This window comes from Rhinolophus ferrumequinum, chromosome 14 (assembly GCF_004115265.2).
Source record: "Rhinolophus ferrumequinum isolate MPI-CBG mRhiFer1 chromosome 14, mRhiFer1_v1.p, whole genome shotgun sequence".
Classification (NCBI taxonomy): Eukaryota; Metazoa; Chordata; class Mammalia; order Chiroptera; family Rhinolophidae; genus Rhinolophus; species Rhinolophus ferrumequinum.
In genome coordinates, this window is record NC_046297.1 from 61047478 (window position 1) to 61329110 (window position 281633).

Here is a 281633-nt window from a genome sequence, read left to right on the forward strand (position 1 = left end):
ATTCAAAGAGGTTAAGTGACTTGGCTAAGGTCGTACAGAAATTTAGCAGGGCTGGAATTTGAATCCTGGATGATCTGACTTCAAAGCTTAATTTCTTTCCTCAGTGTTGTGTTGCTTTGGAAATTTTAGGGCTGGAAAAAACAAACTTTTATTTTGCATTTATTCAGTCAACAAATATTGTGTAACTTGTCTATAGGAATTGTGTCAAGCATTGGATAGGGACACAGCCTCTTCCTTCCATGGGCATACAGGCTAGTGGAGGAAACCTCGTAATCAATGATTACACAAATAAAAGTAAAATTAAAATTGTGTAGAGCTATGAACAGGAAGTATACGAATAATGTGAGCTCATGATGGGAGCCACCTGACTTACAGATGAGGCAACTGAGGCCTAGAAAGTGGAAGTGATTAGCTAAGGCCATGCACTAACTTCATATCAATTAGCCAAATACTAACTGAGTTTATGTTTACTACCAAAATCTTCTAAATAAAACAAAACAAACAAACAAATCCAAGCCTCAACAAATAGCTAGAAAAATGAAATCAAATGCGATAGTTTACCTGGGAATAAATCTAAAGGAAGATGTAGTGAAAAAAGCTACAAAATAATTACAATATTATTATTGGGTAAGATTAAAGAAGATTCTATATAAATAGAGGGATATACCAAGTTTATGGATTGGAAGGTTTAATGTTGTAGGTTAAGTCTCCTTAAATTGTTCTGTATATGTAATTCTAATCAGAATCCCAGAAGGTTTTTTGGTTTTGTTTTGTTTTAAGGGGTTGGTAGTGGAAACTTCCAAACTGACTCTAAAAATTTATATGGAATAGGAAAAGGCCAAAAATAAGAAAGATGATCTTTAAGAAAAACAAAGTTGGAGGACTTAAATTACCACAGAATGACTTCTAAAGCTAAAGTAATTACAACAGATTGGATAGGGTTGCAAGGATAGACAGCCCAGTGGAACAGAATGGAAAAGAACTATTGGCCTCCCAGGGCACGAAGAAATCACAACAGTGATAATTTAACTATCACAGGTAAGTCTAAACCTTTTTATGTCTCTGAACCTCAGTTTATTGATTTCTAAATAAATAAGTGAATTAAATATTTAAATGGACTTTCCTAGGTACTAGAGAAGTGGTAAACAAATCAGACCTAATTCCTGACCTTAGTGAGAAGGAAATGATTAGAGTGGTATCTCCACATATGCTGGGATATGAAATTATTTTAGGTGCTGTATTGATAAGCTGTTTTTTTAATAGTTTAAAGCATTTAATGGTTATATCTTTATTTTTAGAAAAAATATAACTAGCACATTAAACAAGTGTTATTTAATGGATGTTAAATGGAAATATTTGGTCAAATTAAAAAGTAGGCCAAATAGAAGAAAAAGATGAAATAAATTAAAGGCAAGTGGGACATGGAAATCATAAGTAGTCATACATGAATGATTTTCAAAACATGGAATCAAAGGGGGCAACAAGAAGAAAGAGGGATACACAATGTAATTTATAGATAATGTAATACAGAATTATACACCTGAAATCTATGTAACTTTACTAACAATTGTCACCCCAATAAACTTTAATTAAAAAAAAAACAAAGAAAGAGGGATAAATAGATCAGAGTAATATATGTGGAGATTTACTGCATGTTTGGAGATATGCATGTGTTCTCATTGAATTCCCCGTGACAACCTGCAAAATAGGCATCATGTGTCTATTATACAAATGCAAATGTTAAGTGAGTTTCCTAATTTTCAAACCAAACCTGTTTAGTTCCAAAGTCCATGCTCTAGTTTTAAAAAGTCCTTTTTTGAAAACAAATCTGATGATGAACTATCTTAGTTTTCATTGATCTGAAAATGTTATTTTTTTCCTTCATCCTTGCAGGGTATTTTTGCTAAATATAGAATTCTGGATTGACAGGTTTTTCTTTCTTAAAAGTATTGCCCTATGGGCTTCTGATGAAAAGCTTGTGGTCAAATTGTTTTTCCCTTGTATGTATGTAAATTTTATCTCTGGCTGCTTTTAAAGTTTTCTCCTTATCTTCAGCTTTCAGCTGTTTGACTACAATGTAACTGGTGGAATTTTCTTTGTATTTATCCTGTATGTTATTTGCTGAGCTTCTTGAATCTCTAAATATATGTCTTTTACCAAATTTGGAAAAATTTCAGCCATTATTTCTTCAAATATTTTTTTCTACCTCATTCTTTTCTCTCTCCTCATCAGATTCCAACAACATGTGTGCTGTGTGCCTTTTGATATTATCTACAAGTCCCTGAGACTGTTCTTTTTTAAAACTTTATTCTCTTTTTCAGATTAGATCATTTCTGTTGCTCTTTCTTCAAGTTCCTGACTTTTCCTGTCATTGCCAATTTGTGGTTAAGCCCAGTTAGTGAATTTTTATTTCAGATATTATACATTTCAGTTCTACAATGTTGTTATTTTTCTGTAGTTTCCATTTCCTATATTGTTCATTCATGTTCATACCAGGCATATTTTCCTTATGTCTTGTTTTAGATCTTTATCTGGGTATTCTCAGGGTTGGTCTTTTCTGTTAATTGTCTTTTCTGCTAATATGGTGATCTTTTCCTGTTTCTTCATATGTTGAGTAACTTTAAATTATACCCCGGGCACTATTAATGATAAGTGGTAGAGACTCTGGATTCTGTTATCTTTGTCTGGAGAGTATTGGTTTAGTTTGTTTTAACAGTCAACTTGCCAAACTCGAACTGCAGATTCCCTGTAGTGGGGCAGCTGAAATTTCAGTTTGGATTGTTTAGCTTTGGCTGGACTGGTTGGAGTCTGTCCCCACATATATTGTTCAGGTGGTTGGCAAGGATTTGGGCAGCATTTATGCACAGATTTTAGGGCAATTCCTCTCTTGCTTTCTTCTTTTTGGGAATTCCTCCCCCACTTTCTAGCAGCTGTTGTTGTTCTGAAGACTGTCCTCTGGCTCTTCAAGCCAATAAAACTGTGGATTTTCTGTCTGACTTGTAGCTCTCTTTTGCAGAGCATGATGGGGACATGTCCTCAGGTAAAAATCCATGAAAATTCACCCAGTGCTTTTCCTTCTCCTGAGTTTCAACTCCTCTCCACTTTCTGCTTGTTATTTGGTCACTTATCAGTGATCCAACTTATTTTTTAAAACACATTTTGTCTGGGATTGACATATGGGATAGGTGTTAGGAACTACTGGACAATTAACAAAAGTGGAACCTGATTCTGTCTTATTGCTTCTAAAATTTCGTGGTTGAGTTATGGTGGCACGTATGCATCTTAGAGATAGGTTAGTTTGGTAGATAAAAGGGAGGCTTAATAAGCGTTTCAGAAGAAGGGAGCAAAGTGATGAGAAGAACTCAGTGAAACTTGGGAGACTGTGGGAGAAGTCACTTAGCTCGGAGCAAAAGAAGAAAGGGTGAGGCAGCTGCAGAAAAGCCCATGATCCTGGAAGGATGGAATAAGTAGGGACGATGAAAACAAACTGTTAGCTTCTAATAGGCAAATATGAGCAGATTAGATTGGAATCAGGGGACATCTGACACGGAGGATTGTGAACAAGTGGGAACAAGGCTAATTATGGTCTTCTCAGGTGTCGGGAATAGCAATTACTATTCCTATTGTGCATGAGTGGTTTCCAATTTTTGTGTGTGTGTGTGTGTGTCCTCTTAGACGCTGTGAAAGCACTCAAAGAATTTTTGTTAAATGAATTATCCTCTTATTAGCCCGTTAAACCAGGACTTTTCTGAAGACAGATAAAAATACAGGTATAATATTTCCAGAAATTGGGCAATGATCCTCCAATTTGGTGTCCCATATTGTACAAGACCCAGTTCTTAAATGTCAAGAGATATATAGAGTTACATAAATTCAACACCACCAACAAAATCTAGTGTTTGTGTGTGGCATGAGCTGAGGACACTAAGATGAATGGGATTCTTTGATCTCAAAGGTATTCAGCCAAGCTGGGAAAGCAGACGCAGAAATGGCCATCATGCAGCGAGAAGGGTAGCATAACAGAGATACTTAAAAAGAGCTCTGGAATACAGGCGAGGGAGTTGTGCTGGAAGAAAAAGAGAGGAGAGTCAGGAAAGGGTTTATGATAGTTGGGCTGGTGTTAAAAATAAATAGGAATCTGCCAGATGGGGAGCACAAGAGTGTGTATGCTGCAGAGAGAGATTAGCATGAACACACACGGCAGCGGCCGTGTGCAGCATTTTAAGGAAATGACAAGTTACCTGGACTTGGAGAGTATAATCATGGCGGATGGTATAACAAAAAGAAAAAGAGAACATTGCTTTCTGCAGTTAGGATGCTGAATGCCTCTGGTCTAATATCTGAAAAATAAGAATCACTTACATATTCTGAATGTCTCTAGAATTTTTTTGCTGTTGTGTTCACGTCATTTATACAAGTAGGTGGAAACTTTAAGGGTAGAACTCATGCCTTATACATCTTGGCATCCCATAGGATAGCCAGAAATAGTGTGGGCACATACAGTAGTAGTTCAAACATCTCTGTTGATGAACATTTCGGTTTATGAACGCCGTCAACCTGGAAGTAAATGCTTTGGTTTTCGAACACTCCTAGGAAGTCAAACATGTTATGCGGCTTCCGCTGAGTGCAAGATCCTGAGGCCTAGCTGTCAGCTGTTTTCCAACGTTGCAGAACTCAAACAGTCTTCCAGAATGGATTATGTTCAAAAACCGAGCTACTGCTGTCCTTCTCTGAGCCCTTCTCTGAGGAGGGTAAGTATGAGTCTTACTCATTGTAAGGTTGCACAGCCTTGCTGAGGGTCTGGCTCACGTTGGTGGTCCAAATAATATACGTGTTGAGTTGATTTGAGCACTACAGCATGTTATGAAAGCAAAAGAGACTATAAGCCCCACCTTTGAAAAGGGAAAATATGAAATGAGAGGTCTGAGTTTTTTGGAGAAGGGAATTGCCTTTAATTACAGGGAAAACAAAACAAATCACTTCGATCTAAAAGTACTTTTTTTCTTGATGTTCTATGTGGTATATCCTTTCTCTGCCTTTCAAAACCACTGAAGGGACCCAGGGAGCTACACAAAGAACTTACTTGATAAATAAATCAAGTTGAGACAAAATTCTTGGAATTAAACTCAACCAGGGTCTGTTTTTCATTTTCTCTTTTATGTTTTCTGACATTTTATGTAAAGAGATAAGGATTCTCTTGGGAAATTGTTTCCGTCAAAGACCATCTCTTATTCCTCTGAAGTATAAACGTCTATGCGTGCTGGATGTCTAGGCTTGTGGAGGATAATTCAGATGTTAACAGTAGTAAAGCATGTCTAGTGTGAGATGACAGCAAATATTTTCTACTTATTGTTAATCACTTCAGCTGTATCTAAATGATAAATTTTTCTGTTTTGCATGTTTTTTTCCTGTTTAGAGTCAAGTGATTTTATTTTGGTTTGTTTGCTTAATACAACCTGTGGTGTTTAACAGAGGAATTTATAATTGCTGTCTCATGCTGTGGAGGTTTTCAACAAATTTAAATTATATAAAAATATTTTGCACAGTTTCAAAGTTTAAACATATTGCCAAGTGTCATTCATTTACAGTACTCAAAAAATTCTTCTGACTTTTTATTGGTCTGGATTCTCTCAAAAGAGCCATGAGAAAGAACATGAAAAGCCCCATGCATGTGGTTCAACCATAGCTGACCAGAATGATACAAAGTAGCCCACGAAAAAGAAAGTCAGGCATTCTTTTCCTAAGACTGGGTTTTTCTCATAAAGAAAACAAAGCGGCAATACCAGTAAAGCCTCTGGTTGTCATGGTGATGATCTGGACAATCTTTTCAAATCTAAAACAGAGGCGTATAAGACATACTTCATTAGACACATGATCCAAGGACTCCACACTCTCTGCCGCAGTAAATTCGTGTTTAGAAATTTTGGTTCAAGTGGGACAAGTCCTGTTTCTGTGCATCACTCTTCCCAAATTTCCAGGTGTTCACCAACCAGAAAGAGCCCATCCTTTTTGGGTTTTATGGAGGCTTCATTACACAGGCGTTACTGATTAAATCATTGGCCGTTGGTGATTGATTCAATCTCCAGCCTCTCTCTTCTCCCTGGAGGTGGGGGTGGGACTGAAAGTTCCAACCCTCCAGTCACATGGTCGCTTCTCGTGGCCACCAGCCCATATCCTTAGGTGACCTGGGGGCTTTCCCAGTCACCTCAGTAACGTGACAGAAGACATTTGTATTGTTCTCATGGGAAATTCCAAGGATTTTAGGAGCTCTGTGCCAGGAACAGGATGAAAACCAAATATATATTTCTTATTCTAAACCACAATATCACAAGCCTAAACTGATATTTAAGCATATCGGGATATGTTTGATGAGCTGGGAGAGCAGGTACAGGTGAGTTGAAATGCATACAGGGGAAAGGGATTTTTTGTGGGGGGGCATAAAGAGGATGGAGTGGGTTTTTAGGCTGGCACCAGTGGGTGAAGATGTGGAGTGGAGACTGGCAGCTTGGGTGCTCTGGTAGAACAAAACCCTTCGTATGGACATTCTCAGAATCAATGCAGGAGAATTAATGATGCGATGTTCTTGGGCTGAGTTCATTGATGAGGGGTATGGAGAGGGAGACTTTGAAAGGTGGAATGTGTATGTCTTAGTTTGGGTTGTTAATGACAAAGTACCATAGACTGGGTGGCTTATCAACAACAGAAATTTATGTTTCACAGTTCTGGAGGCTGGAAGTTCTGAGATCAGGGTGCCAGCATGGCAGGGTTCTAGGGAGAACCCTCTTCAGAATCGCAGATGGTCGTCTTGTATCTTCGCATGGCACTCTAGGTTACAAGGGTACTAATCCCATTCATGAGGGCACCACCCTCATGACCTGATCCCCCAAAGGCCCCACCTCCTAATACCATCACATTGGGGGTTAGGATTTCAACATAAGAATTCAAACATTCACACCACCGCAATGTATTTGACAGATGGATTCAAGAGCACATGCAAGATGCCTCTAGGATATAATTTTGCTTGAGAAAAATTACTGTACATTTGACCACCTTGTAAAAATTATAACACGTGTAACATTTTTATTTCTTTTCCTCTGCTTGCCTCAGGCTTAAATTGCTCTTATTTCTTTCATTTCCTAAAGTATAATCTTAGGTTATCGATTTTAAATCTTTCTTCTTTTATAATATAGCACTCTGTGCTATAAATCAACCTCTTACTGTATCCAAATTTGGCAAGTTGTATTTTTCATTTCATTTAGTTCAAAATATTTTAGAAATTTATCTTGAGACTTATTCTTTGATCCATGGTTATTTAGAAGTATTAATATTTGGGATTTTCCAGCTATCTTTCTGTTACTGATTTCAAGCTCAACTCCATTGCAATCTGAGAACATACTCTGTATAATTTTTGTTAACATGTTTTCTTAAAGATGTGGTCAATCTTAGTGAATGTTCCACGTGAGCTTGAGAAGAATATGTAGTTTGCTGTTGTTTGATGAGATAATTTATAAATGTCAGTTAGACCAAATTGATTGCTAGAGCTGTTCAGGTCATCTGTATCCTTACTGATTTTCTGACTGCTTGATCTATCAATTACTGAAAGATATATGTTGAAGTCTCCATCTGTAATAGTGGATTTCTTTATTTCTCCTTCAGTTCTATCAGTTTTGCCTCATGTATTTTGATGCTCCTTTGTTAGGCACATACATATTTCCAAGTACTATTGTTATATCTTGGAGGATTAACTTTTATCATTATGTAATGGCACTCGTTTTGGCCCTGATAATTTCCCTTGTTCCGAAGTTTCCTTTATCTGAAATAATATAGTTACTCCAGTTTCCTTTTGATTAGTGTTGTTAGTATGGTATATCTTTCTCCATCTCTTTACTTCTAACCTATCTGAGTCTTTACATTTAAAATGGATTTCCTATAGACAACATATAGTTAGGTCTTTTTTTTCCCCCCACTCTAACAATCTCTGTCTTTTAATTAGTGTGTTTAGACTATTCACATTTAAAGTGATCATTGTTGTAGTTGGGTTGATATATTTCATGTTTGAAACTACTTTCTATTCATTACATTTTTTTGTTTCTTTTTTTCCGCCATTTTATTTAGTTTTCTCTGAAGCATTTTATACGATTCTGTTTAATCTCCTCTCTTAACACATCAATTATACTTATTTTAAAAATTTTGGTGGTTGCACTAGAGTTGGCAATTTTTAACTAATAGAAATATATTTTCAAATAAAACTAGATCACTTCCTGTGTAGTTCAGGTACCTTATAACAGAGTATTCCCAATTCCTCCCTCTCACCTTTGATGTCATTGCTGGCATTTATTTCACATATCCATGTTGTATAATCACCCAATACATTGTTTCTCTGATTTCTTTTAGACAGTTATCTTTTTGATCAATTAACAAGAGAACTAAACGATTTGACTTTACACATATTATTTTCAAAACCTCAATATTGTTCTTGAAAATTATTTATTTCAAGAGAAATAGCTAAACTAATTTCAAAGAAAACCTATTATTGTTGGTGAAATAAAGATTATCTTGGGATTGAGATCAGAATAAAGAAAGAACAGAGATAATCAACAAAAGACTCTAGTTGTACATCAGTCCTCTTCCAGACCCCCACATTTTTGCTTTGTGTTTTTATAAAAGTCCTGCCTTCCTTTTCACCATCTTACAGAAGATGGAATTTTACTCCCCATACATTTTTCTCCTCTTTAATCTTGAAAACTCTAGAAGTAGGTTTATCAGATTTAGCAAATAAAATACAAAGTGTCCAGTTAAATTTGAATTTTAGATAAAATAATTTTTTATATAAATATATGTTCCATTTACCTGAAACTCAAATATATCTGAAGCTTATAAATTTAAGAGTGTGTCCTGGCACCTATTTTACCTGGCACCTTTATGTAGAAGACACTCCTGTTACCCTACCCAAGAGGCTTCTTTTTTGATTGACCTGACTTTGTTTGGGAATCTACCACTCCCTATGTGGATTCACTTCAGGAGTAAACACTGATTGGTTTAAGTGAACCATAATAGTCTTCTTCTCTTCGACAGTGATTGGTTTACACACGGGTATGTGACTCAATTCTTTACAATGGGATATGAGAACAATCCCTATTGGCATAAGGATTCTGGGAAAGGCTTCTTTGCTAATTGAAAGAAACACATAAGATGAATTGGCCACTCCTATTCCTCAGAGTACTTTCCTATCTGAATGTGACACCTGGAATTGTGGCAGCCATCTTGGGACCATGAGGGCAGCTAGACTGTGGGCCAAAACTGACATTCTGAGGTTGGCAGAGCAGAGAATTGGAAAGAACCTGGATCTCTAATGATGTCATTGATCCACTGAATTAATTAAGCCTAAACATACCTGACCTTGGAACTTCTTACTTGGTGAGATAGTAGCATTTCCTTATTATTTAAACCATTTTGAGTTGAGTTTTCTATTACATGTAACCCAATGCATCTTAAATGATAAATTATTTATTAGACCAGAAAACTAAAGCTCAAATCAGTAAGATCCAATGTCACTGAACAAGGAATTACTGAGGTTGATTTGCTCTCAAGGCTGTCTGACTTCAATGCTCTGTTATACAAATTCAATCATTTCCTTACAGTATAGTATCATTCTACCACTTCTCTGAACTTTGACTTCCTTCTCCGTAAAGTAGGGATGTACCTCTTCCCTCACCATCATATACTAAAAAGATTTTAGGAAACAGTGAATAGAAAAGTCAGCATGAAGATGCCTCATAAGTTTCCTCCTTTCTTGGCTTCTTTGTGCTTCTGTTGTTAGGAATTTTCATTTACTCTTTGCTGGGAAAGGAAATGAGTAGTCCTCTCATTTTAAAAGGGCTGGCATATTATGAGGAAATAAAAAGAGTTTCTTGTTCCATAGAATTACTTAGACCCTTGAATGTTTCAGTGTTTATCTGACTGAATGAAGCTCGTCAATTTAATGAGTTCTTCAGACTGTGGGGCTTACTCACAATTATATCTCCATGCTGGAACATTTCCTTGTTACCGTTCTTCAGTCCAGCCATCACCCATCTCTAGTTTTCACTCCGTGGATAACAATCACATTGGGGAATTGCCCCCACTAGTAGCCAAGGTGTAATGGTTCTCAGAGCCATGCTTTCTAAAAACCGAGGCAGGGACATCCGTTGTGAGAATACTGGCTAAATAACCTTGGACAAGTAGTTTAATCATTCTGACCTTCATTTTTCTTATCAGGAAAATGGACATAATAAAATGTACCTCACAGATTGATGCAGATTAAATAAGGTCAAGTGAGAACATCGGATGCATAGAAGGTGAACAGAACAGCGTCACCTTTAGTTAAGTCCTGCCAAATACACACAGCTCAACATCCTGTTACTATCATCTCTGCAGTTGCTGAGTCACCTACCAAAATGTTCACTTTTATAAAAAAAGAAACGAACAGAGGCTGCCAGAAAAATGTATACACATTTTAAGAAAGGAAAAAACTGTATTAAAATTATAATACTCAATATATACCAATAACGAAAGATGAATACAAGTCACGTTTGACTTTGGCAATTACAAGAGGTGCTCAAAGTGGTTACCATCAGCGTCCAGACACTTCTGATGACGGCGAACTACTGCTTGAGCAACGCTGACCAAAATGTCCGCTTGTATCACTGCACATGTCCTTTCAATTTCTTCCTGAAGTACCACCAGTGTAGCCAGTTTTCTGCGGTACACCACATCCTTTAAGGTCCCCTAAGGGAGAATTCAAGAGGTGTGAAGTTGGAGGTTCTGTTGCATATTCACACCTCCATTGTCGTACTTCCACAATGTTCTTGAATTTCAAATACCACTTCAAAATGGTCTTGTGCTTCTGGAGCAACAACCGTGCTTCCACCATTTTCTTTGACGCCTATCACAATGGTGATGCTAGCCTATCATTTTCTTTGAGGCCCTGCCTATCACATGGTGATGCTAGCATTCATTTGGTTAACGCCATCTTTTGAGCAAACGTTGTACTACACATTGCTACCATAATTTAATTCAACTTCGAAAGTAATACATAGATAACATCTCCTAAAATGTGCATACATTTTTTTGGCACCCCTGGTAAAAAAGTTCGTCAGCCTTTCAGTCATGCATTATTTCTCTTTAGAGAGTGAGCAACAATCAAATTTCCAGAGCTAGTGGGTCCTGCAGGGGGCGTGAATTGGTCACAGCTCAGTCAGAAATCCTCCTCCCCACAGTCTCTGAATATAAACAGGAAAACCTGTGAGACTCTCAGAAGGCTCATGTTTGGCGCTCGTGTAACTTGAAACCTGGGCAGATAATTACATTCCCTCCAATATAGCTCTCTAAATTAACTTGTGCCAAATGAGATCACACAATCCACTTCAAAGATTAAGAAAAATGATGAAATAAATTAAGTTTTTCTTAGAATCAAAATAAAATGGGTTTCTAATGAGAAGTCACAGAGAAGATAGACTAAAAGGACCTTGGCTCTTCATTCAGGCTGTACTCTTTCACCCTTAAATCATTGATCCAGCTGGGCTGTATTTATGGAACAGCCACTCTCAACCCTTTCCTCTCTCTGACCTCTTCGTGAAATTGGAAGACTCAAATGCTCTGTGTGTGTGTGTATGTGTGTGTGTGTGCGTGCGCACATGCACGCGTGTGTACTTACAGATATCTGAAATGAACATTTCCAACACTCCAGGAAACTCTCGTGCTCCTTCCTGACTAATGCTCCCCTCCAGAGGTAGCTACTGTTCTGACCTTTATCACCTTACTCTCATGTATCTTTGAATTTCACATACGTGGAGTCATAGTTTGCGCTCTGTTGTATCTGGCTTCTTTCGCTCATCAATATGTATGTTAGACTGCTCCATATTGCTGCTTGTAGTCATGGTTTCTTTTTAATAGAATTCATTTTTTTAGAGCAGTTTCAGGCTCACAGAAAAACTGAGTAGATGGTACGGAGATTTCCCAGTGTATAGCCACTGGATAACCACTGTATACAGTATAACCACTGCCTCCAACACATGCACCGCCTCCCCCATTATCAACTTCCCCACCAGAGTGGGACATTTGTTATACTTGATAAACCCACATGGGCACATCATTAACCACGGAAAGTCCAGAGTTTAGATTAGGGTTCACTCTTTGTGTTGAACATTCTATGGCTTTGGACAAATGTATAATAATATGTATCCATCATTGTGGTATTATCCAGAATATTTTCATTGCCCTAAAGATCCTCTGTGTTCCTCCTATTTATCCTTTTCTCCCCCCAATCCCTGGGAATCACTGCTCTTTTGGCTGTCGCCATAGTCTTGCCTTTCCAGAATGTCATCTTGTTAGAATCATACAGTGTGTAGCCTTTTTAGATTGGCTCCTTTCCATTAGTAATATGTATTTAAGTTTCCTCCATGTCTCTTTTTAGTGCTGAATAAAATTCCATTGTCTGGATATACCACATTTTATGTATCCATTCACCTACAGATGGACATCCTGGTGGCTTCCGAGTTTTAGCCGTTAATAAAGCTTCTATCAACATCTATATGCAGGTTCTTATGTGATATCAATGTTCAACTTCTTTGAGTCAATACCAAACAGCACAATTGCATAATTTGCTTTTTATTTCTGTTTGGTCTTCTATTGTGTGACTATACCACAATTCTGTTATCCTTTCTATTGCTGATGGATATTTAGGTTGTCTCCAATTTTTACATATGATGAATATAGCTGCTATGAACACTCTTGTATTAACAGCTGGCCCTAGAATTTCTCTCTACTTCTTTGCTAAGGTACTGTTCCTTTGCTGCTGCTGATGTGCTGTGCACTGCATGGTGGAGTGCCAGCCAAATCTGTGAATTTCCTGAGTCATGAAAAGCTCCATGTGAGGTTTTCAGTTTTTTCACCTGTAAAACAGAGACCTGCCAAGTGCTCAGAGCAGGGCCTACTACATGGGGAGCACTCCTTAAATATTGTGTGTTATTGTTTCTCTCTATATTTGCATCTGCTTGTTTTCATGAAGAGGGATGGTATTTTTTTCTTATTTTTTAAAGTTTTGTTTTTTAAATTTTTTTTTAAATTTTTATTGGGGAATATTGGGGAACAGTGTGTTTTTCTAGGACCCATCAGCTCCAAGTCAAGTCATTGTTTTTTTTTGTTTTTTTTTTTTTCCAATCTAGTTGTAGAGGGTGCAGCTCACTGGCCCACATGGGAATCGAACCGGCGACCTTGGTGTTATGAGCACTACACTCTAACCAACTGAGCCAACCAGCCACCAGTTTTTTAAAGTTTTAGTGAAGTGTAACTTGTAGGAAAGTCCACATATAAGTGTGCAGATCAGAGAATTTCTGCCAACTGGATGGACCCTCCTAACCAGTATCCAGATCAACATATGAAGCATCACTGATACCCATGAAGCCCCCTCGTGCTCCTTACCAGTCACTGTCCCCCCTGAAGAGTAAACCATTATTCTAAATTCTAATAGTGTAGACTCTTTTATATCAATTTTTGTACTTTATATACACGGAACCATATAACATGCACTTTGTTGTGTGTCTGGCTACTTTCACTCAACATTACATTCGTGAGTTCTCTCTCTCTCTCATCTCATCCTCCCCCCCCCCCCCCCCCCCCCCCCCCCACCCCACCCCCCGGTTTACTGTAAGGGAATAAAGTGCCAGTACAGAGGGAAAATATATGAGTGGATGACTTAATGGGAACTTTTAAAAAGGAAAATATATCATTTAAATTAATTAAAAGGATTTGTTGAACTTTTGCTGTCTTATTCAAATCCTGACACTTAAGAATCCCGAGTATGGGAAGGAGTTTTGAATTACTCATTTGGGCTTTGAGAAAGGGACCAAAGAAAGAGAGTAATAATAAAACAAAACAAAACAAACCAACAAAAAAAAACCATACTTGAATCTTTTCTAGGCCAACAACTCAAAGCAAGCCTGTGTCTGGATGAGATAAACAGAGCTCTTTCATCTGTCTCTACAGTTTTTCTCCTGATAATTTTATCTATCATAACTGAGGTTCATTTCTTTATATAATGAAAACACACTCTAAGTACAAAATGTTCTCCGTTCCAGAAAAATTACCTCTGCTGCCTACACACATTTTGTGAGGTGGCCCCAAGCAACCCCGCTGCGTTTTTCCCCAAGCACACCTTCCTGTGGACCTGTTGGTATGTTTGTGCAAAAAACAAAAAAAGGTCTGTTGATTGATATTCATCTTTATTTTTATACTTCAGTAGGAGTCACTGCTTAATTTCAGGACATAGAGGTAATACTTTTTCTTTGTTTTTCACCCTAGCTGCAAAACAAATTCTGAGCTAATGGTTCAGCAAGGCAGAAAGTGACCAAAGAGTTGCCAGACATTTCAAGAGAGGTATGATATAAAGAAAACACAGAGCACAGCTCTACAGAAAGATTCATAAATGATTTAATCAACAGTTCAGACATGGAGGGAGAGTTATGGGCTGTGTACTTGTCAAGTTAGTCCAAGTTCTCCAGCTATAACTGGATCCAATTTGTGGCTGAATGTGGGATTGCTGTTAGGCGAGACTGAATGGTTATTCAAGGGGACTAAGATAAAATAATAGGCAGAAGTATTTTTCCTAAAAAAACAATGAAGGAAATTGCTGTAGGATCAAGTCTGAAAGTAGAAAAAAAGCGAAGGATTGGAGTAGTTTCTTTTTCACCTTTACAAGAATTAACTTTTTTACTGTCATATCTCACTGTAGAGTTAGACATCTTTAGAATTCTTAATAATTGCTTATATAGTGTCTCCCTTGTTTCCTTGTCCACATACATGGCTTCAACCATCACCTTTCATAGGTGACTCTCAAATCTGTATCTCCAGCACGTCCCGTCCCCTGTGCTCTGTATCTGTATTTCCAAATGCTGGTTGGCAATCTCCATCTGGATGTCCTGTCATATTCTCATAGGTAATATGTCCAAAGTGAAATTTCTACCCCTTTCCTATCAAATCCATTTATTTCTGTATTATCTGATTTGATAAATTGTAGTACATACTTGCTTAAGTGCAAGATACAAATCTAGACCTCAACTTGCTCTCCTCTTTCTCTTCCCACATATTCCATTATTGCCAAATCTCGCCAATTCTATTTTCTAAATACTTCTTAAGTCCAACCTTTAATCCTTTCAATTCTCATCATCGCAAGAGAAATTTGATTCCTTCCTATTTCTTAGCCAGATTACTGCAGTCGTCTTCCTACTAGTCATCTGGTCTCTGTTTCCCCATATTGTCTACCGCCCCTGAACACTGATGCCATAACGATAAATATCAAAAGCATATCAGAATCTAACAAACTGTAAAGAGGATTATACGCAATGACCAGGTGGTATTTATTCCAGGTATGTAAAACTAATTCATAAATCAAACATCCATCAATATAATCCATCATATTAATAGGCTAAAGAAGAAAAATCATATCATCCTATCAAATTGAAAAATCGTATCATATCAAATTGAGAAAAAGAATTTGACAAAATCCAACACCCATTCATGATGAACACTCAGAAAACTAGGCCTAGATGGCAGCATCCTCAACTCGATATGGAACATCTACAAAACCTACAGCTAATATCATACTTAATGGTGAGAGATTGGATACTTCCCCCTAAGATTAGCAGCAAGGCAAGAATATTCTTTCACTACTCCTATTCAACATCATACTGGAACTCCTAGCTAGTGAAATACAGAGAGAGGGAGAGAGAAAGAGAGAGAGAGAGAAGAAAGAAAACTATAGAGGTGGTAAACTGACCAGGGTTGCCAGGGGTTTGGACGGGAATAGGGTTAAATAGATGAAAGACAGGAGAATTTTTTAGGGTGGTGAAACTTTTCTGTATATTGCTGTAATGGTGAATACATGACTCTACACATTTGTCAAACCCATGGAATTTTACAGCAGAAAAAGTAGAACTTAATATATGCAAATTTTAAAAAGTCATTTAAGAGACTGGAGGATCCCAGATAGAATGTAGAACCTGATAAAATAAATCGTTGTTTTCAAAATATCAAACAACTTCACTGAAGGCTGGGGAGGAAAGGTGCTGGGGTAAGTTACTTTGGAAATGATTGGGGTCTCTAAGACTAAAGGCAAAAGAAACTGTACACAGACAGTGTACTTTAGTTGATAATGTTTCACCCGGGATACGTTAGCAATTTTGAAACCACTATACATGTATATGGGAATTAAACAGTTTAAGTAAAGGGATGACTGATGGTAGGAACCATTTTCTCACGTTTCGAGTAAGTCTTGGTCATTGGGATCTCTTTCAGTGGATCTTTTGTCCTATTGACAAACCCTTAAACATTATAGGTTTTTTTGATGTATGTGTGTGTAATTTTCTGGCATTACAAAGTGTTCCAGGCTCATCCTGTATATTTTCTGCACCCAGCCTGAAACGAGTCATTTTCCAAAGAGCTCTGGACCCTTTTTTTGGAGAATGGTTTTAGAAACTAAGATCTGAATGCTAGATGTGCTTGTTACTGCTGAGGTGTTACTGTTTCTAGGTTCTTTCGGCAGACAGAGCAAGGAAATCTATTTATGTATAGTAACCCACGTATATACACATATTTATAGATATTTTTGTATGTAATGTTTTGTATCTACATTAAGTTTACATGTGAGTTCATTCTGACATCTCCAACTTTAATTCATAGCACATGACAAGCTCTTACAGCTAAAAGGAGCCTAAGGAGACATGACAACTAAATGTACTATGATATCCTCCTGGGTAGGATTCTGGAGCAAAAACAAACAAAAGGACATTAGAAAAGATCTAAGGAAATCTTAGTAAAGTATGGATTTTAATTAAGAATAATATATCAATATTGGTTCATTAATTGTGATAAATGTAACATACTAATGTAAGATATTAATAGAGGGTTCTGGGTATGGGGACTATGGAAACACGCTATACTAACTTTGCAATTTTTCTGTGTCTAAAACTATCCCAAAATTAAAAAATATATTTCCAAAAGGCATATCTGATAGGGTCATCCTCTTGCTTAGTATACTTCAATGGTTCCCCTTGTCTACTGGAAATCTTCCAGTTTTGAAACTTATGTCATCAGATTAAAGTACCTGCAGGCATTCTTTGTTGAAATCACTTACAGACCACCTCCCCCAACCCAGGTCACTCTGCTTCATTCGTTGAAGATTTAGGTGCTGGCTCACCATTTCTCTCTCCAACCCTACTTCTCATAATGCCTGGTCATTTCAATGTCCACATGGATGATTCTGCAACATCCTGACCTCTCAGTCCCTTGCTCTCTTCTCCTCCAGTGATCTTGTCCTCTGCTCTGCTTCAGCTTCCCATCCGCAAGGTCATATCCTGATCTTGTCAGTATCCATAATTGCATCCCCTCTGAATCTCGTTCCATTCAGACCACACTCTCTGATCCGTCTATTTTTGTCTTTGAATGCCCAGAATCCAACAATTATTGGGACGTATAATATCTTGGTCTGGTCATCTTTTCACTGCTCATATTGTCGGCTTCTTTTTAAAAACATTTTTTATTCTGTAGATTATCTTATAATTGCTACCTTGCACATACCCTTGGTTCTTTTGCTCTTACCTCCCTTTATTGTATTCATCTGGCCAAATTCCAACCATGGTTCATCGCAACTTTCCATCTCCCCTTTGCTTGCTCCCAGACAGCTAAATGAGGCTAGAGAAGAGCATCCAAACATATCGATTGGTTTTCCTTTATCTCTAGGACTACTAATCTCAAGTGAGCCCTTACTGGTATATTTTCCTAATCCACTCCTTCTCCCACTCTCCTAAAAGTTTATTTTATACTTCCTTTTCTCACATCTTAGAATCTAGAATCAGACTGCCTAAGAGGACATCCAGGCTTTGCCACATACTAGCTGTGGCATGTCCCTTACCCTCTTCATGGCTCAGATTACTCATCTGCAAGATGGGAACACGAATAAGTACTTCACACAGTTCTGATTAAGTGAGCCATGCATTGCACTGCTAAGAACAGTCCTGGCTTATAGTAAGTGCTAAAGACATGGTAGCTTCCTACTTCATGGCGAGAAAAGCACTTTCACCTGCTTCTGCCACCTCAAATACCAACACATCCGTAATGACGCCACACACACTCCCTTTTCTCCTCTGTGTTTGAACAAATTAAATGACTGGTACATGTTCTCTTCTAAATGGATCCCTCCCACTTGTGTATTGGTTGCTATGCTCTCTCACCTACCTTAGGTCATCCTGCTTACGATTTTATCTCCTCTCACCTGCATCATCAAACAGTCCCTCGCCAGTGGCTCGTCCCCAAGGATATACAAACATGTGGTAGTATTTTCCATCTTAAAAGACCTTTTTAAAAAATACTTTATGCCCCCCCAGCTACTGTCCCATTGCTCTGCTTTCCTTTAAACAAATCTCAAATATTTTCTATAGTCACTCTCATCACTTTCTATTTTCTGATTCTCCCTTGAATCCACTCTGCTGAAACAGGTTCCCAGTGACCTGCACATTACCACATCCTCACAGCAATTCTCATTTCACTCTTCACTTGGCTTCGGGGACACCACTGGATGCCTTGCCCTAGCGCAGTGTTATTTTTTCTCATCCTCCTTTTGTGTATTCCTCCTTTTGTTTTCCACCTCGAAAGGTTGGACCACAACCTTTCAGTCACATTCCTTCCTTTTCTTTCTCTCTCCTACTTCTTCTAAATTAACATTTATCCTTTAAGGACCTGGCCTGGGTTCATGACTTTAAGTACCATCTTCCAATTGGTTACACCTGCAGCCTAGATCTCGCTCCTGAATCCCATATGTGTATACACAACTGCCTACACAAAATCTCCTTGTAGTTGCCTAAAAGTCATCTCAAGCTTTAACATCTTCACAACAGCCTCCAGCTTCCCACCTATTTCACTCAAATCTGCTCTTCTAACTGTTTTCCCCATATTCATAAATGGCAACTCCATTTCTTAAATTTCTCCGGCCAGAAAGCTTGGGGTCATCCTCGACTCCCCTCTTTCTTGCATACCTTATCCAATCTGCAAATCCTGCAGGCTGTACCTTCAGAATATATCCAGAAGCTACTCATGTTCACCACCTCTGTTTCTACCGTTCTGGCCCAAGCCACTTGTCTTTTTTTTTTAATTTTAATTTTTATTTTTATTGGGGAAGGGGAACACGACTTCACTGGGGAACAGTGTGTACTTCCAGGACTTTTTTTTCCAAGTCAACTTGTTGTCCTTTCAATCTTAGTTGTGGAGGGTGCAGCTCATCTCCAGGTCCAGTTGCTGTTGCTAGTTGCAGGGGCAGAGCCCACCATCCCTTGTGGGAATCGAACCTTGTGGTTGAGAGCCCACTGGCCTATGTGGGAATCAAACCGGCAGCCTTCGTAGTTAGGAGCATAGAGCTCCAATCACCCGAGCCACCAGGCCGGCCCTCCACTTGTCTTTTTAACAGGTCTCACTGCTGTCCCTACACTTTCTCTTCTATAGTCTATTCTCCATTCAGAATCCAGATGATCTTTAACAAATGTTGATCATAACATGTCATTCTGCTTCTCAGAGAGCACCCCCCACCCCCCAAATAGACTGGCTCTCTGTTTTACTCAGTGTAAAAACCAAACTCTGCTCAGTGTTCTACAAGGCTGTCCATAGTCTGGCCCCTGTCAGCCCTTGGACTCCATGTCCTGCCACCCGTCCCTGTCTCTACATTCTAGCCACACTTCCCTCCTTCCTCTTTATCAAACGTACCGAGCTAGCCCCCACCTCAGGGCCTTTGCACTCGCTGGTTCCTCTTCCTGGCATAGCTTCCTCCCTATTTCCTGGATGTCTGTATTTGGCTTGCTTCCTCCCTTCCTCAGGTTTATTCCAACATCATTTTTTCAGACAGTCTTTCCTTAACCAGCTTATAGAAAATAGTAATCCCTTGTATACTTTCTCTCCGTCACTCTCTTCCCTTTATCCTGATTTTTTCCCCATAGTGCTTAGCGGCACTTGACATATGATATACACATGCTATGTGTATGTGTTTACAATAACTCTCCCCTCTAACTACATATAAGCTGCATGAGAGCAGGGACTTTGTTTTGTTCACTGATATAGCCTTAGAATCTAGAATAGTCCTTGTCTGTATTTGTATGGACAAAAGTTCTGTGTATCTTTCAAGACTCGGATTCCATGTCACTTCTTGAGGGAAGCCTATGTCCCTTAGGTCCCTAGGATGGGTGGGCCATTCCCTTCTCTCTGTCCCCCTGTGCTCATAACTTTGTAACTGCGTGTGGATCTGTCTGTCTGTCCCAGTGCCTCTCGACCACCCCCGCCCACAGGTCTGTAAGACTTTCTAAGCATGGACCAGGCCTCCCTCTCCTCACCCTCGTACCCACCCACCCCAACACTTGGCACATGGAAATGCTTACTGATGAGACAAAATGATGTAATTTATGTGAAAGCACTTGGCGTCTATCCACCCAAGAGTTATTCTTTCATTTATTTTCTAATTATAGTTGATTGATTGGACTTGTCTGGAATTGCTAGCCTCCTTTTTGTTCACTGCCATGGTTTTATCCAACCCTTGCCTTTTTGGCATAGTTTTTTTCCATATCCCATTTCCTCTGTGCTCCCAAAATAGCAATTTAATTTTCTCTGATTGATGCTGTTTCTCTGTATAAGATGGCAGAGGTCTTGCTCTCGCACACCTGAGTTCTCCGGGCTCAGGTGGGGTTTGGAAGGCTACGTGGGGGGTCAGCCACCAGCAGCTGGGTGGGCTTGGCATCAAGTGAGTTGAACTGGGAGAAATGGCAAAGCACTTTACAACTGTCGGCAGAATAAGGGCTTCGTCTCTATGGGCATCTCCTCTTCTCCTGCTGGCTCCCAGTTCCTAACTTGGTCCTGCTCTCCTCAGCTTGTCTCCTTCATCAAACCAACTGAACAACCCACCCACCCAGCCACCCACCCTCCCTTTTTCTGACTCCACTGTATGAGATTCCTCCCTCTTTTCATGACGTTTAACTGGCTGTCTCTGGAGGGGTTGGTTTTAGCCCAGGCCCTGTTGATGTCCTCTGCCCACAACAGCCATGTTTTTTCAAGTCTGTTATTTCGTTGAGGTTAACATCTTTGGGGGCTCCCACAGGACACGCGGTGACGGAAGTTGATCTCCAGGTTCTGTAGATCAGGAGACTTGGCTGCCCTAATTCCCACAGCGTGGTCCCATCCCCCAATGCCCACTGAATGTTGGGCCAAGGAAAGATAAATCAGAGAAGCTGGCCCCGGGGGTTTATGGCCGGCCAACCGGAAAGTGGCTTCCATCACTTTAACCCACTGGCCAGCAATCGGTCACAAAGCTCCAACTCAGAAACAGAGGAGGCTGGAGAAGCCACCTCCTTGGTGCCCAGAAAGAGGAAATGGCATGGCAGACACATAGTACTGTCTGTTTCTTTGCACTGGTTTGTTTAAAAGCAGGATGATGCTTCTGCTCCAGCAGAATGAGGACCCTAGATTACTTGCCTGATAAATCCAAAGATTAACTAGGAGAGAGTTCTGGGAACTTTGCCTACCACACGTAATAGGACCACCGCAAGAGGCTAGACTCCCCCGTGAGCTCTCACTCCACGCACAGAAGCTGACTTCATTGCATGTCATCTGCAGTCTGATTCCCAAACCGGTCCCGTTGGGAAAGCTCTTTTTTAAGTACTCATGTCTAAGTTACAGGGACAAGTCAACTGAAATGGGGAGCACTCACTTCGGGAGTCATTCCAGAGAGCTATCTTTTGCTTATTTACTTTGTGGATCATTTTATTAGAGTTCAGTTTTAAGAAATACAAATAACATCTTTTCCCCCCGTTAGGACATTTTATTTTATCAATTCTCTTATTAAAATAAAAAATATGAATAAGAGAAAGAAGACAATAAGATACCACCATCCTTAGGGCCTTTTCTCTCTGCCACAGTCTTCCTCCTGAATCTCCAGGAAGGTGGGGGTGGGGAGGGGTGGGGTTGGCGGGGCTAGTGAGCTGAGGATGGGAGGCGGGAATGCAGAATGAACTGGACTCACTTTCCATGAAGAACAGGAGCATGCTGTCTGTATTTTAATGTTACAAACCAAGCCGTTTGACTCTGTAGGTTTGCATGATGTTGTCTGAGTAAAGAAAAAGTTCCTGTTTCTGAGGGTGAAACCGAGAGAAGATTCTTTTCCCTCTAAATGGTGGGCCTTTTAGCCAGAGAACACAGGCTTGCCAGGGATGAGGAAAAGGAAAGCAGGCATCCGTGCCACCTCGCAGCCACCCTTAGAACCACGCAGGGCAGAGTAAAGGCTTACAGCTCCCAACCTTCCCAGACCCAGTGTGGTCCAACCCTGACATTGGGCCTTGACCGGGCAGCATGAGGGTCCCTGAGGAGCTGGCTCAGCCTCATCCCAGGGAGAAGATGCAGCTCCTTCCACAGGTCCCAGCCGTGGAATTACCAGCAGTGACACGGACAATGGGTCCTGTGACCTCAATCGCATCAGAGAGAGAGTCACGGGCCCCATTCTTTGTGGGGCCTTTTAAGCATATCCACGGATTTCATCTACAGCTGTGAGGTGTCTAGAGCTGTGCTGCTGGAGTATAGGGCATCCACCACTCCTTTCACGTCATGTGGCTAAAGGCTAATCACTGTTTTATACCTTTTCTTTTCTTAAAAATGATTTTTATTAAAATACAGCTAACATAGAATACTATGTTAGTTTCAGTTGTACCTCATGGTTAGTTATTCGATAGTACCCACCTGGTGCTACACATAGTTATTGCCATATTATTGGTTATACTTCTATGCTAAAGAAGTATCACCATGATGGTCCAGCAACCATCTGACACCATATTATGCTATCACAATATTATTGACTGTGTTTCCTATGCTGTACAGCACAACCCCAAGACTTATTTGTTTTATACCTGGAACTCTGAACCTCTTATTCCCCTTTATCTTTCCCCCCGTTTTAAAAATTTTTAATTACAGTTGACATTCAATATTATTTTATATTAATTTCAGGTGTACAGCAGTGGTTAGACATTTATACAACTTACGAAGTGATCTCCCTGACTAGTCTAGTACCCATCTGGCACTATACATAATTATTACCATATTATTGACTATATTCCCTGTGCTTTACTTTACATCCCCGTGACTATTTTGTAACTTCCAATTTGTATTTCTTAATCCCTTCACCTTTTTAATCTTCCCCCCTACCCCCTCCCATCTATTACCCTAATAGATCTATTATCCATGTGACACCATACATAGTTATTACAATATTATTGACTATATTCCTTATGCTATACCCTACGTCCCCATAACTACTTTGTAACAACCAATTTGTACTTCTTAATCCCTTCCCCTTTTCACTCATCTCCCGAAACCCCCTCCCATCTGGCAACCATCAAAATGTTCTCTGTGTCTATGAGTTTTTTCTGTTTCATTTGTTTGTTTATTTTGTTCTTTAGATTCCACTTAAAAGTGAAATCATATGACATTTGTCTTTCACTGTCTGACTTACTACACTCAGCACAATACCCTGTAGGTCCATCCATGTTGTCACAGATGTCAAGATTTCATTCTTTTTTATGGCTGAGTAATATTCCATTGCAGATATGTACCACCTCTTCTTTATCCATTTATCCATTGATGGACATGCAGCCTGCCTCCACATCTTGGCCATTGGAAACAATGCTGCAATGAACATATGGATGCACACATTTCCTTGAAATAGCGTTTTGGGTTTCTTTGGATAAATACCCAGAAGTGGGATTACTAACTCCTTTTTTGTCTCTTGTTATAGTCTTTGTTTTAAAGTCTATTTTGTCTGGTATAAGTATGGTTACCCCAGCTTTTTGTTTGTTTGTTTCCATTTTCATGAAATATCTTTTTCCATCCTTTTACTTTCAGTCTGTGTGTGTCTTTTGATCTTAAGTGAGTCTCTTGTAGGCAGCATATGTAAGGGTCTTGTTTTCTTATCCATTCAGCCCCCCTATCTTTTAAGTGGAGCACTTAATCCATTTGCACTGAAATTAATAGTTGATAGGTATGTAGTTATTGCCGTTTTATTATTGGTATTTTTAAATTTTTGTCTTAAAGAACTCCCTCTAAGATTCCTCGTAATGCTGGTTTGGTGGCAGTGATAAACTCTTTTAGCTTTTTCTTGTCTGGGAAGCTCTTTATCTGTCCTTCCATTCTCAATGCTAGCTTTGTTGGGTAGAGTAATTTTGGTTATAGGTCCTTACTTTTCATCATTGAATATTTCCTGCCTGCAAAGTTTCTGTTAAGAAATCAGCTGATAGTCTTATGAGAGATCGTTTATAGGTAACTAACTTCTTTTCTCTTGCTGCTTTTAAGGTTCTTTCTTTGTTTTTTAACCTTTGGCATTTTAATTACGATGTGTCTTGGTGTTGGCCTCCCTGGGTTCACCTTGTTTGGGACTCTGCCCTTTCTGAGCTTGTATATCTATTTCCTTTGCCAGGTTAGGGAAGTTTTCTGTCATTATTTCTTCAAATAAGTTTTCAGTTGCTCTTTCTCTTCTCTCTGTGGTACCCCTATAATGAAAATATTGGTATGCTTGATATTTGTTTGTTTGTTTGTTTCCATTTTCACGAAATATCCTTTTACTTTCAGTCTGTGTGTGGCCCCTTAAATTCTCCTCAATTCTTTGAATTCTTTTTTCTTTTCTGATTGGGTGTTTTATGTTACCATATCTTCTAAATTGCTGATTCAATCCTCTGCTTCATCTAATTCACTGTTGATTTCCTGTCATGTATGCTTCATTTCTGTTATTGTAGTCTTTATTTCTGACTGGTTCTTTTTTATGTTTTCTATTTCCATTTTTATGTTTCCTATCTCTTTGATAAAGTTCTCCCTGTGATCACTGAGCATCCTTATAACTAGTGTTTGGAACTCTGTGTCTGGTAGATTGCTTCTCTCCATTTTATTTAGTTCTGTTCTTTTATTTGGGATATGTTTCTTTGTTTCCCCGTTTTGGCTGCCCCCCTGTTTTTGTTTCTATGTATTAAGTAGGGCTGCTATGTCTTCTGGTCTTAGTAGAGTGGCCTGATGTAGTAGGTGTGCTGTGGGGCTCGGTAGTGCAGTCTCCCTGGTCACCTGAGCTGTGTACGCCAGGTGTGTCCCTTGTGTGGGTTGTGTGTGTCCTCCTCTTGTAGTTGAGCCTTGCTTGCTGTTTGCAGGTCAATGGGAGGAATTGACCCTCAGGCTCATTGCTTGTGAGGACTGTCCATGACAATATTGGAGGAGCTTTTGTTTAGGGCCTGACCCTATAGAGCAGCATCTGCCCCAGCAGGGCTCTGGTGCCTGCCCAATCTGCCCTTTGGGTGTGTTGTTCTTGGAGGTGGCTGGGTGATGCTGCAGCTCATTTAGAAGCTGGCCACTGCGTGTGCCAGCCCCAGAGCCACCTGGGAGGGGACCTTCTGAAGGTCAAGTTCAGCCACTGCCTGTGCTCCACCCAGGGCCACCTGGAAGGATCCATGAAGAAATCTGCAGATGGCTGTCACCCGTGCTGTGCTTGTAAGTGCCTTGAGAGGCCAAGCTGTGAACCAAGGCCAGCTACCACTAGTGCCAGGCTTAGGGCCAGAGGTATGGGACACACTCAAACCAGATGCTGCTTGTCTGGGTTCCATGAACCTTTGAGAGACCCTAGGAAAGTCTGCAGCATTATCCAAGGCAGGTGGTTTGTAGGAAAAAGCCACTGGAAGCAGCTTGGGTGTGCCTGAAAGTTGGAAGGGGCAGGGTTCCAGAATCACCAGGGTATGGTGAATGAATGTTGTCAGCCTGCTTGATGGAGACTCAGCTATAACGACCACCTGTGTCTGCATGCAGGGAGGGGGTGGGCTAAACAAAGAAACAATGGCTTCCACCAGCTCCTCAGTCCAGAAGAAAGCTGCCCCTCCAGCCCTCATCCTGAAGCTAAACAATTCAGTTTCCCCCCTGTATGTCCCTGTTGTCTCTCCAAGTGCTGCCCCATCGCTGGAGCTCAGAGCCAGTGATTCCATCAGTGAGTAAGTCCATGCATGGGCCCTTAAGAGGAGCCATCCTCCATCTCACTCAGACACAATCTCCACTGGTTTTCATAGCCAGAAGTTATGGGGACTTCTCTCCCTGGCACTGGAACCCTGGGCTGGGAGCCTGGTGTGGTGCTGGGACCCCTTGCTACTTTGGGGGGAACCTCTACAGCTGAGATATACCTCCTGATTTTTAATAGTTACACCCTGGGTATGGGACCAGCCTGTTCCATGTCTCTGCCCCTCCTACCAGTCTTTTTTTTTTTTTTTTTAAGATTTTATTGGGGAAGGGGAACAGGACTTTATTGGGGAACAGTATGTACTTCCAGGCCTGTTTTCCAAGTCAAGTTGTTGTCCTTTCAATCTTAGTTGTGGAGGGTGCCGTTCAGCTTCAAGTTGTTGTCCTTTCAGTCTTAGTTGTGTCGGGCGCAGCTCAGCTCCAGGTCCAGTTGCCGTTGCTAGTTGCAGGGGGCACAGCCCACCATCCCTTGCAGGAGTTGAACTAGCAACCTTGTGGTTGAGAGGACACGCTCCAACCAACTGAGCCATCCGGGAGCTCAGCAGCAGCTCAGCTCAAGGTGACGTGTTCAATCTTAGTTGCAGGGGGCGGAGACCACCATCCCTTGAGGGAATCGAGGAATCGAACTGGCAACCTTGTGGTTGAGAGCCCACTGGCCCATGTGGGAATCGAACCGGCAGCCTTCGGAGTTAGGAGCATGGAGCTCCAACCGCCTGAGCCACCGGGCTGGCCCTTGAGGTGGCTTCTTCTGTATATTCTTAGTTGTAGGGTTTTGCTTCAGCTGAACTTTAGGCAATTCTCAATGATGGTTGTTTTGTTGTTTAGTTGTAATTTTGATGTGGTCTTGAGAAGAAGTATGCACAGCATTTACCTACTCAGCCATCTTGACTGGAACTCCTGTTTTACACCTTTTCAATCATTGCTTCTGTACCTGAATTCAAATTGCTGCATTATAATTAAATTGCATCATTCTTTTTTAAATTTCAGGCATACAGATTTCAACTACTTTAGGAGATCGTTTGGGGACCAAAGAAAGAAAACCTTATGAGAATGTCACATGTGCTTAAAGGACATTGGATTTCTAAGGGGATTGTCTTGGGACCCTGACCAATATAACTGCACACTGCATTTTCCTTTTTTTTCAAAGCCTTTAAAAAATAAGACTTTTTTTTAAGACTTATTTTTTTAAGAACAGTTTTAGATTAACAGCAAAACAGAGTGGAAGGTACAAAAAATTCCCATCCACCTCCTGTCCCCACACATGCACCGCCTCCCCCATAATCAATATCCCCACCACAGTGGTATATTTGTTACAACTGATGAACCTATATGGACATATTGCAATCACGTAAAGTCCGTAATTTACAATAGGGTTCGTTTTTGGTGTTATACATTCTATAGGTTTGGACAAATGTATAATGACATGAATTAGCAGCCCTTGAGAGGACAAATGGGTATGGTTAGTGAAGAATGCGGTTGGGACCAGGTGAAGATATTCTTACGTGGCTGGGTGCAGAGGTTCTGATCCCTCTTTGAGAACAAGCTCCATGTCTGGCTTATTGATTCATTAATTTACTGAACAAATATTTGTGGAGCACCGATGATATGCTAGGTGAATACAGCTATTGAACAAGGTAGGCAAAGTGTCTTCATGATGTGGGGCAACCAAACAATAAGTAAAATAAATAGGAAAATGTCTGATATAGACAAAGAAAATAAAAATAGGTCTGATAAGAATGGCAGGGAAGGGAGAGGAGGGCTATCTTAGAGAGGGTGATCAAAGATGTTTGTGCTGAGATACGAATAAAGGGAGGGAGTGAACCACATTAAGATGTCAGGAGAAGGACTCCCAGGCAGAGGTGTCAGCAAATGTAGGGACACTGGGGAGCCGTGGGAGTGGGGCTGACGTTGTCATTCCCGGTGTCTCTCAGTGCCTGCTCTTAGGAGGTGTTCCTCGAGTGCTGGACTAAATCCAATCTCAGAGGCTCCCTCTGAGGAAGGAAACAGGGCAAACAAGCATTGTCATGCAGACATGCCAGCCTTGGGGAATCTAGGGAATCAGCTGGAACAAGTCATGACTTTTAAGTAGTCTCTGGCACCCAGACATATAAATACTCAGTGGTATTTGTTGACTAAAGGCAGATGAGATAAAGGCAGACAGATGACTAAAGGCAGACAGATAGGGACACTTGATGGCACAAAATGATGGGTGATTCAGATGCAGGTCCTTTCACACACTTGGTAGTGTTTTCACTGAACACACATTTATGGAGCTCCTCTAAGCTACATGCACTGGGCAAGATCGGAGTTGCCCACGGGACATGAGAGGTGTGTGTAGGTTGAGTTAAAGATCACTCACGTGCTTTTGGAATGCTATGGCGCAGCCTCTGCCTGGGTACGCCATGATGTCACTCACCCAGAATACAATGTATGTGCTGTCCTAGAGGTGAGCAATGGTGTGTCCTGGGTGAGTGTGTCAGGGAAGAAAAAACATACTATCCCTCTAAATGGTCCTTCAGTCTTGAGGTGGAGGCATGATTGTCTGCACTGTATGGATTAGGAAACTGAGGCAGCCAGAGACTTGCTCCCGACAACAAATCTAATCACAAGGAAAGAAAAGTCAGACCAACCAAAATTAGGTGACTACAGCATAAGTGACTTATACCCTTCAAAAGTGTACTGAGATCATGAAAATCAAGGCAAGACTGGGGAACTGTTCCTGACTGAAGGAGAACTGAGAGTCTTGACGACAAAAAAGCAGTACATGATCCTTTGGTTATCAAGGACAATACAGTTGGTGAAACTTGAATGGCGTCTAAGGAGTAGGTTGTGGTGATTCCCTTTCTATGTGTCCTTTATATATGTTTTACACATGTTAACTCATTCAGTCTTCACAACAACTCCATGAAGTAGGAACTATTGATATACTGAGGAGGCAGCTGTGGCTCAGAGAGGTTAAGTAACTTGTCCAAGATCACACAGCTAGTAGGTAGCACAGCAGGGATTGTCTAGGTTCTAGAATTTGGGATTTTACCACTGCAGTATACTGCCTCTCAATAAACAAACAAATGAGCTAAATACATTGTGAGTCAGAGGGTGACTCATAATAATGGGAAAGACTAAAGCAGGGAGTGCAGGGGGCTGGGTTTCAATTGATGATCTTACTGAGCAAGTGAGGATTTGAGCAGAGGCCTAAAGGGGCTGAGGGCGGAGCTTTGAAAAATCATTCATCCCGCCCATGAAATCAACCTTAGAAAAATTAGAGGATATGTTAGTTCTGTTCTTGCCCATTGCTCAGCTCCATGTAATAAGATACGCAGTCAAATTTACAAAGAACATTATTGATATAAGACTGAGAGGCTCAGGACGAACAGATGGAGAATTAAGGATGGATTCTTAGCCTCCTTGATGTCTGGTTCAAAGTGAGGGCAGGATTAGACCACACACAGCCCTGCGAGGGCAGTTCAGAGAGTTAGGTTTCCTGGGGCCAAAGAAAAAGAAAACTTATTTGCTCTGGAGGCAGCAACTCTAGAAAGAGCAAGCAAGTGCTGTCCTGGGAGGGAGAAAGCAAGGTGGGTCCCAAGGCACTGTCCCAGGAAGTGGGGAAATGAGTGAAGCCAGCAAGGGTACAGCAGAGAGCTGTGTGGGCTTGTGGGTAATGAGCATGCTCAGTCCAAAGCCTTCCAGATTCCAGCTCTAACAACACATTCACCTCTATGTGTTAGTTATTCCAAGTAGAATTTTAAGTCCTTTTTGGCGGAAAGGTGTTGTGTTTGCTGCCTATTTGTACAACTGAGAAAGCCTGGCTTCTTCCTTGTTTCTGCTCTGTAGCACGACAGAATCAGGCAGAGCATGTGGAATTTTTTTTTTTTTCCTCATTACGGTGTTTGCATGGTGTGCTATTCAGGAGAACTCGGAAACTGTTCTCATTGGACTCTTTTGCAAGGAATCCTCTTTTCTGCTTCGAATCTGGAAAGATTTTTTTTTGGAAGGATGTGTCTTGGCAGTTACTTGTAACTTTTCTTTTTGCCTGAAAGGTCATGAGTCTCCCATTTTGAAATTTCTATTTTTTCCCTTTGATCTTGATTTTTTTCCCTTTCATCTTGTTTGTTTTCTTTCTTAAAGACATACAAGCCACGTTCATGGTTCCCACTGTGTAAAAATAGTATCTGTACTAGGTAGAAAATAATGATGTTAAACACCAGCTGATGCACACACCTCCTCTTCTAAACTCCCAACATCTCTTCTCTGTTCAGACGGTTTGAGTTTTCCTCTGTGAAAAATGGGGTCAGTCTTTTCTACCTCATGGTTCTGTTAGTGAAGTGAGGCAACATGTGGAAAGTACTATACCTGCCAGTAATATCTGTGGGGTCTGGGGTCAGTTGACAAATGAAGACTGGCATCCCACATGGCTAAAGATTTAAAGGTTATAAATCAAGCTCCACACTGCTCAGTAAAATATGTTCTCTCTTCATACCTTGACACACTTGCCTTCATCACGACAGCCGTGAAGTATCTGGGTAAAGCCATTGTTGTTACAGGACTGAAAGATGGTGCAGTATCAATGGCAACGGAGTTTAATGCTGACTTTACATGTCTAGGTATTTTGTTGACAGACCAGCCATGCTTGCATGAATAATTAATGTAAGAATATGTAACGCACAGCAAGCTAGTTATTTCCTCAATCACATTGAGCTTTCTTGGCTTCCTGTCAGCAAACTCACTAGCTATTGTTATAATCAAGAGTTTTACATAATTTGTGTTCTAGTGACAGTAAAAGAGGACTTGGCAAACTTTCTGTGAAGGGTCAGATAATAAATATTTTAGGCTGTATAAGCCATTTGTCTTAACTCCTCTGCTGTTGGAGCAGGAAAGGAACCGTAGACACAACATAAACCAAGGGCTGACTCTGTTCCAGTGAAACTTTCTTTATAAAAGCAGGTAGAGGGCTGGATTCAGCCTGCAGGTCATTATTTGTAGATGCCTGAGCTAAAAGATAAAAAAAAAATAACATGCATTTGTGTTCAAAATATACAGATTTGAATATATTTTAATGAAAATACCGTTCAAAGTAGGCATAAAAATAAAAAACAATGTTTTCATAGTAATTTTTCTTCTAGAATATCCAAAACTATTTTAAAAAGCAGGATACAAGAACAATGAATGATTATCCAAATTCGAAGTCAAAATTATTTAAGTAAAGCTGAAAATGTTAGTATTTTGAAAATGTAATTATATCTTATTATTAAGTATTTCTATAGAAAAGGAAACTGTTGGCAATGTTAGCTTTTAATGTCCATCTCGTTGCCAATGAAAGGGATCACCATAACACGTCAAGTATATTGAGTCTACGCTCAGATTTATACAAATGTAAGGGCATTGTGGATCATTTCTTATTGAGGAATGTTCCCTAGGAGCTCTGTCCCCAACGTGCTGCTGTTGGTAATATTGCACTCATCAGCGAGGATCCCTGAAAATTGTAGCCCAAAGAACAAGACAAGGGATACTGGGCACTGCTGGGAAATGATACGTCGTTATGCGAGAATCTCTGTTCTTTGAGAGGAAGGATTGGATTTGACAGCTGAATTAACTTATCTTTTCTCCTACCTAAGCACGTCTGCCACTTGAATTCTCCCCACCCTCTCAAGCCGTGATCTTCCCTGATGCAGGCAGTGATGACCCTTTGAGGCGTGGAACGCAGTCGCCTTTAGTTTCAAGAATGTGGGGTGGTGGATGTGTGGAAGTGTTGCCCTGAGGGCTGAAATGATGTGATCCCTATGAGAGGATGTTCACGTGTATGAGTCTTGCTATGTCAGCACTGGGTGCTGGGTTCTAAATGACAGAGGCACTTGGGTATTCTATAATAAACTCACTGTGTGTGAGTGTGTGTGTGTGTGTGTGTGTGTGTGTGTGTGTGTGTGTGTGTGGCTAAGTTCAGGTCCCAGTAATGTAGGGAAGGGTTATGAGGACTATGTTTTACAGAAGAAGAAATTAGGAGTTTGGATTCCAAGCGTGCTGCCTACGTGCTGCAAGGCACAGAACTCAGGCAGACGTTACTCAATCGCTCAGAACAAACCATCAAAGGCTATTAAACAGAGATTCCACTATGGCCATTCCTCTAGGTGAGCCCACTGTGAACAAGATACAGGCTGTGCCTTACAAAAGTTAAAGACAGGGGTGGCCGGTTAGCTCAGTTGGTTACAGCATGGTGCTAATAACACCAAGGTTGCCAGTTCAATCCCCATATGGGCCACTGCGAGCTGCGTCCTCCTTAAAAAATAAAAGGTAGAGACAAACCTGCCCTTAATTCTTGCATCTTACAGAAGTTAAAGATAAACTTACCATTGTTTTTCTTTCCTCCTTTCCCCCATACCAATAAAATGTCTATGGAAACAACAAAAACATATAAACCCTAGCCCAGGGGATGGAGAAAGTCCCTCTTCCACTAGTGATTAGGGACCACTACTCGGTGGGGTGACCTTCTTATTTCCTCTCTGTTAAATAAAACTGCTTTCACTTTAAACTATATCCATCCATGTTTAAATTCTTTCCTATATGAAACCAAGCACCTCCTTAGGTCGGGGTTTGAGTCCCCACTCCCGGGATTCTCCTCACCCAGCATCACCAGGAAAAGTTGCTTCTTCTTTGAGTCTACAGGCAAGGTTGGAGACCACTTAGCACCAGCTTAGACCACAGTAATTCCACAGCCAATTCCAGTTCTACACTGTACACCCATAAGCTCTCATCCCTTCTAGTATGGTGCGGGAGGGTGGAACTCGGGGCAAGGAACTACTTATAGGAGCCAAATTTAGCAGAGAGATGCGGATAAAAGCACTCCTAGGTCAAGAGGGAAAGTCTATCTCTAAAACAGAGTGGAGCAACTGCTTCCTAAAACTAGGGTAGGCATTTGGAACAAGAATGGCTATTTCAACATAAACAAGGTACCCGGGAAGGTGGTGAGTTCCCAGACACTGGAAGTTGAACAGAGGATGATACTGAATTAGAGATGACCTGGAGGGGTCGTTGGCCTGAGGTGAGTCTAACCAGCTTTTGAGATCTCACGCCACTCTGAGATTCCAAGAGTATAAGATAAAGTGTTTGAAGTAGCAAACGATAAATGAAGAAACAAGGAACAAAGACTTGGGTGCAGTGGTATGCTGGAGTCAGCTCATACTGGCTTGCAAGAGTCAATTGTTAAGCATTCAGGAAATTTGTGAGCAGATGGTTAAACCATCGGAAGCTTGAAATCACCGTGGTGGGAGTATTTACACCATCAACATTGGTAGACACTACAACTCAGGGCTTTTCCCTCCTCTCTGGAGAGCTGGATTACCGGCACTCCCCTGAATACATAGTTGGTTCAAACAGTGAATTTTGTGTTAGCTAGGGTCTATACAACTAACTCAGTGTCACTTTCGCCAGCAGAAGCATATAGGAACTTGGAAGAAGACTACTACATATATTGTGATTTATAATAAGCAAGATATATTCCTGTGTCCCTGTTCCTGGCACAGAGTCTCTAAAACTCTGGTAGTTTCTTAAGTGATGAGAGTTATACAGCTGTCTTTTGTTATATTAAAGAGGTGAGTTTAGGGAAGCCTCTGGGTCACCTAAAGATGGGACATGGTTGCCAGGGGGAACAAACCTTGTAATTAGAGGGTTGGAACTTTCAGGGCCATCCCTCCCTTCCTCTAACTTCCAGGGAGGGGAGAAGGGCTGGAAGTTGATCTCATCACCAGTGTCCAGTGATTTCAGCAATCATGCCTGTGTAACGAATCCTCCATAAAAACCAAAAGGAAAGCTTCCAGATTGGTGAACACAAGGAGATTCGGGGAGAGTGGCACCCTTGGAGACAGCATGGAAGTTTGTGCCCTTTCCCCAGACCTTGCCCTGTGCAGCTCTTCTGTCTGGATGTTCCCCTGTATCCTTTAGCATATCCTTTTATAATAAACTGGTCAACAGGAAGCAAACGATTTCGAGTCCTGTAAGCAGTTCTAGAAGATTAATTGAACCCACGGAGGGGTCATGGGAACGTCCAATTCATAGTTAGTCAGAAAAGCACATGTGACAACCTAGACATGTGATTGGCATTTGAAGTAGAGTGGGCAAGGGAGCCTGAGAACTTAGCCCTTAATCCGTGGGATCTGACACTATCTCCAGATAGTGTCAGAATTAAATTGAAATTGTAGGACACCCAGCTGGTGTTGGAGCATTTCTAGGTGGGATAGGAAAAGCACTCATATTAGAATTGGTATCAGAATTATAGCAATCTACAAGGTATTAGGCAGTCTTCTCCTCCATGGTAGCGTGAAAGTAGCCATTGATGATATAATAAATGAATGGGGGTGACTTTATTTACAAAAACCTGCAGTGTGCTAGTCTATAGTTTGCCAGCCCTTGGACTAGATTATAAAGTTTGCTATGTTAGTTGAAAAATAAAAGCCAAAGTGAGAGGCAACCGTTGTTTATTTGAGATCCAAAAGAATTCCAGTTTGGGAAGCACTGATTGAGGCAGAAACCCAAATAGTGTTCCGACTAGGGGGTGAAGGCAAGGAGACTTTATGAGAAAGGGAAGGGAACTATTACATGAATAGAAGGAAGGAATTTCTATTGGCGCTAATAAGCTAAATTATCTTTAGCTATACATGGCTGGTTACGAATTCTAAAGAATGACCTTAATTATCAGTCCTTGTGGAGTGAGGAGGTCTGCTTTCCGGTTAGCTCTACAAACAGTTGTTTATGAGACAAGGATTCAAGGAACAAGATGTACAAGCCAGTTTCTCTGGAATGGCTGCCCTGCCTCCATTTTAAAATGGCTCCCCTTATGCCAACTTTTCACAGCTGCCACCAGCACACCCTGTGCATGAAAATCAGGCAACGTAAAGGGGAAGGGGAGGGTGCTATTGTGTATACATCTCACACATACATGGTACGGAGTGCAGAAAAGGAGGGACGAGAGGCACAGGAAGGGGCTAGGGGCCTCATTTTGTCAACATCCCATAAAGGCGTAATTGCTGATATCACTGCCTTCTTTCAGGGCCCATGCTGCGTTCCCCTCTTGTCAGTCAGTACTCAACGAGTTGTATCTCATTCCCTTATGGGGTGGCCCCTTCATTATGTCTGCACTGTGGGTAATTCTGCCTGTATGGGGTTGGAGTGGTTGCCCAGTAACTTTCTCACAGGTTGTGATTATATGAGAGGCACCCAGAGAGTCCCATTCTCCCTACTCTGTCTGGAGAGTAGCAACCCCTATTTCACCTTGAAACTCAGAGCATAGGAAAGAAGTTCAGAAGATGGGTAGAGAAGTGGTCACAAATGCCCACTACATACGCTGGGCGTCAGAGCAGCAGCACACATTGGAAGACAGCACGCATGAGACATATACAGCTAATGTGGGGAGGATCGGCTCTGTGTACGTGTAGCATTTGACAAAACATATCTAAAGGATGTGTTATTTCCCCAGGAGGCTGTGAGCCTCCCAGGGACTGAGAACAAAGCATATTTGTTTTTGCCAGAACCAAATGTATTCGCTTGCCCAGAACCAAGCGCAGTGTCAGATGTTGTCAGATGCTTGAAAAATGCATGTTAAGGGGCAATGTTATAATTCAACATCCAAAAATATGGAGCAGTAACTCATAAAAATGTAATTCACACGGAATAAGAGGAAATTAGTTCCCATGAGCAAATAACGTGTTTAGAAACATGTACTATTCAAGGAAACTGAAGTTTGTGAATAGACCATGATGCAGTGGGATTGCAGTCCTCACCTGGGCGTGTGGGGATTGGGTGTTTCTCTTTCTCCTCTCTTGCAAGGCTCTTGCAAAATACTCTGCAGTCTGGAGTGGTATTGGCTCAGGGCTAAAGCAAATGGACTGTTCTGGCTTCTCCTTGGATGATCATTTAAGAGCTTGTGGGGACAGAGCCCCAGAAAGCAGTTTCCAGGCTCTCAGCCTCACCTAGAAAGGTGCTGGCTCAGGTAGTAAATGGCCATCGACTGTGATCAAATGGCCATCAGCTGTGGCTGGTTGGCCGTCAGCTGTAACCAGTGAGCCATTGGGCACTAATATAACTGCCATGGCGAGGCTAGCAGAAAATGGGGGCCAGCAAGAAAATGGTGGCTGAGCCTGCAAGCAGCAGAGTGGGGGTTGCGGATCGTGTGGCTCCTTTTTCCTGTGTCTCCAACCCAGCTGCCAGTGAGAGTATAGTGGTGTGACTCCCCTACCTATGGCTCCGTGGGTGTTCCTTTTGGCCTCACCATGTTCCCTGCGTTCTTATGTGGGGAGCAGGACCAGAGACCCCGCAGGCCACCCAGCATGACAGAGCTCAAGCTTTTAAATCAACAGAACTTTGGAAAATAGTTTGTTTCTTCACTAGATAAGGCCTTTGGTGAGAGGCAGGTGTTATGAGCACTAATAAAAGTTCAAGTCTAGATCTGGAAGGGGAAAATATTACCACACAGGAGTTGGCTTCTACTGGCAAGTTCAGCTGCTAATTAAGTTAAACTGAATTCAAGTCAATAGGTTTTTTTGGACTATTTCCAAAGTGTAAGATCTGATGTTAGGCAGTGTGGGGCATAAAGATGAGTAAGAATTGGTCCTTGCCCTCAAGTCGCTTATAATCTAGTGAAGTCCTTTAGGTGCTATAGGTAGAAGCATCAAATAATAGTTTAAAGGAGGACAGAGGAGGAAGAGATGAATTCCAACTCAGAGAATCAATATCAACTTATGGAGAAGGGATTATTTGAGAGATGACTACGATTTTGATAGAAGTGTGGGGGACGCACATTTCTGGTGGTGAGACTATAAAACAAAGGTTAGACATCACAATCATGAGTGAAGCCAGCTGGATGAAAGACAACAGGGGACAGTGGGGATTGTGGTCAACCGGGGAGGGTGTGCCCCGTGTACAGGGATCAGCCATTCTAGGTTCAGTTGACCGTTACCTTTATCGAGAGAAGCTAGCAATCTTCTTAAATGTTGCCAATGGATCAGATGAAACAACAACTGCCATAACTTCATGTGATCCACGTGCATCTAAATCCAGTCTACAGACCGTGATTTCCATAAAGATGTCAAGGGAGAGAGATGTAAGCCATGCTCGAGGAACCAGCGCTACTGGAGCACACGTGGAAGTGAGTGGTCATGAGTAGAAGCACAAAGACAAAAAGATGGATGGAGCCGGATCTCCCCAGACCTGAACATGACACACTCTGGAGGAGTTCAGACCTTACTCTGTGGGCAGTGAGGAACCTGTGATGGTGGAGATGATTTGCTGAAAACTCTGATTCAGAAAGAAGTCTCTGGCAGCGTACGGAGGAAGGAATGGAAACGGTTTGTTGAGTGAGGGGAGGGAGATGAGTTAGGAGGATGCTGCAGCAAGCCAGGGTGAGAGCTGATGAGGGACTGAACCACGGCTGAACGAGTTTTGCTGAGATATAACAACAGTCAGAAAATATCCATGGTTGACTAAAAGTAAGGTTGCTTTTTTATTTCTTGGTTTAGGAGATGTTGATTTAGGAGACTGAAGTCTAAGGCTCAGACTGACCACTAACTAGTTTTGCAGCCTAGGGCAATGATTTCTCTTAAACTCTAGCTTTTCTTCTGTCAAATGATGACAATGATAAATGTCCTGTCAACTGGGGATGCAGTAGCAATCAAGAAAAGTAGAGGGCATGGAAGAGCAGCCACCACTATAAAGGAATATGTCTATGCAAGTGATTTTTATTGGTATTACTATAGCCAGCTTGGGGATTTCACATCAGTTAGGACTTTAGAAACATATGGAGAGATGAAAATTATTTATAAAAAAATGACATTTTTTTTTTAGATTTATATGCATCAATAACAGCATCTGGAAAGGAAACATTTATGCTGGTGATGTTAACAGTGACACTCGTGGCACATGCTGTGCCTCAGAGCTCCTCCTAATAAAATGGATCCACCTACTACCCTAGCTGAGGGCTCGGCCCAAGGCAGCCATGTTGGACGCCTCAAGCCATGTCTGACCCAGTACCTGAGGAGTCAGCTGCTGGCCAGTGGTCTAGAATGTGCCCTGGTATCAAAACGACTCTTCCAAATGGGAATAACGGTAATTAGCTGAGTCAGAATGTAACTTCTGCAGAGAATTTGAGTGAGGAACTAAGAGGAAGGCATCCGGTCAATGGCATGTGGGACAAATGAGTAGCATGGCAGACCACAAGGTAGAGGGTAAAAGGAGATGGTAAGATGGTAGACCACTAGATCCAGGACGTTTTGCATCCAGCTTTACTGGGGTTACTTTAGGTCAAGGACCGCCTTTCAGACCTGTTCTCTATGAGGCCATGACAAACTTCTGTTATTTGTTCATTATCATTCCATTAAGTGGGAATCCTTAAAATAATCGTCACCACTCACTTGAGTTGGCTCTTTCTGATAACCAAAAGACTACTAAAACACTGCCTCTATTCACCTGAAATAAGAATAAGTTTTTGTGGGGTGTTTGAATTTAAAATGGAGGGCATCTAAAATTCCCTCAAATGTCTTCCAGTGGGGTAAAAAGGGGGTTGAGTTAGCTGGCACACCATTGGGTAGACTCAGGAGTTTAGATTAAATATTTTTAAAATACTGTATTTTTCAATTTCCACGTACATAGAAGGGCCATGGCTTTAAAAAAGGAAGATGTTTTATGACTAGTCGAGGTCGATGACAGTGAGAAAAAAAGTTGAATTAATTCATGAAGTTGAGGGTGAAGTGGAATAATCGTGGGCTTCAGAGTCAGAAGCTCTAACCTGAAGGGGAGACCCTGTGACTTCCCAGTTGGAGGGGCACTGAGGTCTCGGGTAAGTCACTCAGCCCTGCAGAACCCCAGGTGTTTGAAAGGTGGAGATGTGACGGTGACGATGACGACGATGATGGAAGTGCAGGAGTTCCATGAGGGGATATATGTGAAGTTCCTCAGCCTAAACGACTCTATACTGTTTGTCCGTTAAATAATTAAAATGTTAGAAATGAAAAAGTTTAAGGTGAACGCGTTGCAAAGCAATAGCAATCATACGTAGGAGAAGGAAAATTGACTAGTTCTAGACAAATAACTAGCGAAAAGTTGGTATTCCTATTGGACTGCCTACGATAGTTATGCAATAAAGTGGTTGGGGCCTTAACTTCTTAAAGAAAAATAACACTATTAATAATGATAATGATGACAGTGATAACGACGCTAATAATAGTCACAGCTGCCACCGCTGACTGAACTCTCCCGGGGTCCAGGTACAGTGTTGTCATTGGTATTCACAATCTCATATCCTCCAACAGCCATGTTATTATCCCCATTTTACCCATGAGAAAACCAAGGTTCAGAGAGGTTAAGAAGCGTGATCAAAGTCAAACAGCTAGGGATTCAAACCCAGGTCTTTCTGGCTCTAGGTCTTTCTGTGCCCATCTTCCCTTGGCCTAATTAGCTCATCCTAGGATGCTGAAACAGGCAGGGCAGTGATCCGTGGAGAGTGTTTAGTCTAGGCCCTTTTTTTTTTGAGATGAAAGGAAAATAAGGCCCAGAGCGGTAGCGTGGCCTGCCCACGGGCACACAGCTGGTCAGGTGAGATCAAATTCTCAAACTCAGTGCTCCGACTCTCAGAGCCGTGGCTGGTGTCTCCACTAGGCTGCGTCTCTGGCGTGTAGCGGTTTTCATTTCCATGCACTCCTGTAAACAGGCAGGAGTTCGTTCTAGAGAATTATAGGACAAATTTACCCTTCTTGAGGAACAGTTGGCATGTGTGTGTGACATCTGCTTTGCAGCACACCCTGAGTTTATGGTGGTTTGCCTCTGGCTTCTATTGACAGTAGGGAAGCTGTTTGGCATGAGATGGACAAATAAGGGAGTTCACTGAAAATCAATCCCTAGAGTCGAGTTTATCAGCCACTTCTAGCATGAATGTTACACGGTACGTCACCTGGGTGGGAGCTGGGATGACACATTAATATGCTCACAACATCCAGCCTTTATGGAGTGCTTATCACATAGGTCCAGTTCCTTAATTTGCACAAACTACAAGTTAATGGAATAAACCCATTTAACAGATGAGAAATTGAGACCCAAGGGCATCAAGAAATGTGTTAATTAAAAAAAAAAAGAAGCTTAATAAACACCGGAGCCAGGTGAATAGCCTTCCTCTCTGGTATGTTTGATGTCAAGCTGACATTTGTAACCACCACACACACCTGTGCAGCACCTATAGAGCTTTGCACCTATGGGGTATGAGGTGGTTGCGCAACAAAGGCAAATTCTTTGTCCTCACAAAGTTATAATCTACCATAAGACACACACATGTACAAGGATGATTATTACAATACTTTCTATGTCAGAGATATCATTGACTTTTTTCACCAGCCCTCTTCGAAGAGATTTATGAGAATCATTTTAATTTCTCAATGTGGCTATGCAGTGAATTTTTATCCCCATTTTATAGTGAAGGAAACTGGGACTGAGAGAAGTGAAGCAAATTGCCAAGCTTTCTGTACTTATTAATTATTAGCATCTTGATTTAGTCCAGGTTGCAGTTTCTGTGGTCAAGGTTTTTTTTAAAAAAAAAAAATGCTATGGAGATCCAAAGGGAGAAAGAAGCCTATAAAGTTGAAAGCTTGATTATTACACTAAATCCTTAGAACTGACTACAGTAAATTTTCCTGCAGACCCCAGTGATCTAGAAGAACCAGGCATGCACGATATTGGAGGCAGTGTTGTATAATCAAAATAGGAAGAAAATGGGAGTCAGAGCCCCAGGTTGGAGACCCCTCTCTTCCTCCAGGTGAACCTGGTGGCCATTGTAACTGAAGAGAACACCTTGGTTCTTCTGTATCCTGCTTGCTGTCACTGAAAGTCGCTCATACAGTTGGTTTATTTTTTTATTTTTTATTTTTATTTTTTTCTATTAATCAGATATTATATATTTGTAAAAATTTAAAAACACTGTAATTCACGTCACTAATTATTATTTTTGTTTGTTTCAGGCATACTAAACAATGTAATAGTTAGGCATTTACACCCCTCACAAAGTGATAACACCTTTCCCCCAATCTCCTACCCCTCTGACATCGTGTATACCTGTTACAATTCCATTGACTCTATTCCCTATGCTGTACTCCACATCCTGTGACTATATATATCATTGTTGACATTCATTGTTATTCAGCTTCAGCTTCAGGTGTACACTGCAGTGGTCAGGCATCTACACAGTCCATGAAGTGGTCTCCCTAATAAGACAAGTGTCCATCTGACACCCTACAAAATCTTTACAACATTATTGATTATATTCCCCGAACTGTCTTTCGTATCCCATGGCAATATTGTGGGTACCAATGTGTGCTGTCTAATCCCCTCACCTTCTCCCTCATCCCTACCCCGTCCCATCTAGCGCCCATCAGTTTTTTCTCTATATCCCTGGTTTATTTTTAAGAGATGCTTTTTGTTCGTTTGCTTGTCTCTAGAAGGATATCACAGATACTAACAAATCCCACAAAGATTAGGGAAGTTATGAAAGCTTCAGAGAAATCTCAAAATTATTGACTTTCAGTGAAATACGAATAGATCTAGTTCTATTTTTCTCATACCCCCATCATAGGCATAGTTATGTAATTATTTATTCATCAGTAAATTTATTTATTTTAAACAGAAAAAAATTTTCAGTTACAGTTGACATACAATATTATATTAGTTTCAGGTATATAACATAGTGGTTAGACATTTATATAACTTACAAAGTGAATTAATTTTGATATTACAAAAGTCTGCTCCTTTTATTCCTCAAAGTCCCCAAGAGAGGGAAAAGCAGAGAGATACTTTAAATCTAGCCAGCTGTGTCTCCCTTGTGAGTTTCCAGTTCTGTGTCTTTTCTTCCAGGCTTTGTGGCAGAGTGAAATGAACACTGGTCTGGCTGCCAGGCCGACTCCATTGTTTATTACCTATGTGATTTGGGTAGGTCTCCTTTTCTGGACTCCATTTTTTCTCTCTCTCAAACCAGAAGTTGGACTAAGGTGTTGGTTTCCACACTGAGCTGTGCACAGTGAAATGAAATGGCGATAGGAGATATGAAGTGATTGGGAAGGACGTGGGATTCCATATGTCAGACAAGTCTGCAGAGTGAAAGAAATCTTACCTAACACACGTCTAGTATATGTGTACGAGGATGCTGTTGTAAGTCGTAAAACACAATTTAAAGTGTTATTGGACTTTTACTCATTTTAATTTTCCATGATTTTCTTAATTAAAAATGTTATTGATTTTTTGCTAATTTTCATCATCATGATATTCTTAACCAACAGATACTGAACATTCCTGTTAATATGAGAAAGGTCTGAATACATCTTTGATATTAAGAATGGATTTCACAATTGCAAAGGTTGAAAATCACAAGTTCGGATGATTTATTGGGTCCTCTCTAGGTCTAACATTTTGGGTTTCTAACTGCAGTGTTCAAAATATCAGCATTAGCCACATGTGGCCATTTGATTTAATTAGTCTTTAATAATTCATTCAGTTGCGTTTGTTACATTTCAAATATTCAATAGTCATATGAGTTAGTTGCTACCGTATTGATTATGTGTAGATCATAGAACATTTTCATCATCTATTTGACAGGCCTGTTCTAGGAGAACCGAATGATCTTATTAGTGTTTTCCTTTTGATGAAATGGCCCGTATCACTTAATTCTCAGAAGACTATGAGTTTGAGGCTTGAAGGCATTTAGCCTTTAATTCTGTCGTTGAAGGGAGTAAAAGTACATACTCCTGGGTGGGACAGGTTAAGAAGCCTGAGAGATTGATCCACTCTTCGCGGGACAGTTTGCTTTTGCGTGTTTGATTGCTCTGGGAACTATGATGCTTGTGAATAACCATGCACACCAGTGAGTGTTTGTTTCAGCCACACCCCCGAATAGCCTCACCCACCAGATTACACTGGCACCCAGAAGCCGGTGCCCAGGATCTGGATAAAGCCAGACACCAGGATTTGCTCGTTCCTAATCCAGAGGAGCCACTAAGAAGAGGAAGAATGGAGAACCCATCCAAAGCCAAGTAACATATTTCCTTCTCCTAACAGGAGGCTGGGAGCTGGGGGTGAGGGTCTCCCTGCAAAATCCTTAAGGGTTTAACTGAGACCTAAAGCTTAGGAGATTAAGGACATGTGCCAGGAAGAATAATTGGGCCTGATCAGGCACTTCAAAGACCCTTCTGATAAAAAAAAAATGTCAGTAACACGCATTGTAGAAAATTTGGAAACTAAAGAAGCTACGAGGATTTTAAAAATCACTCATGATATCGCTAGATGTAACCATTGTTGATATTTTGAACACCTTAAAAGGTTTTTTTCTTTCAATTCCTTGAACTGGCCTATAAAGAGTTAATATTAAATGCTTTTATTCTATGAAACCAGGGCCTTTCCTTATTTAAATGCACTAACCTGTACAGCGACGTAAGCCTGTGGTTTCTTTTTTCCTTCTGGTCATCTCCTACCTCAATGTTTCTTTCCTCAGTTTGTAAAGATAGGTGAGGTCTTTCCCGTCCTTTGGCAAGAGGGATGTCCACTGGCCTCGCTCACAGGCTTGCTAAGGGAGCTCTACTGGGGCTCAGTCGGGACCTTTGTGGATAGATTAGTCCTATGGTTCAGAGCAGGCCTTGGCTTTTCATTTTGTTAGGGCCTGATAAAAGGGGTCTGGGCATATTTCTATCTTTTCGTCTGCAAGGTGACTTGGTAGAATTACGTGGGTACATCATCAGCCCAGACTGGGGACAGGATTGGGGTTCTGGTGCAGAATTGGGGCGCTGAATAATTTTTAAAATTATAATTATTTATTAAATATATTTGTTATGAGTACAGCATATTACCAGGCACAGGGTCCACAAAAAATAAATCAGACCAGATGTTTCTCTCAGAGTGTTTATGGATAAGTGGTATTGATCAGTAACAAAATAGATGATTATGATTTGGGTGTTGTAAGCACACTCGGGGGACTGTGGGAGCCTGGCTCAGGAGAGATACAAGTATTTCATCCATTCTGGGGGATCAAGGAAGACTTAGAAAAAAATGCATCTCAGCTGAGAAGCGAAGAAGGCATAGGAAATAACATTCTTCAATGTGGAAGTGGTGGGAAGGAGAACATTGCAGGCAGAAGACACAGTGTGAGCAAAGGCTGAAGGTGAGAAAACATGCTGTATTTGGGAATGTCAAGTTCAGAAGTACATACGATGTCCATTTTGCATATTTTGCTGGTAAACACCTTGAACGGTAATGTTTGCTTCGACACTGGCCTGTGTTGATCTCTGATGGCACGTTTTCTTTCCTCCCCAAGTGTAAATGCCACTGGTTCTAGAAGACCCTCTGGTTAAGACCACCTTTGTCAGGCAGCCTTCCTAGATTTCCTCTGCTGGAAATAAACTCTCCATCCTGTGAATCTGCGTAGCGCTCCTGTCCTCTCTGAACTTTATGCTTTAGACAGCATCATTTATGAATGTCTCTCCTTTTGCTTTCCTGGACTGTGGGCATGCTGAGGTCAGGGACAGTCTTACTGCCAGAACCTTACCTGGTGCCCAGGAGAAAGATGCACTTCGCACGTGTGTGTTCAGAGAATAGCAGGTTCATGACAAGCACCGGTCTTTTGTGCTGCTGTCTCATATATTTTTTGCTATTTTAGTGCATTCTTTCTCTCTCATGGAGGGTATGTTTTCTCTCCAGGTGCCTGCCCTGATTCCCTGCCACAATCAGGCTCAGGATAATTAGCAGGAGAGGATAATGCATTTGATTTTATTCATTCATGCAGATTAAATTCATTAGGATGAAAATTTAAGTGGCATGATAGATAGCTCCTGGCGTAAGGGCTCCGCTATGAGTGGAGAGAGCAGAATTTCCCATGTGGGTAGCAATGTTTTCAGTGTTGTGAAGGGGTTTTAGCTGGGCTTATAGCCAGTCGTTATGTACTTGTACGGCTCTATTTGTTGAGAAAATAATGAAACAGCTCCATACCAGGGGCTGAGTAGGCCCTGTCTTGAGCCTACTGTGTGCCCTTCTGACAACCAGAACCCACTTACATCTAGCAATTAATGGGTTAATGCCTGCATAGCAGGAGGTCTCCAGGATGCACTCCTGCCATTGCGGTGGCATTTGGATAGGTTAATACCCATGCCATTGATATTGTGACTGTCACCTCTGATTAGCAAGTATATGTCTGTCAGTGATATTGAACTATGTCTTCTTGAAGAAAAGAGATTTGGGGTGCATTTTGGATAAACTAGAGCTGACTAAGGAACCATACAGCCATGATTCCCACCATTGATTTTATCGTTTACTGACTCACCTCAGGCATGCTTCACCTTTGCTTCTCAGTTTTATTGTCTATAAAAGAAGGAAAAGAATTCATGCATGCATCCATCCGTCCATCCATGCATCCATCCATCCATCCATCCATTTATCCACTCCTCCATCTACCTACCCATCCATTTATCCATCCAACAAACAACTATGCCAACATCAATCTGGAAATGTTGCCTACTGGTGACCAGAAAAACATTTAGGGAATTCAGTTTGGAGAATTGGTCATGAATCTGGTTTTGAAGGTCAAATGAGACGTTGAAAGCCATAGCCTTTCCAAACCGTAAAGGACTTCACCAGTGTTGGGGTCGTCACCACATAAAAAGCAGCATCAGCTTCTTGGTGATTACTCAGGGAACAGGGTGGACATTTTTGTGCAATATGACATTCAGCTCTTCTTTTATTCATGATTTGCGCAAATCCTGCATAGTTCCAAAAGGACTATGAGTCAATTTTCATTTACTACTATTTGATGAGAGCCTCCTTGTTCCAGATATTTTTTTTTCCCCAAACAAGAAGAGCTTTACTGCTTTTGCTGAATGTAAAAATAATGCACAGCCTTAATAAAAATGTAAATACGGAAAACCGCATAAAGACAAAAGTAAAATTAATCCCAAATCCCACTTTTCAGAGATTATTGCTCATCTTTTTGATGAAAAATCTCTTCAGGAATCTTTTAACGCATTTAACATTTTTTACAAAACTGCATCATATTATACATGCTGTTCTGTAACCTACTTTTCCTCTGAACATTATCAACATACACTGAAATTTCTATTACGAGCTGGGTGATGGAAAAGAAGTGTTTAATATTAAAAAGGGGCTGTGATCACTACAGTTTCTTTCATCGCAGTATTCTATGATTCTGTGAGTTGAATCCTTTTCTAGCATTTCCCCCTTAAACTAATCAAGTTTGTTTTTAAGTCTGGTATGGTGGCACCTTTTTAAATGTAATAAATACATACCTGTACTGTTATTGTTAATGAGTACGTGGTATTCCATTGTATATAAACATTTTATTTATTTAATTAGTCTCCAGTTGATGGACATTTGGGGTATTTCCCATTTTTGGCTAATGTAATTCCATAATAAACATCCTTATATGTTCAACTTTGCCCGTTTGCAAAGTTGTGCAATTACATCCTCAGGAGAAATTCCTAGAAATGAGAAGGCTGAGATCAAAGGTTTTTAAAATCTGATTCATGTTTCTATCAGAAGCTAGTAAGGCACAAAAGAAGTTTGGAAGCTGGCGGTATAGCTGGGGTTCCAGGACTTAAAACTCATGGCACACTCGTAGGACAGTGCAGAACGTGTTTAGTGGAGAGCTGAAACGTGAATATTGTTAGGGGACAGGGTCACTGAGGGAGAAGTTTCAGAGAACATGGGTGAAGTGACCTTGCTTTGGAGTCCTGACAAGTAGCCTGGACCCTCATCCATGAGGGTGTCTCTTAGAGAGCCCTGCCTCAATGAAGACTAGATTCTTTTCAGCTCAACAGTTATTTTTGTGAGTCCTCCTTCAGTACAAGGCCTGGCCATCAATGGGCTCTCAGTCCAGGTGGAACACACAGGGGTCAACAGGAGTGGCAGTTCAGAGGGGACGTGCTCCAGGGGAACCCCGCTCAAACAGCCGACAGCTGATGACTCTGGGTGGATGGACGTGGTGAGCAGGTGGAGAGAACACTTCTCACTTGAGGTGGGGGTTAGAGGATGAGCAGGAACTCCTCAGGCAGCTGGGGAGGGGTCCTGAAAGTCTCAGTAGTGCAGCTGAGGCTGAGAGTGGAGGCTGGGAGAGAGTGTGGTGCGCTGTGGTCCAGCATGGCTGGAGCACAAAGCAGAGAAAGGGAGGTTGGTCCTTAGAGACCATCCGCCTGGGCTCACGCTCTGGACTTCCTCTTTCCTTTACTAGCCCAGGCTGGGCTTTTCTGGAGGAGAGAACTTGGTCTGCCTCCACTCTTCACGTAAAGTAGAAATGTCCAGGAGGCATCTGATGAAGGTCCATTGTAGAACCTGGACTCTGCTTCAAGGGCAGTTGAGCAGAATTCACCTGAGGTGTCCACTTGTCTTGCCTTGTAAAATGTATAAACATTTCCTACAAGGAGATGCATCTCTGGGAAACTGCGCTATCATTATGCAGTTTAGGCTTCATGTACATGAAATATGCCATTAATTGTATCGGGGGAGAAATTCCATCCACAATTATGGCCTACAGCTCTAAGGTAAGTGTCTGGACATGTGCATTTATTTTCTAAAATCACAGCAAGGGCGTGTATATGAACTTAAAATATATAGATAACAATTTTGTATGAGCAGTTTTGTAGTTGATGGCAAAATCTGGCTCTGTGTGACTAATAAGTGCACTCCTTTTGAAGGAATGTTTGTGGCTCATGTCGGTGTGTGAATGCATAGACAATTTGAAGTTTTTCGTGTATTTGTGATATTTATCTCGAGCACTGAGCTCTCACCCCACAAGGGAACGCAATGGGAATGTTTATCGTGACTGTGTCCTCTGTTGCATTTTAAAGATTTTATTTCCTATAATTTGTTTTTAGTACATAATTAAAAATCATATATATGTGATTAAAATCATAATTAAAAATCACAAATATGATTAAAAACCATAAAAAAATCATATCTCTTTCTCTCCATATATATATATATATATCTATCTATCTATCTATCTATCTATCTATCTATCTATCTATCTATCTATCTATCTATCTGTCTATCTTCCTGCGGGTATAGCCAATATCCCACAGCTGCCATGCAGATACTTACTTTCAAGGGGGCCTGCCATGGCAAGGTGATGGCTGGGGGAGCCATCTGAGCTCGGGGTTCAGAGACTGGGGAACGCTATACCCCATGTCCTTAGGCAGGACCAGCTACATAATTTGCAGGGCCCAGGGCAAGAAGAAAATGTGGGTCTTCTTGTTGAAAAAGAAGGAAGCAAGTTCTTCCTGTCTTCTGTGGTCTCTCTCTGGACCTGTCATGGTGGTTTTTTATTTGTTATTCAATATCATGTTCTCTCTACATAGGGATCATCGTAGACCCTCACAGGCTGCTGGGGCTTTGTCTGTCCCCTGGAGGGGAGCAGGTGACCAAAAGTCTGTTGTGGGGAGGCAGGGATGCATTGGGAGGGACACATGTGAGTGGAGGCACGTGTCATGTTGTCCCATTGGACACTTACAAAGCACAAATTTAAAGACAAAATTAGGACGACTATCAAGACAGCGACCATGGAGTATTAAACCCCACATGCAGGTCCATTTCTGAGCTTGGGTCCCTGTGTGACTGCACTGGTTGCAGGTCCCGTTCTTGGGGTCCACAGATATCATTTTCACTCACTACCAGCCCCGAGGCCCCCCCCCCAATTCCACTTGAGTAAAGACCCTTTGGGACTCTTGCAAGATGGCATAGTGGAGGACAGAGCAGGCAACGGGGGGTTGGTGCTGGTACCAACTGGTGTCAGCCTGCTGGCCAGTCCTTGGATCCTCCTGTGACTCTTCTACTTCCTGTAAATTGATGGCCGCACCGTCTAGCACCCTGGGGTTGTAGTCCAGATGAGAAATCGAGTATCCTGAGAGTTGTTCGGGTTGTCCTGAAGAACCGAGATTACACTGGTTCCGGGCCCCAAGAGTCAGAACTGGGCTGGGAGCATCCTGATGAGTCTGGGTGGCCCCTTAGCAGGGCTCCCGCTGTGTCAGTGAATAGAATATTCCGCTTTGTATAGGTAGATACACTGATTGACCTTTGGGGGTCTTTCCTTACTGTGGGACTGTGATTTCATGATGAAGTTTTGGGCAAGGTAATCTTCATTCATTTATTCATTCAACAAACTCAAAAGCCAGCTACTCTTCCAGGTACTGGGCACAAAAGACAGATTGGGTGAGGTGTCTGCTGTCAAGAGCTTGTACTCTTTCTTCAAATTAATTGTGGCAGAAAATGCGTAACATAAAGTTTATGATCTTAACGATCTTTAAGTGTCCAGTTCAGTCGTATAGAAGCACATGGCTGTGCAACAGAGCTCCAGAACCTTTTCATCTTGTGAGATGAAACTCTGTACCCATTAAACAAGTCCCCATGTCCTACTCCCTCCAGCACCTGGCAACTACCCTTCTACTTTCTGTTTCTATGAGTTTGATTACTATAGATACCTTGCATGAGTGCAATTATTTAGTATTTGCTTTCTGTGTGACTGGATAATTTCCTTTCGCGTAAGTTCTCAATGTTCATCTATGTTGTAGTGTGTGACAGGATTGCCTTCTTCTGTAAGGCTGCATAATATTCCATTGTGTGTAGAGAGCACATTTTAGTTGTCCATGTTTCTATTGATGGACATCTGGGTGGCTTCCATCTCTTGGCTATTGTGAGTCAGGCTGCTATGAACATGCGTGAGCAAATATCTCTTAGAGATTCTGCTTTACTTCTTTTGGATATAGACCCCGAAGTGGTATATGCTGGATCATATGCTAATTCTATTTTTGAATGTTTAAGGAAGTTCCATACTGTTTTCTGTAGCAGCTGCACCATTTTACAATCCGACCAAGAGCGCACAAGGTTCCAATTTCTTCATATGCTCGCCAACACTTGTTATTTTCTGTGTTGCTTTGTTTTTGGTAGTGGCCATCCTAATGGATTATACTCTCGTAGGGGGCAGGCATGTCATCCCATGCGAGCAGTGGGGAGGATTTGGGGCGGGTAGAGATGGCCCTGTGGGGCGCACAGGGGCAGGGGTCAGATCTCACTGCTGCTGCTGCTGCCATGAAAGGCTTCGTTCAGCATGGAGCTGAGACCTGAAAGGTGAATGCACTCAGGTCTCTTGCAGCACGCTGCTGATCTGCTGAGAGGGCCTGGACAGTCAATTCATCTGTCAGGGCTTTGTTTCTCCATTTCTAGCCAGATGGGCTGGGCCAGGCAGCAGAATGAGGAAGGCATGGAATCGTGAAATGGTCTAGCCAGTTTATGTACCTCCCTGTGCCTCCGGTATCATGACTTCTCGGTAAAGTTGGGGTGTTTCCAAAGTAAATCCCTCAGAACTGGTGCCTCCAGGTTGCTTGCATGGAGGCTTTTTCACGGCTGACATGAAATAGCCACCCGCTTCCTGCCACCTCCTTGGCCTTTGCTCCCAGAAGTTGTCACCTGCATGCAATGGCTGGTGACTCATATGACATCCCAGAGGTGTGGGAAGCTACGGGATCTATTGCTCTCAGGGCTGGCTGTCCAATGGGGGCAGGGCCCTTGTGCCACATGACAGAAGGTGACATCTGTGACTGGAGGGAATAGCAGGGATTCTGTCCAAGTCACTGGAGAGCAGATGGGCTTGAAGGAAACAAAAAGAGGAAAACCTCTGACTGAGAAAAGCATCTCTGGTTTTAGTGAGTGCTGCTGGTGTGCTGTGTTTCCGGCGTGAACCTGTTGGAAACAGCTTAGGGTCTCTGAATATTGATGGCACACCTTACTGTTTCCTACTTGGTCACGCTCACTCTCACAGCTCCCCGGTGAAGTAGGTATAAATGGATGTTGGTGAAGATTCTGTAGCTAGTAAGTGATGGAGCCAGAATTTGAACTCAGACAGACTCATCCAAAGCTCCCCTTTCTCCCTTCCTACTAGGTCCCATTGCCTGGGTGTGGTTTCCAAAACACAATAGCTGAGATTTCTATGGAGTCCAACATTCTGTCTTGCCCTCGCTGTTCTCCACCTGGCCACATCTTATCCTGTCCCCTGGAGGGGTTGTTGCTTACTGTGTTTCTGCCCTCTAAGTGAAGAATGATGATGGAGGAAAAGTTATCTGAGCCATAGGCCCAAGCAAATGTTTTTTGCCGGGGTTCCATAGCTGGACCCCTGTCTTTAAGGATGAAGCTGGAAGGTACAACAACACATTCACCAACATTCTATTGGCTAAAAATTAGTACATAGCCACACCCAACTGCAAGTCATCAGACTGCAAGAAATGCTGGGAAATGTAATTTGTAATGTTTGTGCCTATGTGCCCAGCTGAAAACTGGCGATTCTGTTACTATGAGCTAGAAGAAAAAATGAAAAGCAAAGGGCAACAATCAAAAATAGAGATGAACAATGATGAAATAAAAATATATAATAGAAGCTTTAGTATTTCCTTTCAGTACTGCAATGGATGGTCTTGCCCAGGCTGCAAAGTGTATCTACCTTTCTTTAGAGATAGTTGCTGGATAGGGTTGTTTGGTCTTTCCCAGACACATTTGAATGGCCCCTCTGAAAATAGTAGAGTGCTTTGCTTAGAAACATTAGCTCCAGGAACAGCTACATTGTTTGTGGAGCCCAATGTAAAAGGAAATGTGAGACCCCTTGTTCAACAATTGCTAGGACTTTCAAGATGGCAACAGCAGAGCAGTAAGGCAAGCGTGGGGCTTGTCTGAGCATGGAGCCCAGTGCAACTACCTAGGTCACGTGTCCATGCTGACGCTGACCCTGCTGAGGTCTCACTGCGGGATGACAGGAAAGGCATTAAAGTTCCCAGCGACTTCTTATGGTCGCCACATAAGTGATAGCAGTCAGCACTTATAAAACAATACAGTTTAAATCTACACCCACAGTAGAACTTCAATAGCTAAGCATGACCGTTTGATGGAGAGGTGGGGGTGATCCACAGGTAGATGCTTCAGGAATGTTTCTCAGACTTGGGATGCTCATCATACATTCCTGGAAGTTAGAGAGAATCTGTGTTGTGACTTCATTACGCATTCTTTGCATGACTACCCTGGGAGGGTAGGTTAGGACTATGTTTAGTAATCCAGATGGCTTGCTTTCCTCTGGATTCTGGGACAAAGGTTATGTCCATATGCCCTGAAAATAGTTGGCCCATTCAGTTTTTCAAGCCAAAGTGTCTGGTTCTGTGCATGGTGACCAGAGTGTACACTGAGGAATGTTGGTGGGCTCAGCTCTGGAAGGTCATCACAGGGAGGGTTAGATTGGGCAGGATGTAAGGTCAGGTTATAGTAGGGGAGGGAACTCTTATCAAAGTTAAGGCCAAGGCTGTAAAAAGGCAACACGGTCCTGAATCAGCAACCCAGGAGATATGAAAGACTGCAAGGAGCAGAAGAGATATGCAATGAGGAAATGGTACAGAATACAATCTGTGAATAGCCGCACTTGGACCACAAGCCCCTACTCATAATTCCTAAATCCATAAACCCTGAAAACTGGGTGTTTTCTCTAATTTTGGCTCACATGCTTTTGTTGTTGAACCTGACATGAGGCTACTTATTGTCTTTTTTCCAGTTAATGTGAATATTCACATATTTTATAGAAATAGTCATATATTTGATTATGGAATGCTGGCCCAGACTCTAATGGGGGATTATTTAATACTCTCTCTCTTTCTAAAATCAGAAAGATTTTGAATTTTCATAACACATTGGGTTCCAAAGATTTGGGGCTTGTCATATACAACATTTGTTGCCATTTATTATGTGCCAGGTGCTATTCTAAGCACTTTACACATATGAAATGATTTAATACTCATGATACTCTAGGGGATATGTTCCAATATTGGCCCCATTTGACTGGTAAGAAAACAGGAACTCAGAGAAGTTTTATAATTTGCTTAGGGTCACAGAAAATCAGTAAGTGGCAGGAGCCTAGTTTTCCTCGTATACATGGAAGGGAATCGGCTCAAAAGGTATCTACAACCAAACTCAGTTGAGGGCAAAACAATTATTCAAACCCATGACTTGTCTGAAACGATCGGACACGTCAGTCATAGTGAATCGAGTTGTTGAATGAGGTAGGAGGCTTCATGAAAAAACATTTTTCTTCTACATTCTACATCTCTCGTGAAACTGTTTAGCAATGGTAGAATCTGTACTAATCTTTTGGGAAAACCAAGTGACCTTTGAGTTGTAAGGATTCATTGATAGAAGTCATATTTCTTTACTTGTGTATCCAAGGGCAGCCCAATTTTGATTTATTAATTTGACTTTTGGGGCTTTGATTGTAATACATATACTATATTTTGAGAATCTTCACAGTGGCTTTTGGGGAAGCACATTTATCTTAGTAGAAATCTTACTTAGATGCTTTTCTCAAAAGTTATTCTTCTGGTTAATAGCGGTGGGCTGGCTAATGTTATCTTACTTTATTGATGCCTGCATTATTCAAGGTAGAATTCCAAACTCTGATGAAAGAAAAATAGATCACATTTATTGCTTCTTCTCTGTGTTCTTTGCTTGCCTTGTTAGAGAGCTGAATTAGATTCGTTTGACAGGCTCTGTTCTTTATGGGGCTTTCCTGACTGCCACCTTGCACCTCTCTTTATCACTCTATATTTCAAAGTTGTTGTCTGATGACTTCTTTTCACGGTTCTTTTTTCTTTCTTGAAATGGATGCAATGTGTGAATCATGAATAATGGATGATTTTATTTATATACTTGTTACAAATGATGATAAAGTTTATACAGGAATATTAATTTCTCTGTTAATACTTGACTTTGAATCAAGGATTTTGTTGATTTATAAATTACCCATTAATGAAATTTGGAAAACAGTTTCCTCATCATATCTTCTCTACAAATTCTTAGTAAACGCTTACCTTTGCATACAAAATTGCCATAGATGAATATTCTATGCGTCCAACTTTTTGGAGCAAAAATGATACTTAGATTAACTAATATCACAGCAGGCCAGTGGTGAGTTAGTTGTTGAAGTTGTTTATTGCTGGTAGAATGGACCTTTGTTTCTTTTTTGACTGCTCTCTACCTTTAAACTTCCATTACCGTTTGTAAGTTCTTCCCAAGGTAAAAGCCATGAACTTGCATTCCCAGCTTCCCTTGCAGCTAGGTTTGTAGGTATGTGACCCAAGCTGCGCCAATCAGATGCTTGCATTTGAGATTTTAAATTGACAGCTAGTGAAACAAAAAGCAGGTGCAGCATAGAACCATTCTAGTGAGGAGAAGGGCAAATAGGTCTTTTTTCTGAGAGAGGGAAATATGAGTGGCTCTGGCAGTATCCTCTGATTTTCAGTGTGGTGGATGAGCTGAACTATCTGTATCCAGAGGTGGGGTTTACTCAGGGGCCATCTGTGGTGTGAGATGGGCATTGTGCCTGGCTTTGTAATCCTCAAGCCTGCTTTCCTGGGCCTCCGGAATACAATCTCATATTCTTTGATATATTCCTTTTCCATTTAATCTATCCAGAAAGGGTTTCTGTAGTTTGCAACTAAGAAATCCAATTGATACAACTGGAATATGAGGAGAATGACAAAGAAAGAGGATCATTTTATATGTTTATCCTTTCAGCTGTTAAAAGATATCAGTAGAACAAGACTATTTGCCAGGTTACTCTTAAAGCAGTCATCATTTACTTAAGCTGATTCACTATTGAGAACAGCAATCTAGAAAGAGTAATACACACCCAGGGAAGGTGTTCCTAAGGAAAATGAAGGGTGACTTAATACAGACACAATGATTAATTATGAGTTTGGAATTTACCAGTGGCCTTAGGAAAAGGGGTTCAAAGATGAGCCCTGAAGAAGTCCTGGATAGAGATCTTCTGGAAGATTCCACATTCTTGGCTTGAGAGGTATTAAGAGCTGATTGGAACAAAGAATACAGTTCACTAGAGGCTCACGATTTAATTCTTCCACCCACTCTTCAACACATGTATGAAGTGCCTACTCTGCGCCATGCACTTGCAGTGGTGAACTGTGCAGGGCTATAGAGAACTTCATTTGGGGTTCTGGGGTTTCAAAGAGTTCCCACGTACATGAGAGGGAAGCATAATTAGTTTTATAGCTGTTTGTACATTGGAGAGATTGGAGAGATGAAGTGATTTATCCACTGAATGTTGGAGAAATTAAGTGATTTATCCAGTCACATATCCAGTAAGTAGCAGATTTGAGAATCAAACTCAATTCTTCTGGTTCCAGTATCTTATATTCTTTCCAGGACACCAGCTCTTTTTACCTGCCAGAGCTCATATCAACCCTGAAGTAGGTGTCAAAAGATTACTAGTTATTCTCTTTTCTGGGAAGGAAGCCAGAATCAAGGAAAAATTAAATTGGTAAATACAGAGGCAGGTCTCCACTTTCTAGGGTTTGTGGTCTTTCTACTACCCTGCAATTCTAGTACCCCAGGCGGCCTCTGTCATTTATATTGTGACTGAAAACATGATGTTGGCAGCTGCCCTTGAAGGATAATATGTAGGGAAGAGAAAACATGCTAGTGATGCATTAGACATCTTTGGATGGTCAGTACCATGGAATATAGTCAAGTGGGGGAACTGGAAAGAGGGAGAACAAGAAAGGGAACTCTACCTGCTTAGTCATTTTTTCCCTAGGGTAGTGGCATTATAAGAGACATGGCCCCCGCCCTTACTGATACCACAGTCAGGTAGGCCAGATACGCAGGTACACACCTGAGTCAGTCCTCCCCCCAGGCCTGTGCCTCCCATGTTACATTTATTTTACTAGATGGCATCGGTTTCTTTCTTTTCTTTTCATTGAAATTTTTATGGAGATAATTGCAGATTATTGAGATATATACATCACACACGTTGTAAGAAATACTACAGAGAGGTCTCATGTATCCTTTACCAAGTTTCTTGCAAAACTCTACTATAAGATCACACCGGGATATAAGCATGGGTTGAATCCACTGATCTTCAGATTTCCCAAATTTGACTTGTAGTCATTTGTGTCTGTGTGTATATGTGTGTATATTCAGTTCTACACAGTTTTATCACCCGTGTTCATTTGTGAATCCAACACCACAGTTAAGATACACAGCAGTTCTATCAACACAAAGATCCCTTGTGTTGACCTTTTATATTTTTATAACTACATCTCCCTCCCTCCCTGATTTCATCTTTTTTGTCTCCTATGTCATTGGTCTCTATAACGATACTTAATAAATTGTGGTATATGAATACATCCACTAACAATGCCATAAGAGCTTATTTGTATTTATAGTCATATTTACATCTCTATTCATACCTATACATGCACCTATACCTACATCAATAGTTATACTTATATAAATGCCCTCTGGAGGGCAGAGGAAGGAGCCATTCATTTGAGCTGGGCCTTAAAGATAGAGAAGGAGAAGAAGCAGAGCCTAACCGTGAGCAGACACTCGTGACTTGGGCTGGAGAACACAGCAACTAATGCCGTGTGGTCCGAGAGGAACTGTCTGGGTTTGAATTCCCTTCCCACCACTTACTGTCTGAGTGGTCCTCAGTTTTCTCATCTTTAAATAGGGCTGACACTAGCACCCACTTCAGGGCCTGCCTTGAGATGAGATGCGATGGTTCGTGTACAACACTTGGCAGAGAGCCTGGCACATGGTGGCACTTAGCTCAATAAATAGATGCTGCTCTGAATAGTCTTGGTTTTAGTTATTTGAGAAGGGCCTTGTCAGAAGTCATTTACAAGAGTCACTTCCTTTTCCTCATCTTCCTGTCCACGGGATTGGGGGAGGGGTGTCTACTGAGAGTATGATCTAGGATTTGTGTATGTGGACCTCTCTTGATTTCACTGAAATTCCCTCACTGTGTACATACCTGTTGTGAGAAAATAAATCTCCTTGGGTCACAAAGACAAAGGTAGTTAGTAGAGCAGGATCTGGGTTAAGAGCCCCTTACAAATCCCCCTACTGACCGTCAAACCTCCTGGTAGGGAGTTGCAGAGACAATTTGTTTCTTTTTCAAGATTGAGGTTGAACAGGGGGGAAACCTGTCCTCTCTACCCCACATCGCTGCTGTGACACATAGCTGCCCATGGAAGTTCTTCGTAATCCATGAAGCCTTCTAGAAATAGAGATTATTATTATGAGTTGGCTGAAGCCTTTCCGAGTGTCTTAGCGGGCAGAATGCCATTGTGTTCTTTGACTACAGGGCACTGTCATTTCTGTCCCCGCCCTGGATATCCGACAGGCCCTCCCACGGTACGGGGCACCCAGCAGGTGCTCAGGAGATGTTTGTTGCACTATGATAGCAACTGTTGTGACTTCTCCAAGGAAACACCCCAGGGCTAAGGCTGTACATGGGGTAAAGATTGTAGACACGTAAAATGAAGTTACAAATTATCTGGCAGGAGACAAAGCAAGGGGAGGTGGAGAGGATTTCTGGGGCTATGATCTGTCCTTGTATCTGGAACCACTGCCGCGGCTTCATGGTGAAAGGTATTATTCTTCCCAGACTGGGGAGGGCTGGGGAAAGTTTCACAACCTTTTTTTTGCAATAGTCTCTCTTTTGCATTCCTAAAATAATTGTAAAGCTAATCAAATTGTAAAGACAATTCCCAAACTTCATTCTAGATAACTGTACAGCATCACACCCTGAGGTATATTTTCCAGAGTTGTTTACCGGTTACATCGTTGATGACCTTGAGTTTGACCGAGTCATCCTCTGCCCACTTTGGGGAAGTCCTAGTCAGGGGACAAGCACAGCAAAGAGGGGCAGTGAAGTCGTAAAGGTGATGTGTAGCTGGGTCACTTCTTGAAGGGTCGACTGTAGCTCCTTTATTTGGTGGTTCTGTCTATTCCTTCTTCCTACATTTCTTTGCACCAGCTCATCATTTTGCTCACAAATGTTTGTGGAATGTAATCAATGAATGAATTACACGTGTCTACCATGTGCTAGGTGCTGGGAGACGATGGTGAATCAGCTAGACAGACTTTCCACCCCACTGGAACTTTTTGTCTAAGGAATGGAAGTGAACACTAATGAAAGTGAACACTAATGAAAAATGTCACATAAAACGAAGTTACAAATTATGATAAATGATGAAAAGGAAAAGTACTGGGAACCTGGGGTGCTGCTGAGCCTGAGGGTGAGGGTCAAGGAAGGTCTTTCTGAAAATGAGATGTTCAGTGACCCCTAAAGGACGGGGCAGTGTTACCTGGGCAAGGAGGCACGTGAGGGCATGTGGATTCCAGGTCCCGAGAAGAGCAGAGACCCAGAGGGAGGGGCGTATTCAGTCAAGTGGTGTATGGTCAGAGCAGAGAGAGTGAGCAGCGTGAGATGAAGCAGAGAAATAAGGCTCTGAGGTTGTCTGTTCAGTATTTCCATGTAATGAATAACCAACAGACATTTATTATTGAACGTCTACTGCGTAGCCAGGTGAGTTCTGTTAGATGTGTGCTGTATCTGAATCGGACAGGGCGACCTCATGGTAAGGGCACCATTCTGCAAATGGAGAAATTAGCTTAGATTGAATTAATTTAGATTAAACTTAAATTCTAAGAGGATGGATTTATACTCTAGCTAGAGAACACTTTGGGTCCCCTGGGTCCCCTGGGGCTGACATCTTCGAAATAGCACAGAACGCAAGTCTCACAGGATCTTCTTTTTTAAAGAACAGATTAAACAATGGGAGGAGCTTTGGTTCTCTTGAAAGGGCACTAGGTTAGGGGACAGGAGATAAGGGTCCAGCTCTGACAGTGCCACGACTCGCGGTGCGACCTCAGATTGCTTCACTATTTTAGTAATCACTTTGCCCATCTGTCACGTTGGGACTCAGTGATCTCTGGCGATCTTTGTTCTGATTGGGATCAAATCTACCATGACCAAAAATGGGAGGAGCGGCGCTCTCCGAGACCTGTTCTCCGTCTGTGAACCCCTGAGCCAAGGCCCATTCTTTGGGGATAATGAGGGCTCCTCTGGGGGTCTTGAAGGAGGCTACCTCACGAACTACTGTCTAACCTGCTCAGTCCTCACCTGTCAAACCTTCTCCCCAGCGCCCTGCCCCACACTGGGGATCAGCCTTCCTCCCTCGGTGTTTTGCACACCTCTGTCTGGCCTGCAGGTGTTAACGTCCCAGCCTTCCCCAGGAAGCAGTCTCGTCTCAGGCCTCCTTTCGCGCCCAGTATCTTGTCTGAAATACAAAGGTGCTTAGTAGAGTAAACCGAACCTTCTTTCCTTTCCTGTGGTGCCATCAAGAAGTGCAAGAGGAAGGGACCAAGGGCAGTATGTCAGTTTCCTAGGGCTGCCATAACAAATTACTGCAAACTTGGCAGCATAAAAGAATAGAAACGTACTCTCTCATCCGTTTTGGAGGCCAGAAGTCTGAAATCAAGGTGCTGACAGGACCACGCTCTCTCCGGAGGCTCTAAGGGAAAAGCCTTCCTGCCTCATCCAGCTTCTGGTGGCCCCGGGCGTTCCTGGACTGTGGCCACATCACTCCAGTCTCTGCCTCTGTCTTCACATGGCCCCTCTGTGTGTCTTATCCTTTTATTTGTCTTATTAGGGCACTTGTCATTGGATTTATGGCCCACTTGGGTAATCCAGAATGATTTCATCTTGAGATCTTTAACTTAATTACATCTGCAAAGACTTTTGTTTTGTTTTGTTTTGTTTTGCAAATAAGGGCACATTCAGTTTCCAGAACATGGATATCTCTTTTTTTGGGGGCCACCATTCAATCCGCTATGGGCAGCGATTTCAGGGGCAAAATGCCTTCTTGTAATTTTATTCATCTTTCTTCTTTATCAACTTGATATCTTTGAAGCAGCATCAGAACACAAGTTCCAGTGAAATGTCACAGAGTGGAGGCGGCAGGCTGGATGGCCTGAGAGTACAGGCTCTGAGGTCACATGGCCTCGATTCAAATCCCAGCACGTACCAGCCGCTCTGTGGCTCAGTTTTGCCATCCGTACATTGGGCATAATAACAGTGCCTACCTCTGAGAGCTGTTGTTGGACTTAAATAGGATTCTTGTGAGAGCATCTAGAACTGTCCCCAAGTAAAATACTCAATACATGTTTTTTATTATTATTATTATTATTATTATTATTATTATTGGTATTGGTATTAGTATCAGTGAACAATGAAAACTCAGTACAAATGGGCTGGGGATGGTGAAAATGAGTGGATGGCTGGATAGTGGCTAGAAAGCTCCCCCGGCTTTGGCACTGTCTGGAGCTAGGGCTCTTTTGCATCTTGACCTACCTGTGGCCACCTGACATGGAATAAAACACATTGGTGGCCCCTCCTCTCAGGACCTATTCTGAACTGCTGTGTTTGCTGATTAGAGTCTTGGGCTCTGGCGGCCACGCCAAGCAGAGGACGCAGAATTTCAGAGATAGGGAGCTGCTGGGTAGACACACGCAGAAAGGGCATTTCCTAAGAGGCACCGCCCCTCGGGATGGGGCAGCCTGCCACCCACTTCACGGGGCCACTGCACTCTAGACAGGAGCCTTTCTCCTCCCAAGACTTGTGCCGGATGCTGCGCCTCCTGCCCTGCTGACCTGCCTCGGGTCCGAGAAGTTAGTGAGGACCTGTGCTTCTGGGCACAAGCCGGAGCCCTTGCTGGTTAAGGTGAGGCCCATGCTCTGTTTCTTGGTGCTGAGCTCCACCCACGCCTTCTGTTGCAGTCTGAGCCCTTGGAAGCCCTTGTTGATGCTCTCCTCTGCTTGTTCTTAGAGACCTGGGCCATCATGGGGGAGGTCCCAAACAGAGCACAACGACACTGGATTTCAGCAACAGATTGCTGTGTGGCTGTAGGCAAGTTTCTTAGCCTCTCTGAGCTGTGGTGTTCAACATCTGGGAAGTGAGGCTTGCACAGTACTTGACTCTTATTAGGTGCTTGAAAAAGTGTGACTCTGATTGACATTTGCGAAGTAGCATAGAGTGGAAGTCTGACAGGCCCGAGTTTGATTGCACCTTACGGCTATGGAACCTTAGTCAGGTGACTTAACCTTTTAGACTTCAATTTCCACATCTGTAAAAGAGGTTGAACACTTCAGTGGTTGTCAGGATGATTAAATGAAAAAAAATGTATGTAAAATCTTTAGTCCAATGCCTGGCTCATCCTACATGCGTAATGAACAATAGCTATTATGACTTTGAATAATGATGCTAAATCATACAATGAATAAGTTGTACATTGTACCATGGCTAACTATACTGGCTCAGTCCCATGTGGTTTAGGAGGAAAAGCATTCAGCTAGTGGTAAGGAGACCTGGCTCTGTCCTCAGCTTGGCCAATTTGTAGCTGAGTGACTTTGAGCAAATTGCTTAATCTCTCTGAGCCTCAATTTTCTTGTCTTAAATAAGAATAATAGGAGCTATTTTCTTTCACTTGCCAGGAGCTCTTCTAAGTGCTTTACATATATAAACTCACTTAATCCTCATCACTCTATGAGTTAGCTATTATTTGGTGCCCAATCTACAGATGAAGAAATGGAGGCATAGAGAGGTTATGTAGTTTGCTGCAGTGCACACAGATTACAAGCTGTAGAGGCCAAAGTTAGGCCTGAACCTTTTTTTTTAGCCAGTGTTATGGAAATACCACCAGTCTGCGTTCCTTCAAAGAGCTTCTGTACTCATGTATGGCTAAGTGCTTGGGGGAGGGTAAAATATGTTACAGATAGAACATGCAGTCACTATTTATCTCCTTGGGCTTTGTCTCCATCCCTCTCTGTTTAATGTATGTGTCATTTGTCACCGTATAAATTGGGTTTTTAAGCAAGTTTATATAATGTTTATACGTCAGTTCAATATATAGATTTCTCCAGTTCTGATTTTGCTCCTCTAGTAGACTGGGGATCAGTGAGAACTTCCTCACTGTTTGTGTGGAACCATCTTTACTGAGAGTCTCCTGAGTTTGGGGCCCAGGATTAGGCATGACTTTAGACCCCATCTCTTTGGCATTTCCAAGTTGAGACTGAGAGGGACAGACCTGGGACAGCTCTGCATGTTTGGGATTCCACACATTTGAACCCTGAAGCTCAAAGGACAGTTGCTCCTGGACCAAGAGTGCTTCCCATCTGAGAGCCTCACACTCCAGCTTTTGCAAAAGTAATTTCACAGGAAACTGAGTAGAGCCCTCAAGAACATCCTGGTTGAGTGAGGGAGAGACAGTTCGATGGGATTCTATTGTTTCTGCCATCCTGGAAGTCTCACACAGATGGTTCCCTTGAGACAAGCTGTTCTATGAAGCCTCTCCAAAATGCCTTCAGAATGGTTTGATTGCAAGTGTTGGAAGATGAACCTTCAGATTTCGTTTCCTTCTATGCAGGTCATCAGTGAAAACTGAAGCAATGATTTTCTTCTTTTTTTTTTTTTTTTTTTTTTTTTTTTTTTTTTTTTTTGGATATCATGTCTGCGGTGTGGGTGACTGGAAGCTATTTGTGATTGAATTGAGTTGCCTCATTTTATTTCAAGTTTTGACTGATTCGAGGGCTTCGTTCGACTGCACTAATTAAAGTTTGTGCTCTTAGAACTCATCAGCTTGCGTGAAGTACAGTAGCCCTCCTCTTGTTGCAGAAGCCATTAAGGAACTCAACCAGATAAAATCCTTTGCAGGTTGTATTTGAAATATCGTAGTCTTTCATTTTAAGCATCGAACACTTTTGCTTCTAACAGATGTGAATTTCATTTTTCCTTTCTAAGTATGCAGAGATAAGTAGTTAGGCGATCATATTTAACCCCTTGGAGCAGTTTACGTAATGTGCAGGAGTTCTGAAGGAAGGAGAAAGTTCTTTCGGGATGATGGATGCAGGGTATATCTGTTATCAGAGTGAGCCTGGCCAGGGTTTGGACAGGTGGGTGTCGGAGTCCATGTTTGCTGAGGTCTTAGCATTCCTGGAGGGTAAACAATGGACAAATGGACACCCAGAGTCGCAGCAATTTCAATAAACAGATATATGACATTGATCTGGTTCCTACCTTTTTCTGGGTCTCAGTTTTCCTATCTGTTGAATGAGTAGGTTGATCTTAATTAGTGGTTTTCAAACGTAAAAAATTCATTCATTAATTACATGAATTCCTCAATATATAAAACAGATAAAAATGGATGCCCTCAGGTTGAAGGGGTCGGGCAGGGGTGGCGCAGGCAGATGGGGCCATCTTGTCACCTACCTCCTCCCATCCCTGAACCCACGGGCAGACACCTGGACTTGAAATCATTGATAATCCCTCCTGTCAAGTTTCTAGAATTTTTCTTCCAACCCCTACTGTCGCTCAAAATCTTTTCCCTAGTTGTTCTGCCCAAGTATAGATATGGAAATGGTTTCATATTTATTATTTCACCTCTTCCTAACCAAAATTACATAGTTCTATTATGATTCACTTGGAACTGTTTTGTCTTGGAGGAACTAATATAAATTCTCATTTCCCCTTGTTGCATGTTTTGGGAATGGTTGTGGTCATCAGTCTACTGAGGGGTAAGGTAGTGAGCTAGCTTGTCAGTTGACAGAGTTTTATGTATTTTATTAAACAAACACCTCTTGAGTACCTACTATGTGCAAAACACTAAAGATATGCCACACCTCGCCTAATGAGAGGAGAGACGGACACATAAGCAATATATGAGACAACCGGCTTCACTGGCTTAGGTTACAAATAAGTCATATTGTTTTTTACCATTCAAAGTAATTACTGGAGCAAGTTAGAAGAACGTTCAGCTTGTCTTTCGTGACGGTGTGCCTTCCTATTCTTAAATTCCTCTGGAAGCACACAAAGCAGTTTTGCTTTCAAATACCAGACAAAGAGACAAGATCGGGCCATTTGTAATCACAGGTTTTGCTCCTGTCACTCAAAACTATATTTTTATTGAAAAGGAATCCTTCTTTGATAAAGAATGGTCCTAGGGCTTCGTCAGGCGATAACACCCTGGTTTGTACTTGGACGCTCAGCCATTTCGGTACCAAGACCATCGAGCTGGGAGGGGCTTCAGCCTGATCCACACCCTGGACCGGCACTAGCTTTCCCCAAGACCATCTAGTCTTGGTATGGGCACTGGTCACCAATCCAGACTCATTTATCCTCATGGTGAATCTCCCTCCCATCCTGGGGTTCTTTGTTTTTCTTCCTGCCAGTGAACCTTAGTCAGTGAGAAACATAGTCCATCAGAATATTTCTAATAACATTGGACTTCAAAAGAGTCTCCGTCCCTTTCCTCCAGGTAACGCCCAGGCGCGAGGTTTCACCTGACTAAATACCCGGCCCCAACTACAAGGGAGTGGTCCAAGGTGTGGGGAGAGGAGAAGATCAGATCCCTAGGCAGGGAGAGCATGAAGTACCCCTGTTGAACCCTTCGATGGCTTCCTATTGCTTTTAGGACAAAATCTAAGTCACTGCTCCAGGGCTCGAGTTCCTGCTTGGTCTGCCTCCTGCCCACCTTTCTGGCCTCGTTGCTCTCCTCTCTTTCCATCTATTCTTTGCTCCAGGCTTGCAGAGAGGGGTATTTTTTAATACTGCATTCACTTTTGCCTTCAGGCTTTCAAGCTTGCTGTTCCTTCTTTCTAGAACCCTGACAGAATGGAGAGGGATATTTTTAAATGCCATCTCTGGGGTTGGGCAGTAGAAGAGTGTTTTCCACCGCCTGTGGAGAGAACAGAATGGTGAAGTCCCATGTGGACCTCCTGTCTCAGCATGGTGCCACAAGGCAGACACCTTGCAGAAAAGAGCCAGGTGCCATTTGGAATGCTGCCAACCCCGAGTTTCACCACGCCCCTGCCAAGCCTGTCACCCACTGTTGCTCCAAGGCTTCGTGTCCCTCTACTTCCCACTGTCAGCATTTTGCTGAAAGCACATCCTCTATCCTCTTGCAACTTCAGGTAGCTATTGAAGCATTCAAGTTTTCTTTTGGTTGTGTGTCAAACACCCAACCAAAGTTACACCTGAACCTCTATATACTTTGAAAAAAATAGTGACTGAAATAGTTGGGTAGTTAGGAAACTGGTGAATTCCTCATCCCCAGAGATATTCAAGTGATATAGTAGGTTGAAGTTAATGGAGATAGGTGTAAAGGAATTCATACATCAGACGGAGTGATGGTTGATTTTTAAGAAACTTTATAGCTCTGAGATGTTATGAATTTCCAGAAGATTAGGCAGAGTATATAGATTTTTCATCATTCTGCCCTGTTTTGGAACCTCAGAGAAACCTGACAGATATGGGGAAAAAACAAAACAAAAACCACTCCTTAGAATAAGGCAGTAGGGTAACTACTGTAGCCCGAGGGGTTATTTTCTCAGATCTGATTTTGTATCTCTTGATAGGAGGTTTGTTGGGATTTTTCATTCTTGGAAAGACCCTTAATACCTCTAGGTATTCAGAGGGAGGTTCCATGAGTATCTGTGTACATACTATTCCCCTTGTCTGCTTATCCAGTCTGAACTCTGTCTATACCCCCAAGTGATCTGTCTTAGTCAACTTGGGCTGCTGTGATAAAAATACCATAGGCTAGGTGGCTTAGACAATAAACATTTATTTCTCACAGTTCTGGAAGCTGGAAATTCCAGGGTACTGCCAGATCCCGTGTCTGATGAGAACACTGTCTGATGAGTGTCTGAGAGCACATGGCAGAGAGAGAGCGAGCGAACCAGTCCTTTATTTCCCTTATCAAGGCACCAATCTCATCCTGAGGGCTCCACCTCCATGACCTCATCCAAACCCAGTTACCTCCCAGAGTCAAATACCATCACACCTGTAATTAGGACTTCAACATGTAGATGTCGGGGGGACCCAGACATGTAGTCCATACCACTGCCTAATCTCTCCAAGTCAGTTTCTCCTCTTTAAACTGAGACTAATATCATCTCTTCTCAAGTTTGTGGTGGTCATTCAATGAACTGTCACATGTAAAGAAATCTGACTCATAGTAGTTACTGAATACACATTCATCCTTTCCACTTATCTCTTCTCCACCGCCCAGGATCTTATTCCTCTTTTAAGACCAAATTAGAGTGTCACCTCCTCTGGAGGCCTTCCTTGATTCTTCTTGGCCCGTGTCAGTTATTCTTTCCTCCATTCTCTTCGAAGAGCCCTTGGTACTAACCCTTGGAAGCATTGCTCATTTGTGCGTATCACAGTACACCCACATTGTAAGTGTCTCTAAGACTAAGGACACGGTTGGATTTATTTCTGTTTACCAGGCCTAGCACAGTGCTGGGGACAAAAGTAGGCTCCATATCCTTTTGTTGAATTGCCACCTAAGGGACAGGTGGTAGAGGAAAAAAACCAAACAATAAAAGCTATTTAGACATGATGAGGAAAAAAAAAAAGGATGCATTAGAAAAGGGAGTGATTTTAAGAAATGGATGGAGACCAAGGCTGGGTGACAGCCAGAGATGAAGCACCATTCGATAGAATCCAAATGGTTTATCAGGCCTCAGAGAATAATTTCCTCTCTCTCCGCCTCTCTAAGGCAAGTATTAGGGCAAGGCTTGGCAACTGACATTTTATTCTCTCTCTAATTATGCTCTCAGTCTTGAAATTGCCTAAACTGTTGTTTCTCTGCTATGATGCATTTTTGAAGAGAGCCCAAGAACTTCCAGTGAATTCTTGTGGAGCTTAATATATGCATGCTCTACCTGTCCATCTATCTGCTCACGTGTCCAATAGTCACTGAGTGCTGCTACGTACCAGGCGTTATGCTAGATGCTGAAGGTGTAGATGTAAATAGGCATCATTGCTGCCATCAAAGGCTCAGTATCTAATAAAGGAGAATGATCTTTTAAATGTAACTGTTCTGATTCATGTGATAAATGCTATAATAGAGGTAAGAACAGAGTGCTGATGGAATCCAGAAGAATGTTCCTCCTTGCAAAACTGGAGAAACCATCACATAAAAGGACGTAGTTGAACGGGACCTAGAAGATAGATTTGGGTGTTGACAGATGGAGATGGGAGAAGTCACCTTTAGTGGAGAGCCTGGAGTGAGAAAGGGTTCATGGGAGACGAATTCAGGAGGAGCTGTCCATTGGGCTGGAGTACAGAGTTTGGGGGTGTCAAGTGCTTGACTGGTGAGCTGAGGCTGTATTGTGGAGAGCCCTAAGGGGCGTTCGTGGAATGTCGATCCTGATTTTTCATTTAATTGACACGTGCAAGAAGATATAGCACTTTAGTGTTTTCAAACAGAATGTTGCATCTTTTTTCTCATTTGATCTTCACAACAGCCCTCTAATAGAGGCATAACTTATCCTTCCTTTTACAGATGAAGAAACTGAGGCACAGAAAAGTTAAGGATTTGCTCAAGGTTATGTAATTAGCAGGTAGCTGAGCTGATACTCAAAGCCAGGACTTTGGATCCCAAAATCTATACTTTTAAAAAATTAAACATTTTGTTGAATCATGACATATACACAGAAAACTACAAGCAAATCATAAATGTATGACTTGAAAATTTTTCACAAAGTGGATATAACAAATAATAATCTCTAAATCAAGTTGGGGAAGTTCGACTTCTTCCCAATATTACATTTTCCCATTCACAATTGTGGAATATCACTCCATTTATTTTATTTTGTAATTTCCAATGTAGAGGTCTCGCTCATACTTCTTAGATTGATTCCTTAGTTTTTGAATTTTTGATGCTATTATAATTATAATAGCTTTTATTTATAATTTCAGTTTATAATTCTTTGTGTTTGGTACAGAAAGGTACAATTGATTTTTGTATATTGACCTTGTTTCTAGATGTCCTGCTACATTCACTTATTAATTCAGGTTGTCAAACTTTATTGAACTCGTACAGTGTTGAATAGAAGAGGTGATAGTGAACATTTTTGTCTCTTTTTTTTTTTTTAATCTTAAAGGGCAGTCTTTCAATATTTACTATTGCTATGATAGTAACTCTAGGATTTTCATAGATATTCTTTATCATATTAAGGAAGTTCCCTGCTCTTCTAGTTTGCAAAGATGGAAGGAGAGAGGATGGAAGCAGAAAGACCAGTTAGGTATGACGTAGGACAGGAGCAGTGTGGATACAGAGCTGGAAAGCATGGGAGTCATGTCCTAGGTCCTCTGTATCCTGAGTGGTTCTTACTTGATCACAGCTCACCTCATAAAAGTTTTAAAAAAGAAAAGGACATGAAAAGTTGCCGGGGTTCTCTTTCTCTCGGTGTCCCCAAAAGTGTTCTTTTAGATGTTACTTGATGTTTTGTGATAAGGTGTGGTCCAATTCATTTGGGAAAATCTGAACACTGCATTACCCTCTTAGAGAATCACAATGAACATCAACGTATTAAAGGCTCTGAGAATCCTATAGCAAAGATAGTTACTTAATTGAATACAGGAGCTGTTCAATGTCCATGACACCAAAACATGAGGTTTAGAAGGAATTTCATAGACCTTCTCTTTTCCCGTGATAGAATTTAATGATTCTCGCTTGTAACAAAATCTGTTGTATGTCATTGTATCGGTATCCTTGAGGCTATAATCATACCCTTCTCTTTCTCCCTTATGTTCAAAACTCATTGAGAAATAGACCTAGGCATCAAATAGAGATCAAAACATCCCCTTTATTGCTGGCAAAGCTAGATTGGAGTCCAGGTTTGTTTTTAAATACTTCACTGTGGAGCAGATGGACTCACCCACCCAGTTGCATGGCGGAGAAGCCCTGCCTCAGTAACTTACTTCCATTTGGCAGTAGGAGCAGAAAGTAGAATATAAATGTTCTATGGAAAAGTCGGCCCAAACAAGGGAAGATGGCGTTAATCCTGCTCAAGAGGAATGTCAACCAATGAATGCCACACTCTTATCATTGTGCCGAAAGATAATCAATGACTATGTGGGAAGAGAAAGGTTTGAGGGGTAAAGAAAAGCAGAATACCTAAAAGGGTGGGAGTTTGAAGGCTTGCTTATGCTGGGATACAGGGAGAGAGAGCTGCTTGTTTCAATGCTGGGAATCTGCCTATAGTCTATTTTTGGCTGAGAGGTTGATTTTTTTGTCGTTAGGAGAACAGAGATCAGGGTTCTAATCAGCTTGGATATAAAGAGGGTGGAATAGGAAAAATGAACATTTTCTTTGGGTTTGGGGAGGATCCAGCATTCCTAATGGTCCTGAGTCATTGGCACCACCTGCCAATATTTGTTTCTCTATTTTCCTTGTACTCTAACCAACCTAGTCATGTGCTGATCTTAGCTACAGAGGAGGAGGAACAAGAGAGGATGGAGGCCAGTGGCCAGAGGTTGAAAAAGGCTTTCTCAACCCTTGGAAGATGGCATCAGTGGTGGGCACTGTCGGGGTGCTGCAGGGTGGGCGAGATCCATGGGAGTAGAATGTCTCCATTTCCCCGGGGCAGTCCTAGAGCAGCACCCTCCTACTCTCTTGCCCTTGAACATTTGGCAAGGATCTCGGAAGGGCTGTGAGAGGCTGGCTTAACCTGGGCTGGCTCCACACGATGTGGCTCTGAATTGTCCCTGAGACACGCTTGATTCAGAGAAACTACAGGAGCACGGATTCTTTAGCAGCCTGGGAGGTCCATTTCCTAGACTCAGCTGACTCTCTCAGGTGAAATATCCAGGTTCTCAATGACAGTCTGTTGAGTTGGTGACATCTGAATCTCATTATGATGGCCAGTGGGGCTGGAATGTAGAAAATGAGGAACCTAATAGAGAAACATCCACTGACCTCAATGAGGTAAGAGATTCCAAATCACAGGGGGCAAGTGCGAACTGGATCCCCATGAGATTGGGAGTCAGTGCCCCTTCTACTCAGGCCATTGCTTGGGACGCTTTGGACTGCGTTCAGCCAAGATTTGGCTGATCCTATGCATAAGTCAACTAATTCTGTGGGCTCTTTGCCAGGATAGGGATTGAATGGAAGAGGAGCTGGGGTGGAAAGGAGTTGGGATTGGACGATAAAATTCATTCAGCTTACTGAAATATGTCCACCAAGTATTCTGAATTTCCTGTTTCATTGTTCCTTTTGGTTAAAAACTTATCTTTAGAACTTTCTTTAAAAAAATAAAACCTTCTCTTTGAGAAGACAGCTCGTTGGCAGTAATTACTTAACCACCAGTGTCTGCAATCCTGCTGTACATTAGAATTACTTCGGTAACTTTGAAAACTACTGGTCCTTGGCCCCACTGCTGACCAATGAAATCAGATTCTTGAGATGGGATCTGATCGTAGCCTGGGGGATGGTTTTAGAAAGCTCCCCATATGAGTCTACTGTGCAGCCAAAGTTGAGCATCATTGCCCTAAAGAAATAGGATATTGAACAGGTAAGTTGTGATCGTGGGGAGAGAGGAAAAAGGGTTTCAGAGTCTTGACAAGGTAGGATGTCACATAGATTTATATTGAACAATCTTCCAGCAAAACCCAAGTTATAGCCGTTTCTATGTTTGGGTGGTTTGCTTTTATGAATTTATCCCAGTCTTATAAAGAAGATGAGTACACAGATGGGATATTCCCAAAAAGGTATTTCCCAGAAGGCAACTGGGAATTTATCCAAGGCTCTTTAGATAACCCCAGAATGGTGATAAAACTTGGTTTTGCTAGTTTTTAAAATAGACCTGATTATATGCAAATTTATTTTTGGATAAGAGATTTTATTAATATATATACAATTTATCTTTTTAGTTCATAGGAGTTTTCACATAAAGAAATTCACATATCAGCCAAATTTGAAAAGGTACTGGGTGTTAAGACTCTGGGTTTGGAGGGAGAGGTGCACAGGTAACCTATATCCTGTGCCTTCTTAGGTGGGGAGGAGAGCAGTGGGGGCCCGGACTGGTCAGGCCCTTGAACACAATTAACTTAGTGTTTGGCTGCCTGGCCTGAGCGACTTCTAATCTACACTGAAGGTAGAAAAGGTGTTTTCAGCAGGGGAATCTGGTGGCACATGGACACCCCGACTGAGAGCCATTTCCTAATCCTGGCTCACTGAGCCGTGGACATGACATTATATGAGCTTTTTTGCAGGGCTCCTACCAGTTCAGCATGAGGGCTCAATGAGGTCGTGTATACGAGGTCTGACAATTAAGACTGTGAACTTGTTGCAATGGCGTTGCTAAGCTTTTTGATATCAGAGGGATTATTCATTATGAATTTGTACCAACTGGACAAACACTTAACCAAGTTTACTATTTGGAAGTGCTGAAAAAGCTTTGTGAAAAAGTTAGATTACCTGAACTTTTCACCAACATTCATGGCTCTGCATCACGACAATGTGCCAGCTCACACGGCGCTGTCTGTGAGGGAGTTTTTAGCCAGTAAACAAATAACTGTATTGGAACACCCTTCCTGCTCACCTGATCTGGCCCCCAATGACTTCTTTCTTTACCCGAAGATAAAGAAAATATTGAAAGAAAGATATTTTGATGATATTCAGGACATCAAGGGTAATACAATAGCAGCTCTCATGGTCGTTCCAGAAAGAGTTCCAAAATTGCTTGAAGGGTGGACTAGGCACTGGCATCAGTGCATAGCTTCCCAAGGGGAGTCCTTCAAAGGTGACCATAGTGATATTCAGCAATGAGGTATGTAGCACTTTTTCTAGGATGAGTTTGCGAACTTAATTGTCTGACCTCCTATAGCACGCTGGGGTGAAAAGCAGAGTTAACTTTATTGCCAATTTCCACAGAAGAGGAACCAGAAGCTCAGAGAGTCCATGCCAGCCCCAGTGACACAATTAGAAAGTATATAGATGAAACCCAAACTCCAGTGCCAGGCAGCTGCGTCCGCGGTGGTGCGGACCCTGGGGTTCCACGGGGACTGAGGCCACCACAGACAGATATGCTGCAGCAAGTCTGACACATGCACTGTTTAATACTCTTGTTGTTTGGATACAGATATCGGAGTCATGGTAGCTTCACCCTGAGGAGACCAGGTTGGTATGGGGGTTTCTGTGTTTCTCACCTTATCTTGGGGTGGCCCTGGGAGGAGATTCAGTAGTAGATTCTAAATCTGACAACCCCATCCATTTCATGGAGTGGGAGGATTCCTATGCTGGAATCCTGGGCAAATGGAGAGAGGGGTGTGATGACAATTGCCCTGGAGACTTACCAGGTAAGTCTTCCTGATTTACTGGCTGATCCCAATTTATCGGCCTGACAACCTCTCGTTTGTAAAAATGGATCATGAAAGCATGTACCTGGTGGTATTTTATGGAATCCTACGAGACAATGTGTGTAAAATGGTGTTGCTGGCACATAGCGAATGTCAATACATGTGTAAAAATTTTAAGCTAACTCAGGGAAATATTGCAGGATGTTCCCTTGTCACCAACGTTGCAATTATTTGTAGCATGTTTCGCAATTTACAAGCATTGTTTCCTATTTGAACGTCACCTGTGAATTAGGTTGAAGAAGTGTCCTTGTGTCCCATGTGACTGAAACATCCTCATCTGGGTTAAGCATCCAGCCCCAAATGCTAGCGCTAACGAGTTGATTTAAACTGGCCCCTGAGCTGAGTCTCGTGTCACCCATTTACTCTCTACTGCCCACCCTCTCAGTGGCATGATGGTTCTGGCTGGTGAGTTGTGTATCCTCTCTACTGCAGACGTCATGGGGCTGAGGAGGAGAAATCAATTTTCATCAGGAAGGCTTTTCATGCTCAGAGTCAGGCTGGGAGTGCCCTTGATGACTGACTCAGGGTTTCGGGCAAACAACCTTGTGTGTTTGTGAAACAAACATCAACCCACCCCAGAGAGCTGAACTGGTTGTAAATCCTTCGGGCAGTTCCTCTGCGGGGGATCTGAGCTGTGTCTGCAGCAGGCTTTCTCAGCACTTGGTTCTTCTCCAAAGCAATGAAAACCCTCTGAAAGTGACTCCAGGCATCAGACTCGTTTACATTTTTTTAGTTGCCTCTAGGGGACGGCAGGGCCACGAGCTCTTGGTTTCGGAGGGCCAGGGGTGCCCATCTGTAAGAGGTGGGACATCTCTCCCTCCTCTCCTGTCACGGCAGCCACGTCGGGCATGCCCCTGTGCCCTCAGTGCCTCAGTCCCCAGCTGCCTAGTGGGAGATTCGGAATGCTTAGGCCACTGGTGAGGAGTCTGTTCCTAAAGGAACCTCATGTCTCCATCTGGTAGATACTGTCATTTAATAGCAGCGACTTCCTATCTGCAGAAGGAAGACACTCAGTCTTTTCAAGTAGCCTGCAGAGCCCACTGGTCAGGTTCCCGGGAACGTCAGATTCTGCCTCTGAAATGAGCACAGCAGTGAGGCGTTGGCGTCCCCGTGGCAATTCAGAGTTTGGACAGTACTGGTCTTGGGCCCTCTGCTCGGTAACTCCCCGTTGAATGCAGGATAGCAAGAACTTATACTGGAAGTTTCCTTTAAGACATTTCAGACAAAGGCAATCTCCCTTGTGCATGTTTTCCTGAGATTCCTGGGAGACTTGGAATGATGTTCTTATCACAGGATGATGCCAAATCAAAGAGGAAACTATGCTACCTCTGAAGAGGGTATTTTTTTTTCCTTTTGTAGCACTTTTTATATACTAGGCACTGTCCTGGGCACTTTGCTTACTTCGCCTCATTTTATTCTGACAACAGTCCTATAAAGCAATCACTTTATTATTACTTCCCTTGTACTCATAGGGAAACTGAGGCTCAGAGAGGTATGGTGACTTGGCCAATCCATCCATATCTGGGTGGTTCAAGAACCCATTTTTTTCCCTTCTACTGTATCTCAGGGTCTCAAAGGGCCCCTCAGGTTGCTCCCCCGCCCTTTCTGATGTTTGTCCTCTCTATAGCAGCCTAGATCAGTGGTCCTCAGACCTTTTCCTTGTATTTCTCTAGGGACAGGGAACTCACCCCTGCTTAGTGCAGTCCATTCCACGGTTCAGTCAGCATTAATATAGAGGGGTTCTTAATTGTTCATCTGGCTCAAAGCAGGACATAAACAGAATAAACAGATGAATGAATGAGTGGAAATGTGTCTCCTAGTCATTTCTGCTCATTGGTCTGATCCAATCCCCTAGAATAATAAGAAAAACGAACGTTTATTGAGCAACCAGTATGTTCCAGGGACCATGCTAAATGCTTTATATTTGTTATCTCATTTTACCCATGAAGACCCTGAAGTGTAGAAAGGTTAAGTGACCTCTGCCAGGTTGGCAGTTTAGAATCCAGGCAAGTGTGGAGTCCCTGATTTTAGCCAGTGCACTCCACCCCACATAAGTCATAACTATGTGAGCAAAATGGAACTCCTTCATGGCCCTACCACTTTTGTTGCATTGCTGTGGAACTGCAAACACTCATCGAGAGGGTTTGAGTCTTTGTTACTCTCTTCCCTCCTCTTCCAGTCTTTTCTTGTTCCTCCTCCCGTTTCCTCCACCGGCTGCCCCACCAGACTTCCAGCCTGAAGGCCAGGACTCTCCTCCACCCTGTGGGCTTCCATTTTTCCACACAGAGCCAGCTGCTCTTCAGTCCTTTAACGCCAGAAGGGGATTCTCTCGGGACGGTGGTAAAGTGTCGGGATACTCCTGTTGTCTGTTAGAGACAGCAGACTAGGGCCTTTTCCTGGGAAGAGAAGGAGGCCCCCAGATGGCTTCCCGCTCACGGCCAATAATAACAATTATAACAGTAGCTGACATTCGGGTCACATACCACGTATCAGCTTAGCTGTGCCCTTGTGGTGTGACCTCAGTAAATCCCAGGGCTTCTGGACCTTAGAAATGGTCCGACAGCCTGTTTCTGGGTAGGTGTTCACGCTGCCCAGGGGAACCAGCCGGCTCAAGGCCAAGACGTGGTTAGAGCCTGGGCTCTGCCATCACACAGACCTGGGTTCCTGGTAGCTGGGACACTTAGGAGATGTGTGACCTTAGAAACATTACCTACCCTCTCTGGGCCTTGGCCACTCATCTGTAAGATGGATAGGAGAGGGTTGCTACATTGACATCATGATTGAATGATGTCATTTGTTTTGCATGCCTGGCACAGGTAAGTAAGGAGAATTAGAGACATGCCAGCTAGTGCTGTTGGTATTAGGATTATGCCTCATGTAAGTGCAATTGCAGGTGGACCTCATGATTTCTTTTTTTCCCCACACGATTTTTGTTCAGGTGGGGTTTTCATGCTTTCTGCCTAAGGAGCACTGTCTGGATCACTCGTTGGGTCATCCTGACTGACACTTGTCTTTTGATTCCCATCCTAAGTGGATGAGGAGGCTGGTTGGTTTCCAGAACTCTGTGTGTGTGTGTGTGTGTGTGTGTGTGTGTGTGTGTTTTCCTAACATGTCTGAAGGACTCAAAATTACTATTACTGTGTTGTTTAATGTTTTCTTTTTTTCAGAAAGGGGATGTTTGGGCTGAAGCTGAAGAAGAAGAAGAAGAAAGCAGAGAAGGGGTTAATCCTAGCCAACAAAGCTGCCGAAGGTGAGGCTTTTGGGTGGGGGAGGAGCTGACTGCTACCATGGGGCTCTGGGCTCAGTTCGCCTCACAGAGTGGACCCCTCCTTGGCTGAGAACGGGGTTCACTCTCCACAGGGGTGAGTGGGAAACGTGTTGCCTGCTGGGTCTTCCAGACCCTGCTGATTACAGGTGTGGCCCAAGGCCACCTGCCCAGAGTGACGGTCCATCTAGTCATTGGAGCAAACAGAGGCACGTGGACACCAGCTGGGCTGTGGATGGGGAAGAAGCAGAGACTGGACTCGGGTTCCCATGTCTGTTCTAATTTGTCTGTGGCCCAAAATAAGTCACTCAGCGACTCCGAATCCCAATTTCTCCCTTTGTTCAAATGGACATGACATGGGTTGCAGGGCTGACCTGTCATGGCCATTGGCAGGATCAAGTGAGACTTTGAAAATAGTGAGCATAGCAGCTGCTATGGGGGAGGCTTTGCATATATTGTCCCATTTAACCCCTCCATCGTCTTCCCAGAAGGTGTTGTCCTACTTTTATAAATGAGGTTACAGAGATGCAGAGGGAAAGACCAGATGCCCGAATTTGCAGGGCCCAGTAAAAAATGAAAATGCAAAGCCATTGTTAAGAAATTGTAAAGACTTTCTATATGGTGATAACAGAACATTAAGCCACATGCGCCAAGGTCCTTTTCATCACAGGAGCCCGTGTGGCTGCTCAGACCCTTGAAGCCTGACCTCCGTGGCAGGCACAGAGCCCGGAAGCAAACACGTTGGGAGGTAAATCCAGGCTGTCTGACTTTCTGCCCTCTGAATGGGCGACTTCCTTTACCAAAAGAACAAAGCCCGAGTGTCAGTGTGAACTGTGCCCTCAGAGGCCAGGCTGGCATCCAGTAGACATTTACGTGTGTTGAATCAAATGGAGTCAGCTGCTTCCCATGGACGGGTCTGGCATGGTCCCCCAGAGACTTCTGCTGGGTGGCCCTGACAACAGCCAGTTCTAGGCTAGCTTTCTGGACATTTCTAACTCCAAATGGTGGAGTGTAGCTGATTTATTTTTACCCCTCCTCTCTCCTGGTGTGGGGCTCCTTCGCCTTTCACTGCTGTCCCCTGCAGGCGTCCTGTATGCCCCACTTAACTCCACTCCTTGCCCTCAGGTAAAACCTAATCTTACAGTAGAAAACTGTGGAAACCCAGTCATATTAAAGTGTTGACAATAAAAGTGTTGATTCAGAGTGATCTGGGATGCAATGGGAGAGACATTACATTTTAAATGGGGACAAGGCTTAAAGCTAAATAGAAGTACTTGTCTATTTAGTCAAATTGAAGGTATCGGAGTGTGTGGAAAAGGCTTGGGGTCTTTCCTGATGTCCTCGAAATTATGACACTGGGGACACATGCTTGAATAAGGCACAGTCCTTTCCTTCAAGGACCTTATGAAAAATAATAATATCTATGACACATTTTCTAAGCCCCGGCTGCTTTCTACTTGACAGACATCATTTGTTACTCTAAAATGCAGATTCCTTTGTCCCTGTCTTATAACAGAGGTTCAGAGAGGGTGAGTGGCTTGCCCACTGTCACACAGCTTGTAAGTGGAGAAGCTGGCTCCTGATCCTCAGTCCGTCTCACACCAGAGCCTGGGCTTTGCTACTGCATGGGTCGGCCTCCATTTAGGAGCTTGTACTCACAGCACAGGGGAGGAAAGAACAAGCTGGCAGAGGTGCAGGGCAGCCAACCACAGGCATTTCAGAGGGGCTGGCTCCTGAGGCTCCTTCTAATTAGTCTTCAACCCACAAAGCAAACAGGGCGGAGGGAATCAGGCCCCTCCTAGAAAGTAAATAGCGCCCATCCTGCTGGCCAGGGGCTGACAAAACAAAGTCCATAGGACTGAGTAGATGGTTGGTCTTTCTTGAAAGTTAGGACTTTTCTGGGTGAAATGTGTCAAGATTCTCAAAGTCAGTGTATATTTTGAGGCATACTGGTTATGCCTTAATTTTCTAAAACTCCAGTTATCTTAACTCTTCCATTAATTTACCCAACAAACAGTTATTGGATACCTCCCGTGATTATCCATTCATTTACCTACTCAACAAATAGTAATAAAAATGTCTGCTGAGTGTTGGGTGCTGTGCTAGGTTCTGGATGTGTAATTGTGAACACTGGATAGTCTAAAACGGGGCAGCTCTGTGCAGAACTCTTCTGTTTGCCCCTCCAGACCTATTCTGTACCCTTCTCCATCTGTTCTCTGTGCCAGGAGGCTGACTATGGATGCATGACCCAGGTCCCTTCCCCAATGGGGTGCCCCAGCAGGAGGTCTGAGAGAAGGAGGAGAGTGAGGTCTGGATCTGTGGTTTGATGTGTCCTTCTACTGAAGGATGGCTGCTACTCCTTGTAGGGACCTGATTTCTTCTAGGCTCTGGTAACGGCTCTTTCTCCTCATTTTGGGGGCCTCCAAATACTAACAGATTGGCTGCTGTGAGCCCCAGACAGCTGCACAATCCTTTGTGGTTTTCCTAAACCCACGGCTTTGTAAAAAAAAGAAAATGGTCCTGTTCTGGATGGTCCATCTGTTATCTGTTGGCGCCCTGATGAGGTAACTGCATTACAAGTTGAGAAAAGTGGCATAACGAAAATAGCATGCGGAAAGGGAGACTACTGGGGAATCTGTTTCAGCGGTCAGAGAGGGGTTCTCTGGGGAGGTACCACTTAAGCTAGAACTTCAAGGAAATGAAGGAGCCCACCAGGAGGTGGGCAGGGAGAGCAGCTGAGGCAGAAGGATGTGAAGACAGATTCCAAGCAGGAGAGAGGCTGTTAGGGTAGAAGAAACTGAAATAGGCCTGTATGACAAAAAAACAGCGGCAGCAGGGACAAAGGGACAGGTGAGCCAGGAGGAGGAGACAGAAGCCAGGTAAAGCAGGACATCAAAGTCATAAGTGGACTAAGGATGGTGGAAAGCCAAGAAGGGGTTTTAAAAAGAGAAGCAAGAGGATGTGAGTTTTTTAGGAGGTCACTCTGGATGCTCTATGGTGAATGGAATGGACAGAACTCAATGAATGAATGAATGAATGAATGTATGAATGAATGAATGAATGAATGATGAATGAATGAAAGAAAACTATAAAAGAAGCTTTAGTTGACTGCCTTTTTACCTCCGGGCCTGACTCACCCTGGAGAATGTAATGATGAATGATGAATGATGAATGAATGAATAAATGAAAGAAAACTATAGAAGAAGCTTTAGTTGACTGCCTTTTTACTTCCGGGCCTGACTCACCCTGGAGAGGGAGAGGCCCACGTTTGTTACTTACTCCTTCCATCCTCGGCGTCTAACCTAGCAGTTTCTGGCATATGGAAGGTACCTAAGAATGTTCACTGGCAACTTGAATCTATACCATTTGGTCCTCATCCTTGAGGTTTTTTAGTCAAGTAGGGGAAAGGCTTAATTTTATCCGGGTGCTTCAAGGAGCGCAATCGGGTACTGGTATTCCTCCTGCTGTCTCGGCAGGCTGTCTTTGTTTTTGTTTCCAGAGTGAGAGAAGAGTCAAAGGTGACTGCATGCATTCAGTCATCCTTTCTCTAACTACCGAACACCTACCAAGGCCTGTGTCCACCAGCTCCTGTGACACTATGGGATGCATTATGCCATCTGTCTTCTGACTCGGCCATGTTTTGCTTGGTTGCTGATTAAAATCAGAGAACAAAAATACATTAAAGCTAGAAGGTGGTTAGAGATTATTAAGTTGACAAGTTTACCAGTTGGGTCCCCTGGAGCCTGGAGTTCTGAGAAATGGCTTCAGGGTTGCCTGAAGAGGGTGGTGCCCATGCCCTATGGGAGGTGCCCTGCCTGGAATTCTACCCCGTGGCATGTAGAATAGCGTGGTATAAATGGACTTGTGTTATATAAACTTAGCGTAACATTACATTTATGAAAGGGTTATGTTGCTTTTGAAAGCTTTAAAACCTTTTTTTTTTTTTGTCCAGTTCTTTCATTTGATAAGCAAGGGGAAAAAAATGCCAAGTTATTCTGAGTAACTTGCCGAAGTCACCCAACTTGGAATCCACACAACTGAGCACCCACCGTGTACCAGGCAGGCACTGTGCTAGGGGCTATCCATGTTTTGTTTGCTTTTCCTATGAGCCCTATGGGGTAGATAACACTAGCTTTGCCTTGCTTTCTAGATGACGTAACCAGGGCTGAAAGAAGCTAAGTAACTTGCCCCCAATCTTAGAGTAAGAAAGTGGCAGAGCTGGGATTCGAACCCAAACTTTTTGGATTCAGGTCTTTGAACGACACCATGTAGTCTATTTGTATAGGAGAGTGTTCCATTCATTCTTTAGGTTTTACCAAAAAGCTGGTTGAGAAGTGGTTCTCAGGATTTGCTACATAACAGAATCACCTGGGGAATTTAAAAAATCTTTACATCAGGCAACATTCCAGATAGATTAAATCAAAATTCTTCCAGTGGGGAAAGAGGAGGTGAAAGGAATATGTTTGGTAGCTATTCATGGAAATTTTCTAAATAATTGTGTATCAGTTTCCTATGGCTGCTGTAACAATCGTGTTTTCCCGAAAATAAGACCTAGCTGGACAATCAGCTCTAATGCGTCTTTTGGAACAAAAATTAATGTAAGACCTGGTATTTATGATATTATATTATATTATATTAATGTTATACCTGGTATTATATTACATTATATTATATTATATTATACCCAGTCTTATATAAAAGTAAAAAAAGAGTGGGTCTTATATTAATTTTTGCTCCGAAAGACGCATTAGAGTTGATTGTCCGGCTAGGTCTTATTTTCGGGGAAACACGGAAGTACCACAGACTGGGTGCTTAAAACAACCTGCATTTATTCTCTCACAATAATAGAGCCCAGACGTCCACCATCAGTATCCCTGAGCCGATATCAAGATATCGGCAGGGCCCCAGTCTTTCAGGGGAATCTGTTTCTTGCTTCTCCTAGCCTCTGGTGGCTGCAGCATTCCTTGGTTTGTGACAGCATCTGTCCAATCTCTGCCTCACGGTCATGTTGTATTCTTCTTTCCTCCCTCTTTCTCACCCTTCTGAGGGAAAAGGTGACTGCAGTTAGGACCCCACTTTACAATCCAGGATAATCTCCTCACCTCAAAAGCTTAATTTTATCACATCTGCAAAGACCTTTTTCCAAATAAGGTCACATTTACAGGTTCCAGTGACTAAGACCCTATATCTTCGGGGAACATTATTTAACCTGCCTCACCAGGCTACTTGAAATTGGCCCTCAGACACAGGAATGGCCTTACCTGTGAACTTGCTCTTAGAAACCCAGAACTATTAAATCGGAATCCATTTTAACAGCTTCCCAGCTGATTCTTATGGACTTTCAATGTTGCTAATGAGGTTCAGGAGGAATAAATTACTTGTCTAAAGTCCCATTGTGGCAAGGTTATGACTTGAAATCATGCCGTTAAATTCACAAACAAGTTTTCTTTCCACAATATATGCACATCAATATACTCTTCTTTGGAAACAGAATATGCCTATTTTTAAAAAGTAAGATATGTGTCTGGTTTTTCTGCCAATCACATGTTAAATTTGACACTGGCAAAGACTGTCTTATGGTCTCCTGGTACCCCTGGCATAGTGCTGGATACAGACTCGGGGCTCAGATTGCTACTGTGTGTCCTATTGAACAGGGTTTTCTTTTTTTATATCTTCTCTAGATGGTCAAGGTGACGCAGAAGCACCACAGGAGGGGACTTCTCACCAGGAAGGACCAGGAGGAGAGTTGATTTATGATGATGCTTCTACCACTCCTGTCCCCTCAGCTCCTCCAAAGAGAAGGTACAATGCAGATGCAGACAGTGAGCACACATTTGCTGAGCACCTCTCGTGCCAGGTACCCCCACAGGCTCTGGGAGAACAGAGAATAGCACCCAGTCACATCTACGAAGAAGCACAGGTCTAAGGCAGGAAGACTGAGTGCTGTGTCCTCATGTCCAGCTTTCTCTACGGCAGTGCTGGACTCTTGAAACTGGTCAGCCTTCAGCAGGCCAGGGTCCTGGCTCTACCAGCTTTTAGCCTTAAGTACCCTGAGTTAAGGTGCTCATGTCCCTCATAGTTCAGGAATGACAGCAGCAACAGGAGAGAGATTCAAGAGCTGTCCCTTACCTACTCTTTAATTCATCAAAGTGCTAGATGTCTTAGCTTTGTATTTGTCCCAAATGAAAAGGTGATTCTTATACTACTCAACAAAAAGTCAGAACAAACTGGTCTTCTGCATGCGATTTGTGGTATCAGTTAGCTATTGACGTGTAACAAATAACCCCCCAAAATTTCGTGGCTTAATATAATATTCATTATTGCTCATGAGTCTATAGGTTAGCTGGGTACTTTTATTGATTCCAAATAGTCCCAGATACAACACTCATGTGTCTGTGGTCATTTGGCAGTTCTGCTGATTTTAGTCTGAGGGTTAGCTGGGGGTGCAATAGTCTAGGATTGCTTCAGCTGGTACCACTGGGCTCTCCTCCATATGGTATCAGGTCCTCCACTTTCAGGTGAGGAAATTAAGGCTAGCATCACAAAATTGGGGAGAACAAATTTTCTAATTCCCATCAGTCCAACTCCAAAGCCTTGATATTTCTGCTAGTTTCCTCTGTTCTCTACTGGATTCAATTATTGTCAGCAGAAATGGAATGAAGCCAGAGGAAAGATGGTATTATAAGAAGGCAAGAGAATAAAACTCAGTAGGAACTCAAGCGCAGCTCATTTCCTACCCGTTGCTGCTTCTATGGTTATAAGGATTTTTCGACTCTTTCTACTATTATCCAGTCTCTAAATTCCAGATGTTGCACATCTGTTTTCAATTATTTATGACTGTCCAGATGAATGAAATCTTCTGGAATGTGAAAGCTCGCTGAAATGGCATCTTGGTTGTTCCTAATGTTCTCTTTTACCAATTCTCTCAGAAGCAATCACAACACTCAGAATAGTTATAGCTCCCAAAAATGGCAAAGTGGTCCTGTGGGAAGGGTCAGACTGGAGGCAAGGGAAGTCCTATTCATGCTCAGTTCTGCCACTGACTTGCTGAAGAATCTCAGTTTCTCATTCTATAAAACCTAAATAACACTGGTCATCACACTCACAAGAAGAGTACAAATTTATCCTCGTCAGGCCCTGGGTCAAACCTTTACATGCATTATATTATTGAATTGTAGCAATCACCTCATGTGGGAAGTGCTGTTATTAGCTCCGTTTTTAGGATGGGGAAACTGAGTCGTAGAGAGCTTAAGTCCCTGGTCCATTTATACTTACCTCCCCCAGAGATATAAAGAGACTATACAATAGGATAGAAATAAAAGCACTTAGAAATACCTGGGAAAATATTACCATGGCTTCTGGATCTAATGTACGTTCTTACTTGAGGAAATAAATGCATTAAACTTTCTTTTCATAGATCGAAACTGTTGACGAAGATCCATGACGGGGAGGTCAGATCCCAAAATTATCAAGTAAGTGATGGACTCTTCCTACCCAGCCTCCCCCACTGCTTGTGTGGAGGAACGGCCAGGACCAGAATGTGTCTGCCCCGCTTTGTGTTTTAGATTGCCATAACCATCACCGAGGCCCGCCAGCTGGTGGGGGAGAACATCGATCCGATGGTGATCATTGAAGTCGGGGATGAGAAGAGGCAAAGCACAGTGAAGGAGGGAACCAACAGCCCATTTTACAATGAAGTAAGTCATGGAAGTCACCGCCATTCTCTCCACCAACTGTCTCTTCACTGCCGCTCTGTTGTATTCTTCAGCCGAATAGAACACTGGTGCCCTTCACTCATCTTAAAAGAGTGCTTCCCATCACTCATCTCTCTGAGCCTCCTTACAAACAGCCCTATACATGTTAACAAAAAGATAGTGGAAAGGAGAGGTAAGGAAGTCCTCCTAATTTTAAATACATTCCTGTGTTTTTAGTAAGACCCGTTTTCTTGTTTCTTATAAGCTCATCTTCAGCCATGATAAGCTCTGGGTTGATAGTCAAAAAATGTGTTGCATCTTGGTTAGTGAGAAGATATACATTCTTCCTCATGGTAGAAATATTGCGAATGGAATTAATTAATACTTTTGGAACAGGCATGCTGCGTTGGGAAGTGAAAAAAATCGCGCTTTTTAAAGCAGCGTAAAAATTGTAAAGGAAAACATTCAAGAGAGACACGAAGCTTCTAAATATTAAACACACCAAATTCTCTTTTTAAAATAAAAAGATTACACAGTAAAACAATGGTAAAAGATGCAAAGAGTATAAAATGATACGTGGTGAAAAATATGTGCCCCACTGATCTTTGATCCCTAATCTCTTAGTTCCCCTCCCTAGGGGCAGCCATTCTCACCAACTGTTTTTAAATCCTTCCAGAGATATTCCAGGCACGTACAAGACTACAAATAAACATTGCAACCAAATGGTAGCATCTATACACACTGTCCTGGACCTTGCTCTTTTCACAAACCAATGTGTCTAGGAGATTAGTCTATATCAGGACACACAGTTCAATCTCATTTTCGCTCGTTGCTGTAGCATTTCCCATTGCAGCGACACACTGTAATTTACTAAACCAATCAATTTCTCATTGATGGATATTAAAATTATTTCCAGTCTTTGGCTGCTTCTTAAATAATATTTATGTGACATAACTAGAGCAAAGAGTATATGCATTTAAAAATTTGATATCACCCAACTGCCCTCCAAAGACGTAACAATTTATACTCTAACGGTATACAAGAGTGCTTGTTCTCTCTTACATACTTCCACCAGGAGTTATCAAAAAAATGCAGTAAACTCTTAATTATTTTCCTAATGAGAGTGGTAATTGAAAAGGAAGGCAGGGAGAGCATGGATAATGAAACCAGTAGAAAATACCCAAATCCCATTTCAGCCGTTAACTCCTTTCTTCTTTATCACTCTTGCCTTTGAGCCTTTTACCATGAGTTAAAGTGGCAGTTGTTTCCTTCCTGTTCCGCTCCCCACCTCCATAACACCTTTTGGCATGGATGTGATATGAAATAATGTGCATGAAAATGCTTTAATGCAAAGCTCTACAAATTTAGTATAATTAGTATTTGCTTTATGCATAACAATCCTGGAACTAAATGACATTAAATTCTACCCAGCTGTAATCAGTAACACAAATTGAAGTAAAAACCTTTGTTACAATTGAATTAAAAACCTTTGTTACAGCTTTTGACTTTAATTTTCAAGTCCAAAGTTCATCAAATATTGCAGGAGCTAGTTAGTAGGGACTTGGGAATATTTCCCAGCTAGAAAAATGTGTGTGCGCTCAGAGGTCTAGGGAACCTGTGTCAGGCAATTGAGTCTGAAATATGAAACGCAGCAGAAGGCAATAAACATTAAAACTAATTTATTGGTCCAGAGGAACCCATGGCATCTCATATATCAGAGAGTGAACATTTTCATGTAAGTGAATTTCACACATAAAAGAAATTCTGTGCACCAAACTCTTAAAAAGTTTGAACATATATGTGAAAAACTTCCTGAAATGTTACACGTTTTCCTGTTTTCTTAAACAGAATACGCTGGATATCCTCTAATGTTTCATTGCTACCTAAGGACTGCCATTCTGAAGGTCTTAATATATGCTGACGTCTTTCAGTTGCCACATTTTGGTTTTTCTGTTTTGCCCATTAAAAAACAGGCTCACAGCAGTCACTTCACCTTTTGCTACTGCTGCCATGTGCAGCTCCATCCTGCAGCCCAAAAACAAAATAAATGATGCACAAAACAACTTCCTAGTTCCATCTCCCCCAATCCCGAAAAGTCCCCAAAACACACAACCCACAGCAAAACACCACTCCAGTTTTCTGCATCATAGGATCATATGTACAAGCTCACATGTGGGAGGTACTTGATGAAGTTCACATGTTGAAACATCTAGTACCTGAGCCCCTTGAGCAATATCTTCAGGAGAACCCAGCTTTGGTCCCAGGCCCCGCAATAACTAGCTATGACTCTAGCCATGTCTCTTAAATTCTTTGGTCTTCAGTCTTCTTAGCTGTAGAATAGGAAGACCAGTCTAGATAAACTTCTTCAACTCTAAAATGCAATCACTTTCTTAAAGTCAGAAATCTCCCTTGTCCGTCATTCCTTTTCATTCTCTTACTGGTGCATGTCAGCAATTTCACAGGGGTGTTTGAAACTGAAAACTCCTGAGAAAATCCAGTTTACATCAGCTCACTACAAATTAAAACCACACGGAGATACTATTTTCACCCATCATTGTATATAGGCAAAATAAAATAAAATAAATAAAATAAAATAAAATAAAATAAAATAAAATAAAATAAAATAAAATAAAATAAAATAAAATAAAATAAAAAAGATTTGACGGTATCAAGGATGGGCAAGGGTGTGGAGAAATGACTATTTTTCATACGCTGTCATTCCTCCATCCTGTGCATATGGAAAATGCTTAGCTCGCTTGGAAAGAAATCTCATGTTATCTACTAAAAATTTACATGCACAGAAACCATGACCCAACAATTCCACTTCTCATGTCTATTTTGGAGGAAAACTCACATGGGTCCTGTGCAGAGATGCTGTTGGTAACGTTCTTTTTTATTTTTTGTATTTGAAAAACACAAAAAACTTAAAACGACTTTAATGACCTTCAATAAGGGATGGCCAGTCGATTGATGACATAAATATTCTTGCCCTTGAGGACCATGCCACAATCAGTTCACAGTCAGAATGAACTTTATGTTTTACAGCACTTTGTCTTCGACTTCACTGGGCCCCAAGTTCATCTATTTGACAAGATCATCAAATTATCAGTAAGTATATCATCGCTGGTGGGAGTGGGGGCAGGTAGGAGAGATTCTAGGCATGGGGAATTTTCTAGGACAGCTCAGCCGGCTTAGGGCAGGATAGGATTCAGGAGTGTGAGTGTGAGCTGGTGAGTCTGAAACCAACAAGCTAGGGCTTGAAATAACCAAGGTAGAGGAGTTTGGGAATGAAAACTTTCTCAAGAAAATCTTTGCTTGTTGGAAGCAAGTTGTAATCTTCTATCAAGCCATCATGAATTGAATTGTGTAGCTTGCTAATGTGGGAATGTGAAAAATATGCTTCAAATGACGTCTTAATGGATTGGCATTTTTGAGCTGGTTTCTTTCTATGAAACAAAATGTGAGTATTTCCCTCTTGGAGTGATAGCCACACTAACGATAATTAATCACACCTTTTCCCCTCCTTATTAGTAATAAACAGAGAAATTAACAACAACAAAAAAGAATCAGGAAGGTACCAAATATATCAGGAATGCTGAATCGGAGAATGTGATTTGGAGCACAAGTCGTTGCCATTTGGCTTCTTCATAGTGAGTTGCCTTTGAGTGGAGACATCCAGAACTGCCAGTGGTAGTGGTGGGGTGTTGGTTCTGCTTTATAGACCCTTCCTTAGCCCTGTTGTGGGGTGAATTCCTACCGCCACAGATCAAGTCTGAAGAGTCGAGACAGAGAGCTTCCTGGTCTAGCCAGGTGACTTATCCAGGTGGGCCCGCCACATGGTACACAGGAATGGGAAGGGGAAGGACCACATGGAAGCGGTAAGAGTCCACATGAGAAGACAAATGGGGTTGTTACCACCTTCACAAGGAAAGGACAGAGGCCAGTGGATGACAGACTGCATCGATCTCAGCAGTTTGAGAGACCACTGCTTCTCCCATGGAGAGGGTCACAAGGGGGTGCATGCCTGGAAGCGGCGGGGTGGGGTGGGGGGTGGAAGGATAAGTGCTGTCTCCCAATAGTTCCCAAAGGACTTTATGTGCCAACATAAGAGGTGGGGAGAATGAGGAAATGTTTTCTTAACAGTGACACAAATTCCAATGAGAGCTGTGAAGATGATGAAACTTGATTTGGAGACTTCCTTGCCGGTCTTTGCCGTCCACTCATCTCTAGTTTAATATTTTGTTCATATACATAGTAATACATATAACATTATATAGACGTCCTGCATGAGGCTTAGGCAATAATGAAAGTAGGATATTGACTTTCCAAGGGGCACTTGAAGAATGTGACTCTTGAAGAATGAAAAGTCATCACAAGCCAAACATCCTTCATGTTTGAATTTCAGGCATGGTGACAAGTGGCGCAGAAGATATTTCAGTACCTGGAGGATTGCCCAGGACTTTGTTATATTGCATAGCTCAGGAAACGACCTGTTTGTGAGATCGGTGTTATAGCAGGTTCCTACAGGATTGTCTAGATTGCAGATAACAGTTAATGGCTAGACTTTTATACTGTATCGCAGACAGGGTTCATGATTCTCTGTGGGCAAGTGGATTTTTAGACAGAGGATCAAAGCTGGTATTACCTATTTCCGTTCCTCTAACTTGGAAGAAGAGAATACTTTGTTCTCCCCAAATGACCCTTAGGAACAGAGGCCAAAGAGTTTTAAAGGGGAAATTCCCCTTGAGAGGGAAGTGTTGAATGCGAGTTTCCTGCCAGTCCCTGAACTACAAGTCAGCACGCCCAGAATAAGTTCAACATGGTAGAAGAAGGGGGAGAGTGCTGTAAGCAGCTGCTATAGGGACAGCCCGGCTGTGGCAGACTCTGGTGGTGCCAAAGACCATCTCCCCTTGACAATGGCCCCAGGCACGCAGGGTCCCCAACCCTCTGTGTGTGAGATGCCCCAGAGTTCTGGTGTTCTAATGGTTGATCATGCCCGGGTTTCCTGGCATGCACACTGGCTGGATGATTTGAGAGGCCTCTTGTGTTATTTAAAGATCCGTTCGGGGCTCTGGCCTCCCGCTGTGCCCACAGGGACCCAGTGCCTTTGACCTAAGAAGAGTGGAGTCAAGCTTGTGTTCTTGCTTGGACCTTGGGGAAGCCACATTAGCAGCTGTGAGCTTTGTGTGCATGGACTTAAGTAACTCTTCTCTTCAAGCCAAGCTGTCCTTGCTTCCCCCCAGTTCTCTAACACCCTTGCAAGGGTTGGGCAAGGGAGAAAGAGTGGAAAGGGAGATGGGAAGGGCTGTCGTGTCTTCTTTCTTGAAGTCAATTGAATTTATTATTTCTTATTGCCTCTACCAAAAGGAGCTGTTAAGAAGCTACAAAATTCTCCCATTCATCCACCATCCAATCAGATCTTCATTCGTTAAGTCACTCAATGTTCATTGAATACTTATTATGAACAAGGAATGTGGTGGGTAGAAGAGAGTAGGAAGCTATCCTTGATTCAAGGGACTCATAAGATATTATAATTAGAAGAAAATTTAGAGGTGATCTAGTTTAACTTTCAGTTGGTGCAAGAATCTTTCTCCTCCACCTCCCTGACATAGGGTTCTTGGGCATTACTTGATTATACCCAGTGATGGGGAAGTCACCACTTCTAGGAAAGCCTATTCCATTGCTGGGAAGCTCTGTTATAAAAATTGTCCTATGGTGAACTGAAATCGCTCTTCCTGTGTAACTTGGGAACCACACGGAGAACCTACCCCCTCTTTTAGGTGGCAATGTCTCCAAAATTTGAAGAGTCTTAAGTTACCATTACCCTTCCCCCACACCTCCAGTTTTTTCTTTTCTGGGTTAAAGGTTAAAGTTTAAGCTCCTTCTGATTCTTCAGCAGTTTCTCACACAATGTTGTTTCTGGACCCAGGCCCAGTTCTGCCACCTTCCTTTAAAACTTCCTTATTGTGAAAGCATCAGCATTAAAATGTGCTGCTGTAACCAACCAGGCATTCTGCGGGCTTCTGACTAGACAAAATATTGAGGATGACTATCTCCCCTGTTCTGACTATTGTATGTGTTCAAAACTTCTCAAGGCAGTATGTGACGAGTTCTCTGAGAACATGTTGTGGGGGTTTAAGGGAGACAGGGAACACTTTAAGCTGTGGGGCATCAGGGAGGGCTGCTTGGAGGAAGTGATATTTGCTCTAAGCACTGAAGGATGGGTGTTAGAGGGTGGGCTGCACAGAAGTTCATTTTGATTTAAAAAAAAACAAAAAAACCAAAACAAAAAAAACCCTTTCAGACAGGCTGTTAGGCGTCCTTCAATAGACAATGAGCTGAAAACCTGCTGTGAAGAAGAGGTTCTTCTGGATGTCCTTTACAGCTTGCTTTGGGGTTTGGTGAACAAATGTCACTGTGCTCCAGATGAGAAGGCCAGACATGGGTCAAGGCCTAGAATCCTCTTTGAGGTGTCAGGATCTTACTTCACAGATATAAGATCAAATAGAAATTTCGTGCTGCTGGACTCACTCTTCCATCTCTCCTCAGGTCTTTCACCACAAGCTCATAGGAAGCATACTGATTGGCTCCTTCAGAGTGGACCTGGGCACAGTGTACAACCAACCTGGTAAGAAAGCATCTCCTCCCAATATCTCTCTTACTCTTCTCCAGTTTACCCCACCTGAAGATCAACTCATTTATTCATTCATCCATTTAACCATTCATTCAATAGCACTGAGCACCAATTATAGAAAGTTGAGCAAGACATGGCTCTTTTCCTCAAAGTGTACAATCTAATGGTAATATTATCTTATATGTCCATACTTCTGAGCAAGTTTTTTATTATTATTATTCGCACAAATTCTGTCTAATTTAATGCTGAGACACAAGCAGGAAAGTCAGGAGAGTATAGAAGTTAAGAATATGGAAACTGGGGGCCGGCCTGGTGGCTCAGGTGGTTGGAGCGCTGTGCTCCTAATGCTGAAGTCTCGGGTTCAATTCCCACGTGGGCCAGTGAGTTGCGCCCTCTACAGCTAAGACTGTGAACAATGGCTCTCCCTGGAGCTGGGCTGCTGTGGGCTACTGTGTGCTGCCGTGAGCAGCCCTGTGTCACCAGCAGCCTCAGCTGCGGGGCGGGGGGGAGCACAAGGCTCATAACACCAGCATGTGCCAGGGAGCTGTGTCCTACACAATTAGACTGAGAAACAACGGCTTGAACCGGAGTGGGGAGCGGGGGAGGCAGAAGAAGAGGGGAGGGAAAGAATATGGACTCTGAATCCAGATTACCTGGGTTCAAATTCCACTCTGCTCTTTCCTCATTGCATAACCTTTGGCAAATCAGCTGACTTCTCCATGCCTCAGTTTCCATGTTTAAAAATGGGGATAAATTACTACCCCCTTCATAGGGTCGTGGGAGGATTAAGTTAATAAATATACATAAGGTGCTTAGCATGGAACCCAGCACAGAATAATGGCTGCAGCATGCCATATACGGGTTTGCTATAATAAGAATTATTATCTCTGATTTATAAGAAAATGAAACTTAGAGTAGCTAGGTAATTTTCCGAGGTCAAGCGCTAATAAGTAACAGAGCCAACAACAAAGATCTTCTCATGAAAGACCCCTCCTCTTAAGCTGTGATTGCAGCTCACGTGACTGGTGGGGGACAGTCAGTGAGCGCGAGTGAGTGCAGTGGGCGGGGTTTAGTGCATGAGGGGTAATGGAAGTTCTCGGTGCTGGGAGGGCTCACGACCCATCCGGAAGAAGGAGCATCTGCTTCGCTCCTTGACCACTTGCTGTCAGGTAGAAATGTGTGCTCTGTATTGCCAGATTTAACGATTTTTTTTTTAGAAAAGATAAGGCAATAGTCTAGATGTTGTAAGAGATTTTGAAGTTTGGACTTACAGTGGAGGCCAAACAAAAAGATCCATGGAGCGGTATTCACAGCCTGTGAAACAATGTGTGACTCTAAACTCCATTGATGTCCTACTATGCCGCCAAAGCTAGAATCCCGTTGAGGCAATTCCACGAGGGTGAGGGCTTCCCACACCTGTGGCTGGCTGGAGACAAAGATGGAGAAGAGGGTGGGAAGCAAAGAATAGGAGAGGAGGGAGGAAAGGGAGGTAGCTACCCCCTTAGTAGAGTGTCGGAGGCGTTGGGTGTGCGAGAGAATTGGGTGGAACTGCTGGGTCCATCTGTGCAGGATGTGTGAGCTCTCATATCAGGATGTTTTTTACAGGTCATCAATTCTGTGACAAGTGGGCCCTGCTCACAGACCCTGGAGACATCAGGATTGGCACGAAGGGGTACCTGAAGTGTGACATCAGCGTGACTGGGAAAGGCGATGTCTTAAAGACCAACCCCAAAATCTCTGATGCTGAGGAACAAATAGAAAAGTGAGACAGGTCCATGCAGGGCCATGCAATGGAAAATGACATGTCCCAATTTCCATGTCTCTTTCCCTCCTTCCCTTTCCTTATGGGTCCATGAGAACAAACGGCCAAGTTCATTGCTTGTCCACCTGGGATTCTGCATCAAGATGTGTCTTATTAAAGGTGTGACTATCCTTTGAGAGGTCAGTTTCTAGAGTAAGAAAAAGCTGTCTTCCTATAATAACCCATAATAGACAAGCTATTGCTGAGGTCATCTGATTTATTTGAATTTAGTTGATTTTTCTTTGGATTATAATTTCAACGACTGATTTGTTAAATGGGAAGACTTAATGCACCTCTTTGAAGGTGCAGAGTGGGAGACAGTGTTTGTTCTCTAATTCCAGGACCTGAACGAGTTTGCAGTCACTCTTATTGTACCCTTAGCTGATATTTACACCAGGAAGAAAACTCATTTTAAGAAGGAATCCTAATCTTTTCAGATTTTTCTTATATATCAGGATCCTTCTTTCTGCTTCCAAATTGCTTCTAGCTTTTCTCTCTTCTTTCAAGTCAGGGCATTGTTTTTTATTTTTTGTTTTTGTCCCCCTCTAAGGAACCTTTTGATCCCTCAGGGGTTTCCATCAGAGAGACCCTGGGCCAGATTCTATGTGAGACTCTACAAAGCGGAAGGGTTGCCCAAAATGAACTCCAGTATCATGGCAAATGTCACCAAAGCATTTGTGGGTGACAGTAAGGACCTTGTGGATCCCTTCGTGGAGGTCTCCTTCGCTGGACAGATGGTGAGGAACCATTGTCACCAACAATGGCAGACCTGAGCCAGAACCCTGCTCTTTCCCCAACATATTTCTAGTTAAATGAAATTAAGTTAAAATCAAAATTAGGAAGTGCCTTGAGATAGAAAGCTTGACACAAAGAGGCACTGCGGCACCTGGCAGGGAAAAAGGGGAGGGTTAGCCACTCACTCACTACCCCCACCCTCCGGCCCCCGGCAATCACAGAGAGAAGTCACCGGGAATCACAGGCAGACAGGCCTCCTTCCTCATCTCTGGCTACTTTTCAGAGCTGTTTCCCTGTAAAATTACCATCCCCCTCCCAGGTAGTCCCTGTCCTGTGAAAGCCTACACATGGGTCTGTGAGACACATGTGTTCCTGCTCACGAGCCATTGGACGTACCAGGGCTTGGGCACATGATCGGAGCTTAACCCTGGGTGGCCGGACTTTGAAGTTTCAGCTGACACGTTCAGCTGACGTGTTGTCTCGACCCTTAAAATATAGGTATACCCTGTCCCATCCACCTGGCAGGGTGAACCCTGGAGTATTTTTGAGCTGGACCACGTTGGCGGTCAGATTAGGGCATCACCTCCATTTTACGACAAGGAAACTGAGGTCCAGAGTGGGGAAGTGATTTGCACGAGGTCTTACTTTTACAACACATGAACTCGGGCCCGAACTCTATCTGCTGCGTTCCTGGAGATGCAGGGAACAACGGTTCGTCGCACAGCTGTTAGTTTCACCCCAACCCCAGTATGGCGATGAGAACTTCCTGAGGCAGGACGATGACTTATTCACCTTTGTCCCCGATGCCTGGCGTGGTGTCTGGCGCAGAGTAGGCCATCAGTGATGCTCGCTGGGTGTCATTGATTCTCCCAAGTGGGAGGTGGAAGCAGGTTCATGATTTTTAGCAACGAACTTTGTATTTCCAGCTCGTTTGAAGAGTTTTCTTGGGTCCAGTCAAGGGCCCCTTTCATTTCTTTCCGTGACTCCCATCCTCCTGGCTTTGTTTTCAGGGGCGAACCACAGTGCAGAAGAACTGTGCCGATCCTGTGTGGCATGAGCAGGTGGTCTTCAAGGAAATGTTCCCTCCACTGTGTCGGAGGGTGAAAATCCAGGTGTGGGATGAAGGCAGCATGAATGATGTAGCACTTGCCACCCACTTCATCGACCTGAAGAAAATCTCCAATGAGCAGGATGGAGATAAAGGTGAAGCCTATGTCTGACTTGGAATAGGGTCTCCAAATGACTGATTTAGAGCCCTCATCTTTGAAAGGAGAGGCTTGGTGTGGGTGCTATGTCAGGTCCCTTCCATGCTCTGTGCATTCTGGGATTTGGATGGGTTCAGGGCAGTGGACGGAGCTAGGCTCTGGGAGCCAGGAGGCTTGGTCCTGGTCCCATGTCTATCATGAATGTCACTGTGTCTTTGAGACAGGCATTCCTTCTCGTTGAGGCTTAGGTTTCTTAATTGAAAAACGAAGCATTTAGATTCAACCAGAATTGGCAAACTATGGTCCACGGGCCACATCTGACCTGCCACATATTTGTGCGTGGCTCACAAGCAACAAATGGTGCTTATATGTTTAAATGATCCTCCAAAATTGTGCCCCCAACTCACGGATGGGAGCACGAGAGCATGAGTAACGCAGGGAGGTGCAGCTGACTGTGCTCGGAGAACCCAGGGGCGGGGGAGTGGAGAGTCTCAGCTGACCCACTGAGTCAGTCAAAGAGCTCCCCACCCAGGAGAAAGCCCCTGATTTGCAAAATCTAAATTAGTAGGTGACAGCTCTCTAAATATCCCAACAAATCCTCCCTCCTTTAAATCCCAAGGCAATTTTTCTCTGCACTACAAATTTGTACTAATTGATGTATATATTTGGGCATATATATGTGTGGATGTGTACACATACACATGCATATGTACTGAAAGTTTGGCATAAACAGAGATTGAAATGTGGGCTTTTTTGTGTCCTTAACCGAGTGACGCTATTGAAAGATCTTGGTAACTATCTGTCATTTAACCCTTCATACTATGGAAGTCTTTGCCACAGGATTGCTTTGTGCAGAAAGAGCACTCTGCCCACCCACAGGATTTCTCAACTAGATGGACTCGAGTTATACCCACCACTTTTCAGGAACCTCTTGATGGAGTTCAGGCAGATGTGTAACAGCATTTAGAAAGGAGACATCAGGGGCCATAATATCTTTCTATTCCTTGTGACACAATACTTCTGCTTCTTAAAATTTACTCAAAGGAAGGATAGAATCTAGTTCACAGGGCTGGTGGGGGCAGGGAGAGGAAACATTTAGGCATAAAATGTTGGTAACAGTAAAACATAGGGAAACAGCTACTTGTCAACAACGGGGGAACTGTTAAGCAAATTATGATAAATATATTTATTAAGAGTAATGGCTAATAGTCTTGAACGAAGAGCCTGTGTGAAGAACTTAATAGATATTATCTATTTTAATCCTGTTAAGTGAGAGAGATACTATTAGCTTCTCCACTTCATGGATGAGGAAACTGAGGCACAGGGAAGTTATAAAACCTGCCCAAGGTCACACAGCTTGAAAATGGCAGAGGTGAGATTGAGAATTGAACCCAGGCAATTAAGCTTCAGGATGGTGATGTCTTACTTCCTGGCAAAACAGAACATTCTGTTGCTAGAGATGTTTACATAGATGCCGTGTATTTTCTCAGACGCTACGTATTAAAAAAGGAAAGTACTTATGCTAACAGTAAGTTAAAATCATCAGGTCTTCTAGTTCTACGTTTCGAACATATCTCAGAACATTGACTTCTCTCAGTCTCCATTGCCATCACCTTAGAAGCCACTGATGTCTTCAGTTTTGGTGGTGATGTCGTCTCCGTACTTGTTTGCCCACGTCCATTCTTATAACCATTCACACAGCAGCCAGAGCCGTCTTAAAACACACATCTGGCTATGTCATATCTTTACTAAAATCCCTCTAAAATCTTCCCATCATTTCTAGGATAAAGACCAAAATCCTTGTCAAGGCTCCCAAGGCCCGCCCACCTTTGCAAACTCTTCTCACACAGTTTGCTCTCTGGATTCCTGCCACACTGGCTTTCTCTTTCAGCTCCTCTATCTCCAAGCTCCTTCCGACTGCCATGGGCTGTTTGCTCTGCCCAGAACTCTCTCTCCCCTCCTCTCTCTGGCTAACTCCTCTCTACATCACATCAGCCTGTTACTTGTTCTTGCAGCACAGGTATATCTCCTTTATAGCATCTATCATGGAAATATTTATTTGTTTAATGTTTATATCTGTTTTATTCTTCACTGGGCTCAATGTATAGTGTCTAGTATGGTGCCTGATACACATTAGGAGTCAATAAACTTTTGATGAATGGATGAACAGACAAAGATGCACAGCGGCATTCATAGTATTATTGCTATGAACAGATGTAAACTATGAACAGATGTAAACATCTGCATGGAAGAAAGGCTAGAAATAAAATACAACGAGATGGTAATTATGGCTATCTTTTGGTGATGGGATATCCTGCAAATATTTTCTCTTGGCTTTTCTGTATATTCGACATTTCTAAAGGAATGTGCACAACTTGCATAAAGCAAAAAAATAATCAATTTGTAAGCATAACCAGGCAACTAAAGCTTGGGATCTTTCTAGGCTTTCTACCTACCTTCGGACCCGCCTGGATTAACTTGTACGGCTCACCCAGGAACCACAGTCTGATGGACGACTACCAGGAAATGAATGAAGGCTTTGGAGAAGGCGTGTCATTCAGGGGCAGAATCTTGGTAGAAATTGCGGTGGAAATCCTCTCGGGAGGGGCACAGGAGTCTAAATTTTCCAAGGCTCTCAAGGACCTCAAGTTATCTTCAAAGGACAAAGACTCCAAATCTTCCAAAGGCTCAAGTAAAGACAAGGGTGATAAAACTGATGATGGAAAACCCCAGCAGGCTTCAGACAAAACCAACTCAACAGAGGTCGAGGTGGAACCTTTCGATGTACCCCCAGAGGTAGGTCTGAGCACTGCTCCACCGCACCTGTGAGGTGAGCCTAGAGCAGAGAGAGCACCTGCCACAGGCTCCCAAAGAGTCACAAAGGCCTGCACAGGTCTCACTCTCCCTGCAAAAGGCGTGTTGGCTCAGCCCCATTTTCTGGGGCGGATCCTCTACCCTGTCCTGAGCACCTCACAGCCATCTGCCCATGATCAATTCCTTCAGCACCCCCACCCCCCCCCCCCGCCCCAACTCGATTCCCATGGAAACCAAGGTAAAAGACAGATACAAGTGCCCTAGGGAAGCTGGTGGGAGTGTGTGCTGGGGTGATCAACAGAACGATATCTGTGCCCCCATTTTGTTTAGTTTTGTTATGAGCTTAGCATATGAGGTGCTGTGGGATGAAGGACGAACAGGAGGAAGAGTGGGTGACAAGCGGGGGTATAAGACACTGAGAAACCTGTTCCCCTGCCCCAAGCCTGTGGGGAATCACAACAAGGGAATGCTTATCTTTGCTTAGTATTTGATGTAAAGCATATTAGCATTTTCCAGCCTAGTTTTATTATGGGAAAGAGATCAAGGCTCCAAGATAAATACAAACTGTGAATATCCTCTCAACTGTTTAGCAATAGTACTTTGCATTTAAGAAAATGGAAAAAAAATTCCTGTTGTTAGTAGCAGAGGTGGGTGGATTCCAGCTCTCACCTTGGATGATTCTGCCTCTGGGAGTGTGTTTCTATGGTCAGCCAGACAATCATCTCAGGTGGGGAAGGCAGGTGATGGCTGGTCTCCCAGAGCTGTCCATTCCTAGGGGAGACTAGACAGACTGAAGGATTGTAGCATGTGGGTCACCTTAGCCTTGGAATGGCCATTTGTTTTCACTGCAGAGATCTAATAAATCTTAAGAAACAGAGTTGGGGAGAGGTTGGAGCACAGGGTTGGAAATGTTGGGGGTTGGTCCTATTCATGGCTCTGATACTAACACCGTGTTTCAGTTTGCTCATCAACAAAATCGGGTAGTAATATTATTTCTGTCATAGGCTTTTCTGGGGGATAAATGAGGCCTGTAAAATGGTCAGCAGAGCTGTCAGCACATACATGGTAGGCAGGCAACACGTTACTGTTGTTATTACTGAAATTATGGGGTTTACTCCTCACCAGTGGGCAGCTCTTCCGAGCTCTTCCCCCAGTTGTTTGTGACTTACTTTGGGGATTTCAGCAACCATCCCAGCTCTCCTCTCTGAACTTATATGTTGGGAAATATTCTCTGGAAATGTGTATGTTAGTTTGTTGTTAGAATTGCCATGGCCTTGGTGTGATTGTGTTTATGTGTGTTTCTTTAGTATATGTGCCAACTTGGGAAACTTGACTTTTTTTGGACTTTGCCAGCTTAATAGCCACGTAGGCTGGTGGCCCTTTTATCTATCCTGTGGCCATCTTTCCTGCTGTCAGTATTGGCCATTCTTTTCTCAACAGGAATTGCCAAGTAGAAAGGGGCTAGTAGAAGATTTTCTTAACTCGAGTCAATATCTTTAGGATATTTTGCTGAGGCCATCTGAAAATTGAATTTTAGCTGAAAGCAAGGATGACTGAGAACTTATGTGGAGTCAGTGTATATTTTTCTACAAGGCCAGAGGTCCATCTTAACTATTATATAGAAAGTGGTAGGAAAGGGGGGAAATTCAGGTATCCTTCAAACCCTTATGTCTCCTCCCTCCTCTATTCTTCCTGGCTTTTTTTTTTTTTTTGTAGTCAGTTTCTTGTTGAGTTTATTAGTTATCTATTGCTGTAAAACAAATTATCCCCAAATTTAGCAGCTTAAAACAACAAACATTTATTTTCTCGGTGGGTGAGGGATTTGGGAATATCTCGGCTTGGTGCTTCTGGCTCAGAATTTCTCGTAAGTTTCAATCTAGATGTTGGTAGTGGCTGCCGTCATCGGAAGGCTGGACTGGAGCTGCAGGACCCGCTTCCAACATGTCACATTCACTATTGGCAGAAAGGCTTGGTTCTTTGTTGGCTGTTGGCAAGAGGCCTCAGTGCCTCACTGCGTGGACCCCTCCATAAGCTGCTTGAGTGTCCTCATGGCAGCTGGCTTCCCCCAGAGGGGGTGATCCAAGAAAGAGGAAGGCAGAAACTGTAATGTCTTTTATGACGAAACCTATGGAAGCCACATATTGACATTTATTCCACATTCTAATTGTTAGAAACCAGTCATGAAATCCAGCCCACACTCGAAGGGAGGGAAATTAGGCTTCACCTTTTGAGGGGGAGATTTTGCAATAATTTATAGACATTTTTAAACCACCACCATGGGCTTCTACCTTCCTCAAAGCCTCAACAGCTCAGAGCTCATCCTCACCAACATGGTGATGTGTTTTCTGGCAGCGTTTTGTTTTTTTCAGCTGTCCAGGGTCTTTGAGCTCCAGTCTCCCTTGCTGCAGCCATGCTCTCGTTGCATATCTGGACAAAGGAAATCCCACGATGCTGGTTTTTCCCACTTACCCTCATTGCCACCATCAAAGCTTATCCCCCATGCCAAACTTTCACAGAACACAACTAATCTAATAGATGTGTATTTTTCAATTCTGTGAACATTTATTAAGTAGCTTCTTAGTTACCCATCATCCTCAACATTGGTAGAAATAAAAATAGAGTGACTCCATGGAAATTATGTCATAGAAGGGTAGGTACGACATGCAAAATAAATGTACAGAAAGTAGAAAGTGACAAGTGTAATAAGGAGGTATAGATAACGTGCTATTATTTCCTGGAATGAGTGAAGTATAATGATTAAAATGTTGGGCTCCCAAGTAAGACAGCTAGATTTAAGACATGACAGTATGGTACAGTGCTTACTGCCCAGCCTCTGGAAAAAACACTGCCTCTGTTTGAATCTTAGGGCAAGTGACTTAAGTTTCTTATGCTCATTTCTAATAATAACCTCTACTTCATAGGCTCATAGGTAAAATTGGATGAATTAATACATGCAAAGTGCTTAAAACAGAGCCTGGTACATAGTAGGTGCTCAATAAATATTAGACCTGTTTAGTAGCTTTGGACAGATACCTTAATCTTTCCTGGGACAGCAGTTGTCCTCATCTTTAAATGGGTATATATAATAAATATATTTCTCCTAAGGTAGTTAAGAGAATTACGCTAGATGTAGTTAAAATTCTTAATACTTCATCTGACTTATAATAGGAGCTCAATAAACATTACTATTGTCACTTTTCCAGCTCAAGGAGTCAAGGTGTCTTCCAGAAGGAAGAGACCATTTGAGTTGGACATTGAAGGATGGGCAGGATTAAGACATGAGTTCTAACCTGTTGAGAAATACTTATCGTGATTACCACCTGTGGCGTTTACATGGATAGGCTTTAGAATAGGTACTCCACATGGATGAACTAATTTCTCTCCACCCTAGGCCCTGTTGTGATGTTTATTTCATGGACAAGGAAAATGACCCCCAGAGAGTGGACATGACGTGCCCAAAGTCCACCAGCTAGGAAGTAGCAGCATTGGGATTTGAAGAAGTGTTTCTCTGGCTATGGAGCCTTCTGTCTCTCTTTGGGTTACATGGCCTACGTTCCCTCCAGGTCCCTGCGTAATTTTTAACCTCCTCCCAGAAAGTAAACTTGGCTTCAGGAAGGCAAGATAAGTACCTGGTTTACAGCCAATGGATACAGTGGCAATAGGTGGGAGGGGTGTGTGCTCTGTGACTAAGACCCAGCACCTGACCCCCCACCCTGTCCAGTGTTTTCTGGTGAACAGAGACATTTCCTGCTGATTCTGAGAGCACAGGAGTCTCCTGTGTGAATGAAGGGGTGACTTTTCACCTAATGATGTGATAACTCTTTTGTTTAGGGTTCTTGATTGAATGGGGCTCTTAACCTCTGAGGCCACAACTGCTTTAATCCTTTAATGAACCATATTGCTTTTTCCATTGAGTTTAATAAATCCAACCACAAAACCAGGAAGCACAGACTGTATGATTCCAATTCATTCAGCCTCTTTGCTCAGAAATGTGATGCTGTGTCACCGTGTTCCAGCTACATCTGTTCCCTGAAGCATCAATGCCTGTTCCATGTCAATAAGCGTTATTGCAAATAGTTGTGTATTATCTTGATATGGCTCCTGTCTTGTGACCTGTGTGAAAAGTTGGTATAAGTGGAGCCGTTTTTAAAATGTAGTCAGGGCAACCATTCCAGAGGAACTGACTGGTGCATCTTACTCCTTGAAACTTTGGAATATCTGAACTGGGAAAAATAACCTTTGGACTAGGCCACAGAAGCATTGTCTGCCAAATATCTGTTTGTAGAGTTAACGGGAAAAAAGGTATTCAGACGACAGGGACTGAAAATTTTAAATGTTCTTTAGATCAGTAAATAGCCATGTATAGTTAAAGGATAACTTAGGTTGTTAATAAAAATTCCTTCCTTCTATTCATGTAATTATTTTCCTTTCCTTTCTCTTAAAAAACCCTTGCCTTCACCCCATAATTGAAGCACTATTTTGGTTTCTGCCTGAATCAGTTCTTCCCAGGATTGCAATTCTTTTGGATCTCAAATAAATGCATGTTGCCTCTTGCTTTGGTTTTTTATTTTAAGGTTAACACCTGTCACTGTCCCATCTTCCAGGAGGCAGACTCCTGGAGAAGGCAGTCTCAGTGGAGACCAGGCCTCAAATCTTGGCAGTTTCAACTTACTTTGTGACCTTACTCTCTCTGAGCTTTAGTTCATTCAGGTAAAAGGTGGAAGTTGGAGCAGATGAACTCTAAGGCCTTTTTCAATGTTGGGTTTCTGGTCAAGATGACAAAGTAGGTAAATGCTGTGCTTGCCTTCTCTCATGACCACATAAAAATTACAACTAAACTAGAGAACAACCATCATTGAGAATCACCTGAAGACTAGCTGAACCAATGTCCCATAACTAAGGATACAAAAAAGAAGCCATATTGAGACTGGTAGGAGGGGCAGAAGTGAAACAGGCTGTTCCCACACTCATGTGTGGCAGTTAAAAATCAGGAGAGATGTCTTAGCTGTGGAGGTCCCCCCTGAGGAGTGAGGGGGCTCAGCCCCACACAGGCTCCCCAGCCCAGGGTTCTAGGGCTGGGAAGAGAAATCCTCGTAACTTCTGACTACGAAAACCAAAGGAAATTGTGGCTAAGTGAGACGAGGGTGGCTGCAGTTCCTGGTGTTCCTCTTGAAGAGCCTACACATGGATTTACTCGCTGATGGACTCACTCGCTCTGAGCTCCAGAGCTGGGGCAGCAGCTTGAAAGGCACCAGGGACATACAAGCAGGAACTGAATTATCTGGCTTCAGGGTGAGGGCTGGAGGGGCAGATTTCTCCCAGACAGAAGTGCTGACAGAAGTCATTGTTCCTTTGTTGAGCTCTCCCCATCCCCCAGCATGCAGCATGCAGGCCACCATATCTGAGTCTACATCAAACTAACACAATTCACCTGTCCCTGGTGATTTCCTGACACCCTGCCCCACCCAACTTGTGGGTCCATCCAAGCCACTTTTAGTGGCTTTTCTATAGAAATGTCTTGTCTTGGCTCATGCTGTGGATTTCCTAAAATCTCTCAAAGGTTCACAAACTCCAAACAAGCAGCATCTGGCTTCAGCTTGCCCCATCCCTCTTGCTAAGCAGCCCCAAGCCTGGCACTAGTGGCAGCCAGCTCGGTTCTCAGCTTAGCCTCTCCCAGGAACCTCCAAGTCTAGCACGAGTGGCAACCATCTGCAGATCATTTTGTAGCTCATAGCAAGTGGCTCGGGGCAGGATACAGACAGTGGCTGAACTTGGCCTGCAACAGAGCCCCTCCAAGAGGCCCTAGAACCAACACACAGTCATTGCCCATCTTCAGACCACACCAGAGCACCACCCAACCACTTCCACAAATGACACACCCAAAAGTCTGATTAGGCAGGCACCAGAACCCTGCTAAAGTGAATCCTGCTTTGTAGGGTCAGTCCCTGCACAACAGCTCCTCCACCGTAGGCATGAGAGAACAATTTGATGGTTGTGAGATGGGAGGGATTTGGGGGGATGGATGAAAAAGGGGATGGGATTAAGAAGTACAAATTTGTAGTTACAAAGTAGTCATGGGGATATAAATTACACCATAAAGAATATAGTCAATAATATAATAACTATGTGTGGTGTCAGATGGGTACTCACTTTATCAGAGTGATCACTCCATAACTTATGTAAATATCTAATCACCATGTTGTACACCTGAAACTAATATAATATTATATGTCAACTGTAATTGAAAAATAAAAAAAAATAATTTTAAAACAAAGCATTTACATTGTTACACTTCTGGGACCTGTGCACTCCTCGCAGCAGTAACCACAGTACATGTAACCCACCCTGGATGTACTTGACTGGCTAATGCTCATGCGAGTGCCTAACCCTCCACCCCTTTTATTTGGCCTTGTGTTATTTGGGGGAACAAATTCTGACTTTGAAGTATTACCTAAGGCACTGGGTTAACACATATTAGAGTTCAAAGAGCACTGGATCCGTGGTCAGAATACTTGGGAAAGTTATTAATTCTATCTCAAGTTTTAGTGTCCTCAGTTTCCTTATCTGTACAATGAGAATGATCCAAATTTTGACCTCACAATATTGTCAAGAGGAACAAATATAATGCAAGTGACCATGCTGTATGATCCGTAAAACTATGCTCAAATGTAAGGGTTTCATCCTATGACTCTGAGTGTCTCATCTTTGGTTTTATGCCTTCTAAATGCCTGTTCACCAGAAGGTAATACCATGCCTGTTTCACAACAGTGGCTCAGAAAGATATACATGCCACGTTTCTCCTTTAACACAAAAGGAGATTTTATTATAAGGTTGAGAAGGTTGAGACTACATTGTTCTAGGTAAATGGCTGAATTTGGATGTGCAATTTGCAGGTCCCCGTTCCTGCCTGTCTGATTAGTGGGGAAATAATGTGCCATTTCAGGCCAACACCAAGACTCAAATGCCTATAAATTAACCTGGACCTGGTTAACGCCAGTTTCCTGGTGATCCCCCACCCCCACCCCCAAAAAGCCAGGCCTGTCTAATATACGTATGTTTTCTTTTTTCTTTCTGTAGATCGTACCAGAAAAATATGAGGAATTTTTACTCTTTGGAGCATTTTTCGAAGCTACCATGATTGACCGGAAGATTGGCGATAAACCCATTAGCTTTGAAGTTTCTATTGGTAAGTGCAGACAAGCACCGCGCCTGGCACGTGGTGAGGACTTTGTACCCATTTCTTGAATAAGTAAGTTAGAGCTTGCATGCACATGGTAGCACTCTGGTGGAGGTTTGCACCTCAGAAAACAACGAATAATTCTTTGTCCTCTTGTGTCACTACGCAAGGGATAGATTTATTTTCATACCTCAAAAAATGGAGTAAGAATATAGTTTGGATTCAACCAGACGTGGGTTACTAATTCTGATTCCATTATCCTAGGGTCACTTAATTTCTCTGGGTCTCAATTTCTTCATTTATAAAATAAGAATAATGATAACGTCTCATAGAGCTGTTGCAGGGATTTATTTATTGAGTTAGTGCAGGCAAGGTGCCGTGCGTATAGTAGGTGCGGTTATTGTAACTCCCAGTGATTTTCCTGGGTTGATGTACTTCTGGAAAAATCATTCCAAGAAAGGACATTCCTTCAGAGAAGGTCTTGATTCACATTCTAGAAGCTCTCCTTCAAAGAAAGAAATAGAGATGGGATCCAGTTAATTTGTAACTTACGTAGTTTTTACAAAAGAGAACATAACGTGGATGTTGACGATGGCTCATTGTTATCGCCAGTCTTATTTCTTTGGTCTGCCCATTGCTCTTTCCACCTTCATACTGAGATCTTATTTCCCTGCCCGGAGAGGACATGAATTTGGATCACTCGTGCCAGGCAGCCTGATTCTGCTTGTGGACACCTGGCCTCTATCCTCTTGCTACTGTTTCTGCAGGTAATTTTGGAAACTTGATTGATGGAGGGTCCCATTACGGGAGTAAGAAAAAGTCAGCTGAATCAGCTGAAGAAGATACCCTCCCGCTGCTGCACGAAGGAGAAAGGGACGAGGTTGCCATCCCTATGGTGTCCACCACTCACCCAGAGAAGCCACTCGTGACAGAAGGGAACAGGTAGGAGACACAGCAGAAGCAACAGTTTCTGACAGTAGGAGTCTGACCAATATCTGGGATTGTTTGATTCAGTTCTTCCCTAAAAACAGAAACATCATTTATGAAAATCTCAGTTATGGGAGCCAGTGCAAACGGGCAACATGGTAAGTGCCACGCTATTAAATACTTTGGTGACATATCGACAACTCTCCAAATGACACATGCAGGTAATTCATTTAAAGGCAGAGCAATGATGGTGGCTATTAGCTCCCTTTATTCTATAACTTTGAGGCATAATAAGGTAAGAAGGTCAGAATTTGAAATTTCAATCCAAACCCTACTAATAGTTGTTATATTCACCTGAGTTCTGTGCTATTATGTAAACTCAATTTAGTGGAATTAATGAAGACATCATTTTTTATTATATTTTGCTACAGCCAAAATAAAGAACTCAAAAAACTATTGTCAGCCCCAGAAAAGACTTTCAGAAAATAGCTGGGGGACTCTTATGTGTACCCTCACTGATCTTTAATCCGTGTAAAATTTCAACGTGCGAAGAGAAGTAAAATGATAGATATCTGTTTTAAGAAAGTGGTCTCAAGCGCCAACCACGTGATTCAGGAGAAGGGCGAGCCGTACCTAGTGAGACTCCTCTGTGTTCTGAGCCTTGTGCTGAGAGTAGAATCTTTATGATCTCTATGGATTCTCATAGCACAACATTGTTCTCCCTATTTATATGCAAGGAGATTGGAACCACGTAACCAGTGCTCTTCAATCTCTCTGCTCTCCATCAAGACTCTCTCTCTCTCTGGGCATGGACCCATGGCTTACTGGCCACTGTTAGGAAAACAAGGACTCACAATCGATTTCCCCAGACAGCCCTGTTTCCTGCGCAGCAGATGCAAACCCCTCCACTTGGGAGTCTCATAAATGATTCACCAGGCTCATTGTCTGCACAGACAACTTGGCTCTCCTTCCTATCTCTCCTACCTTACAGACCGGCCCTACCGTCTTCTGAGTCCTCCAAGCCATAAATCAGAAAGTTGCCAATTGTTCTCTTTCTTCCTGCCCATCCACATCCATCCATGATAAAGTCTGGTCATTTTTAGTTCTTAAGTATTTCTCATGTCTATTGTCATTCCTTTCATTCTGGCTGTCGGCATCTTCACCTGGATTATTTCTAAAACCTTCTACCTGGCTTGGATGTTCTTCAAGACACTTACCAAACTATCTGAGCCAGTTTCTCCCCTAATTAACCTCATCCGTTGGCTGCCTCAGGATTCAGTTCAGAGGCCATGGTTATTATTCACTCCCTACGTACTTCTCTACCACCATCTCCAGCAACAGAATGGCCCCGGCCGTTCCCCACGTGCATCCTGCTCTCAGCTCCTTCTGGGCCTTTTCAACATGCTCGTCCCTTTGCCAGGCAACACATGTCCTCAGACCCACTGGCTCCCATTACACCTTCAGGACGAAGCCCGAGGTCCGTTCCCTGAATCCCAAGTCTGATTTGGTTTCTATACTCACCTCCTTCAAGCACTAATCACACTGCATTAAGTGTGGTTTGTACTTGTCTGTCTCCCTGTTAGACCGTGAGTGCTCTAAAGGCAGGGCCTGTGTGTTAGTCACCTGTGTGTCTGTTTATCACGTAGAGCAACTGGGTTGGGCACAGGGTACAATGGGAGACAGGAGGTGAGTGACTGACTCTGCCTAGGGAGGCGGTAGAGTCGGGAAAAGTCACAGAAACAGTGACATCCTAAAGGACGAGAAGGGGCTTAAGGGCTGGAGAAAGAGTGTTTGGGACAAAGTAGGAAGGAGTCAGTAAAAATAATCTTTCAGTTTTCAATATGCCGTACATTTGCTAAATCCTGTCCCTCCCTTGGCAGGGACCACCTTCTTTGGGGTCTTTTTTGACTCCCTGACAGACGTGTTTGGTTGTCTGTCCTTTTACACACATGGAAAAGAACCCCAAATGTCCCAGTCTCTTAATGGCTTCTCCATCCGTTTTGAAAATTGAGGACATCAATGAGTGGGTGCTGTAACTGGATCTGCAGGTCTGGGAGGCTTCTGAGACCACTCGGAAGTACTCTGCAGCCTTTCCCTGGGACCAGGCAGCGAGAACAATCCCCACCTTGTTGGACTAGCCTATTGTTAACTGCTGGTGAGACTATCGGGGGATACAGTGTGGGAAAGGCCTGGGGAAAGAGGAGAGGTCTCAAGCACCCTCGGATGGATTTCATAGCAGTGCAGGCCGGCTGGCTCAAGGAGACCAAAATAAGTCATGCTGGTGTGTTTTGGACTTTCTGTATATTTCTCAGTCACTATATTGAGGTTCTGTCCACATAGCGGCACGCGTGCACACACACACACATACACATACACACACACATATGCAGGCAATGCACACACAGTGACCATCCACATACACACATACATACACACACACACTCTATTTGTTGCTTCCATTGAAACACCACCTTGTCAGGAGTGGTTTAGCATGCCACTTAAAATACCATCTTATGTTTGTTCTGAGTTTTCAGTCTTACAAAGTGCATGCATTCACAATGTATGTATTGGGCTGGAGCTCCGGGATGAAATTAGAGCACAAGACATCTAGTGATGGGTCACTATTTGATTCTCAGGATTCCAGGCCTATGCTTGCCCCAAGTCACAAGGCCAGTTGTGTGTCACTGAAGCCATTCACACTGGCAGTCTTGTCTTTTCACTGGCAACACCGTGCCCTCCCATCTGCTGTCATCCATCTGCACTGCAATCTGCCTGAAAAACCACAGCATCTTGGCCCGTGCAGACTCAGTAAGACCAGCAGGATCCTGGGAAGCAAAGAGACAAAGGCCTTGAACATCATTAGCTTAAAATAATTCAAACCCAAGAAACCTTGGGAGGGACTTTATTTAGTTGCAGGATTCTGAGTGTAATAATTTTAAAAGGAGATGAAAGAAAGAGCAGTTTAGTTTCTAACCTTTTTTATTTTCTTCTTTTGTTCTCCTGCTGTAATAACAACCTCAGTTTCTGCCAAGAATTTATTTGGCTTCTCTTCTGAATGGACACCTGCTGGTTTATTTTCTGCAGAACAGACCATGGGGCAGCTTTGCTAATTTTACAGTCTCCAAAAGAAGTCCGGGTTAGAGAGCTAAAAAGAACAACCACACATCTTTCAGGCTAAAGTTCTCTTTAGCTTTTTGGAATGCAAACAAAACTTTCTCTTTCTCTTTCTGTCTCTCTTACTCATGTTCATTTTCTCTCTCTCTCTCCCTCTCTCTCTCTCTCTCTCTCTCTCTCTCTCTCTCTCTCTCTCTCTCTCTCCATTTCTATTCCTATACACTTGTGACTCGAAATACTGTCCGCATTTATCAGGGCTACCTGTCTTACCATGCCCATTCCAAGAAATTTGCTTTGGCCTTCCGGGTGTTTGTGGGAAAATGATGGGGGATGGGCTGGGTGGGGGGGGATGGGTGGGGGAAAATCTAGTTCAAAATATAGGTGTCGTGGGGCAGGGACTTCAGCATTTTGCAGCCCTCTCCCACCTTACCTGCCTTTGCACCCATCCCTTTCCTCCTTGGGAACTGAAATTTACAAATTAATGCCTTCTTTCCTGTCTTCAATCTCATCCTAATAACCGTCTTTTTCTCATCAGCATTTAATCACATCCAACAATCACTCACAAAATTCTCTTTGGCTCCACATCTCCCCTTCTAGCTACGTTGTCATCCTTTTTGTCTCTCTTTAGCCAAGGGAGTCACTATGTTATCATCACTAATGCCTGACAACAGTAAATATTGGATGGACGGATGGATGGACGGATGGATGGATGGATGGATGGACGGGTGGATGGGTGGACAGGTGGATGGGTGGGTGGATGGATGGACAGACAGGTGGATGGGTGGATAGATAGATGGGTGGATGGTGAGCCATGGATTCCTGAAGTTTAGTTTGAGACACATGCCTTCATTCTTATTAATAATTTACTCTCTTAAATTACCTAGCAATTTCAGCTACAAATGCATTCACATCTGTTATTTCACATCTGTTATAGCTTATAGTCATTAAAGAAAAAAAATGTTAGTTTTTCTCCCTTCTTTCCTGTCTCAATTTAAAATCTTTCTCCTTGAAGAAGGCTTGCCTGATAAATCCTGCCCTCTGGTGATCGTTTCGAAGCTTTGGGCCTGAGATTGGTGGCTGTTAGTACCTCTCCACTGCAGCCTCATAACTGGTCATTGTTTATTGCTCATGAGTCCCCAGTTATCGACTAAGGATGAAATTACTAGTTTGATAGTTTTATCATCATTCCTCCCCCACCCCACATAGAACGTACAAAACATAAATATATGGTTGGAATTGCCTGACAAACACTGATTGTCAACTAACTTCCAGACCTAACGTGTTTTCACAGGAATTACAACTACTTGCCCTTTGAAGCCAAGAAGCCCTGTGTCTATTTCATCAGTTCCTGGGGAGACCAGACGTTTAGGCTGCATTGGTCCAACATGCTGGAGAAAATGGCGGACCTGCTGGTAGGTGGTTCTCACAGGGGATGGATTTGAACATTGCGAGGCAAAAGGATTTTTTTATCCTCCCAGTACAGGGTCTTGACCTCAGTTTAAATACAAAGAAGTTGAGGCTGATGTGTTCGGAGGACACATGTCTCCTACCATGTGGACCTAGGGGGATGAGAATACATTTTGCAAGATCCCTGGACTTTAAATCAAACCATCCACGTTGAAATGCCTGCTCTGCTTCTTACTGGTAGAGGACCTAGGGGAGGTTGTTTTCCTAATCTCCGAAGGGCAGGGAATTGACAACTTTCTCACAAAATCGATAAATCCTGGCTTTAACTAATTTAAAATCCTAAGTCCCCAACATGGCGGGAAGTTTCCTACAAGATCAGGCCCTGCCACCTCTCCCATCCAATCTCTCACACGTTCTTCCTCCTGTCTTTATTCCAAGCACAGCGGTGTCCTTTCAGTTTCTCGAAGAAACCAAGTGCCTTTACATCTCATAGCGACCTCCATGGCATCCCCTCTCCCTGGGCTGCTTTCCCCTTGTCACTTCTCCTGTGTAATACAGGCAACCTCCGTGGCTCAGGTTCAAGCATTTCCTCAGAGAAGGCTTCTGACCCCCTCCATCTCAGGCTCTCCCATAATGCCCTGTTCTTATCCTTCACAGTTCTTAACACGATTTACAATTTATTGGTGTGTTTATTTTTCATTTTCCATTGTTCTATGGCATCTAGTATAACACTTGGCACCTGAGAGAGGCTAAAGCATTCTTTGAGGAATTGAATGTGTGAAACTATTTGAAACAGTGTCAAATATGCAATAAATGGTAGGTGGCTCCACCCACCCCAGGGAAGAAAGACAGCCTGGGAACTCTGCTTCTTTGGTATCTCACACCTTCCCTTTGTGATTCCTTTTCCCTGCTCTCACATTCCTCTTTCCACCTCATACATCTCATGGGTGTTGTCCTCTACTCTCTGTCCCAGAATGCCTCACCAGATCACCAGATGATTCTTGTTTGATCCCTTTCATTCCACGAAAACCTACCCTAAGAAAGAACAGATTTCTCTCCCCCATTTGTATTATAATCCTGTTTCAAATTGTGTAAAACAAATTATTGCCTCTGGCCATGGGGCATCATGAAGGTAGAGTCTGAAAGCGGTTATGGGGCCCTGGTTTGGTGTCACCCCAGGCGGAGGCCACAGATTCACTTTGTAAGGCTGGTCTTGCTTCTCCTTCAGGCAAAATAGATAGTGTACTTCTAAAAGGCTTGACAGAACAAAACCAGAATTTAGTCCTAGTGGCTACAGTAGCCGTTAGCACTTGTTTCTCATAACTTTCTCAGTGCCAGGATCCCTGCCATGCTTGGCATCTCATGGCTAACCTGGTTGAATGTTTACTAAGCACCAAGCACTGTGTGAAGAAATTCACACCTTCCTATGGTGCTATAGGTGGGTACTATTATTGTCCGATTTTATAGATGAGGAAACTGGGCATTTTATAGATGAGGTTAGGTCACCCAATAGAGCCCAAATTTGAACAGAGGTAGTCTGACCCAAGCCTAAATCTTTAATCACTCCACCATGTTACCTGTTCCTATAGTGGAGGGGGAAAGAAGGAAACATGTCCCTAGGCGTGTGATAGAGGATGTCACTTTTATAAATTCTAGCAAAACGCACAATGTGTATAATGTCCCTTGGGTGCAATTTCCCTCCAAGCCACTGAATGTAATCCTAGAATTTAGGCCCCAGAGGAAAAGTACAAATATTAAGTATACAATCACAGCCATTGCCATATACAACCCATTCTCCGTTTCCCGAACACCTCACCCCCAACAAAAACCCCTATAATCAGAAGAATCAATAGCCTTTTAAGTTCAGGGATCATTCAATATGATTATATTCCTATACGACAAACTGACTTGAACATTGCTTTGGACACTTTTGATCATTATATTCAACTTACTCTACCTTGTCAGATATTTCCCATGACATTAGGTTTCCCCACAGGGTACATTCTGAGTAAATGGTACCCAGTTAGGGAACGGATCTGGGACAGAAACAATGAGTTTGAGCAACACAGGAGAAGACTTGCATCTGAATCAATTCTAGTTAAGAAAAGGCAGGCTCTAAGTTAGCACGCAGTAACATTTCCCAGTTCAGGCACAAGACAATGAAGGAACTCACTCTTCCTTCATTTCTAAAACAAAACAATAGCTGAGTATTATTTCTCGGATGTTACAATCAGTATCTCCATCACAATGTCTCATTCCCACCTCTCATCCCTCCACCTCGGTGGTTTGTCTTCAGGAAGAAAGTATAGAAGAAGTGAAAGAATTGATCAAGATTTCCGAGGAAGCACCGGAAGAGAAAATGAAGGTGGCGCTTAATGACTTCATCAGTCAAAGCAGGTACCAGCTGGCATATGGGGCCTGAGCTTATACAGAATCAGCTTTTAATTATCTTAGAAAATTGTTTATTTAACATGCATTCAGATGGGCATTTTGAAGTGTTATGCCCATCCTTTTTTTTTTTTTTTTTTTTTTAGTAATTTAGCTGGCACCTGTGGGCTGACTCTTGCTTCCTGACACATAAACAACTAAAACACAAAGCAAAGGGAGAAAAGAAAAGAAACAAGGAAAAAAGAAAGACTGCTGAGACTCTTTATGAAACAAGAAAAATGCTAGTAGTGTTAGTGGTTCTTTGCATTTGGTAGATACTCAACAACCATTTGACAATGAGATGGATAAGTTATATCCAACACTATTTAATAGAATTTGTCATGTAACATATTAATAAGAACTAATTAATGACTCTTTTTCCAGGAGGTGGACAATGTAATAAAAGATCCAAAAATAGGGTATTAGCTACCTATTCCTAAGTAACAACCCTCAAATTTTGTAGCTTAACACAATATTTATTATCTCACAGTTTCCGTGGGTCGTGAGTCCAGGGGTGGCTCTGCTGGGTCCTTTGTTCAGAGCCTCTCACAGATGGCACTCAAGGCTTTGACTGAGGCTGCAGTTATCCCAAAACTCAACTGGGAAGGATTTGCTTCCAGGATCACTCACATAGCTACTTGCAGAATTCAGTTCTTCATGGACTGTTGGATTGAGGACTTCAGTTCCTTTGTAGTGGTTGGTTGGAAGTCAGCCTTCATTCCTTGCCACATGGGCCTCTCCAAGCTACCTTTCACAGTATGACAGCTAACTTCCTCAGAGTGAGCAAGTGAGGAGAGTCAGAGAGAACATCTAGCAAGATGGAAGTCACAGATGTTAGAAGTGACATCCCATCACTGTTGATGTTGTCTATCATGAATAAGTCACTTGCTCAGTGCACATTCGAAGGGAGGAATTACACAATAGCAAGAATAGCAGGAAGTGGGCGTCACCGTGGAGCCTGTCTACCACATAGTGGAACCCCTGGACCAACTCTTGAAATTAAGTAGGTCAAGACTGGAGCAAAACTGAAAATTTGTCATCACGGAATTAATGGAAAAAGGGTGGCGATTCATTCGATGGAAGGCAATAACGAGTAGATCAGGGATAGTGAAATTCTGGTGTTTTGTTTTATAAGTTCTGGCTTTCCTAATCTCTCAACTACCCAAGCATTTTCACTTTAAAAAAAGTAGGAAAGCAAAGACATAAATATGTAGTTTTGCGTTTCCATCTTGATTTCTTTCCTGTTTTTCATTGTAGAAGCAATATGTATCAGGGCTACTCCTGCTGTGAGCAAAGTACCACCTGCAATTGCTTTTAAGCATCTTTGAAAAGCTTCGTGATCTCATATTTTTAGAGACTGTTTGTGTATAAAATTAATATTTCAGTACTTTTCTATATTAGAGGGTTACTTGTGGTGACAATCATTCCCCTTTCAAGTTTACAATCAACTAAAAAAATATTCATGAGGTTCAGACAGAGATGAAAATGTTAGTTTTATATTTGGTAAATCTGGATTTGAGAAAGGTCATGGCGGGCTTCCTGGTCTCCCCAGCCCATGGCTGAACAGCTGGATTTTGGGGATCCCCCCTCAGAAGGAACAGACCATTTGTCACATGGAGGTGAGGAGGCTACCCACAGCCAGCAGCAAGTTTTCGAACCACTTATATTTCTTCTTCCATTATATTCATAACCTTTACTATAAACAATGCCACAGTAAACATTACTGTGTAAACACAGTCATACAAAATTTCCAGTTATTTTTGAAGGATAGGATTCTAGGTGAATTTTGTATCAAATTATGTAGACATTTATGTTTTGGCAGATGCTGTCAAATTCCCTAAAATGAAAGAGGGGAGAGACCATTTCCCCACATCTCCACCAACCTTGACTATTACCACATTTTTTATCAGATGAAAATGGTATTGATTTTCATTTGCATTTCAGTTAACCCTAATTAGGACACTATCTTATTTCTCCAAGTCTTCAAGTCATTTATATTTCTTCTTCCATTGCATTCATAACTTTCACCATTTTCCCATTGAACATATTTTAAACTTCATTCCTCAAAATGTGACTATTCATGACCTTTGTACAGTGTTAAAAATGTGAAGGCATATTCTAGTACTGAGTCTCAAATATTTGCTTCACAAATTTTGAGGAACCTTTTAGCATACGTTAAATTTGTAAGATGGAGGAAAACTGCGTTAATTGGTGTTTGTGGTTGTGAACTTGGACAGTACTCATGATAGACATGTACTGAAAGAAAGGGGAAAAATACACATCTATACCCCATGTAGAATCTGGACATCATTTTGCCCAGATGAAAAAAAATTTCTCATTTTGTCTCTTAGAAAAATTAGGGCATCATTGCTTAATCCTAAATGAAAAATCTCGGTCCTGTGACTTCATCAACTTTTCCATTGTATTGCAGAAAGTATATTAGCAAATCTCTGGAATTATATAAATGGATTTGTTGCTAAGTAGGCTTCAAAATTGTTATTCTTCTCTCCTAGTGCCTTTATCTCTGAAGCAGGAAAAAAGCCCAAGATGTTGAACCAAACCACTTTAGATAAGAAACGACTTACCCTCTGTTGGCAAGAGTTGGTATGTGAAAATCTATTTATACTTTGAACAGAATTGAAACATGTGCTTTAAAAATAAACCTCATGGATGGTAAAGGTCATACACTACGTGAGGATCAGGTTCTCAAGGTTATACATTTGAGAGATTAGAAGCAGGAATGAGAAGGAAACAAATGGGTGAGTTGGGAAGGAACTAGCCTTTAACAAATGCGTACAAGAGTGAGTGAGAAGCCCACCCGTCCTACACCCTGTTACGATGGGTTTTGCCTTGTTCTTTTTCTTGATATTTGTATTTTGTCAAACGCTGTAGACTCTTTCACTTGACCTTTTGCCTCACAAGCTGAAAGATCAAAAAAAAAAAAAAAAACAAAACCCAAACAATTCTTCCTGTTCTTGGTTTCTTCCCCATGAAGAACTGTGTGTGAAAAGTTGTGAGCACTTCTTGAGAGCAGGGCAGTAGGTGATACCTCTCTGTGTCCTGGAGACCCTGCACAGCTTTGGGTGCTTTATAGGTGCTCCGTCCCTGTTGAGTGAGTGATGACTGAAAAATGCCAGACCAAGTCAGACCCTGGATTATCTCATCTCAAAACCTCAATTCCAGCAATGGTACCAAGGGCATTTTATATGAGACCATGATAATTCTGCAAAGAACAAATCACTGTGTGTGACTAGCCAGGGACATCTTAAAGATATGAGTGGGGTCCAGAGAAATTAAATAATTTTTACAAAGTCACAGCTAGTTAATTACAGTCTCGAGACTAAAACCCAAGTCTCCAAACTCCTGGTTCATCCTTCTTTCCAGAATAATAAATGAAGGTTTGCGTACTCATTTTCTATACTCCAAGGGAGGCCAATTTCCGCCATATATAAGATCTTCTTGCTACCCCAGTTCTTCAGCGCCTCTGACTGCCCTTCCTTGTCTCTGCAACGTCCATTCACTGCCTCTTGCCGCAGAGCTCTGTTGTCTTCTCAACAGCGTTCAACAGGTCTCAGCCTGAACAAGACCATGATTTCAGCATCTCCGTAGTGGCCCAGCTCTCCCTCCTCATCTCCAGACCTGTATTTCCAACCTCCCAGTAGACATGTCACCTGCCTGTCTCACAGCACCTGAGACTTAATACATATATCCTGCCCCACCTGTCACCTTCCCACCGAAACGTGCTCTGCATCCTGTATTGGCACCACCAGCTGCACTTGTTACTCCAACCAGAAGCCTAAGAATCAACTTGCGATCTTTATCCCTCACCCAAAACAGTCAGTTCCACCCCAGGCCCTGTTGAGTCTGCCCCTTTAAAGACTCGAGAACTTCACTTCTTCATCCCCAAAATCGCTGCCCACATCGAATGCCTTAGTGTCTGTGGCCTAGACGACTGCAGTTATCTTTCCCCAATCCATCTTCCCTTCCACAACCAGAGTGGGCTTTCTGGAACACCAACCTGACTAGATCACTACTGTTTAAAAAAATCACTCACGTCCCTCCGTCACTCACAGGACAAGTTCCAATTTCTTTCGTATGATGTGCAGGGCTGTTCCCCGTCAGGCTCCTGCCTGGCACCCCAGCCTTATCTCCCTTCCCACGTGTCCACGCTCCCGCAGTTTTGAGGCACATCAATGTGGGCTGAGTGAATGAATCAAAAGAAACACTTTTGGATGTTTCAATCACTCCTACCAGGCGCCTTGGCAGCATTTCTCAAACGATGCCAACTCGGGAGCATCTACCAGGCCTCACCAGGCCTCGGAGAAGAGGTGGTGAGAGAGGCAGTTAAGGACATGGACTCCAGGCTCCGCTGGAGGTCGGCTCAGGCCTGCCTCTCAATGTCTGCACTACTCTATTTCCCCAGCTGTGCAATGGGAATGATAAGTACCTACCCCAGTTGCTCTGAGGAGTAATGAGCATTAACACAGTCGTTAGAACATTGCCTGGAACGGAGAAGGAACTCAACGCATTTTAGGTGCGATTATTAGAGTCATTAAGTATCAGAAAGCCTAGATTCAGGTCTTATCCACCAGAGCTATGGGACTTTGACCAACTTCTGACTCTTCTGGGCCTCAGCTGCTCCTCTATCAAACAAACGTGAGATGATCGCCTCTGCCTCCACAGTCCTGTGAAATTTCTATTAGATGGGCAACGTGCATAGTGGCGGGTCTGGAGACGGCCCTTATGAGTGGCTCAGTGTGGAGCTTACAAATACCTTCGGAATTCTCCAGCAACAAGACAGTTCTTGTTGTCTAGGTTTCTAGAAAGATCTGACCCTGACTCTTGTCTTGTTTTAGGAAGCGATGGCCAAGAAGGCCCAGGGGATCATTCAGCCGCAGAATAAAAAGTTATCTCTCAATGAAATGATCACCGAAGCCCAAAATTTTGTGGAAAAAATCCGCTTTCTTGTGGATGAGGTAATCAACTCTAATGGCAAACCTCATTTGGAAGAGAGGACCGGATGGGATGTCTTCCCAATGAGGTCTGAATGTTTGATAAGGATGAAAGATGGCGCGATGTTTTCTCCCAAGCCCTGCTGAGCTAAGCCGGCAGGCACTATTAGTCTAGGGGTGAGAAAACAGCTTTTAAAATTAAGCCAAACATCTAATACTTTATTGATTTTTTTAAATGAAACCTGAGTAGTCAGCAGAAATAAAAAGCATATTCCTTAATGGACTCAAGAAAAGTCAAAATCAGCATGGAACCTTTGATAAGTTTTCAACTGTAAGAAGATTTAAATTCATGTCCAAGAAAGGTCAAATCAGCTTCTTGTTTTTAAGTTTGTTGTAACCAGTATCTTCTGATGATCTCTAGAATGGTCTAAAAAGGCCCTTATGTTTGCTTCTGCCAGATCCTGAGTTTTATGTTGGGAAGGTTGTAGAAAGACGTACAGATTTATTGCTTCTGTTCTCAAAAGTTGTATTTCTTGCTGTGAATCCATTATTCCCTGCAGGCATAATAACCTGTGAGACAGGCAGTCATTTTAGTAGATGTGGGGATTTTAATAAACACCCAGAAGTTACAAACCAGGCCTCAGGGCTTCAGGTGTATGACCTATGACCCCTGCGGTACGGAAAACCTCCAGAAGGATGTCTCTGTTTCCAAATCAAGGGAGAAGGGATGCTTTCGAGGGTACCAATTACACTAGAGTGTTCTGGATTTGAAATGCAGACTATCTGCTTCCAGCCCCGGATGGTGAAGCCTAGTTTATGACAATATACTTACCCTTCGTTTTGGTAGTTTTGTGGGCTCTGCCATGTGCACTTCAGACCCTCGCAACAGAAGGGGCCTGTAGGCAGGGAATTCTGCAGTTCTTGTCTTGACTAGCTCAACTCTGAAGTCTCATTTTCTGTGCAATTTAGTCAAGTTTCTCCTGAATCAACACCTAAGACAGAGCTAAAATACTTGCAATCATATTTTAGGTAGAACATCCCTCGTAGAATTGTTTTTACTTCCTTAAGAGCAACTGGAAAGACATTCATGGATATTTGTTTTTGCTTTTTTATTTGACTGTTCTGGAAATGTTACCTGGTTCTTAGGCAGTCCAATGCTTGAAGTGAAATCATTATGACAAGATTCTAACAACAACAACAACAATAAGATACCCACGGGAAGGTGTAGGAAGATGTTTGTTCTACAGATAGAGAAAAGTAGGCCAAATAGGCCACCAGAAATGCCCCATCCTAGGTCCAGTTTGCATATCCTCGAAGCACAATGAGCAGCTTGGCAAGTGAGGTGTACGTGCACTGCAAATTCATGACCTAAAACTTTTTCTCTTTTAAAAGAAGCTACCCTTAACTTGCTTCACTGCATAGGTATTTTAAGTACCTGGATGGTTTAAGCCACAGACTTTGTTTTGCAGAAATGGGACTGTTTAAGGAAAGGAGAACTCTGGATGTGCACTTGTTAAACACCAGCCTATCCCACCCGCTCCCCTCTGTCCCTGCAGCCACAGCACACCATCCCCGATGTCTTTCTCTGGATGCTCAGCAACAACAAGAGAGTGGCATATGCCCGCATCGCCTCCAAAGACCTGCTCTACTCCCCCGTCAGGGAGCAGATGGGGAAACAATGCGGAACCATCAAAACACATTTCCTCAAAGTAAGTCTGCACTATTTTGATTTAAAGATGGGAAATCTCTGTTTTTCCGGGGTTGCCTAGCATTCTTAGTGGCTGTCCATATCTATGACTCTTCCCAAAGCCTTTCAAAGTTCTAAGGATACCTGGCACACCTCGTCCTCCCCTGACTCAAACTGGGATTCCATAGAATGACTGGAGGCTGACTGGTTTCCAGTTTTCCAATTACTATGTCACCAGACACATAGAAGTTTTTCTGTAATCTAGTGGGTGCACCTCAAGGTTAGTTTCATTTTTACTTCTTTGATTGCTAGGGAGAAGGAACATTTTTCTATTAGTTTTCTCTCAACCTTTTCTCTTGTGTAATTTGTGGCATCTTTTCACATAAGCTCATCTCTATTTTAAAAATAGATTTCAGAGAAAATTACACGAGGAGTAGTTTACATACCACAGAACTGCTATTTCAGGATTGCTAGTGGCTTTGAATTGTAAAAGCATGATAGTCTTTTCAACTTGGTTCCCTGCACCTTTCATAAAGTCAGGGTCCCCCGATGTCTCATAAGTAGACACTCATAGGCACAATCTCTCGATGGATTCTACTGTCTCTAACTCAAGATTTGGGCCTGTCTTGGAGACTCTGGGTATTTTCCCTCTGCTACAAAGAAGTTTCTACCCCAGAAGTAGACTTGAGCAAATATGGAGAAAGAGTGGTCCAAAGGCTGCACACTCACCAGTGACTGACAATATGAGTATATGGTTCGACTGATAAACTTTTCCCAGCTCATCGTAAGTAGACTGTTCTCCTGATTTCAGTTCAGATTTCTTGCTATAAAATAATTCTTCTTCTACTGCCTCAGAAGGAGGGTGAGAAGGCTCAACAGCCACGCTATATGAAGGATGGATGAAGAGATAGCAATGCTTACCTGAGAAGCATTGACAGCCTGATTGAGACGTAAAGTGTTTGTAGGGCTACTACATGGATGATGGTGTGCATGTGTGTGTGTGTGTGTGTGTGTGTGTCCAGAGGACAGAATGGGGATACAACCCCAGGATAGCCATTATAGGGTAATTTTTCCCTAAATGGAGGTCCATAATATGTTCTTCAGCCATCAAGGTGTCAACAGAGGCTGGACAACTACTTGATGTAATATGGCAGTCAGCAGCTAGATTATATATCCTCTAAGTGCCGTCCAGTTGCTAGAGTCTACTGTAGATGTGATGGTTAAATGTCGTAGACAGAAGAGGCAGTATGGGGTAATGGTTTCATGCGTGGGCTTTGAAATCAGGTGAACCTGAGTTGGGATTTGTATTAGTTTGCTAGGGGTGTTGTAACAAAATACCACTGAGTGGCTTAAACAACAAAAATGTATTATCTCACAGTTCTGAAGGCTGGAAGTCTGAGGTTAAGATGTCGGCAGGGCCATGTTCCCTCTGAAAGTGATAGGGAAGGATCTGTTCCAGGCTTCTCTTCCAGCTTCAACTAGTTCCTTGGCTTGTGGCAGCATAACCCCAATCTTCACAAAATGTTCTCCCTGTGTATCTCTACTCACATTATGTTCTTTTTATAAGAACCCTACTCCAGTTCAACTTTATTAAACTATATCTGCAAAAACCCTGTTTTCAAAAGGTCTCAGGTTTGGGGGTTCAAATAATGTTCTCAGGTATTGAGGTTAGGACTTCAGTATATGAATTTTGAAGAAATACAATTTAACCCATAACAGAATTGCAGGGCTAATATTTATTAGCTGTGTGACCTTGGGTAAGTTACTAACTATCTCTGTGTCTCCTATTCTTCATGAGCCAAATGGAGATGGTGTTGAGGATTAAGTCAATGAATGCATATAAAGAACACAGAGTATCTTCAGTCAACTTTTCACTTCTTTCCCTGCAGAAAAAAAAAAAAAGAACCAGAGTGTGCCTCACCCAGAGTAATCCCCCAATAGATACTGGCATTCGAACAAATGGGCATCCAACATCTAGAGGATGTTTCTGGAATTGTGTAACCCCTTTATATCCAGTGAAATGTTTGTGGCTCTGTATGTTATTTTCTGTCATGTGTGTAAATGATTTTTAAACCCACCCCTGTAAAACTGTAACTGAAAAAGGAAATTTTCACCCAAGTTATTCACCACCAATATCAGGATTTTTCTTCAGCTTTCTCCATCCAAGGAATTCTGGGGTCACAATAGATATTTGTCTTAAAAATAGCAAATCATTTCAGAAGGCCTTGCGCCAAAAATACTATAATAAAAAAAAATCAGTGGAGTGTTGCTCACTCCTAAATATTTTGATGTATCCTGGCTTTATTTAAAATTAGAACAGAGGACAACTGTCAAATAAAGCCAGAGGGTAGACATAACTGAGAATCGGGGACCTTGGATTACTTCTCCATCTGTGTTTTCCTTTTGCCATTGGGATTGCTTTGGGTGATAGCTTTTGAAATTTCATTGCATTCAATTGTACAGACTTGAAACATCTGGATAAGATGATTCAGCAAAAACTATTTTTACTCCTGTTTTGATTGTCACCCTTGATTTTTAACTCCCTCCCTCCACCTCCCCTTATGCCCTTCTCCTCACTGAGTTGGTAAATCTGAAAAAAGCAATAGCTGCACCAGGTCTTCACACACCTGCCACTCAGTCTGGTGTCTAAATTGGGAATTAGGAAGTGCAGTAAGACAAAGAAGAGAATGTGAATCTCTAAAATCTCCAGGCCAGAGTTTCCTCAGAGTCCCTTCTATGGAACAGCTGTCCTTGGAGTGGCTCCACACATGTCCAAACACATGTGGAGGTTGCAGTTGAATCCATCTCTTAGAGTGTCAGAGGGCTCATTAACCAACAGAAGGCTCTGAGAAGTCCTGCCGTCAGGAAACATCTTTAACTTTTACAACCCACGCTTGCCAATCTTACTCATCTGGAATAGCTATTGATAAATTTTAGGAAACGACGATTCTTAGGGACCCAGCTTGGGGAATATTAATCTAGAGGAAACTAAGGTGCTTCATCTGAAGTCACATGTCTAAGTAACGGGAAATCTGTAACAAACAGCAACCAGGGTTTCATGGTCCCTGGCTCCATGATCTTCCTTTTTCTCTACTTTAAATATATTCGCAATGCTACTGAAAATGCTGGAACAGAATTTGTAGAGCTCAGCCCAGCCCACCATCCAAAAAAGCAGTGTTCTCCCCCTTCAGTCTCATCCCCATTATGCCTCTTGTGTCGGAAGAGTGGAAAAGGACATTCATTTATTACCGAAAGGAAACTCTTCCTATGGGAGCAGCTGGATGTACTTAGAGCCCGGCCAGCAGGTGGCGCTCAATCTTCCTTTTCTTTTCTCCTTGAGCCACCTTTTCCTTGCTAGGCCACCCTGTGTTAACTCTACAAAGCTCTTATTCTGGTCCCCATCTCTATCGTATCTTCTGCCCCAAACCGCTGGGAGCAGTCTCTTCTTTTCAGGACTTAGGCTTTCCATCCAGCTTTCCATAGGATGCAGCTGAAAGTGGTGACTGACAGACATCCTTCTGCGTCCTGCCACAGAGTGAAACCTCTACAAGGCAAACAAACCTTTCTCTTACAAATACTGAGGGGCTAACTTCCACACAGTTCATGTGAATTGCCATCTTTCTCTCCTTTTTCTCACTTGCCAAGATTTCCCTCCCTTTTAAGCCAGCTAGCCTTCTCCAGGACCCTAGAGGGAGGTGGGTGGGTGGGGCATGGGAGAGGTGAAGACTTTTAGCTATTTTTATGCTTTGGTGATCACAGCTTTTTAATGCACTTTTGTATTCTTTGTTTTTCTCTGTGTTTTTTTCCCCCTGCCTTTCCATGCGAATCTCAAAAGGAAAGAAATTGCTGTGGTTGGTCAGGCTACAGGGGCACAGGAGAGAGAAAGGAGAGTGGGGAGGAGGGGAGGCAGGGGAAGACACACCCAGGCTGGACGTGCCTGTTAAAAATGGGACACTGTTTCTGACCGCACCTGGGAGGATGCTCAATCATGCTGCATGTGTTCCACCTTGGATGCTTCAGTGAGAGACAAATTGTCTTGCAAGCAATTTCAATTTGTATATATTTTTTTCATTCAGAATTTATTTATTTATTTTATGTAACAATTTTTTTTTAATTAGTTTCAGGTACACAAGACAAAGTAATACTTAGACGTTTATCATTTATATCCCTCACACTGTGTGAACCTCCCTCCCCCATCCACTATCCCTTTGACATCGCACAGAGCCATGACATTTCCACTGTCTCTATTCCTAATGCTGTACTCCACTTCTCGTAAGTATATACATATATATATATAAAATTATAGTTGGCATTCATTATTGTTCAGCTTCAGCTTCAGGTATACAGTGCAGTGATCAGGCATCTACATCATCCCTGAGGTGGTCTCCCAAATGAGACATGTGTCCATCGGATACCCTACAAAATCTTTACAACATTATTGATTACATTCCCCAAATTAATTTTCAAAACCCCGTGGCCATCTTGTGGTTACCGACTGTTTTCTAATCCCCTCACCTTCCCCCTTATCCCCACCCCCCCACCCATCTAGCAACCCTCAGTTTTTCCTCTATGTCTCCAAAACTTTTTCTGATTAATTCATTCACTTATTCTTTTCTTTAGATTCCACATATAAATGAGATCATATGGTATTTGTCTTTCTCTGTCTGACTTATTTCACTTAACATAATGTTCTCTAGGTCCATCCATGTTGTTGCAAATGGTAAGATTTCTTTCTTCTTTATGGCTGCGTAGTACTCCATTGTATAAATGTACCACAGTTTCTTAATCCAGTCATCTACCGATGGGCATTTCGGTTGTTTCCATGTCTTGGCTATTGTGTATAGTGCTGCAATAAACATAGGAGTGCATAAAGATTTTTGAATTAGAGTTTTGGATTTCTCCAGATAGATACCTAGGAGTGGAATTGCTGGATCATAAGGTAGTTCTATTTCAGATTTTTGAGATACCTCCATACTGTTTTCCATAGTGGCTGCACCAATCTGCAATCCCCCAACAGTGCACAAGTGTTCCCCTTTCTCCACATCCGCTCCAGCACTTGTTGTTTGTTGATTTATTGATGATAGCCATTTTGACTGGGGTGAGGTAGTGTCTCATTGTGGTTTTTATTTGCATTTCTCTGATGGTTAGTGAGGTTGAGCATTTCTTCATATGTCTGTTTGCCATCTGTATGTCCTTTTTAGAAAAATGTCTCTTCATGTCTTCTGCCCATTTTTTAATTGGGTTGTTTTTTTTAGAGTTGAGTTGAGTGAGTTTGTTATAAATTTGTGATATTAACCCCTTATCAGATATGTCATTGGCAAATATCTTTTCCCATTCAGTAGGATCCCTTTTTGTTTTATTGATGGTTTCCCTTGCTGTGAAAAAACTTTTTAGTTTGATGTAATCCCACATGTTTATTTTTTCTCTTACTTCCCTCGCGCGAGGGGATATATCGGTAAAAATCTTACTCCGGGTTATGTCTGTGAAGTTTCTTCCTATATTTTCTTCTAGGAATTTTATGGTTTCAGATCTTACATTTAAGTCTTTAAGCCATTTTGAATTTATTTTTGTATGTGGTGTAAGGAGGTGGTCCAGCTTCATTTTTTTGCATTTGTCTGTCCAGGTTTTCCAGCACCATTTATTGAATAGACTGTCTTTACCCCACCGTACATTCTTGCTTCCATTGTCATAGATTAAATGGCCATATAGGCATGGATTTATTTCTGGACTCTCTATTCTGTTCCATTGATCTATGTGTCTGTTTTTATGCCAGTACCATTGCTGTTTTGATTACTGTAGCGTTGTAGTATAATTTGATGTCAGGTATTGTTATACCTCCCACTTTGTTCTTATTTCTCAAGATTGCTGAGGCTATCCGGGGTCTTTTATGGTCCCATATAAATTTTAGGATTATATGTTCTATTTCTGTGAAAAGCGTCGTTGGTAGTTTGATAGGAATTGCGTTGAATATGTATATTGCCTTAGGCAGTATGGACATTTTAACTATATTAATTCTTCCTATCCATGAACATGGTATGTGTTTCCATCTGTTTGTATCTTCTTTCATTTCTTTCTTCAGTGTCTTATAATTTTCTGAGTACAGATCTTTTACTTCTTTGGTTAAATTTATTCCCAGGTATTTTATAGTCTTTGGAGCAACTATAAATGGGATTGTTTTTTTAATTTCTCCTTCTGATGTTTTATTATTGGTATATACAAATGCAACTGATTTCTGAATTCAATTTGTGTATTTTTAAAAACTGCCAACTTAGGAGGGCAACAGTAGTCCTGGTGTAACATTTTCATATGACATTAGCCAAGTGTTTGGTTCTAACCATGAATTCACACACACATTGTTTTCATAGCAGTCGAAATGAATGATCTTTTTTTGTTGTTTTTGTTTTACTTTAAGAAGCACAGTATATCAGACCTGCTGGAGGCAATGCAACATAGTAAGTTACGAGTCTTACCACTTAAACACTTAAAACTATGGTCTGTAGACCAGCAGGATCAGCATCAACAGGGAGAATTGCAGAATCTCAAATTCTACCCCAGACCCACTGAATCAGAATTCACATTTCAAACAGATGCCCAGGTAATTCTCATGCCCTGATACACATCAATGTGTGAGGAGCACTGGCTCTGGAGCCAGGTGGAGCAGGGTTGAGTTTTGGCTCTACCCTTGCCTTGCTCTGTGACATTGGACAATTGTCTTAACCTCTCTGAACCTCTATTTCTTCATCTTTAAAACATACACAATAAAATTATCTACGGTGTAGTCAACATGCAGATGAATGATTATCTATGACTTTTTAAAAATATGCAGGAAATAGGACATTGAGTTTATATGGAGCAATGTTAGACCAGGGCCTGGGACGATGTAAGTGCTCAATGCATGTAAATTATTATTATTATTATTATTATTATTATTATTATTATTATTATTATTAGAAAAATAAATAACTCAACAAATATTTATCAAGTGCTTCCTGGGTGCCAAGCCCTCTTTTCAGCATTAGGGGGATCGCTGTGAACAGCTAGGTAAAAACCCCTGTGATATCTACAAATGGCAGAGGGATTACTTTTATTACAACAAAATAACCTTAGGTTCTCAATAAGTATTTGTTTTATTGAACAAGTGCTCAATACATTTTAGCTATTACTTTTATTATAGAAGTGATGAACAGAAGCTTATTTGTCTTGTTGCAGATTTTAGAATTATGAGTTGCAGAGTGGTTGTCTTTACCAGCAACAAAATGACCTATTTTGCTTTTTGTAAGCTGAATAAATAACACATCCCACTGGCTAAGGCATCCATTCCAAACTCCTCCGCATAACCAGCAGGATTCTTCAGCCTTATCTGTGTCATTCTCTGCCCCAGCTTTTTCCTTTCTGAAAGCTCTCAGCAAACCATTCCCGGCACAGAGTAAACACTCACTAAACGTTAGCTCCTATTACCACTGTTGGTTGCTGTCCCCTTATCTTGGTTCATGGACTTCCCTTCTTCCTGGGGTTCCATCTCTACTGGTCCAACTTCAAAGTACTGATTAAAGCCCAATGAAAAATTTGCATCTTCAAGAAAGGAAGGAAACACCTACTGCTACTTCTCTGTCCCCTTAGCTTTTCCTTTCCTATATTTAACTTTGCATTTGAGTAAGTGAATGCAAGTTGGCTTCCTTATCTAGACTGAGCTCTTGGAGGGGGCAGGGCTGTGTCTTGGTCACTGTGATGCCCCCTGACCCCACTCCCTCAGCAATTCCTAGTGGCACCTGTAGTAATTGCTGAATTGAGTTGCTCAGAATCCATGTAGGGAGCTCACAGAGCATGACAAGGTGAACGCAGGCTCAATTTTGGATTCAGGGGCTCTCCATGGGTGCCTTGGAAATAGTCAGTCAGTTGTAGCCTCTCATAGTAAAATTTTATGATTCTCTCTGGAAAAGAAGTGGTGTAGAAGAAAGAGGGAGATACTAAGAAGGAGCATTTAGAAGCGTCAACAAAATCTGGAGAGGTAGCAGCTCTCAGAATGAAGGCCTTACCAGCAATCCTAAACGCAGCCAAGTCTGTGGCCTGGGACTCCTTAGATGGGGATAAGGGGTCCCCTAATCCTGGTGATGGAGAAGTAAAGGAGCCACAGTGTGCTGAGCTGTGTCTTCACATCTTGAGAACATGCGTACACTCCCCCACACACATGTTTACATGCACACACTCACACACATATGTACACACACATATGTACACACATGCGTACATGCACACATAAGTACATGCACACACTCATGCATATGTACATGCACACACTCACACACCACACACATAAACACACAAATTCAAACAGGCGTAAATGTAAATACAAATCCGAGTACATTCAAAGGAGAGAATGCACAGTAGTAAGGGAACTCGAAACCACCCTGCATGAGGAAAGAATGAGAGGTGTTTAGCCAGGAAGAAAGAAGACGATAGAGCACGTAGGTTCCTTCAAGCACATGGAGGCCTGACCTTCTGAATGAAATGAAGAGGTAGAGTCTGTGGCTGGAACTCCAGGCACTTGGAAGTCCTGGGAAGGGAGATTTCAGTGCAGGAAGAAGCAGCCAGTGGGTTTTCAGAGTCCAGAGTCCAGATCTGGGGTCATCTTTCCTGGGTTCGAGTCCTGGCTCTGTCTTAATCTGTCATGTAAAAGCTGAGTGTTCTTTAGGACTTTATCTAACCTCTCAGAGTCTGAGTTTTCTCATCTATAAAATGGGGGCAATAACCATACCTATTTGTTAGATTGACGTGATCCAGGGCTCAGAAGTGCTGAATCCACAGTGCCTGTGTAAGCGTCAGGCCCCACTACATCTGGATGGTCCTGTGGAATTGTGCATCGTGACAAGTGAAGTCGTTGGTCTTGCTCTGGTGTAAGATGAGCTCCTGAGAACTGCTCTCTGAACACCCCGTGTGCCCCAGGGCCCCAGGACCTCTTTCCTCAAAGAGTGAGGCCCACAATGCCTCCTGCTAACAAGGTGGTCTTCCTCGTGCCCTTTCCCCAGCTTCCTGGGAAACGTCCTGCTGGCTGGTCGGTGCAAGCAAAGGTCGACGTGTACCTGTGGCTGGGCTCCACCAGACACTCCAGTGCCATTTTGGACAACTTGCCAGCAGGCTATGAAGCAGAAGTGTCATCCAAAGTGGCTGGTGCCATTCAGCCCCCAGCCAACCTGCTCTACCAAGGTACAGTGCCCACTGGGCAAAGAGGGTCATTCGGTGCCTGGTGGGCTTCTGAGAAAACAGTGATGAGGGTGGTGTGCGTGAGTTGTTTGTGCAGTATTTTAGGATCAACTTATTTTCCTTTTTTTACTACAGTTTCCACGTTTTCTTCCTTACCTTCCAATGTCCCATCTAAAAAGAATAAAGTGAAGTCATTAAACACATCTGGAATAAAAAATTTACATTTTTCTGTTAATGGAGAGAAAGCCATTTGAGTTTCTTTGTAGGCAAACGGTATCACTTGCGTTTGCATTTTAAGTGAAACATATCTTTTATTTTTTTTTAATTTATTTTTTTTAATTAGTTTCAGGTGCACACAACAGTGTAACAGTTAGACATTTATCATTTATACCCCTCAAACAGTGACAACCCCCCTCCCCCATCCACTACCCCTCTGACATCGTACACAGCCATTACATTTCCACTGTCTCTATTCCTAATGCTGTACTCCACTTCTCGTAAGTATATACATACATACATATATATATATATATATATATATATATATATATATATATATATATATAATTATAGTTGACATTCATTATTGTTCAGCTTCAGCGTCAGGTGTACAGTGCAGTGATCAGGCATCTACACCATCCCTGAGGTGGTCTCCCTAATGAGACAAGTGTCCATCGGATACCCTACAAAATCTTTACAACATTATTGATAACATTTCCCCAAACTGACTTCCGTATCCCCGTGGCCATCTTGTGGTTACCGACTGTGCTTTCTAATCCCCCCACCTTCCCCCTTATCCCCACCCCCCTCCCATCTAGCAACCCTCAGTTTTTCCTCTGTGTCTCTGAGACTGTGAAACATATCTTTTAAATAAATATCAGTAAGTTCTTCTGTTGATATGACCTGTGGAATTCAAGCAGATGTTTTAGTGTTACGTGGCTTTGAGGGTTTGACCTCTAAACGGCAAGCAGTTACATTTCCCAATAAGTACCCAATGGAAATTGGAACCCGTGAGGTCACTCATGTTTCTCTAGCTTGCTTCTGGACTTGGCTACTTTTAGAAATTAAGCATGCTTTATGTAATCCTGTCTCCTATGAAGGTATTTTCTATGAATGCCTTCATGTTTACCTTTTCATATAATTTTAATTTTTGTTATAAATGTTAATGCCTTGTTACAGTTGCCTTTTGCTCTCTGTTTCCAATGTCTTCAATTTGCAGGACCTCTTGCTGCTGAATTCAGTGAGAGTAGACTGCAGATTGACCTTCACTTTGACTGAGGTTGGGTTTTGAACTGAGCCAGTATTGGAAACCCTGGAGAATTATCTGTACACCTGGGTTTCCTCCTCCAATGTTGGTTGACCTTGACCGCCAGTGGAATCTGAGAAGACAAGTTTCAGGAAATAGCACCTACCATGTACCAAGCATTGTGCCCTCTACTTATTATAAGATTTCTTTTATTTCTCATGGCAACCCTTGGTGGTTTCTTCATTTTACAGATGGACGTAGAATGTATCAGAGATGCTTAGCAATTGTCCAAGGTCACACAGCTAGTAAATGATGGAGCAAGTGATCTCCAAACTCTGCTTTATTTCCATTGCTTTCCATCCTGTCTTTAGAGAGTTTGATCTTTGGGTAGAAAACACCCACACTATCTCTAGAGACCCAAGTTACCTGGAAATATTTGCTGTCCCAGCTATTAACGATTCAGAGAAGAGGAAAAAGTTTTCCCAAAGTTTTTCGATCCTCTGCAGCATGTTCTCTTCATGGAATGACCTAATACACTTTCTTTGTTGTGAACTACTCCACTCTTACTTGGGGTTCCCCCACTGGACCCTGGTCTGCCCCCACCTGTGGCCTTCTCTCTGCCACCCATCCTGTCAAACTGGTGTCCTCACTCCCGCCTTTAAGCTCCCACGTCCTCTGCCTGTATCTCCCCTGGCCTCCTGTCCTTTGTCCGTCTGTGGAAACACCCACAGACACATCGCACCCTGACACCCGTGTGCACTTACTGTCCCTAAACGCCCACTAATGCCTGCCCCTTTCCATTGCACATCCACAGACCGGCACGTCTTTCAGCTGAGAGCACACATGTATCAAGCTCGGGGCCTCATTGCGGCTGACAGCAACGGACTTTCAGACCCCTTTGCCAAGGTCACGTTCCTGTCCCACTGCCAGACCACCAAGGTAACCAAAGAAGCCCACCTGCCTTCTCCCTGCAGCCCACAGCCAATCCGCAGCAGACCCTCCCAGGAAACAAAACATGGGCATATTGCGAATTCTCCTGTCTCTGGGTAGGTAGGGGTTTCAGACTCATAGCACAGGTGCAAGGAAGGATGGACAGAGTCTGTTGTTGCATTGTGACCCATTGTCCTGAAGCCAAGAGAGCAAGTTCCAGAGGCAAAAGAAGGGTGGGAGGAAAAGAGAAGTGAGGAGGAAAAGCAGAATCTGGTCCCTAAGTGTCTGCTGACGTGCCAGGTATCAGGCCTCGTTCGGTGGGGAATGGACAAATGAGAAAACAGCACACAGACAACCTGCATCCTTGCTGACGAGTCATGGTGGGGAGGAAGGTTTTCCAGCTTTGTGGTCAGGAGCCTAGACTGGGCACGGGCGCTTTGTACTTGCGGCTGGGGGACTTCGCACACTTTTAACACCTCTGCAATTCAGTGTCTCTCTCCTCTGCAAAGTACGAGTTCCTAAAGGATGCAGTGAGGACCAGTGGAGATGGATCTATCCCTGTTTCCTCTGCGCTTTCTCCCTTTTCTGTACACTGAACACTGAAATGGGGAAAAGTTTCCTAATCAGCGCAAGTCCACTAAGCTGCTTTTCTCATTCCATCGATCATATTTGCTAAGGATGAATTCTGTTCTCTGAGGATTTGCTGTTCTGAGAAAGGGAAGCTCCAGAAAGGATTTGCCCATCTCTGGGAGTTAAGACAGAGACCTGACGTTACAGTCTAGCTCATTTACTTTCTAGCCGCATTTGCTCCCTAAACCTTGGTCTGTCATCCTAAAACAGGGCTGTTGTGAAAAAGCAAAGATGTAAGTGTATAAGTGATTGATGAATGGCAGCCACTACATGGGTGGATGTTAAGACGGCTGACAGTTCATTCCAAAGCGAGGCCTGTGAGCCGGGTAATGAATGAGATTGCATTTTGATGTATGACACACAGACCGAGATCATAATGTGAACCAGTGTTGCGTTCATTCACCAGCACCTGTCAAGTGCTGGCTCCGTGCCAGGCCCCATGCTGGGCTCAGGGGAGACGGGGACCAGACCCTGCTCCTCGTCATGTGTGATCTGGGTGTGGAGATAGGCAGTCTGGACAGACGAGTCAGCTCCACAGTGATAAATCCCACAGTTCTCGGCCTCCAGGAGCCACTGGAGATAGGGCAGAGCTCTGAATGGGAGGGGACTCGAGCGAGACCCCAGAAGGAAGGGGACTCCACTCTCACTGAGTGAATGAGCATGAAAACGAGAAAACTGCAGACTGCTTTCTCCTTTCTGATTTGAGAGTTCTTACATCGGGCAGTGATGAAGAGTCTAGACTCTCTAGTCATATTGCCTGTGTTCAAATCCAAGCTTTTCCATGAATTGGCTATGTGACCTTAAGCAAAACCGGCTTTGTCCTCCTCTTTATCTGTAAAATAGAGATGATGACATTGCTTAAAATTCTCAGAGGGCAAAACACCCAGGATAGTGCCTTGCTTCTAACAACTCTTATGTGACTGCTTGTCTTTATTGTCACCGAGGCTTTTCATTGGAAGCAAGAGGGATTCTCCAAGGGTGGTCCCCTGGGGCCATCGTCCACCTGCCACACTGTGGAATCCAGGCCCTCAGGGGTTATCTCAGGCCCAGAATGGGGCCCCCAGGATGGAGTGAGCGCTCTGGGCTGCCATGTGATTACCCTTCTATTTTGTATCTCCATACATTAGTTTCACTGGATGTAGACCCATATCTCAAAGTAACAGATGGCATTTGTTTATCAGATAATCATTTGAAAGGGAAAATAGGTTCTGTGGAGCCATGGACTTGGCTTCCATACATTGAACCAATTACCTAATTCTTGTTACTAATAAAAGCCCCTATGTGCCAGCCATAATGCTAAGCATTTTATATGTATTGTTTGCTACATCTCACTGCGGCCCAAAGGTGTTATCCGTGTTCCCATTCTGGTAATGAGGATGCTAAGGCTTAGAGATCACACAGGTGGAAGGTGCCTGAGCCAAGGTGGATACCCAGGTTGGTCTAATTCCGAAGTCACTTTCCCTCTCCTGTGTCAGTGTTGTGCTGCCTTGGAGGGGACTGGTCTGTGTGTGACATGCCTGCCTCTCGCACTCTTTATGGCCGGGAAAGCTGAGCCTGGGGTCCCTGCAGGCAGAGCTGAGCTCCACTGGTCACCTGGTAGCTCTTGTCTGAACTGACCACATGGAACTTAGGGCGAACAGTCTCTGAAGGGCTGGTACTGCAAACCCATCCTCTACCAAGTGACTTAATGGTACAAACTATTTCAGAAGGCAATCCAATGATTCCAGATGTGCCTGAGGACGTGGGACTTAGAAATCTTGTGTTGACAGAAGGATAAAGGGAAAGGGAGAGAGCTCTCAGAGAGAAAGGCTTGGGAGATAGCGAGGGAGAGGGACTAAGTGGTTAAGAGGAAGAGTCTTGGAGGAGAGGACAGCTTAGAGGGTGGAGGGTATGGAGGATTTCACACAAGCAGATTAATGCCGAGTCCTGAGAACACGGATGGTCTCTTGTTAGACACGAGTACCCCAGTACACCAAAACTGGCACATGGTAGGTGTTCAGTAATTGTTTACACAGTAAAAGAATGGGTGGGGTAGAGTGGGGTGGGCCACAGACATCTACTGTGTGCTAGGTACTTAACACGCTTTATCTCAGACAATGGACATAACAACTGTATAAGGTAGGTTCTGATCTCATTTAAATGAGGAAAACTGGGGTTCAGAGAGTTTGTATCACCTGCCCAAGTTGAAAGGAAGGCACCCATGAAACTAGGGTTGCATTCCAGGGATGCCTGATGCTAAACCCACGCTCCATTCATGGTGTCTCACTCTTCTTCCAAGTGTTAGCTAAGTGGCACCATAATCTCCCAAATAATGTCATTTAACGTGGTTATAATGCCTAACTGCTTAAGGAAGCTCTGAAGAAATGAAGCTAGTGGTGGGCACCGTGGCAGAGAAGTGGGAGAATGCATTTTTGGTTGGGTGAACCTTTCAGTACCTCTCAAAGGTGGCCATGTTCCTTTTACTCATGGGAACCACTCTGAGGACAGGCTAATACCCACTCAGTCATTCATGTAAATAGCTGTGGAACAGCTGCCACGCACAGGATGCTATGTTAGTACCTAATACTGTGCCTAGCACATCATAGGTCTTACATAAATATATATGTTGAATGAATGAATGAATGAAGAATGAATACTGGCACATTCATCTTCAGTCTTATCAAGTAATATATATAGACCAAAATGCCAAGGAAGACATCAAAATATTTCTGTAGGAAAGGCACTATAAAGGTCATAAATTGCTTTGGTATCATACCATTGGGTGCATGCTTCAAAAGAGATCACATTTAAAAAACAAACAACATAAAAACATGTGGTTCTTTGTGATGTCAGTTACCAACACAGGCTAACTTTCCGTTGCAACTCCCTAACTCCTATTTATAGGTTGGTTGAGATCTTTCTTTTCCTCTCCACAAAGTTAAGATTTTCTCTAAAGTGTTATGTCAAAAATCTTACTGTGTTTGATGTATGATATACTCTAAAAGTATAGCAGCAAGAAAGGAAGAAAATTGTGGAATGCTTGCTATTTTTATGACTCAAAGAAGAGCAATAAAAAATTCTTTCGTGACCACAGTGCCAATGATTTAATGCTGTGACTAGAGATGACTCTTAGTGTGAAACTCTAAGATGACAGTTTTATCTGGGCTTTGGAGCCTGGCCAGTGAGTCCGGGCCAGATCACTCTCTGATCTTCCTAGAGTGAACAAGTAAGGGTGCCGTTCAGAGGTGGTAGGGACATTTCCCCAGGACCCAGCAGCTGCTGTGCAGTGTCCATCTGCAGTGAAATCGAATGCAGTGAAATCACCCATTTGCCTGCATAGCCTGAAATAGAGGGAAATGTGACTATGGCCTCTTTCCAGGACCGGCCTCACATATTAATGGGGCAGTTTCTGCCCAGGTGCAGAGTCTACCCTGCAAACAATATCAGGCCTTAGTTCTGGGAAACTGACCTGTTTCCAAACATCCAGTTAATCAGAGTAGAGGATACAGGCCCAACCTCACCCTCCGTTCTGAATGTACCACTTGAGTGGCCTGGCAGGGGAGCTGGGAGCCATTTCTAGGTGAGACACTCATGGTTCTGGACCAATTATGCAGGTTGTGGTCCTTCTCTGTCCTTTGGTTTCTCCATCTGTATAATGGGTGTAGCCAACTCCCAAGATCAGTTTGTTGTGGTAGAAAGAGCAATGTCATACAACATGGTGAGGGTTATTTTGAAGACCCTGGTCAGTTCAATGTAGTCAAAGAAATATCCACAAAATGGTAGAACTCCATAGAAGGAATGTAAGATTGAAACCCCACTTTAGCGTATTTGATGACAAAATTTTATTTGCTCCCAAGTGAAGACTCACCAGATCTCCCCCATCCTCAGTTTGCCCTTCCATAGAATGGGGATAATATTAGCATCTACTTGGTGAGGGTGAATGAGGTTAGCAGCCTGGTCTTTGGTGCCAAAGTTCCAGGTTGAATCCCAGTTCTGCCACTTGCTGGCTCTGAACAAGTGCGCTTCAGTTTTCTGGCCCATAAAATGTGAGTAGATAACTGTATCGACTTCCCAGAACTGTTGTGAAGTTTGAATGAGACGGTGCACATACAGTACAGCAGCCGGCAGATAGTAAGTGCTCAATAAAAGGCAGTCTTCTCCCAGCACTACCGAGAGGACTGAGTTGAAATGATGTGTGCCCAGAGGGTGTTCTTGTAGGGGCTTCATGAAACTTATGTCAGCTCCTCCAGGGCAGGGAATCTTTTTATCCCCAAGAATCTAGTACTTAGCTGTACATCCATTTACTTTGTCACTTGACTGTTGCATGAGGGAGCTATGATGAGGACGTGTTCTCTTTGCCATCCGTACGTGTCTGTCGAATGCACCTCAGAACCCCTACTACCCCCCCACACTTGAAAGACCTTTTGCTTTTCTTTCGGCCCCACCTTCCAGGTCATCTCCCAGACCCTCTCCCCCACATGGAACCAGATGCTGCTATTCAATGACTTGGTGTTGCACGGAGACCACAAGGAGCTGGCGGAGTCCCCGCCGTTGGTGGTGGTGGAGCTGTATGACAGCGACGCAGTGGTGAGTGTCCCAGGGAGGTGCATGCTGTGCCTTGCTGAAAAGGCTGTGTTCCACTGATTGACTTTATTTAACCAGCCTTTGATTGCACAGGACTCCAGATGTGTTTTCCTGACCCGGGAAAACAATGAATTACAGAACCAGGAAAATTGATGATGGTCATTTGCTTTATTAAAGGGTTTTTCACTTCGAGTTCCCTTTAGATTGCAATTAAAATAGCATCGGGTTCACAGAACTTCAGTAGACACACACTTCTTCAGGAATAGGATACTTGTATAAAGAAACCCTCACTTGTAGGGTTTCATATCCTATTGTTGCCTAATACAATGTCCAGGCCTTTTGGAACCAGGAGATGGTTATTGATCTTGCCCGGCTAGAAGGCAATGGATGGATATTGTCACTAATTCAGCCTTTGTGTAGTTGGGTCTTTCTTTTGTTTTTCATGGTTGTTACTTCCAAATCCTGCGACCGCATGTTCATCTCTATCCCATTTCTGTTAGGATGTTAACCAAACCTCTTCCTCTCCAAAGATGTGTGCATTCTAAAACATTGGGTAGATTCAAAAGCTTACTGGAGGGTTTTTTTTGTTTTTGTTTTTCAAAAAATTACAAATCAAATCTTATTTTTTAAATTAAGTCTAAAATAAAAGGCAAAGGTTTATTTATTTTCTTTGCTGTCTCTACCTCCTCGGGCAGTTGCAGAAGCACAAATGCATTGAGAACAACTGTTGTTCCCGGAAGCCTTCCTAAAGCCTCCTCACCTCCTTACCTCAGAGCATTCTGGAAGCTCTGACCTTGATGCAAGGTCAGGAAGAAATTAGAATAGGAGAATTGTAGAAGGTGAGCAGGGACCTTGGATAGCATGAATTTTGCTTCCTAGAGAAGGGATCAGAGACCCAGAAAGGTCAAATGACTTGTTCAAGCTCACAGCTAGTTGGCGGAAGAGCTAGAACTTGAACCTAGCCTCCTGTGTTCACTCTTTCCTGCACATGTGGGAGTGTCTGGTGTGTCTGTATCCCTTTAGAAACACACATTCTACTTCTCCATGCCCCACCCCACCCTCTTTCTCTCTTCCCAATTCCCCCAGCTGTAAGTTGGAGCTAGATGTATATATTTATGGGATATGAGCTTTACTATTGGACATTTAGTATAGATTTTCAGTAGAGACAGACACAAAATATCTTTTCAATTTTGTTCTTGATAACATGGTTCCAATGCTAAGTTCTTTTTATTTGAAAACCAGTAACAACACTCAAGCATTTTTGAAAGCTCCTTCTAAAAGCCAGCCCACTACATGGATTTTCCTTTGCTTTTCTGACCCTTTCCAAGTCTCCATTCCATGATTGCGGGCCCCACCCCAAGCCAAACCCTTTACAAAAGAGCAAGCTTACATTCTCACATGTAAAGGAAAAGGAAATGTAGGAGAGAAAAAACATATGAAAGTTTTGCCCCTTTCTTCTGGAGAGATACAGGTAGACAAGGAAAAGATTCTGTTTATACCCACCTTCAGGCTACAGCTATATCAGGCCCCCAAATCCACGGTGATTATGAGATTCTGACTGCCAGATGTGTGATTCCACTCCAGAGCTTTCTCTCCTTACCCAGGGGCTTGTGCCCTCAGCAGGCTTTCTAAGAAACAAATTTCTATTTGGCCAATTTGTTGCTTGGGTTTATGTTGACTCTTTTGTTTCCAGGGCTGATTTTAACTATTCCTGGCTAGATCATGGACAAAATAATTACACGGCAGGTTACTCAGCGGCCCTAAGTGCACCCATATAAGGAACAGGTCTGACCCCACCAGCAGGCAGCTTTGTTTGTTTCCAAGTGTGACTGAACTAAACCCCATTTCCACCTCAACCGAGCTTCCTTCTTCTGCACATGCTGGTTCATGAGTCCAAAGGCAACGAAACAGTGCAGCTGCTAAAACGCAGCCTCAGCCAGAAGAGAATCTGGGCACTGTTGTTGGACTTCTAGAGTCATTACGCTAACAGCTTTCACTCAATAAATATGTAACGAGTGCTTGCCCTATGCCAGGGGACACAGCTGTGGATAAAACAGGCAACCCTGCCCACAAGGAGCTTACGTTCCAGCAGTTTTTGAGATAAAATAGCAAGGCAGCCCCATGCAGCAGCCCCACGCTGCCCCTGGAGGAACCTGGACCCGTGCTCCTGGGAGCAGGTGTGGGGAAGAGGCAGGAGATAGTGCCATCAAAGAGTTCTTAAGCTTATGGCCCAGATCCATTCATACACACACACATATTTTAATACCCACTTTTACTACCGAGAAAAATAGTGCCGGCTGCTCTCTCACTCCCACCTACTGATCTCCATCATCATCACTACCATCATCGTGTTACCAGGTACTGAGTCCTCACTGTATACCGGGCACGGTGCAAAGCCTACACATCATTATGTCAATCCTCACGCCCCCGTTAACAGGCATTATTGTTAACCCCTTTTTAGGCATGAAGTTCGAAAAAGATTGCGTAAAGGGCCCAAGGCCATAGATCTGGAAAGTAGCAGATTTGGGAACCCAAACGAGGTTGCCTGGACACCAGAGCTCGTGTTCATGACCACAGTGACCCTGGGGAGCTTTCGGAATGTTCGGTGTCACCTTATTTCTCCTTTTCCCCTTCACGTCTACCCCAGACAATTACTGTAACTTGACTGAACTTGATGTGCTGAGGACAGAGATAACCCCTAAGCGAACCTGGGGCCAGGAAGCTCCTAAGATGGACCTCTGAGAGTTTATCTCAGGAGCCTGAATGGATTCCACTACTCCCCAAGCCTTGGAAAGGGATAAGAGGACAGTAGCAAGAGGGAGACCCTGAGGCTGACAGTTTTGTGACGATTAATTACAAAATTGTATCGATGCAAGTCGGAGCCCGGTGAGTGACCACCAATGACAAAAATTCATTTCTTTTCTGCTTTAGGGGAAACCAGAATATTTGGGTGCCACCGTGGCTGGTCCTGTTGTGAAGCTGGCTGAGGAGGACTATGAGGCCCCCAGGTTGTGCTATCACCCCATCTTTTGTGGGAACCTCTCTGGAGGGGACCTCCTCGCGGTATTTGAGCTGCTGCAGGTAAATGAACTAGAAATGTCATCTGCACTCGTCATCGTCTCTCTAGTTCCTGGCCAGAGATCGGCCTGACTTGACGTGTGCTTCAGGGAAGCGGTGTCTGGTCCCTCCCTGCTGTCCACTCGTGGAAGACTTTTTCAGACAGCAAAGGCAGGAAACGTGGCGAGGAAAGCTGAGACTCTTGAGTCTGGCTGTCCAGTAGAGAACCACATGGGACCTGGAGAGGACCTGAAAGGGAATTGACCGGGTGTGGCTCTCTGAGAGATATTTCTCTCCCTGACCATTCCATTCACCAAGGATAGGTGGCACTTTACCTGTGGGTCGGACCACTCCCTTTATAGAAAACCTTGTTTTTCAGAAATCCCAATTTCTAAAACAAAAGAACAAACAAACAAAAAACCCAACAACAACAATAACAGCAAAATACTCACTTGGTAGAGAAACTGACAGATAAACATTCCTGACAGACAGAGAATAAGTAAGATCGAAGGTGTTAGAGTGGATTCGATGGGTGTAGATCTCATTTCCATCACTTATTAAAGTGAGATGTCGGGTAAGCTGCTTAATCTCTGTATTTCACCTGCAAAGTAAGGGTGGTCGTCTACCTAAAGAGCCTGGTATGGAATAAGCACTCAACAAGTATTACTTGTCTTATTATTAGTAATATTATAAGGAGATGGAACATCAAAGCAAAATATAGTGAAACGGAAGTCTAAGAAACGCTTCTTATCACATATTCCAATAGCATGTTTTGTTTTCATTTTATAAGTTACGTTCCATTTATAGCAACTGGTACTTGTTTTATTTGGCAACATGAAGTTTCCTTCTTAAACACAAAACTATATCTAATGACAATGTTTACAGGTGGTAAAGGTAGTAGAGGAATGGCTGACTCGGGGAAACTAGATCTAGTGCAAGGCTCCCATTTTACACATCAGAAAGCAGTCTCCTTTTGTTAGTTTGTTACCTTTTATTTTATATTCTGCATATGAGTGAAATCATATGGTTTTTTTGTCCTTTTCCATCTGACTTATATCATTTAGCATAATGCTCTTAAGATCTATCCATGTTGTCGCAAATGGCAACAGTTCGTTGTTTTTACGACCGAGTAGTATTCCATTGTATGTATTCCATTGTGTGTGTGTGTGTGTGTGTGTGTGTGTGTGTGTGTGTGTGTGTGTGTATGATATACACCACATCTTTATCCATTGAAGGACACTCAGGTTGTTTCCATCTCTTAGCTACTGTAAATAATGCTGCAGTGAAGCTGAAGCAAATAATACTGAATGTCAACTATAATTTAATATATATAGTCACAGGATGTGCAGTACAGCATAGGGAATAGAGCCAATGGAATTGTAACCACTGTATATGATGTCAGAGGGGTAGGAGATTGGGGGAGGAGGGTTATCACTTTGTGAGGGGTGTAAATGTCTATTACGTTGTTTTATACACCTGAAATTAATAGAAAATAATGCTGCAGTGAACATAGGGGTACATATATCTTTATGGTGTTTTCATATTTTTTGAGTAAATACCCGGGAGAGGAATTGCTGGATTATATGGTAGTTCTATAAAATGTGTGGTAACAGAAAGAAACTAGACCTCAGGTGGGGAGCGCTCCGTAGAGTACACAGATGTCAAATTATAATCTTGTACACCTGAAAATTATATAATGTTATTAACCAATATTACCCCAATACATGTAATTAAAAAGAAAAATAAAGCTGAGGCTCAAGGTTAACCGAATTGGATTCGTTCCACTGCTCTTTTCGCTACACAAGGCTTCCTGAAGTGCTCCGAGCCTGACTCCTCTAATCCAATTATTTGTGGGCCTGGACCGACTGACCCCTGCAGGCCCTCAGGGCTCAGCTCTCCGTTCCAGGGTTCCACCTTTCATCCTTCCTCACTCACTCCACGCTGAGCATACGAGGGGAGATCCTGCTGCTTCCCGACAGCTAAGTTAATAGACGAAGCACTGTCAGAGGCAAGCAGCCTAAGAGATAGAATTCATTAGGGTTCCATTAGGACCTCTCATTTGATTACTTGTTCAAAAAGTAATTTGATCGTCAGTGCAGCTGTCTTAGCATGTGGGTCTTGTACATGCTGAGAGACAGAGGCTGGAAAATGCCTGCGTTTGTCCCCAGCTGCTCTTCCCTTTCCTCTGCAGATGGTTTATTCAGCCTCTCCATCTCCTTTACTGAAACTTCCCTGTCTCAGAAGAAGGATTTGGTTCATCAGGCCCCAGACTGAATTATTATCTGCAGTTCCTTCCCCTCCCCAAGTTAGTTACACACACCCCCTCCCAGTCTTCCCAATCCTGCCTATATAGCCCCTCTATTTTCCCAGACTCTTTGCCTTGAAAAGTCAGACAGCTTGAATTCTTCACTCTGTACCTAGAGCCATAGCCAGGCCAGGGCTCTTCCTTAACCAGTTTCCATCTTCCCTGTTTCCATAGACTCTATTTCTTATCAGGATTGTTGCATTGGCCTCTTTCCTGGTATTTTAGCTTCCTACCCTTTTCCTGTTCACTTTATCTTCCATGTTCTTTCCACAACACAAGTTGGACCACGCCACTCTCCTCTTCAGAAACCATCAACGGCTCCTGCTTCTTACCTCCAGAAATGTTTCCCAAAGTCTGTTGTTTTGGAACGCCAAATAAGTGAAAAGGAAGTTTGAGAACGGATTCATATTATATCCCTCTCGGGGATTTGAAATGCCCATTACCACGGGGTGAAGACTCTGAGAAGATTTAATATTTCCCCAAAGTTTTTGACTATGAAACTTTTTTCTTTGCATAATAACTCTTTATAGCTCATAAAAAGAAAATCTGGCCCATAAGAGAATGTCAAATCTCCATAGGTTGACATTTAAACTCTCCCAAAATTTGTCTTTAAACTTCTTTTTCATCCTCATATTTCATCATATTACTTCCCACACACGGTGGCCTCTTTAAATCAGGCTACTCTGAGTTCCCTGCCCTCACCACACAAATGTACTCCTCTGCTTTTAGTCACGCTGTTATCCCATCCGGAAGTGTCTCCTTACTCTGCCCACCCCAACCTCTGAGCTCCATTTACCCATTTAGGAAAAAGATCATCATCAAAGTTCAGAACAGGAGATGCCTCCTCCAGGAAGCTTTGTCCACCCCCACCTCAGTCAAATTAAATATTCTCTCTTCTGCCATCCTACAGCAAGTCGCCTCCTTTTCTATTTAATTCAGGCTATGGTAAGGTCAGTTGTTTACAGCTTGTTACGCATGACCCTGAGAGTGGCATCTCCTTAAATTTTGCACCCTGTCCTGACCCTGAAATTGGATGTCCTTTGAGGTCCTGATATTAGGTCTCCACTAGGACATTAGAGCAATGTGGCTTTTGACCCAGCTAATCCTGCCCACCCCTGATCCTTACCATGTTGCCTTCATAACTAACAATTCTTCATCTTCCCCTGGCCCCGCCAAGTAACTATACACCAGGTAGTTTTATCAGCCAGTGGCTGACCCATTTCACTGTGAAAACATTTATTCTTAGCTGGGAGCAAAGTCATTCAATCTCCACCATGTAGTGAAATCTTCCAGCCCTATTTGTGTTGAACTCTTAAGGGCATCTTTCAGGTACTTGTGGAACAATCTTCGTAGAGGTATTTTCCAGGCCGACATTTTAGCAGCCCCAGGATGAGCAAACATGGGTACTTTTCAAAAATCACATCCAGAGGCATCTATGCTCATCTTATGCCACTATCCAAGTTATTCTGCAGCTTTACTTTTGGAGCTAGAGGAGCATTTAGCTTTCTCAGTGAGGTGATGCTTTGCAGGCTAAATTGCTCACCTCTTCACCGCCAGGCAGTATGGGACACGCGTCCTCATCATTTCCCAGCTCCTCTATCTGGTCTGGTTCATTTTGCATCTTCATTGTCTCAAGCCTGTTTGGCATTTGCAGTTTCCGCTGTCTGCTCTTTCTTCTGAGCTTTCCTATAATTAGATGAACCACATTTGCCACTGCCAATTAGAATATGTCTGTGAAAAGGAAATGGTGATATGTTTGTGCTTTGCAGGTTTTGATGAGCAATTAGGCTTTTTCCGAGCATATGGAGCTGATGTGTCAGTCAGCCAATAAACATTTATCAAGAACCCACTGTATATGGCACACTGCTTGAGGGGCTTGGAGAATGGAATGAAGTAAACAAACACTTCCTTTCGGCCAACTCAGACACACACCCCCAGTGAGGAGAACCTTCTGTTCCAAAGCAATGTTTAATAGCACATCTGACTCCCAAGGGGCTTGAAGGGTCATCTGGTCCAATCTTTGAGGCCCAGAGAGGGAAAGAGACTCATGCAGGGTCACACAGCAGAGCCTGGTTTCGGGCTCAGTCCATGCATTTCTGCACTAAGCTTCCACAGAGGACAAGCCTTTTTCCAAGGACTGAAGGGTAGGAGAATGGCCACAGCAGCCGGGATCATATCAGGGACAGCTTCTTGAAAGACGTATGTGTTGAGCCAGGTCGTGAAGGCAGTGCAGGGTGGGCTACACAGTGAGAAAGACCCTTACCTTAGTTGACTTTCTAAGCCCTTTGTGTGAGATTTCAATAAAGCACAATTGTTCTCCTGCAGTTTTGTTAATTCCACATGCACAGGAAAGGACTGACACCTTTTCGTCTTGGACGTCTGCCTTCAAAAGACTTCATTTTCTGTTCACTGATGAAGACGTGGTCTCCATTTGATTAAATAGGAATCTGTCATTGTAGTCATGCAACATGGGGGATAATTACACCGCAGAGGGCCAGCATCTGATCAGAGCCTCTCCTCTATTCCACTGCTGTATTCCTGGTGTCCTTTTATCAGGCTGTGAGGATCTATCTACCTGTCTTTCTTCATCCTCCCCTCTATATTGTGAGCTTACGGAAATCTTATTAACCTGTTCACTTTGTGGCACATCGTACGCGCTCACTAAATATGCGTTATCCTTGTGAACGGATGCATGTGTCAATTACTAAATAATGAAGTGTGGTAAAATGCATCATCTTGGTTGCATTTTAAGCCAGAAATGTTGCTTTTGTTACAATAACGACTTTTTTTATGGAGAAAAGCGTTTTAATCAGTTACATAATTTGGCTGATGGTGATAATAGGTTGAATGAAGGAAAACATTCTTTTAAAAAAGCAACTCAGATTCATCGCTGAGCCGCATATATCTCACTGGGGTGGTGGAATCCCAGGCATCTCCTCTCTTTCACTCTCATTCCCCACTTTCCATCAACTACCACGTCCAGCTATACAGGAAACACGCACCCCCTCCCTTTGCTTTCCCACTCTCACATCCTGGATCAAGCATTCGCCATCTCCTGCCTAGACTGTTATCTAGTCTGTCTGTATTCCACCCGCTCCAAGGAATTAAGGTAGTTTAATTATGAGAATGTCTTTCTGCTGAAATGAAATCTGTCTGCCTATACTTACCTTCTATTCGTGGGTCATTTTTTTTTCATTTTTCAATTGCAGCTGACATATAATATTATATTAGTTTCAGTTGTACAGCGTCGTGGTTAGACATTTATATAATTTATGAAGTGATTCCCCCGATAAGTCTAGTACCCCCTGACATCATGTCTTGTTATTACAATAGTAGTGACTATATTCCCTATGCTGTACTTCACATCCCTGTGACTATATTTATAACTGCCAATTTGTACTTCTTAATCCCTTCAGAGAAAGACAAACACCATATGATTTCATTATATGTGGAATCTAAAAAACAAAATCAATGAACAAAACAGAAACAAACGGGGTGGGGGGGGTGGCCGGATGGCTCAGTTGGTTGGAGCACAGGCTCTTGGCAACAAGATGGCAGGTTCGATTCCTGCATGGGACGGTGGGCTGCGCCCCCTGCAGCTAAGATTGAGAGCGGTGACTGGACTTGGAGCTGGGCTGCGCCCTCCACAACTAGACTGAAGGACAACGACTTGGAGCTGATGGGCCCTGGAGAAACACACTGTCTCCCAATATTCCCCAATAAAAAATTTTTTTTTTTTAATGAAAAAAAAACACACCAAAAAAACCCAGAAACAAAGTCAGATACAGAGAACAAATTGAAGATGGCTGCCAGACAGGAGGGGTTGGAGGGAGGGGTGAATAATGACTGTCTTACAGATGAGGTAATCCTGTGGCATTGTCAGTCTTCCTTATCTCTCCTCCTCCTTCTAACCAGCACTTGTTCTGTGTGTGGTAGGTCCCTGCATCTGGGCTGCAAGGGCTCCCTCCCCTTGACCCGCCAGATGTCACCCAGATCTACTCGGTTCCTGCCAGCATTCGGCCAGTGCTGAGTAAATACCGAGTGGAGGTATGGTGCCCGAAAGGATTGAGTTCATCTTTGGGACTAAAGGGCAGTGGGGTGTTGCCATACTGTGGTGCATTGTATGAGGGGAATTGGGGGGTGGAAAGGAGATATAGGTGATCAGACGGGGCCCTTACGTTACTGCCCAGTCCTTTCCTGGAAGGACAGACGGTGGTTCTGGGGCAGCATGTCTGGCTTTCCTACTGGCTCCTCCCTGGGTCTTTGAGTGGCAGCTCGGCTGGTCCTCTCCACAGGTTCTCTTCTGGGGAGTCCGAGAGATGAAGAAGGTACAACTGCTGTCGGTGGATCGTCCTCAGGTTGTCATCGAGTGTGGGGGACGAGGCGTCAGGTCCTGTGTGATCCAGAGCTACAAGAACAACCCAAACTTCAACGTCCAGGCAGACGCTTTTGAAGTGGTGCGAGCCCCTCATCCTCCCACGTGCTCACCCCTTCATTCTCACACATGGGACCCGCTCCTTCATTAACTGGCTTCGGGAGATGTTTTCGAGTTCGGAGAGCCCACTACCTGCAAGGAAGAACAGTCTAATTTAGTGAAAAACCCAAATTGCAGAATGGGATAAAATAGATGTTTGTTGTTTTGTTTTGAAAGGTTCCAGCTTAGATCACACAGTTAAGTCCAATCGTGTTGACTGTGGTTCCCCAAGTATAGCCTCCAATTCATCAGCACCAGTGTTACCTGGGCATTTGTCAGACATGCAAATCCTCAGGCCCTTCCACAGACCTACTGAATCAGAAAGTGTAGGACGCTGGGGCCCAGGCATCTCTGGTTTAACAAGCCCCCCACACTACCCCATGCAGGCTGAAGTTCGAGAACCCCTGGCCTAGAAGATACCCTCACAAAACATATTTTAATGGTTAAATGTTTTTTAAAAAATGATTTGTATATACCGTGTTTCCCCAAAAATAAGACCTAGTTGGACAATCAGCTCTAATGCGTCTTTTGGAGCAAAAATTAATATAAGACCCGATAGTATATTATATTATATTACATTACATTACAAGACCTGGTCTTATATTATAGTAAAATAACACCAGGTCTTATACTAATTTTTGCTCCAAAAGACACATTGGAGCTGATGGTCCGGCTAGGTCTTGTTTTCGGGGAAACACGGTAGCATGGCAGTAGTTTATTTATATGTGAACTTATGCTTCTAAAGTGATGTGGGTTTTTTGGGTTTTTTTTTTTTTTTTGGCGTCTGTGCTTTTGTTTATTTCAATATTTCAACATACTTTTTTATGTGCTCTGATTTGGAACTAACCGTGAAGAAAGTGTTTGCTTTGTCCAACCCAGTCAGTCAGTGCCAATGGACACATTTGCTAAATCTGCAAAGAGTGGAATTAAAGAATGTGCACGGCGTTTGCAAACCTTTCACACCAAGCTTTGTTGAGCTTCAGGGGCTTCAGGGAAACAAGTGGGCAGGGCACTGGCCCCTCACCCTCAGCTCCATTTTAAATGGCTCACCATTCAACTGATTGATATCTTGGGCCTGTGCTCAAACATTCATTGGACATAAGAGCTCTCCTGGTAAATAAGGACAAAATAAGAAGTTTGACAACTACCGCCATTTGGAAGTTTGTGATTTTTTGCAATTTAAACCTGGGATGAACTGTTAGTGCCACTCCTCGTGTTTTGGGTGATTAGTCCCTGGCTGGGGAGGGCAATACTCCAGATTTCTGGGAAACTGCAGGGGTGGCCTGGGAGGACAGAATGACAAGGCGGGGACAGAGGGAGGATGGGTGCCCAGCTTGCTTTGGTCCTGCCCCTACGGAGGTCAGCAGGGCGCCAGCAGCCAGGCTGAGCCCAGGTGCCCTCCCCCCACATCATCGCGGCCTCTCCTCCCAGGAGCTGCCTGAGAATGAGCTACTGCACCCACCCCTGAGCATTTGCGTGGTGGACTGGAGAGCTTTCGGGAGGAGCACGCTGGTGGGCACCTACACCATCAACTGTTTGAAGCAGTTTTTGTGTAAATCCAGGGAGCCCGTGGCCCTCACCTCCCAGGTGGATGGAACCCACGCTGAGCAAGGTAGGAAGCGCCTCCTAGATGCTGGAGCCGCAGACTGCAAGGCTGGCCGTGGGGCCTGCAGGTGGCCCCGCACGAAAATGCCCCGCGGTCAAGTGGATCTTTCTGAAGAATTTGCTCCTTATGTCCCCTCTCCTTCTGCAGTAGCCAGATTCTGGCTTTAAGACTGACACCAGGGGCAACCGCTCCAAGAAGGCTTCCTTGACTATTATGCATGTTCCCTCCTGCCTCCACTCCCTGACATTGGTCTTTGCTTGATGGGACTTTAGTTTGTTCTGCTTGGGATCTCAGGTGCACAGAGTTGAGTTCCTTGTGCTTCTCGGGTTCGTGCTGAATGATTATCACTGGTCTGGTCAAAGCTTCTCCTATATCCACCGCCTCCAGGGCCTCGCCCCACTGTGGGCCCCACACGGCCAATCCTTACAAAATACAAATCCGTTTCATTTACATTTCTGATGCAGTGCTATAACCTTTCTCTGGTTTCCTCCTCTTTTCACTCCAAGCTGTATTTGAAGATCTACGCATACGACTGTGTTAGCTTGTCACCACTGCCTGCTGCATCTACCCCAGTTTGCTTTTCCTTTTCCTTTGTATTGGGCCCCTAGGCTGCCCCCAACTCCCCACTTCCACAAACAATGCTGTGATAAATGACCACAGCTCAGTAACATTACCGTGAGGGAGCAATAATAAGCACGGACCATTTGTTGATTACCATTATGCACCAGATGCCTTACGTTCTGATCTCGTTGATCTCTCCCCCACGCCCATGAGATGAGCCTTTTCACTGGCATTTTATAAATAAGGAAAATGAGGTTCAGAGATGTTAGGAACTTGCCATATTTGCATGCAGATCTGTCTGATTCCCAGTATTGGGTCCCTGAAATGACCACCCTGGATTGTAGCCCAGTTGCCTGACACGATGTGCTTTCATTTCATCTATTTCAGACTCGCTAATAGTCACTGAGCCCTCTGGGATCCTCAGGTCCTCCCAGGAACCCCCAGCAGATCACGTCTATGTGGATATTGAACCGCCTACCACAGTGGTGCCTGACTCTGCACAGGTTCCACAGGCTGGTCTGACGGACATCCCAGATTCATCCCCTATGCTGGAGCCTGAGCACAAACCAGCAGCCCAGGAGCCACCCACAGGGGGAAAAGCTAAGGTCAGAATATGATCCCTCTTCCCATTAACAGGCTCGTTAGAGTTTGTATTAGAGGCTCTACCTACTAATCCTCCCACCTTCTAGCTATGGGACCATGGGCAAGTGACTTCACCTTTCTGAGCATCAGTTTCCTCATCTGTAAAATGGGGGTATCGACACGCACTTCACAGCACTGTTATAGAATTACATAAGTCAATGTAGATGAAATGAAAGTGCTAGTCAAATGGGACAGTAATATTTATTTGAACGGAAACTCTTCTGAATTCATTAGCTTGAAGTGACAATGGTTTCTTTATCTAGGCCAAATCCACAGATCTTTAGAACCTACTTTGTACAGGGTCATAAGGGACGAAAAGATGTATCTTCAGGATTCTAAAGAGACGTGAGACTTCTCATCCCCATCCAGCTGACAGTCTGGCATGGGAGATGGACAAGTCCACAAAGAACCATAACACAAGGATGTGATTCATTCATCTAAGTCATAAATTTGTGTGCAAAAATCCTGACAATTAAGTCAATTAAGTATCAATTGACTTAAAGAAGAAAGCAGTTTTTAGAAAGTCCTGAGAAATTGCCTGCCCAGCAAATGGTAAAGGCTGAAATAGGAAGCAGAGCAGGAGAGATGAATGGGTGTTTGCTCAGGCTGTTCCCATCTCACCCAGGTTCAGAGTGACCCCCTATGACACCCAAGGGGTCCTCTTTATCCCACCAGCGTTGCACCTGCCACTATATGTTAGATTTCCCAGTTTAAGTGTTTGTGGCCACGATAGAACTGTGGGCCCCACCAGGCTAGAGATGTTTCGTTTTTTTGAAAACATCTCTGTATTTCCTGTACTTGATAGACAGCCTGGTACATCATAGCTACGTACCCAAGAGATGTCTGAGAGCGAATGGTTGATGGGTTCATGCTGTGTCTTGCATAGATATAGCCTCCTCCATGGGGAAACTGTCTTCCCCCACAAATGCCTCCTTTCTGCCATACACGTATCACTGCCTCTCCCATCCCATCACTTATGTTGTAGGTGTCGTTTATTTGCCCCACTTCGAATCAGAAATAATGCTAAAGGAGACCTGTCTATGTTATGTCACTTAATCCTCATAACAGTGACGTGGGCAGGTGTTATTGTCACTCGTTGAGGAAACTGAGCCTCACCGAGTCCATATTAATTGCTTAATGATTTATAACCCAGGTCTGTCTGAAGCTAATGTCCTTTCTACGATACCACATTGTATCATATGCCTGTCTCCTCTCCTGAACTCTAAGCTTCCCAATGCAGGGGTTGTGTCTAATTGTCCTTATATCCCCTCTGTCAAGCACAGTACCTCACTTCTACTTAATAAGTGTTTGCTGAATATACAAATGAATGGGTGACCAAATTATTAAACGTTCATTTACTGAAGTGGGATAGAGAGCTGCAACCATAAAACCTGTCAATACCTGCATCCACCTTTTAGAGGGTACCAGGAAACCAGTCAGCCACCAGCATGCAGATCCATGAGGCCTCACTAACCATCCATCTTCATATCTTGCCAGGATGCCAGGAAACCTTCCCAGAGGTCCACCAAAAGGAGAAAGAGAACCATAGCGGATGAATCTGCTGAGAACGTCATTGACTGGTGGTCCAAATACTATGCTTCCCTGAAGAAAGCACAGACGGTAGAGTCTCCCCTGGCTGTGACAGTGACAGGACTCAATAGGAAAGCACAGCACCCTCTACCCTCCCCCCAAATCCCACATTATCCCCTCTTTTAAGTTCCACTATTGGTAAGCCTGACTCAGGTGTGAGTCTGTTAACTGTAGAAGGTTCAAAGCCTGAGAGGACGGGGATTCAGAATTTACTATATCCCCAGCCTCTGGTTAGAGCTGGTCCTAGGACCACAGGTTCTGTTGTAAATGCTGGAAGGATGTGCAGTCCAGCCTGACACCTGGAGAATCTGCCCAGCAGTCAGACCCGGAGAGGTCCAGCCAGGAGGAATGGGGTCTCTGGACAGGTGGGCATCAGCGATGGGGGCTTCAAGTGCACCTGGACATACCCAGGTGACAGGGCCCTAGGTCTCTGGCAGGACTCTAAATTCATATGGGGAACTATCAAGGTAAAGGCAGAGATCTTGGCTTTAGCAAGTGGGAACAATCAGCAGCTTGCCAGAGCAGGGCCTCATGCACATGGAACAAGAAAGGGATCGAGTTATAAAGCTGGAGAACCAGTGGGGAGTGGGTCTGGGGATTCAGGCCAAAGCTCAGTGGCTGAATTTGGTAAGATGTCACTTCCCCGAGTAAGAAAAGAAAGGAATATTAGTCAGGTATTGTCATTGTACCTATGAATTGAATAGAAAGTTTTCTGATTCTTTAGTTTGGAAAGACCATAGTTTCTTCATCTAGGATCATCCATGAAGATCAATATATAGTTAAATAAATAAACCAAATGTTAGTCCCTGCCTCCAACCTCCTTCCTTTTTTTAAGCTCTTCCCCCTTTCTCTGCTAACCTCCCCAGTCTGTAGGATCAACCCAACGACCCAACATGCCAGTAGGTAAAACTCATAGCTGCAGACTCAGGTGATGCTGCCGGGAGATGAAAAAATACTGGGAGAGAGTTTGCTTTCCCACAGGCTGAGAGGAGGTTGTCCACGGAGGCCAAGGGCGTCTACAGCCCAAAGCTCTTTTCTTGGATGCGTGGGTCCCTCTTCTCTAGGGCACGCATCTCACTGCACATAAGTTCTAGGTCTTAGCAGTGAGACTTCATCTGGGGCTTATTAGACACTGTTCGAATACGCTTTAATAATGGCGTCCCTGAGCGTGGAGAAGGCTAAGATAATCGGAACTCTTAGCGGTCAGGATTAATGAAGGAGGAATGCAGTGTCCGTAATCTTGTTTCCCTCTTTTCTCAAAGGAAAAAGAGAAAGAACTCAAAGAGAAAAAAGACAATACAGGTAAGTATAAGTAGCTGTTCTGGAGACAGCTGATCAGAGAATAAAGCCATTTGGGTGAGAAAAATTATAAAATGGAATCCATGGGAGGTATACTAGAGCACTACTCCCTTATTTCCCAAGTGAGGAAACCATCTCAGGAAGATGACAACTCTTTAAAAAGTCGTGTAGCTGATTTGAGCTGGACTAGGACCAGATCCCAGGCTCCTGAATCCAGTTCAGTGCTGAAATCCACCCTTTGGCTCACGTCCCTACATTGACAGTCTTAATATAGAAACAGCAGAGTGAAAATAGAACTGAGCTGAGCTAACAGGCCAAAACCAACATGAAAAACTTTGATAGAGGTGACCTGGATTTAGGTCCCCAAACTCAGTTTACAAGGGTTGAATGGATCTGGTTTGGCAGAAATTAAATGAAAAGAAGCCTCTGGGATTAGAAATGACCGCAAACTGGATTCAAGCCAATGGTAGGTCTTGACCTAAAAATCAACAGGAACACGCACTGGCCAGTACTGTTTCAGGTGACACTGATGGAAGTAGGAAAACCAGAGACAGGCTCAGTGCCTCAGACCACTCCTAGTTAGCATATTTCATTCTAAGGCCAATCTCAAGACATAAGCAATACTATCTTCATTTTGCAAATGATGAAACCGAGGTACGAAGAGGTTGAGTAGCTCAAGTTTCCACAGCCAGAAAATAGCAGAACTAGAAGTCTGTCTCAGGCAGTTTATTTCTAGAGGCTGCTCCTAAAAAATTAATGAGTAATCTCTCTAACTACATTTGTCACTTTGTGCAAGACCCTTAGCATATTTGAGCCTCAGTTTGTTGAACTAAATGACTTTCGTTTCTAAACAGATCTGAGAGGGGATGTAAAAGCTTTGGAGTGAGTCCATTCTGGGTCTGTTCTTTGCTAGTTGGATGACTGGGCAAAGTACTTACCCCTCTTTGCGTAGTTTAGAGAATTCTTACGTATACCAGGACAGGCCAGCACATTGTGTGGCCCCAGGCAATCTGTTGACATTGCATTGCTGTGTGAGTGACAGTTCTGCCTGTCCTGCAGTACACAGGCTGCATGGCTGTATGTATCAATCCCACAGCAAAATAGTACTATTTCTTTTTGCAAACAAGGGTCATGACCCATACCAGAGCAAAGGGGAAGAGGGAGCTTGACTTAGTTTCTTCTCATCTCAACAGCCATGAGAAGTCTAACAATTTCCACTAAATATCTACAGAGGCAAAATCAGACGAGGTCGTGGTGAATATAGATGGCCCGAAGAAGAAGAAAGACAAAATACTCAAGAAGAAACTCAAAGAAGATGAAATCCCCAACCTGGCAGTCTTGAAGGTGTGTGGACACAACCATGGCAGCCATGGATGGGGTGGGAAGCTCAGAAGGGGAATTCTGTTGGTACTTCAGTCAATCCTACTAAATTTGTCTGCACTAACTTTGTCTGCATGATAATACCTTTGTCTGCACTAACTTTGTCTGCATGATAATCATTGAGGCAGAGAGATAAACTTGAACAAGCATGCAAGCCACGACAACGGAGCTTGCTAATTTTCCATTTCCTACATCCTCATATTGAGACGGGGCATGACTTCCGTTGATTAGCCTGAATCCAGGAAGGTGATTTAGAGTATATGAGTTCTCCTGGGCTCCCCTCTTGGAGCTTGATGTCATCATGCAGATGTGTACACAGTCAGAATAGCAGGAGTTTTACCTCTAACTCAAGTCAGTTCTATCAGACCAATTTTAACATTAGCCAGAGGCTATTAGCTAGAGACATATTTATGGATATGAAAATTGGGAGAGCGAAAATTATGTATCTAGATAACAAATTTAGATAAATCATTTTGATAGGAAATTTGAATAAATGATTTAATTATATTACCAAACCTAAAACTCAATTCAATTTTTCATTTCTAAAGTATGTATATAATTTCCTGCTTGGAAAATTCATGTTTATATGCATTATAATAAAAAGAACACTTAACACTTTATATGTGTTAAGAATTAGATACTTAATGAACATGGATTGATTTGAATGTCCTCAAAATATCTGTAGTAGTCTATAATCTAACAACCAATGTCAGCACTTAACTGTAAAAAGAGTTTGTCATATGTATACTTGTATTTAAAAACATTTTGGGTTTAGCTATACTTCTTGGAATTTCAAAGTTTATCAAAAAAGGTTTTTATAAATTTCAGCAGGGTAGTTACTTCCAGGAATGCTGAGTCAATCATATTCCTTATTTTGCTAATGATCAATTAATGGCGGACTTTAGGTTTTTCCAACGGGTGTATGTCAAGGCTGGCTTTGGAGAACCTTGACATTTCCCCTTAAATAAGCCCTGGGCCTTCCTTTCTCTGAGCACTCTCTTTTCCCTTCTCCCTCAAGATATACGATGGCGACCTCGAGAGTGAATTCAACAATTTTGAAGACTGGGTGAAAACCTTTGAGCTCTTCAGAGGCAAAGCTATGGAAGACGACCAAGGTCTTGATGGAGACCGAGTCATAGGAAAGTTTAAGGCAGGTTCCGAAGTTAACTCTTTTATTTGGCTCTCCTGTCCATAAATGTCCAATATGACCCCATTATGTTAATGAGGTGGTGTGGGACGTATGTAAGGAAAATCCTTCATCTTGACACAAGACCCTCCCTAGAAGCCCACAAGACCTAGCCCAAGTCTTTTGAGATATTTGGTTCACGGCCAGTGGTTGGAATTCAGTCCCGTGGACTATAAGGAGACAGAGTTGTAAAAAGATCAGGGAATTTTACTTTGCTCTTCCCACTCTTGACCTACCAAATGTATGAGTTACGCAAACGTACCAGTTGGATGATTAAACTAATCAAACAACAAACGCCTTCCTCTGGCAGACGTATGGTGTCAGCATCACAAAGTAGCAATCAACACGTACTATGCTGGGCCCTTCATATGCAGTGTGGGGGCTGCAGTTTGCCCACACGCAGTTAGATCCTAGCTATCATACTAACCAGCGTCATGATCTTGAGCAGTACTTGACCTCTTTAAGCCTTGGTCGCAGCACCTGAAAATGGGAATACTGTATTCAGGATTGAATGAGATAGCGGAAAAAGGACAAGCTCATGGGAAAGGCACTCAGTATCCCATCTGACTCTTCATGTTCCTCACATAACAGCCGTGGCGGGAAGGTGTTACTGTGCCAACACGGATTCACTGATGGAACATGAAGAAGCTCAGATAAAGGAGGTTATGTGAATTTCCGAAGGATACGCAGAGGGCAAGGGGAGTGCCAACCCCGGTCCTGTTGGATCTCAGGCTGTGCCCGTTTTCCCAGGGCTATGCCCTCTTAAGTTTTTTGGTGAGCATATGACCATGCCATTTCAATGGCTTGCATTTTGTGGTTCCAGGGCTCCTTCTGCATTTACAAAATCCCTGAGGATTCCAGCACTGAGGACGGCGGGCAGCTGAGAATCCTGCACGGGATTCCACCCAACCACCCTGTCAAAGTCCTGATCAGGGTGTACATTGTGGCGGTGAGCTCTCTTGTTTATGCTGAGGGGCTGTTGTAATCTGCTCGGGCTGCCATAACAAAATGCCACAGCCTGGGTACCTTAAACAATAGACGTTTATTGTCTCACAGGTCGGAGGCTGGGAGTCCATGGTCAAAGTACCAGCAGGGCTGGTTTCTGGGGAAGCTTCTCTACCTGGCTTGGAGATGCCCACTTTCTTGCTGTGTCCTCACATGGCTTTTCCTCCGTGTGTGCATCCAGAGAGAGAGGGAGAGAGACGGGGGGAGGGAGAGAGAGAGAGAGAGAGAGAGAGAGAGAGAGAGAGAGAGAGAGAGAGAGAGAGAGATCTTGTGTCACTTCCTTATCTTATGAGGCCACTAATCTTACCAGATTAGGACACCACCCGTATGACTTTCTTAATCTTAATTACCTCCCTAAATGCCCTATCTCCAAATCCAGTCACATGGGGAATCAGGGCTTCAACATATAAATTTTGAGAGGACACATTCAGTCCGTAACAGGAGGTATGAAGGTTGGGTGGTAACATGGCCATTTCCTGGCTGGCCTTTCACTCAGAGAAAATACTTCCCAGGCATATAGGACTTCTCTGTGTAGTTTTAGTTCCTTCCTGGCTTTGCTGCTAACTGGGAAGGAAACCAAATAGGCTGGAAATTGGCAGCTCACAGGCAAAACTGTTAGAACAGGGCAGCTGTTACTGTGAAATCTTCGCCCCACCCCGCCCCCCACCCCAACTATGGCTCTGTGGCAGTCAAAAAATTTCATTTTGATGAATTTCTGAGAAAAAATATTATCTGCCCTTCTGTCTGAACATGAGAACACTAAACTTTAATTGTGAAACTTTTTGAACTGATTGCCAGCCAGGAAGCTCAGGACCAAATTTGAGGCTCAATCAAAACAATTATCTGCTGAACCTTTATGGTTTATGCATTTGTTTTTATCTTCTGACCTTGGAGTTGATTTTCATAATCTCATTTGATTGCGGTAGTCTTATTTTATATTAACTCTTTGCCTAAATTGCCTGCATCCTTTTTTAAAAAAATAGAAATGAAGCATAAAACAAAGACAAATTATTCTTTAATGCTAAGGGAGAACTAAATGTTCCCTTTCCATCATGCAGTTCTCATGTTTCCTTCACCATCATCTCCATGACCACGGTCAGGGAGGTTGAGATTAGAAGTACTTGTAAAGAATCACTGGCAATGCTGAGTAGTCTATATTAAACACCCACCCACAGGATACTTTAAACTAACCTTTTCTAAATTTTGTTCAGGAGGTCACTTGCATCTTGGGAGTTGTCCTTGGAGAGAGAATTAATATGTGTTTCTTGGAAATGGACCATGTGTACAAATACATTTGAGAAATGGTGCATATAATATTTCTTCCTTTCACCAACCCCTGAGATTCACAAAGTTCATTAGCACATTCAAGCTCTGAGAATTCCAGAAGCAAAGAAACCTATTTAATGGTTGAAACTTTAACCGAATTTTTTAAATTTATTGCCCCACACCTTCCGCCCACCCCGCCCCACAGAAAATCCTGCAGAACTGTGGTTCTATGGGACACAGTTTGGGGAATCCAGAAAGAGAAGTTATGAACAGTAGAAGAAGAGGGAAAAGTTTTTCGGACTACAAAGATTGGGGACAGATGATTGATTGATTGATTGATTGATTCAGCAAATGTCCACAGCACATGTTCTATGTGTCTGGTACCCTGTAGACAAAGGCCAGGAATGCAGACCAGGTTCCTGCTCAGGAAGCAGCGTGAGGGAAGGGGGGCTTGGGCTGGAACGTGAGGACAAGCAGGATTGAACAAATGAAGAGTCAGAGGGTGGTGGCCCTGGGTTGTAGGAAATAGGATAAATTCACTGCGATTATGGGCCGTCCATGCTTTTCACGGACATTCTAGTGATCAGTGATTGTTTGGTTTGCTCTCTCACACTAAGATTTAATCAATTAACTATGTAATGTTAATTTAAAAATCTTTTAATTTAATAAAACACCAAGTGAAAAATAATCCTACTTAAAAGTTGCATAAAGAAATAAAAATTTCCCCACTTCTGCAATTCTACCCCTCCCCCCCAGAAATAACTTACTATTTTATGTATATGCAAATACATCTATCTCTATTTCCACTTGTCTACATCTCCATCCAGGTTGAGATGGCAAATAGGATCCCTACATTGTGGTCAAGCTTGGCAAAACTAAACAGAGCCCTGCTTCATGCATTACATATTCATCTTCCGTTCTCTTTTCTTACCTTGTAATGTAACTTGGGTGTTTTCCCAGATCAGTACATATCGGTCTTCCTCATTCTTCCTGGTGGCCACCTAGTATTTTCCTGTGTTAGTGTTAGTGCCCGTTTATTCGTTCATTCATCAAATATTAAGAAGACCTTGTTCGAGGTCCTGGAGACAATATAATGAAGAAGACTGACAGTACCCTTGCTTGCGTGGAGATTACATACTAGTCGGGGAAGGCTGGGGGTTAAGAAGGTATAAAAATAAACAAAGAAATGGATAAATAAAATGAATGTCAGAGATAACTGCTATGGAGAGAGTTAAAATTGAGGGGTTGTGACGACAGAAGGGACTATTTGGGATTGAGTTTCTCCCTAAGTAATTGACATATAGGTTGCTTACAAATGTGGCTATTAAACAATGTTCTAATGAATATCCTTGAAAATATAGCTCTATGTGCTTCTGCCATTCTATCTGTGGGACAGAGTTCTGAAAATGGGATTGTTTCTCACTCAGTCCTCACCTCTGCAGAGTTGCGCCATCTTTTCAGTATCATTCCTCAGTAGTCCCTGCCACGGCCTTCTTTTACAAAGTGTTTGCTTGTGATGGTTTAATGCCCAGCTTGTCTGGAGTCAGACTTCACTCTGAGAAACAGATCATTACTCACCCAGTCAGTGCTAAGTGCAAGAGTGACAGGGTCATGAATTCAGAGCCCGTAACTTCTGGGAGGAGCCTTCAGGGGTCCACCCCATGATTTCACAGATAGCTCTCAGAGAGATGACGTGACCTGCCCAAGATCCCACGAGTAGTTAGAAATAGAAGTAGAGCTCCAATTCATGCCTTTGGCCTCCTGGTCCAGTATATTCCTCATTTCTTTGCACTAAGTGCTGCTTTCCACTGGGGAGATGACTCCAGAGAAAGTTGAACTTGGGCAAAGCTGGTAACTTTTCTATTAACAGCAAAGCAAAGAGCCTAAAGAAGTGGTTTTTAGCCTTGGCTGCACACTCATTAGGAAGCGTCTAAAAATCCCAAAGCCCAAGGCCAGTTAAATCAGAATATCTGGGGATGGAACTCAGTCAATTTTTTTTAAAACCTCCCGAGTGATTGCAGAGTGTGCAGCCAGTGTTGAGAACCATCGGGCCAAAGGGATTTCCTTTCTCTTCCCCAGGCATTTAATCTTAGCCCAGCTGATCCAGATGGCAAATCAGATCCCTACATTGTGGTCAAGCTTGGCAAAACAGAAATCAAAGACCGGGACAAATACATTCCCAAGCAGCTGAACCCAGTGTTTGGAAGGTTAGTGGCTGCTGGACTCATGTTGCGTTGTCCTGTGCATTTGCTCCTGCTGCATGTCTGTCGGGGACTGCTGTGTGTACATGTGCGTGTCTGAGTAAATGGTGGCAGGACGTTAAATGCTGACTTCTGCTTGATCATCGCCAACCAAACCTAACCTTCATGGAGAAAGGCCAAATTCTTCATGTGGTCCCTTCAGGAATTAGGTGGTACATGGTGAGCTTCATGCCCAGGGTTTTCCAAAATTTCTTCAATCTTGATCTTTTCTACATTCAGCCTCCTGCATGTAGTCAGAGAGGTTTCCGGTTTACAAACAAAGCAACCAAGGCCCAGAGAACCACTGGAGGCCCGGAGAGGTTTAGAAACTTTTTCAGGTTCACACAGCTCATGAGCGGAGGAGAAGGGACCGAACTTTTGTTCTTGTCTCCTACCACAGGGACTTTTTTCCATCATATCATTTTGCAGCTCATTCTGGGTGCCATCAAAAAGTTGAACTGCATCCCCCACTTGTGCTTTGCTTTGCTGCAAAGTGTTTTAAAACACATTGCGTTTGTGTATGTTCAGGTGAACCATTCTCCAGTTCACAACCCTACCACCCCCACTTGTCTTCTGAGTGTGCCACACATTTGTGTTCCCCGCTCGAGTTTGTACACCTGACAGCTGTTAACTTTGGAGTCAAGCAGACATGGGTTTTCATTCTGTCACATACAGGCTGTGTAACTTTATGCGGTGGCCTAACCTCTCTGATCCTAGTTTTCTTCATCTGCAAAACAACAATAGTGACACTTGACTGTCAGAAAACTTTAGAAGGTGAAATATATAGCACCTCGCACATTGTCTACTCTAGCACCTAGTAGATACTCAAAACACATTAGCTTCCTTTTTCTCTCCCTTGACAGTCATTTTAACAATGGGTGCATCTTAAGTATAATCAGTCTCCATCGGCCTCATTTAAATTCGTTTACATATTGTGATTACTTTGGACCCTTTGATATTTGATCAGCACGAGCCTCTTACACTTTATTGCTCCTGAGGAAATGAGAAAATAAATGATCTTGCCTGTTCAGGTTTATGAGAATAATTAAACAGATGTCAGGGAAGCTTACCCTTGCTACCCTGATCCAGGGATGGCTTTATCGTTACCTGCCGTTTATGTAACTAGCACTTCATTTTGCCAAGTACTTTGTAGTCACTTTTTATTAGCTGCTTTCACCACAGTGCCATGAATTAGTTTTATTATCCCAGTTTATGGCTGTGGTAAACGGAAGAGGAGGATGATGGAATATTCCCATCTGCCTCTGGCATTACAGAGATGTTTCCAGTCGCCCTCCACGTGCGGATGCTTTGTTGGATGTGTATTTAATTGTTATTCAGGGACAGAGTTGCTGGCTCCATCTTGCAGTGTTCCAGCAGGGAAAGTGGAGGGCTCCTGGGTTTGATTGGGGTCTGGGGGACTCCCTCTTGGGATCTTACCATAGGAGGATGGCACAGGCTCCACCCCCTGGCACCGTGCCTGCTTTACTTTTCTTTATATCCTCTGACATGATTGATATGTTTGTGTTTATCGGTTGTCTTCCATCTCCCCAGTGGATTGTAGGCTTCTCTTAGGCAGAGACTTGGTCTAGCCTGTTCAATGCCACAACTCCAGCACCTAGGACAGGGTGTGGCACAGAGAAGATGCTCCATAAATATTTGTAGAGCGAATGAATGAATGATGAATGGATGAAGGAACAGATGGATGGGCAAACCTCCAGTTGTCATTGGTATTGAATGGGATCTTGTCAGTGCATCAGCCTGAGGTGGTACCTGTCTGCGGACAGCGGCGGTTCCTCATTTTCTGAATAACCACAGTACCTGGCACATAGTGGATGTGTAATAAATGTCAAATGAGCAACTTAATAAACGAAAGAATAAATAACTGAACAAAGAAACAGTGGGACATCTTCGCTCTGAAGCTTAGAGGTACCAAATATTTCAACAAGGCTGTTTTTACCCGATTCGCAGTGCATTCTCTTTTTTCCAACCACCATTGTATCTAGAGATCGTATCTCATTGACGCACAAATTGGGATAAGCCTAGTTCTTCCCTAGGTGACTGAAAGTCCAACCAAGGTGGGTTGCTTTGAGTAGTTCTTTTAATGACAGCTCCCATGAAAATTCATGAGAGGTTAATCTGTGAGCACACAGCTTGGGGAGATGGGACAGAGCAATTGAGTCCTCTGTCACGGTTGCCAGGGGCGGTTAAGCACTTAATAAGTCCTTCCTCGGTGGCAGCAGCCTGGTGACAGCTAAGCTCAGATAGGAGGCTGGAGACTTCCTGTGAGAGCCTCTAGAATATCAATGACTGTTTGGAATCCAAATCCTGGAGTCCCAGGGAGGCAATACTCTGTCTTCAGATGGAAGCCCCGCATTTCTTTCCCACACAGCCTATCCCTGGCCTGCTTGAGCTTCCTCAGTCTATTGTAGTCACTGGAGCTGTCAAACACCTCTGGTTTTTTCTCCGAGTTCATTGGCTCTGGCTGTACTCTGATTTCAGTCCTTTCCACCCTGGAGAGTGAGAGTCAGGGTTCAGTGGATGTGACCAGGCACGCAGCAGCCCAGACAGGCCCGGGAACATGCAAGGAAACAACGGGCCCTCATTCTCCCTTCCTCCCCACCTCCTCTCTGTCCCTTGCTCCCTGACCAGCCCGCCCCACCTTTCCCAGTACACCAGAGTCCAGGAACAACTAGAGAAACACTTGTGCATCTTGATTTGATTTTCAGTAAGACATTTTCCGAAAATGTTGGGTTTCATTCAAAATTCAATTCTTCAGTATCTTCTCTAATGCGCAGTAGCATAGATAGATAGTGTGTCGTCACAGGAAGTCCAGCGGTGCCTGTGTTCCCTTCAACACCTTGCACTGGTGTGGTATGGTGGACAGAGCCAGACCCGGGAGTCAGCAAACTGGCACTTATGCCAGTTAGGCCCGATTTATGCTCCTGAGCAAGTCACTTGTGTTCTCTGGGTTTCTATTTCCTTACGGTAAAATGAAGGGATTTGATATGGTCCCTGAGGTCCCGTACAGTTCAAGGAAACATATTACATGTCTACTCTCTGTAGGTGATTTGCAGGCTCCAACATGCAGAGGTGAAGAAGGCAGGTCTCTGTCCTGAAGGGGCTCAGAATCTCGTAGAGGCAGCATTCCAGTCCTGCAGTTCTGTTTTTATGATTTTTCCCATCTTCGATAGGGTCTTCATCTAAAATAAAGTCAGCTGGCATTCCCTGATGAAGCAAAAATGGAGGGGAAAGGGAATGGCAATTTGTTGGGTGCCAGATGAATGCCTAGGAGTCACATGTATGCTTTCTATAAACCATATCACATTTAGCCACCATGCTATAGTATAAAGAAGGTATTTATCCCCACTTACACATAAGGAGGCTGAAAGGGATGAAATAACGTTTCGCTGTTTTACAACCAGGAAGTGACTGATTCAAAAACCAGTCTTGGAAATCAGTTATGTTTGAGACCAGTTTTGCTGTCACCCTAGTTGAAGACTGCAAGAGAGTCCATGAAAGAGAAGATTATTGTCTACTGGGAATTGACAACAGTTTGTATCTCAGTGAAAAATTAAACCAAATATCCACTAAGTAGTAACTGAGTTTCTGAGTGTTTAGTGAGTTCATATGAATTGTAGCTAAAAACAAACCGGGGGAAAGTTCACTGTGTGGCCAAATATTGTTGACCCTTAAAGCCTCTACTTGGACCACAGGTCATTTGAGCTTCAGGCGACGTTCCCAAAGGACTCCCTGCTCTCCATCCTGATCTATGACCATGACATGATCGGGACAGATGACCTCATTGGCGAGACCAGAATCGACCTGGAGAACCGCTTCTACAGCAAACACCGAGCCATCTGTGGCTTGCAGAGCCAGTACGAGATGTAAGTTCTTTCTCCTATGGAGACATCGCTGGCATTCCGAGGCTGTGGCCTCAGCTTGTCCACGCTCTGGGAAGGCCAGCCAAGGCTCAGCTTTAATATCTCAGCAGGGCTCCATGTCAGCAGGGCTGGTTTGGGGAAACTGTTCCCTGCACCAGAGGGTGGGAGGGATGGGGGAGGCAGCACTGATTTAGAACCCAAGGCAGGTTCTTCAAGAGTCAAGAGCTGAATTGTATGTGTTCACTCGATCAGCTGGGCCTGGTGGGCCCGGTGGGGAATGATGGTAGAAGGGGAATGACTAGAACAATACAAATGCCAATATCCCAGTTAATTATAACCAACATTTATGAGGGCTGATGATATACCAAGCACTGTACATGGAGTATCTCATTCAATTCTCTCGAACCCGATGAGGTGTTATCCCCATCTTAAAAATGAGGGAAGTGTGGGCCCAGCTCTTACGTTTTACAGAGATTTTGAATTCTACTTCATTTGAAAATATAGACTACCAGTTTTATTTTTTTAAAAAAATATGTTGTATCTGATATCTTAAATAAAAAAATGAAATCTTAACAATTACAAATTTCAGCTAGGAAAATATGAAAAACATTCATTAGATTTTCATGGCATACTTTTAGAAATATTTTTCTGACTATAAAATAATATATTCATTGTAGAAAATTTAGGAAATACACAAAGTACAAAACAATGCTCAAATTATTCTATGCAGAGATAGGTGAAAATTTTTAATGCATTTCCTTTTAGTATTTTTTTCTATGCTATTTTTTCCTCAAAGGTGGACTCATACTGTCTGTGCAATTTGTAAACTACTTGTTGCACTTACCCTTATAAGCATTCTATAATGTCATTAAATATCATTTGAAAACATTATTTTAATAGCTGTATGGTGTTCCATCATATGAATTTATTGTGAAATGACACAACCAATTTGCCTTCCTGAATTTTAGGGCATTTATATTTTTCTTCTTTATTCTATTAGAAATATTGCTGCTATAAGCATTCACATATAAAAGCCATTGCACATCCCTCTGATAATTCACTCAGTACGCATCCGCAGACATGGATAATTCCATTGAAAGAAATGCACCCTTTAAGTACTGTTCATATATATGTCCACATGGCTCTCCAGAAGGGTTGTGCCCATTTAGACTCACATTCACTGAGTCTGAAGGCCTGTTTCCTCCATGACACGACTTTCAGACAAGTCTCTACTGCTGGCCCATCCTTCTCTGAGCCTTGAATGGCAGCTCAGTTTTGGAATTCTAGTGAATGTATAAGGCTCCTGAGGTATTTACTTCACTCTCAAGTACCTGAGAGGGTACTATTCAGAGGGTGATTAACTGTCTCTGAAGTCAGAGAAGGAAGCCACAGGCCAACATGGGACATCCTTTGTGCAGAAGAATTTCCTGATGGTGGAACTACCAGGGAGCAGAATAGTTTAGTCAGGGAAGTTATAACTTTTACCCACTGAAGAGTTTTAAAAATAAGACATGAGCATCTATGTCTGGGGAAGCCGGTGTGTGGTGCTGGGCCTGGCCTGGATGGACTTTCAGGATCCTCATATATCTCTGGCACAATGTAAGACAACTGCTTTCTAGCCATGTTTTGATTTATTGAAATGCTTAAACAACTTAAATTCTAATGAATCCTGTATGAAATGTGCAACAAAATCCAAGCTTATCTTGGGCCTGGCTCTTATGAAGAATTTCATTGCCACTTAATAACTTTTAAACAAACAGCTAATTTTTAAGCGAAGAAGGGTTGGAAAGAAACTCAGCAGCAGGAAAATCACTGATTAGAAAAATAGCACATCAACACTTTCTGCCTGTGTCTTGAGTCTACAATATGACTGGGGGAAGCTGAGGGGAGGAAAGAAGCAAAGGAGCTGAAAGAATGAACTAGGCTTTCCTCGTAGAATAAATAGCAGCCAAATGGCTATTCTGCTAGAAAGAAAATAAAAAAAACGAAGCAAAAACAACCTGCAAAGAAATCCATGGAGACAGAAAGCAAATGGGTGATTGCCAAGGGCCGGGCTAAGGAGGAATGAGGAGGAGTAATTGCTGAATGGTAAGGGTTTTCTTTTGGGGTGATGGAAATTTCTTTGGAATTAGATAGAGGTGGTAGTCGTACAACATTGTGAATGTACAAAATGCCACTGAATTGGTCAACTTTAAAATGGGTAATTTTATGTTATGTGAATTTCAATTTTTTAAGGTAGAGTTCTTTAAAAAAAAAAAAAACTTACCTGCAAAGGATTTTTTATGTCAAGCTACACAGAAGTCCTGCTTTTCATAAAAGCATGCATAGGCATAGGTATTGACCAGAAAAGAGAGAAAACAAAACAAAACAACAAAAAACATTAGCCCCACGTGTGTAGATGGCAACTTGAATCTGAAGGAAACCACACAGATCATACTTCGGTGGCCATTTTAATGGGGACAATGAGTGTGTCTTTCCTGGGGAAGCTGGGCCTCACCCTATCTGTCCTTCCTCCACTTTTCAGAGAAGGATACAATGCCTGGAGAGACACGTCCAAACCCACCGAAATCCTCACCAAACTTTGCAAAGACAACAAACTGGATGGACCCTACTTCCGTCCTGGGAAAATACAGATAGGAAACCAGGTTTTTTCTGGAAAAACATCCTTCACTGAAGAGGACACTGGTAACTCCCCACAATGTATCCTGCTGATGTTGCTCTTCTTTCTGAAATCCTGCTTCTGCTGGTATTTGTGGCTAGGGACGTGGTCATCTCTTGTAAAAGTAATGCATGCTAATGGTCGAAATATGGAAAAGGGGGATAATGAAAATCACTCATAATCCCCCAAATCAGAGATAAGCACGCTGCATGCTGCTGTATTTCCTTACAGTGTGTCTGTGTGGGGGAGGGGTGCAATATGTCACCTTTTTACAAAATTGTTAAGTGTACCATATATAGTTGTTCTTTTATCCTGCCTTTGCTATTTTCAATAGACTACGACGATTCTCTTTTATTCTTTGAAACGATCATTGATAAGATTCTATTTTATGGCTGTGCCATTACATTGTGTCCATTTTTTGTAGTGACACTTAATGCACCATGAACTTCTTTATACATATTTTTGCACATTTCTGATGTGTCTACCATATAGATCACATGAATAGAATTGTGTCAGAAGGTCGACAATAGTCTTAAAAAAAGAATGTTATACAAATTATTGGATGCAACCCAAATTACCCCTGTAAATGTTACACTAACAACTCTCCTATTTCAACACTACGAAGTAGATTTTCCGCAGGAGCATGCCAGGAAGATCCCAGGGAGGCTTTCATAAACTTAGGAAGAGAAGAAAAGTCACCTTTATTTTATTGTCATGATACAGAGCATTCTTGTGCTGTCGTCATCTTGTACTGTCCATTTGGTGCTTAAAAGTTGCCCCTACATGGTGCAGTGTTTCTGATGCAGGAATTCAATTAAGGACATGTGACGGGATGTTTTGATACTGTTATGTTGGTCCCAACACTTTGATGCCAAGATTTCTTTTTACCATGTTGTTTCGACCCCAAGAACTTCTTGAAGGTTTTTACGTGCAGAGTTAATTGACATTTAGATAGGATATTAATGACATTGATGAATTTCTGTTGAGAAAAATTCTTTTTCACAATATGATTTATCAAACCAATGTAGTTCCTTGGTCAATATCCTATATCTCATAATTAAATAATTTTTTGCCCACCAAAAATCTGAAATTATGTTCATCAAGATCAGTTCTTGATGGATTAAACTTCATGACAAAGATTTAGTTCATGACAAAGATTACTTGTTTGTCCCTGTCAACTTTTACTGATTGTAATTATTGCTATTGGGAGATATTTTTGTGCGGCCCCCCCCCCAACCCTCCCGCTTTTTTAAACCAAATTCAACTTTCCTAGATTTGATTCTTTCTACAATGTTTGCCTTATTTTGCAAGTATTATATCTACCATTATTTTTATCATGAATTATCTTCTTTAGTAAAATGATGGATGAAAGAATCTTTCCTGAGAGCAGGAGGTGGTAGGAGGGAGGTCCCAAGTCATAATGAGAAAAGACGTCCGTGAATAGATATCGTGCCCATTTCACCCCCTCGTCACCACCTAGTCACCCCGATTCCCTAGGCTTTCTCACACTATTGTGTTAGCAAACGGTTTTATATCTCCAGGAAACATACTCTCTCCAGTATCTTGAAGCCAAGCTGGTGATTCATAGACTCTGGAGGGATCTGATTCAAGGGGTGAATGGAGCCTCGTATTGCAAGATCCTGACTGCTTTCTGGGCCTTCTTGTCAACCATCTCATGTCTCACTCTCTAAACCTTCAGTCTGTTTCCCTTTGCCACCAATCTACCCCCACCTCTTTCCATCCTCTTTGTCCTTTTCCTCTTTTGCGGTCTTTTCTTGTGCCTCAGTATATTTAAAGGAAACCTTTAAGGGAACGTTTAAAAATGCATCTGACAGCTCATCACTGCCCTCTCACAGGAACATGCATCTGACAAGTCTCTTTATTTTTCTCTCTTCCATGCAGATGAGACGGTGGAATCTTATGAGCACTTGGCCCTCAAAGTTTTACACTCTTGGAAGGATATCCCAGAGGTTGGATGTAGGCTGGTTCCTGAACACATAGAAACTCGCCCACTGTACCACAAGGATAAGCCAGGAATGGAGCAGGTAGTGGCCAAGCCAGTTCTGGCCCCACTAGGACTGTTCATCCCCAAGGAATATGACTTTTCCCCTAAAAGTCAATCTTCTGTGCCCTAGAAGAATGGTTCTCAAACAGGGACCATTTTGACACACACACCGCCCCATCCCAGGACCGTTAGCAATTCTGGAAACATTTTTGATTGTCTCAAGTGGGTGGGGGTGCTACTAGCATCTAGTGGGTAGAGGTCGGGATGCTATTAAACATCCTGCACTGCACAAGAAAGCTCTTTACAACGAAGAATTATTCAACCCCAAATGTCAGTAATGTCCAGGTTGAGAAACTATGCCCTAATCAGTGTCGGACTTACTGCTTTTTCCTTTTTAGGATTTGAGTTGGCAAAACTCTTTTGGAAGAATTCCTGACATTTCAAAAACTTCCAAACTCATCTAATATGCCCAAGGCCTTGTCCAAAATCTATCAGTAACCACACAGCCCACTAGTTTTCCCAGAGAAGTCGTAGACGGTGGCTTGCTTTGAAGAACTGGCAAGAAGTTGTGTGGAATATGTAACTAGAAATGTGGGTTAGGAGTTGGAAGGGAAAAGAAGGTAAACTTTAATAAGAACCTTCTGTGTGCTAGGTCCTTTACATAAATTATCGCACATAACGAGGATGATCATAGAACGGTTTATCCAAACCGTGGCCATTTTGAGAGTGGAAAAGGGCACTATTGATAATTGAGCTGCACAGGGGGCCCACCCTGGGGTTTTCCTAGGCAAACGAGACTGTGTGGGTCACTTTACTCTTATTCCTTAATACAGTCTCAGCATGTACTTAATATGATCCTTGTAAGATAAGAAAAGTGAGGTTCAGAGAATTTAAGTAATTTGCTCAAAGTTTCTCAGCTGGGATTTCACCCAGAGAGTTGGAGGTCCTAGTCCGGTCCCAGCACTGGAGTCACTCACTGTGTAACGGGCAAGGCATATGAACTTGACTATCAGAGCGCAGTCCCCACCTTAGTATCCCAGCAGTACTGGAGTGTAAACCTAGTGATAGCACGTGTCAGGGAGTGCCTTGAAAGGGTGAACCTTATCGGATGGAAAAGCTTATTATTGCTTCTTGAAATTTACTACAATGTTTGAAATTACTTAGTTACTGGTATCCTTCCTGTCAGATGTGGCTTTTTGATGAAAGGTGCATGTCAATGTATCTTTAGAGAATAAATCATCCCACTTTTCCCTAGGACTGTTAATCCTCCATTGAATGGGTTCTTCTCTTCCCAAATGCTAAAGTTTGTCTTATGTCTTCCCTTCCCCAGAACATCTTTTTGCCCCCTAGCCAAGCCTCCCGTCCTCCTGTAACCTAAATAGCTACGCTAGTGGCAGCCCCACTTCCTTCTTATACAATCCCCCCGACCCCTCCCCCCAGCCCTTGTCCATCTCTCACTGTCTTGCCTGAGCCGACAGAGGACTTAGAATGTACACAACAGATCTGACACGGAATCCACCAGACCTTTTCCCCACATGGGCTCCTAAGTATCTTGCAACAGGGTAAATAAAGTCTGATGTAGGGAGTTCAAGGCAATGGATGGTAGGCCCTATTCTGCCACTCATTAGCTACAGGACTTCAGATCCTTTCTTTGACTTCTCTGAGCCTTAGTTTCTTTATATGTAACACAGAAATGTAGCTGGGTGAGCATTAATGGGGATAATGGATGTTAAGTTATATTCCAAACAATGAAGCATGGTATTTCTGACAGATAGTGTTATCGTTTTCATCTTTAAGAGTTTGTAGAAAGAGCAGAGTCTCTGGAGTCAACACGCAAGGGTTGAATCCAGACTCTACTACGTACTGTCTGTGTAAGCATGGGCAAGATGCTTGCTCATCTGCTAAGTAAGAATAATAACATCTACCCGGTGCAAAGTTTGGGAGAGTTAATGGGATAATGCTTGTCAAGTGCACAGTTTGTGTCTACACACAGTAAATGTTCAGTAAAGGTTTGCTTGCCCTTCTCCTGCTTTTAATATATGTTCTGATTAATTCTTACTCAAAATGTAAGTTCTGTCTTTGTCAGCAAATATTCTAAACATGTATAAAGCTACCAAGCTGTATCTAATATCCATTTCTAGTAAAGAGATCTGTTAAAACCGTGAATGATCAATTGTTCATGAGCTCCTCCCTCAAAGCTCAAGTCTTTTTTTCTTGACTAGGGCCGCCTGCAGATGTGGGTGGACATGTTCCCCAAAGATATGCCTCAGCCTGGACCTCCTGTTGACATTTCACCAAGGCAACCCAAAGGGTAGGTCAGCTGCAGCCCCGCCCCCACCCCCTTCAGGGGGAGAGACCATGGCAGCAGACTAAAAGATCATGACATTTCATCTGGTGTCTAATATGTCACATTGATTAATTGGCACCTGATAATTGTACCTTACTTTTCACCTGACCCATTACAGCAGGATGTGAGTGGTGGTTGATGGTAGAAGAGTGGAGATTGGAATGGTGGCCCCTGCTTTATGGTAGGGGTTACTGAGCTTCAACATTCTGAAAAATGTTGATTCATAGAGGGAGGCTCTGCTCAGAGAAATTCACAGCCTTGGCGATTCCAGGTGGGACACTTGCTATTGATGGAACTAGAACGTTAGTGTTGGTATTTTTGAACTTGGTAAAGCTGAGGTAGCAATACCAGAATCACATAGACACCAGCTGAATCAGCTTTCAAGGTTTTCCACCTAATCCTGCCTTCCCTCATTCCAGATATGAACTGAGAGTAACCATATGGAATACCGAAGATGTCATTTTGGAGGATGAGAATATCTTCACAGGACAAAAGTCAAGTGATATTTATGTGAAAGGGTAAAGTCATCAACAAACGCCATCCTCGCTTTCCTTCCCCTCTTCACCTCTTTAACCTCTAACCAAACCTATGCCTCATGGAGATACTCCACCCACATTCCACAAAAGGAGTTCGTCTTATTCACCTTGTTACACAAAGTCACTTTCTTTGTCAAATATTTGTCTCATTTGGCCAATTTGCTAAGAATTATTGTCTTATGAAAATATTTTTGTGAAGAAATCTTATTATATAAACATCTCTTTCAGTTAATTGTTGGATGCCTAAATTTTTTGAGTGACATTTAAAATACTTTTATACCTGAAGGAAGTAGAGAGATGTAGTGCTATTGATGAAAGACTAAGTGTGAAGACGATTGTAAGACTAATACAAAAGCTAAAATTTAGACTTTCGCGTTGGCTAGTTCTACTGATAAAAAAGACACCAACCTAGGACACAGGAAACAAAGCATTTTATATCTCTCTTACATCTAGGCTATGACACAAATGCCTTAGTAGGCTTCCTGTTAGTCAGGGAGGGAGATGAAGAGGTAAAAAATCAGAAGCAAAAGGGACATAAACACGTACCTTCAGAAAAAACTCATCTCAGCCCCATCTTGGTCTCTTTGTCTTCCCCATCCAAGAAATCTTCCTCATTGACTCTCCTATTTCTGGTATGCTATTAAATCTTGTCCATTTTACCTCCCAAATAGCCATCAGCACTATCCATTGTCTCCATCTTCACCACACCACCACCATCGTCTTTTCCCCCATTGTCCCTTGCTGAGCCACTGAAATACCAAAACCATCTGAATTGGTCCCTCCATATTCACTCTTGCTTCCAATAATTGGTTCTCTGTGTTGAAACTTGAGTTAGCTTTTCAAAACACAATCTGATCATATCAGTCCTATACTTAACATCCTTTAATGGCATCCTATTTTCTCTGGACAAAGATTCAAATCCCTACTATGTCCTAAAATATTCCATATGACTAGCCCCTATCTCTCCAGCATCATCTCACTGGATCAAGACTCCCCCATGCTTTCTGCTCTCTAGTCCACCGAGCTTCTTTCCCTTCTTAGAATGTATACAATAGGGCCTTTGCACATCTCTCTGTGGTGACTTCTGCCCTACCTACATCCCTCCATCCCCTTCTTCTATGGCAATAGCTCCATGAGGGCAAGGACCATCTCTGTTTACTCTCCATCACTCCTCTAGCATCTAACTCACTCCTTCCGTCATAACAGATACCACATATATATTGCTTGAGTGAGCACCATCTTTAGCTAAATAACTGTGTCCATACCTCAAGTGGTACCACTTCTCTGGGAAGAGAATGGTCTTTACCCTCCCCTGCCCTGTGGGGGAGGGATGTCTGTTTTCAGAAAACACATGGTTTGGAATTATCATTTAGTTTGTATCAAAGTGTCTATCTACTCAATAATTAATTCACCATGAATTAAGTACTAGGGGAAAATGTGAACTGTAGCTTATTTTATGCTGGGGATGGAGATAATACTAAGAAGAAACAACAGCATAGATAATTTGGTGTACACAAAACACTTTATAGTTATTACCTCATATAATTCCTCAGAACAGCCCTATGAGCTAGGTACTATCATTGTTTCTATTTTCCAGATGAAACAAAGGCACAGAGAGGTTAGAAAACTTACCTTTGGCTGCACAGTTAGTAAGTGGTTGAGCCAAGATAGAAACCCTGGTGGGTGCAGGCAACCCCCATACTCTTCATGCCACACTGATACAGGCCTGCTGGGTTTTTGAGACCCACAAACAGAGAGGAGTGGCCAGTTACAGGCCTGATATCCCAAGAGGGCTCCTAGGGTGAGAGAAAACTGATTACACTTTCACTTCCTATTTCCTGAATTTTCCTTCATTATTGTTTGGGGCTTCAGGTCTATCCAAGACCAACTGGAGACACTTCCCTAACCTGGCTTAGAATGAGAATCTTGTTTCTGTTTTAGACTCTTTGACCTCTATTTTCCTCTTTCAAATTTAATGGAAACTTGCATCTAAATCCAACTATATCATAATCTTCAAACTATGATCTACAACCACATTGAAACTACCGTGTTTCCCCGAAAGTAAGACCTAGCTGGACAATCAACTCTAATGCGTCTTTTGGAGCAAAAATTAATATAAGACCCGGTATTATATTGTATTATATTATATTATATTATATTATATTATATTATATTATATTATATTATATTATAAAGACCCAGTCTTATTTTACTATAAGACTATAATTTTTGCTCCAAAAGATGCATCGCAGCTGATTGTCCGGCTAAGTCTTATTTCCAGGGAAACACGGTCGTTAGTTCCCTGTGGATTATACTGATGCCTGAATAAAGTGCTCTGAGGGCTCCACTGTTTTTCCATTTTTATTCAGGTGGCTAAAGGGTTTGGAAGATGACAAACAGGAGACAGACGTGCATTACAACTCGCTGACGGGAGAGGGGAACTTCAACTGGCGCTTCCTGTTTCCGTTTCAGTATCTCCCAGCGGAGAAGCAAATGGTTGTCACCAAGAGGGAGAACATCTTTTCCTTAGAGAAGATGGAGTGTAAGACGCCAGCTGTGTTGGTGCTCCAGGTTTGGGATTTTGAAAGGCTGTCCTCGGATGACTTTCTGGGTAAGCCAGTGGCTTCATCAAGCTCATATTGATGCGAAGGGTTTTGTCCCAGTTTGGGGGGAGCGCGGTCTGATTTCGCTATAAGGATAATGATTTCGTTGCTATTTATGATAGCAAAACATTGGAAGTGCTTCAAATAGCCATTGATAGCGTATTGGCTGAACAAGTTATGGTGTGTCCACATGGTGGAAGAGACATATTCAGACATAAAGGGACCTTTGCTTTACCACTAAGAAGCTGTTAAATTTTGAGCTAATTATTGGTCCACTCTGCCTCAGTTTGCCTCAGTTGTAAAAATGGGGATAGTAGTATTACATATCTTAGAGGGTGTCGGGGGATGTAAATATGATAATACAATTTAAAAACTAAACACAGTGCTTCTTATATAGTAAGCACCCATTAAGTGATAACCCTGCAGCCATTAAAATATTAGAATATTTCATGAGGTGGATAATTGTGTGAGATGCATTAAGTGAGAAAAAGTGTCAGAAAAAAAGAAACCCTTTCTATAAAATATATGTTTATATGTACAGGAGAAAGTGATATTCACAGACAGGTAAGGAGAGAGAAAGACTGACGTAAGGATAAGCACTAATGCATAGAGCAGGGGTCAACTCTGGGGGAATGGAATGACGCACATTTTCCTGTTATTTTTTGCATATGTGCATGCTCTAAGTGTTCACAATGAACAAATATTCCTTTTGTCATAGGGAGAGACTATTTAAAAAAGATACATGATGTTTTCATGGCATTTTCTTAACACTGCCTTATAATCATTCACTCATTGAAAATACATGGGTGAGAGAGAGCAGCTACAAAGTTAATAAGATTTAGTCCTGGACCTGGAATTGTTTAGTGGACTCCAAGAGGGAGGTGAGGTACAGGAAGGGGTTTCTCATAGGCTGACCTATGCTAAGGCAGGGGAAGGCTCAAAGGACAGGCACGTGACCCAGACCACACTCAGGGAGCAGGGAAGATGCCGAGAGCAATGGCACTGAAAACCGAGGTTTAAAAGTTACATATTGTGGCTCTGCTCTTGTTTCCTACCTGCTACCACATTATTAATGCTTTGAGGGCACCAAACATATCTTGGTCAGATTTGTACCCCTAATACCTGGCACATGCTAGTGACCCAATATGCTGATTGAATGACTAGTGAGTGGATGGATGGATGGAGGGAGGGAGGGAAAGAGGAAGGGAGGGAGGGAAGGATGCATGGGTGAATGAGGATGTTGATTGATTTTAAAAGCGCTTCCATAACTGTCACTGGCTTCTCTTCACAGGCTCCCTGGAAATGAACCTCAATAGTTTCCCCCGAGCAGCCAAGTCTGCCAAAGCCTGCGATCTCACCAAATTTGAAAATGCAAGTGAGCAGAGCAAGATCTCCATATTCCAGCAAAAGCGTGTGCGGGGCTGGTGGCCTTTTGCTAAAAGCAAAGAACTCACAGTAAGTGACAGCTGTAGGAGATGGGGTGGGGATCAGACAGCGGACATTATGCTCTTTAAACGAGTCATTTGGTGAACTTCAAGTGAAGTGCCTTGCAATGAATGACACAGAGCCCTTGAGGGCAAAGGTTCTGCTGAGAAGTAAGAATTTTGATAACTTTATAAATGCATTAAGCCTTCCATATTTCAGCATGCTTGATTTAATAGCTCTCTGTGTCAGGGTGGTTTTCTGTCCTCTTGGCTTGAACTTGTGCCCCTGGCAATAATTTTTTCAACACTTGTTGAAATTATGCATAAAATCCTGACTAATGTACAGTTTTACATAACTACCTCATCTTTTCCCCTTCAAACTCAGTTTAAAAAGTGATCCATCCTTTTAAACCTTCCTTGAGAGAGTGATGCGGGGAGAGCCATTTATCCCTTTTTCGCACTGCTAACTTGGTCCACACTGTGTGGGACATGCTGTGGGAATTCAGACCTTTCACAAATAGCGGGAAGAAAGTGTCTTCTGGCCTTCCTTCCATTGCTTCTCTGTAAGGGAAATTGTTCCTCACTGATCCTCTGTAAGGGCAAAGGGATGACTTAAGAGATGGGTGAAGTTGAGAAAAGGGACTGAAACTGCATCGTGGCCTCTTTCCTCTGCTCCTGTCCTCTACTTGGGGCCAGTGTGTTCTCCCCTCTGCTCCTCTGGCCAGTGGCAGCAGTGTACCCAGGTCAGGACGCTCCTGGTGGCAAATCTGGAGAGATACCTGTTTCTGTGTGTGTGTGTGTGTGTGTGTGTGTGTGTGTGTGTGTGTGTGTGCTTTAGGGGCGCAGTAGATGCAAGGCAAGGATTCCCTTTGCACCTGACGGGGTAAATGGCAGCTGCCAGCCTGACACCATGGTGTCTCAAGTAATTATGTTTTCTGGGAGTTTTTCTTTCTTCCCACCATTCATTCTCAGTGTAATCCCTTCTGGTTGGTGAGATTGGGAAAAGAGAATGACGTTCCGGGCAGGCTCATTCTTCCCAGTTCTCCCAGGTACTTCCTGAGGGTTTGCTACATGGTAGCCTCTGTACTTAGTTCCAGGCTTCACAGCTTAGCACATAATAGATGCTCAATCAGCGAATTGATTGATTGATGAATGGATGAATTCAGAAACGAAGTAAGCATGGCCTTTACCCTCAACCAACTCAGAGTCCAGTGAGAAGAACAGATGTATCAGCAGTGTGGTCACACATGAATGAGTCAAAGTGTAAATGACACAGAAGAAGAAATAGGAAGGAAGGAGCTAATTCTCTCTGCGGGAGCGTAGGGTCAAGTAGGGCAGAACGTGAATTTTCCAAGGACAAAGGATGATGAAAAGGTAAAGCCACCCAGTAGCGAAGAAGACTCCTAGTGCCCAGATCTTGGTTTCTAAATATCAGTTCCTGCTACAAAGATGCCACCGGACATCTCTGGAGAAATGGCTAATTCCAGGTCTAGGACAGATAAAACACAAGATAAGTCTCATTGTGACAAACAGGACAATTTGAACAACAAAGAATGGCTAAGCTTTGGGCAGAAAGCTTTTTCTGAGTTTTGAATTACTTCCTTAATTTAGCTGCCCATAAGTGGAATTCCTAGTCTAGAGGGTAACTATGTTAAATAATGCACACGCAATCACACCATAAAATGTATGTATACAAATATGTATATATGTATAGGTATGTATATGTGTATGTGTATGTTTGCGTGTGTGTATTCCTCTTAAAGGATTTCGTCATCATACACCCCCACCACTAATGTATGAAAACGCCTCATGTCGTGCCAGTGAATTGTGTTTAATAAGCAATAATGATTGCGGAAGAAAGCATGTCTGACCAGAAGGCTGTCACTTCTCAGGCTGCCTGGCATCACTCTCCAGGCTCGGTGACGTTTGAAGCCCATCATTAACATATGCAGTACAATCAATCTAGTCTTTCAGGACCTTTCCGTCCATCCATAGATGTCATTAGGTTAATAAACAGTCTCTTGAACAGTCCTTTTTTTTTTTTTTAGCTCTGATTTAAAATTACATTTGGAGGATGTGATTAACTTAAGACCTCTCCTGGGTGCTTGGTTGAATACTGCTGACTAAAATAGGATGTGGAACATTTTGGGTGGAGAGATAAGGAATAAGGAGCAGCGTTTATCAAAATATGTCTGTAAACACCTTCCCTCTGCTGCCTTTTTGATACCAAATAAATGCTCTGGGACCACTCAGGCGGGATAGGGAAGAGGGGACAAAGCTCTTGATGATAAAAATTGATGACTCCTCTGCCAAGGGCAGAATTCATTTTATGTTCTCTGCCTCCCTGTCCTTTGCATTTTTTTTTTTCCTGTGGGAAGACGGGTCCTTGGGATATTTCTGGGTGTTTTCTGTATGGGCACAATATGTTTCTCATTAAGTCATGTGGTTGTCCATGAAATAGTGTTGAAGGTAAGAACGATACATTTTTAAGAAGTTACTATTTACCAGGCACTAGGTTGAGCATTGTATATGTATTTCATTTATTTTTTCAAAGCATCCTTATGGGGTATATGCTGTTAACGTCCCCAGAACAGTGAGTCTAAGAGAAGGAAGTAACCTACTCAGGGTCACACGGCTGCTGAGTGGTAGAACCTGGTTTCAAATGTAACTCTGTCTGGGCCAAATCCTATTCACTCCGTTCTTAGGCTACGTGATGCTGTGCTATAATATGCCTTAAGCTACCCAAGTTCAGCCCTCAGATGAAAGTCAAAACCATATTCTAATGCCAGAGCCATGGCACTGATTGTAGAGCTCCTCACGTTAAATAGCCTGCTTCTTTTCCTCCACCCAAAGGGACCACTTGGACGCACAAAGAAGCAGAGGAGGGGATTTGGTATCAGAGGACCTGAATGCAAACCCTAGTTTTATAACATGAGTTATCGAACCTCATCAAGCCTTGGTTATCTCAGCTGTAAAAGGAAAATAAAAATGTTGTCTTCTTTGCTGGGTTGTCAAAATCTTTACATGAAATAAAGCACGTGTGAAGTACCACGCAAGTTATACAGCACTGTGCTGAGCTTGTTATTAAATAGTGGATAACAAAGAGGCAGCTGGGATCCTTTTGCTTGAGTCCTAACTTGTTCTCTGTTGATTTTTATCCTCTCTTCCAAATATCCTGGAGCCCAGCAATTGCTTAGCAACTCTTTTATTTTTATTTTTTTTTAATTTTTATTATTTTCAGGTGTACAGAGCAACATTATAGTGAGACATTTAAACCCCTCATAAAATGATAACCCACCCCCAAGCTACTACCCCTCTGACACTGTATATAGCTGTTACAATACCATTGACTATCTTCCCTATGCTGTACTCCACATCCCGTGACTATATGTACTTATATATTTAGTTATAGTTGACATTCAGTATTACTCTACTTCAGCTTCAGGTGTATAGCAGATTGGTCAGGCATCTACACAGTCTATGACGTGATCCCCCTGTTACGTCCAGTGCCCATCTGGCACCTTACATGATCTTTACAACATTGTTGGTTATATTCCCCAGACTGTATTAACTACCAATTTGTGTTTCTTAATGCCTTTACCTTTTCCACCCTGTCCCCAATCCTATTCCATCTATCACCCTGATAGATCTAGTACCTATTTGGCACCATACCTAGTTTATTACAATATTATTCACTATATTCCTTATGCTATACCCTACATCCCCATGACTACTGTGTAACAACCAATTTGTACTTCTCCATCCCTTCCCCTTTCACCCACCCTTAATCCCCCTCCCATCTCAAAGAAGTCCCTCTAAGATTCCTTGTAGTAATGGTTTGGTGGTGATGAACTCCTTTAGCTTTTTCTTCTCTGGGAAGCTCCTTATCTGTCTTCAATTCTAAATGACAGCTTTGCTGGGTAGAATAATCTTGGTTGTATATCGTTGCTTTTCATCAGTTGGAATATTTCCTGCCACTCCCTTCTTGCCTGCAAAGTTTCTGTTGAGAAATCAGCTGACAATCTTATGGGAGCTCCCTTGTAGGTAACTAACTGCTTTTCTCTTGCTGCTTTTAAGATTCTCTCTTTGTTTTTAACCTTTGGCATTTTAATTATGATGTGTCTTGGTGTGGGCCTCTTTGCTCTTCTTCAAGTACAGAAGAGTTAGATGAGGCCCCCAGCATATAAATATACTGTTCAGTGACACTTAGGTCACCGGAAACACTTCTGGAAATAAGCCCTTTTTGCATATTGGGAGCCCCTCTGCCGTGAGTCGCGGGCTTGTTTCTTGGGTTTCTTCTAGCCATCAAGTCTTGCAGGGGTGCCTTGGACTCTAACTTTGCCTTCCTAGAAGGTAGAGCCAGAAGTTGCTTTAAAGAACATCTGGTCATTTGACTGAGGAAGAAACTGAGGTCCAAGAAGACAATTGCCTGTAGGTGGCAATGATGAAGACAATCATAGAATCATCTCATGTTAGAGTTGGGAAGGGCTTCATAAAACTTCTCGTCCAATTACCTGGCAATTGGATGGATACATTGGAAGGAAGCCTGCAATAATGGAAAGAGCATGAGCTTTAGAATCACGCAGACCTCAGTTCAAATTGCAATTGGTTGGCGTATTGCCTGTGCGACCTTGGGAAAGTTATTTGACTTCCATGGCTTCATTTCTCCATCAATAAAAAGGACACCTGCTTTGCTTGTTGTTGTGATAGATGATTGATAGATAGATGATAGATAGATAGAACCTGAGCAAGTGCGTATTCAATAAAGCATTGCAATTGTAGTTAGAGTTAGTTTATCATTACTCCATAGTTGATAGATATATAGAGGAGTGACTAGAATGGAGAGAAACCATATGTTCATTCTTTCCTGGTTTTCAGATATTTCCTGAGTGCCTATATATGCAAGTTTATTGCCTATAGAACCAAGATTTCCCAATATATATACTGTTATATTGTGTATTTTTTTACTTACTTTTTTCATGTGAATATGAATTTCACATGAATTTTTTTTCTACTTGTCCTCCAGTATATATATATATATATACTGTTATATATACTGTTATATATACTGTTTTATATATATATAATACATACATATATAATTTGTATATTTGTACGTGTGTGTGTATATATATATATATATATATATATATATATATATATATATATATATATAATTTGTGTGTTTTTAAGGAATATTTTTGGATCATAGGATATTTAATACATTCTGAGTTGGGCTGTTTCTAGTCTAAAAAAATGGATGAAACCACCTAGGTTTGAACTCACGACTTCATTTATAATAAAATCCCCACTGCTCTCCTTTACTAATTCAAACAGCCATGCCAATGCCTCTCTTCTCCAGCTTCAACTGCACCCAAATACTCTACTTCTCTCTAATTTCTCCCATGATTACATTTTCGTGACTGCCAGCAACCAAACCTGCTTGTTAAGAACTCCTCGCCTTTTCAGGGTGACTAGGTAAGTTAATACAAGACCATTGGCTCATCAGAACCTTAGATCTTTTTACTGGGATAGGGAATCAACCAGGTCACAGAAGTCAGGTAATGCCCTATCCACGTGTGATTCAGAAAGAAAGCTTTACTAGCAATGGTAGGTGCTAAAACATTTCAGTGAGGCTCCAGTCTCCTACCAGTTCTGTGTTCCTCCTTTTATCTGGAATTTCAATCCACAAAACCAAAGGAGGCAGGAGAGAGTCTCCTTCACCAAGAATAAAAGCTCCAAGAAATCAAGGACCCTAACCTTCTTAACCTTTAAGTCCCCAGTTCCTGTAACAGTGCCTGGCATACAGAGGGTCCCCAAAAAGTAGGAAACGAATGAATGAACACGAAAGAATGACTATTACCTTTTGCAGAGGTCTCATTTTTTTTTATTGGGGAATATTGGGGAACAGTGTGTTTCTCCAGGGCCCATCAGCTCCAAGTCGTTGCCCTTCAATCTAGTTGTGGAGGGCGCAGCTCAGCTCCAAGTCCAGTTGCCATTTTCAATCTTTAGTTGCAGGGGGCACAGCCCACCATCCCATGCGGGAATTGAACCGGCAACCTTGTTGTTGAGAGCTTGCGCTCTAACCAACTGAGCCATCCGGCCGCCCAAGGTCTCATTTTTTGATAACCCAAGACTTAGCTCCCAAAGACTATAGCTTTGGCACAGTGCTCTGAGGAAGCACGTGACTCACAATTTCCAAACCAGGCCGTTTCTTACTAAGGGAGGACAGGAGAGAGGAAGTGCTCGAATAAAAGGAAATTATACAACAATTAGTAGGGACAACAAAACCAGTGAAGGGTGACAGAAAAGCCATTCAGCACACATAGGTCCACACCTTCCCATCTCCTCTTAAGAATCATAACAGAGAAGAAAGTCTGTGACAACGCAGCAGATTTAAAAGTGTTCTGCCACTCAAGTAAGTAGTCCCCTTTCTAATTACTACGTTTCTATAACTAATTGTATTTCTTCAGATATTGAACGATTATAAGCCGAATAGTACATGGGTGTCTGTGTATATGTGGGACTCGCTCTTTTCACAAAACTTGAAGTAACATCATTTCAGGGCTTTTATTGTTCATCATAAAAATGGCTTCTCCCAGGACCCAAAAGATAACACTCTCTCCAAATAACGCAGCAGGACAGTCAGAATACTTCCTGGCACTCTCCCACATGATAACACTTTTTCTGGAAGGTTGGTGATGCGCCAGCAGATCTTTGTGACGACAAACGGAAACATGTGTCTTTGTGCAGGGCAAGGTTGAAGCTGAGTTCCATCTAGTTACCGCAGAAGAAGCTGAGAGAAATCCTGTGGGAAAAGCCAGAAAGGAGCCTGAACCTCTGGCCAAACCCAAGTGAGTGGAATCGTGGGTGGGAGCCCCGGAAATGCGAAAGGCCTTCGCAGGCCCCACTTCAGAGGATGGGGCCATTTCTCTTGACGATCCCCTCTGGGAGAACTGAGAAACGAGGAGGCAGTCAATAGGTGCCATCCAATCCATGTAGCTGCTTGTTTCTTTCATTGAAAAATATTCTAAAAATAATCCAGAGCATTTGGCAAATGTAGAAGGTGCTTTTCTGTAATACTACCACATACGCATTTCCTAATTTTGTGTATTTTTTTACTTACTTTTTTCATGTGAATATGAATTTCACATGAATTTTTTTTCTACTTGTCCTCCAGTCATGCATACAAATCTGCCTTCATGTTTTATTTATCCTTTGCTGCAAAGTTTTGCTTTGTTTCCATAGTTGAAATAATTAGGATTTTATTTTAATGGCTGTGAAATATTCCATAGACTCGGTGCCCCTAATTGAATTGGTTGCCACTCCGTAACTGAATGTGTAATTTATGTCTACCTTTTTTCCCATTATCATAATATGATGAAAATGCTTCCCCTTTATAAATTATTACTTTAAATTCCCAGAAGTAGAATTACTAGAAGAAAGGGTTACCCTATTCAATTTAATCCATGGTTACATGTCAATTAAAAAGTAAGTATATATAGATATGAAATGTGTATACAAAATACTCTCAAATTGTATTTGTGCTATCCCTCCCCAGACCCCAAGTGTCTCAAGATGAACGAACCTACCTTCCACTTATCATAGTGTTAGGAGCATAGTGGATGCTTATTTACTGATTATTTCAAAATTATTTATTGAGCTCCTACAATGTGTACCTACTGAAAAAACACTTTGAAGAACACCGAAGAAATATGACATAAGCCCTGCCTTCTAGATGATCTCAATCTACTTAGGAAGAACACACAGACTCATAAAATAGTTCAGAGTGTAGAAGACAAATATGCTAGGTTTAAAAGGGGCTCGGTCAAGTGATAGGTGAGATCGGAATTCAGAATGATAGGGATAATCCATGGTCAAGGTTGGACAGAAGGAAGGCACTCAGATGTCTGCCTGGGTTCTAAGTAGATTCTTGCCCTCCTCCAGACCAACCTGGAAATGATGAGGAATCATTATTGCCCCTGCTTTAAGGCAACATGGCCTTATTTTCCCATCCTCAGTCCTCTCCTTGTGGACCTCCAGAAAGTGGCAGTCAGAAATATGTCCTGGGGTCTACAGAATCCTGCATGTGGACAACACGGGCCCCTGCCCTGATTTTCTCTTGCTTCTCTCTTAGCCGTCCAGATACCTCCTTCTCCTGGTTCGTGAGCCCCTTCAAGTGCCTGTACCACCTTATCTGGAAGAATTACAAGAAGTACATCATCATCGCTTTCATTCTGATTATCCTCATCGTCTTCCTCGTCCTCTTCATCTACACTTTGCCGGGAGCCATCAGCCGAAAGATTGTCGTGGGCTCATAGAGGATGATGGAGGACCCAGACCCATCCTTTCTACTGAGCCTCTCTTCCTCATCTGTAAATACATGAGGGTGTGCTCTGTGCATACACTGTGCTGGGTGCTAAGGGAATGAATCCAAAGGGCCCAAGAACCAGTCCCTCTGCCTAGACCAGTGGTGTCCAAACTGCAGCTCGCAGGCCAACTGCGGCCCGCAATCCATTGTTAATTGGCCCACAGCAAATTCCAAAAATATATTTAGTTTACTTAAATAAACCAGGGGAGGCAATATGTCCTTCACCTCGAGTGAGTGGCCCTGCTGTTTGTGTATTTTGCCGCGTATGGCCCTTGGTGAAAAATGTTGAAAAAAGTTTGGACACCCCTGGTCTAGACAGATCGGCTCTTCTTGGACAAGATGGAAAGGAGCAATCTCTCCCTATGCCAACCCCTGTCACCACTTTTCACACTTGTAAGCTTTAAGTCCTGTTTTCGACTAGTGGCAGCATGAAATAATGACTCCTTCACCTCAGAGGAATCAAGGTGACCTCAGATCGACTTAGGTGAATGTTTTCGTTACGTAATTGGTTTTATTCTGAGAGGTTTAATCCTGGGCCTGAGATTTAATTGGAACTACTTCCTTTTAAATAAAAATTTTACATCAAATAAGCCGAACACATTTTAGCAATTACTAGGCATTTAACCTGTCCCATCTATCTTAACCTTGTTTAATGCTTACAGTTTACAAAACACATTCACTTATTCAGGCTGCAAAACTGGCTTGGAGAAAATCTCATATAAATCGCCTGAAATACTTCATTGTTGAAATTCTCATCTAGAGATGAGATGTTCCTGGTTTTCCATTAAAGTTAACACTTGTGGAACTAGTGATCAGTAGCAGTAGTGAGTTCTGGAGAAATCTATATGGATTTATGCTCTATGGAAATTTCCAAGGGGGAATTTTATAAATATAAATTATAATTTTGTGTCTGTGTGTAGCAAACAGGGTCGGAGCTCCATGTGCCAGTGGGAATTCTCTTCAGCCAGATATATAGACCCCACCAAATATGGTGTGCTCATAGCCCGTGATACAAATGAATATCCTTGGCACTATTCAACACGTAGTCTTACCGCCATATGTGGTGGGTTCTATCATGACTCTCAAGCACAAATTAATTTCAAAAGCAGTCTTAGAAGCAATATCCTATGTACTTGTCAGATAGGGCCAGTTTTTCTTGAAAGTAAACCTTTGATCTGGATCGGCCATTCCATCCAAAGCAGCGAGGGGTTGGTGTTATCAGTTAAAATAAGGAAACAAAGGAATTGGAAGGTTTGTCCTCAGACACGAATAAATATGGCAACCATGCCTTCTTCCTGTCAGGAGTGGCCATTTGGTGGTATTGAAGAGGCTGGATTGGGTTCCTTTTTTGACACCAGAAGTGCCATGGCTTCTGTTTTCTTTTGATAGCCTGGCAATGTGTAACTCTCTTAAGATGAAGGATATTTGCTTCCCCAAGGGAAGTCCTTGTAGAATGTTCCTGATTCATCAAAGAAAGATTAAAGCATGCTTTGTGTGATTTTAGACTTAGTGTTGTTTACTGGATTGTGGCTCACACCATAGTAACCGTAATGCGCCATTTTCCTGAAGGGCTAAAAAATGGAGCATTTCTGACATTGGCAACGTTTCCCAGTGTTTCTAGACACTGGTTCATTCTTACTGTGGAATAACACAGCCACCAATAACGATGTAGTCAAAAATACTTGGTATAAAATATATACATTGAGCACATTGTAAATTTAAAAAATATATAGGTTAGAAAACTGTATTATAGCATGATGTAAAAAGAAAATTTAAATACATGCATAAGTAAACGGTCTGGAGGAATATGCCAAAACATCAATAGTGATTATCTTTAAGTAACAGTATCTTTTCCTTCTCGTTTTCTGTTTCTCCTAAAACTTCTAAAATAAAAATGTATTATTTTTAATGTAAAAAGTTTAGTACATAAATAGCAATTTAAATGTGTTCATTTAAAAATATCTATTGGGTGTCTCCTAAGTGCTGGGCAGTGGGGATGCAGCAGATATCAGACAAATATAGCCCCTGTCGCCATGGATTTTGCATTCTAGTATTTCCTCAAGATCTTGTTTTATCTCCAAATTATGGGACATTCAAGAAGAGCACCTGGTAAGGCATGTGTTTCACGCATGAGGTTTAAGAAAAAGCACAACATACATCTGCGGTGTTGTTGAAAAGGAAAAGAACAGCATTATTTTTGGATAGATTAAGAAGGAAGGTGTCAAACTTTCTGCTGGATTCTGGACAGTAAAATGACAAGTCAACTGTTGATAAACAAGACACCTTGTTCAAATCCACACACACAAAAAAATCAAGCTGAAAATGGAAAATCCTTTAAAGTTCGATAGAGCTTATCAACTTTGCTTTGATGTTCAAATACTGAAAAGCCTTAAGCAGAAGTATTTAAAAACACTTCCAGATCAGATGGCGTCATAAGAAACATGTGAGGAGAAGTGGTAAGCAAGGATAATTTGGGGATCAGCTGTGTCTGGTGTTCTATATATAGGTTATTGCTTATGGCCCATCTTGCGTGTAAAAAAACAAAAATACAATAATGTTCTAGGCCTCATTTGCAGGCCTGGCCCTGAAGATAGTACAGTTTAAAAATAAAAAAGCAATTAAAAACCAATTTCCCAAGAAGTTGTCATGAGTCCCTATTTGTGTTCTTAAACAAGATTAATTTAAATTTATTCATTTGGCAAATTAGAGTTTTTCTTACAGCTAAATCTGTTTCAGAGTGGTTTTGTTTATGTGTTTTACATTTGAATCCTTTTCCCCCAAACCAAGCAAAATAAAATGAGTACCTGCAACAATACCACCACCAAACAACCCACAGGATAAGCTATCGAACTCTGTGTCTCCATCAGATGAAACATTTGGTACCTTTCTTGCTTTCTCCCTTAAAAGACACATAAATGGCAATTACAAGACTGACTTCATAGCTGGGGCCGGTGGCATTTATTTATTCAACAGATAATTCCTGAGCTCCATCCTCATTCCAGGTGCTGTGATCAACACTGGGGACACCAAAGTATACAGTCAGATGAAGTAAGTCTCTGCTCTAATGGGGCGTGGAGTTTGACAGAGAGAAGATGTGAATCAAATCATCATACAGAGAGATAATTATAGACTGAAGGATTGAACAAGGGCAAAGTAGTGGGAGCAGGAAGACTATCATGGAGGGCTCACACTAGTCTGGCAGTCAGGAAGGCTTCCTGGGGAGGTAACGGCTGAAGGGAAATGAACGATAAGAAAGAAAGATGGAGAGGAAGAAGAGCACTCGAGAAAGAGAAGATAGCATGTGCAAAGGCCCTGAGGTGGGAAGGAGTAAGCCACGTGGAGGCGTCTAAAACAGGGCAGGTATCAAGAGAGAGGAAGAGGGTCCTGAGATGGGGCTGGAACGTCAGGTGAGGCCACATCCTCAAGGGTTTGGGTCTTTATTTTCAGAGCAATAGATAGGAAAGGATTTTTAAGCAGTAAAGAAGCATGATTAGATTTTCATTCCACATGGAAAACAGATTGGAGGTACTAGTCCTCCCCACAGAGAGCATGGTTGTTTTCACTTAGTAATGGTGGCAGAGGAGGGAAGTGGAGGGAAAAGAGATGTATATCTCTTTAAGGCTGAAGGGTGGTCTCATGGGCAATACGGGGTCTAGTATTGACTCTGTTTCATAGAAGCTGTGCGACCCAAGGCAGCTAACTTCACATCTCTGCACTATACTTTCCTTGTCTGTCATGTACATGATGATGAAAAGTCCATAGCATATTCTGGTGCAAAGCTAACATGATGGGTCCGTAGCATAAAGAGTTTGAAGGGATGGATTGAGCCCAGAGCCAGATTGTGAAGGGCTTTGAATGCCGTGCTAAGAAGGTTAGCCTTGATGCAGCAGAAAGTGGGGACACCTGGGAGGGTTGAAGCGGGGAAGGCGTGTACTGGAGAAGTTGCTCTGCCTACGGTGGATGATGGATTGACGGGGATGAGAACCATAAGCAGGGGGCAGTCTTAGGAAGCAATGGCCAAACCCTAGGGGGACACGAGAACCTGTGTTAGGGGGATGGAGAGAAAGAGCCAGATTCCTGAACGTTGGTGAGGTTCCCCACCCCCCGGCAGCCCCCCGTCGCCAGCACCCGAGATGTCTGCCAGAAAAGACAGGAAAGCCTCCCTCCAGGAGGCTCCAGGGGAGACTCTGTTTCCTGGCCTCTCCAGCTTCTGGAGATGGCCTGCATTCCTTAGTTCATGGCTCCTGCCTCCATCTTCAAAGCGAACCGCATTACATCTCTGTCACGCGGGATGTCAGGCAGGGTCTCTAGTCCCACTCCCCACATAAGAACGCAGGACATGGTGAGGCCAAAAAGGAACACCCCACAGAGCCATAGGTATGGGAGTCATACCACTATATTCTCACTGGCGGCTGGGTTGGAGACACAGGAAGCAAACATCTGCCAGCACCCCAACAAGGGGTCTTCCTGCACCAGTCTCGCTTGCAGGCTCAGCCACCATCTTCTTGCTAGCCCCTATTTTCTGCTACCATTGCCACGGCAGTTATATTAGTGGCCAATGGCTCACTGGTTACAGCTGACGGCCAACTAGCCACAGCTGATGGCCATCCGATCACAGTTGATGGCCGTTTCCTACCTGAGCCTGCACCTTTCCATGTGAGGCCGAGAGCCTGGACACTGCACTCCTGGCTCTGTCCCCACACTCTCTCTGTGCCTTTCTTCCACCGTCACATCTCACTGTGACTATAGCCGGAAAAGTCCTTGCTTTTGAGGACCCCATGTGATCACACTGGACCCACTCAGATAATCCAAGATAATCTCCTCCCCATCTCAAGGTTTTTAACTTAACGACACCCACAGACCTTTTGCCTTATAAAGCAGTGTACTCACAGGTTCTGGGGGTTAGGACATGGGCTTTTGGGGTCGGGGTAGAGGAAGGCATTATTCTGTCTACCACAGTGAGTATCATCACCTGAGCCTTGCAATTCAGCCCAATTTGGAAGTCATTTCAGTAGAGCTTTGGAAGTTGGTGGGATGATTACAGAGTATGAAAGAAGGAGGTTCCACGGACACTTTTCTCTCTGGAGCAAGATGTTTCTATGTTCAGCCTCTTGGGTGACAATTGTCTCAGGGTAAAAAGGAAGGACCCATTCCATGTGTTCCTGACTCCTTAAATCCTGTCGATCACAGTGGGTGAATGAGGCACGTTTGGAGCTGGTGGTGGAAAAGCTCTGCCATGTCCTCCCCCATCTCTGCCGCAGGAGTTTCCAAATAATCCTCTTAAATTCAGCTTTCCTTCAACTCAGGAAAGAACTCAGTATTTCCCTCCAAATCATGAGAGAACATGTGTTTCTGCTTGTGGGGACAGAGTCCCAGAGAGCAGTTTCCAGGCTCTCGGCCTCACGTGAAAAGGTGCTGGCTCGGGTAGTAGATGGCCGTCAGCTGTAATCAGATGGTCATCTGCTGTGGCTGGGTGGCCATCAGCTGTTACTGGTTAGCCATTAGCCACTGATATAACTGCTGTGGCGACACTGAGGTGTTGGTTGGTGGGTTGGTTAGCAGAGAAGCAGACTGTGGATTGCAACTAGCAAGTGGGGTTGGTTGGTTGGCAGAGAAGCCGATGGCAGGCTGCAGATCATGCAGCTCCTACTTCCTGTGTCTCCAACCCAGCTGTCAGTGAGACTATAGTGGTATGACTCCCCTATCTATGGCCCCGTGGATGTTCCTTTTTGGCCGCACCATATCCTGCGTTCCTATGTGGGGAGCAGGACAAGAGACCCTGCATGACACTGCTCTCTGTCATTTATAAAGGGCAATTTGAGAAAAGAACACTCTGTTTTTCTCTGAATCATTGTACTAGTGGAAAGACTGACATAATGTCAGTGAAACTTGGGCAGAGACACTTGTTAGCTGTGTGACCTTGACTAAGTTACTCAACAACTCTGAATCTCATCTTTCTGATAAATAAACTGAAGATTGTGTCCATCTTATAGGATCATATGTGGACATGTGTGGTGGTGGGTGGTGGTCCTCCACTGGGAATAGAGGCAGAGGAACATTCATAAAGCGTCTAGTTTACTGTCTTCTACCTCATAGTATCCAAATGAATGATCACTTACGAGTTAAGTAACAAACAACTGATGTTTGCTGAGTGCTGTTGTAGATTACAAAGTAATACATGTATTTTCTCACCAATTCTTCCAACTGTCCCATTTCATCGATCAGGAAACAGCTCTAGGGATTTCCAAGATCACTCAGCTCATTTGTATGAGATCTAAGGTCCAAGCCCAGACCCCTCTCTCCTGTAAGAAATGTAATAGGCATCACCCATTCATACCACCCCAGATGCTTCTGACATTCTTTTTTCGTATTGCCACTTCTTGTAGTGAGAATCTCCCCACGCCCAAGGCAGACAACAATCTCTGGAGTGCAGACATTTAACTGAGCTCTTTCTAAGTCAGATGTAGAATTTAGATTTGGAAATTAGCTATGTGAAGAAGCAGGCAGGGTAGAAGGCACTTGATCATCCCAGAACCTGCTAGCTGCATTCCGGCTACCCATTTTCACCTTTCTTCTTGGTCACAGAGGCCCAGCTGTACTGGGGCAGCAATGGGCTGAGAGCCAGGAGTACATCTTTCAGTCTCTTGCTCTTGGGAGGAGCCGGGGCTATGTGAGTATTATGCAGTGGTGGGGCTTACAGGAAATCGCACTACAGGGGATTCAGTCAGCTGACAGGCCCTTCATGCCTTTTCCTCTTCCTCCTTCATCCCACCTGAACTGTGGATGTGCTGATTGGGGCTCCATCAGTTACCTTGGATCATGAGGCACCTTGACTATGGAAGCCACCACAAAGAATAGGGGGGCAGGATGACAGGGTTTAGGCTGCTTGGCTCGTATGGACCCTTCCTAGTAACACTAATTCCACAACTGCCGGGTCAGGAAAAATAGAGCAATGAGACTCCAACACGGACTATTGAATACTTCCACATGGGAACAACACAGGACTCTTCCACTCACATTTCATGGGCCAAAGAAGTCACGTGGACATGCCCAACTTCAAGAGAGCAGAGAACGGCCATCCTCTCATGTGCTCAGAAGTAGAGGACAACCAGATGTTGGTGAAGAATGGTAATGCTTTCTACACGTGGGTATGATTATACCCAATTTGCAGATCAAAAAATTAGGGGCCATAGCTAGGCACACTAGGAAGTTCTGTTTGCTGTTTAAACCATCTTCTCTCCTTATTTCCACCACAGTAGTTACTACATTATAATATACTGGATGCAGACTATTTTCTCCCTAAAGAATTATCCGGTTTTCTGCCTGTACCAGCCTTTGTGATGTTTATGATGATTTAATGAAAGTGCTTGCTAACTGTAAGCCAACTGATTTTTAATAAAACAACAAAATTCAGAGTGTGGTGAATCATTTTTATGGTTTTCCTGAGCTCCTTTCCCCAGAACCACTTACGGCTCTAAGAGTCCACCTGAGGCTCTTAGGAAATACTCAAGTGGCTCTTTTCTTCCTGGAGCTTTCAGGAAGCACAGCTGCACTCTTAGCGTTAGGATCTGGGCATGTAGAGGCCTGAGTGATGGCCACTAAGTAGAAATAAATTTGCATTGATGTCAATTTACAATGCATTGATGTCCATGTTTGAAATGAGCCTTAGAAATACATGACATGCTGCCCATGTGGGTCCTCCCCACCAGCAGGGGGCTCTCTTGTCTCTGCCAAACCCCAGTGTACTTCATTCATACCTCACCTTTCATCCAGAGGCATTTTATCTGGTTCTAGAATCAAAATGTACTTGTCATCATGCTTTATCAAGTTTGAATACTGAGTTTTTTCAGGTCCTAGGGACTGGTGGGTAGAATTGAGATTGCCATAATAGTAATAACCCCCAAATTGGGACTCTCTTGACCCAATTCCTACTATAGGATCTCAGCCACCTAAAAAGTCTTATTCCCTCACACAGCCACAGACGCTTTTACATAAAACCTTAAACCAGGCCTAGGACCCTTTACCCACCATCATTTCACCCCCAGCTACAAGGGCAGGACCAGGTACATGGACAGAAGCAAGACTGGCCATGTGACGTGTGTTGGCCAGTGAGAGGGATTGAGAAGTCGCTGGCTGGGGCTTTTGAAATGCTCTGGTTTACCTGACAAAAGGAGTGGCACAGCTTTTTCCCTTTATCCTGTCCCCTGATTCCTTCCTGGAATGTGTATGTGATGCTTGGAGATGCAGCAGCCATCTCTCCACCTGGGACTGAAGCCAAAGCCAATGATAGTGCATCAAGAAGAGTGAATGAACCTTCGCTCTGCATGGGTCCCCTTTAGACTTCCTGTCACATGATGGGGAAAAAAAAGGAGAAAAAAAAAGAAAAAGAACCCTAACCTGTTAGTCAGCTTTTCTGTGGCTTGCAGTCAGTAGCCATCCTACATGGTACAAAATGGCAAACCACATGTCGCCAAAATTGAGGAAAAACACACCCAGTTGAGTCCAAATGGTAGAGGAAAGGTAGGGCAAGAGACGGGGACTGACCAGATTTGGGAGCAGAGGCAAGACAGAAATTCACAAAAATATAGACTATGTTAACCCGTGTTAAAGAACCTTCTCCCTGCCCCCGCCCCCGTGTCTACCCTCCACCCCCATGTAACTGTCACTCACATACAAGCAGAGGGCAGGGGCAGGTGCAAGAGTGAAACTAAAATTTCGAAAAACTCTTCAATAATTCAGTGACTTGGTCATTTGGTGAGTTGGCTTTTAGTAAAATTAGCTTTCAGAGAATTGATTTTCACAAAGCCTGTGTTTTCAGCTGGAACCATTGCCATTTCCCAGGGCTGTAATACCTCCTACAATGGCTGCACGCTCCTCTGTGCCAGAGCTGGGCTGTGGCCCAGCTGAGAGGGGACAGAGTTCCTATCCAGCTCATTATATGCTCCAGGAGGTGCCCTGGCAGGGCACTGCTTTGTCCCAGAGCCCTGAAGGATCTTGGCAGGGCAGCTCCTTGACATTCCCACTCTCTCTGGAGGATTCAGTCATCAGCTGCTTGAGTTGGACACAGACACAAAGCCATGGGGAGGTCTGGGCTTTACTTAAACCTTGGCTTCCCTCTGAGAACCGGTGTTTTGATTCTGGCCATGCTCTTGGTACCTGCCCCTTCTCGTCCAATTTCCCCAGTGGAAGAAAAGAGCTGGCAAACCTAGTACTCTGTCCCTCCATAGCTTCCTCCTTGGGACCTGGGAATGGTTGCCTTGGGAACCAAGGGACTTTCTTGCTCTCTGCTCTGAGGATAGGCAGGCTGAAAAGGCTGCCAGAGCCTGGCTTCTGCTGGATTCTCTGGTGGCAGGAGATGCTGGCCTTGGTGGTCCAGGACACTTGCTGTTTGAGCAGAAACAAGTAGAGGGTGGGAGTCAGAATCCAGGGGAAATTCTTAGGGAGAGTCAGGGCCGAGGCTCGTATAGGAGGGTGGGAACCATGGGTGGAGGCAGAAGGGGCTGCCAGGACACTGACCCTACCTACATGGGCTGGTTCAATCCATCCTTGCCTGTTGTCTCACATCCTTGAAGAAAGGGACCTCAGGATGGGTCCGTTGTTTTTTTTTTTTTTATAGACTTTATTTTTAAGAGCAGTTTTGGGTCACAGTAAAATTGAGTGGAAAATATAGAGAGTTCCCATAAATCCCCTGACCGCCCCCTCCCCCTACCCCGTGCACAGTCTCCCCCACTGTCAACATCCCCACCACATTTGTCACAACCGATCAACATACATGGACACATCATTATCACTCAAAGTCCATCGTTTACATTAGGGTTTATTCTTGGTGTTGTACCTTCTATGGATTTTGACAACTATATAATGACATGGATCCCTCATTATAGTATCATATAGAGAAGTTTCACTGCCCGGAAAATCCTCTGTGCTCTACATTCACCCCTCCTTCCCCATTAGCCCCTGGCAGCCAGTTTTTTGTTTATTTGTTTGTTTGTCTTGATTTTTTACTATCTCCATAGTTTTACCCTTGCAGAATGTTATATAGCTGGAATTATGCAGTATGTAGCCTTTCAGATTGACTGCTTTCACTTCGTAATGTGCATGTAAGTTTCCTCCATGTATTTTCATGGCTTGATAGCTCATTTTTCTTTAGCGCTGAATAATATCCCATTGCCTGTGTGTACCGGAGTGTATTTATCCATCACGTACTGATGAACATCTCGGTGGCTTCCAAGCTTTGGCAATTACTAATAAAGTTACTATAAGCATCTGTCTGCAGGTTTTCTGTGGACATAAGTTTTCAACGCCTTTGAGTAAATACCAAGGAACACAATTGCTGGATAGGATGGTAAGAGGATGTTTAGTTACGTAAGCAACTGCCAAGGATGAGTCCGTTTGGATGGGAAGAGTTTTTAGGACGTGAGAGAGCTTCTCAAAGATGGTGGTTGGTGTCTAGCTAAAGAGTGGGGTGAAAAGAAGATGGTAGAGTCAAAGACTCTAAAGAAAAGCAAGTAGAAGGTGAAGATAGTGAAGACTGACACAGTTGCTAAGGCTGGTGCTAGTTAGAGTCCTCATCTTCGTGTGACCTTGATTCAGCCTTCACTGAGCCAGAGCTGTGAACTCAAGTCACACCCCTGCCCTTAGGAAGTTCACCAACTGCCAACTCACTGATTTTCCAAGTAGGTTTCCCTTACAAAGAAAAATCTGTCTCATATTTCCCATTTCCCAATGTACGAAGCACCCAATTTATGCTCAGGAATACCAGCAGTAGGTTATACAATGAGTCAAATTATGCTAACGCCCATCTTAGCATCCACACCAAACACCTTCGTCTTTTCATTCCTTTCAAGGGGTCTGGCATCAAGGCACTAGGTGGCATGTTGGAGACTGGGACTACAAATCACTCCTTCCCTTTCCCTCCCGGCTGTAAGCAGTTGACAAAAAGCACAAAGATCCCAATGGGGACCAGAGAATTAGTTTTACCAATAGTATGGAGGTGCCCATAATTTGCTTAAGGTCATGGTTTTCCAGTAAACCGTCCCCCTCCGCTGCCCTGCATGGAAGGTAGATGGACCTTAACTGGGCGAACTCATTAACCAGACCACCGCTTTGCTTTCTGCTTCAGGTGTTGCTAAGGAAGCCGGAGGCTCACGGGTCCTGGACCGGGATTGAACCAGAGGCAGGAGTGCCGCCGTGAATGAGCAGTGACTTGGGGACACTCACCTTGCCCGCGTGCCTGCTGAGCGCGTGTCTCACGAGCCCTCCAACAGGTGAGTCCGTGCTTCTCCTTTCTGCGCATGGGGTGGGAGGGGGAGACAGAGATCAACCCCACCAGCCTGGTTTACCTGGGACTGAAGTGTTTCTCTGATGTGAGGCTTTCAAGGCTAAAAACGGAAAGTCCCCAGCCAATTAGGACAAGTCGGTCACCTTATACCTTTCTCAAGCCTTAGCAAATGCGTCCTCTCTAAAGAAGGGGACAGTAATGTAGAGACAATAGTGTAGCACCCCTAGGCCGATGAGAACTGAGGTAGTTTAGTGGGTTGAGTGTAAATGTGGGCGTAAAATTTGGGATGTAAATACAAGACCACCTTAATAGTACGGCTCTCTGTGCAGGCAGAGTACTGGTGATTCTTCTGTTCTTTATGCTTTTCTTTTTTTCTACAATAAACATCGGTAGCAAGGTAATCAGGAGAAAAAAAACACTAAATTATATTTAAAAATTGAAGACCTGTAATTTAATCAAACCCATTTTTAAAATGCAAGGAAAATGAGCAGTACGTTCCAACTTTAACCTGGTGACCTTTAGATTATCCAGTGGTAATACCGCAATTTTTAAGAAGTATCTGTTCCAGTACTCTCCCCTTCTCGATCATATTCAAGTGTAAGTTCTCACTTGGGTTCTCTCAAAACAAGGACTATGCTATCCTATTCCTCCCTAAATACTTTCTCTGAATTGAAATTGTGATGTAATGTTATGCCCTGCATTTCAGTAGTGTTGCCCACCTTTTGAGCAAGCGTGGCTGATGATACAATTTGCTGACTGAGGGAAGAATCTTAAGAAATGGATATTTGGTCTCAATTCAGCTACTTCCTGAATGCATGGCCTTAAATGTCCCTAAGACTCTTCATCCAAAGAGTGGGGCCGGGTGGCACTTTCCCCACAAACTTCAGAGTGGCCCTGGAGGAGGGGCGAGGGGGGGAGGGGGTGTCCATGAAAAACAGTGCGGGGCGAGGGGGGAGGGGGTGTCCATGAAAAACAGTGCGGGGCGGAAGTGCTCTGTACATTGTAGGGTACTGTCCAAAGATTTGCAACAATGTATCAATGGACTGACCTTTTTGCCTGAGGTGCCAGGAAACATGGAAACCAATTCAACTAGAAAATTCATTCATTCATTCATTCATTCACCTAAAAGGCGTTTCCTGATCCCCTGCATCACCTCTGTGCTTGCAGCTGGAGACCCAAAGATGAAACGGAAAGCCTAGCCTGGACGGAGTCTAAGAGGCATAGTATGCAGTAGTGCTGCAGCTGCCCAGACTACCTTCCCCCCACTCCTTCCAGGTCTGGGCTCTGGGACCATAATAACAAATGTCTGATCACTGCTAGGATTGAAAAGCTTAGCTTCCAACCACTTCTCCATTGGTGACTGATGGAGACTCACATTTGTCTTTCTTTTTACCTTGAAGGGAAAAATAAACACTTTAAAAATGACAACAGTCCTCCCGTCAGGAGACTGGACTCAGACCTAGGAAAGCCAGACACTAAGCACTCAAAGTAGCAGGGAGTAAAGATCTTCTCTAAAGAGCATCTGCTGGGGAGGCTAAAAATAAACCTTTTGAAATACCGAGCAGGTGCATCTTATCTCCTTCATATCCGTTTTATTGCACATTCCTTTTCAAGCTCTGTCTTGGAGCAAAGAAACAAACACACATAGACACACACTCAGACAGAGGACCCTCCACTCCTAGAGGACTGAGGCTGAGAGAAAAGATGACTCAGTTTCTCATGGACCAGATCTGTTTCACAGAATGTGGATAGTACTCTACGCATTTGGCTCCCCAGATACAATGTCTTGGCTCAGCCACTCCTTTCCACTCCAACCTGCCCTGTGGGTATCTGAAACTCAACACTATTGTAATTCCGTTCTTTTAGGTTAAGGTGTTGTCCCTGTTATATAATCCACTCCAGGGGCTGATCAAAGTAGGCAAAATGAGGCAAGTAAAGTTCCAGATTATTGCAGGAAGAAAGAAGTCAACAGTGAGTTGTTTAACATGGAGAAGCCCTCTCCAGGATGTCTATCGAGGAAATGCTCTAGCACGATTGTTCTCATCTTCAGTGTGCCCTAGAATCGCCTGGAAGGATTGTTAAAACAGATTGCTCCTTACCTCCACTTATATGTAGCTAGATAAAAAATGTCAAGGTTCAATGGCACATATCCTTAACACTCTGAGGCTGGTCCTCCATTGTCCTGCCATCTGATGTGGCTTCTGGGATTCCCACCTCTTTGGAGGTCACCTGCCTTTGTTCTGTGGTGGCTGTGAAAATTCTCTCTTCGATTAGTTATTATTCTGATACACTGCTTCACTGAGTCTGGGTTTGGTTTTGTTTGTTTGTTTTTGATGCCAGTTGGTCGATTTTTTTCCATTTGAGAGCTCGGGTCAACTAGCAAACCAGCCCAGGGAGTACAACCCAAATGTTACCTCTCCAGCACTGTATTTTTTTCTTTTTAATTCCTATGAGAGGTATGTTGTAGATTCTTTTTCAGTTCTTTTGATTTCTGATTCTTTCATCTCTTCTAATTCTTTATCACTTCCTATTTAAACATACAATTCACTGGTGAGCTCTTCAGCAACCTCTAGGACAAATCAGCTGCCTATTCTTGCTTCATAATCACTGTTCTTGTTCAATAATCAATGGATTTTATTCATTCCTTTATCTTTTAGAGATTATCTTTTAGAGATCACCACCCCCAACACACACACACACACACACACACACACACACACACTGCTGATGGTTTATGGTTCTTTTTCAGATTTGTCCCTGTTTCTGGTTGATAGAGATATCCCTATGTTACTTTAGCATGCTGCTACATTTTTTTTAATTGAACAAATAATTTTATTCTTTTTTTGGGGGGGGAAGTAAGCTGGAAATTTTTAATAACAGAACAGATTTTTCATCAACATTAACATCCACATAATAAAGGTGTGATCCATCCTAAATATATTTTTTTATTAGTTTCAGGTACACAAAACAATGTGATAGTTAGACATTTATCATGTATATCCCTCACACAGTGACAATCCCCCTGCCCCCATCCACTACCCCTCTGACATCGCACACAGCCATTACATTTCCACTGTCTCTATTCCTAATGCTGTACTCCGCTTCTTGTAACTATATACATCATTTTTATATTTTTATTATTTCTGTGTGCTTTTGAAATCAGGGCACTTGCCCCGTGTTCAGACTATCACCTGGAGTGAGAAGTCTCAGGACGCACTCTTAATCTTCTTCCATTCCCAGCAGCCTCTCGGAAGCCAGTCTCAGAACATAACATCTCTAAAAACTCAGAGATCAATTTGCAAAATGCACATGGCTCTCCTTTAGAGAAATCCCACAGTTACCACTTCTGTTGTCTCTCTGTATTCAGGAAGCATAGTAGGCACATGGTTGGTTTAGATACTTCTTAATTGGCTCAGCTTAATTTAATATATGAAGAAGAAAGGAGGCGATATAAAGGTATTTGTTCAGGTACCCATCCAAGGTGAATAACAGTATACATTTCCCACTTCTTAACCCCACTGTAGCATATTTAGCCCAGGAAAACAAATCCATAGCTTACCAACTCGTCCATGGGAGCAGGATGGTGCAGGGCTGTGTATGATCTATGTGTCAACTGAATGAACAATCCTGAAAAATAAGCAGGATGTGTTCTACTAAAGCTACTTCTTGGTTGAGGAGACCAAGGGTCAGAATCAGAGCCAGGTACGAGAGGCAGGGCTGGAACCCAGAATTTCTGACACTAACCCAATTCTACACATCCCATGACAGCACAACTTTTGTTGATGATTTACTAACTAAACATTTTTCAGAAATGTGCTTATTTATTACATGCTCATGTGAACACATAAAATCTGCTCAATAAGATGTTTGCTAGATTACTATATTTCAATGAATTACTATGACTAAATAATTATCCTTTTTTTCTTAATATTTTTGCACTTATGGAACATCCTAGAATCAAATAACAACATTAAGAACCCTCTGCCTAGAAAAATGCACATCTACAGACAAACACAAAATTTTCTATTAATTTCAAAGGGTTTGCAGAGCTCCTAAAGTTGAGTTAAACATTAAAAATTTCCTTTCAAAATCTTGATATTTTCAGGCTCAGAAGGAGCCTAAAAAAATGATTGATTTCAATTTTGCAAATATGAAACTGAAGACTAGAGATAGAAAGTTACTGATAGATTGATCTTAGAGTAACTGCAAAGAAAACGTGGGATGTCTACTGTTTGGATGTCCCCTTCGAGTTAACTGGGAAAAGAGGTCCTCCACCTCCCTTGGACATGAATCTTGCTCAGAGCTGTTCTCCTCCCAACTCTTACCTTCCTGAGCTTCCTATTGGCAGAAGGGACCTACATAGCCAGTTGGGAGAAGCCCTGATTCTAGAAACCAGGTCTCCTAACTCCCATCTCATTGTGCTTCTCATGAGAAATTTTGGACCCCAAAGTCTCTTCAGACCTCATTCTCTAGCCCCCCAGCTGACTTCTGTCCTCTTATCCTTCCTTCTGAGTCCTATTTTCATTGGCTGCTTTTTATGTTACGTTCATTTTTTTTAATTAAAGGAGAATCAAAATTTCAGTCCATAAAGTGATAGATTAGCATGACTGACACCAAAAATCAATTGTATATTTCCAGGGTAACCAAACTCTTTAAAAGTAAATGAATACATCATGACATATCACTGCTTCCATCTCTGAGAAAGCAACAATATAAATATAACAGGCCGATAAGACAAGATAACCAACTGACACTTAAAGTCATGTCCTGAAAATGTCGCTAGAGGCTTGGATAAATCTTTATTATGGTAAAATGAATTAAAATAAAAATAAATGATATTTGTGGAGAGAGATGGGTCCAGAGCAAAATTACATTTTACTGTTGATAACACACTGTGATTAAACCAAATGAGTTACATTTCCTGACAATAAAAATTGTTAACTGTCCCAGCAACTCAATTACATAATGATTGCTGAAGCAGGTTCATTCCATAGAATTGAAAGACATATCAGACACACAACAGCAACAATAAAACCCCTTTCAGGGTTAAACCCCGCGAGGTACCCCAAAACATATGAAGGACAAGATATTTCTCAGTGTTTGGCCTTTGGTGAAACCCAGGTCCCAGGGCCTGGCAATGACTTATCCATATTATACAAGCAAGATACCCACAGGAGGCCACAACATTCCTGAATCGGTTTTTCTGTAAATAAGAATACTGAGTTTTGCTTTCAGCAATGACTGACAAGGTTACGTTGGACCATCTCACTGAGGACCATAAGAAGACCTAGACAAAATATAAAGAGTGACTATCTGAAGGCATCAGGGAGCTGCCAAAGCAAAGAGAATTTACTGGGCCGCGGTCTGGCAAAGCCAGGGCAAGTGAGGTCAGAATGGAACATCTTTATTTCTCAGACTATTGATTCCAAAAACAAAAGAGCATAAAAGATGCTGAGTACAGCTTTTAGGATTCCCATAGGACTAAAGGGAAATAAAATGGCGTTCACAGTCCTCCAAAAAAGGAGGGGCTTTGAAAAATATGCAAGGCTTTTAGTTGGACAATAGGAAAGGCTACCACCTAGGAGTAACAGTGAGTGAGAAATAGACTATCACTCCCTGGGACTGAGTCTTCTAATAATTTCAATCGCTGATCTAATGAGGTGATCTTCCCTTTGCTTAGTTTAGGAAAGTTCCAATAGAGCAACAAAAAATAAATGTGACATATAGAAAATAAATAGCAAAATGTCAGACTTAAATCCAGCCATATAAATAATCACATTAAATACAAATGGACAGAGCACTCCAATTAAAAGGCAGGGATTATCAAAATGGATTTAAAAAGCAACATCCAACTACATGCTGTCTATAAAAGATGTCTTTTAAATACAAAGACCAAGGCACCAATGGGTTTAAAGCAAAAGGATAGGAAAAGATACACCAAGAAAAAATTAAGCATCAGATTGCTGGTGCGGTTCTAGTAATATGAAAAGCAATGTCAAGATAAAAAGTATTGCCAGAGATATATACGGAATCTAAAGAACTGAATAAATGAGCAAAGTAGACATAAATAGTCTCAGAGATATACAGGTAAAACTGATGGTTGCTAGAAGGGCGGGGGTGGGGTTGAGGGAGAAGGGAAAGGGATAGACAGCACACATTGGTAACTACAATATTGCCACGGGGATGTGAAAGACAGTTTAGGGAATATAACCGATAATGTAAAAGTTTTGTAGGGTGTCAGATGGGCACATGTCTTATTAGGGAGACCACTTCATGGACAGTGTAGATGCTTGACCACTGCACTGTACACCTGAAACTGAAGCTGAACAATATTGTATGTCAACTATATGTATATATAATTTTATATATATATGGTCACAGGATATGGAGTATAGCGTAGGGAATAGAGTCAATGGAATTGTAAATATACGACATCAGAGGGGCAATAGATTGGGGGCGGGGGTTACCACTTTGTGAGGGGTGAAATGCCTAACTATTGCATTGTTTCGTACACCTGAAACTAATTTTAAAAAAAAAGGGGGACACTTTTTTTTTAATTTTATTTTTTTTCAATCGTAGTTGACATTCAAAATTTTTTATATTAATTTCAGATGTACAGCGTAGTGGTCAGACATTTATGAAGTGATCCCCCAAATAAGTCTAGTACCCACCTGGCACCGTACATAGTTATGACAATATTATTGACTATATTCCCTGTGCTGTATATTACATCCAGTGACTATTTTGTAACTGCCAATTTGTACTTAATCCCTTCACAAATAAGGACCCTTCTAAATAATGAAAGTATCAACTCATTAAGACATAACAATCCTAAATGCATATGTGCCTAATCACAAAAGTTCAAAACTCTTGAATCAAGTGTGAGGTGGTATCATCTCATTGTGGTTTTGATTTGCATTTCCCTAAAAGCTAGTGAAGTTGAGCATCTCTTCATATATCTATTGGCTGTTTGTTTGTCTTCTTGGGAGAAGTGTCTGTTCAGGTCCTCTGCAGATTTTTAATTGGATTGATTGCTTTTTTTGTTGAGTTGTATGAGTTCTTTATATGTTTTGAATATTAGTCCCTTATCAGAGGTATTATTTGCAAATATCTTCTCCCATTTGGTTGGTTGCCTCTTTTTTTTGTTGATGGTTTTTGCTGTGCAGAAGATTTTAGTTTGATATAGTCCCACTCATTTATTTTTGCTTTTATTTCCCTTTCCTTTGAAGTCAAAGTCATAAAATCCTCTTTAAGACCAAGGTCCATTAGCTTATTACCGACGTTTTCTTCTATGAAATTTATTGCTTCAGGTCTTATATTTAGGTTTTGAACCATTTTGAGTTAATTTTGGTATATGGTGACAGATAGCATTGTAGTGTTATTCTTTTTCATGTGGCTTTCCAATTTCCCCCATACCATTTATTAAAAGAGCTTTCTTTTCTTCATTGTATGTTTTGGCTCCTTTGTTGAAAATTATCTGCACATATATATGTGGGTTATTTTGGGGTTTTCAATTCTGTTCCTTTGGTCCGTGTCTGTTTTTCTGCCAATACCATGCTGTTTTGATTATTGTGCTTTGTAGTATGAATTGAAGTCAGAGAGTGTGATACCTCCAGCCTTGTTCTTTTTTCTCAGGATTGCTTTGGCTATTTGGGATCTTTTGTGATTCCATACAAATCTGATGTTTTGTTTTGTTTTTCTATTTCTTTAAAAAGTGCCATTGGGATTTTGATGGGGATTGAATTAAATCTTTATGTTGCTTTGGGTAATACGGCCATTTAAACTATGTTTATTCTTCCAATTCTTGAACATGGAGTATCTTTCCACTTCTTTGTGTCTGCTTCAATTTCTTTTAATAATGTCTTATAGTTTTCAGTGTATAGGTCCTTCACATCCTTTGTTTATTCCTAGGTATTCTATTCTTTTTGTTGCAATTGCAAAAGGAATTGTCTTTTTTATTTCTTTTTCTGAAATTTCATTGTTAGTATATAGGAACACAATTGATTTTGTATCCTGTAACTTTATTTTTTACTGTTTCTAAATTTTTTTGATGGAGTGTTTAGGGTTTTCTATAGAAAGAATCATGTCATCTGCAAAAAGTGACAGCTTGACTTCTTCATTCCCAGTTTGGGTGCCTTTTATTTCTTTCTCTTTCCTGATTGCTCTGGCTAGGACTTCCAATACTATATTGAACAACAGTGATGAAAGGAGGTCTTGTTCCTAATTGTAGAGGGAAAGCTGTCAGTTTTTCACCATTGAGTATGATATTAGCTGAGGGTTTGTCGTATATGGCCTTTATTATGTGGAGGTGTTTTCTTTCTATACCCATTTTACTAAGTGTTTTAATCATAAATGAATCCTGTCAAATGCTTTCTCTGTATCTATTGATATGATCACATCCTTTATTTTGCTTATGTGATGTATCACATTGATCAATTTTGATATGTTGAACCATCCTTATACCCCTGGAATGAACCACACCTGATCATGAGCTATAAGCTTTTTAATCTAGAGTTGTATTCGATTTGCTAGTTTTGTTTTTGTTTTTGTTTTTTTGTTTTTAAGATTTTTACATCTGTATTCATCAGAGATATTGGTCTGTGTTTTCTTTTTTTGTGTGTTATCCTCACCAGGTTTTAGTATCAGATGATGTTGGCCTCATAAGATGAGTTAGGAAGTATTGCCTCTTCGTCAGTTTTTTGGAAGAGTTTGAGGAGAATAGGTGTTAAATCATCTTTGAATGTTTGGTAGAATTTATTAGTGAAGCTATCTTGTCCTGGACTTTTGCTTTTGCGTAACTGTTTCAATTTCCTTACTGTTGATTTGTCTATTTAGATTTTCCAGGTCTTTGTGATTCAGTCTAGGAAAGTTATATATTTCTAAGAACTTGTCCATTTCTTCTAGGTTATTGAATTTGGTGGCGTATAGTCCTTCATAGTATTCTTGTATGATCCTTTGTATTTCTGTGGTATCCGTTGTAACTTCTTGTCTTTCATTTCTGATTTTGTTTATTTGTGCCTTTTTTCTTTTTTCCTTAGTAAATGTATCCAGAGGTTTGTCAGTTTTATTAATCTTTCAAAGAACCAGCTCTTGGTTGCATTAATTTTTTTCTATTATCTTTTTATTCTCTATTCCATTTAATTCTGCTCTAATTTTTGTTATTTCCTTCCTTCTGCTGACTTTGGATTTTATTTGTTCTACTTTTTCTAGTTCTTTAAGATGTAATGTTAGATTGTTTATTGGGGATTTTTCTTGTTTTTTGAGATAGGCCTGTAATGATATAAATTTCCCTCATTACTTCTTTTGCAGCATCCCAGCAATTTTGACAAAATGTATCTTCATTCTCATTTGTTCTTAGGTATCTTTTGATCTTTCCTTGCATTTTTTCTTTGGCCCAGTTGTTCTTTAGTAGCATGTTGTTTAATCTCCACATAGTTATGTTTTCTCCTGCTTTCTTTTTGCAGTGCAATTTCAAAGCATTGTGGTAGAAGAATATAGTTGGTATGATTTCAATTTTCTTCAATTTTTTGAGGCTAGTTTTGTGTCCCAACATATTTTCTGTCCTTGAGAATGTTCCATGTGCGCTAGAAAAGAATGTACAGTCTGATGTTCTGGGATGAAAGGTTCTGTAAATGTCAATTATGTCCCTTTGGTCTAATGTGTCATTTAAGGCTGATATTTTCTTATTGATTTTCTGTTTGGAATAAAAGGGGACGGAACTAAATATCTTATAGACCTTAGGAGAATAAGGCAATGTTATAAATAACTTTATGCCAATAACTTCAGCAACTGGACTGATCCTTTGGGCCAAATACTACATGTATGAAAGAAATTGAATTCATGATTTTAAAAAATGTCCCTACAAAGCCAGATAGTGTCACTGGTAAAGTCCATCAAACGTTTAAGGGAGGAATAACCACAGTGTGTGAGATGGTTGAAGGGACTCAGCAGCAGGTCACTGGCCACCATGCCCATGAATCCCAGTCTCTGCCCCTTTATTCTAGGGAAGAAATTTCACTAGCACAGCACAGGTCAGGTAGACACTTCCAGGAAAACCAAATCGTCCATGTCCAGTAAGGGTGAGGAACACAGGCAGTTACACAGTACTGACAAGGACACAGGGACCGAGCCTGAGCATGCGCCTAGAGAAAAGGGGGATCACCCCAGGTGGTCACCCCCAGAGCACCTACCACACCTACTAGAGCCGAGCCTAAGAAACATTTCTATACCCATTTTACTAAGTGTTTTAATCATAAATGGATCCTGTCAAATGCTTTCTCTGTATCTATTGATATGGTCACATGATTTTTATCCTTTATTTTGCTTATGTGATGTATCACATTGATCAATTTTGGTATGTTGAACCATCCTTATACCCCTGAAATGAACCACACCTGATCATGAACCAACTCCTACATGAACCAATTGGACATACATAGTCTGGGAAAGAAAATCTATAATCTAACTCCCTACATATACACAGAAGACCAATCCCAGTCACCATGAGGTTTCAGGCACAATAGAGGAGAAGACGTTGATCTAGTAACACACTGAGAAAGTCAACTAGCAAACGAGCCCAGGGAGTACAACCCAAAATAAGATAGCCTGTCCTTGCAACCACCACCACATTTCCTTAACCAGTCCCTAAGCGCATGCAATCCTAAAACAAACAACCTCTCTCCCCACAAAAAAACAAAACAAAAAACACAACAACAACAACAAAAATACTTTGAGATCACTACAACACATTATGTATTATAATCCCTGTTTTCCAGATGGGAAAGACCACAGTTAGAAAGGGAAACAGGGACCTGGCCCACCTGACTATAGATCCAAGGTATCTTACGTTATATGCTTCCGACCTGCATAGCTTTATCATTTTAAAAGATAATTTGGGGCCCTCTTTAATTTCAGTTGGTCTAAATACAAATTTAGTTGGTGCAACTACATTGGGAAGCAGTGGGGTATGGCCATGGAAGAAGGTTCTATTATTTTTCTTGTGCCAGTTCCCCTGATCTTTCCTGTTTTGCCTGCCTCCCCGTTTTGTTGAGATTTGTTGTGTCTGCCAATGTGGAAACAAGAACACAGACCACAGAGAAGATTTGCTATTCAGTTTGCAAAAGGTGACAGAAGAGGGCAAAAAATAAATATTTAAAGAGGCTCATTTTTTTAAAAAAGGCTGAGTGATTATTTCCTCTCAGAATAAAATTATGTAAATCCATACTCAGCAAGGAGGGGGAAAGAAGGCCTTTGGAGAATAAAGCTAAACTAATTGTAGCTCAATTTGCATTTCTAGTACATTAACAACTTCAATTCGGAGTGTGGAGGAGAAGGGAGGCCTAATTACACATCCTAAAAGGGGGCAGGTCAGAGCTATGCTTGGGAAGGCTTACGTTGGGCCCGACCGCTATGCTTTGGTCACACAGCTATCAAGCACATGACATCCCCCCACCCACCCACCCCAGATAGACCTTCCTTCTTTTCATCTTCCCCTTCCTTGGGCCAAACAACCTTTGACTTGAATGCCAGGAGCACTCACAAGAGGCAGCATGATTCGGTGGACGGAGTGATGTTATTCCTGGGCGTGTTAGTGGGGAGAGCGTGGGGGAGAGAAGGTGGTCTCCCCATGCCTGTGAGGGACGAGTCCCACAGGCCCACAGCTATTCTGCTCACACTGAGACAGTTGATAGTCTAAAGGCTGCAAATACAGCCTCAATTCAGCAATTACAAAATCCAGTCCTTTTGAACGATCTCAGACTCTGCCTGTGACTTAGCTTCAAATCTTCCCCCTTCCAGACTCAGGCCTCTTCCCTGATCAGGGAGGAAGGAGAGGCTATCTTTTTGCTTTTTGCTCCCTCACCATTGACCTTCTTCTGCCAGAGCTGCTCTTGCAGCTCTGGGACAAGGGGAGATTGTCCCACCAGGATGGGACAAGGGGAGGTGGGACCAAGATAAGAGGAGAGGACAATCCTGGCTTAGCAGGTGACTTTGCACTTCCTGACCCTGGAAAGGGTTAAGAGGTCAGGGAGAACATTCCAAAGTTCTGATACTCCCTAGAGGCCCTCCTCACTAGCCTTGAGGCTAGAAGGTGACACCCCCGCTCTGTTTATCAAACTTCTCCCAATCTTTCATAATGTCAAACCAGGTAAGGGAGTCAGTGGACACGGAACAGGTTTTTGTGTGTTTCCACTGTAAATCCCGCATGGGGTGAGGTTGCTCTCACATTCCCCATCCTCATAACCAGCATACTGATGATACCTTTGTGAAAACTGGGTCAAAAGAATCTCCTTTGAACATCCTGTCACACAAAGATTAGAAGGAATACATCTGACATCTCAAGTGATTGGCTTATAGTAGGTGCTCAATAAATTATTGACATGGTGTAATCCTTAATAATGTTTTTCTTCCATCTGTCACATGAGAGGGGACTGTATAGGGAACCCCAACAGGTGCTGGTTTACAAGCATCAGAATCCTTTTCTAAAAATGCTTTGTAGTCAACAAGTTTAGATTTTCCAAAGCCAAATGCTTGTTAATTATTCAGCATTTTAAGACATGCCACAAGTAAAACCACATGCTTGAGAACTGAAAGCTCTACTCAAAAACATCCTGGGGATGGCCCATCCAGTGCTTTTTGGTGATGTTCCAGAATCAGAATGAAAACAAAAGACTCCACTGTGGGTTTGAGTTTCCTTTAAAGAAAAACAGTGTCACTTTCTCAGGAGTGAATGTTATCTATTGTGCAGATCCACGGGAAAGTCTAAAATGCAAATTTCAATAATGGTGCAGAAATCTCACTGAAAATTGGCTCCCATCAGATCTTTGGAAAATACAGATAACATGCTAATTATGGTTCTACCACCTCTAAGCTTGGCCAAGAAAGATTGGGGCTACTTTCCAGCCAACCAACTCAATCAGAAAGCACGAACCTGAGACTACCAAGTACGCAGATCCCACGTCTACACGTACAGCATGTGTGTGCTATGTCTGCGTCCTGCCCCTCTGGGGGGCTGTGGGCGTTGTGGTTGCCCTGCTGAGAAAGCCAAATATTTTGTTCTCTCCTAATGCCATCCTAGAGCCACAGCTGCTCTCAACCCACTGTCATCTGGCTGACTCCCACAGAAACCAGCACCTCTTCCAAAGCGGGAGGTAGCTTGGGTAGCCAAAGGGAGCTGAGGTGCCAGTGCTTTCTCTTTGTCTGAGCAGGACCATTTTGTATATCCACTGAGGCTTTGGGTAATTCCCTGAAGTTATTTGGTTGCGAAACCCAGCTTCCTTTGTTAGGTAAACTTTAGTTTCTCCCACCCCAGCCCCCGTGCCGCTCACTGCCCCTTGTCCTGACAGCTGGCGGCCTTCTGGGCCTCTACTTGTCCTCACCGTTCTGTCCAGCAACAGTCAGATCTATTGAGGGAACGCTTTCTGAAGCCCTCACTTTCCGCTCACTGCCCATCGTTTGATTCTTTCTTAGGATTTCCGTCTCTCTGATTCCATAGCCCGTCTGTGTTTGTATGTTGTCCATTTTTTCTACTAGAGCCCTTACCGTAGGTATCATAGCTGTTTTAAATCACAGTTATTTTAAATTGCTGGTCTAATCATTCCAACATCTGTGATGTATCTGAGTCTGGTTCTGAGGCTAACTGTGTCTCCTTGGAGTGTGTTTTCTCCTCGACTTTTGGCATGCCTTAACCATTTTTGTTGACAATGTATTGAGTAATAGGGACGGAAGTAAATAGGCCTTTAGTAGGATGTTTTATGTTAACCTGTCTGGGCATTGGCCTGTGTTTAATATTTGCTGCAGCTGAAGGTGCCAGAACCTTCAAGCTCCTCTAGAGTCCCTGTGTTTGCCTTTAGGTGTCCTGAAGAACTCCTCCTTCAATAGAGTCTGCATCTGGCCGCAATTTGAGCCTACTCCACTGTTATTATACTGGAGCCCTGCTGATGTGGTGGTAAGATGTGGTAAGGAGGAGAAGCATCCTATAATCTTATTATAAAATCTCAGTCGTTTCGTGGGCCCGTGTCCCTGCACTGTGACTGTCAGAAGTGTTTCTTAATCTCTCCCCACCCCCTCACCACTTTCAGCGAAACAGGAAGCCTACAGGAGGCTGGAGTCTAAGAAATGCCCTCCCCCCAGGTGAAATAAGGGTCTTGTAAAGTCTTGTCCCTTTCTGGGTAGGCCTTTGTTGTGGAGAATGCGCTGACATATTTCCAAATGGTTATTTTTCTCCTCCCCCAGCCAGAGCCACAAGGACATCATTCGTGGAATTTCACCGAGAGAAGCAGCTAGGATTACAGGAGGTAAAAATCCATGAAAATGTGACACCCCCACCCAAACCTGTGGTTCTCAGGAGCTTCTCACTCTCAAACTAATCCACACTCAGCCTTCAGAAAGCCACTCAGTTATCTGTGGGTGGATATCCAGGGCTTTTTTGCTCTTCCAACAAATTGATTCAATTCGAATAGCACTGAAGTGAACATCCAAGTAGCTCAATATTTGTCATATTCTTCACTCTTTCCTTTGGCGAAATTTATGGATGCAGCACTGCTAACGTAAAGGGTAGATACATGTTAAAGCTTCTATAAAGCTCAGCTGGTTGTTCTCCAGAGGGCAGGAAGATTACAGCAAGTTAGGAAACTATCAGCAGCCCTCTTTACCTTCAACATCACTGAGTATTATTTTTTTAATTGAGAAGCCAGTAAGCTTAAAACAGTATGTCACTTTTCAAAAATTACGTTTACCTAGTTACTTGTGAAACTCATCATTTAGAGAGCAATTACAGGTGTCTATTAGCATTAAATGTCTAGGCAGTAAGAGGGCGGATGGGAAGAACTATGGTTAGACGCTTACAAGGGCCCCCCACATAGACTAGAGACATGGCAGGTGGTAGCACCCCATTGTAATACAGCAGCCAGTGGGCAGGACCTGCGGGTACCAGGCCAGACAGAGAGGCAGGGGATGGGGAGGGGAAAGGCAGCTCTCACCTTATCTGACACCAGATTTCCTCTGTCCTTCAAGAGGTCATTTAATATCTCTGAAATTCTTGAGCCTGTTCCCTACAGAAGCATCTGCCATCCATCAGAAATGCACTGTTGTCAGAGTGAATGGATAGAAACCATGCTTTAATTACTGTTCTATAACTACTAGCCTTCTGTGTTCATGCATCTAAGAGCACACACACACACACACACACCGCCCTGGCATGCGTTCCTCCTGGTCTTCTGTTCCATACCGCAGTTAGTCTATAGTCGGACCATAATTAACTTATGCTATAGTTGGGCTATAATCATAGTCACATAGGATGACTACAAAATGACAGAAGTTGAACCTGGTAGAGAGAGAGGGTTTTCTTCACAGCATTTCTCAGCTCCCCCTTAAATTTCATCATGGACCATGTTGCTGCTCAACAAATTAACAATAATGACAGTGACTTGCATTGGTTCCCCAAGTGTTTTTAATGCCACGTCCTTGGAGGCAAGGACCGCCCAGGTGCCCCACTCCCCACATCTGAATTAGTGACCTCCTCATATCACTGCTTCATTTCAGTTTGCTGGATTGGAGTCCATTAAATTATATTTCAGTAAGTTGAGCTGTCAAGACTCTGGCAAAAAGGGGATGGCGGGCATCCCAGGATAACTAGCATCCAATGCCTTAAAAATACACTTGCTTCTTCAGGCTGTTTCAGGTGGAGCCATTAGCATTTGTCAGCACTAGTGTCAGGTGCGCTAAGGGACGATCTTATACTTGGACGTATATAAACATGAGATCTCACATAAAGACCCACTCACTCCTCGAAAAGCTGATGTAGATTTAGATCCTATAAACACAGAAATGTTCATAAATTACATTTGGGCCCATTCCCGTCCATAAAAGGGAAAAGTAAGGTGCATTTATAATTGTATGTATTGCACTACATAATGTATTCCTGACAAGAGAGTACTTCCTTGATGAGGCATTAATGAAAACAGAATACACCAGGTACAATTTTATACATTTGATGACATTTGACACATTTGATGACATTTGACACATTTGATGACAGAATACCGAGTCGCCTCTAGTAGCTTCTGGCTCTGTTCCAAGCCTTGTTTCTCTTTCACCGCTCACCCCCAGTGCCAGACACTAGCTCTGCTTCTCTGTGTCACTGTGGCTGAGCTGACACAGTGGATGGATGAAGGTTCCTGATGGCATTACGAACTACTGTGCAAACCTGTGCCTGGGTGCGGTGGGAGCTCACATTTCCTGATTCCTGTCCCAATAAGGCCAACCACTGTGTGGCTTTTCCACCGGTGACTGATGTATCCTGAGGTGTCACAGCCCACAGACCCAGCGTATCCGTTTCTGCAAGAATGGTATGCAGTACGCTGAGGTATGCCTACTCAGAGGTATGCAGGTCCACCACATTCTTGAACCTAGAAGTCACAGGGACTCCTTTGCACTTGGGGTTATTGATCAACGGTCAGCTGTCATTTCGAAAGTTGGCACGGGATCTCTATCTGGCTCCTTGAACTGCATTTTCATGGTTAGAACCCAGATGGGTCTGGCATGGCCCAGGATTCTATATTCTAACTAGCATCTTCTAACTAGTGACACTGTGGCTGATATTTGAAGGGCCATGTTTTAATAGAGACTGTCCTATACTATGTTGCCTTATGTATCTGTTTACTAGGGCTGCCAGGACAAGATACCACAGATTGGGTGGCTTACGCATAGAGGTGTGTCTCACAGTTCTGGAGTCTGGGAGTCCAAGATGGAGGTGTCGACAGGTTTGGTTTCTTTGCCAGCCTCTCTCCTTGGCTTCTAGCTGGCCACCTTCTCCTTCTGTTCTCACAAGGCCTTTTCTCTGTGCATGTCCATCCCTGGTGTCTCTGTGTCCAAATTTCCTCTTCTTATACGGACACCAGACCTATGAAAGACCCACCCGAATGCCCTCGTTTTAACTTCACCACTCCTTTAAATCCCTATCTCCAAATACAGGCACATTCTGAGGTACGGGGAGTTAGGACTTCACCATACTAATCTGGGGGACATACAATGCAGCGCATAACACCTGCCTAGGTACAGAAAGTGGTAATAGAGGGAAATTATAAAATCCTCTTTCCTGAGGGTCTTTAGAGCAAAGTCTCACCTGTTGGAAACAGTGTAGGCATGAGCCAGGTACAAGGTGACACCTTGTTGGTGACATCATTGCCACTGGTTTGGAGCTGCCTCGGAGGCAGTGTACGTACCTCAACTCATTAACGTGAGCTCCCCCTGCACCACTCCCAGCTGGGTAAGCAGAGCACCAAGAAGCTTCTAGAAGGCGTGGTGAGTCAGGGGCAAATAGGGAATAACTAGCAGGCAGGCAGTGCTACTTATGTATCGCGAACACCTCCACTCCTGCTCTGCCAGACACTTCAGTTCCCTTTCTTCTTTCCACCCCCCAGACCTGACTATGCTATCCTGCCTCCCGGTACCTGAACGCCAGAAGTGTCTCTTCCAGTCCCCGGACAAGGACACCTGGCATGATGATCTTTCTGGAAAAGTCAGTTTGGGAGGTGGGCAAAAAGGATCTTTCTAATTCGAGAACACTCAGCTTGCATGGGCTCACCTCATCCAAATTCTTTCCCTCAACGGTCTCTCCTCACCTTCAGTCGCTTGTGTTCCTTCTTCATAAGTTTTGCCATATTTGTATGCCACCCATATTATTATGTAGGCAGTGGGTTTTTTTCCATCTAGTCACCTTTTAACTTCAGTTCATTTTAAATGGAAACTTTGCCCGACTCCCATAAACAGAAAACTAAAACTGGGAAGACAGTCCCCTGTTATAGTCATCCTGGAAGGAACTGAGGGGACCTGAAAAGGATTATGATGAACACTGAGCAACATTATCAGATGCTGACTAGGTTGTGTTGCTTGCTGAGGTCTGCTTTCTCTCGGTATGATTGGAAAGACGGAAAGGAAGTTGGAAAGGGAATTGTTCCCACACTCTGATTCAGTGCTGTTTCACGCCTTGCCTATAAATGATCTGAAATCATGGGGAGTAGAACCAGGAGTGTGTGTCCTATGCCTTGGGATCCCTGGTTGGACAGATGGAAGTTCTTCTACTCTCCAGAGAGATTGGCTACAGCTACGGGAGGGCCCTCAGGGACCAGCCCCTGTCCCTGTCCTTCTCCCCCTGCCAATTTCTCACTCCTACCCTTTGATCAGAATGTGAAAGATCTTTCAAACAACTATATCCTGGATTGCTGCTTTTCGAGGTCTCTGAGATTCTTCAAGGGAGCAGTTCTAAGGGCCACGGGCCAACAGTGGCCATTCCACCCTCATTCAGATGAATGACCCAAGAAAAAGATGACACTGTTGAATGGCGTGATCTCACTTTGGTCCACACGTGTGTTCTCACTCTTGGGTTCAGTTGTGGGGTCACGGGGTCTCTGTGTTCCTCCAGGTTGCTCCTGTAACAAGAGGAAGGGACGTGCCTTTCCGGGAGATGTCTCTTCTCTAGAGAGGCCTGGAAGATGAGATTCGCCCTACTCTGGTCTGGGTCTTCTGCACACACTCTCTTGCTGTCTTTGACACCTTTTCCTCACCCGTGAAGTAATAAGACACCAAGCATTCAGGTGTGGTTGTGGCACAGGGATGGGCCATGGTGTATTCCCAGACAACCTTCTCTTGTGTCTGCCACTTGGGGCGCATGTAACCTCCACGTGCCCAGGCCAGGTCCCCAGAACCACAGGACTTGGAGCAAAAGTCTCAGTGTCATGAAGTCTTGTGCTATTTGACCTTGTCCTCTGTGCATGTACTTTCTCGTGACAGCAGGACTCAGGAGTTGGGGTTCATGGGTTTCTGCCAAGTACTCATCCCATCTGGGCAACACCAATACGCGTAGAGATGAAAATACCTGCAAAGAAATATACAAAATGTTACTCGTGTGGATGTCTGTGGGATGGCAGGTGATTTCAGTTTTTACATTTCAATGAAGTATTTGATTAATATTTCTATTCCTTCTGTGGCTTTAATTTTCCTTTTCACTGATTTGTATTTTCTTATTTTAATATAAAACCTTTACAAAATAATCTGTGGTTGGAAAACTTAACAAACATTTAAAAAAAAACTCACTCCAGCCACAACGTGATGTAGAATCAGTTCTTCCTTGGAAAATAAAAATACATTCCTCATCCAAAAATGTCAAACTCTGGTTGAACTCTGCGATAACAATTCCATTTTTCTTGTTTTATATTGTACATTATTATCTCATAGGTCCACTTAAAAACCCATGTTAGTTTTTCAAATCCGTTTGTTTGGTTTTTCACCTTGGGAACCTTTTTCCACATAAGACCTAATCGTAGCCTATAGAATTAAGTGTTCCAGCACACATACTTTTGGAAAAATTGATCTGATCCATTTTCCCTTCCCTTCCTGTCCTTGCCCAGAGAAACAAAAGGACTCATTCAGAGACTCTCACAGCCATGAAGAAGCCAGGTTGGAACTTGAATTGTGGTTCTCTCGTGCAAGATCAGTGTGCAATCCTGTGGGTGATGCACACACAGCTCCAGGGGACACCAGGTACCTTGCTGCCCCTGTGAACCACGCCCCCTGGACTTGTGCAGGGCACCCCTGCATGGCTGTATGGTGGTACCCAACCCACATCATTACCAGGAAGACATATGGCATTTCACACTGTGACTGAGGCCATCATAGAGAAGGCTCTGGGTTGAACAGATGAGCGAAGGCAGTAAATAATCGCATAGCTCATGGATTAAACAGTCTAACGTATCTTTCAGAAGGTCTTGAGAAAGGAGACATAGCAGCTTTGCTCTTCTACAAACTGTGGAGTTGTTCGTGTAGGATGCTGACTGACTGAGGTATAGTTTTGAGAATCAGAATCTCTCTCTTTCTTTCTCTCTCCCTTTCTCTCCCTTCCTTCCTTCATCCCTCTTTTAAAAAGACACCAAGTGCCAAAGATGTACGCAAAGCATTGTGCTCCAAGACAAGCATCCTGGGAGTTGCTATTGGAACAGGGGTATCCAACACTATAAGGCATTCCATTTTCAGGGCAAATTTCACTGCATTTATTTTTGCTTTTCTTCCCCAGCGCACAAACGTAGACCCCCACCCCCCGCCCCAGTGGCGATCAAAATGCCACGTATATTTTCATATTTCTTCCCTCCTTCTATGCCACCTTTCCCTGTTGCTCACAGGCTGCAGCACCACTGGCACGGGTGCCCTTTGTGGTCGCACTATAGCAGCCCAAGCGTGGAGCTGTCTCTCTATACTTCTCTGAATAGGGACGTCAGGCTTGATGTCTCTTCCCCACCATGTCTATGCAGGACACAAGTCCTGCGTCCAGCGCTGGCACTTCCTCCAAATCCTCCCGTTGCTCAGGGTCCAAGTCCGTGCCAGCCATTGCCATCACCAGCCTTATCCTCCTCACTGATCTCCCTGGTCTTAACCAACACACCGTTCCTCCCACCTGTTACCAACATCCCTCTGCCCTCCACAGACGGCTCCTTCTCCTCACTTAGCCTTCAGTGTAAGTCGGTACTTTTCTCTACCCCCTTCCCCTTTCTTTTCAAAACTCTTCCCATAACGTGTAAATGTTTATTTGTGATTGTCTGCTTAGTCCCCGTGAGCTCCTTGAGTGCGGGGGGAGTATTTTCCTTGATTGCTTCCACACCCCCTGTATCCTGCTTAGGTGTCAGTGACTTTAAGCAAGCTCTTTAAACTGTCTCTCTTTGCCTCTAAAATGGGGTTACCCTACCTCACACGTCACTTTGAGAATTGAGATCCTTTGCAAAGTGTCTAGAATGATGCTTGGCCCATCGTAGGTGTGAAACGCCAGCTCCATTCCTTTACTACCTGGTAAGTCAAGACCCTGGATTGTAAGTGACACACCCTGAATTGAGCTAGCTGAGACAAAAAAGGGACGCTGTTAATGAGCTGGTGTTTCTAAACCAGTGGAGAAGCGGGGCGGAAGGTGAAAGCAGGGACTCAGATGCCCTCAGCTGACCACCCCTCTTTTTCTCTTATTCTCTCTCTCTCTCTCTTGCTCTGTGTGTATGTGTGTGTGTGGGCGGCGGGGGGGAGGGCGGGGGGTTTGCCATCGTATCTCTGCTTCTTGCTACCTTTCACTTTTATTCTCTTATCTGCCTGCTTTTCTGAAGCAGAAAACTTGTCTGCGCAGCTCTTGGCCTCCCATCATTGCTTCACTTCCAGAGAGAATTGGTAGTTCTGTTTCTGAGTTCCAGCTACAGAAATGCCGGGGAAGAACTCTGATTGCCCGGCTTGAGTCACATGCCCCTTCCCCTGAGTGCCACTAGGTCCAGGGAGGTGGAGACATATGGCTCTTACTCAGCCTAGGCCAGGCTGGGGGACAGTAACCCCAAAAGAAAGGGGCTGCACTGCCAAAGAGGAGTGGAACAGCTCCAGGCAGACATCACAATGGATGTCTGCCAGAAAAACTACAACATAATATAAAACAGTGCGTGCCATGGCGTAGTGATAATGACGACAGCCTCCCTCAGCTATTTATGTGTCTTTCTCGCTGGTTAATTTCTGGCATCCTGGAAACAGAGACAATGTCTTGGTTTTGCTTCTTTCCCTTACCCCTAGCACAGTCAGGTGGACGTGAGGCAATGAATACGTGTTTGTTGCCTGGATAAATGAATAGACAACGTAAGCACCAAAGCTTTCTTTTAGTCTTACCGGTGTTTTTTGGCTGCAAATTGCTTCTGTGATCCTGGTCTGGGGAAACAGTTGCATAATGGCCTTCAGAGTCCCCGAGAAATTTGGCTTCTTGCTCATGAGTTATTTACATCTTCGTATGGTCTCACTGACACTTGCCCATTTTCCCTTGCCTCATTTGGCTTCTTCCATGAGTTCCTACGTTCCTATTTATACATCTCACTTGAGCCCAGCTCTTTGGGCCTGATTCTCTCCCAACTCCCTTCCTCCCTCCTTCCCTTCCTCCTAAGCGCAGAGCTTTGGTTAACCTGAACTGGCTTTCAGGGGAGGTACAGCTGTTGACACCAATGTTTTACGGCTCCCTCCAGCCTGTCAAAGAGGCAGCAGCCTTTCTGATTGCCCATGTAACCCCTGCTTCAAAGACAGAAGGGTCACTTAGCAGCTTCCCCATTTAATGCATGGAGAAGTCAAGAGGCCACAAGAGGAAGTGACTGGGCCCAAGGTCCAGAATTCCAGACTAGCCCAGTTCTAGGCCTTGCAAGTTGCAAGTCCTTAGCCATGACTAAGCCTCAGACACCTTTCCTCAACCCCTAGAGATGAAGCCAACCACCATGGGCTGAGTACCTGGGCCCTGTGTCGACACATGGACGCTGCAATGATTCAGACCAGCTCCTGCCGTTACAAGGTCATGTGCACGGCAGGCAGCTGAGAAGAACGCCATCCCTCCAATGGTGTGTGCCGTACCAAGGTCTCAGACCAGAAGCTGCACGACGCTGAAGACATAGAATGCTACAAATGGCTTTTGCCCCTGCTAAGACCTTGGTTCGGCTCCAAAAAATCCTCCAGGTCTCAGAGAATCACCTAATGAAAAATCCTTTAAAGTTATTTCTTTATAGTCAGCAGTTTTAAAGTTGGGGGAAATTTACAGATAATCTGGTCCCTAACCCTTAGTTCACAAGGAAACAAGCCAGATCTACCATGATACAATTAAATCATTGCTGTGGCATGCACACTGCTCCCGAGGAGGTCACCTTGATAATGTGTATTATTTTTTGTTAAAAAGAAAAAAATTAAACATTTATGCATGAGATCCTGAGTTACACATCCCATTGTCACGTTTAATTCTCCCAATAATGACAGGGGTGTTTTTATTCCAATTACACAGGAGGAAACTGAAGCACAGAGAAGTTAAGTGACATATTCAAGGTCACACAGCTGGTAAATGATGGGTTGGAAATTTGAACTCAGGCTGCTTTCCAATGCCTCTATTCCGATGAGAATAAAAATAAACTGATGTACAAAACCTGGGTCCTCTTCTTAAATATACCACTAACAAGCTATGTGAACTGGGAAAGTTCCTTTCATTTCTTTGGGACTTAGTTTCCTGTTCCATAAATGGAGAGAATTGAGCTGGGTCAGCGAAGGCACTAGCAGGCCCACGAGTGGCCACCCTTCCATCCTATGCCCAGGAGAGAGATGGGTATCAGAGCACATTTCCTCTGAGCTCAGAGTCTCATGTAGCCAGTTGCAATTGGCACGAAATGAAACTTATTTGCTACCCTTTGGTCGGATGAGCTCTCAGATCTCTTCCAACTCTATTTAATCTATGCAAACTCTGGCCCTGAGTTTTGTCATTTCTCTGCAGTGCTGGAAGAAAAATGGAAACAGCTTATCTGTGATTCTGCAAAACAGAATCCTGCCGGATACAGAACCCTACTGTTCTCCTGGCTGATGGCAGGCAGAGTTGTGCCCAGGACTCCAGGGGCTTCTGCCACAAATATGAGGGGGCCACATCTCTGCCCCACGCAACGGAAATCTTTCCTCATATCTGATATTTGCTAGGACATCCCCTAGTTCTCTCGTGGAATGAAGCTCTTTTGCTGAAATGGCTTCATATCAACAATAAGGCAGCCAAAGAAGTATATGGAAAACACCACAGTTTTCACACACTCGTTGGCATACGGGCCAGAGGGACGGGAGGGGGTGATGGGGGACAGTTAGAGTTATCTATGGAAGATGTGCAGAAGTGCCAAGCGAGGTCAGGTGGTTGAGCCTGGGGCAGGAGATGGCAGAGGAATGGAAAATCAAAACAACATTGACATCTGACACGGAGCTGGTGAATGCCATCAAATGCCATGCACGGGGGACAGCTGGCAGTGTGCAGATCCGAGGGAGCTGAGAATCTGGCCAAATCGCCAGGCTGCCCCTGTCCAGACCTCAGCAGTATCCCTTCATGTAGCAGGTACAGGTCATCCCGTCCTGCCAAAAACCACCATGGAAACAAAAGTGGTCCACTGGTCAAGGTGTCTGAGTGCAGTGTCAAATTACCCAAGATTGTCAGCGAGTGCCCATCACCCTGGCTCTGCTCTAGAAGGTGAGTCCGCCCAACTCTGAAGGAAGCCCTGCCTGGCCCCGGGAGGGCAACATGCCACAGGCGAGGCGAACGGGCAGGGACAGCCTACAGCTGTGTAGACAAGGGACACACTTCCTGAGTGGGCCCTGGGTCCCCTGCCCTGCCGGCCTCCCTCCGGACGGGGCTCTGCTTCAGAGGCTGTCTCATGTCCAGTTTTCAACCTAGGCTACTCAACAGTGATTTTCAGTAGCAGATACTATTAAGTGACTCCAAGTAAACAAAGAACACTTTCTCCAAGAAAAGGGAAATTCACCAGAGGCATCCAGACGCGTCCTCCATCTGCATTTCTCCAGCTCAGAGATTCTCCATGTGCAGTCCTGGGACCAGCAACATTTTAGTCTTTTCGTGGTCACACCACTCCAGTAATGCTCATTTAAACTACTCCCATTCTTGTAAGAGTCATCACAGCTTAGTGAGAGAGGAAAAGCTCTGGGACTTGTTAGAAATGCATATTCTCTGGGGGTGGGGCTCAGCAATCTGTGCCCTAACCAGCCTTCCAGGCGTTTCCATGCCTGCTGAAGTTTGAGAACCACTTCTCTAGCTGAACAAACTGACCTTTGGGAGCAGAGGGAATTCCCCTTTCCCTCCCCTCCCCCCAGTGCCATTTTGTTTTGGAAACTTCTGTCTGGTCCCGGTCCCCTGTGGCCATATGAAAGGGTATAGCCTCAGGTCTTTGTCATCCCTGGTATTGTGATGACAGCTCATTGCAGCCTGGGGCATACTCCTGGGCTTAAAATGATATATAAAACCAGTGTTTGGGAGGAGGGGTGGGAGGGACTGAGGGGAAAGAAAAAGCAAGCCTCTCCCTCATCCCCTTAAGTTCACATATAATTACAGCTAATAACGGCTGCCATTTATCTAGAAGTCATTATGAGCCGAGCGCTGCGGGATACACATTACCCACAGCATTTCTCAGAAAATTTTGAGATGCGACTCTATTTTACAAAAGAAGAAACAGAGGCTCAGGGAGGTTAGACATCTTATTGGAAGGTGTTCAGCATTTCCTAAGTGTCAGAGTTGGGACCTGGCCCCAAGTCTGTCTGACTCGAAGTTTTGGCCATAAATTGCCTCGATCCAATAACCGTTGTGCTTCATTACCTCCCAACACTCTTCGTCATGATGGATGTGGGATCAGAGCAAGACCAGGAGTGAGAACGTCCTTGCACATAGTAGGTGCTTCATTGATGGTAGTGAATCCCACAGCCTTTTAGACACTCATCCTCCGCTGCCCGGTTCTATCCAGGGAGTCAATTTCCCCATCTCTAAGCAAAGGGGAAACCTAAGGTTTTGCCCCAAACTGGCTGAGTTGCAAGTCCTATTGTGACAACATCCCAAGGGGAAGCTCCCGCTAACAGACAGTGGGACACTGAGGCCCGTCCCTTCACCGCCTTGCCATGATCATTGTAACATCTCTGGACTCTTACCTCCCCCTTCTCTTGTGGGAAACTTAAGGCCCTGCATGGTTGCATGAACTACCTGTGTTTACCCAGGGAACAGAACAAGGACCAGATCTCAGCTTTCCGCATTCCCAGTTGCTCCCTCACACAGCACTCTCTCTCTGGGAAGACAGCCTGGGAATCCTGCCCCTGCCTGATGGAGGGCATGGCTAAAGGTCAGAATCATCTCTTTGTCAGCCAGGATGCTCGCGAGCTGCTAAGTATTGTTCTAGCTGCTTCCTAATGAAAAGCAGCTAATGGTGGTGGTGTCTGAACACACTGAACCTATAGCCAGACAGCCTTGGCTCAAACCCCAGCTCTCTTACTTACTAGCAGTATATCTTTGGCCAAATTACTTAACCTTTTAGGGCCTCAGTTTTTCCATCTATAAAATGGGGGCAGTACCTTTATGATGTTGTTACGAACATCATACGTGTTATACTTGGCCCTTTACATAGGTTTACTCATTGGATCTTACAAAAACACTTTGAAGTAAGTATTATTATCCCACTTTGCATGTGAAGAAACTGAGGCACAGAGCCAAGAAATATCCTGCCCAAGGTTCTGCAGATAACATTTAACATTTAGTAGACTCTTTAGATGTGTCAGGGAAACAAAACAGGGTGCAGTTGCCCTACTTTACAAACAGTAAAAGCTGAGGCACAGAGAGTACTAACTACCCTGCCAGGATCACAAAACTAGTGAAGGGCAGAGCCACAATATTGACCCAGGTGGTGTGGCTTCAGAATCTGTGCTGTCAAGCACTGTCGTCAGTCCTGAGTCCCTAGCCCTTGCTCTGTCTACACCACCATGCTGCCCACTAATGACCTGTGGAATTGTCCATTTCATGACCAAAAAAAATGAAGTAAAAAGTTCTTCTTTACCTTGACCAGCTTTCCTGAGCCAAGGGAGGGTTACAAGATAAGCCACAGGGCCATCGCAGAGGTCGTTCTCGTTTCACAAGGGCTGATTATCCAATTAGAGCTGTGTTTGTCAGTGGGGGTCGGGGGGGCTATTGGCCCTAGGAGGAGATAGTTCCTCAGAGTCATGCGGTGTGTGAGCTACTCTGCACACTGCAGGGTGATCAGTCTTCCCACTCGGGGGTGCCAGGGGCTCCCCAAGCCACTGTCACTACCAAAATTCCCCACATGAATTTCCCAAGGTTTTTATGGTGGAGGGGAAGTCTCTGATCTAGGTGAGAACCACTGAAAGAGAGGATTGCCTACCTCTTGTTCCTCTTTTCGCTTCAACAACAGGAATTGGGAGAGATCAGAATCAAACACGGGACAGCCAATGGTACGTGACTGGGTATAATGACAGACCAGAGCAAGTGGTGGCAACACCATAAGTGTTTGGTGAAGGAGGAAGAGACCCTACCCAGGTGTGAGGTCAGGAACTGCCCTGCGGCAACTTGGGACAGGAGGAGGAGGAGGAGGAAGAGGAAGAGGAGGAGGGAAGAGAAGGAGGACGAGGAGACAAACCAGAAGAAACTTAAATGAGGCCACTCCCCTTTCACCATTCTGTTGGCTGAGAAAAGGCTAAGGCGAGGGCCTAGGGTCGGGGTGAGACTCGGGGTATGAAAGTCAGGGTACCAGGCCCTGATAACCGGTGTCACCGGGGGCATGTCATTCACCCTCTGTCCCTCCCTTTCCCCAGTGGCTTGGTAGCGGAGGCTTCCCTCCCCGCTTCCCAGAGTGGTGAGGCTCAAACGACATCAGGAAGGTGAAGGCACCTGGGACAGTAAGGATCACTGCTACTTTTGTTTGTGTCCAAAGCAAATGTCTGGTCCTCGTGTGCCGTTTCTTTTTGGATATCTGTCACCATTCGTAGAAGAATGGACCTTTTGCCAGGCCCCACACTCAGTGATTCACTAGCTCCCTGGACACGAGGAGAACACTTGCTTCCTGGCACAATAAGTGCCATGAGCCACCCCTGCAAGGCTGCTCCCAGTGATAGCCACGTCCATTGCCTCCCGTGGCTGAGGGCAACTATGTGACCACTGCCACCAAATCCTCAAGTCCATTCAACCGCCGGGCCTTCTATCATTATCCCTGGTCTTCACAAATAACTGCTTGAATATTTATCAGTGATACTGGTTCTTTCTTCATCAGTGTATTATATTACCCAAGGCTGGTGAAGGAAGTTTCTTTTTCATTATCTCAGAAAATATGTTTAGGGAATAGTTAGGTACTTTTTCATGTAATAGTTGTACTTCAGCATTGTTCTAGGTCTGTGATTTTTAATTATTTCTCTAAATTATACCAAGAGATTTCTGGCATCTGAACCTCATTTTGTATGGGCCTCCTTAGAGACAGAGCTCAGTGAACTAACTAAGCAACCAGTAAAAATCCATTCAAGATCCTCCAGCTAGCACATGGAATCAAGGATTGTGTGGGCCATGCTTCTTGCTGCCCCCAGTCAGAACAAGTGGGCTCTTATGGCTACTGATTCTTTCTTAAATGGAATGTGAGCACTGGTTTTCCATAGTTAAGCAGAGGAGCTGAGCTCAGAAATTAAATTCTCTGAATTTCTCAGCTCAGAGTTTCTGAATCATCCATTGCCATCTGCCCTCAGAGCCTCCAGGAAATAAGGAAAAACAGAGTCCATGGGCTGGCGTTGCAGCCTCAGCTCTGCCTGTGTCTCTTTGGGTTTTAGTATCCTCAGCTGTGCAAGGAGGAGGCTGAATTAGATGGTGTGTAAGGTCCCCTGCCACCTTTACAGTATGGGCCCCTACTCTAATTTTCCTTGGTACCAAGCCCTGATACTTATCTGCTTTCCTTCTCTCCATTGTTTATTTGGAATCTAATGATTCTTTCCCAGACCCAGCCACCACCCATCACGTTACATGGGAATATGCGAGTCTAGTTATCTAGTATGTTTAAGCACAGGTACTCACATCAGAACCTCTTGTTCTCTGGATGGTCTAAGATACTACAGAATATGGTGACTTTTCATTAGAAAGACAAAAGAAATTATAGTAGAGCAATATACTCACTAAGACTCTGTATGAATATTTTCTACTATTTGTTGAGCATCAACTAGGTGCTAGGTCATTAGATGCAATACTTCATCTCGTTTAATTCTCACTAAGACTCTGGAGATCAGTATTATTCTCCATTTCATGGATGGGCAAACTGAGGTTTGGAAAGATTAGGCTGACATGCCCAGGGGGCAAACCCTGGTGGGTGGTATAGGTAGGATTCCTAACTTAGTCTATTTGGCCCCAAAGTTAATGTTCTTTACACTACACTATATATAGCACACAAACAATTGGCTTCCTTCTTCGTTCCCAGAGCTCTTTGTTTATATCAATGATTCAAGGTTTCACCACATCCACCCCTGTGTTATACCTATTTTCTCCAAATCTGCCTCCTCAATGGCTCATCGATTGATCAATGGACCTTTTCCAGGTCACTCACCACATCTTACTCATCTAGCTAGTCCCTCCCCATTCCGTAGCCCTGCCTCCCAGCAGGTATACAATATATGCTCGCTAACTAGCATACACCAGTATTCCAAAAACATCTCTGCAATGAATGGCATGCTGATGAATTTTGATGAAAGAAGCCTTTTTAAACCAGAATTTTAAGATAGAAAATCAGCATTTGTTATACTTCCCATTACCAGCGTTGTCAGCTAAGCCTTTTTCTCCTGTCCCGATTTAAAAAGTGAAGTCTGATATGTTGGGGTGGCCCACATTTTTGAAGCTATTAGTATAGCTGGAGCTGTGATCATATTTCTCCCTAGGCATTTTAATGAAAATTATATATATTTACCAACAAAAAATGCGTTAGTGAGAAAAGTGGCATTTTTTCATACTTTTGCAAATTTCTTTAATGTCTGGCTTAATAGAAGACCTCTGGACTCTCATATGTGCGTCTGCATTCAGTCTGGTGTGATATGTTGTTTTGGTTAAAGTTTGTGAAGAAAGCCTCGCCTCGCTCACAGATGTAGTTTGAAAAGGGGGTACGGGGATGGGTTTTAGTGGCCTTTCCAGATAATTGTGGATATTCTCCTTTAATACTGTACCAAACTTGGCAAGTGGCAATTTCTTAAAGATTAATGATAGTATGGAATCTGAAATATCAATGAACTTTTTGAACTCTATTCCATTAAAGTCCATTATTGAGCTATCACAGACTTTAAATGAATCTTTCAGCCACATGCAGACTTTGTGCCATTACACATTGATCACTTGGAAAATATTGGTTCATGGAGTTATGCACATGTTCCCAATGTTAACACAGCTTATTATCCAATAACGAAAAAGAATCACATTTATTAATATCATCATGAATCTCACATATGAAAGTGTAACTACGGGGAGGCTGGCAAGGCTCACAGAGCCAGATGTAAGAGTTTTCAAAATTCTAATTTTCACTTGAAAATGTGAATTTTATCACTGCAACAAATTCTGCCAGTAAATTCCCTTGAAGTGACAGATTGACTTCATTCATTTTTGAGAAACTATTTGCCAAATACCCAAGTCTGAATAACGATAAGCTTGCCAGTCATTTTTTTAAGCAAAAAATGGTGTTCCTTGAAAAAAACTGGCTAGTTTAGCTCAGAACTCAAACAATAGCACAATTTCCCTCTAGATAACCATCGTACTCTAGTATGCCACAGCAGTGTTTCATACACTATCCATTTCATTGCACAGAATATTAAAAAGAGGTATGTTCAAAAGTCAAGATTTAATAAAATTAACACTTTTTACTACTTCATCATGGATATTCTTATGAGAGATAATTTCAATAACAACACAAAATGTGTCAGAAGCTAAAATCACAGAATATACCCCTCAGAATTAAAACGTTAGCACATTATAGTTTTATGTACACATTTAGAGATCTCATTGCAGTTTAAGCTAACTTAACAGATTCTTTGGTCTTCAAAGGAATACAATATGGAAAAAAGTCTTGATGAAAGAGAATAATTGTCTCTGAATGGTTTATTAGTTTTTTCTGATTAAAAAAGGAAATAAGGTGACCAATGACTCAAATCAATATAACTTTTTTTGGTTATGAAAATAATTCTGCAAGTTCCTTGGCAATTAACATTTTAAATCTTTTCCTTGTAACTCCTACAGACCAGTACCTGACGTTATATATACAGCTAAACCATTGTTGATATAGAACTACTTAATGGAATCTTGCCAGTAGGATTATTCTAAGTTATACTCAAAAAAAGACATTCTTATGTGAAATAGGTATTATTTTTATGGCAAGTACATGGCAGGGAAGAATATACCAACTACCAGAGCAGTGTGGACCCACTGCTTAGATTTGTACCGAGGTCCCAGCAGATTGACCCGTATTTATCTTGCTTCCTCAGTGTGAATGACAACACTGTAAAAATAAATAAAAATGGCAGGGGGCAAATAGCATCTTAGTCTTATTATGAAAATAGGTTTGACATCACATACTCCCTGAAAGGCGTTCAGACTCCCCACAGGTCCATGGCCCACACTTCCAGAGTCTCAGTTCTAAGGTACCTTCTACTTCTAAGACTCCCTGATCCTTTTTCCCCAATACCAAATTTCCTAGATGAATTTATCTAAACCTTTTGTCATTAACGCGTGCCACAAAAGAGACAGGAGTAGCCCCAATATTTCTGTTACCCCTCATTCCACTTAGATTCAGAATTAGGGGTGTAAGGTATGGCTGGGAGTGGGCAGGGTGGTGTCATTCAAATATGAGCACCCAGTTGGTCTTCCCAACAGCACCCTGTATTAACACTGGGTGGTCTAATAGAATACAGAGGAAGTGCCTGTTTCTGGGTCCCCATAGAGTTTCACGGGCCTTTCCAAGTCCTTTCTGGGCAGAGTTTGCAGAAAACATCCTCCTTTCTGCAGAGCTATTTTTCTCTTTCCCCAATTAATTCCTCCCGACGTCTAACATTGGATACATAAGCAATGATTTCTGGTCTACATCAGCCATAACTATACTCCTGCAGGAAATCATCATTCTTTTCATTTCAAAATGACTGATTAAAAAAAAAAAACTAATTATGGCAGTTCATAGAAGCAGAATTTCAAAGGGTGGTTTGGGGACAGAGTGACCTGGTAAATAATTATTTTCTCTTGTACCTAGCTCTCTAACCACATGGAAGCCTTTTTCACTGTCTCACTGATAAGTGGCTTTCAAGAATTAGCTGGGATTCAGAGAATTGGGGAAGCAGGAAGAGGGTGAGATTTGCATCAAGGGACAAGGTTTTTAGGGTATTAATAAATCTAAATGTGTCCTAGGAGGACAATATTTCTACAGAGTACTGGATGATATTTAGAAAAAATCTGCAAAGACTTTATGAAATGCCAAGGCAGAGACTATTGGGAGTTTGGTATCAGGTTGAAACTGATAAGATTTTACCACAGTAAAAATAGGTAAATACAATCAATCTCAGCCCTCCTCCTCTGGAATCATCAGGGGGCATTCTCTGCGACCTCGAGGATGTAGTCAAATGAGTACAAAAGAGGTAAAATTTCTCCCAAAGAGAGCCATATAGCAAGTCACTGTGAGGGCTGAGAATTTCTATATTCCCTTGCTCCCTGTCAGTTAGTCTCTTATCTAGTCAACAAATATTATTGTTTTAGTCCCCTCACACTGTGCCTAACTCTGAGCTGGGCACTGGGAAAAATAGACAAATCTCAAGAAGTTTCCAAATTTTTGAGAAAGATAAGCATTAGATACAAACAATTATAAAGACAATCATGCAGTAATTAAAAGCATAGGTCTTCTACTTCTTCACTGTATGAACTTAGACAAGTTACTTAAATTTTCTGAGCATCAGTTTTCTTGTCTGTAAAGTGGGGATAATTCTAGTACATTCTTCACAGGGTTGCTTTGGATATTAAATGAAATAACATGTGTAAAGAGCCTTGCATAAAGCCTGTACTTAGCATTTAAAACATCTGAGTTTGTTATAACAGCTATGATTTTGGGGTGCCTAAATGAGGACTTTCCCTCCTAGCAATAGCCAAGGAGCATTATTTCCAATTTCTAATTGTACAATCTGAGGCTCCAAAACATAAAATAACTCACTGTATGTAGCATGTTGCCCCTCAGAAGAAGAATTATTTGCAAAAGAGAAAGGGACAGGAATTGAAAAGGTATGGGGCCCATTATCAGTTGTGACAGCCGTTTCCAAGATGGCCTCCCGTGTGCCATGGCATCCGTGCCTTTGTGAAGTCCCCTCACACCGTGAATGGGGCTGGCCCTGCAATAAATGTGGCAGAAGCGATGCTGCATGACGTCAGAGGTAGGCTATGAAGCCTAGAAGCTTCCACCTAGGTTCTTTGGGATGCATATTCTTTAGAAGCCCTCAGCCACCACCAGGCTGTGAGAAGCCCAAGCCCACAAAATGGCAGCTGCCCCAGCTGAGCTCCTAGCCAACAACCAGCACCAACCGATACTCTGTGCATGCCCTCTTGGACTCCTATCCATTTCAAGCCTCAAGACGACTTCAACCCAGCTGTCCTTCGATGACAACTGCTTTTGAGAAACCCATGAGAACTGCCCAGGTGAGGGCTGGCATTTCACTTAGTATGTAGAAGGATGCAAGGGAATACTTCTCTCTACAGTAAGAAATAACTAGACAATCTAAAACATCATAACTTTTCGGGATCCCATCAGAGAGCTAAAGTCACAAAGCAGTGAGGTGAACTTAATTCCAAAGGGCGACAATCCCCTCCAAGGAAAGACAGGACACGTGAACCTGTGGCAGAGCATGGAGTCAGGCTCCATGAAAGCAGGAAGCAGGGAGGGACCCTCAGCGTTCAGTTATGCTGATGACATATTATTTCTTAGGTAGGATCATATACACCGAGGTGTTCATCACTCGTCTTCGTATGCCTAAACTATTTTAGCATTTTAAAGGGGCCTGGACTGAGAAGCAGACGACCTATGTTACAGACAGATGTTGATCACAACTCTGTGACTTTGGGAATTACCCCTCAATCTGGGCCCTGCCCCCTTTATCTGGTTGTAGCTGCCAGCTGCCTGCTGCAGAGCTCAAGATGACGACAGTGAGTGCGCTTTTCAGAAAGTCACACTGGATGGAGCCAGAAGGCACCTGAGCGGCGGGAGGCAAGGGCACTCAAGGACAGGCAGGGGCTTTGACACACCAGCAAAGGTTCCTAACACTTCCGGCCTCTCCTGTGCATTGATTATTATGCCAGCTATAAAAAAGTCACAGAGCTCTACCCTTGCCTTGGTACAGACACCCTCACTGCACACACACACACACACACACACACACACACCCTCACAAATACCGTGGTAAGGAAGAGCCAAGCAAAGTGACTGAGAACCACTTTACCAGCAAAATAAACACTGAAGCCAAATGGCTTGACACATTAAATGAGGCAGGGACAATAAATTCTCTTAATGAATCTCTGAGAAACCAAATGGCACAAAAGCCCTGAGAGAGTGGAATGCTTTTTGCAAAATACCATCTATAAAGGAGCTACTATATACCAGGTACTTTCAATACTTTTAGCACTGTTTACCTCCAATTCATACAAAACTAACAGTTAAATGTTACTGTCCCATTTCACAGATGGGAAAGCTGAGGCCAAGTACAGGATCATGGTTATGACATAAGCTCTGGAGTCAGGCTTATTCGCCATGTGACAATGGGCAAGTCTTCTCTGTGCCTCAGTCATCTCTTCTAAAAGATGGGGAAAATAATGACTTGTGCGTTTAATAAGTATAAGAGTATATGTAAGACATTTGGCATCTCCAGAATAGAAGGACCAATGGGAAAGAAATGGACCTGAAAATGCCCGACTTTGAAACAGAAGTCAGGTCAAGGACATACCTGCAGAGAAATCACTCAAAGCTACTGCAGCATAAGGCTCTGCCAGCTCGTTGTCCTTGGTTCCCCAGGGTTTGTTCTTCACGCACCACACAGTTCCGTGTTTCTTCCACACACTTGTATAGCCTTCAAATCCCTATCATGAACATAATGTCATTCGATCTTTACAATAGCCCACTCGGGCAGGAAACATGGATATTAGTGTCTCCATCTTACAGTCGAGGATAGAACTTTCACAGAGGCTGAGCTGTCTGTTCTGACATCTAATCAAGGGCTGGTTTCATCCTGAATCATGGCCTGACCAATGTCACTAAGCAGAGATGCAAAGAAAAACCACAGTGGCCATGAAAAACAGCTGCTTTTCCATTACAGCAAACTTATAGAGCCTGCATCCTGGTCTTGTGTTAACAAGCAAAAGGCTACCAGAGGGGAGCCAGGGTTCTAATTCTGGAGCTGCGTTTATCAGCTGCCATTTGGCATGGAGAAGGGGAAATACACAGACTTCGCAACCAAACAGATCTGATTTTGAATCCCAATTCTTCCACTATCTGTATAATGCTAGGCAAGTCACTTAGTCTCTGAGTCATATTTTTTTCAATCTACAAAACCGGTATAATATCCAAATTTGAAGCTTACTTGAGGTGACTTGGCAAAGTACTTGGAACCTAATAGAGGTTCAATCCATGATAACCCTCTATTCTCTCTTTGCTACCCATTTCCTCTGTAGTGGAATGAAGAGAAAGAAACATTATAGCATAACAGTTAAGAGCATGGAGCCAACCTGTCTGGGTTGAAATTCTAGCTCTGCCGCTTAATGGCTGTGTGACCTTGAACAAATTATTTAACCTCTCTGTGCTTCAGCTTACTCTTCTATAAAATTGAGATAATAAAGCACAGGGTTGTTAAGAAGATTAAACAAGTTAACATTTGTAAAGTGCTTACAAGACCTACAGGCATATAGTCAGCACTACAAATGTTTTCTTTTTTTAAATGAAAAATAACCAGCTTTGCAGAACTTTTGTGGAAAGAGCAGCTGTGAAAATATTTTTTGGAATTTGGAAGAATCAGACAAAGGGAGAGAAACACTAAAGCATCTCCCTGAAGCATCAAAACGCATTGAGCCCCTTACAATTTCACGGACACTAAGTAAAGCACAAAATGATTCATTCAGACATCATTCATTCAGTAAACATTTGTTGTATGCCTCCTTTGTGCAGGGCATTTTGCTCAATTCTGAAGGGCTGACCTCAGTCCAAAAGCCTGGGGAACAGATGCTCAGAGGGGCAAACAGTGATGATTCAGGGACCAGGCCCAGCTTCTCTGATTCCGTGTGCACCGGCATGCAAAGCAGGGTGAGGTGAGTGCATTCTGAGAGAGAAATCAGTTTCCCACAGGCTGGATCACCTCCCTCTGCCCAAGCTCCACTACCCCAGCCCACCCCCACATTCTACAGGTCGTCCAAACAAAGTACTGTGGGCTGTCTGGTTGGAAAGCCAGGGAGAAAGAGAAAAGAACAGCAACCTTTGTGATCATTCCAGCTACTCCATGTGAGACACCATTCTGCAGAATGTAGGCAACTCACCCTGCAGAATTTTGCAGGAGTAAGTCCAAGTGAGATGGAGAAAAGCTCAGGGTCTTAGTGAGTTTCATTGCCCTCGTTGCTTTAACTAAAGGAGTCACACCCTGCAGTTACTGTGACATCAGCGTGCGTCTCAGTCCATTCAGGCAGCTATAGCAAAATACCACAGACTGGGTGGCTTGTAAACAACATATATGTATTTCTCACCATTTGGGAGGCTGGAAGTCTGAGATCAGGGTGCCAGCATGGTCAGGGGAGGGTCCTCTTCTGGGTGGCAGAGTTCTTTCTGTGTCCTCACCTGGTGGAAGAAGCTAGAGAGCTCTCTGAAGTCTCTTTTCTAAGGGCACTAATCCCAATTATGAGGTCTCTGCCTAATCACCTAATCACCTCCAAAAGGCCACCTCCTAACACCGTCACATTGTGTGTTAAGATTCCAACGTGTGAATGTGGGGAGCCCACAAACATTCAGGCCATAGCGCCAGGTTTAGTTCCCTCAACACTTATCACCATCTGAAATTATTTGTCTACTCGTTTAGGTCTGACTTCCCACATAAGACTCTAAGCTCCGTGAAAGCAGGAACTTTATCTGACTTCTTCCCGATTGTATCCCCTCCTTGAGAAGAGTACATAATAGGCACTTGATTGATATTTGTTGAATGACTAAGTGATTGAGTGAATAAATATTTCACCAGCTTGAGACAGCCAGTATATGGGAACAGCCCTGGGAGTCTCATCCATAGAGTCCATTATTAAACATAGCAAAACAAAATTAACCAACCCGTTAGTCTAATACTTGAGAGTTTTTGTAGCACTAAGTACGCGTTTCCTGATTTAATCTTGACAGCAAATCTTTACGATAACTATTATCATTTCCATTTTACAGGTGAGAAAACTGAGAGTCAGGAATATTCAGTGACATCAAGACCAAACAACTGATAAGTAACAGAACTAGAATGCAAATGCCCAAGTTCAAGTTCAGTGTTTACTCTATGTCTGAGGAACGCTTTAAAAATGAAAGGTACTTACTTCTTTCTAAATCCTTTTCTAATTTATGTGTCCACATTCCCTGAGCTAGGGTCCAGAGTAATCTCTTTATTCTGGAAAAAAGTGTGGCCCGGCGGAAAAAACTTGGGCTGGAGTCCAGACAGGAGCTGCAGGAAGCAGTTATGTAACGTTGGGGGAGTTTTGGCATCTCTCGGCGAGCCTCCGTTTCTTCTCTCAAGTGGATGTAATAATACCTGACTTGTGTGCCTCACATCACAGTGTACCATGAGGCTTCAATAAAAAAGAAAGACAGAAAGTGCCACAAAGATGTAAGCTCAACATTACAACCGAGTACCAGGGCTCTTGTGTGCTGGCCTCCCTGGTCAGCAATTTGATCATAAAGGGGTCCCAACGCCCCCACCCCCACCTTGTTTCCATCTGATTCCAATGACTTTACTTTTTCCTGTATCTGACCCTCCCTTCAGAGCCCAGATCTAGAATTAGACAGTGGTGGTAGAAACTTTGTGAATATACCCACTGAACTTTAACCTTTAAATATGGTATGTGGAGTATATCTCGTTTTGTTTTGTTTTGTTTTGTTTTGTTTTAATAAAAAGAAGCCATTGCTAGTCCTAGTAAAAGGCACATAGACCTACCTAAGATTATAGCTGAGGTAATGTATGAAGGAGATAAATGAACTGTAGGAGATTTTAAGGAAGAAGAAGGAGCCAAATATGATAACAGTTTTAGGCATGAAAATGAGAGCAAGTCTTGGAGAGACAATAATTAACTCAGTGTAGAGTTTTATTGAGTTTGAGAGTTCAGCGGGATACACAGGTGCATGTGTGGATCAGGGATCCGGAAATCAGGCCTGAATTTCTGGGAATGGCAAAGACTTGGGAACTATCTACACGAAAGCCAAGGTTAAAGATTAGAGATTGGGTGAGCTTCCTCAAGATGAAAGAAAGAAAGAAAGAAAGGAAGGAAGGAAGGAAGGAAGGAAGGAAGGAAGGAAGGAAGGAAGGAAGGAAGGAAGGAAGAGAAGGAGGGAGGGAAGGAAGGAGAGAAAGAGAAAAAGAGAGAAAGAGAGAAAGAAGGAAAGAAGGAAGGAAAGAAGGAAAGAAGGAAAGAAAAGAAAAAAAGGAGCTGGCAGAGATTTTATAACCTCCAATATTCCAAGTCTTCTCTAAATCAGTAGGCTCCAATCCTAATCACAATTCATGAATTCTTTGTGTATATTTTATCTGGTTAGACCTGGATTGTGGCTTATTTATACCCACCAGCAAGTGTGCCAGGTGAATCCCATTTTTTTTTAAAGGACTTCCATTGTTCATTCCAATTTGTAGAGTAAGAAGCTTATGAAATATATGGCAGTGTACTTCTAAGTAAATTGCAAATATGGATTTCTGCATCTCATATTCTACATGAGAAGCAGAGGAACTTTTAGGTACAGATGTTGGCTACAGTTATATTATATGTATTCTTGGGAAAATATTTGCTGATGTGATTTTTAAAAAAAATACAGCTATTTAAATGCCCTGTCTGATAATGCCAATACCTGAATCTCCTGTGTGTTTATGTATATTATCTATTTTCCCTCTTGGGATTTGGACATTTAATCCTGTTTTTGTTTGTTTGTTTGTTTTTAGCATGCCTTGTCATTTCTGATTGGATGCCTGACATTGTGGATCAGAACTTATAGAGGCTCTGGATAATGGTGTCTTTCTCTAAGTAGAGTTAAAGTTTTCTTCTTTTCTTCAAGCAGATAAAGGACCAGTAAATCACATTGAGCCCATCCAGGTTTGGTTTTAGGCTTTGTTGCTGCTGATCTGTTTTAATTTTTCCCTTATTCCTAGGGCATAGTCTTGACTCTGAGGGATTACTTTTGAGTATAACCCTTATTCCTATGACTCAAGCCTCCTGGGGTCTAAACTGAAATCCCAGTGTGTTTCTCAAGGCCCCTCTGCTTTGGCAAGACTTAAACTCCATCTTCTGTCTCCTCAGCTCTCTTCAGTGGCTGAAATCTCTACTCAGCACTTTCACCGCCCTGCTGCTATATCCTCTTGGGTATTTTGAAATATCACTCCATGTTGTGCAACTTAGAAACCATCCAATGACTTCAGGGAATTCGTTTGTATATTTGGGGCTCACTTATCTGTGGCCCCCTCCTTTCTGACACCCCCCCAAATGCTGAGGAGACCTCTGTGTGCTCAGCACAGAGAGGTGATGCTTTCCGCTCAGGCTCTATTCCCTTTGATGAGAATGAGAAGTAGCCTAAGGGAATAATCTGAGGTGAGTGGGGAGCTCGTCTGATGTGCTGCCCTCCTTTCAAGGATCGTGGTGCCTCCACTGCCTGTGTCAGTTGCTCCCTGATGCTTACAAATATACTTGAAATATTTTGTCCATATTGCACAGTTGTTTTTAGTGACCAGGTTAAGGTAGCGTGTTACTCCACCACAACTAGAAATCTTCAGTAAGAAAATACAAATATAAATAAGGACTTGGGAATCTATGTTTGGAGGGGGGAGGGCAGAGAGGAAGTAATCACAGACAGAAGGAAATGAGAGAGGAGAGGAAAATCAGAATTTGGCCATCTTATGAAGGCCAAAGGAAAAGTGCCATGGAGCTGGCAGAAAAAATAGTCATGAAAAGAAGGCTAACGTAGGGACATTATTCTTGATGAAGAGCAGAAGGTCATGGGTGTAGCATGTACTGATTGTCCCATGTGATTGTCACCTAACAGCAAGCTCTTTTGGGGTGGGTGACGAGTTTTCCAATTGCATGTATCTTCACAGAACAGTTCTGAACACTCAGCGTATAGTTGCTCGTAAATTATGTGATAAGGAAAAGTTTCAAATATTGGAAAGGTATGCGTTTGAGAGAGGCAGGCGTAAAGCGGATAGAGAAGTCGGGTTCAGCGTGTCCTTAGCTGAAGGGTTGGGAGACATTAATTTAGCAGAGCCCCCCACCCCCCCCACCAGACTATTTATACCCACCAGCAAGTGTGCCAGGTGAATAGCGTTCAGTTCATAACTCAGGAAGACAGGAGAGGAATTGAGTGTCAAGGATCCCAACTCTCACATGTGGAGAAAAGAAGTCTGGCTTCTGTGTGTCTTTCCTGTAACCCTCTGGTACCCATGCGAGTGACAGCCATAAGTTAAACAGATGCCTGTGAGCACACAGCCCTGTTAACCATGTTTTGGGGTCTATCAGAAATACAGTTTCCTCTGCTTCATCTGTCAAAATATTTGTCCTTTGCATTTGGTGTAAAGAATATAAATCAGTGTGTCCATCTCAACTTGTCTGACAGCTGGAAATTCCAAGTGTTGCGGGCAAACATCCTCTTCGTTTCTCTACCAGAGAGGAAAGAGTTTGCCCTACCCCACCTCACCCCACTCACCGCCATTCCAGATGGAAAGATGCCCTTGTTTCCGGGCCAGTTCCCTTCCTGTAAGTATCCAGCCCGTTTCCAGCCTGTATGGAAAAGTCTATACAATAGTCTAAAGCAAGGGAGCATTCCACAGACCAACAAACTCACAGACGAGGAGAGCCGTTAGGTAGGTGCAAATGTAATTGCGGTTAAAAAGGTTAAAAAAAAAAAAAATTTCAAAAACCGCAATTACTTTTGCACCAACCTAATGGAAGACTCCACGTGGAACCACCTGACACAACAGAGAGTAGCTAGTTGTGTCAGTGGTTGTGTCGGCTATTGGCGCTGAACTGCATGAGTTCAAATCCTAGCTTTGCCACTTTTTACCTTTGTGACCTTGAGTAAACCGTGTTGTCTCTCTGTGTTTCAGTTCCCTCTTAGGAAAAATCGGGATGACCAGAACACTATGCTGGCAGAGCTGTTGTGAGGAAAATGCAGTGCTGGCTACCCCTCCGATGGCAGGAGAAGGCTCGTCATAAACCATAAAACACACCATAAATACGCAGGGTGATGACCCTTATTACTCTTAGCGGCACATCCGTGTTTAGCCAGTCCTTACCTGTGCAGATTTGGGGAGACAGAAGTGTTTGATTGTTCAGCATTGAGCGAGTCAGTGTTTGCGCTGTGCTGGGTCAAACGTCCCTCCACGCAGCATGGAGGACGCCCACTGGCCCAGGGACGAGGAGCAGCTCTGCTCAGAAGCAGCCAGGATGAGAGAAGGGCTCTTGCTGGGGTGCCAAGCAGTTAGAAACAGGAGAAGGATGGAGACAGACTCTCTGAGAAGGTCACTGCCACCCCACACTGCAGGAGAGAAGCAGTTGCCACCTCCATCTTCCCACCGTGTGTGTCGTGGATGATCAATGACTCATCGGAAAGGGCGCGTTTCTTTATGAGGATACGGTACATCTGCATTAGGCTGATTAAAAATTGTTTCTTGTCAGCGTAACAAGTGTGATACTAGAGAACCTGGCAAGCAAATGCAGAAAGGGATTTGGAGTCTGACGTACTTGTGTCCCGGCCCTGGCTCAGCCACTTACCAGCTCTATGACCCTGGGAAAGCTTAGCGTCTCTGGTTCTGCTACCTTGTCTATACAATGGGAATAAGAATTTTCACCCCACAGGGTTACTGCTTGAGTGTCAAAGGGATGGCATGTGTGAAATGTTGTGCACATACTGTGACAGGCTCAGGGGGAGCAAACGAGACAGTGACCATATGTCTCCCTCCTCTCTTCCTAAGTGAATCATTAAGTCTAAGTGTACATAGGTTGAGCTTTCAATTACTTGTCAACCTGTCCACCCCATGGTATCTCAGGTGTCTCTGGAATTCTGAGAATTGAACTGTAATTGCTCAGAATATAACAAAACTTCAGGGTGTCATGCTCTATAAGGTTTACAGTTCTATTGCTTTCATTACCATAACTTCATAGTTTGAATTTACAGATTTAGCCATGAAAAGAATGTTCATTACTTTAAAAAATATAGGACTAGGTATGCTGTCACCAGATAGCAGCAGGTGTTTTACCTAGAGCTATTTCAATAATTTCCTAAATTTAGAACCTCATGTAAGGCTTTATTTATTTATTTATTTTACCAGAGTTACCATGTTTTGTGTTTATTTTCATGTCAAAATTCCCTACTTAGCTGGAACCATGAACCACTGATATTTGTGTTATCACTGTTTAATTTAGTTATTTGACACATAGACAGTGCTCAGTAAGTCTTTTTACATGAGCTCTGAGCTTAGCTGTTCCTCCTACTTAACCCATCTAATTTTTAAAAACTCAAGTTCAGTACTACTCTCCACACAGTGGTTTGCTATGACTCAGAATAAATAGTGTTATGCCTTTTACACGCCAAAAAAAAAAAGTACCTCTTCACATGAACAACTCATTAATAAAAAATTATCAGCAGAGAGATCAAAAAACCCCAGATATCTCTAAAATATATTCCATCTATTTTTCTTACATGTTTCAATGTAACCTTTCATGGAATCTCACTGTCTAATAATTAAAAACAAAAATAACAACACTTCAGCTGTTACCATCTATTGGATGCTTACTATGCGGCTGTGTGAAGTTGTGGGGACAGAGTCCCAGAGAGCAGTTTCCAGGCTCTCGGCCTCACGTGGAAAGGTGCTGGCTTGGGTAGTAGATGGCCATCAGCTGTGACTAGTTGGCTATCAGCTGTTACCGGTTAGCCATTAGCCACTAATATAACTGCCGTGGCTAAGCTAGCAAGTGCGGATTGCAGATTGCGGATTGCAAAGAGGCTGGAAACTGCTCTCTGGATTGCAGTTAGCAAGTGAGGTTGGTTGACAGAGAAGCGGATGGCAGGCTGCGGATCCTGTGGTTCCTGCTTCCTGCGGCTCCAATCCAACCGCCAGCGAGAATATAGTGGTATGACTCCCCTATCTATGGCTCCGTGGGTGTTCCTTTTTGGCCTCACCATGTCCTGCGTTTTTATGTGGGGAGTGGGACCAGAGACCCTACATGACACCCTGCATGACAGAAGTGCTTCGCGTGGATTATCTGAATTTTTGCAGCAGCTTCACTACAGGGTCAAGGAGATGGCAAGTTGGATGTGCTTTGATGCCCAATGGGGCATCTGCCCCAGGTCACCGTGCTGGCAAGCCAAATGTCAAACCGAGAACCTTAGACTCCAAACCCAGACTCCTCTTCATAGCACCTAAATACCTGCCAGCCTGCCATTTGGACTTCCCAGGATCTAGTCCACAGACTTCACGCCACATCTCCATTTTTCCCTTCTGTGCACTTTCTGCTTCAGTCAGGCAAGCTAATTATTTAACATACATTCTGTGCACTTTGACAGCCCTGCCAAGGAAACACCTGCTTCCTGAAATCCTGTCACCCTTCAAGACCCACATCAAACACTCTCTCTTTCAGAAAGCTTTCCCGATCCCCTCTGCCTATCATCTCGATATACACACAAACAGGGGTCCCCTCTGCCTTCTCTGATTTGACACAGCATTTTCTCAGCACTGTTTCTGTGCCACTTCACACGTCGTCCCTGGTATTTCAACTTTGTGTACAGAGGTCCCAGTTCTATCAATACTGGATGCTGCTCACCTGGGAGGCAGAGTCCGTGTAGAATCCAGAGCTGGCTCCACACAGGACCCAGCACTGTGGATGGTGGATAGAGGCCCCTCCCACTGCAGCCCCATGATTGGCATGGCTTTGTCTGACAAGCTAAGTCACACCGATCCCCCACCTTACCTTCTGCCTTCTCTTACCCACCCCACCGCCACCTTACTTGATTTAAAGGGATTTTGCGGGACTTACCGATGAAGCATGAAATGGACCCATGTGCTGTTGGGAGCCACCCAATTAATCAAAGGGCTAGAGGAAAACAAAAATGCTGGGTAAGATCAAAATAAATAATTGCCAAATTAGTCTCCATCTGTGTCTTGTCAAATAACGGAGCCCAGTCTTCCTGCCTGCTCAGTTTGTACAAAGAGGTTTCAGCTAGAAGGCAAGAGTAAGGAACGGAGAGTATTTTGGAGATACTAGGATGGGCCCCCGAATTTACTTGGGGAAAATTCCGTTGACTCAACCGGCATTTATTAGGCACCTACTACATTTCTGATGGTCTGCTGGGCACTGGAGATACCATGGTGACAAAGGCTGTTCTGTCCAGGAGCTCAACAAGTGAGTAGGTTCATAAAGAGATGGGGAAGAGAAAAGATGGGCAGTGTTGCTGTGGTCACGTGACCTGGGAAATCCCATCACACTGATTTCAATCCCGGTGTCTTCACCTGTGAGATGGGAATGATAACCAAGCTAGTGTCAACTATAATTGAAAATTAATCTTTTTTTTTTTAAATTTTAAACATAAAGCCTGGGTCACGCTATGTGCTTTATCGTTGTCCACTCCCTTCCACCTCTGCCCCAGAGACCATTTTTTATACGTAGAATACTGAAAAAAGCACTAACGATACTGGAATCTGGGGCAGGATGAAGACATTTCTTTTCATATGTTTTTTTACTTGACTATTTGACTATATTCATGTATTACTTTTTAACTGATAATAGCTTATAAAATATCATTCACAAGTTTACTTTTCTGCCCACTCTTAAAAATTAATTTTAAGCAAAATTAATCATGATTTGTACCCTAAAATCTTGTCTTCAAATCTTTTACATCCAGTGGTCTAATAAGAATTTCAAAAACTTTATACCACGTGGTATATTTTCAGGTGAACATCTAAAATTCCTCATTGAAAACTGAAATAGCTGCAAAGAATCAAATTTCCAGCATATCTCCACCTTTATCTCTGTGAAATTTCAATAAGGTTATCTTTAATGGTTGAAATTTATATATCACTTGAGCTTTTTTTCACAATCCCATACAGAATAAATATGTCATAATTAATGTTTATTATAGGTTCCCTATCATACTTTGCAATGAAAATAAGTATGAAATTAATTTTAATTGGTTTCAAATTTCCTGTTATAATAAAGATTTGTGTGAAAAATTTTATTACAAATTGAATGATCAGTATAGTTATTCATGGAATTGATCAAAATAATATTAGTGTTATTACAATTTGATAAAATATAACTTTAGTGTTTTTACAACTTATTAAACACAAAACAATGTTTTTTCCCTCCAATGAATTCATGTGCTCATGAATTAATCATTGCTTCAAGGAGATAAGGTTTATCAATGGCAATTCTATTTTTCATTTTATAGATGCAACACCAGGAAAACGTATTTACAGAAATAACAAAAGACGTAAAGGGTTGTGATGTGGTGGTGTCGCTTAATTCTTCGAAGTCTTGGCAAGATCGTGACAAAGAAAAATAATTAGGTCAATTAGAATTTTCTTGAGGGGCCAGCTCAGGTGGTTGGAGCGCCATGCTCCTAACACCAAGGTCGCCGGTTCGATTCCCACTTGGGCCAGTGAGCTGCACCCTCTACGGTTAAGATTGTGAACAACGGCTCTCCCTGGAGCTGGGCTGCCGAGAGCATGCAGAGGTTGGCATGAGCTGCCGTGGGCTACCATGTGCTGCCACAATTGGTTGGTGGCCAACGTGAGTGGCCGGCAGCCGGTGTGAGCTGCTGTGAGCGGCCAACCGATGACTGGCGACCGGCTGCCTCATCCCGGGGGGACCACAAGGCTCTTAATACCAGCATGGGCCAGGGAGCACAACTGGACTGAGAAACAACGGCTTGAACCGGAGTGTGGGGAGAGGTGGAAGAAGGGGGGGAAAAAGAATTTCCTTGAATTATTTTCAAAACAAAGGAATTGGAACTCGTGATTTTAAAGGATGTTTTCCCCAATCACAACAAATGATTCCCCAAATCTCAGTGGCCTGCACGAAGCTTTATTTATCGCTCATACTACATGTCACAGGCTTCTGCTCCATGTCATCTTCCCTCTGGACTCAGGCTGTCAGAGCAGCCTCTGTCTGGAATATTGCCGTTGTTGTGGAAGGAGGAAAAGAAAGGTGGTCAATTACGCACTCGTTCTTAAAGTGTGTGCTCACATTTCTTTCACTATTCATCAGATCCCTGTGCCACTCCTGAGAGCAACAGGGCAGGGCTGTGTTCTTCCAATGAGAGAAGGCACAACCAAGGGCACCGAAGCGGGGTGAACCATAATCCAGGTGCATGGCACGCTTCAGATTTGGATGTTTACGCTAGGAGCAAAGGAAGACCCTTGAGGGCATTTTTCATTTTCAATAAATGACTCTGGCCACAGTGAGGACAAGAGATTGGAAATGGGCAAGAGTGGATTTAGGGAGAAAAATGAGGAGGTTATTTCAGTTTTTTAAGCGCCACCCCCCCCCCAAAAAAAAAAAAGAGGTAGTGTTTTACTTTAGACTAGGGTCATGGCAGTGGAAATAGAGAGAAACCAATAAATTTAAAATATGGGAGTTTCTAGTGAAGTGCACAGAGAAACAGAGATGAGTGGCTCTGTGCCCCCCAGGGGCGGAGGGTGGAAGACATACAGACAACCTGGTTTCTCCTGTTTTACCAGTTGGTGGCTCCAGTCTTTTGAGAAGTCCAGCTGCTCTAGTCTCAGTTTGTACTTGGGTCCCCTGTGTTCTTCTAATAAATATTCCTTCTTCTTCAAAGAAACAAGCATGAGGTAAGTAAAGGAGGGAACAAATGCATAGATAAAGTGATGAGCTGTTGAGTGAACTGACAAATGAATGACAGAACAACCAGGGGAATTTATGTCCCCAAAATGTTCAAAGAGTGAAGAGAAACTAGGTTTAACCAGAAGAAAAAGAAAAGCCTCCCCGCTGGGCATAGCTTAGAGGGATCCCTCTGTCCCCTATCAACACATCAGGGGTCTCTATTCTTCCAGGCACCCTGGACCAATTTCAGCTGCAACATAGAAAGGAAGGGTGGGTAGGGGAGGGAGAGGGAGGCAGATGATGGAGGGCTCTGTGCAAGCTCTACATCATCTTCCCTTTCCTGTGGCCTCCCGCATAGACTTCTCTTTCAGAGTCCCAAACTTGACTTTCAGTGGTCAGAGGACTTGGGATTCACAAATACCCCCAAAAAAAGATTATCCATAGCAGTAGCAGCAGCCTGGGGCAACCTCACAGAAACTAAAAGCCGGGGGTCCTCACAAACACAGAAAGCTCCAGATCCTCCTCTTCCCTTGGCTGACTCAGCTGTAAAGACATGTTCTTAGACTGAACCGCAGTATGTCAGAGCTGAGGAGGTTCCAGGATCTCATTTACCCCAGTGTCTTATTTTGCAGATGAGAAAGCAGAAGCCCAGAGAGGGGCAGAAATTCCCTCAGGGCCACACAGGAAGTGGCAGAGTGGGACTGAAAGCTAGCCTCCATACACTTGCTCAGACAAAACTGATTTCCTTCAGAAGATTCCTTAGTGATACCCACTTCTCAGAATAGTGAACAGTCCTGAAAACTCATAGCAGCACATAGTAGGTGCTCGGTGGATGTTCGTTGACTGAATAAATGATTATAATGGTACACAATAAGCAGGCCTTGATGCTGGGAGACGACCCCAAATCCTGCTTTCAAAAAGGGAAATCTCACTCCTTTTTGACATGGCTGAGATGGGCCTTGGGAAGGGAAGAGTTGGTGCCATGTAGTCTTTCGTACACATAAGACAATAAGGTGTGCGTGGAGAAGCTGAGCAGGTACGTCCCAGGTAATGAAGCACAGAGGGACACAGCAGCCGGACGTTTACCCCGTGCTCTCGGGCATCACAGTATCTCCCACGAGGTTCCTTGGAGAGGGTGGTCACATGATCTCGAGCGGGCCGATCCGCATAGTCCATCTTCCCTGGACACAGTGATTGGCTCAGGGCTGGGCACGTGACCAGCCAGGCCTCCTGAGCGAGTCCTTACTGTTGGAATCGCGCGGGCGGAGTTCTGTTTCCGTTGGACTTGGAATGCGGCGGGTGTATATCAGCCTGCGGCTGTTGGTGGCCATCATGCTTTCAAAACGGGACCGTTCAGCTGAGCATGACACCAGCACGGAGGGAAGTAAAGTAAGTAAAGTAAAAAGGAAAGCCGAGGGGTCAGGAGCGCTGGTTCGTGCTGATAGCACCGAGCGCCCAAGTGCGGCGCTGTCTGAAGCTATCTGCCTTTAGACATCTTAGTTACATAAATTATTTCCTCTTGCGTTAATGGTTTGCTCGTGTAAGCCACTTTGGGTTTTCTGTTGCTGGCTATCACATTCTGACAGTCGCTTCCAGCTGGCTAAATGGAGCACCCTAGAACCACAACTGTGTGGATTTCAGTCAGCTTCAAGGAAGAACTTCCAGATCACACTGCAAGATTCCAATCTAATCTGGAGATCCAAATGGGTTCCAGCAATATCTGTTGAGAGCAGGCTATAGGCTAAGTCCAATTCATCCTCATGGGACTGACCCTGTTAAGATAGCACCGGATGTCCCTATTTTAGAGGGCGAGACTGAGGCTCAGAGAAGGGATTTAAGTGGGCAACAGTGAGGAGCTGCTTGCCCTCTGGGAAGCCGCATAATGTGGCTTGTCCACCTGTCGGGGGCTAAGGTACCCAGCCCCACACCCAGCGTTCTGTGGGTGCCTGAGACTTGGTAACTGCCACGTGGCAGTTAGGAGATTCACAGAAGCAATTTGCACTGAAGGGAGAAAGGAGACCTTCCTTCAATGGTACCACGACACCGTCCCAGCTTCCCCACGTCCACCATCCCTTTCTCTTGCTTTGCTTGGCAATTACAAAGACATGCTCATGTGACCACACAGGCAGTCCCCCATTCACAGGCTGGCCTGTGGAACTGCTGCAGGGGACGGGAAGAGCCTTCGTCCCTCACCATATCTGGGGACATCTCCGTTTGGGCATTGGGGTACCCTGCTCCCCATTTGCACACCAGAAGTCTTTTCCAAAACATGCAAGGGAATCTCACCCAGTTTGGAACAGGATGTATCCATCACTGCCCTTTTCAGGCCTCCCTTGAAACTCAGATCATGTACTCCTGTCTCTGCACCATGGCCTTCTGTGGCTGCCACAGGAAACTGAGCTGGCAATAAATCAACAGCTCAGCACTTGAAGACACTGGTGAGGCAACATCTGACTGTTGGGACCTCACTTCAAGCTGAAAAGGCTGCAGAAGCCTTGGGGTCTGGAAGCAATGCTTGGGCCAAAGTGACCCCACAGGTTTTTTGATGGTTGGAGGCTTCTGGCCAAGGAATAGGGTAGGTGATGAGATCCCTAAGCTGTCCTGAAGATCCACTGTGTGCAGGCTCAGAGTGTACAGAAAAGGCAGAGGCTTCTCTCAAGGTGTGCAGAGACCAAATATGCATGAGCCAGCCAGCCAAACAGCACTATAGTTCATGAGCTGTTTTCATGGATGAAGGGCAGGCAGATAGGGGCAGCGACTCACATTTGCTGGGGAACTAGTTAAGGACCGAATTTTCAGCTGAGACTGGAAGGCTGTATTAGATATGTATGTGTTTGCCTGATGTAACAAAAAACCCTACTAGGAGTGACTTAAACTACAAAGGCATCTAACGTTTCGTGTTGAAAGATGGTGTGGGAGATGGGAGCTCCAGAGGTGGTCTGGTGGCCCAACAAGGTCATCAGTGACATCAGTGACTCTACTCCACCATTAACAGAATGTTGGGGTCACTCCCTCATGGTCGCACTGTGGCTGCCTCCATTCCAGCCATCACATCTGCATACTTAGCATTCAAGCCAGAAGCTTGGAAGCACCTTCTTCCCTACCCAGCTCTTTCTTTTCAGGAAGGAATCTCTCTCATAGAAGCCCCCGTAGACTTTCTCTAGGATCTCATTGGCCAAAACTGGGTCATAAGTCCTCGTCCCAACCAATCTCTGGGGGGGGGAGGACGGCGGAGGGATCCTGTAACCAGCTTAGACCAACTCTGATTGCTTCAAATTGAGCATCCACAGGAAGAAGGCAATTTGCAGTGTGAGCAACGAACACCATCCTGCCATAAAGGAGAGCTGGACACGGGACCTGAGGGTCCAAAGCCAAGGGAACTGAAGACCAAGAGGAGCAGAACATGCAAAGGTACAGAGGTGTGGGAGAAGCCCCGATGCCCAGGAGTACTGCTGCTTCATTACTGCAAGAACAGGTGGGGGAAAGTAGGCAAGGTCTCATATTTTATTCCTGATGCTGGGCAGGCCGTAGGCACTGGGCGGGGGGAGGTTACTGAGAGACACTGAACAACTGAGTGAGCACAGGAGCAGATGGAAAATCAGGTGTGCAGAGGTCCCCTGTATTTTAGGAACTGAGCAGAGCCATTCTATGACAGGCAATAATGTCGCTAACAAACTCTGGAGGCTTCTGTTCAAACAGATAATTACAAGAGAGTATACATGACCTTAATGAATGACCTTAATTAATGCATTTGTTAACAGCAGCTGCCTGTTTCTGGATATTAGAATGCATGCACACTCGGCCCAGTTCTTTAGACAGCTATGATGTCACATCTGTGACACCTGCACCTCACCTCTCCCACCTGCCCTGGGCTCAACCTTCAGGCCCACACCCCCACCCTCAGGGCATCCAAAACAAGCCAACATTTTATGTTGTAATTTACACAGGATGCACTCATCTCTGAGGATGAGGACGACTGTGTCCCAGTTTACAGAGAAGAAAACAGGCTGGAAGTGGGTAAGGAGCTTGCTGGTGAGTTGTGGGGGTGAGATTTGAACATAGAGCCGCTCTTTCCCAATCCACCGTGCCACTTTATGGGAGGGGCACCCCTTGCAATTCCCAAACCAAGTTGTTTGCTGAAGCTGAGCTTCCTTCTGCTCTCACACCTCTTCCCCACTTCCTGTGGTCAAATCCACCCATCGTGGTCCCTTCCCAAAGCGTATAGGGGAAAGGCTCGACTCCTGCATTAGAGTCAGGAAACAATGCTACACTTCGTTACCCTATTGTGGACCTGTTGGTCATAATTAACACAGGGCACAGGACCAAAAGTCCCCTTGGTCTTTCTGCGAATGTTAGGTAATGTGAGTGAAGGAGAGTGTGAACCCAGTGTCTGCCTTTCTGCTCTGCAGTACGGCTCGCAGCCCTTTCCCTTCAGAACCACATTTGTTGCTGTTGGGAGTTACTGTGATAATTTTTTTTCCCCTATTAGTTGTTCTGATGAAATCCAAGTACTACATCACTACATACTTCTCAAACTGGAGGATGCACAGCCTCGATCCTGCAGGGAAGACACGAAACAGAGTATCCAATATATCTTTCTGACGCATCAAGTTTATCACAAGGTTTGGAAGAACCAAGTACTTTAATAAAAACGGTCCCCAAATACAAACATGGAAGAAAAGAAGAATAGGGGAGGGGAGAAGTTCCCTAGGAAAAACAGTCCAGTACCTGAAGATTCACCCAGGTGGGGGCCAAGTGGTGAACCTGCCACCAGGCGGCCTCTCCTCTTGTCCTCCAGGGGGCTCCAGGCCGTCCTCCAAGCGTACCAGGTATTTTGGGTACAGTGCTTCTGAAGGCGAAGGAGACGCCAGGTACCCTCCTGATGTGAGTCCCAGACACAGAATGCCATGGCAGTGCATATCTCCATCATCTTCTGGACCCCTGTCCTCTCACCCAGAGGACCTTGGATGCACAGTGTGTACTTTTAGCACTGTTCCCACTGGCAGCGGTTTCCCTCCAGCCTCTGGCTGGTTTCCCCCCAGCACCGGCCGGGCTCCCTGGAGCTCAGCACCTCTGAGTTCAGCATTTAAAAATGCTGAAGCTGAAGCCCAGCTTGGCGTCCCCCAGAGTCTTTGGTTGTAGCCCTGGTTTGGCTGTTCACAGTTTAAATGGGCTCTGTCTGCCCTGTTTCATTTACCACGCCGCCTCTTGGACGGCAAAGGCACAGCTTTCTCAAAATGAAGTCTAAGAACCTCTTAGCCACCCCTAGCCGACTCTCATTGGTACCCTCTAGGGTTCTACTGCTGTCGCTGCTGGTGCTGCAGGTGGAGGGGGGAGTCCCCAAGGCTACATGGGGGGCTGGGCTACGGATGGTGGTCCTCGACTCTGGGCTGGCTGGGGGCCCAGCAGGCTCTTGGGCTCTCCGCCCTGACTCCTGGTCCTCAGGCTGCTCATCTGCCGGACAGACCCTGGAGCATCTGGCTGAACCTCCTGGGTTCGGAGGGGTCCATGGCTGTTGAGGTCATTGGAACGAAGGGCCTCACTATGAGGGTGCAACACTCTACTTTGGGTTTCATGGTGCTCAGGGTGAGGTATAGAGCCATGATATTGTTGTATCTTTTCCTTGTTAATGAATCCTGGATGTGGTCTCACTCAAACCCCAGGTTCATCATCTCCTCTGTCACCCAGGGATCTACGTCGTCCCAGGGCAGCTCATCGTAAGGCCTGAGTTCCTCCTGGCCCACGTTTAGCAATGAGTCCTGCATGATTTCTTTTAAACTTCCTCTCTTCTTGGGGTTAAAGGGCATCAATTTCTTCAGTAATTTTTCCAATTAAAGAGAAATGAAAAATGACACGTGGTATTTCCTGCTCAGTACCTGCTGCCACAGCTCCCACAGGTTCTTTCCCACAAAAGGCAGGGTCCAGTGACCGTCTTGTATAAAACCCCCCCTAGTAGATATATAGGCTCCATATATCTACTGCAGGGATACCATAGTTGTATCACAGGAAGAGTTCTGGGGCTACCTAACACGGCTGCTACAGAACGTGCTCAGTTTGCTGCTAAACTGCATGCTGAGTCCAAAGTCCACAATTTGATGTTCATTTCAGCATCAAAAAGTGCATTTTATGGCTTCAGGTCCCTGTGGGTGATACGCCTCTGGCGGCTGTATTGCACGGTGGACTCCAGCTGCCGGAACATGCCTTGGCCTCATTCTGTCATGCGGCCGTGGTCTACCTGAAGGTAATCAAACATGTCACCTTCACTATGTGCTCCATAACAAGGAATAGTGTTTTCTTGGTGTCAGGCAGCTCAAACCACTTGACCATGTTTGGGTGATTTAAGGCCCTCATACACTGGGGGAAATCTGGAGGCTGGGGCAGCCCTGCTGCTTGATGGCTTTGACAGCTGTCTCTGTCCTGGTCATAATCAGCTGGGTCCAACTCACCTTGGCACGTTCTTTACCACTAGACCTGCCCTGTGTGAAGGGCGTCCTTCAGGTTGGAGTGAAAGCACTCTGCACATGAACTCAGAGCCTTATGAAAAAAAGCCCTCTATTAAAGTAAATACATGGACAATTATAAAACTGGTACTGGGCACTAGTTACTAAAACCTAGTAACTGGTTTGTGGCTCCATTTCTTGTTTTCTACTTGATTTAGGAGACTAATGTATTTAAAAACCCAATTTTTATCTGTGTTTGCACACCCAATGCATGAATGTGTGAGTTTGTGACGCTAATACCTGAAAAGGGGTGAAGGCAGAGCTATACAGAATTGAGCTTTTATATGTCTTGAAGTTAAGCTGGTATAAATTCACATAAGAGTGTTGGGTCGTTCCAATGATCAAAGTATATTTCTCATGTATATTTGGTCATCATCCACGGTTCCTTGCTCATAGCACCTAAACCCTGGGCATCTCCTGAGCGCTAAGAGCTATGCCCTGCAAGGGTGACCTTTTGCTCTGCGCCCACGTGCTCCTCTGGCCTCTGGCTTCTGGTTGAGTTGGATCAATAGTTATGCCGAGGTGTTTATTCCCTGATTCTCCTTGTTGGGTGGCTGTGAGTTGATGGTGTCCCAGTGGAGGCCACTTCTCCTGTCAGGGCATCTTCACACACCTCCCTCTGTCTGCGTTCCAGTAACTGCTCCCTCCCCTCACACTTGAGGCTAGAAGTAATAACAGCTCCCGGCAAGTACTCAGCCTGAGCTGCTGCACTATCCCTTCTTTGGTTTTCTTAAACCTTACCCTAAATTTCAAAAACAGCTAATTTATTAAATGCTCCTCAAAATATCCAGTAGGACCTTGCCATTAGTTTCCTTCCAGGATCCTGACTTACAGAGAATGTGACTAATAAATGTTTGTAGAATGAATGAATTGATAAATGGACTCAAATAAAATGAGCCTATGCACATGTCTATATACCGTTATAATCCAAACCAAGGATTAAAAGCCTGTCTGATGACTAAAATTGTCTGGAGAACTTTTTAAACAAACACTGTCAGGCATATCTCCGAAAAATCTTGAGCCCGGGGCTGGGAAACGTCTGTGTAGCCTTTAGGCTCTCAAGGTGACTGATGACCAGGGTGGCATGAGAACCTCTGGTCTAGAGGCTCCCTCAGGATCCCTGGCCATCCGGGCCTTAGAGACTCTCGCCACCCACACTGCTCACGGTTGGTTCCCAGAATAACTCACTGGGTCCGGGGGGTGGGGGGAAGGAACTTGTCATTTCTTAAGACATTTCTCTTCGGTGGAGAAGTGGGGGAGGGGATAGGGAAGAACTTTCTCCCATTATAAGTAGCTATTGGCTATTGAATGAAGTGCTGGAAGGAAAGGATTACTTTAGCTATTAGGTGAACAAACCTTCTAGAGAGCAACCGTCCACAAGGAACAGTGTAGCATAATCACCAAGAGCATGGCCTTGGGAGCCTGCTCACGGGTGGGGGCCACGCTCCATCACAGCTGCTTGACTGTAGCCTAGGAGTGCAGCCTTTCACGGCCCTACTTTCCTCACCTGTAATATTCACCTGCCTGTTCATCTTCCAGTCTATCAGTCCACCCATCTACCCACTTATCCATCTACTCATCCACCCACCCACCCACCTACCTTTCCATCCGTCCATCCATCCATCCATCCATCCATCCATCCATCCATCCATCCATATCATTGGTCTGTCAAATGGCACCATTAGAATGGATTATCTTTATGGTCCTTTACAATCTAAAGTTTTGTGATTCCATAAAAAATTGATAGATGGGGGTGGGGGGGGCTGATTATATACAAAATGAACCACAATTTCAGCAAGCCTTCTAAGAGCTCACATCTAGTGGAGCAGATCAAAAGATAAACACACATGTAAAGAGAACAGAAGGCAGGAAAATGAAAAGAGCCTAAGGGAGGTGTGAGCCGCAGAAGGAAGGGTGGGGCTGGTTGAGGGCAAAATGGCCTGATCCACACAGCGACAGGTAGCCTTGTCTTTAAAATATATGGGCTTGAGGGGCACCAAACGCCGAATCTTCATCCCCGAGTAGTCTGTGTTATGCTTCAAATGCCTACCCTGTTTAGCACAAGGGCCTGTTTCTAGGTGGCCCCTACAAAAGTATAGATTTCCTGGGAAACACATCAATCAGTTACCTGTCTACAAGATAAGCAACCTCAACTTCTGTAATTTCAGTGTCTTATTTTCTGAACCTGAAATCAGAACATGGGACAAGCACACATGGAGACAAATCAAAGGTCTATTTGGAATTGAGCTGCCTCGGAAAATCTGCCTCATATAGATGCTATGACGATAGAATGGATGTGCCTGCGAGATCAGGAATTCTGTGTGGGGAGCCCTGAGAAATCGGGGTTTCGTCTCCACCTTGATACATCACTGGGCAAAGAGCATCCAGTAGAAAGCTGAGGGCATCAAAACCGTAGTAAAAAGGAACCAAAAGTCAAATAAGAGCAGCAAAAGAAAAGCAGAAATGGGGATTAGCAGGCAATCCTGAAAAAACAGATAGGAAGTACCCCCACCCGCACCCCCAACGAACTTGACTTTCTTCATAATTATTTTCTCACCTGGCTTTGCATGGAGGAAATCTGCCAGACCAGCCTGCACCAGGCAGGCCTGGGACCCCTGGAGGCTTCCTTTCCCACCCTCCCCTCTCCTTCAAAGAGCAGAGAGCTCCTGCCCCCTGGGCAATGGAGACTCCAGGCTTCCGGGAGAAGCAGCTTGGGGATGTAGGCTCCCACTGGTGTGGACCTGGCCATGAAAGGGCAGTTCTGATATGCAGCTGTGTGAGGAAGAAACTTCTCTGCTTCTATGAGTTTATTTTAGATACTTTCCATTCTCTAAGGCCTATTTCCTGAGTCAGCTTCTCCGTTCTTAAAAGTCAAGTGCTGCCATCCCTTCCTCTAGGGGTCTTATCACACTTGATTTTTACCTCTTATTTGGCATTTGAGAAATCTGCCATGTGTTACTTTTCTTAGGTGTATGAATCTCTCCTTCTCCCGCCCCTAACACTATTGCAAACAGGAAAAGGGTAGGATCCCATCTACGTAGTGCAAGCCACGTAATTTCTCAGTGTTTATAGAATAATTGTGGTTTGGGTTGTCAAAACATCAGGCTTTACCGTAGCGACTGTATTAGATTATTGTGAACAAGCTCAAGGTTCACACGTCGTCTAATGGATATGAGATGTAAGACTGAGTGGATTAGAAGTACCTTGGTTAAAATTTTAATTTCTTGTTCTCCTCTTACAAACAATTCAACTAAACTAAGTCAAACTAAATGTACCTCAGAAATTGCCCAGTTTAGTGTCTCTATTTTACAGACAAGATCTTATAGTTTCAACCCAGTGACCCCTCCAGTTAGGACTGTTACCAGGTTACAAATACACGTGTGACAGCTGTGGCCTCCCCTGGCCCTGACAAGGTTCAGCCAGTAGACCCAGGGCATTTGAGTCATGGCAGCACACGGGGTTCACATCAAACCCAGGAGGTGCTGGCAGCCCCTCTTCTCTACGTGTGCTCCTCCGGGAAGAAGACTGAGGCAAATGCTCTTTTAACTCCTACAGACTTGGATGTTTTCCCTTCTCTGTTCAAATTAGTCATTTTAAAAAAAGGGGAAAGGAAACCACTTGTCACTTCTGGGTTTATTCACACACACACACAAATTCAGTGTTAAACCAAATCATTGTCAACATCCAGCTTAAAACTTTTTTCTTTGCAAGACGGGTGGGAAGGGGGAGTGCATGTGTCCATCCTAGAACTCAGCAGGCAAGCTATCAGGGAGAGAGGAGAACTCCCACCCAGCACGTCACCTTGAAGCACCACGTGACTGTTGTGAAAAGTTAAAACCAACGACAGACACTCTGGGTGGGGATGGGTGCAGGGGTGATGTGGGGAGAGCAGGATTGTTACTGCAGCAAATACAGCCAAAGTCACGTGGGAAACTCCAGTCCGGCCTTGGATACTAAGATACATTGGTCTCAATTCCAGGAGCAAATATTTTCAATTCTGGCATCGTCACTGAGGGGTGAAAAAGCCGAGCTTCTATTCCGTTTGTTCATAGAATGAAACCCAGGATGTCTAATGAGAAAGCCTTGATTTGCAAGTGTCTTAATTTGCAATGTCTTTGCTCACCTTCCACTGTGTCACTGGATTCCCACAACTGGGGAAGAGGACAGGGTTATGGTGCCCATTTAAGAGCTAGGACACTGAAGCACAGAAGGGTGTAGTGACTTTCCCAAGTATAGGCAGATCAGGGACTCAAACCCAGGCCTTCTGTCTCCCTGGTTTTGGAATCTTCCTCAACCAGGTATGGCAAACTGAGTGGGTCCTTCAGAAGACCAGAGGGACTATCCCCTAAAAGTGTCCCCTATCACAGCAACAAAACCCTGCAAACACACACACACACACACCCCACATGGTCTCAGCTAAGATGAGGTGCAGGGACCTCTCTCCTGTTGGATAAGTGTTTCCCCTTGATGGCCCCTGGGTCTCACCTTTCTCCCACTCATCTTCTTGGGGCCACCCCAATATCATGCTCCAGAATTATTCTCCTTTCCCTTAAAACTCTGGCCCAAACTAGGGGACACATCCTTTTCTTCTTTCCCAAAAGCAGAACTGAGACAGCCAGACATTTCCACAAACGACAGCTATGAATAGGAACCAAAGAACTGCTACCATCAATAAAACAGCATCACATCTGCCACATTCCCAAAGGAGACGTTTCTGCTGCTGAGAGAAATCCAGACTCACCCCCCCAAAGGCTGGAGCCTCCTCCCTGGCACCTGGTTTCCCGGAAGCTTGTCTCCAGTTCGGTCACTAGTGCCCACCTGCTGATGGGATCAGTTTCTGCACCCGGGATGTGAGACTACAACCCCCTGCCCATCTCATGGGATCCCTGAGGAAGTCAAGGAAAAGTTATCAGATGAGACACGATCGAGACATCTTTGAACCTGATCAAATATAAGACTTTCTTTTTGTTGGTTTGTGTTTGTTTTTTGTCTTGATTCGTTCCTCTTGGACACAATTCACCCTGTGGATCAGGGGAGACGTGTCAGAACCCCAGAAAAGAGACCTTAATGATGGTTTAAAGGAGAGGCTGGCATGGGACCAAGACTTCTTTTTACTGCATTTGTAGCCCTCCAACCAAGGCAAACCATTTAACGCACTCCAAATCTCAATTTGAAAAAGAAAAGGTCCACATCCACTATTCAGGTTTACCTGCCAGCAACAGATGGCAGCCTCAAGCCTGCTCCCCACTAGCTTGGGGACAGTAAGTAAATGGGGAGGCCTGGCTGAAGGAGGACCTCCAGGAGGTGTGCCCCTCAGTGGTTCATCTAAAAGGATCTTATCCCCTCTCCACATACATGCTTAGTGGAGTCCCACCTTCACCTGCCTTTGTCAACTCCAGATTCTCTGCAATGGGACTCTTTTCCTTGGAGCCTTTCTAGCCTCCTGGAGGGGAACCCAGAATAGAGAAGGAGGTCAGTAAACATTTGTTGGCTCTTTGAAGGAACAAATGTGAATCTAAAATGTCAGAGTCCAAGATTTTACTTGGTTTGTACCTGTTGTATATTTAAAAAGTACTCAGGAAAGAGTTAAGCAGGCAATGTCTTCATTAAATCATAATCGTTACCAGTTAAAAGTATCCATTGTGTCCCATGTGCTTTACAGACATTACTTCTGGAGACAACCATGAGAGGCAGGTATTCTTATCCCCATTTCGCAGGTGATGAAACTGACACACAGGAGGTTAAGCTTCTCAACACTGACTGATGGGCCTGAAACTTTACCTCTAGCTGGATTCCAAAGGTCCCCAGCCCCCTCCATCTTACCCATCTTCCATCTTGCTTGTCATTAATGTAGCTGCCATTTACTTGCTTGCCCTGCCCCACCTATAACCACCATTCCAAAAAGAGTATTTGAGGCAACTGGATAAGCAATTGGTCCTACAGATTGGTCTGGAATTCTCTGTTGATAAATATCCCCCACATGGGGGGCAAAAACCTATGAGCAACAAGTACTGACTAAACTTCACCAGGTGGCAAGTATAGGGACTACGGGAAGATGCTCCTAAGACACCTCAGACAGTTATTGTACAAAAGGGCTGAGTCGGACAGACAAAAATAACACCCATAAGAACACATCGATATAATCAGAAATAGCATTTAATTATTTGCCACATCACAAATCCTGGAATGCCTTTCAGAGCCAGACCACATCCATTTGCATGTACTCGTTGCTGACAAAACATTCATTGACTGCAGATTTGTGTATCAGAAATTGCTAGACATTCTCCAGAGCCAAAGTAGGGAAATGAAGACATCAAAGAAATGTAACACATCCAATTTTGATCAAACCAGCAAGATGATGACTAAATAAGTTCCCGAGTTGTTTTTTTATTGTAATTACAGGCACGCATCGTCTTCTTGCACTTCGCTTTACTGCACTTTACAGATGTTGCATTTTTTGCAAATTGAAGGCAAGAGCCTCCACCAGCAAAAAGATGACAACTTGTCCGTACACCTGAAACTTATATCAAAATAAAATTAAATTTAAAAAAAGATTACGACTCGCTTTACTGCGATACTCATTTTTATTGTGGTATTTGTTTTATTGCGGTGGTCTGCGACAAACCCCAGAATATCTCCGACGTGTGTCTGTAACAGAAGAATAGTTGTGAGTCAATTTTAAAAGAATTCTCACCAAGTTTTCAGCAACGACATTACTAAAACAGGGGCCTCCTTTCGCAAATAAATTAGAAGAGAAAAATACTCACTTGGATTTGTAAACTCTGGAGTGTTTGTTCAAAAACACTTAAATCATCCTACTTTATTACTCAGTCTGGGTAATTTTTCACCTTAATACAAAAGAAGCTGTATAGAAAACAAGCTGGATGTGTTCCGAAAGCATTATTTCTGTATTTGGACAAAAAGACTATTAGTACCCAAGAAGAGAGATGTAGATAAAACACAGGTCTAACTGTACTTCTCAAAATCAGACAATTTTTTTCTGCACATGACAAAGATTTCTTCTGCATTCTGGCTTCTACCCGCATGGAAGTAGAAATGCCAGCTTCCATGCAGGTGGAGAGCTTTGGGGACTGGACGAGGTTTATTTCTGTGTTTGCTTGTTTATAGAAGATTGCACGCTGAAGGACCCAAAAATCAAGGCCAAATCAGCATCGACAAAGGGCCGTCCCCCTGTGTACATGCCCACGTGCCTCACAAAGCCAGGCTATGGCAGAGTTTCTCACTTTGGGCTGCTCTTGGAATCCTTGTAAAGGTAGAGCTTTCAAAGCTCCCAGTGCCCAAGCCACACCCCAGTGCAACTACACCAGAATCTCTAGGGAGGGCCCTGGGCATGAGTATCTGTTTAAAGCTCCCCAGGCAATGTGCATGTGCAAGCCAGGATGAGACCAGCATAGCATCTGTTGATCCAATGCCCCAATGTCCCCTGTACCAGGAGGTTGGGCCACCAAAATTCAACGGCAGCTAACATCACACCATAGACTGCCTCCATTACAATTCTAGTTATGGGCCCAAAGCCATGGGCCAAATTCCAGGGCCTCCACTTTCTCATCTGAAAAATGGGGCTTAAAGCTTCTTTGTTGGGGGTCACTGTGAGGATGAAGTAAGGAACGGTGTATAAGGCACTTAGTCTACTGTTTGGTACATAGTGAGTGCTCCACGGTCATGACCTCTGAAATCTCAGAATTCCCTTCTGAGTTAAGAGGACAAGAGCTGTAGAATGAACAGTCCTTGGTGATCACAGAGGAATTAGCTATAGTATTCGTCTCTTTCTCTTCCCTCCAATAGCTTTCATGCCAATGTTTGGGGTGGGACACAAAAAAAGCTCAGATACCTTGTTTTAGCTGCACATTGGCCTTGAAAGACTGCCCCAGAGAGCAGAGGGCAGCATCTCTGGGGGGTGGAGAAGGAGCAGCTTCCCCTGGAAGATGTGCCCTGGGTCCTGGACTTCTTAGTAGCTTTGGTCAGTCTCCAGTGGGGACGGCATCTGATGCTGGACCCAGGAGGTCTTCTGCACCTACGGGGCTGTAAGGAAGAGGGAGGGTCTCTCCATCTTCCCGCCCTTATGTGTCACCACGAGCAGAGCTCAGATGATAGGAAGGACAGATACTCATGACCCGGCTTCCTTGTTTCTGAGAAACATAGCTTCTGAATCACAGTAAAAGCTCTGTAATTCAGATTTTATATTGAGATAAAAGAGGTCACACTACAACAGGAATCGTTACGTTTTAACAGAAGTTACTTCTTTGTGAACACATATTTCAACTCCAGCTGCCAGCTAACCAATAATCGTAGGCAACTGAAAAGCAGGTTTTATTGGAAGAGGATCACCTTGGCATCCCTGCCGTTTGCTGGATGCTTGACGTGCGCTCTCATCAGGGAGGAGAAATCACCTGCCTAAGGTCACTCAGCTGGCCAGTGCTGGACTCCAGAGACTGGGCTTTCCTAAGGCTCTCAAACCTGAGCAGTCGTTATTGACTATATTCCCTGGGCTGTGCTTTACATCCTTGCGACTATTTTTGCAACTGGTCATTTGTACTTCTCAACCCCTTTCACCTATGATATTGTAATAACTATGTTTGGCGCCAGATGGGTACAAGACTCCTCAAGGTGACCATTTCCAAAGGTATATAAATGTCTAATCACTATATTGTACACCTGAAACTAGTATGATATTGTATCTCAACTATAGTAGAAAATAATAATTTAAAAAAAATTAAAGAACAAAATATTAAAAACAATAACCTGAACACTCATCAGAATCGCCTGGAGAGCTTGTTAAACAGATTGCAGGGCCCCACCTCCAGAGCTTCTGACTCAGGAAGTCTGAGCTACGGCCCAAGAATCTGCATTGCTAACAAGTTCCCTGGTGCCGCTCATGCTGCTGCTATAAGGACCCCCACTTGAGAACACCTGATATGTGGCAATAGTACTGATTACCTAAATCTCAGCCATGAAAAATAGGGGTGAGGGAGTCCTTAAGAATAACTCTTGGGGCAGCCAGGTGGCTCAGTTAGAGCGTGAGCTCTGAACAACAGGGTTGCCGGTTCAATTCCCACATGGGCCCATGAGCTGCGCCCTCCACAACTAGATTGAAGGACAATGAGCTGCTGTTGAGCTCCCGGAGGGGAGGCCAGATGGCTCAGTTGCTCAGAGCGCAAGCTCTCAACCACAAGGTTGCCGGTTCAATTCCCACATGGGATGGTGGGCTGTGCCCCCTGCAACTAAAGATTGAAAACAGCGACTGGACTTGGAGCTGAGCTGCGCCCTCCACAACTAGATTGAAGGACAGCAACTTGGAGCTGATGGGCCCTGGAGAAACACACTGTTCCCCAATATTCCCCAATAAAATTGAAAAAAAAAAAAAGAAGAACTCTTAAAGAGGTTGTTAAGTTCCCCCACACTCCCAGACAGCACGGTTACAATTGTTTGTTAAGCCGATGTATTCTTCAGAGACAATAGAAGGGTTCTGCTTGGTCCAGATCCAATCACACCTTCCAGAGCAGCTGAGGACAGAGAATGAAGTCTTCACTCCCCTCCCAGAGTTGGTGACTTGGTCCCTGGGGACCTTTCCTTGGGCTAAGAAAGGGAACGTCCAGGAAAAGGAGTATCAACAGCTCCACAATGCAGCCACAGCTCTCTAAATCGACCTCTTCAGGAGACCTTGGCAACCACTGAAGCGTGATTGCAATTTGTGGCCATTAACACAAGCTGGGCCTCAGGTGACCTCAGAAAAGCTCTTTCTCTGCTGTGTATCTGGTTTCCTAGCAACCTAAACATTAAGGAGCCAAGGTGAAAACAAAAGGTTCTAAGGGGTGATCCCCTGCTAGCTGCCCCCACCAGGTATTTCTGCAGAATTAGAAGAGTTTCCGCTGCCAGCATGAGTAAGTCTGTGGTCCCAACCCACAGGTTAAACATAAAACCACAGGCTAATTATTGCAGCACCTCATCGCAATTAAAGCCACACAACAGCACAACTGTAAATGATACAGAGAAACGGTGAGCTGTGGGCAGAAAGACCTACTTGTGGGCCATAAACTGAAATAAAACCTGTGCTATAAAGCTTAAGGCTTTGAGAAATATATCATGGCATTTTTTTAGAAGACAAAATTGTGAAGTGATTGCCACCTACCCAATAGCAAAGACTGGACCAAAATGGCAAGAAATGTTATCCCAGTGAGCATTCTAGTCCATCGAACGATGTTGGAAGGTGCAGATGTTTGGAAAGAAGAGGAGAGTGTGGGCTTTGGAGTCGACCCTGCGTTCAAGTTCCAGTTCTGCCATTTATCAGCAGAGTGACCTTGGGCAAATCGCCTAATTCCCGCATCCAAACCATCAGCAAGCCCCTTTGGCTGCACCACAAAAAGATGTCCAAAATCTGTCACTGCTGTCATCTCCATCGCTACCCACCACGTGCAAGCCACCATACTCGCTAGTCTGAATTACTGCAATCACCTGCTAACCAGTCTCCTTGCTTCCGTAGTTGCCACCCAACAGTCCATTCTCCACTCGACAGCCAGGGTGATTTTTTTCCCCTTTAATTACGGTAAAACATGCATAATCTAAAATTTTCGATCTTAACCATTTTCAAGTAGTGTTTAGTATATTCACATTGTGGTGCAACCAATCTCTACAACTTTTCTTCTTGCAAAACTGTAACTCTGTGCCTGGTAAACAAGTCCCCATTTCCCACTCCCTCCAGCCCTACCGACTACCATTCTACTTTCTGTGTCTGAGTTTGACTACGCGAAGTCCTTCATGTAAGTGGAATTATACAGTATTTCTCTTCTCACGACTGGCTTATTTCCCTGAGCATAATTATTTGGTCCATCCATGTTGTAGCATGTGTCAGCATTTCCCTTCTTTTTAAGGCTGAATAATATTTTATTGTGCGTATATACCACACTGTTTATCCATTCATCTTTCATAGGACATTTGGGTGGCTCCTACTTCTTGGCTATTATGAATAATGCTGCTATGAACATGGGTGCATAATATTTCTTCAGATCCTGCTTTCAAATCTTTTGGATATATGCCCAGAAGTGGTATTGCTGGGTTATATGGTAATAATATTTTTAATTTTTTTGAGGAAACACCATACTGTTTTCCATGATGGTGGCACCATTTTACAGTCCCACCAACAGTACAGAGTGATCTTTTAAAGAGCTCAGCACTGTTGACATTTTGGGCTGGTTAACTATTTGTTTTGTATGTGTGTATGTGTGTGGAGGCGGGGGAAGTTCTGTCTCGTGTGATGTAGGGTGTTTAGCAGCGTCCCTGGCCTCCAAGCACTAAATGCCACTAGCGCCTGCACCTCCTCCACCAAGTGAACAACCGAAAGTGTCTCCAGACGTTGCCAAATGTTTCCTGGGGGACAAAGTCAATCCCTAGTTGCAGACCCCTGAGTTAGATCATACATCTCCCCCAGCTTAAATCTTCTTGAATCTTTCTGTTACACTTAGGATAAAATCCAAACCCTTCCATGGCCAACAAAGTCCTCGAGACCCACCTGCCCACTTTCTCAACCTTATTTCCTCCCACGTCCCAAGTGCTCTCTGGGCCTCACCAGTGACTCTCGTTGGTCCCTCAAACACAATAGAATTATTCCTGCCTCAGAGTCTTGCCTTTACTGTTCCCATACTCTGGTGTTTCCAGATCTCTGCCATTCACTTCTCAACTCATGTCACCTCCTCAGGGAGGTGATCTTCAACCACCCAATCTAAGCAGCCACTCTCCCAAATTACTCAACCACAGTGTTTTGAAACTTAAGACTTTGAGAAATGCATGTCCATAAGTCATGGCATTTTTCAGAGAACAACGTTGGCGTTGTTTTCTTCATTTCCTTGCTCGCCATCTGAAACTGTATTTTGTGCATTGTTTTGGTGTGCACCAAGTTCAAAGCCAGGTTAAGGTCCTTGATAGATCGTCATGCCCACCTAAAATCCATCAGCATGGGCACTGAGATGGTCAGTCTCCATATTATCTATGGAATAAAAATATAACTAATCAGCCAAATCGCGACATGGTGAAAGTGAAAGGGCATGCTAAAGATCACGAACAGGTGTTCACGATCCACACGAACCAGGGACTGACGTTCGCCCTAATTACCTGTCTGCTGGATTAGGACATCAGCTCCCTGGGGACAGAGACTTGGTCTGCTCTGTTCATCATGTGCCCCCAGCACCTACGACAGTACTTGACACGCAGTAGGTGCTCAGTAAACACTGCTGAATGAATGTTAAAACTTTCTGACCTCAGTTGCTTCAATTACAAAAACGGTTGTGATAACTATGACAGCCTAGAGACCGTTGTGAGGAACAAATGATACTTCAAAAATGTGCTATCAGATCCTCAATACAACGCCTATTTTCTTCTGTGCTGTTTCCACAGAAAAGTAAAGCTTTAGAACTAAAGGGACCTTATGCCCCAGAAGTAGAATCCCAGACCTGGAGGGGATGGTCTAGTCCACTGTTTCTCAATGCTGGCTCAACATGAGCATTCCAGATGAGGAATCAGGTTCAGAAAGGAGACCGGCCCACGGTGACACACTTTACATGGCAGAAACTACACTGGACCCCAGGTTTCCTGGCTCCTGGTTGGTCTTCTGTCCACTCTATCCAATAGCTGCCTACCAGCAGGCGTAGCTTTCTATCCTTGGAAAGGTCCTGAGGACGTACTGTGAGAAAACCTGGGCTTGCTAAGGAGCCTGTCTTCATCTGTAGGATCAATGCGCCAAGTTCAAAGCCAGAGTAAGGTCCTGAGCATCACGCCCACCTGAAAGCCATCAGCATGGGCACTGTGATGGTCAGTCTCGATTTGCCCCTCTAGATTCTTTATCCACCCTCAACACCTCAGCGAGGTGACCTTCAAGAGTTGAATCAGATAGGCTCCTCTATCTCGTAATTTGGTTCAGCCAACGAGTGGCACCAGCAGGAGGTCAGATGATGAGAGGAGAGTTCGAAAATGAAGCTAACTCACTGGACTCTGTGAGATGAATCCCACGCCTCTGACTGACTATTTCACGTGGCCAGTACATGATAAATATCTTTTCTTCCTGACATACAGTAACATATGGACAAAAGTCTGTCCGGTGCTTGGGGGAGAAAATGGAGGTTAGACTATATTTATAGCAAAGGACCGACACAAAAGAATCATTTGATTAAACCGAACAACATACACATAAACAGTCAGCTCTGTTCTCAGTTCCCCGTGTTTGTTGTTCTTGTTAATTACACTTTTCTTCTCTGGTACAGGGCCAGCTTCATTTTTCTTTTCCTAATCTGTTTATAAAAAACATTCAGAGCTTTTTACGGTCTCTTGTGGGGCTTTCAAAAGGGTTCCTGCACTTAGAGTAACAATTTTCCCATCACCCAGAAAGTGATTTTGTGAAGGTAATGAACTAGAGCTGGACGTCAAGGAAAAGTGATGTGTTTCCAGCTTCTCACGCTTGACCAACAGCTTGGGTTACCCTTGAAAGTGCAGTCACTTGGAGCTACCTCAGACAACCTGATTGGGGTTTGGGGACCTACCGTCCACAGCAGCTACATGCTACGAGTTTGAGCTGAGAGGAAGAATTTAACAAGGCCGCAGCAGTCAGTGGCGCTGGAAGTGAACATGCTGGGATACTCCCAGGTCAACTTACCACAGAATGTGTCATGCCTCAGTTTACTCACGTGTAAAACTGGAATAGCGACCATGTTTACTGCGAGGACCAGGGGTGGATAGTGAATGCTGACTTGGGTTTCAGGCCCTAAGGGGACCCTGAGGAAGGGAGGGGTCTTGTGGAGGGTAACATAATGAATGTCAAGTTCTTGGCACACAGTAGGTAATCAATAAATAGTCATTATTGTTACTTCATAGGGTTTTGTGAGTGTTGAACATCATAAGTATAAAAATAACCAGTTGATGCTAGCTAAGCACATAGTAAAGGCTCAAAAAAAAAATGGTGTAATATATTGAAAAGCAGGTCTAAGACTATCTGAGAAGAGAGATTAAGAGTAATGACCTCTGCGCTGAGCTTGACTGGGTTATTCTCACACCTCTGCTGCCCTCGGCCAGTATCTTCTTCTCCAATTCATCTTCTATTCAAAAAGAACAGCTGGGCCCCTGACAGACACAGCTCAAGAGTGACGGCAATAAGACCTGTCATGAAAGTTAAACTTTTTATTAGTTACAGAAAAGGTGAAACTCCAGACACATTTCAAACCTTATTTTAAATTCCAAATTAGTTGAAAGTTGGATTGCAAATTTGAAAGCAAAGTTTTGTAGCCTCGATTTATAAAACTGCTATAGTCTTTGCATTTTTTTTCTTGTAGGACATGTTGCTTTCTGGAGCACTGGCCCAGGAGGCAAGAATCTGGGGGCCTCGTCCTGGCCCTACCACTAGCTAGTTATGTGATCTTGGGGCCCTGGTTTCTCATTTGTCAACCAGGGGGGTGAGCTAGCCTTGTAAGTACGACTTTTGATTTTCCCAAAACTTTGACATGGCTGGATAGAGGGGTGTTTTCATTGACAATGAAGTCCTTGAGCAAGTGAGGTGGGATGGGGATTAAGTCCCCCCACCATAGATCCAGGGAGGCGACCCTGCTGCTTCCTGAAAAGTGCTCCCCACTAAGAATGGAGAAAACTGGAAAACTGAGAGTGGGACTGGTAGCGTGTGAGGTACAAGGGAATATGAAGTTGTGGTGGCAGCAACTGGCTCCAAGGGAGTGACCAACTGGGGCAACTGCTGAAGAGAGAGGTCAAATAAGGTGAGCGGAGACTGGTAATCGTGACGTGGAGTCACTGTGACCTTGGTAAGAGCCTTTCCGGTGAAGGGCAGGGGACAAAAGCCTCCCTCAAAGGGGTTTGAAAGAGACTGAAACAAGAGGAATGAAAGACAATTAGACATACTTTGGAGAAGTTTGCTGTAGATCTAGAAAACCATTGTTCGAAGTGAAAAAGATGAGATCTCGCGAATGCTTAGAACAGTGCCTGCCACACTGTAAGCCAATATTACTCCTCCTTATGTTCCCATCTGATCTTCATCACATTCCTGAGAGGCCCGGAGGTCAAGCTTTATGAAAGTTTGAAATGAGCAAATCAAGGCAGATACATGCGTTGACTTACACGAGGTCTCACATCTAGTTCATTGGTGGATCCATCCATTCATCCCACACGTCTGTGGAGTGCCTGCTGTGTGCTGGGACAAATAGGTCACTAGAGAGTGGAGCTAAGAGCCAGGTCTCCGGCTCAATAAATCCATACCCTTTCCAAAATTTTAGGGGAAACTTCTTAAACTGTTTAAAATACCTTTGCTATTAAATGTGAGTTAGTTACAAATCATCAAGGCAACTCAACTCCCTGACCCCTCAAAGACTTGTCGGTCTAGTGACTGGGTACATTTATTTGATATTCTCCATCTCTTTAAAGTATGATTAGCATCTTCTACTAGGGTAGCCAGAAACTACCCTTCCTTCTATATTCCTGAGCTTCTGTGACCTAGAAATCAAGCAGTCATAAGGACGGACCTCCTGCCTCATGAACAACTGCCATCAGCATCTCTATCCTATGCTTTCTGGGCTCTAGAAATCCATCGAAAGTTGGCCTCTTGGCAGAGACTCCAGAGAAAGGTTAATTAGTGATCATTCGTGGGTGCCTTTAGACAAAAGAAGAGCCATCCTTTGGGAATGGGGCGGTAATTCTCAGTTCCTCAGCCATCCATCACTGTCGAACAAGCAGGATTTGATCAATTGCTTAGCATGGAAAAGGTTGAACATTCCAGTGCAATCTCTTTGAATTTTATTACCAACGTTCCTTTTCTCAACCTCTTGAGGAACCCAATTTCTCTGACCAAGGAAACTGAATGTAGAATCAGAGGAAAGGCGCTGTGTAATCCCCCATCCAACCCCCACCACTGTCACCAGGATGCTGTCTGCAGGCAGAGATGCGCTTAAACTGTTGCAAATGTGATCCCTGCTTACTGAGCCTAGGGAGTTTCGTAGGTTTCTTTGGGACCCATCTCCACCAGGGGCCCTATTTCAACATGGAAGGGAACAGCCAGAGCCAAGGACGGCCTGCCTGGATACCGGCAAAGCTGAGATTCCAGCCCCCAGGCCCTGCTTTCCAGAACTTTCTGCACTAGACCGTAGCTCAGTGGTTATGCGTGAGCTATGGAGTGAGCCGGGCTAGAGTGTAAATTCTAGAGCTGACACCTACTTTTAGTTTGACCTTGGGTCCTGGCTCAAACGGTTGTACAGATTCAAGAAGGCGACATGTGTGCATAACCCCTTAGCATAGTTCTAGCTCTCAATAAATCAGTATAATAAGTATCCATTACTATCGTTGCTTGTTCAGAGATGAGAAGGACCACAAAGAAGGGGGATTAATACAACAAACTCAGTTTAAACATATATCACTAGTTAAACACGTCACTTCACCTGAACTCTCCACACCACTAGAGCTGGTGCGTCCTTGTGTTGAGACATTTCCACGTGTGGGTCCTCTGTGACTGGTGGCCTTGCAAATGTAATATGGACTCTCTTACGCAGGGAAACCATCTGTTCTGCCCTTTTCCAATTGCTGACCTTGGTTTGAGTGTCTCAAGGGGGAGGTATTCTTCTACCTTGCTACATTTGCCAATCCCTCAGACTCCTATCCCACCACAATCCTGCAGACAGGTTGGCTTAGCCCCAAGTTGTATTTCTTGGGGGGCCTCTGATGCATCTCTGGGTAGATTTCTGTCCGACGTGTCGCGGCCCACCTTCTGATAGCCACTCACTGCCCCCTTCCAGTGCACTCTCCCTTTGCCCTGCAGTACTTCAGGTGGTCCATGTTACAGGCCGAACTGTGTCCCCCCCAGACTGTGTGTGTTCAAACCCTAATCTCCAGCACCTCCAAATACAACTGTATTTGGAGATAGGGCCTGTAAAGAGGTAATTAGGTTAAAATGAGGCCATTAGCGTGGGCTCTGATCCATTCTGACTGGTGTCCGTATAAGAGAAAATCTGTCGACAACGGATGTGTGTATACAGAGAAAGGCCACGTGAAGACACAAGGAGGAGACAGACATTTGGAAGCCAAGGAGAGAGGCCTCGGAAAACACCAACCCTACAGACACCTGGATCTTGGACTTCAAGCGTCTAGCACTACGAGAAAATAAATGTCTGTTGTTTAAGGAACTTTGTTATGGCAGCCCATGCTGACTAATACAGTCTATTTGTATTCCCCACCACCAGACACTTCTGTGACATCAACTCACGAGTTAAGATAAATCATGCTGACTCATTCCTTCGGTGGCTTTGGGAAATTCTGTCTCCAGCCAATTATTTTTATGGTGTCACTCGACAGAAAGCGGCAAAAAGGGAAGCCACAGCACTTAGCATACTTTTCTTCCGGTCTATCATTCTTCCAGAAGAGACACCATGGCTCCCAAGGGTGAGGCTGGGACAGACAGTTACTTCTTGTTCACTTTCCAGCTTCTTCCCGTGGCTTCTTCCATACATTCATTTTTAGGCACATCGCTGGAATGTTCCTTTCATGAATAAGCACCAAACCACTCACAAAAGGAACTCACAGTTTCCAGTCCCAGTTTCTACACTTAGCGAAATGTTTCTTTCACATTTGAGGCACTGTAGGGAGCTCCACAGTGTAGCTATAAGTTTCCAATCCAATCAATATTATAAGGTCCCTGGATGTGCCAGAGTCCCCCACATACCACATATTGCATTGAACAACCTGGGAAGGGGGGTGGAATTACATAGACTGCAGTGCTAATAGCACACTCTAGGGTTGTGCAGTGCACAACCTACACAGCTGTACAAAGTGGCTCAGGCAGAAACCATGTCTCTTGCAATTTATTTTCCTCCCAGCCTCATGCTGAGTGACTAAAATGCCCTTTGTAAGTATTATTGATTTGCTGACATTTTCAAGTGAAGTATTTTCCTCCAAAGAGAAAAATAGTAAAAGTCACCAAGGAAAGTAAAAGACCTAGATAAATATGGTAGCTCCTTGGATCACATCATGTCTACTCTGAACACCGGGAGTTACCCAGTAGAGAGGGAAAATAATGGCCCTATTTACACAGGTGTCTCTGAGGAGGGAAGAGACATGGTGCTACATGAGATTCTGATGTTTCTCCTTCAGTCCGTGTGTTTGACCATCACCTTGTAATCATTTTAACCCTTTCATATTTTATACTTAAACACAACTCTGTTCTCCTTGGATCACTAGCTTCATTAGGAACCACTAAGTACAACCACATTCATTTAGGAACAATTGTCTCATTCCTCAGAGTTTGTGTGGACGAGCCAGAGCAAGAATGTGCCACAGAGGGTGTGCTCAGGTGGGGTCTCAGAGAGAAGCACCTGCCTCGGGGCTTCCAGAGCATGTACCACTTTTTAGAGACTGAGCCTCAAGTCGGAAGGCCTGTTTGTTAGCCTAAGATGAGAAGTGCAACTGTCAGCCAAGCTCAGTTACCTGCGTCAGCAAATCTCAACTGTCTTTCCCTGTAAACCAGAGACCTGGACATTCAAATTACAATCAGAAGCTTGCCTCATGAGTGGGATGCTGAGTTGAGGGGTGCACAGGTGGATCCCTGATAGGATACACCTGCCCAAGCATAGGAATGGTGGTGCCCATGTGACGGCAGGTGCTGTCCGCTGGGCAGTGTTTGCAGGGCTCAGCTTGCTCCTGGCTCCCTGAGGGTTTTCTTTCTTCTGTTCTGCAGCCTGACTCTCACTTTGGTTCACACAGTCTTTCCTGAACCACAAACTTCACGTGAACAGGTTTCTGCTAAGTGGCTTTCAAAGACTCCTGCTTGGTCTTGTTAGGACAAGGTCACCTTGATTGCAGTTTCCGATAGTCCCAGGTAATTGCTTGGTTTACTCCCAGCCTCCATGTGTGGGTTTTCCTGATGGAACTCCCAAACGGAAACTTTTCATCTGAGTTCCCAGGGGAACATCAAGCTTGCTGCTCCCTTTTAGCCTCTGTTTCCTGCTTTTAAAGAGCCACTGAGAATACAGAGAACAACCTGATGGTTGCCAGACGGATGGGGGTGGGGGGTTGCAGGGCTGAGTGAAAAAGGTGAAGGAATTAAGAAACACAAATTATCAGTTACAAAATAGTCACAGAGATGTAAAGTACAGCACGGGGAATATAGTCAATAATATTTAATAAATATTTAATAACTATGTATAGTGCCAGGTGGGTTCTAGAATAATTGGGGGATCACTTCCTAAGTTATATAAATGTCTAACCACTGCGCTATGCACCTGAAACTAATATAATACTGAATGTCAGCTGTAATGGACAAATCAAATAAAATGAATAAAAAGAGCTATTGAGAGAGAATGAGACGATGCGTGTGGCATTCCAGTACCAGGGCCTTGGATAATGGTGACTCGGTAAGCACTGGTGTCCCTCTCCCAGGGGTGCTGACGTGTGTTAGATAACCCTGTATCCCTAAGCACATCATCACGGGGAAGGGGGACAGATGTGATGTCCCCAAGAGAACTTCTGCCAAGTGACTAGAGGGATCCAAGTCCAATCCCAGTCCCAATCCCCACATGGGATTCCAAGTGTGAGAAGCCTCCAGGGAGACTGTGGGAGTGGCAAACCCGCCATGGAGGTGCTGGCCACTGCTGACTTGGCCAGTGCCCCCCTCCACCCCCCGATGGGGACAGTGACCGACTCGCCCAGCTGATGATAAAGCTCTAACCGGTTAGATTGCTTTCGAAGAAAACCTCTAACTTGGAGCTGCAGAGATGGTCAAGGACCCACTGGAAACTCAGCGTTGATGTGACACATACTCCAAGATGGTGAACGTGGTTGGAGATCTCTGCCTCAGGAACAATGATAAGTCCTGATGTTCACGCTCCTGAGATGGAGGAGAGAATGTAAAACGGAAATAGAACAGTTGGCTTTTCCTTTACAGTGAGAAAGGAGAATTACAAGGCACTCCTCTCAGGGGACATTTTACCCATATGTGCCCCGGATCCCAAGGAGGGTGCCAGCCCCATTCCCTGTCCTCAGAACCACAAGTCACTCACCATAGACAAGTGGGGCAGCCAGAAAGACTGGCTGATGACTGGCTCTGCATATTCCATCCACAGCCTATAAGCTTGACAGACAAGTGGTCTTTATGGAGAAAGGGATGACCCTCACCTTTGGGAATGAAGATGGAGAGCTGGAGTCCAAGGGTCTCTCCAATGACTATCTCAGTTCTTTGTGGAGCAGCTGTTAAACCATTAGCCATGGAGCTGGGTGTGTGCATCTCCTCTAGCTATAGGTCACCAGGAGGTAGGTGTTTTCATCCCCATTTTCCAGAGGGAAGACTGAGGTGCAGTGGGGGTAAGTAGTTGACAGGCTCCAGGTCAAGAGCTGGTAAGTGGTTAGACCAGAATTTGGACCTAGATCCAACAAGCACTTTCCACGTGGCCACACTGTCAGCCTCTGCAGGAAAAGTCTGTGACACCACGAATTGTGGGAGATTTCCTAAATTTCATAACCTCCCTGTGCTTGTTATTTTGGTCTCTGCTGTCTGTGTCCCTACTGTGATTCGTTACGAATAAGAATACCTTCAGGGGCAGCCAGTTAGCTCAGTTGGTTGGAGCGCGTGCTCTTAACAACAAGGTTGCCGGTTCAATTCCCACATGGGATGGTGGGCTGTGCTCCTCGCAACTAGATTGAAAACGGCGACTGGACTTGGAGCTGATGGGTCTTGGAAAAAACACACTGTTCCCCAATTAAAAACAAAACCAAAGAAACCTTCAAACAAGAGGAGAGCAGCTGCTGGTCCATAGAGGCAGCAAGGAAAGAAACCTGTCGTGAGCAGTGGGGCTGGAGGGACAGCGAACATCTAAGGGGTGAGACTGCAGAGCCTTTGGAAAGAAAGGGGGAATCAGGGAGTCAGGCCAGCAGAAGAAGCTCCCCAGGAGCTCCATGGTAGAAAGACTCAGGCCAGCTCACACTAAGGTCGCAAAGACATAAAAAAAAAGAAATCTTTATCTAGAGAAAAGAAGATGAAACGTACGTGGACCATTGAGGCCCCTGGCCATTTATGGACTTCAGCATGACACATATGCAGAGTCATTGTCCTTTTTCAGAAAAAGTGAAACTCTTTGGACTTTGACAATATCATTGAAGTCCCTGTGGTTGTTTTTGCCCTGGAAACAGCTGGTCTGAGGCTGGCCCAAGGGAAGCCACACTCGCGGTACCCCTGGCCCTTGGGGTGCATATCTCTCCCTCCTCACTCAGTCTCACCTTAATTCATAAGACCTCAGAGGGTTTGGGGAGGCAGGTTGGACTCCTATTTCTATCCATTGGAATATTAAGCTCTAATCCCCCCGCCCCAGGTTAATCTTTGGTGGGACAGGTGTGTGGAGAAACTGGGGCTATCAGTGGGGCACTTTAACGGAATGTGTTCACACCAGGGAACACATTGGGGGCTCCATGCTCACCCCCAACCGGGCCCCTGAGACAAGGACAGCCAGCACTTGGACTCCAGGAAGCCACGGCTTTCAAGATGGAGGCCTTTCCTGCAAGTTGAGGGAGACTTCTCCATCTGTCACCATCCAGGATGGCCTCCCCTTTCTCCCACCGCCAACCTCTCTCTTTCAGTCAGTATCTAACAGTTATGCATGCAATTAATTGTTTCTGATTGTTTTAGAGATATATGCTTGACTTCTATTGTGAATTCCTTGAGCGTCACGGGGTGGAAGGAAGCAGGGGGCTCTCTTATGGGTGACTATAGCCCCCCTCGGCCTAGCTTAGGATCCAGCTCACATTCACCAAATGTTGGCCAACTGTCTGGAATTCTGTGGGTCTTCAAAACTGCCTTCTGAACAGTTCCAGCTGCAGTGTGGCCTGCCCCTGGAATTCTTTTTTGTGACTTTTGTTTTCACTTAGAGTATAGGGACTCAGGAAATTGAAAAGAGAGACATACAAAGACAAAAGAACAATAACGTAGCTGGGGGATCTGATCCTGGAATTAAAACTGGTTCCTTGGGAACACTTCTCTCCTGCACGTAATAATCTCATTTTGATTAACAAAGCCCCATTAGGGGCAGAGGGACAGTTTGAAAGCAGTATTAGTGTCTGGAGAGACCAAGTTTGGAACAGCCACTCAGCTGTCAAGGCTCTTTGAAATATGATTCCAACTTTCAGTTTTGTCAGACTGTTCTTCCTCCTCCCTCTGTGCTCTAAACCAAGTCCGAATTCCATGGGAGAGACAACATGAGGGATAGAAAGAGAATGGACTTTGGGTTCTGACAAGGATGGGTCTGAATCCCACCTCTGCATCTTAGGAGCTATTACTTTCCTTGCAGGACTTCTGCCATGATTAAAAAAGATAATATATGTTTATGTGCCGACGTACACCATAGGTGTTCAATACATGGAAATAGTTTGTTTTAGTTCATATCATTATGAACCCTGAATGTACCTTGCTGTCACAGCTGCTTCTGACCTGGATGAACAGCTATCTCTACTGGCTGACATCCTATCCATCTTTCCAGTCCTAGGTTAATTGACACCTCTTCCAGGAAGAAGTCCCTGATTTCCAAGTGAAATAAAACATCACAGATGGAAATGTGACCATGTTGTTCCCCTATTCAAAACCACTGGGCGATTCTCCATTGCTTAGAGAATAAAACCTAATCTCTTCAGGGAGAACAACAAGGCCCTTCATGATTTAACCTTTATCCTCAATCCTTCTCCAAACTCTGCCTTCATTTGACATTTCAACCATATGCATCTACTGTGGTTTCCTGACTACAACAAGTTCCCACATATTCCCAACTGCTGGGAGCCGTCCCATCAAAATCAGGCAACTAAATCAACTTGCACTTGGATTTCTGGGATGTGAGGCATGCAAAACGTGGGGTCCATTGTAAAAGGGCTCTTCGAAAGGTTCTTCCCTTGGAGCACATTGAGAATCGTGCCCAAGGTCCTTGAGGGTCTTTGCATTTGCGTCTTGCAAATACAGTATTCCCTGAGTTCATGTGAAGTCACCCTCAAGATAACCATGGAAGATGTACTTGTGTCCCCACTCGCCAAACCAACCTGTTCTGCCTGCCAGCCTGTCAGCAGCCGGGGGTCAGGAGAGAAGGCATCCCTCCTGGAGGTGAATTGATAATTCAGGGCTCTGTCATTTGCTCTGTCCAGGTAAGAGTATGGCCTCGACTCAGAAACAGACCTGGCCCAACCCTTACTTGTCACTTACCAGATATGGGACCTTGGACATTTCTTCCTCTGAGGGAGCGGAGTGGTAATAACACCTCAAAATGTTATGGGAAGGAGTGCCTGGCATATAGTAGCTGCTCAATAAGTGTTTACTATTATTAAAATTTCTGGAAGCAGCAGGCAATCACTGGACCACAACAAGCATTGGGGCTGGATTTTAGGCACTGCCTAAAGAGGCTGACCCAACCACGTTTGGGTATATCTGTAGTTCAACATTAAAAGGTCAAGGTTATGTCCTCCGTTCTCATCCTTCCCCTCTAGATGCCTCCCTGTGGAAATTACTTTACAGAGTCTGATAAATCACTTCTCTGGATGGAAGCATCTCTGTGCTCCAGAAAACACATTCAAGAATTCGACCTCTGCAACTGTCATTCTTCAGGACTCACTGCATGATGTGTGGGTCCTGGTGTGAAAGAGCCAAGAACCTGGAGACAAGGCACCTGGGTTCCAATCCTGGCCCAGCCAGTTACCAGCTGAGCTGTGTGATCTGGGCTAAGTGACTTAGCCTCTCTGAACCTCAGATTACTCATCTGTAATCCATGGGTGTCTACCTCACAAGTAAGACAATGAGAAGAGAAAGCGTCTTGTAAACTACAAAGCATTGTCAGGAGTGAGGTTCTTGGATTTGCCTCTTTTTCTCTTGGCCTATTTTAGATGTAAAAGTCTCTTATCCATAATTTCAAAATGCAAAACCATCTTAAAAACCGGTGTTGTTGTTTTTTTTTTTTTTTGGTAATTCATTTGGTCACAGTATTTGACCAGAATTGATGTGAATCTATTTATAGGCTTTATTTATCCCATTTATGGTGAATATTCATGTTTTACCGCAGAAATAATAATGTGTTTGGTTTGAGAGTGCTATTCCGGTTACCTCTGGGGGTATCAAATAATGCATGAGATAGTCTGAATTCTGAAAGACATCTGGCCCCAAGAGTTTTGCTTAAGTAGATACAGATTTATATTTTAGGAGTGGATCCTAAGTTGTATTCGTGTACCACTTTCATGATTTTTGTCACATCCTTATTATATGCTTTTATGTATTGTCATCTGGTTCTCACCTATCAGTATAATTGGAAACAAAAACCCCAGGCCCAGCCAGGTTGAGAGCTTAGCCTGTGATCACAGAGCCACAGGCAGAGGTGAGAGTAAATTCAGCGGCCCGCGGCTGATACCGTGGGTGTCTCAGACTTGGTCCCATCAAGCCACAATCCTGTCACTGCTTCTGCTGCTTTCTGCCTCGGGTTTGTATGTTGATATTCACAAAAACGGTTAGGTTTTCGTAAAACCAGCCTGTTCTCAACCTAAAATTTCCTGTCATGGTTCAGCCCCTTGGAAAAGCCTCCGAAACGGTTCAACAGGTCGAACAAGGTTTTTAAGAGGTTTGGAGGCTCTTCAGAATGAACTGAGAATTATTCATATGTGCCTGTCAGCATTTTCCACAAAGTTAAGGGAACAACAATTTATGGAAATGGGGTAGGGCCCAGAAAATTGATTTCAAGGCTGCATATAACAACATAATTTAGCCTTGTGGTAAATGTTTTTTTAAAAGCACAATTTCTGGAAGAATCAAGCATTTCCCAAATTACCTAAACAAATAAAGGAAACTCAGAGGTCTCTCTCTTTTTGCTTTTCAGCAGAATTAATCACTAACGTTCCCATAGTTCCTCTTTTTTTTTTCTCACGTGTAATGGTCATGGAAAAGAAATTACGCTGGGGGTCAGGACGCCTGGATCCCAAGTCCTGCCCTGATGCTAACCAGCCCCGTGCCCCAAGAACGAGCCCATCGTCTGCAGACTACAGATGTGTGCTCCAAGGAGCTGGCCTCGGTGTAACACGGAAATCAGGGTGCTGGGGTCAAGCAGACGTACGTCTGCATCCTCGCTCTGCCCCTTGGACAAGTTATTCAGATTTATCTGAGCCCCTCTTTCCTCACCTGTCAAACCTACCTTGTTTGAGTATGAATGAGGATTAAAGAACAAAATGGTGTAAAACACTCAGCACAGCCCTGGTACAAAGTAAAAGGTAAATAAGTGGTAGCTGATTTTGTTACTGTCAATTTGGATAATCTGGGCCTCGGAACTGAACTAGTGAAACAAACACATATAATAAACAGCTCCTGCTTTCAGTGATTATGGATTTATTGCCCAGAACAGAATGACTGAGGACACATCATGCAGCAGACAGATAAACTCATCATAATTCAATTTCCAAATGTATGATTTTTTTCTAGCGTTGAGAAGCTGTGCATAAGATGAACTTAAAAAAAAACCCAAAAAAAAAAGCCAACGAGCATAGATTTAAATAAGGCCAGTCATTGACTACCAGTGGAAAAGGAAGTCAGGGAAAATGGAAATAAATAACATAAACAAATAATTAGTACTTTAATCTCTGACTTTCAGGACAGGACATTTTACCTAGGTATGGCCCCCTAATTGACTTTCACCAAATTACCATCTCGGGCTCCTCTTTTCCTGGAGGGAACTGGACAAGAGTTAAGCAGCAAGAGGCCAGAGGAGGCATGAGGAACACAGGCTAGTATTTTGTAAAATGGAATTGCCTGACCAACTGCGTCAGAGGGACCTAAATGTTGTTAAAATGCAGATTCCCCCCGACCCAAATGAATGACACTATCTGGGATTGGGGTTGAACACATGCATCTTTAACAAGTACCCTTGATGCGACCAACATTTTGAAAAACACTGATCTTAGGCCAATTTAATCATCAAGCAATAAATGCCACATGTTATTCACATGTCGTCACTGTAGGATTTCTCTGGCTCCAGTAAAAATACCATGGTCCAGAAGGAGCAAAAGACAAGCATCAACACCAAAACCATCCTAGGAAGTGTACAGCCAAATAATAGAGGTGAAAACAAAGAATAGTGGTGGCCCAAGGCAGGGGGTGGTCGGCATGCCAGGGACACAGAGGGACAGTTGTCAAGGTCTTCCCCACGTGGCAGCTTCACGTGCACATTTTCCAGTGGGTGCACATTTTCCAGTGGGTGGAGTGTAGATGGATGGGGTCCGAGCACACAAGCAGAAGGAATAACACGAACAAAGCAGAGAGAGGCAGAGCTCCTGGCACATGTAAGGGGCTGCAATGGTTCTTTATGGGGCCGGAAGGCAGCGGTGAAATTTGGAGGGATCCCGGAAACATGTCTTCTCAGCTGTGCAAAATTACAAATTATACTTTCCTTCCTCAGAGAAGTAACCCCACCTCAAGTTCCTGGCATTGAAAAGCATAAACAAATCTCTAGGCTTTTACTAAGACTTTTTTCCCCCTTTTCCTGATTTTAAAACACACTTGCATCCTACCTCAAATCCTAAGTAGCTGCAAAATATAGTTGGCTCTTTGAGCCTGCCCCATTTACTCTGCTGCGTCAGTCTTTTCAGTGGTGACTTACGCTCAGATTGTGATTGAGTCAATTTAGTCAATTAACTTCACTCAAAGCAAAGATTTCTTTTCCATAAAAATCTCTCTTCTTATTCTGTTGAGGTATTGTTATAACATCACTACTTTAGTTACAGGCTCACGGATTGACTTTTCAAGTTGGGCCTATTTCACGTCTCTATTGGTATGTGACATTATCATCCCCAAACTTTGTGGCTTAAAATATTAACCTTTGTATTTACTCACTGTTCTGGGATCCAGACTGGGCTTAGCTGGACAGGGCTTCTGATGATTTTGATGGTGGTCACTCATTGTCTGAATTCAGCTAGGGGCTGGTCTCAGCTAATATGTGGGGACGGCAGGATTTTTCTCAGGCCTCTTCACAGAGTCCCACACAGTCCCAGGGTAGTCAGACTTCTTATATGGCAGCTCAGGCTCCCATGAGCACCAAAGCAGAAGCTGCCAGTGCTTCTTAAGGGCCAGAACTGACACAATGCCACTTGTGCTACATTCCATTAGTTAAAGCAAATCATAAGCTCAGCCCACATTCATGGGAAAAGGTGTGACCACCAAGAGGGATTGTTGGTTGAGGCGACCAATGAGACAGACTGCAATAGCTTGCTCTCTGGTCCATAATGGCTCGTAACCCTCCCAAGACCCTCGAGTCTCATCCTATTACAGCAACAATCTCAGGCTCAAGGTCCAAGTTCTCGTCACCTGTATCAGGTCTAACTCCCTTTCAGAAAAGAGGAGAACAGAAGGCACGTAGTTGTTGCTGGTCCACAGCAGTTCTGAAATCCAGCGAGGCACACACCACCCATCCTTCCTGCTCCCTGGGCGGTACATCTGCACTGCTCATTGTTTTTCAATGAATGAATGTACCTCCAGACAGTTGGAGAGCTTGTTTCTGAACTTAAATGTTGACACTCTAATTAATAATTGAACACATACCAGGACAAGAAAAAGGGTGCAATGTTATACAAGTCACTTACAGAATGGTGTTATACTGTAGCATCATTGAGGCATGTGGCCTGGAGCTTAGGAAAACCACGTAGCCAGATAAGCAGGTGGTACTAATATGCGGGAAGCATTGGCTCCTCCAGGCGCCTTCTTCTCTTCCTTTCTAAGCCCCTTGAGGGCAGGTCGCACAGCGGTCAGGAATGTGTACTCTGGGTGAGTCCACATGCCAGGACTGCTACTTAGGAGCTGAATGAACTGGGCTTAGGATCTCTCTGAGCTCATTTTTTTCATGGATAAAACAGGACGTGACAGTGTCTACGCCTGAGGTTGTAGGATGAAGTGAGGCAATGCACACAGAGTGCTTAGAACAGGGCCGTGTGGGCACTCATGAGTCATTAGCTTCTATTATTTTCTATCCTTTGGAGTAGTTATGGAGCACACTCAACTATAAGTCAGGTACTCTAGCGGGTACTAAAACACCCGGATGTGCCCGATTCCACCCTCTCCCGAGGACTCAGGGAAGGTTTTACTGAGCTCTTGTGGTAAGACCTGAAGGACGAGCAGAAGTTTGTCAGGTGGGCAAGGAAAGAAAGGCGGTTCTAGGCAGTGAGAATCTCAGGGAGGAAGCTCAGGGTGGAAGGCCGTGGCGTCCTGGACTCATAAAACTTGAGCAGGAACGACACAAGACAGGAGTCAGTCTATTCTGTTTTCTTCAGCTTTGATGTCATTTTTAAAAATCTACTGAAAAATAGACTCTGGAGAGCAGGGAGAGATGCACTATTTTTATTTCAAGCAAAATTCATCACTGGGACTGCTATCTGAGATAAAGACTTTTTGGGGAAAAAAGGCATTCAACTGTTCCTATAGCAACCAGGGAATCGGGCATTTCTGTGTAACCCAAGAGACGTTCACAGAACTACCAACTAATAGGAATGGGTTATAAATCAAGGAGCATAGGACTGAGAGGCCGAGAACCTGTGTCTCCGGGAAGCACCTGTCAGTCACTGCGCAATCTTGAGGTTCTCAGAAATCAAGCTCCTGGCCTATGAAATGGAGGAAGGGATACCTGTGTCTTCAACGTTGAAGTCATGGTCAAATGGGATCATCTGTATGAAATTTGTCAATTTAGGGGCTCTAGAAAAAATATGACTACCCTTTCTGAACAGATAATGTTGAGGTTCAGAGGTGACCGCCACCAAAGAAAAGAATAAGCAAGGCGCACGCGCGCGCGCGCACACACACACACACACACACACAACCCAGGCTTTCTGGAACATGTAAAGAAAGTGTGGGGGTAAATTCACAGAGACAAACACCCCAGTAGGTGTGTGAGCCCATTTTCCTTTGCATTTGAACACAACACTAAGATCTAGCAGGGCCCAACTTCAGGCTCTGGGAGAGAAGCCTCTGTCTTTGGGCTGTGGGGCTTTTAAGTGGCATGACTGAAAGAGTACAAGCCCTTTCCATGGTGTGACCAAGGACGACGGTGCAAACCTCATGGTCCCAGCAATATGATGTGGCAGGACTTTGGTTCCATCCTAATGCCACCACCTCAGCACTCATCCGTTGGAAAAATCAAGAGACGTGTCAAACCCCAGGGTTGCCGCTGTGTAGTGTGGCAGACGCTGAGTATATAGCCCAGGTCTGCTACCTCCTTGGTGTCCTTGCTTGGGGCAGCACCGCGCCAAGTCATCGGCCGCTTCGGATTTCCACCCTAAGTTGGTTTGTCCTAAACTCTCAGCTGTAGCTAGTTTCTCTGCAGTTTTTCAGAGGCCAACCTATGAGGATAAGTTAGCCCCTACTTTTCAGTGGAGTAATAAAGAATACTTTTTTTTCCCATTTGAGTTCTGAACTTTTTGAGAAACATAAGCCAGGCCGTTGAAGATAAAAATAGTGGCCGCATTGCTGATAAAGGCTAGTGTGGAAATAATGGGTTAGGAGTGCAGCAACAGTGAGCGTCCTAGTTCTGCACTTCAGAATGGGGCACACCAGCTAACAGGTCACAGGCATCTTTTATAAACCATGGGCCTTTCCCGGGGGCAGCACATTGTTTTCTAATAAAATTTTCAAGTGGCCAATCTCTCTGCAGAGGTAGATCCCAAAGGGAACCCTGTAAGTGACAAGTTCCCCTCAGTTCCACCATCATAAGCAAAATACAATGGATACATTACAACCCAGGGAATGGGAGCAGTCAGTTTAGTGACCAAGAGGCTAAAACTATGAAAATAGATAGCCCATGAATAAATAAGTGCTTGAGATTAACTAGCTCCTCTCCACTGATGCTGAAGCATCCAGCGAAATATAGTCAGTTCTGCTGCACAGGAGAAAAGGGGTGTGTGTCAAGTTTTCCATTAAATGGAAGTCCCCATTTCATAGCCATGGATGTTTAGTATTATTATAATTTAAGATTAACAGCTATCCTAATGACAAAGCCATTTCTCCTTCAATGTCTCATTCAATTTTAAAAGAAACCTGTGGATTCCTAATGATAGTGTCTAGTCCTCCTTGGGTAGATGAGCTAAATGACTTGCCTAGGATCAAACAGCTAGTAAAAAGACCTGAGACTTCGATTTGAATATTATTTCAATGAAACTACAAGAGTTTCGTAGGGCCTGATCAGCTTTTCACAACACGCAAGAAAAATATTTGGAGGCTCCAAATTGTTGCACTTCAGTGAAGTGATTTTAGGGGTAGCAGTGGCACAAATAACTTCAAAACCATGTTTAATCTGGGATATCTTTTGGTTGCTTAACTTTCATCAAAGATGTGTCTGATGGACGGAGATTTCAATCCTTAACACAAAATACAGTCACCCTAGAAATGCCCAAAGAGAAAGTGGAATGTTTTCACTTTCCCATTATTCCTCAGCTCCAAAATATTCAACAGGTTTCATTCTTTTTCAAATATTGAACCACCAAATTAAAGACAGTCCTAAAAACCACTCTCTTTACTACAATCATTTACTGAGTACCTTCTATATGCCCAGCATTTCGCCAGGCATTATAAATATATAATCTCAATTCTTACATCTCTGTAAGAGTTATTATTGTCTCAACTGTATAAAAGGGGACACCGAGGTTCAGAGAGGTTAGTCCTGTGTGTAATTTTCCATAGATAAAAACTGACTGGCTTAGAACTGTTGGATTACAAATGATAAATACTACTAACATGGCTTCAAAAAAAGCAAAGGACTTCAGCTGTGAAAGTAGATGTTTCTATATGACCTACTGCCAGAACTACCCGCAGCAACCATTCCCCTCAGAGACTCAGAGGCTGAAGGCTTAAGAAGAGCACTGAAAATGGGTGAGTAGTTTAAATCTATCCATGTACTTTTAACGAGCTCAGAACTCTTATCAGCCTTCAGAAGTTCAAAATTGATACTGATGCTAATAAAACACCACATAGAAAGATAACCTGTAATATGGTATCATGATAAACACCAAGGACACAATAATAAATGAGATAGTTTTTGCTCAGTGTTATCACAAAAGAGACGTGGAACAACGTGCAACAACGTGCAAATGTTATCAACAGGGAGTCATGGGATCATGGAGTATTTAACTCACCAACTGTCACTGAATCGATGTCTTGCCCTCGAAGATTGCTACATTTCATTTATATTTTTCCTGAATTGAGATAATTTAATGTTTTTATGTAAAAGTTTACTTACATGAAATCTTACTACAGAGTAAAGATTAACTAATATGAACAGTGTTGAAATGACTTTATTGCCCAATATGTTGAATTATGTAAGAACAAAAATTATAATGTGTTACAAGCCCTTAGCACCACTATGAACCATGTGGGTCACCCAGAATCACAGAATTCTGTGGAGTTTGCAGCGTACTCAGATTATCCAGCTCTGACAGCAGAATATCCTCAAGGGAAGGGATTGAATCTCGTGATTCTGTGGACCCACCTCCCTCATAATCTGGTTCATTACTGGATACCAAACACATATGGTAGGAGTGAATGCAGAAAAAAAATTTTTCCTGAACTGCATTTTGAATTTCTAAATATTGCAGCGTAAAAGAGAAAGGATGAATTTTACATTGGTTGAGCTATTTATTAGCTGTCTGAGTGGGAAGAATAATACAGGAAGCTATAATTATAAAACCTGAATAGAGCCGGGATCCAGCCTAGTTTTCAGCCCGTTTATAAAACATGCCAAATATCAGATGGCACGCCAAGGGTAATGTGCTAATAGCAGATAGGCAAAACATTGGCTGCATTTTTTAGGAAAGACTAAAGAATTCAACTAAGCTTTTGGCAGAGCTGCTCTACAACACTCTTTTTCTCTTAAAATCTGATTGCTTGAAAATAGAAAGGATTTGAAATAAACTAGGGAAGTATAACTACCTTAAGCATTGTTCTAATATCTTTCGTTTTCTACACAGGGAAATGTAAATATGGAAAGCATCGTACCAACCACCAGAATATTCACTCTAGAAATTTAAAACCCCTCAGTTAGCTACCTCTCTTCTCCAATTGCCTGACATAATGCAATCCCGTAAAATTTGAAGAAAAAAAAGGAGCCTAGAATTTGGAATCAGAAGAGATTTAAATTAAATAAAGGTCTAGCTACTTACACAGCTTTGCAACTCTCTCACCTATAAAATTGGGAATTGTATTGCTCTTACCTAGTTTGCTATAAAAATGCTATAATTACTATGACATTCTGATGGTGCATTAATAGTTGCTAAAAGGCAAAACTTACTGAATGGGAGAAGGTATTTGCAAATCATAATCCGATAAGGAGTCAATATCCAAAGTATAAAGAAGTCGTACAACTCAGTAACAAAAAACAAACTATCCAATTAAAAACTGGGCAGAAGATCTGAATAGACATTTTTCCAAAGAGACATACAGACGGCCAACAAGCACATGAAAAGATGCTCTATATCACTAATCATCAGGGAAATGCAAATCAAAACCACAATGAAATATCACTTCACACTTGTCAGAACGGCTGTCATCAAAAAGACAAGAAATAGTAAGTCTTGACATGGCGATGGAAAAAAGGAACCATCATGAACTGTTGGTGGGAATGTAAATTGGTGCAGCCACTACGGGAAACAGTCCAGAGGTTCCTCAAAAAATTAAAAATAGAACTACCATATGACCCAGCATTTCCACTTCTGAGTATGTACCCAAAGAAAATGAAAACACTAATTCAAAAAGATACATATAAACCTCTTTGTTCATTGCAGCATTGTTTACAATAGCCAAGATATGAAAACAAACTAAGTGTCCATCGATGGATGCCTGGATAAGGAAGATGTGGTGTATATGTACAATGGAGTACTACTCAGCCATCAAAAAAGAATGCGATCTTGCCATTTGCGACAACACGTGGAGCTTGAGGCTATTATACTAAGTTAAATAAGTCAGAGAAAGACATATACTGTATGATTTCACTTACATGTGGAATAAAAATTTTTAAAAAATCAACAAACAGTAAACAAAATCAATCTCATAGATACAGAAAACAGACTGGTGGTTGCCAGAGGGAAGGTGGACTGGAGGTGGGCAAAGTGAGTGAAGGGGATCAAGAAGTACAAACTTTCAGTTATAAAACAAGTAAGTCATGGGGATATAATGTACAGCTCGGTGACTATAGTCAATATTACATTGCAAATTTGAAAGTTGATGAGAAAGTAAATCTTAAAAGTTCTCAACCCAAGAAAAACAAGGTGTAACTTGATGTTATAAAAACCAATACAAAATACTGTGTGCTTCATATCGCTGTGAGCCTAAGATTAGTAGACCCTGAAAATCCTGACACTCCAAAATTAAAATTTCCCCCGATTTAATTACTATTCCATTTCTAAAACTTAGAGGAGAAAAAAACTAATGTCAGTGCTACAGCTCATACACCAATCACATTCATACCTTTGGCAAAAACAATCAATCTATTACTAAGGTTTCATCATGAGCACACAACAAACCTTTCATTATTCGCTGAGGGATTATCAACTGACTTTATGAATTCCAGGGTAGCTTCTCCATGCTGCTGAGCCATTTCCCTCTACTGCTGCTGGTAAATATGCAGGGGTATTAATCTTAGCATTTAAAAATTAATCTTAGGCTCAATCCACAAAACATTAATAATGCAAAAAAAAATCCCAAGAAAACGTCTTACAATGCATTCCAAAGTGAAATATATTTCATATGTCGAAGATTTTCTTAACATCAACTTCCTGGAACCTAACAAGATACCTTCTCTTCACAAGTATCTGTACTGTTTATGTTCACACTACTTTCCGGTCTTCCCTGACCACTGTGTATAAAAACAGCCCCCTACATACGACCATCAGGACTTTTTATCTCCCTTATTTTGTTTCATTGATCTCTATAGAACTTATCACCATCTGGCATGAAATACATGTAAGTGTACCTTCGCTTTTCTGTCTTCTCCTCCCCAGTAATGTCCCCCACAGAATGAGCTTCGGGAATAGAGAGGTTCTGGCTGTTGACTCAGGGCTTTGAACAGTCCCTAGCACACTGTATGCAACCCAAAATGCAGGATTTGGGAAATGGACTTTGAGACTGGAAGTACGATTCCCTTCGGTTATAGGTGAAAAAATGATTCCACAGATACAGAAGGAAAAAGGAACCTAAGCAGAAATTAGATGTTACAAAGTCCATGCAACCGATGTCCCAATCGCATGGTGGCTAAGAACATAAGCTTTACACTGGGACAAAGCTAGACTGCAGTCCACTTACTAGTAGTGACATCGTGGGCAAAGTAACCTCTCCATGTCTCAATTTACCCAACATGAAATAGGAGTAATGACAGCACCAACTTAACGTTGTTGTTACAGTGATTAAATGTGATAATGTGTGTAAAACATCACAGCCTATAGCAAAAAGTTAGTGCTTAATAAAAGGGATCTAACATTATATTTTCATCATCATCTCTCTTAGGTCCTATAGCCAATTTATTAATATCTCCCAAATAATTTGTGGTAAAACTGACAATCTAGTTTCCACGTCCATACAACCGAGAAGCAGCAAATTAGAGAGACAAAGCAGTTGCCAGAAATGAGAGCAGAAAAAAAATGGGAGGAAAATTAAAAACTATAACCAGCTGCCCGAGGTACTGCATTACAGCACAATAATTATGTCCATGAAGATGATGTTTAGCCACCAAGAAAAAGATTTCATTACATTGAATATATTCTTTTAAGATGGCAAGAAAATGTAATTCTAAAATTAGATTTCCTGCAAAACGGTTTACACAAACTTTTGTTGTAAAAGATAAACTTCCATTACCTTCAAAATTCCCCTTCCAGAGAAAGAGCAAAGTAAATGAGCTGATATTATACAGACGGCTTGGATGCCTCTGCTATAAATACACGAGTGTAATTTATGCCAATCTCTCTATCGAAAGCTTTTTTTTGACATCCTATTAAAGATCAAATCATCTCAATATGGGATCATTGCTCTCTCGTAGTCTGTAATGTATCTCAAGTGTGGATTTCAGTGAGGTGGTAAATAGTTCCATTTTACCGTCTCAGGGACATTGCTACAACCCTGTAACAAATCTGCATCTATTAATCCTATTTCATATAGCAACACAATATCCAGGGTGGTCTGAGATGAGGAAGAAAATCAAATTTCAAAATCAAAACCAGGTGAGGACGGGTGGCTCAACTGGTTAGAGCGCAAGCTCTGGGCAATGAAGCTGCCGGTTCGATTCCCACATGGGCCAGCGAGCCCTCCGCAACTAGAATGAAGTCAACCACAAGGTATGGGCTGCGCCCCTTGCAACTAACAACGGCCACTGGACCTGGAGCTGAGCTGCGCCCTCCACAACTAAGATTAAAAGGACAACAACTTGACTTGGAAAAGTCCAGAAGTACACACTGTTCCCCAATAAAGTCCTTTCCCCTTCTGCAATAAAATCTAAAAAACAAAACAAAACAAAACCACATTCCAAATTTCTTAAAAGATTTTTTTGTTGTTCAATTCTTTTGTAAAAACATTGGTCACCATTTAACATACAGTGGCAACAAAATGCACCCAATTTACATGCATCAACAAGTCAATAAATCATAATACATGGACAACATGAATTTCAAACAGTACTAAAAAAGCTCATGTTGCATTTAACCAGTTACAGTGCTTGTAATAAAGAAATAGCTAATACAAGAAATAAGAATTCCAGTTTCAATCCGAAATAAGGTTCTTCATGACAAGTTACATAAAACAATGATTATATGAAGTAATTATCTTAAAGGGAACTGTTTTTCAGAAATCACTTTGTGCAAAGCATCATCTAATGTAGAATACGGTCTTGAAAAAATGTGTACCTTAGGTTAAGGACAAAAGGGCTCCAGTTTTTGAAAAGTAAGTACTGAGTGATACAAATTTTTATTGTGTCCATAAATTAAAGTATCTTTCAATATGAAGGTTATATGTTCCATGTTTTGACACCCTTAATAATTCTGTAGACGTCAGCTAAACTAAAAGATTCTGTAGGACTGGGTTATTTTCAACAGAAAAAAAAAGCCAATAATCAAAAGCCCTTTCTAAATTCACAAGCAAGGTTTCTAAATATGGGACTTAATTAATAAGAAGAAAGTTTAAGCACCACAATAAAATGCTTTTTTAGGAAACACAAAGGACTGGCAATATACAAGTTAGGGATAACAGCACGTAAACATTTAGCAAAAAAAAATTTAATAAGCATTCTAATCCTCTCATCTGAAATAATAAAAAAAAATTTTTGGTGTATGTATGGTATTACGTGGAAGATACATACAAACCACACTTTTGTTTAAGATATCAAGTTCTAT

At 43.2% G+C, this 281633-nt stretch overlaps 1 protein-coding gene across 1 annotated transcript; it reads left to right on the plus strand.

The window, feature by feature from the left end:
* Positions 1 to 42966: 42966 nt before the first annotated feature.
* On the plus strand, positions 42967 to 181174 carry FER1L6 (fer-1 like family member 6). The gene is made up of 41 exons (XM_033126834.1): positions 42967 to 43139; positions 75367 to 75449; positions 81146 to 81266; positions 82882 to 82936; positions 83030 to 83161; positions 86204 to 86266; positions 89708 to 89786; positions 91398 to 91554; positions 92144 to 92330; positions 93339 to 93531; positions 95977 to 96329; positions 103425 to 103533; positions 104292 to 104466; positions 108857 to 108977; positions 111269 to 111369; positions 113913 to 114003; positions 116256 to 116375; positions 117908 to 118060; positions 127065 to 127242; positions 129300 to 129424; positions 134477 to 134611; positions 137540 to 137689; positions 143907 to 144017; positions 144266 to 144427; positions 145876 to 146056; positions 146999 to 147216; positions 148751 to 148873; positions 150106 to 150145; positions 151374 to 151486; positions 152541 to 152672; positions 153532 to 153657; positions 157059 to 157186; positions 160933 to 161103; positions 163625 to 163785; positions 165662 to 165804; positions 167987 to 168075; positions 168531 to 168629; positions 171017 to 171258; positions 172542 to 172705; positions 179428 to 179528; positions 180812 to 181174. The coding sequence occupies exons 1-41, from the start codon at positions 43117 to 43119 to the stop codon at positions 180993 to 180995; spliced, it is 5592 nt and encodes a 1863-aa protein (XP_032982725.1). The 5' UTR covers positions 42967 to 43116; the 3' UTR covers positions 180996 to 181174.
* The last annotated feature ends 100459 nt before the right edge of the window (positions 181175 to 281633 follow it).

Excerpts from the sequence above, each read along its gene's own strand:
- FER1L6 (XM_033126834.1), top strand. The coding sequence starts at position 43,117 with ATGGAGAACCCATCCAAAGCCAA. Across the intron at positions 86,267-89,707 it reads ACAAGATCATCAAATTATCA|GTCTTTCACCACAAGCTCAT; the intron begins GTAAGTATATCA and ends ATCTCTCCTCAG. Across the intron at positions 137,690-143,906 it reads CGGTATTTGAGCTGCTGCAG|GTCCCTGCATCTGGGCTGCA; the intron begins GTAAATGAACTA and ends TGTGTGTGGTAG.